Source organism: Chelmon rostratus, chromosome 17, assembly GCF_017976325.1.
Source record: "Chelmon rostratus isolate fCheRos1 chromosome 17, fCheRos1.pri, whole genome shotgun sequence".
Lineage (NCBI taxonomy): Eukaryota > Metazoa > Chordata > Actinopteri > Chaetodontiformes > Chaetodontidae > Chelmon > Chelmon rostratus.
The window spans coordinates 21,151,922-21,384,580 of record NC_055674.1 but is presented as its reverse complement, the minus strand read 5'-3'; the positions used below and the strand labels follow the sequence as shown (position 1 = coordinate 21,384,580).

At 43.3% G+C, this 232,659-nt stretch overlaps 8 protein-coding genes and 1 long non-coding RNA gene across 15 annotated transcripts; 5 read left to right on the top strand and 4 right to left on the bottom strand.

Moving 5' to 3' along the window:
- Nucleotides 1–10,343: 10,343 nt before the first annotated feature.
- On the bottom strand, nt 10,344–22,617 carry LOC121621295. Of its 2 annotated transcripts, none has more exons than XR_006007620.1 (4): nt 22,480–22,617; nt 19,776–19,915; nt 11,557–11,667; nt 10,344–10,685 (listed from the first exon to the last, which is right to left on the bottom strand). It is a non-coding gene; the product is annotated as an uncharacterized LOC121621295 (long non-coding RNA). The 2 variants fall into 2 exon arrangements; XR_006007621.1 differs by lacking the exon at nt 22,480–22,617 and adding an exon at nt 21,759–21,780.
- A 7,848-nt stretch (nt 22,618–30,465) lies between these two features.
- On the top strand, nt 30,466–33,163 carry prl (prolactin). Its single transcript, XM_041956473.1, has 5 exons — nt 30,466–30,561; nt 31,470–31,582; nt 31,989–32,096; nt 32,687–32,869; nt 32,972–33,163. Exons 1-5 carry the CDS (start codon nt 30,519–30,521, stop codon nt 33,161–33,163), a joined length of 639 nt encoding a protein of 212 aa, XP_041812407.1. The 5' UTR covers nt 30,466–30,518.
- A 2,533-nt stretch (nt 33,164–35,696) lies between these two features.
- Nucleotides 35,697–40,225, top strand: LOC121620922 (dual specificity protein phosphatase 3-like). Its single transcript, XM_041957170.1, has 3 exons — nt 35,697–35,872; nt 38,850–39,082; nt 40,017–40,225. Exons 1-3 carry the CDS (start codon nt 35,697–35,699, stop codon nt 40,223–40,225), a joined length of 618 nt encoding a protein of 205 aa, XP_041813104.1.
- Nucleotides 40,226–48,306: 8,081 nt separating this feature from the next.
- LOC121620920 (thyroid hormone receptor alpha) lies at nt 48,307–158,196 on the bottom strand. Of its 4 annotated transcripts, none has more exons than XM_041957166.1 (12): nt 158,126–158,196; nt 157,294–157,391; nt 145,437–145,529; nt 115,962–117,181; nt 83,121–83,349; nt 70,403–70,464; nt 68,587–68,708; nt 65,286–65,433; nt 62,765–62,970; nt 59,527–59,673; nt 56,818–57,076; nt 48,307–56,183 (listed from the first exon to the last, which is right to left on the bottom strand). In XM_041957166.1, the coding sequence occupies exons 5-12, from the start codon at nt 83,174–83,176 to the stop codon at nt 55,933–55,935; spliced, it is 1,251 nt and encodes a 416-aa protein (XP_041813100.1). In that variant the 5' UTR covers nt 83,177–83,349; nt 115,962–117,181; nt 145,437–145,529; nt 157,294–157,391; nt 158,126–158,196; the 3' UTR covers nt 48,307–55,932. The 4 variants fall into 4 exon arrangements, with proteins under 4 accessions (XP_041813100.1, XP_041813101.1, XP_041813102.1 ...); XM_041957167.1 differs by having other exon boundaries at nt 68,587–68,687; XM_041957168.1 differs by lacking the exons at nt 83,121–83,349; nt 115,962–117,181; nt 145,437–145,529; nt 157,294–157,391; nt 158,126–158,196 and adding an exon at nt 73,624–73,741.
- A 2,481-nt stretch (nt 158,197–160,677) lies between these two features.
- Nucleotides 160,678–194,292, bottom strand: LOC121620830 (vesicle-fusing ATPase). Of its 2 annotated transcripts, XM_041957056.1 has the most exons (21): nt 194,238–194,292; nt 174,909–174,994; nt 173,102–173,201; nt 172,970–173,009; nt 172,448–172,614; nt 172,164–172,271; nt 170,436–170,511; nt 169,779–169,934; nt 168,873–169,072; nt 168,619–168,784; nt 167,718–167,792; nt 166,608–166,795; nt 166,379–166,474; nt 166,127–166,283; nt 165,753–165,886; nt 165,421–165,567; nt 165,095–165,229; nt 164,599–164,712; nt 164,189–164,244; nt 163,789–163,846; nt 160,678–161,884 (listed from the first exon to the last, which is right to left on the bottom strand). In XM_041957056.1, exons 1-20 carry the CDS (start codon nt 194,247–194,249, stop codon nt 163,816–163,818), a joined length of 2,244 nt encoding a protein of 747 aa, XP_041812990.1. In that variant the 5' UTR covers nt 194,250–194,292; the 3' UTR covers nt 160,678–161,884; nt 163,789–163,815. The 2 variants fall into 2 exon arrangements, with proteins under 2 accessions (XP_041812990.1, XP_041812991.1); XM_041957057.1 differs by lacking the exon at nt 163,789–163,846.
- A 6,924-nt stretch (nt 194,293–201,216) lies between these two features.
- Nucleotides 201,217–202,333, bottom strand: LOC121621338 (cyclin-dependent kinase 5 activator 1-like). Its single transcript, XM_041957766.1, has 2 exons — nt 201,818–202,333; nt 201,217–201,708 (listed from the first exon to the last, which is right to left on the bottom strand). The coding sequence occupies exons 1-2, from the start codon at nt 202,331–202,333 to the stop codon at nt 201,217–201,219; spliced, it is 1,008 nt and encodes a 335-aa protein (XP_041813700.1).
- A 5,768-nt stretch (nt 202,334–208,101) lies between these two features.
- rpain (RPA interacting protein) lies at nt 208,102–211,178 on the top strand. The gene is made up of 7 exons (XM_041957516.1): nt 208,102–208,287; nt 208,401–208,592; nt 208,866–208,938; nt 209,089–209,209; nt 209,344–209,407; nt 210,230–210,370; nt 210,552–211,178. Exons 1-7 carry the CDS (start codon nt 208,216–208,218, stop codon nt 210,579–210,581), a joined length of 693 nt encoding a protein of 230 aa, XP_041813450.1. The 5' UTR covers nt 208,102–208,215; the 3' UTR covers nt 210,582–211,178.
- Nucleotides 211,179–211,693: 515 nt separating this feature from the next.
- On the top strand, nt 211,694–220,094 carry LOC121620677 (26S proteasome non-ATPase regulatory subunit 11A). Of its 2 annotated transcripts, none has more exons than XM_041956835.1 (13): nt 211,694–211,803; nt 212,533–212,634; nt 213,723–213,919; nt 215,225–215,282; nt 215,493–215,687; nt 215,863–216,007; nt 216,209–216,269; nt 217,134–217,196; nt 217,313–217,438; nt 217,595–217,630; nt 217,732–217,783; nt 218,037–218,180; nt 218,872–220,094. In XM_041956835.1, the coding sequence occupies exons 1-12, from the start codon at nt 211,713–211,715 to the stop codon at nt 218,177–218,179; spliced, it is 1,269 nt and encodes a 422-aa protein (XP_041812769.1). In that variant the 5' UTR covers nt 211,694–211,712; the 3' UTR covers nt 218,180; nt 218,872–220,094. The 2 variants fall into 2 exon arrangements, with proteins under 2 accessions (XP_041812769.1, XP_041812767.1); XM_041956833.1 differs by having other exon boundaries at nt 218,868–220,093.
- A 1,858-nt stretch (nt 220,095–221,952) lies between these two features.
- LOC121620683 (homeobox protein Dlx3b-like) lies at nt 221,953–230,900 on the top strand. Its single transcript, XM_041956844.1, has 3 exons — nt 221,953–222,419; nt 225,290–225,474; nt 227,122–230,900. Exons 1-3 carry the CDS (start codon nt 222,068–222,070, stop codon nt 227,563–227,565), a joined length of 981 nt encoding a protein of 326 aa, XP_041812778.1. The 5' UTR covers nt 221,953–222,067; the 3' UTR covers nt 227,566–230,900.
- Nucleotides 230,901–232,659: the final 1,759 nt, after the last annotated feature.

Below are 232,659 nucleotides of genomic sequence, written 5' to 3'. Positions count from 1 at the left end.
CTTACTTACCTCACCAAAGCTCCTAACATTCATATGTAGACTTTAAGCTGCACTAATGAGTATCTTTATGTAAGCAATGACCCAATAAAACTATGCGAAATGTAAAAGGGGCCACTCACAGTGATGAACCTACAGAGAATTATCACCAACTCTGCAGTCGCCCTCAGCTTTAGAGTGTTAGCATCTTTCAGTTCACTGCTTTGGTTTTACGGCCCATAACTTTACTGTCAGCGCTCTCGTCAAGCTCGTCTCCAGCAGCAACACCAGCCGACCAGGCAGCTGTTTTCAGTTAAAAAAAAAAGCTCTAAAAACTCACTGTTCACTGCCTGCCCTGCACCAAACAGCAGACAGACACAGCTAGCCACTCGCTGGTGAGCATAGCGGAGCGCTAAGCAGCTAAAGAGACAGATATCTCCCTCCAGTGTTGGTGGAAACCAAAAGAAAGGCGAAAGAGAGTGAATATTGGGCTTAAATTCAACATATGGCACAAAGAATGACGTCGATTGAATGCTAATTTTGTTCGCTTTCTGCTAAATGTGTAAACAAGCAACTGTTTGCTAACACTAAGCTCAGTTGCTAAGTTGCTTAGCCACAGCTAAGGTAACGTTATGTCAGCGCTGTGTTCACAGCTTGTTGTATTGTCCCAAAGTGGCCGAAAAATCAATTGATGCAAGTTTAAAGATAATGGCAGACGGACATTTATTGATTAGTCTATATCAGGCCGCATAATCGCAAACCTACACAAGGATCTGGATGTTGTATTAAGATGCACTTATGCAAATATCCAAGGAATGGAATCAAAGGAATGAATGAGGTTTATCAGATCTCATTTCAGCACCAGCAGCATCCATAGTATGACCTCTTAAACTCACACATGGCACAGAATGAGGCGTGATATTGGCTTGGCCTCCACATGGCTGGATTGATTATTGGATGGTACGTCATTCTCATTGTGGTTTGAGGTCTCTCAAGGTCTTCGGAGTTGAAACATATAGTCTAAAACATGCTTAAAAGTTCTGATGAATCCTTTCATGGGGCCAAACTGTATTGATTTAAAGCCATGTTTGGCCCATTGGCAGTCATCTGCATGAGTCTACCACAACACTCACTATGACCTCAATGCTAAACCACATCACAGGCGTCACAACAGTAGACCTTACGTCAGCACAGTTGTATATTGGACTACATTACACTGCACCTAATAAAGTGGACATTGACAGATGTGAGAGGATAAATGTGGGCAATAACATGCTTCCAGACTTCTTATGTTTAGCCACTGTGTCATGTTGGAGCCCTCGAGCAGGAGTGTAAAGCCACACTTGGAGTGTCAACATGAAAAGGCTACTTCACTGTGCCGGCTGTCCCGGCTAAAGCTAGCAGACAGCGGCCCAGTAATGCGGTTACTGACGGTTAGCACAGAGCAAGCAATGGGCAGCTGTCCAAAGCAATACTGTATAAACCGGAGGACTGGGGGCCAGTGACATTTGCAGGGGATGAAGGCTTTGGTGCAAAAGATGTTTCTGTTCCACACTTGTGTTTGACATCTGGCTATAGAAAGAAATCTGGTCAAAAACCCACAGATTTATGCGGCTCTTTCGCTTTCTCTAAACCACAATCAGCATCAGTGTTTTTAAGACACCGAGACATTGGTGTGCTCTAAAACATATGACCCCCATGACGGCTTGTGTTTTAAAGTTTTCCCCGTGCAACATGCTGTACTTTAAAAAAAAAGAAACCGCTCAAAGCTGCAAGACACAAGCCACATTAGAAGCGGCAACATAAAAAAGCTATTTCAGTTTGAATTCAGTCCTGTGTGTGTTTCAGCTGCAGAAGCTTTCATCAGAAAGCTTAATTAGCAGAATGAAATCATCTCTATTGTTCGCTATACAGAAGCAGTGCCCACACACTTGGCAGCTCCAAGTTACAACACACAGATGGGCTTTTCTTGACAAAAATACAGACTCCATTTCTGTTGCTATTTCTGCAGGTTGGAGGGTGCAAGCTTGTGATCTGAGCTCCGTAGTCACCATAATGACAGTGACAGCCACCGAGATGACGGGCTACATTACAGGCACTCTACCTTCATTAGAACTGATTCGGAGAGTTTCTCTCTGTTGACAATCTTTATGGCCACCTTCTGCCCTGTTATGCAGTGGACACCCAGCTTCACCAGTCCTGAGAGACAGAGACAGAGTCAGAGAGAAAGAGAGAGGAAGAAAATGTCTGAGGATCAGAAATCATCATGCAGCTTGAAAACAGGAAGGAGGGGTTGTCATAAATAATTCAAAAAGCTTTACTGACATTGTCACAAACATTGACCAAACTCAGCTTGGCTGATATGAATCTGTGTTAAGAGGCCTGCTGTGATGTCTCACCAAACGCTAAAGAAATCTATGTCCTCTCATGAATTCTAGGAGAAGCTTGTAGCAGAATAAAACCAATTGCTGAATGAAGATGAGAAGCATGAGCTGTGAATATCATGTGTTAAAGGGATCCAGGATTCCTGAATCAGCTGATGCGCCGTGCAGACGTCCCGCTCGCCCTGCTGCAAGAGGAGGCTCCTACCTGTCTGTCCCTTCCCGAGGGTCTTCTCCAGCCGGTAAGGCCCCACATACTGGCTGGACTGGCCCACCGTCAGCTCTTTGCTGCTCATCCTTGCCGTGATGAAATTCTATTCCTGATATAAGGCAGATCAAGATAGCGGTCGCTCCTGCTCCGTGCGTAATGCCGTAACGCACATCACAGGCGCTGGAGAGGAGAGGAGAGGTACGGAGGACGTGCTCTAACGCCGGGCCCTGCAGGCTACTCCCATGCACTTGTTTGTCATGCGGTCAGGTCCGTGCTCGGAGTGAGAACCGGCCCAGCTGCCACTCTGTAAGGCCTAGAGGAAAGTATCTCCCAGTCTCGGTTTGGGTCTCTGACTACAGCGCAGAAAGCAGCATCATTCAGAGAGGGAAGGTAGAAAAGATGAGAAAGATCAGGACGCGTGAGGTTTGACCGGTGCCAGTGATGGGAGATGCCCACAGTAACGTGTCACATCAAACCCACCCCCTGCTATAAATAAGTTTAAAGCTGATTGATCCGATGTAGCTTATACAGCTGGCCCAAAGTGGGGCAGAAAAGACAGATCTCATTCAGACCTGGACAGGAAGGCTACATTTGCCACAGACTGATTTCCGTAAGCAGAGTCTCAAATATCCCAAGTCAGAACACCCTGATTGAATCCATTCTCTGATCGATATCAGGGACCCCCCCTCTCTTCGCTGCTGCTACCGTCCAAAAATGTTTTTCATAATCCTCCCAAGCTCGCACATTTCCAGTTTCTTCACCGGCCAGGCCTCGTTTGGTCAGGATCTGCCTTTCTGTGCAGATGCGGCGTTGTCCAGATAATAATCTATTATCACAACAGCATCAGCAAGAAGAATGGGTTTTCCAATATCCGGTGCACACTTTGGCTCACCCCTCCCCGGCCTTGCATCAGGAAATAGAGGAAGAGGGGGGAGAGCATCAAAGAGGCAAACAGCCTCGGGCAAGACCGGGCGAGACAGGCGCGATGCGCCCCCTGTCAGGACGGCTGCGGCGGAGAGAGGTGCGCTCGGTGCGCCGGTGGAGGCTCAGCGCTCGGCCCGGTGATTAATCCCGTTTTTAGAAACAACAAGCATCCTCAGCTGGCCTGGTGGTTGCCGACTCCCCGCCTCTCCTCCCCGTGCTCCCTCTTCCTCCCTCCCTCCCTTCCTCTCTGTGTCTCTTTCTCACTCCCGGGCCGGCTATGCTCATGATAATCACCGCATCTCCTCCCTCAGCCGGCGCTTCACTGCTGCCTCCACAACACACGACAAAAAAAGGGGGGGGGGCGCCTTGAAGAAATGAATCTCTCAGTTTGTCAGAGGCTGCCCGCATCCACGGGGGTGTCCATCATCCACGGGATGGTCTCCTCCACTCCGCTGATGCCTGTGATATCCCCGTTTCCCTTTCTCTTTTTCCCCGCCTCTCACGCTCCCCCTCCTCCTCTCTGCTTCCTACTCTTCATCGGTCAGCATCAGCATCCGGGTTCCGCTTCTCCCTCCCCACCCATTTTTTTTTTTTTTTTTTTTTTACTACAGCAAAGTTCCACATTATGTGATTGACTGCAACAGAAAATATCAGCATAACAAGACTGTGAAGTACCACCTGGACAAAGTCAGCATCACAGGTGCGCTGCAAACGAACATAGGGACGGAGATGTTACAGAAACACTTTCTCATGAGGATATCTAAGCGATGCTTCACCAATGCATAACTCATGATCATTTGATGCATGAACTGATTCTGGATGTATCATTAACTTCCGCAGTTATTAAGACATGATCAGGTCCATATGATGAGTTTGCATTGGACCGCGTAATAAACGTTACTTCATGATGCTGCATGATTCAGCTGTCTTTATGTGACATTCAACTCTTTATTAACAAATCTCATAAATATCTGTTCAGTTTCAGTTTTATTGCTTTTTGGTAGGCTCACACAGGGTCAGCTGTACTGTGAAATGTGTTGGATGAGAAAAAAAAGGTCAGCTCTGCAATGGGAGCTTTAGTCATATATAAAAAAAGATTTTATTAAAGATTTTACATTTAGATTTAAAAAATATATATTTAACACTAACGCCCCCATTTGTTTATTTTGTACACAAATGATTTGCAATGTTTCCAGAAAATCTTTTCCCCTTGCAAATGGCACAAATTTATGTTGTGATAGGAGTTTGAAGCAAGTTTTGGATGCTGCAGCCTAAGAACAGAAAACTTCTAAAGGTCTGATCTTAACAAACTAACTGAATTTAAGCACAACTCAATTAATCATCTGTGATGTTTGTGCAAAAGATTTACAAAAGAATGTATGAAACCAAATGTTTGAGAATTATATTGATTATTATGGGAATTATAACAAATCTAAATAATTGTGCTGGAAAACCTTTTTCAAACATGTCAAATTCTATCACAATACTGTACAAAATGAAGGAGTCCTCAAGTCGTTTCATTCAACCCAACAAAGTTCACTGTTATGTTTAGAGCAACTGCATTTGTTGTTTGTTCTTTTCTTTTCCACAAAACTGTGTAATTACAGTACAGAGTGAAATACATTTCAATCTAAATGCTGTCTTAAAGGACCAGTGTGTGAAATTCAGGGAATCTATAGGGAGAATGTGACAGAATTGGAATCTAATATTTAGAAAGATGTTTTCAGCAGTGCAGACTCACCTGAAAATAAGACCCACTGTGTTTTTGTTACCTTAGAATGAGCTCTTTATATCTACAGAGGGAGCAGCTCCTCTTCCATGGAGCCCACCATGTTGCACAGCCATGTTTCTACAGTAGCCCAGAGGGCACAAACCAAACACTGGCTTGACATTTTTCGTGAAGCTTCTCCTGCACACTTGGAGAGGGAGGAGTGAGGTGAGGGGGGGTTCAGTCTGTTCCAGTGTGCAACCTGACTGCTAGATGCCACTAAATCCTGCACACTGGTCCTTTAAAGGTTGCACAGAATTGAGTGAAGGTGTGATGTATTGCTTTTGAATTAAATGATGCTTTAGCAAGAGGAAAAGTGATATTTCCTTTGTTAAAAAATTACATTGTGTCACAAAAAAACCACAGCAAGAGGACAAATAAGAGAGTGGACCCTAAGTGTGGATTGTGCTGTCAGCTGTTAAAACTCAAGTAAATCACTGTTTCGTAACACATTCCACTGACTATACAGTATCTACTGTATTCATGGAACAGCATTTTATTTTGTTTTTTGTTCTTGATCTTTATGTGTTTAATTCTCCTTGAATAGAATTCAGTGACACCATAGATTAAAAACATGTAACTGATGAACAGCCACTGACCCCTGGGACAGACCATAATATGCAAAAAGCATTGGGTGCTTCCTCAGAGTGTGCTGTGATTAAGGTTCACATTGTGATATCTGTATGACGCTGACTCACAAGTCTTAATCTCTTTTAATCTTAATCTCTTGATGCTGTAAGGTTGCTGCAGCTCAGATTATCTAATGGTGCCGTGTTTGAGTGGTGGTATGTGAGGCCACGTCCATGAGTTTATCTGTGTGCAATAGATGGGTTTCCACATGAACAAGCCCAGACGAGAGAAAAGTCACAAGACAAAAAACACAGTTTTCTGTCACAGAAATATCAATTTTCTTCTTTTCCAGTAGGATGTACAGTGAACACCTCCATCCACACATGCCACATTCAAAATGCTTCTTAAAGCATCACTGTGATAATAAAAGTCTCTGGGTGGTTCATTTACAAAGAGAAATATGCTGTATGAAGGAGCATGTTATAATCTCTGGGATTTTTCAGTAAATCAGTAAGGTTGTGGCAGCTGCTAATGTAAGTGCATTTTCTCACCACAGGATGGCGCTGTTATGCTATTTTATACACTTTCATTTGTTTTCACAATGTAATGGCATTTTCTAGCAGTAAGATAGTGATGTAATGGTTGTACTTAAGAATTATTGAATACATTTATTAAGTATGTGCAGCATCAATGATGCAAATAAGCAGTTGGTCAATAGTGTCATGTTTTGCTCCTCGATTTTTCTTATCTGCTGCTTCATTCATGGCTTCATCAATAAGCTGCTGTCCTCTGTGCTGCAGCTGGAACACAAAACAGGTCTGTTTTATTGTTCTAGGGCAGCTAATGAGACACATGCCCAGATAAACATCACGGCGTGTGGACAGTACGCAGCACTGTTTTTGCAGTTTTATGAGCACATCAGGGTTTGAGTCATAGATTTAAACAAATGGTTAAAAATGTGATAATTCTGCATGCACAGTGAAGAACACTATGGTGACAGTGCCGTTTTAGTTTAGTCTTGCAATAAGGTGTCACACTTCAATTTATCAGTTGTATAAAAAATAAATAAAACAGAATATGATCATTTGCAAATCCTGTTTGACATATATTCAATTAAAAACAGTCCAAAGACAATAGATTTAAAGTTTTATATCATTTACTTCAGTGATTTTTGTAAATATCTGCTTATTCTGAATTTGGTGTTGTTTGAAACACATTTCAAACAAGTTTGGACAGGAGCAACAAAAGACTGGGAAAGTTGTGGAACGCTCCAAAAACACCTGGTTGGACCATTCCTGAAGTCATGACTCCCCGTGTTTCTGGTTGGAAAAAAAAAAACAGTTCACGTCTCTGTTAGGGCGTAGGAATGAGTTTAACATTGGGGGGACACATGTCAGAAACCCGGAAACCTGACAGATCCGTAAAAGTTGGACCGGGTTTGTTCCAGTGTGGGTCCAGCGTGTGATTTGTAGAGATTCTAATCTGAAGTTTTCAGATCCATTCACTTCCAGCAACATTTTTACTGGCATTGAGTTGTTAACAGCTCTACCAAAGTCTGATTTCCCCTCTGAACATCTTAGATGGTTTTATCTAAATAAGGTACAACTGTCCAATATTCCACAAAAAGCAAAATAAGAGAAAAACTATGAATGCAAATTTTATGCGGCAGAACTTCTTTTTTGCTTCCTTCCACTCAAATAAACATAATTTACACTATGACCCTTTGGACCCTGGTCCCACCTCGAACCAGCTGCAACAGCTAGTTACACATTGTTGATAATGGAATAGAATCAGTCACAGGGGCCATTGTTCTGCTGCATAAGTATTTTTACTTCTGCTGCTTTAAGTACATTTAGCTGATAATACTTCTGCTCTACAGTAAGTAGGATTTCAAATGCATGACTTAAAGTTGTGATGAAGTTTTCTGCAGCATTGATACATTTACTTAACCAGTATTACCAGTAATATAAGTGAAATGAGTTTAACATAAAAGGCAACTGAAAATGAACATATCGAGGTTCATTTATCTCTTTTCAAGACAACAGGCTTTTTAACAGTTTCACCTGTACTTAGTCTTAGTCTTACAACCTGTGACCTGAGTTTATGTTCTACTTCCTCACATGTAACAATGATCCAGTGGTGTCCTATCTGTTTCTGGCATGCCCCTCTTTGGAAGCCACAAAAGCATTTCATGCTCCTCCAATGTGTCAATGAATTGGAAATTTAACAATCAGGTTTATAGACCATTTTCACTGCAGATATTTGGACTTGTCATAGTAGGAAAGGCATAGGTGGAACTGATAACAATCACCATGGCTCCATTCCAGTAATGATCGCAGAGCAACGCAGCAGTCAGCAGTTATTAGTTACACCTGTGTGTGATGACTCAAAAGATGTGCTGGTGGAACCACAGTGGTGATCACTTTAAAGAAATAAATATAACACGTATTATTGTGTTATCCAACGGCACTGATAATTATAAACCATAATGATTACATGTTAACCTAGACTAGCAAGCGAGTGTAACAGCAGCAGGACGCTGAGAGCATCGCTGATTAGTAATAATGCATGAGGTGAATAATGTATGATTCTTGTCCGTTGTCTATCACTTGTGTTACAGTGATCACGCTCTGATTAAGCAGTGTTGTCAAGAAAAACGAATGGCGGAAAAAAGGAAAGTGGAAGAGCTTAAGCTGCTATTTCTCTAATGTCTCCAATAAAACAGATTTAGGGGAATGGGAAAGTTAAAGAAAGAAAGAAGAGGTTCCGCTTGGCTGCAGCCCTGTAACTATTGTACAGGACCAAAATGTAGTTCCTGGTTCCTCTGGTTGAAAAACACAAGTTTAGCTCCAGAGTTCCTCAAAAGGTTCTTGGCGCCCTGGTTTCAGTGGTGGAAATGTCCGTGCATTTGTCGAGGGCCTGAACAAAGGCCGACACTGCAAAAGGGAGGACAACTTCTGATGCACTCCGGTGGTGTTTAGATGTGTTTGTCATCAGATTTCAACTAAAATGAATAGAATTGCTGCTGTCAAGTGCTCACAAATGCTAAAATGTGGCTATGCGATCAGTAGCTGGTAGCTACTGCTTCATAATGTCACTTTAAGTATTGTAAAGCAGGGTAATAGAAGTGGTGATTAATGCTCCCTTCATTGTGATTTTTAGTAATACAGATTTAATTTGTGCATCAAATTCCACCCAACTCTGCCTTTTACACACCCACAGATGAACACACACTGCTGTAGCTCTCCTGGCCCTTTGCCCTTCTGGCTCTTCTCTGCAGAGTCAGGCAGAAGTATCTCCTCTCCCCTCAGCAGACTCTCCTTCAGGCATTTAGCTTGACACCCCTGTGAAGGGGTTGGGGGATGGTATATCTGATGTCAAGTGCAGACTGGTTCAGTTTGTCACTGTGTTCATGTAACTGCAACACGTGAAGTCTGTCTGTGTGTGCAAATTAATGATTGATGTTACCATTGCTCGTGTTCAGCAGGGGCCCAGCAAAGACAAGGCTGAGGATTATAGTCTGGCTTTAGTGGAATCTATTTGTTCTGAGTCAAAATGTCATCACAGGTGGCGTATGTGTGTGTTTGTGTGTGTGCATTGGCATTGTGGATCCATCATGTGTGCCTGTGTGTGCGTGTGTGCTGGGATGCAGGTGATTAGTAAGTTTGTTCTTTCACATATTGATACCAGGGGAACATTCCTGGAAACACAGCACGCCTGTTTGCACAGGTCAAGTACTGTGTATACATACACATGACTACACACACACACACACACACACACACACACACACACACACACACACACACACACACACACACACAGTTACTGTATACTGTAAGTGCACACCTCATCTTATAGGATACCATACTGGTCACATTTTGTGCCCTGCAGGCCATTACAACTGTATAATTTGACTACAGAAAGAGGTAATACACAGTGGGTGTTGTACGCAGAGCTCCCTCTTGTGTTCACTGGTGGATATGTCAAAAATGAGACCTTTTTTTCATATGGAGATATATTTAGAAATGACTATATTGGGAAATTTTGGAAAGAATTGGATTCAGGGCTAATTGGAAAAACGAAAGGAAGAGAGATGAGGCGTGGTGAAACATGACTACATTTTTTGATGTAATGAACACTCACTTCTCTGCTATATTTGATTTTTCTATGTTTCAAGGGGTGTAAGACTTTTTGTACACTGCTATATACATGGCTTTCACGCATTCTAGATGTGCATATAGTTTAAGTCTACACCCCTGACAGCGAGGCCCTAACGACAGGCTCATCCAGGAATGTGTGCGTGTGATGCCAGAAGGAGCTCGAGTTTACGCTGTGGGGCTGGATTAAGACAGCTGACGGTGTGGATGTCTGCTTGTGTGTCTGTGTGTAAATATCAGGTTAAGAGAAACGCTGAAATTGAATGTTCAGGGTTTATACATATTCCAAGAAAGTAGACACCCCCTCCAAATGGTGAAACAAAGATCACAATTTGTTTTTATACCAATTATTTGATACTTTTATTTCCATTTATAAGTATTCATCTCAAGTCGACAATTTACATCACAGCCCGTCAACTCACTGGAATAGTCTACGAGTGGAGGTGCTGTGTGTCAGCCGTAGAGGGAGAGGGGGAATGGTGGAAAGACTGAGGGACACCGGATAAGCCTAAAACAGGGGGGGCACAGGGGGAGGAAACTGTGGTTACTGCCGCCAGATCCATAATTCAGCCCAGGTCAACACAATGTTCGCCACGCCATCGTCATCGTCGTCATCATCGTTGTTGTCATCATTCAGTCCAGTGCTGTTGTGCAGAAGGGAATGCTGGGAACTTGGAGGACTCAGTGCAGTGGAGCTGGATGAGAGAGATGAGATGAAGAAGACAGGGAATGAAGGAACAGATGCTTTTAGGCGCCATTCACACCAGGATATTAACATGATCTGGACAGTCCATTAGTGCGACAGAAAAATAATCAGCAACTCTTTTATAAACCGATTTATCAGATCTTGATTTTCACATTAGTTCGGCAGGGCAGGCTGAGTATCCACTGCTGCTTCTAGCTTTTGCAGGACTAAACAAGCAAGAAGAGGTGAGGTTAGTCGACCTTTCAACATCACTCACTTTAAAGAATGTGGACACGCTGTGCGGACTGCAGTTACATCTAATCCGAGCACAATGCGAGCACCTCCAGAGGTGGTCTGGATGGTCCGATCAGTGTGATCACAAAGGGCTCTGCCTGCTCTGTACCTGGTATGAACAGATGTTTTTAAATGGTATCTTAGTCCTACGTTGCTGTCCAAAAGCCCAGCTGCCCCTGAGCACCGCCTCAGAGCTGTTAACTTGGCGGAAGGCTCTTGGTCTTGTTTCCTCTGTTCTTTAATGGAGTTCTTCCACTCAAATGTTGCACTAAATGTTTTTTCATGAGCTATTCGTAAGATATTATGGGCGACCTTCAGACCAGCTTTGAATTAATATTATAAATCGAGCAGTTTATGGTTCATTAAAAAGAGAAAATCTGGCTTCTCTGTTTTTATAGGTTTGCTGTTCTTCCACTCCATCACATCTGACTGGATTTTCAGTTTAGAGCTCCAAACAATGAACAATGACATTAAACAACAGAAAAAACTGCCCTGGTGGACAATCCACACACTTCTGTATGAACAGTTTTTATTGCAGCTACTTTCTGTGACTATGAATGAATCAGCAAATTAAATGACATCCTCACATTTCAGGTTGGAGGGCGACTCCTCATGATGTGCCCTCGGCTGCACTCTTCACACAAGCAGCAAAGGCCTCCATCAGATCTTTGCAGCCCTCGCCTCCCTTCTCTGCCACACTGGAACAGACATTCGTGACAGTTAGATCGCAGTCAAGACACATTTCAATACCTTAGCATTTCATTTCACAAATGGCTGCTGTGTTTCAATGTCACCTTCTCACACACAGATGGCATGAGAGCTGAAAGCAGAGAGAGGAATGACGGACTGCTTTAGTGTAGCTTTTGTCAGCAGGGATGGACTCAACTGAGTCCCAGTCAGACTAATTCTGTTAACACAACAAATGCTAGCTGCACGCGCTAACATGTTGTCCAACACTCCTCTGGTAGATATATGAAGGATTGTTTGGAGCTCACTTGAAATGAGACACAGAAAGTGACTCATGCTGACAGGCCGCCAAGTGATCTTCTCGTTTACAAGCTTTGACAATGAGTGGATTTCCAGTGAGATTTCCCCCAAATGACGACTGTTCTGTACGTTTGAAAAGCAGCGGCTGACAAAGACAGAAAAAGAATGAATGAATGAATGAATGAATGAATGAAGGAAGGATGAGAAAAAAGTGGCATGAAAGTGAGAGAAAGAGGGAATGCGGGCTAACAGATTATTTCAGGCTCCCGTTCAGGAGCAAACACAGCAGCCGACACTGCCACAGAGCATCAGGGTGATGGAGCGAGAGGGAGGGAGGGAGGGAGGGAGAGGAGGGAGACAGAGGGAGGAGTGGAGAATGGAGATGAAGCCATCTGTTTGATAGGACAGCAGAAAGGGAGGGGGGGAGGGAGGCTGTGTGGTAATGCAGAGATGACAGGACACAGGGGCTGGAGGTCGAGTGCACAGGAGGAGGGGCTTCATATACACCGATGTAAAGCCATTCATTGGCTCCTCCTGTCGCTTCATGAGGGCTGATCATCCCTCTGTTCTGCTCTTCCCTCCTCAACCCACTGAAGAGCAGGGCAGCAATCCTCATCTCCTATCAATCCCCCCACCCGGCTCCATTTCATCTTAAAGCAGCACCTGCTCAGTTTTTCTAAATTGATCCAGCATCTAGTTCTAATTTATAGGATAAGGTTAAACAGCCAGTTATAACCATTCAGAAAACACCTGTCACAGTACATTCCATCGTTAGTGGTGGGGTCCGCCAGTCCGGCGCCAGATTCAAACTACCTACATACGCACAGGGGACTGACAGGACACAGTGTATGCATGTGACCCAGCATGTTCTACTTTGACCTCACTGATATCAGCCTCACCATTTACTGCTCACTCCGACAGCTGCATCAGGATCTGCATCAGGTTTCTGCTAATGCTAATGTCCTACTGCAGTTACTTCACATTAAAAGTGTTCAGCTGGTGAAACAGGGGTGGCTTTTACCGTGTAGCAGTCACAGGACACTGTCCACAATCATTCAGAAAAGGGTGTCAAAAATGCCAAAAACCTAAATGAGAGCTGCACTGATTTAGAGCTGTGGATCGGGCTGCAGAGGTCTGTTAACCTCACCTCTTTCTAACTGCACTCCTCCAGATTTAGTCATTTTCAAACTGCTGTCACTTAAGGCTTCAAACAACTTATTTCACATATGCCGTAACACTTCTTAGGACCTGTAAACAGACTTGGGTGTATGGAATTGGCGAGTTTCCCTTTAAGATTGACAGCTTTAAAGGAATAGTCACTATACTATAGAATTGAAGGAGACGCTTGAGACCACTCATTCATGTCTGTATGTTACATATGAAGCTGGAGCCAGGAGATGGTCCACGAGAAGACCACTCTCAACTCGAAACAGCAATCAGTTTCATTTTCAGCCTTGTGAGATCATTTGAACACACACACACACACACACACAGTGGAGTAACATGTATTCTGCAAATACTGCGCCACACAGGGCCCTCTGTGCTGCTTTATCTCTTCGTATTGTGGCCGGGTGCCTGTTAGTGATGTAACATACAGCTGGCTGCTGCAGATTATCACTCAGCGCTTTACTTCGCCAGGAGGGATGGAGTGTGTGTGTGTGTGTGTGTGTGAGGAAAATGAGAGCCATTGAGTTTGTGTCACTGCAGGCGTCCATTTCTGGTGGTGTGTTCGTGTGCTTGGACAGAGTCAATGAGTGCTTATGATTGACGCGCGGCACTGACGACCCAACATCACAGCGTCTAATCTATCGTCCGATGATGATTTGGCTTCTGGGGTAAGGAGACAATGCTTCGGGGCTTACGGTGTAGCCGGCAAATATCCAGATAATGGATGTCCAGGCTGAGACTTCTGAGCAGCGGTCATTGTTTATAGTCGCACAAGCAACTTGAGTTTCAAACTTGACATTTCGACTAATCTCTGTAAACTGATATCTGCATATTATTTTTTTTAAAAAGATACTGAAAAGCTAAATCGTTGTCAGATGATGTGTGTTCTGAGATCACATTTTCGCCAATTTATTCACACCATTGGTCTACCACAACATACTGTATGTGTATCTGAACTGAGGTGGAGGGAGGAATCGTACCAGGTGGGGCTTTGTTACGCAACAGTGAAGTCAGACTCCTCCTGTCTTTGCAGTGCAAATGTGAGCTCTCCTCAAATTCCTACTTTTCAAAATAAAGGCACCGTTCCATTTCATCTCCTCTTCCTTTAATTTAAATGCAACACCATTAACCCTCATTAATTGGCTGTGCTGCAGATTCTCTCTCATCCGTTTCAACCGTTGCACAATGCACACAGTCCTGATAAAGATGCATACATATGAAGCGCACACAGGGGGATTAGAGCGAGAGCAGGGCAGGGTGGTCACGCACAGGCGGAGAAGGGAGAGCAGCCGATGACATCACCACCGCCATCATGCAATCTGAGACACAGCACGACTCTGAGGTCACGCTACAGGGTCATGGGGCAAAGCCGGGTTGTCATGGTGACCGGTTGAGACCTGAACACTTCGGCCAGTCCGGACTCAATTATATTTATTACATTATATGAAACAAAGCGTATTCAGACGTTCAGCCTTCCAGGGAATTAGCATAAGTGGTGAAACACTAGCCTGACCAGCATGATTTGTAACCTAAACCAACCTCGTGCCACTGAGCACTCCTGAGGCAGTGATGTCAGCATGTCCAGGTCTGACCAATCACCGCTCAGGCCGGCTGGAAGGGTGACGTCGTCCTCCCATGCTGGACACAATCAGGAAACGAAGGCTGAATTATTTAGACTGGGCTAGCTGTAGACTGTCCTCTGGGACAAATATGCATAATGGATCACTGAGCAGGTGCAGCAGTAAAAGTTGATGCAGAGGCCAAACATTAGTCAAGAGACCGTGTGATTAAGGCTGAGTGTGCAGTGTCATTATCTAGTGAGGAGCGCACAAGGATCGATACAGTATGCTTTGGCACCTTAGGCCAGTGTTTCTCCATGTTTTTATGTTTGTGACCCCTTAAAACAAAGCAGTGTCTACTACAGGTTGCTGTGACTACCAGTTAAAAAGAAGACTAATTTTCTTTCTTTCTTTGAATAATTTGCCAAAGATCTGAAATTAATCATAAATCATTCAGTTTTTCTTAACATGACATACTTAATAATCTCATGACCCCTCAGATTTACCTTGCAACCCTGGTTGAGACCTACTGGGAGAAATAACAGTGATAGGGTCTATATCCCCAGTTCATGCCTCTCATGTATTATCAGCACATTCGATTCCATGAGAAAAGATTTTGAGCCTGCTTTCCAAGATGTAACCGTATCTCCTCAGTCAGACACAGGAACTAATTTATGTCCTGATTTGCATTAAAAACAAGCTGAATGTGACATCAATAGTCATAACTTATAGAAAAAGATATTCATTTTGACATGTGTCACTTCTGTCTAGCGTCTTTTTGGGATTAGGAGTCAGTGGCAACTTGAAAAACAGGTTCAAAATCTTCGAGGACTCTGGAAATACCTCCAGAACAGAGCTAAGTGTTGGACCGCTGGAGAAGATGCTCTGTCACTCAAATGTAATGGCAACAAATGAGAGGCACAGACTGGGGCTGGGGTCTCAGATGGTGACGATCACCACGTTTTATCTCTGTTTTATCGCAGCACATCTTATTGGAATGGAGACTCTCACAGTCATCTGAACTGCTGCTGATTCTAAACATGTGCATCCTGCAGGGAGAGCCCCCCTGTGGACACTTTCTCTCCATATTTTCTTGAAGATTCTTGGAGTGACACAGACGTTCAGACAATTAAAAGAATTCTAAATATTAAGTCTGCTAACCAGGAAGCATGATTGATGGTGCAGCACGGGGGGGTTGAGAGGGAGGGGGCACACGGGTGCCAGTGTGACACAACTACAGCACAGCACTCAGATTACTGACTTCTGCCGAGTCACCGAATTCCATAATGAAAACCAGCACAGTTTCCACTGGCCAGTGCATGTCTGCACACACACATGCATGCAAGTGTGTGCATGCATGTGTGTGTGTGTGTGTGGAGGGCAAAGAAAGGGAAAAGGGTCTGTGTGCTTATGTTCAACTCTTGTGAAAGAGCCTGGGGTGTCAAAGTACGCAGGCTAGCCACCAATCAACATGTCAGCTATAGGAGTTTGTCTGTTCATGACAAATAATAGCAAAGAACTAACAGCTCAACCAGTCACATTCTGCACTGTAGGTCATCATGGACATTATAGATCCACCCTGTCCGTGTGTGTGTGTTTGTGTGTGTGTGTGTACACATCGATTATCCTGGCCCTACATACAAGTTTCAACACACAGACACACTGCAAATACCTTCAGGACATTTGTGCATTTGTTTAAAAAGTGAAATTTATCTCATGCTGAGGATATTTCAACTCATATCCAGAAGGTCTTTTGAAGATTCTTAAATAAATAAGTGCATCTTGAAACAATAAGGCAGGGCTCTGCTTTAGAGTGAAGCGAGAAAAAAACCTGAAAGAAGCTGATTTGCATTAAAAACAAGCTGAAATATTCATACTGCAACACATTTTCTCGCTTGTTTAAAGAAAGTAAGACAAAAATCACTTGATATGGAGATTTCTGCCATTTAAACAGCACTGCTACAGCAATGTTCAGGCAGTTGGATAGTGCATAACTGCTTGTAGCCAAAACCTTGACAAGGCATTAGAACTGCCAAACAAATGACTGGTTAGAGGGTCAAAATGGTTTATATGCTGTGCATTTTAAAGGCATGCCATGCTTTATCGTCTCACATGCGCTTCTAGTCTTCATCTCTGTGAGACTGGGCCTGCGTGACCTTGACAAGGTCATATCTACTGCTACTGAAAAGAAAAGTGTAATTAAAAATGAACTCTTCCATCAAACCACACACAAAGCCTGTCCTGAAACTGTGGACAAATGATCAAATCTGAGCTGGAGTGCGTGTACAGAGGTGTTCATCACCGCGTTGGCTTTAGGCCCCCACCATGGCCATGCCTCCATACACCATGGCTGAGTGCGAATGTGAGGCTGTAGCTCATTTGGCTGGCCTGGTTAAAAGACAGGTGTCGGATGGAGCAGCAACGTGATCTGCGGCGGGGAACATGTCACGGTGTCCTGCACGTACAGGCTCATTTGTACACACGTCTATCCACGCTGTCTATAAATATATAGGGGTTATGGTATTGATTACGCAGCATCGGCCATGTTGAATCTACAGCTGGCTTGAACCGTCTTAGCTGGAATAAAATGAAAGGCCCTGACAGGCCAGCAGTGTTCAGACTGCCTCTACATTTCCATTCAGCAAATATGTCGAAGAATTTGACACATAAGAGGCCACGTGCTGAGTGCTGAGTGGGGGCGCAGGAGTCCAGGTGGGAGGTGAGGAGTTGAAATTTGAATACAGTTTTCCTTAAGCAGACCTAATAACAGAATATAAATGATTAGAAACCCTGCACTGAAAGTATTCTGGGCTGGTTACTTTCATAGTGACCACCCTCAGCCTCAGTCGATGTCAAATTCTTACCTTGACACACTGCTGTCAGAGTTCAAAGCTGCTCGTTTAAATGGCACTAAAAATGGCAGCATATTAAATTTACCACCGGTCACATGGAACAAAGGAATCTGAGGAACACGGTTAACTTCCTAAGTTGAGAGGAGAAGAGGTTCTCAGCAGCCAACGTGTTTCCAGCTGACAGAGCAGACTGGAGTAATGCCACTGATGTTACACATCACAGTCTGTTCAGTTTGAAAGAGGCTGGAAGTATTTTCCATCTGTCCACACAGCAGTGCGATGTTAAACTAAATGCTCTTTCAAACAACCACAACCTATTTGGTCAAATGCCAATTTTGAACCTCAGTAGAGCGCTTCATAAATCTGATTTGTTGGTCAACAGCTGCTTATTTACATATCCAGCAGTTGCACAGTAACGCCACTTGGATCATTCATTTGGAGTTGTGTCAACCTGACAAATATTAACTCTCTTCCAGCTCTGGCTTTGGTCTCTTCCACCACTTGAGAACATCTGTCATTAAAGGTCATGGGACAAGGATCAAGAGCTAGCAGGTATCTAACTGTATACTGTGAGGGGCCACTGTGGCCCTCAGATTAACACTTGCAACTTAAGGCCCCATTTGCTTATGCAGCTGCCACCCGATTTCCGACCTTCAGGGTTCAGCATGTAATGTTAACATACAGTAATCACTTGAAACCACGACGCCTTATCACCATAAACCCACTGAACTGTGCTGGAAAACGGCCTTGACCAGAGTTCCCAGAGTTCCCAGACTTAGATTTTAACAAGCTGCAGTAAACGGCATGGCCCCTCCCCATGACTGCCCCGGGACTGAACACAGAGAAGAACAATGTGTGCAGCTTTGACAAGAGCAGCTCCAGTTATTTAGTAACAGTGGATCATTTAGATTAAAAAGCCTAAACACAGAAAGAAATATCAAACTACCGAGCCTGTAAATTCAAAGGGATCCTGAAGTCCTCAGACGCTTAATAAAGAAGTGAAAAGGGGGGAGGGCAAAGTTGGCACATGTACAAATTTGACACGACTAGCCAACCATCCACACCTTGCCCTGCCAGCCCTCCCTCCTCCATCTCAACCTGCTGTCTTATCTAAAGGCTTCACACATCCACCACCACCACCTTATCAGGCCTGACAGTCAGGCTGGAACAGACTTGCAGCCTTTACTGTGAAAAGAAATGTGTGTGTTTCACACAAATATGATCACAAAAAGGCTAAATTACAATATTCAATTACACCTCAAGTGTTCAAGACATGTATCATGATAATCCATTTCATCAGAGCTTAAAGCCCCAGCTTAGTGACCATCCACCAAAACCCCCATCAGTCAAAATGGACTGCTCCAGAGAAGAGGTGTGGATGGCTAATGTGCAGAAGCCAAGAAGATGTGCAGCAAAGTGTTATGTCATTGCACGTCTCTCTGAGCTGCACACGCACGGAAAACGTCGGCTGCAAATACATGCAACAAAACCCCAAAATATCATTGAGCTGGTGTCCCTGACCGTTGACGGGAGGCCGCGGGGACAAACGGAACAAGCTAACGCAAGGTATTCTGGGGAAGGGGAGGCTAGTGACGCAAGCAGATTCCCAGCCTTCATCCATGCGTACGGACGAGCATCAAGCATCACCCCGCTGCCACGCATTATTAATCCCCAAATCACTCACCCAAAAGAGGGTACCCCAAGTTTTCATAACCTTAGCCCCTGCCCCCAGCTGCGCTGTCGAGTTCAGTCACGTTTCAACACGCAACACTTCATTCTGTCTGGGCGGTTTTCAGCACTAACCATCGCTTCCTATGAGCAGACTCCATTTTAACATGGCGCATTTTAGGATGCTGCGGTTCTCATTCAGTCGCTAGAACGGCGCCGCGACAGATCAGCTCAGAATTTTGAGGAATATTTAGTCTAAGCTTGGACGTGATGTGCAGCCATTGGGCAGCTCGTTAGGTCACGTTCAAGCACATCACCAGCGATTCAAATGGTGGGGCTTCTCCGCCGTCAGCTGTTCAACATCTCAGCGAATATGAACGTTTAAAGGGAACTCTTGAAGCTTGAGGAGAAGTTGTGGAGCATTCGGAGGTGGTCCAATGGCTGCAGGAGCTTTCTATGCGCCCACTGAGCTTGGTGTTGGATGAAGGACTGTTCTTCATGGAGGGGAAAGACACACATTCACACTTTTTTCTCTTATGCACACCTCAATGCAACATGCACCCGGTCACCTACCATTTGTCCAGGTCAGCCTTGATGCTGGCACAAGCAGCAGGGACGGGGGCCTCGGCGGGGGCGGCGGCGGTCTCTGAGTCCGACATGTCTGTGGTGCTGCTGTGTGGTGTCGAGGGTGCGTGTTCCTGTCCTCCGAACGCCTATGGATCCCAGAGCCACCACGGAGACGGAGAGAGAGAGAGACAGAGAGACAGAGAGATAGTGGAGTTGAGAGTGAGTTGGTGAAAGGGGAGGGCGCACGAGAGGAGGTGGGAGGAGATAAACATGTGAGAGGGTAGCACACGTGTGCACACAGCAGTCAGGGCGGGGGGGTACAAGGGTGAAGGGGCAGTGACCTCGTCTGAAGTATAAAGGCAGAGGATTGGCCAACAAGGACAAAAGGAGGAAGTGGCGCGTTGAGGTTCCTCACTGATGACAGGTTCATCATGTGGTCTGATGCCTCCAGGACTACAACACCGATCATCAAACATCAAGCAGGGCTACCACCGAGGCTGCAGCCAACAATTACTTTCATCCATCTGCCCATTATTTACACAGTAAGATTTTTTAAATTTCCACTAGTCCATAAAATGTTAAGATAAAATGCTGATCATAACTTCCCAGAGCCTAAAGCGAGGTCTTCAAATTGCATCTTTTGTCCAACCAACAGTCCAAAACTCAAAGACTCTTCATTTACGCTCATAAATAACAAAGAAAAGCAGCTAATCTTTACGTTTAAGAAGAAGCTGGAACAAGCGTTAAACATTTGTGCTTGAAAAATGACTGACACTCTAAATAAAGACATTCATATATTTCATAGCCCACACACTGTGTGTGTCTGTGTGTCTGCAACATGATCAGACTGACAGCTCAACCTGTCCATTGAACAGTGCCACCTAGTGGCCGCTTTGAGCAAGAGGTTGCAGCATCGTGCTGCTGCAGTCTTCCTCACAGCACATGGCAGCCATGCTTCAAAGGTCAGGGAACACAACAGCAAAATGACAAAGTGGCAGGAAATGTGTCTCTAATGAGTGTCTTTAATAATCAGTAATCATTTGCATTATATACATCATAGTATATTGTGTATATACTGCATATATTCAACACCAAGTGGGAGCAGTGGCCTCATTGACCCATGTGTCCTTGTAGGGACGAACTCACTGTTTTTCCAAGGTCACAGTCAGAACGTCACCTGGAAACGTCTGAACTGTAACCAACTCTCATTGTCACCATCAGTAACTCTGCTGATTTCTCTTCTTCTGACTCAGTAAATGTTCTCACAGTGACTTTCATCTTAAAATCCACGAAACTGAGAAAACTGACAGCTGGAGCTCGCGAACGTCCTTCTTCTACTCTCTGTTCTCATCTATTAATCGACTAATCGCTCCAGCTCTAGTTTGGACTCAGACAGCGGTGGACTGTGGTTTTAGTTTGGACTGTCAGATGAGATTTTGAGCCTGTGATGCTGAATGCTCTCAGTAAGATTTGTTATCTGGGCCTACCAAACACAACCAGGCCAGCAGCCACCAACCTCAACGGTGTTCAATAGTTTCTCTCCTCACAGGAAAATGATGGAACTGGGTCTGAATGACTACAGGATTGCCTGCAGTAACTAGCGTTTGGCGAGAAAAAACTCGTTTTTTTTTTTTTTGCTTTCAACATTTTTTTCAACACATGGAGCACATGTGGAATTAATTTGCCTCTGTGTTATCAGCCTACCTCATACTGTGCAAATAAACCACCTAAATAAACCCTAATTATGTGATTTGGGTGAACGGCCCCTTACATTAAACAGACGTTGTGCAACAACCTACAAGACACGTGAACGCACCGCCGCTGCCCTGCATACACACTGCTGGAAAACGCACCAGCTCGGCACCTCCTCTGCAAAGTTTGCACTCAGACTCCACACCTGTACAGACACCAGTGACCCCATTCAGCTTCTCTCATCCGAAAACACTCCAAGCATTGCTTCACGTCATTAACCTTTCTATCTAATCTTACCTGGACTGGCGTCTCTCACCTGAGTCGTGCGTATCCACCGCTCTTCGCGGCTGCACACCTGGTGAACCTAAGTTTACGCAAGCCTATGAATTGTGGGATATGTAGTCGTGAGGGTGCGAGGTTCACAAGCTCAGGCTGCAGACATTGCTGGGTAGATTTAGCAGCTAAGGCTAAAGGGACGACACTTGTGGGACGTGTTTGTTATATCAGACTCAGCTCACATTCACTGGCCTCTGCTGTTTCCTGAATTAGAGCTCATTCATATTCCACATAGAAAAAAAAGCGTGCAGTGCCTAAATTACATTAGCATTAAATGTCAACCAATTACCCCCCAGCATGGAAAAACCTCCTCTTCTCACCTCCATTAACAGAAATAATGCTCGCTCATGCATAAAGTCTTTGGCATGAAGACACAAGATAAAACAAGCACAACTTCTGTCCCAAAGTAGAAAAAAAAAGTCATGTAGTATCACAGAACACTGGATTATTCATCAAAGTGCACAGTTTTCAAATCATGCATCAAAGTTTTTGAGCAACAAAAAGTTTCTCTTTGAATCCCATAGTAATATACTTCAGTGGGACTCTCACTGAACACCACAGAGAGACTCCATGCACTCAGAGGCGAGAGGGAACATCATGTACTTTAAGTACCATGAGTGGCTTCCTGTGCACAAACCCACCACATGAGACTGAATTCAGAAAGCTATGCTGTTATACCTACCTGCCTGCAGATGGGACGTCTTGGTCCTGAGTGGGACACTCAAAAAGTGAGTCTAAATGTGTGCAGGAATCACCAGAAAATGCAAGGGGGGGGGGGCTTTAGTGTCCTGCGGCTGCTCTGTTGTGAGTGTGAGCTCACTGAAAGGGGGTGTGTTGCTCTGGTTTACGATCATGCGTGCGTGTGTGTGCATGTGTTTGCTCGTGGTATGTGCACTGCCAGGAGCACAAAGACCAAGACGAGGGGGGGTGGGGGGTGGGGAGAAGGAATTGGAAGGAGGCTTGAGAGGAGAGAGCTGCAGACTGACAGAGAGGATTCCATGAGGGTCAAACAGTCCCATAAAAGAGGCCACATGTACTCATGATCGCACATACATGTCTGCAAGGTCGCAAACATGGCTCCTGAGGTTCTCCTGTTGTTTCCTCACAGTCTGTTCTCCACTTCAGACTGCATTATCTGTGTCTGCGTGCAGGTTCCTCCCTCATATGCATAAAGATAAGGCCCTCAGGTTTCACGCTGACTTTGCACAAGTAAAACCATACTTTACATGTTCAAACACCCTCAACACACACACACACACACACGCACACACACACCCTTTTTTTTGTTTTGTAAGCCGAAGCCTGCAACATGAACCTGTTTTCCTGACAACAAGTGGGCATATGCTTGCCGGAACTAGGGATTAGAACAGAATGTGTGTGCGTGTGTGTGCCACCTGCAAGGTATGCGTGGTACCTTGCAGGTGATACAATCAGAGGAGTCTTCAAAGTCAGCCTGTAGGTCACACACAGGAGGCCTGCTGCGCATGTGTGTTTACACATGTACAGTCCTTCATGTGTGGCTCTGTAGATTAAATGGAGGAAGGGCAATATAAAGGTCACCTGTGTGCTTCTGAAGAGGAGGAACCGGGACCATGAAGTGGGCTGAGGCTGCCATGAACTCAACCCATATGATCTGTTTGGAGCCCTCTTTAACAGCTCAAACACACACTGAACATTGTTTTCTCAGCTTGATGCTTCATGAGTTTTCCTAGTTTCATGAGAATTTTGTGAGAATTGCATATGAACTATAAGTAAAAAGTCTATGATTTTGAACTACAGAGATATTTGTGTTGTGTTACTTCAGTCAGCTGTGAAACATGGTTAATACAACAGATTTTCACATGCTCTGGATCTGTGGCTGGTGTGGACAGGTCTGTCCTCAACCTTCCACAATAAGTCTATTTGGATTTGTGTAATTATAATTTTAAGTAACAAGAAGATGAAGAGGAGGCTTGACCTCTCTGTGGGCCACTAGACCCCAAACACAACTACTGTCACAGTGTAGGATGACTGTATATTTCCCTGTCTGTGAATGGCTTTCTGACAACTAAAATTAATCTATATAATCTATGTAACATACAAAACATAAAATACTTCCCCTATAGTGTCATTTCAAAACTTTGTGGTCATTCCTGTATTTTCTCGCCTTTATCATGCAGAGGGAGGGCTTACCTCTTCAATTCTCTTCTACAAATTAGGTCTGCCGTTCCACACATGCCCACCAGACGTCGCCATTGAGCTCCTGCCTCTGTTTTACCAGAACTAATGTCTGCAGTGCATATTTCCCTGATTGTAAAAGATTGTTAAAATGCAGCTTTTTGACCTGGAAAAAATAACTGAAACTTGGAGCACTTCCATCTGTAACCTGAAACCTCTGTTATGTGATGATAGATAAATCAGATTTTTTTTTCCAGACAATGAGGAGGTCATACCAACAAAACAGGGTTAAATAAAATAAAATAAAAGCTGAGAACAGATGAGTAACTCACTAGTGAATATTCGCTGTACAATAATCCAGTAAAATATTGTCATTAGTGGTTCAGTCAAGTTAGTGTACATGTACTTATTTTGATTTGATTGGTTATTATACCCACATGTGTGACGGCGGGTGCAGAGAGAGACCCAGGAGCGGAAACGGAGAAGGTTAACAAAAGTTTATTTTGCAACAACAGGCAATAACTGAAACAATCGCTGGCAGCGTGAGGTCCAAACAAAACACGAACTCAGAGAGGTCCAGAGAGTGCTGGGCTGTGTGGGCAAGGGAGGCACTGGAACAAAGAGAGAAGAGACAAACAATTAATCAAAAAAAGTTCAGCAAGCTATCAAAACGTACTATACCACAGGAGACTGAGACCAACTGATACCACGGTACGTGGAAGTATACTCTGGCGTCGAGGAGCGTCTCCGCAGAGGTTAAATAGGCGTCCTAATTCAGGAAGTGAACTCAGGTGTGCCCAATCACTCCTCGACGCATCGGGGGGAAGGGAGCCTCAGGAAAACCAAAACGTAAAGTTACAGCCCACAAAACAGAACACAGGAAATGGACCTTCAAAATAACAGCACAGACAATACCAACCGCCACAGTACCCCCCCCTCAACGAACGCCTCCAGGCGTTCTACCCGGCTTGTCCGGGTGAGCGGCATAAAAGTCCCGAAGGAGAGAGTCATCCAGAATGAGTCCCCTGGAGACCCAGGAACGCTCCTCTGGACCGTAACCCTCCCAATCCACCAAGAACTGGAAACCACGGCCGCGTGGACGGACATCCAAGATCCGTGACACCGTGTAGGCGGGATGACCATCAATGAGGCGGGGGGGAGGTGGGGCGGCGGCCGGCGGGCTGAGCTCGCTGGAATGCACCGGCTTCAACAGGGAAACATGGAAGGTGGGGTGGACCTTCATAGAGTCTGGTAGCTTGAGCCTGACGGCAGACGGATTAATGATCTTCAACACCTCGAAAGGACCGACAAAACGGGGAGAGAGCTTACGTGACTCGACATCCAACGGAAGATCCCGTGACGACAACCACACCTGCTGACCCGGTCGGTACTCGGGGGCGGAGACGCGGCGAGCGTCGGCCAGCCGTCGGTTCCTCTCCGTGGAGCGGGTGAGAGCAGCTCTGGCAGACTGCCATACCTCCTTAATCCTCCGGAGGTGCTCCTTCACAGAAGGGACGGATACCGCAGTCTCCTGCTCGGGAAACAAGGGAGGTTGATAACCCAAACAGCACTGAAACGGTGACATACCTGTGGCCGAACAGGAGAGGGAGTTGTGGGCATATTCTATCCAAGGCAGGTGTGTACTCCAAGAGACGGGATGATGAGCAGCCACGCAGCGAAGAGCGGACTCCAGATGTTGGTTAGCTCGCTCTGTCTGGCCGTTACTCTGGGGATGGTAACCAGAGGACAGACTTGCCGTGGCCCCCACCGCCTTACAGAACTCCTGCCACACCTGGGAAGCGAACTGTGGACCCCGGTCCGAGACCACGTCGAGGGGAATTCCGTGAAGCTTGAACACATGAGTCACGAGTAGACTAGCAGTCTCGAGGGCAGAAGGCAGTTTAGGCAGAGGAACATAATGCACAGACTTGGAAAAGCGATCAATAATAGTTAAGATGACAGTGTTACCTTCAGATGGAGGAAGACCAGTAACAAAGTCCACGGCGATGTGAGACCATGGGCGGCTTGGGACGGGCAAGGGGTGCAGTAACCCCGCAGGGGGATGATGAGAAGCTTTTCCCCTGGCACAGACAGAGCAAGCGGCAATAAATGCACGGGTGTCGCGGTACATCCTCGGCCACCAGAAGCTCTGACGGAGGAACTGGAGGGTGCGGTGGAAACCAGGGTGACAGGTAAGTCTAGAGGAGTGAGCCCACTGGAGAACTTGCGACCGGACCGAATCCGGGACAAACTTGCGATCGGGGGGACCGGAACCAGGGTCCGGTTGTTGCTTCTGCGCCTGGAGCACGAGGGATTCGATCTCCCATGTAGCCATACCCACGATGCAAGCCGGCGGGAGGATGACATCCTGATGTTCCGAGTCCAGGGGAGGGGCATAGAGACGGGACAGGGCGTCGGGCTTAGTGTTACGGGAGCCGGGGCGATAGGAGAGGGTGAAATTGAACCGGCTCAAAAACAGAGCCCATCTGGCTTGGCGGGGATTAAGCCTCTTCGCGGTGCGTAAGTAGGCGAGGTTTTTATGATCAGTCCAGATCAAAAAGGGAACCGTAGCGCCCTCCAGCCAGTGCCTCCATTCTTGAAGCGCCCAAACCACAGCCAGCAACTCTCTATTCCCGACGTCGTAATTCCGCTCGGCCTGGGATAAGCGGCGGGAAAAGAAAGCACAGGGATGCAGTTTGTGAGTCTGAGGGTCTCTCTGGGAGAGGATGGCACCAGCACCGGAGTCGGAAGCGTCTACCTCGACCACGAACTGACGAGTGGGATCGGGGTGTTTGAGCACCGGGGCAGAGGTAAACAGTGCTTTAAGCTGGGCGAAAGCCTGTTGGGAATCGGGAGACCACTGGAAGGGGATTTTCACAGAAGTAAGTCTAGTGAGGGGAAGAGCTACCTTACTGTAGTCACGGATAAATCTGCGGTAGAAGTTAGCGAAGCCGAGAAACCTCTGCAACTCCTTCCGGGTGGTGGGAACGGGCCAATCCGTGACAGCTTGGATCTTGGCAGGATCGGGTCTTAGCTGACCCTTGGCGATGATATAGCCGAGGAAACCCACTGAGTCAGAGTGAAACTCGCACTTCTCCGCTTTAACAAACAATTTATTCTCAAGAAGTCTCTGAAGCACTAGTCTTACATGCTGTCTATGTTCCTCTAGATCTCGAGAGAAAATCAATATGTCATCTAAATAAACGAAAACAAACCGGTTTAACATGTCTCTGAGGACATCGTTAATGAGAGCCTGGAAGACAGCGGGGGCGTTGGTGAGACCAAAAGGCATGACTAAATATTCGAAATGACCTAACGGTGTGTTGAAAGCTGTCTTCCACTCATCACCCTCCTTTATCCGGACGAGGTGATAAGCGTTACGCAGATCAAGCTTGGAGAAGATGGTGGCGGAGCAGAGTGGTTCGAAGGAGGGGTCGATGAGAGGGAGAGCGTACCTGTTCTTAACGGTGATGTCGTTAAGTCCACGGTAGTCGATGCAGGGGCGAAGGGAGGCGTCCTTCTTCTTAACAAAAAAGAAGCCAGCCCCTAACGGAGAGGATGAGGGGCGGATGAGTCCAGAGGCTAGAGAATCCTGGATGTATGTCTCCATGGCTTCCCTCTCGGGGCGTGACAGGTTATACAGCCGACTAGAAGGGAGAGGAGCACCAGGGAGGAGGTCTATGGAGCAATCGTAGGGGCGATGAGGAGGCAGGGACAGGGCTAACTCTTTACTGAACACAGGGGCTAGGTCATGGTACTCGGGAGGCACGGAGGTAAGGACAGGGGGCGTGGGAGGTGGTGGAGAAACACGGGAAGAAAAGGGGTTGGCCGAACGAAGACAGTGGGCATGACAGAATGGGCTCCAGGTGGAGATACTAGCTGTAGTCCAGTCTATCTGGGGGTTATGTTTAAGCAACCAGGGGAGGCCCAACACCAGGGGAATCTGAGGGGAAGGAATGACGAAGAATTGGATGTCTTCTCTATGATTCCCAGAGATTATGAGCGTGACCGGGACCGTACGTTGAGTGACCTGAGCTATACGTCGGCCGTCTAAGGCGGTTACATTTCTGGGCACCGGGAGGGATTCAAGGGGGAGCTTAAGCTGGGTGGCTAGTTCGGTGTGGATGAAGCTCTCGTCTGCCCCTGAGTCAATCAGAACCCTCATGGGAAGCGACTCACGACCCCAAAGCAGACAGGAGGGCACGGTAATACGGGAGGGAGAGCTGGGATTAGGGGATGTCTGACTCACCAGTGCGCTCTCCGTCACGGGTGAGCCTGCCCTTTTGGCGTCTGAGGGCAGTTAGCGAGAAAATGACCTCCCTGGCCACAGTAGATACAGAGCCGCTGGCTGAAACGTCGCTGCCGCTCGCTGGGGTGGAGACGGGTCCGACCCAACTGCATGGGCTCCGAAGGGTGAGAGGAGGACGTGGAGGGAGCAGCGGAGTGGCCGGAGGATCCGCCACTGGCTGAAGGGGGAGCGAGGGAAGCTGGCTCGTGAACATGAGAGAGGCGAGTCTGGGCTTTCTCTCTCTGTCTTTCTCTCAAGCGGTTATCTATGCGTATGGCGAGGGAGATTAATGACTCTAAGGAATCGGGTTCATCTCTGGAAGCTAATTCGTCCTTTAACTCACTAGAAAGACTCCGTAAGAAAACACCTCGTAGCTCTAACTCCCCCCACCCGCTCTCTGAAGCTGCGATACGGAAGTCAATAGAGTAATCTGCCACTGATCTCGCTCCCTGCGCCAAGGAGAATAGGCGTTTGGCAGTTTCCTGCCCCTGTCGTGAATGATCAAAAATACGACTAAGTTCCCTCGAGAAACTGTCGAAAGACGAGAGAATGGGGGAGTGCTGTTCCCATAACGCTGTAGCCCACTGCGCTGCCCTGCCCCGTAACAAATTAACTGTATAAGCTATCTTAGCTCTATCAGAAGGATAACTAAGGGGTTGTTGATCAAATACTAGTGAACAGCGCAAGATAAACCCCCCAGCATTACCAACTTCACCTGAAAAGGGTTCGGGGGCCGGCACATACGGCTCACGCTGAGAGACAGACAGAGAGGTAGATTGGGCTGCAGCGGTTGCCGGTGGGGGTGGCGCTGGTGTGGGACTTGGGGAGGAAGGAGAGCCACGGGTGTCCGTGCGGCTGAGGTAAGCGGTGAGGTCACGGACTTGGACGCTGAGACCTTGTACTGCCTCCATTACTCCCCGCAGCATGTCCTCGTGCTGGCCGAGACGTAGTCCTTGATGGGCGAGCGCCGCTCGAAAGGGGTCCGAATCCGCTGGGTCCATGATTGGCCAGAGTATTCTGTGACGGCGGGTGCAGAGAGAGACCCAGGAGCGGAAACGGAGAAGGTTAACAAAAGTTTATTTTGCAACAACAGGCAATAACTGAAACAATCGCTGGCAGCGTGAGGTCCAAACAAAACACGAACTCAGAGAGGTCCAGAGAGTGCTGGGCTGTGTGGGCAAGGGAGGCACTGGAACAAAGAGAGAAGAGACAAACAATTAATCAAAAAAAGTTCAGCAAGCTATCAAAACGTACTATACCACAGGAGACTGAGACCAACTGATACCACGGTACGTGGAAGTATACTCTGGCGTCGAGGAGCGTCTCCGCAGAGGTTAAATAGGCGTCCTAATTCAGGAAGTGAACTCAGGTGTGCCCAATCACTCCTCGACGCATCGGGGGGAAGGGAGCCTCAGGAAAACCAAAACGTAAAGTTACAGCCCACAAAACAGAACACAGGAAATGGACCTTCAAAATAACAGCACAGACAATACCAACCGCCACAACATGAAGAGTTGGAGATTTGTATGAAGTAATTTACACATAGATACAAATACAGTCCTCATATGCACCCCATGAAGCATTATTATTTTATCTTAACATCTTAAAGTTCCATGAAGTCCTCAGTTAATCAGTGTTCTCCTGTACTGAGCTCTGCACTGTGTAATGTAATGTAATTAAAACTAGCATGGACACATTAATGCATCAGTGATTAGATCTAATAATATACTGAACATTTTTGTAAATTGGATTCTTCTGACACGAGTGCTTTTACTTTTGCTACAGATTCTGAATCTTTTTGTACTTTGAATTAAGTCAAGTTAAAAGCATTTGAATGCAGTTTTTTTTAGTATTTCTGCACTCTGGTGTTGATCCGTCTGCTTTGGTTTGAGATCTGGATCCCTCTTTCACCACCGACTGCACATGGACAGATCAGGTCAGGTAAGGAGTGACATGGACACAAGACAAGACACAAAACATCGTGTGAACATCAGTGTTTTTATTCATCCATCTAATCAGGATCTTTCCAAACACACACACACACACACACACGCACACACATCATCATCATCATCATCATCAACCTGTTGCATCCATTCAAATCTCCTTGACCATGTTTCTCATTATGAGCTCGACCAAAAAACACTCACCCGGCTGCTGCATAATCAAACGGTTGGAGCCAAGGAACTATAAGATGGAGGCAACATGGAGAAAGAGACAGAAGCAGCGACGGGGGAAAGAAGCAAAGGCCGACTAACAGGTAGCGAAGAAGAGCGATGGCGCGCAGAAACACAGATGGAAGCAAACTCTTCATGACGGGTGAGCTGAGCTGATTGATTTATCTATGAAACTGCTTGAAAATGTGACTTTATTTGAAGTATTTGTCTGGAATTTATACAATAATATCTAGTACACTAAAATCAGGTAAAATCAGAAGAAATGCATCTATTTTTACAGTGTCAATAAATTTCTAATAAATGAAAAATGGAGTGTTCAAAAACTCTGTACAGGTCGCTGCTCAGTGAAAAATGTTTGATTAAAACTGACATTATGTTCTGCTGCTCAAATCACAGACTGGAAACACTGTGCAGTTACTAGAGCCAGAGCGATATGTTATATCGACCGACACCTGCTCATCACAGAAACTGTATCACAGGAAAAGCACAGATGTCATTTTTACACTGTAAGATGTCCCACACATACTGTATTGGTCACAATACAATGTTTTGATAACCATATTTCTAGGATCCTCATCCCAAATATTTGTTAATGTTGCGTGTTTATGTTCAACAAAAAAGAACATCAGCCAATATATTGATAAAAAAAAATTGACACCTGCATCAAACTCAAAAATCCAGCATCAGTTGGGCTACGTACCATTAAAAAATGCACTAATTCAGCTTTTTTATACATAAAAAATTATCAATCATCAGTCATTCATTACATTCTTTCGAAAACATTCACTATCTTGGAGAGGAATCTGCAGGATACTGAACTATCATGCTGCATGAGTGTCATGCTGGAAAGCTCTTACAGCTGCTGGTTGGGATGAGCATAATTCACATTTAGTAAAATGACCACCTGTCTGAGTGCTGGGATTCCTGAAGCTCAGCGGTGTGTTTCTGTTCTGGGGACTGCTGCTGATGTAAATCTGTGACGGCACGGCTGACTTCACTGAAACATGAAGAAAAAAGTGTCTCATCTCTGTTTATGTCCATGCTCCATAGTGATGTGCACGGTGGCAGCGTGCAGTGCCGTCCCCATCAGTGACCTGCTGGACCGGGCGTCTCAGCGCTCGGACATGCTGCACTCCCTCAGCACAACACTCACCCAAGACCTGGTCAGTAGCTGTGTGTGTGTGTGTATGTGTGTGTGTGTGTGTGTGCGTGTGCGTGCGTGCGTGCGTGTGTGTGTGTGTGTGTGTGCGTGTGTGCATGTGTGTGTGTGTGTGCACTGTCTGAAGGGGTCTTGGGTTGCTTCCTGATTGCACTGCATGTATAACCTCATTATAACACAGGGGGAATACATGAGGCAAAATAAGGCAAGTGAAGATCTGGTTAAGCTCTTGGAAGCTCATCACTTTAAAAGACCATTTTAGTGGTTCTGCATGACTTAAATTTTCATTTTCATTTTTTTATGTATTCACACGCAAAATGTTTAAACTTGCTTCCCATTAGAGTGAAGCATTTATTTTTAAGGCAATGATTGTACAGTACAAAATGATAATCGTGCTCGTTCCCTTCCAGGACTCTCACTTTCCTCCTATAGGCCGGATGCTCATGCCCCGTCCCTCAATGTGCCACACCTCCTCTCTGCAGACACCCATTGACAAGGAGCAAGCCCTGCAAGTATCAGTAAGTGGCTGCCTCTCTTCTTATTCCTCCTTTCTTCTTTGCTTTCATTTGAACTCTGCAGTCCTCTCTTCACCACCCTCACCTCCCTTTTGTTCCTCTGCCTCTATCGGAGAGTATTTCCTGTCCATCAGGAGTAGGACGTTTGATCAGTGCAAAGTTTCTTTATGTCCCTAAAAGACGAGCTCATCCTACAAATCAAAATTTTTGTTGTAGTTTCAGTCTGACTGAGGTTTTCTATGAGTGCAAACATTAATGGGCTTTCTGTAAAATCAGCTAGTTTAGAGGGGATGCAGGCACAAGCAACAGTTTATCTAATCTTGTTGCCACTGATCAGTGCTTTTAAAGACTTGAAAATTAGCTAACAAGGAAAAGGTGTCGTATTTTCACTGTCACATTAACTTTGAGACATCTGTCATACTTACTGACCCCTGCAGGCCATCTCGTGGAATTACAACAGATTTGGAAAATACTAATATCTGAACAGACAATCATTTCAGTGTTTTTCTGCATTTATAACAGATAATTGATTTCTTGTCTTCCCAGTTCCCCTTCAGCTATCTTAATATTTATCTTCTTGATTTTTTCTATAGGAGTCAGACCTGTTGGCATTGGCTCGCTCCCTGCTCCAAGCCTGGCTAGACCCCCTGGTAGTCCTGTCCACCTCTGCTAGGACTCTGCCTCACCCAGCCCAGAGCAGCATATCCAACAAGATCCGGGAGCTGCAGGAGCACTCCAAGAACCTGGGAGACGGCCTGGATATTTTATCTGGCAAGGTGTGCAAGCGCGGGAAGACAAACAAATTTTGTTTTGCTTCTGCAATCATTTAAAATGCTCACATAGGCCCTCTCACATTACCCCCCTCCTTTCTCCTGCAGATGGGTCCAGCAGCTCAGGCCATCTCCCTACTGCCCTACGGAGGAGACAACGACATCGGCGAGGACAGGATTTCCAGACTGACCAACTTCCATTTCCTGTTGTCCTGCTTCCGCCGGGACTCCCACAAGATCGACAGCTTCCTGAAAGTCCTACGCTGCCGGGCTGCAAAAATGAAACCAGAGATGTGCTAAAGAGTGAGGCAGCCAGCTTGACTCTGAGGGGAAATTAGGGCTCTGACGGCTTGTATTGTCTACCAAATATAGATCAGCATGTACTAGAAATCTGCTATCTGTGCTAATATCTCACTTGCTAATTAGCCGGCATTATGTGCGTATAGAAGGTGAAGATGAGGAGGGGTTACATGGCACAAACACAACATCTTCTTTTGATTGAAGTGAAATGTTTTAGCCCTCTTACTGCCCAAATCACTGACCTCACAAATCCATTGGTCAGTGTGAATGTGTAGATGCTGCATCAGCTGTGAAAAGCATTCAAATGGATGGTGTCAGCTGATTCTGATAAAAAATATTTCCCTTGTATATTTGCAAAAGGGGGCAAAAGCAGTTCCTTATTGACTTGAAAGTCAAACAGGTTAAGACATTTCAGGCAGGTAGAGGAGCAGCCCAGTAAACCTGCAGGTTTGTACTGTTGCTCAGGCTCGCTAATGGCTCACTGGAGGACAAAGCAAGGGCTAAACATTTCCCCAGATGTTTCCAGCTGGTCTGGCATTATGAAGTGACCACTCTGTGGTCACAAGCTGTGGTAAATCTGTGTTTATCTCTCCTGTGACTCCTCGTTTCTTCCTTCTGCTGAAGCTCAATACCCTCAAAGCCAAGCTGCTGAAGGAGCTTTGCAGCGGCAGGCGGGGTCTGACACATGAACGCCAGCCGCGATTCAAGTCCGCCTTCACACTGGGATGCAGGACTTCAATGGAGAATAACTTTCTCTTCCTATCTCCTGCACTTTAGATTTACTCACACTTTCTTGAAAGCATCTTGCATGTGATGCCTATCATTCAAAAAGCTCTTTTAATTCTGCATATCAATAAAAATCATCTCGTGCACTGCAAATTTATTTGGGTCAGTTTTTCTTTTTTTTTTTTTCTTTAGAAAGCGAGGCTGCAAGGCTGTCATCCCGAGATAAACAACAGTCGTTTTATTTATGCTCAAGAAACAGCGCCATCTAGTGGTTGTAGGAATTACAGCGTGAGCAAAGTAGTGTGTTGAGCAAAACAAGCAAGAGCAAAACTTTCCTTGACTTTGACACAGAAGGCGAGTGTTTGTTTCCTGTTTCACTCAACATTGTTTTGTTCACCATGACCGTGGTGGTTCCCTGATCTTAACGGTTTTCTATATGACAGCTTCAACATGAACACTGCAACAAACAGCTGTTTGCTCTGTAAAGATACAGCGGAGCGATGGTGTCCTGAGCTGAATGTGTTGTAATGAGAGCTTCTCTGTTCTGCTCTCTGCTACCGAATGCATATTTTACTTAATATTCGAGGTAGCTAGCATTAGCAGGATTTACTTTACATGGCAGAATGAAGGAATATCTCCTTACCAAGCTGAACATGTTACTAATCTACAGCGGGGAAAGGCAGCGTAGAGCCAGAATATTTTCACATTCTTACTCTGTGAATTAAAGGTTCATATCGACCGAACCAGAGTTGGTGTGTTAAAGCATCGTAATAATGTGCACTAAATTATTAGTAGAGCTGTAAATCACTTCATCTTAACAAACATCAGAAAGTGTTGCCCATGATGATGATGGTATCACTACGCAGATATCCCGATAATTTGAAATATATTACAAGACAGTGAGGTGCTAAACATTATTCTGTATCTGTGTAACTGAGGAGGCAAAGCAGGATAAATCCATATCCATAATCTGATATTTGCTTGATTGACAAACTGATATAAATGTATAAAAGTCAAAGCGAGTGCCTTGAGGATGAGCCAAGGGTGCAACAAGAAGGCTTGTTCAATTGTTCACAATCACTGCATGCCTTTAAACATGCCAAAATGTGACTTTTCACATCAGACGACCAAAAGAACAGAAATCAGACTATACGGTGAAAGCTGCTTGGCTTCTGGCTCGTTGTGGAGAGGTGAAGCCGGCTGTCGGACTGTTGCCTTTTTTACTCTCAGACAGTCATTGTAGGCCTATCGACTCTATAGACATTAGCTGTCAGCCACCAGCAACAGATTGTGTTTGTTTCTGTCAGCTCCCTCCAACCTTTTTCCACCTCGAAGCACATTCATAAAGCTCTGATATATTCACACTGTTCATTCAAAATGAAACACTTTGAACCCGTTTTGTTTGTTTTGTTTGCCTCCACTCACACATTTCTAGTGACTGAAAGTTGATTTTACTTCAACAAAATAAAAGAAATACATTATGCAAACTTAATGTTTATGTTAGTAAATACAGTATCTGATATATGACAAGTGTGGGATGGTTTAAAAATGAAAGGAAATATTCACTTTTTATTTTCTTTTTTAAATCCTTGGGGCCCCTCGGTCGGGATCCACTGGCCCATGGCCACCAAAAAGCCCCGTCCGGCCCTGCATGTGCGTTTCGTTTCCACCTCGGTGCGCAGCTCTGAGTGCGGAGCCGCGGAGCCGCGCTGCAGGCGCACGGAGAGCCGGGCAGCCGACACTTCGTCCTCCACATTCAGCGGCCTCCCGCCTCCGCGTGAGCCCGCTGGAGACGCTCCTTCCGGGCATGAAGAACAAACACGACCAACAGGTGAAGACAGACGCTCCGATCCGACTCGACATGTCGAGCTTCGAGGTGACTCTGCAGCAGCTCAACGACCTGCTGACGGACGACAGCGGCTTCTACAGCTGGCCCACAAAACACTTCCACGAGGTCTGCCCGAGGATCTACGTCGGCAATGCGTGAGTCACTGCTGGATCGATTTAATGCGCGCTGTGAATGATTTTCCCACGGTCAGATGTTGTAATGACAGCGAAGTTCAGGTCAGGCAGCATGAACAGTCCCCTCTGATCCCGATCATTTGATCCTGATCATTTGTCAACACAATCAGCTCCAATGATCACAGACTGTTACACTCCGTTATTGTGGTTTTATACGGATGTTACTATTATTATACCACAAGAATAGATTAAGCTGCAACAAGGGATCACCTTTAAAATGATTTAAACACAATTTAATCCCACTGTGTCCATTTTTTAGGGGTATCAGGGTGTTAGATGTGCTCTAAAATCATGTAGAAGTAGTCTAGAAAATGATTGTCGTCATATAAGGTCATTAGGAGGTAACTGCTGCAGCCCAACATAATTAGACAATGCATTTTTTGAATGGGGGCTCTTTTTAATTAGGGTCATATGTAAAAACAAAACAAAACATATTTTAATGTCTGACAGTGATTCTGCTCATAGGATGGAGGCATGCAGGCAGACGGAGCTGCGAGGCTCGTATCAGACAGCTTCTTTAATTTTTGAAGAGGTGGAGGAATGTTCTGAAAAGGCAAAATGGAGCAGAGACAGATGGAGGCAGAGCCAGCGGGGGGGGGGGGGGGGGTAGCTTGCTGAACCTGTCAGTCCCCTGTTCAATTAAGATCTCCACTGTGCTCCACCTGCCAGTCTGTGCCAATTAACAGGGCTGACCTCTGTGTGTGTGTGTGTGTGTGTGTGTGTGTGTGTGTGTGTGCTGACATCAGGTGAGTCTCTCTCACACACACACACACACGGTACAGTACACCAGTTATTCAGATTTAACCATTAAGATTTAAGCTCATTTCACAAACTGGAGATGTGGAGGTTGAAACAAGTCAGGATATCCGAGCCTATGCCGCTTTGATTTTGACCGTTTGTAGCTGACCAGCAGCTCTGTAGCTCCCTCTGTTGGTTGGTCCCCCAAGTCAAGCATGCAGCCGCCAGTTAGCTTAGCACAAACATTGGAAAGAGAGGGAAACCGCTAGCACGGCTCTGTCTGAAAGTACAGAATTAGTTGCGGCTGGTTAGCTTAGCTTCGTTTAATGTGCCATTCTCTTACCCAGGTTTTCATACAGATTAAACAAAACATGTATCACATGTTCTTTAGAGGTGCCAGTAGGTGGCGCCAGGCCAGCTGCTCCCCCTGTTTCAGGTAACTGGCTGCTGTTATTTATCATGCAAACATGAGAGTGGTGTCAGTCTTCTCATCTCACCCTCTGCAAGAATGGAAATAAGCGTAATTATCACATTCCCAATGTCAAACTCGTCTGAAAGCACACATCATGTTCACTGGAAATCATTTTAACTTCCAGCACCATCAGAACGTGTTGCCTGTAATCCTGCAAGCTGTCAAACATTACAGGACAGCATGACACGTCATATATGTGAGAAAAGAATAAACATACCTTTAAAATAGAAGAGAAATAATAAGATACAGTCTGTGACAGTCTGTCCGAACATCTGAATGAAACAGTGTGCATAAAAAGCATGACCAGTTTATTTCTTCAACAGGAACATCTGGATTAAAGGGAGGATGTGCATGTGCCCTCGTATGAGACACATACATACATCTACAGTATATGTTATAGAATCTTATATATAGACATATGGACAGAAGCTTGAAAGCACACATCTCCTAACTGAGTTGTTATTAGTAGAAGCTTGTTCACGATGGGTTTTACTGCACAGAAATAGTTTTATTCCGCAGTAAGTGGATCGCAGCTACCCGACACGTCCTGACGTACTGTGCTGGATGTCGAGCTGGAAGAGAACATTCTTTCAGGCTCACAGACAAATGCGTGTCCTGAATTTTACATGGTCTGATCTAAAAGCTTTAACATGGAGACTTTTCGAGCCCGGTGAGTCATAGCGGTGTATTTCAGGAGAGAGAACCTCTCGAGTGCCTCCTCTATCGAGTCGTAATGGTCAGAGCGCAGACACTTGAGTCTGTTATAATGGAGCAAATGCCTTCACAGATATAAGCTGGAAAGCTCTGTGAAGCCCAGTGAAGGCAGCACGCTCCCACGCATCGCTCTCTCTGTTTTGATGTGTCTGTCCTGGTTCCACTGTGTGGTCTTTTTTTCTTTTTTTGTGGAGGCGTGACGATGCCTTCAGTGTTAGCACCGGAGTGCATCGACTCTATTTTTAGCTCTCTACGTCTGACAGGCAGGAGGTGCCAAGTGGTACAGCGATCCCAGAGGATCACAACAAGAGGCGGCAGATCTCTGTGGCACAGCAGCGGAGAGATGACAGAGCAGGTGAAGGGGATACGGAAAAATGAGCTCCTTCATTCCAGGGTGCATCAAAACTAGCACTGTTTCTCAAAGCTGCTGCCAGTGTATGATGCAGTGTGCTCTGTTGAGAAGGAGACTGGATTAAAGGAGAATTAATACAAATGTGCAGCAGACCATTTTAAAAACTGGATAGACACACTGTGGGGCTGATGGGTAATGAGGGGCAGGTGTGCACGGCAGAGCTGGGGCAGCTGGCTGGCTACAGCAGTTCGCCACACTTTGTGTCGTTGGACAGACGTTGCTTCGTGATGTGCCCAGCGCTGAATGGGGAGATGCTGTCTAGTTGCATTTGGGGACATGAAAGATCCAGGTTTCTGGAGCTTGATCCACATGAGGGACGAACAGTCTCGACTTCTGATGCATCACTTTTCACCAAAACTTTCATAATATTGATACTGAATTGCTGCAGAGCTGCTTTTAGAGCCTTGTGAACTCAAAGCTGTTTAGATTTTTAATGTTCAAAGCATTCACTTCGTTTTTCTCTCAGAGATGAAAGCTTCATCTCAGCATGAAGCAAATACCCAACATTGTATTTTGCTTGATATCACAGACGCTCAGTGTAAGCAATATGTGCAAACGAAGCTGTATGGCGTGTATTTGCTCTGCTTGCCACTCTGATGCAGGTTTGTGGCGATGAACGTGATGCGTCTCAAGCGGCAGGGCATCACCCACGTCCTGAACGCCGCGGAGGGAAACTCCTTCATGCACGTCAACACCGATGTCGACTTCTATGCCGGCACGGGCATCATCTACCACGGCATACCAGCCAGCGACACGGACCACTTCGACATCAGCGTGTACTTTGAGGAGGCGGCGGACTTCATCGAGAAGGCGCTGGCGTTCAAAAATGGAAAAGGTCAGAGGAGATCTGAGTTTCTCTGTTGTGCTTTCAAATGTCTTTGACATTTTTAGATATACTGGGAGGCAAAAACAATCCAGAGACCTCCAGCAGGCTATACTAATGATCTGATGAGGACATTATTAAAACTCATATGTTATTATGTCAGATGCCACTATAGAGGACATAGAGGAGTGATGCTGCACCCGTGTCCTAAATACATGCTAATGCTAAGCACGAGTTGAGTAGATTCCATGTTCTAGCTGGAATAGTGAATGATTCATGAACAAGTCAATATGCAGAATCGAAAACACTGACTTTTAAATGTGCTGCTGGGAGACTTGATTATTGCCCCTCAATGCAAAGTGGAAACATAAGCCGGAGCTGCTGCTCAGAGCTGTGTGACATTAAATCAAACAGGATGGTGGTGAGACAGCTCAAGAGCAAATAACAAAATGATTGACAGTGCATGCATACTGTTCACAGAACACATGTTCTGGTTTTTGGAATCATTGTACTTACATAAACCTGATTGGATGTAATTGAAGGTCAATATTAAGGCTGCACTCAGCAACAGATCACATGACTATGTGTAATGTGAAAGGGTTCATTTGTGGGTACAAACACAGAGATATTCATATTTAACAGCATACAGACAAAGGTCGCGACTCGCTGTTGAACCTTTTGCAGCATTTAGCGGCTAAAGACATAAATATTTTTCTGAAGATCTGGTGGAGACCAAAACTGAGCTAGAAGGTGAGTGATAAACCTGATGAATACCACGTGGTTAGCGCTACACAGAGGACAGACAAAGTTTGTGACGAGCTAAATGTGAAGCGTTTAGCAGCTAAAGAGCCAGAGCTGGTGCAGGCAGACAAAAAACAAAGGAATATAGTTACGACTGTTGTGAATTTGGCCTCACTTGAACGGCCGCTTTTCTGTCCTTCTGCAGGTAAAGTGTACGTTCACTGCAGGGAGGGCTACAGCCGATCGCCTACGTTAGTCATAGCCTACCTGATGCTTCGCCAAAACATGGACGTCCACGCCGCTCTGGCCATGGTGCGTCAGAAAAGAGAGATCGGACCCAACGACGGCTTTCTCAGGCAGCTCTGTCGGCTGAACCAGAGGCTGGACGCCGAGGGAAGGATCTGGAACAAATGAGGCAGATGAGGAAGTGGAAAGACGGCGGGAGAGAACAGATGTATGTTTAAGTGCACATCACTTTCTTTCACTCGCTCGACAGCTTTAGGAAGCCGCAGATCTGGGACGTGTTCTGGACGTGGAAACAGAAGCAGTTTGTCTCGGACTGAGGCTGACAGCACTGAGTGCATGTGCAGTCCAGAATCACAAACCACGACACGTGCAGCAACACCGGTGATACCACATGTGTACATGGAGCTGCGCCACATTCACTGAGTGTGTTCACATGCCTGTTTTCTCAATATTAGATTTATCTCTGTTCATGTCCAAGTGACACTGAATGTGGGAGGGCTGGTGAAGCGCTGGTGGTGCGACCTCTTCCCCCGTCTCCACGTCCTTTTCGTCTCGGCCTCACTCCTGCAAACACTGCCAAATCTCTGAGCCGCTCCCGCTCGGGGTTTCAGGTGGACACTGTGGTTTTTCATACCGATTCACATTTTCAGGATGATTTTCAGATTTTTGTCTGATGTGCTGAGTGTGTTTTAGCAAACTGCACAATCTTTGACCCGTGTTGTACCCCCGTCTCACAGCCTGCCTCAGTATGTCTCAGTGAAAAGTTTGTCCTGCTGTCATGGTGCTAAATAATCAATAATTCTTGACACTATTGAATACAGTAAGATAATTCAGATTTTAATAGGAACAATAGATGGTCTGATACAGAATATGACTGGGACAGCAAAGGCAGCAAGGACTGGTTTGGCATACTGGGGAATATATTACTCACTTTTTTTGCCAAATGTTATCAAGAATGTTGATGCTGCTGTCATCTAAATACAAAGCTAACATCTAACATTAGCTTAGCTTTGCACAGAGTCTGGTAATCTGGGAAAACAGCTACCTTGGCTTTGGCCAAAGGTCACAAAATCTGCCTTCCAGCAGCTGTAAAGCTAATGAACACGTTCTGTCCCATCTGTTTAATGCAGCCAAAAACCAAAATGTGCTGGACATCCGCTGTCCCTCAAAAACGTGTGTGAGTGTAAACAAAGAAGATATAACGTGTGAATTAGCGAGATTTACAGGTGCTGGTTACCTTTGGAGAGAGCCGGGCTAACTGTTCCTCACTATTTGAAGTGCTAAGATAAGCTAAGCTAAGCTAACAGGCTGCCTGCTGTTGCTACAGCTCAGACGTGAGAGTGAAATCATCTAACTCCTGTCAACAAAGCGACTAAGTCTGTTTCCCTAAACATGGAAATATTGCTTTATTGCCAGCGTTGGGACACGATGTGTCTCCCATTCTTGCATCAAGCCATTCATTCTGTACAAACCCTGTCAGGTCGCTGACTGACTTCATGCCAAATGGTCTGGTGAGCGAAACCAAGCCGCTGAAGTCTGATTGTAATTCAAACACTGCCACAATGTCAGATATGTTTGTCGGTAACTTCGATATTATTGGAAAAGTTGTCAGTCAACACCTTTTGCACACGTGTGTGTCTGTCAGAGTACGTGTAGTTTTATATTGTACAGCAGCATGCTTTGTAACATACAGACAAGTGTTGTTTCTATTCCTGCGTGAGCACAGCTGTGCAGTTACTGAGTCATGGTGCATCAGTGAGTGTGCATTACTTGTCACAGTGTGCATTATGAAGCCTGTAACGTGTGAATCATCGTGTGCATTACCGGGTAGGATGTGAAGTGACCGCTCGCGTCAGTAGGCTTTCATTGAGTCGCACAGATTATCACACTGCTTACATCAAGTGCACTTTATCGAATGACACTTGTGATTGTTGTTGCCCTCTTTTCGTACATTCGGTAATAAACAGAAAGTGACGATGGCTGCCTTTCTTTCTTTTAACGAATGCCTTATTCTGCTGTCTGATGTAATACTTATTGCTACAAGTTGAGAAAAGAGGTTTAAGGTTTGAGGCAGACCGGGTTTTCTGCAACAACTGGTTAGAATATAATGTCTTTTATTACGGTATTTTTAGACGTATCGTTTTACAACAAAAATCACTGACATGACCTTGTGTTCGTCCTGCCTCACACTGACCATGTGTTCGGAATTACTTTGACATTGATATAAAAAGAATGTAATGTCGTACGTTTCCATGTTTTAAAGTGACTTGAAGTGAAAAGCAGAGGTGGCAGCAGGCCTCCTCTGCTAAGCTAGGTTAGTTCCCTTTTCAGCGGCATTTAGCAGTTTTATTTTCCATGACTGGATTTAGCTGCTACCTTAAGATATCAAACTAAATCACCCAGATATTAGACATTATTGCTCGGCTGCGTGGGGGAAGGTAACTTTAGTCAACGGTAGCTGTGACGGCAGTTTGACATGGATTTGACCCTCCTGCTTTAGCTGTTTAGTTACAGTTCAGCCTGGTTTTTAGCTGTTTTTTTGCTGTAGCTGCACCTTTAATGTGATAATTTACACTATACACTATTTTCTTAAAATGTATACATATATGGGAAAATAAATGTAAACACTGGACAAGTTTGGACTAAATATGTAGTTTATGCATTTTGGCTTTTAAAGGCAGCACAGTGATGGATTGCTGTTAGTAATGACTTTGTCCTGCAGAGGGCGCCGTCGGTCAGCTCATGTGGTACCAATGATCAGCTGGGTCACCAATTCAGACTGCAGAGTCACCACACTGCTTCAGCTGCAGCTACCGTCCAGCACAGCTGTGGAATACCTGATTAAAACATGCTGTTTTTACACTGGTGTGACTCTTCCTGAGTAGAGTCCATATCACACTTCATCCTATATACTGCTGGAAACAAAAGCTGCTCATGTAGGATTTAAAGGAGCGTGAAGATCAGGTCAAACAATAGTAAACAGCAGTATTACATCTTCTGTGGCTCTGGAGACTCTTTGTGAAGCCTGACATAACAACCACCTGATGATAGCCTGGAGGCAACTCATAATCCAGAAGCTACAGAAGTTACAAGCTTGGGCACGGATTTAGAAAGATGTGACCACTGGCTTCTCATTGGCTAAAAGTGTGCAGGCCTCTGTTGGAAAAACGCCATGTCACGTACTTCTGCGCACCAATCAGGATGCAGCGACATTTGAATCAGACTGTGCCGACAGTTTGTCGGACATTGTCTGCTTCTGTTGTCAGACCAATCAATCAAATGAAGCCACACGTACACAATCCTGACGAAGCAGAGCAGCAGAGCTCTTCAGTGTTAAAATCTAATACGTTAGGATGCTTTTAATCGATGTTACTTAACAATTATATTCATTATAAAACATCAAAACACCAAAAGAATATATCTATATATATATAAGATATATGAATGAGATATGAGTGAAAATGTGATTACACACAGCGAGGAGTAACTTCAGCTGTGCTTCAGTTACAGCAGTTATTCACTTTCATTCACATCATCGTAGCCATCACATCTGTAACGAGCATCACATCAAACCATCACTATCTTCATTTTCATCTTACTCACCTCTGTTTCATTTTGGCTGAACACATCAGATCTTTGAAAATGATTTCACACGTCACATGAAGATGATGCTGCTAAGAAAGGTATTTGATTTTGGGATGGCAGTCTAATACAAACAAAATGAACTGATGTTTTTTCCATTGCTAAGCTATGCAAAGCGTTCCAATGTATGCTAAACCCATAAAACCACTGTCTTAATATTCATATGAAATACACAAAGCAGATTTTGTTCAAATGTGCAACTTGATCTTTTTTAAACATGTCAGCATCGTCATGAAGCAAAACAAACATCACTCGCTACTGCTCCTCTACCCCCTCTGCTGCTTCCTGTTGTTCCCTCTGAACCCCTTTCATCCTGCCAATGGCCCTTTAATAGGCACCTCCTCCTCTCCTAAACGTGTGTGTGTGTCTGTTTGTGTGTATGTGTATGTGTGTGTGTGCGTGTACATTCCACAGGCTTTGTAGGTGAGCTCCATGGTGGGGCCTCTCTCCCTCCCTCAAGTTTTCTCTGCTGCTTGTCCTTTTTGCTCTCTTTTGCCCTCTCATCTGTTTTCACACATGCTCTCTCTGTCTGTCCCCATCTGTCTGTCTGTCTGTCTGTCTGTCTGTCTCTTTCTCTTTCTGTCTTCATCTCTGTCCTGGTGTGACACATGGAGTTGATACAAGGACACGTCTACTAGGAGAGGATGGTAACTCTCTTACATAACACCAGTCTGCATGAATGAATCCATGGGGGTGGGGCAGCCATGTGTTTTCAGGCGCGAGTGTGTGTGTGTATGAGTGTGCTGGAGCAGTCAGATGGATGTGTGTAGTGAAGTATTACTGCGCCATGTACATCCTCGGTGTTTGAAACAGTTTACCTCTGGTTGATCCACGTTCATCCTCTTAAACATAACTGAGCCCAGTTATTACAAACTGCTGCTGTGCAGCCAAACAACATTCACACACACAGAAATTCATTTCAAATTCTAGTGGAGATCCCAAATTTCCAAGCACACCTCACACGCCGGGCTGAATTGCACAATGATGCAAAAATCAGAATATTTCTTTATTTTTGATGCAATCAGAGGCTTCAGTTTAATTAGTGAGCTTCAGAGCTGCTGCCAGGTGGGTGTTGTTACCTGTGGAGGCGAGGCTAGGCTAGCTGTTCTCCCTGCTTTCCAGTCTGCACATCAAGTGAAGCTATCCAGCCACTGGCAGTAGCTTCTTACTGACAGTTAAAGCAACAGCAAGAAAAAACTGTTATTTAGCATCTCAGTAGATAACGAGTTTGTCCCAACGTGGATTTAACATTAGAAAATATTGATCTCCAGTGATGGATACATCCTTTTTTTAACCAACTCTGAACGTGACGATAAAACATGTTGCGCAGTCAAATCACAAGTGCTTCAGCCAGCGGCATGTGTTTTAAAATCAGATCGTGTTCTTTTCTTAGAATCTGCAAAACGATCAAAATGATGCAGCGTCAGAGAATATGAGCATTATCATCAAAACACACTGTTCTATTGTTAGAGCTGGCTGGAAGCACTTTTCCTTTAGTTGAAGGGAAAAATCTGTAATGGATGTCCCAGACTGTCAATCTGTGTCTGTGTGAGAGGGCTTGGATGTCATACACACACACACACACACACACACACACTCAGAGTGATGCTTCTATCACTTTTGGGGACATGGACTCACATTAATTTCCTGAAGACTTTCTCCAACCACACCCATAAGCACCACTGGCCTGACCCTGACCCACGTCTTCACCCTAAAATGTGTTGATTTACCGTGTGGGGACTGGTCCCCATAAGGAAGGTGAGACTGCAGAAACAGACTTATGTCCCCACAACATGAGTAATACATGTCCACACACAGGGACACACACACCCGCCCACTGTGCCCTCATGTGTTTTTTGGAAGGGCGGGTGGGAGTTGGTGGTGTGGGTGAACTGTGAAGGACTTCGGATTGGTGGAGAGCAAAGCTGCTCGTCGTTACGTCATCTCCTCCACAACAACCCTAAAACAAATTTGACATCGCCTGGCTGTCATGGGTCACAGGGTTCGTCATAATTTAGGAGTCTGTTTCCAAACCTGCACCGTAGCTAAGACATTGAGAGTGTGCACACAGTGGAAGTACAGGAGTATTACGCTCAATAACAGTTTTAATCCCACATACATGAAGAACATACAGAGATTATTTGGGGAATTTGCAGTCACTGTGTTTGGATTTGCTGTACAGCCTCACAGAGCTGATGCTGATGGACAATTAGAAAGAATCTTAAAACTAGACTGGTCAATCTGCAAGACAGGGTCACAAAATGAGGTAATAATGCATGATCTACCTTTATTGCTGCATATTCCTGCCATTTCCTGGGATCAGTCAATTTACCAGAGTTGACTGACATGCGGGTAAGTGGCCCTCTGTGGCCCCGGGGGCAGTTCCACGCTTTACCTGGTTAGTAGTCCAGCTGCAACATCCATGATGGACATCCATAGTCGGACGTGTGCAGCTGGGCTATTGTACTATAGGTTTGCACTAGGTCATACTGGAGTGCGCAGACAGCTGGAGTCCTTCCTCTTTCACCTGTTTCACATCTTTGGGATGAGCTGAAACTGTGAGCCAGCGTCAGTGCTGGACCTCACTACGAGGCTGCTGTGCCTGAGGCGGAGCAGATTCCTGCAGCCAGGCTCAGCCGGCCTGTGGAGCGCCTCCCCCGAAGTGTTACAGCAGCACGATAATGAGTTAGCAAACAACTGTGGGTGCTCCCAATTGCTTACACACATTAAGCCACAGATTTTGTGGGTGTAGCACTACCTCAACACAATGAACTATAATAAGAATGCAAAATTCAGTCCACACAAAATTTAGCGCCATCAATCTTATCAACGTACCCAAATTTGAATGGATGGCTGTGTTTGAGTTACAACACTCACATTTAATCTTAATTTGTGTGAGAAGGCTGCCTGTGGCCTGTGTGGAGCAACAGCTTCCTCTTAAGAAAGCTGCTATTCTGAGGAATAATTACAAAGCAGTGCAGCCTTAACACAAAGCACAAATCAGTGTTAGGTGAAGTCAATGTGACATGACTGGCATATGTTCAAAATTTAGCTATTTTTTCTTGTTTTCAGGCTGTAGAACGCAAAATGTCCTCAAAAAAAAAAAAAAAGATCTTTCGGATATACTCAGCTATAATGTCATGGAAGCTGGTGGAGGTGACGGACATAACACTGAACTCAAATGTCAGGCTGTCGAGCGGCTGGACAAAGACAAAGCAGTCAAATTGATATCAAATAATTTTTAATGTTGAAAATGAATGTCACATAGCCACAAACACAAATAGCTTTGAGCCATTGAGATGCCATTCTCTGATTGTGCCATGAATGATTTGTCACAGAAAACAAGACAAACAACAACCGTGCCCATTACAAACCCACAACCAGCATTAGAAAATACACCGCCAAATGCTCGTCCGGGGCGCCTCGACCCCACCCGCATTCATCTTTACATTCAACACTGTGCTGTGCCAAAAAACTATGGCTGCTTCGCTCATGGGGGAACAGCCTGCTGCTTGTGCAGGGCCTCACATGATGTCTCTCGGATACACTGATTCGGGCCGGGCTGTGTGCTACTGCATAAAGTCACTGTGAAGGGGAGCTGCAGGGAGCGACCAACAAAAACAAGAGAGGACATTGTCATCACGGGAACAGTAGTCTGGGACTTGGGGTCCTAAACCTTCCTTGTTCAAGGCACAATTTACTGGCCCATATTAAAGTACGCCGGACACGAACAGGAGCGTGTAATTGCATATTTGCACTTGAGGAGATCTGAAGGCTTGAAGAGGATAACGTCTCCCTTCACAGCTGTTTTTGAGGGCGGGAGCACCAGTTTTGATTTCTGGGCCGCTGCCGATTATTCTGAAAACTGGAATTTGCATTTTAAATGTTGAATTTGGCCAAACTTATCAACGCGCCCCAACTCTCATCGTGTTGAAGCATCCGTCCTCTCTTGGTTTGTCAGGGCAGAACACACGCAAAGGAGCAATAAATATCTGCCAGCTGATGATAAATACTCACACCATGGCTTCATAGTTCATGCTATCAGTTCCTTATGGACATAACAAAGTAAGTGCAGGAATTTTACAAGTTTTTTTCTTAGAGCCACAACATTGTTACAATGATGCATCTTACAATGTGAAGAGATCCTGTCAGCATCTTTACCGAGTTCATCCGCCCTCTCCTACACATCGGGGGCGTTTTTCATATTTTCCGTCCAGCCTACATGTCGGGGACGTGGCCAGGAGCTCCAAACTAAACTGTCAAACTGACAAAAACTATTCAAGCCACCAATTTTTATTCCAAAAAATTTGGGGCCACATTTTTTCTTGCTGCGACCGCTGTTGGGTCCACTGGTGATGGGCCTTGCTTGAGACTGATCACTCCCCCTTCTTTCCTCTGGCACCCAGCAGGACTATGAGGTATGAAGAGTTGTACACATCTCTCTTTTTTTGGTTTGTATTTTGTGATTTTTTTTGTTTCTTTACTCTTTCCTTCTTGCATGGTGAGGCTTTTTTTCCCCATTAAACGCAATATTCAACACTGAGATTAACATATGGCAGATTTGTACATTGTAAAATGAGCCCTGGTCTCAGGTCAGATTCATTTTGAGGATGTGGGTGTTGTTTTTTTTTTTGTGTTTTTTTATCGACCCAGATCAGGAACAGGAGCAAATGCCCAGCTTAGCGAGTGATACAGCCCAAGCAACTGTGGAAAGCAGGATTCAGGTTCATTCACTTTGAGTTCAACTAACTGGAGAGCCACAAGGGACTGTATGAAAATTAGCAGGGGGGGGGGGTATCTAATTTGTCTTTTTGCTGAAGGGAGCCTTACTGTTTTGGAAGAGCAGGGAAGGGTTCTTGCAAACTTTCCTCACCCCAGATTGATAATGCAAGGTAAAATTCTATATGCTACGCCTCTTCGTTATTAACGACCAAGGGTCCAGCTTTTTCAAAAAGCTCCCCTCCCCACACCAGTAAGTTTCCTACAGTCCCTTAGAAAAACAAAGTATTAATTGTACAAGTATTTAGTGACACTGTGCTCAAGATAAGTGGCTTAAACAAGAAATAAACTTAACATTCAACCCCTGTCGCCACACCAAGAATTTTCATGCAGCCCCTAAAAAAAAAAACCCAAAACATGTTAATTGTACAAGTATGAAGTGAAACTGTACTTCAGATGTGTTGTTCTGTGATGTGAGCTAGACTTTCTTTAGAGGAAATAAACATCCTTCTTTAGGACTTTTTTGAGGCCCAGTGGTCCACCTTACCCAGCATGAGAGTGGGAGCAGTCATCAGACAGGTGCTGGAGCTGAGCAGTGCATGCTAAGACAGTATGGCGACCTGTCAGATAGCTGACTAGCATTACCCGAAGAGTGTGAATATGAGAAACTGAAGAAGCCCTGTGGCTAGCTGTCCATCGACAGGGAGCAACCAATTATCTTTTAGGCCTAAAACACCTTCTACAAGCAACCAATGAGAAGAAAGAAGAAATGTCTGTTGGAGAAATCCTTACTAGTCCAATGGAGCAGGACCTAGATTCTTCTTAATTAGAAAAAATGTGACAACCATTGCTCCATTAAGAGGACTTTAAGGCTGAGAGGGATGTATATATCAGGCCATGTTTCCAGTGTGTCAGCCTATCACAGGCAGCGGCGGTGGTAACTGACAAGAAAGGCGAGAAAACCCGACTGCACACATCAAAACTTGAGAATCAGCTTCAAATCATTTCTAAAAAAAAAAAAATCTATAGCATAAATGCCAAGTGTGTGGTACTCAAAGGATATATTTTGCGTAACGCATGTGACCTACATAGTGTAGGCTGTAAAGTGCCAGCATGCACACTGCAGAGCTAGCTCTGGCCCAAACTCCCATCAGGTAATGTGACCAATGGGCGTGTTTCTTAGTGTTATTCTGAACGTGTGACACATTTCATTGCAGGCTGTAACACCAGAATAAGGCAACTTAAACGTTTAAATGCAACATCTGCCTCCGCATCGTAGAAACTGAATAGCAGGAGGTTTTCAGTGTATTTTTCAATCAGCTAAACTGAAGGTGATTTGAACCCTGGCCCTTGGGTGACGTTTAAGCACTAGCTACCGCTGCACCAACGATGGTCTGAAAGTGCATATACAGCCATTTTCTCACAGTAAAGCATCAACACAGACAGACAGACAGACATTCACTTACCAAGAAAATCAGATGCAAAGTAATAACGACATAAAAGAATAATCATAAAAAAACAGCTTTTTTTTTCCTCTATCCAAAATAAAGTCACTTCATCTCTTGCTTTACATCACTCAGGGTTTTCAGTCCCAACACCACAAGTCTTTAATAAACATACTATATTTTAGAAAAACGACTTGTCAGTAGCAGTCTGTCACACGATCAAGGTTTTAACCCCGCCTGCAAACTCATCCAGCCTAGAATAAGCGTAACAACAAACACTTGGTGCACAACGAAAGCAACATCAACAACATCAAAAACAACATCAGTGTGGGACTTCACACCGTGTCTTTAATCGTACAATTTCAGTATTTTACATTCCACATGTGGACATATTCCTGCAGGGATTGTCGTCTTTCTCCACCAAAGAGTGCTCGTATGAGTTGGGGTAGGTTTCTGTGAATGTGTGTGTGTGTGTTGTGTGTGTGTGTGTTTCTGTGTGTGGGAGGGAAAGAGGACAGAGTGAAATAAACAGAGAAAGGGGACAGGGGTGAGGATGTAAAGTCGGGGGGAAACTAGAATGGTAATGTTGGGGGAATGGAGATGGGAGGGTGGGAAAAGAGATGTTAGGAAGAGAGAGAGAGAGAGTGTTACTGACTTACATATGTTTCCCTGGGTAAGTAATAAAAGCAGTAGAAGTAGTTTATTTGTGGAAAACAGCTTGCATGAGTTGAACTGCTTCTGAGTGGTTGCTATGGTTTCGTGCCATGCTGCAGTGACAGAGCTTTTACATGAAGTTCACATTTTAGTTCACTGTAAACGAACATAAAACTTAAGCCTAACTTTAATCTAAGAGAGAGACAGAGAGAGAGAGAGAGAGAAGACACAATTCTGTGGTCACGGTGCAGAAAAGACTGAGACTTTTCGGTTATATTTTGCAGCCTGGCTGGAAACGTGGAGAGTAACACAGGGTGTGCAGGCAAACAGCGCTGCACCATCACAAGGAAACGCGCTCCTGACTCTGTTATGTCATTTCCATTCAGCTCTGCCTGCAAACCGGCCTCGTGTACCACCGCCCTGGCCGTGTTCAAACACGCAGAGCAAATCCTTTTCTCACTGTGAGTTCAGATGTACATCTTGAAGGAGGAGGAGGAGAAGAGGCTTTCATACTCCTGCTCTCGTGGATGCACTGCAGGGAGGTGATGAAGCCACGAAAGATAGACTCACTCGCTCCGTGTCGTTGGTTTGTTGCAGCATCTCAAGTTGTTGGTCATGCGCAAAAACACTGCGTGCCTGGCCGCCTTGTCGTTATGACAACCAGCTGATGAATATGCCGTCCAAACCCAAATCTGGTTAGGTCAATTCAAAAAGACACTATTAACCAATTAGATTTAAAGAACCAACTGGATTTGCCTGCACTGTGAACATAACATTATCATAGCTAGCAGTGATGTCCTGGTAAAATGGCTTTTCGGTGAGGAGGGTGGTCACTGACTATTGGTCTGTCTCTCTGCTATGCTGGTGTAACTGATCATGGCTGAAGGCAGTGTGCTCTGTGGTGCTGGTGTGGTTTTCAAAGAGGACGGGGAGGATTTCTCCGATGATCATTTGGCTGAGAGAGAGACAGAAAGAGAGAGAGAGCGAGAGAGAGAGAGACTGGCTGTGCTGCCAGCTCAAATCCAAACCTGAATTCACCAAGCTGTGTGGACCAGACCTGATCTAAGGTACTTCCTGTGCTATATGAAGTGATTCAGAGGTATGCAAAAGGTGGGTAAACTGTGAAGGTTAGTTGGTGATCACCACAAGGCAAACAAGCATCATAATGCAATATGACGTCAACTGCAAACAATGCATAAATATTACTTTACAGATATTAATATAGCTGGGTAAACTGAGTTCTGACACCCTCTGCTACATGACTGGTCAGATAGATTCATGATCTGATTTAAGCTGGCAGCCAAATTCAGCCACTGATAGCTCGAATACCACAGACAACAACTGTAACATTTATATATATATCTATATCTCTATATATGTATATCTAGAAATATATGTTTCTGTAGACTGTATAATGTATATTGTATTACCAACCTCTGTGAGGCACATTAACATGTCAGAATTACTAAGCCAGCGGTTCCCTGTCTGAGCCATGCAGCATGGCTTTCATTCACAGTGATGGTGAGCAGAGTACGGTCCGATCACACGAGGCCTGGAGGTGGCAGGTGTGAAACTGTACTGCTTGATCATCCTATTGCTGTGTGTGTGTGTTGCTGCTGCTGCTGTGTATGTGTGTGTATATCCCTGTGTGTTCGGTTCTATTTGAATACCCTGCAACATAGATTAGTAACACTGAGAGTGGCGGTGCCCTAAGGCCATGTCACAGTCCTGGTTGGTTTCCGCAGGTAATCAACAGAAGAAGTAATGGACTGCGTGTGTTTGTATGTGTGTGTGAGGATATTGTTAAGACTGCTAAGGACAGGCAGGAGCAGGAAAGGTGTGAGGGAGGGGTTAAAGGATGGGGTTCAGGGCTACTAAAGGATACAGACATTGTGGTTTTAGTGCAACAGAAAAAAACCTGATAGTTATTTGTAGTGGATGGCAATTTGGGATATGGTTGGTGGAGCTTAATTCAGCAGTGTTTCATTTATATTGTAAGTTTCTGGGATAGGACTGTCGCTCAGAAAGTCTTTTAAATGGCTTGGTGTCCATTTCTGCGGCGGCTGCGGCGGCGAGGAAAGGATCAGGAGATGTAGTGTAGGTGAGAGAACAAGGGTCCATCGTTATGCGGCAGTCTGCTATTGGCTTGGCCTGAGCCACATCGCCACCTGCACAGTCCCGCACTCGCTGCGTCCCTCCCCTCGGCCGGGATGAAAACATATCCACAGGCGAATACTGCTGACTCGTTTGCTGTTCATTCACCTCCCAGTCGCCACCCACAATAGTCCTGATCTGACCCAATCGGGTCAAAATGGCTTCCACTGGAGTCCCAGCTTCCAGCTGTCCTCTGACAGTTTCCTTTGAGTTCAATCGGCACGCTGTAATGTCACAAATCCACCTCTGCCCTCGCTGTGATTTCAGGTTTCTAAATAAAAACAGAAAGTGCCTGTTGGTCCCACGTGGTGTGTGATAAAAATGAAAAAAGGAGAAAATGACCAACTTTGCCATGTCAGCTGTCAAATGTTGATCCATGGTCTGAAAGACCTGCTGTACACTGTTGGTGGAGCAGCACACTCCAGGGTCCATGCTGGCAACTCATATGTGCACCGTGTGTACATATATATATATGTTTATATTTATATATGTGCGCATGCATGTCAGTGTGTTGCAGACGGAGGGGCAGCTGCACTGTCATGAGAGGTGAGGTAGAATCTGTCGGTTTCAGGCTGGACTTGAAACAGGTTCAGGTGACAGCGGAGGCCTGCAGAGGTACAGTAAGTGACAACATCCCCTCCCACCACCACCACCATCTGCCAGCGCTGAACCTATCACAAGACAGCGGGGAGGTGAGGAGGCGGGGCTACGGTGTGATTGGCAGGGCAGGGCTCCGATGAGAAGACACACTCTCATACACGCACGGAGACAGGAAGTGTGGTGCAGCCCAGTGGTTATTGAGGGGAAAGAAGGGATGAGCAACAGAACAACTGAGGTAATACATCAAAAAAAAACAACTGGATGGATTTGTGTAATATGCATGTGTATGTGAGGTAATGAAAACAGGAGGTATATGTCGGAGAGGTATTCTAGCAATACATACATACATACACTCACACTCATATACTGTATGTGAATAATCTAGATTACTTGTTAGAGTTAATGAGTAAAATGATGCATTCTTTCAAGTCATATTGCACCTACATGTATTGTGATGTTAAACTGCGTTTTCCTTGAATGAAGTAAGGTTGTAACCTAACAACTCTTTTTTAAAGTACAGCGACAATGTACTTTAAAAGTAGTGGAAACACTTTCTAAGCAGCCTGTAGCTATAATACACTTTATTTTGAAAATAACGGCTAACCATAATGGATCATTACAACACAAAACAGAAAGAAGCTAAAAGGTGTTAGGAATAAAACAGTGCTTTCTGTAAACATACTGAATGAGGAATGGCCTTATGCAATGTCTAACAATATTAAACATAACTGATTTTTATTTGCCCACTTGGGGGCAGCAGAATCAAAGAGTGAACACAGCACTGGCTGCCCTGTTAGCATGCTGTTGCTTAGCAGTGTTAGCTTTCATCTGGAGACACCTCTCTGTCCGCCTGGTGGACGTCTTTCCAACATTCACTTTGTTCACTCTGCTGAGGGGAGCTGCAGAGGTGGTAATCCTCTGCAGGCTCATAACGACGGGCGACACATTTTCCAAGTCGTCAAACAAGAGGTCATGTGATCTGTTGTTAACAGAAAAACATGGATTATAGCTGCTTTAACTTTAACAAGTGATGTTTACTCACCATCTTAGTTCAGCGTAACAGCATGTGAACATTTGCTAATTAGCACTAAAAACAAAGTACGGCTGAGGCTGATGGATATGTCATTAGTCGTGAAGGTATTTGGTCATAAACTGAAATATTACAGAGAAATTTTGACCTGATGAAAAGACATTACACAATTCATCCTCTGGGGTAATTTAATGGCAATTAATCTGTTTTTGAAATATATTACTCTGAACCTGTGTTTGTTATTTTAGGAAATATGCTTATCTGGTAAAATGGCAAGAAACAGCTGGCCTGGTTTTGTCCAAAGGTAGCAAAACCCTGGCCAAGAAATAGTCCGGCACAAACCCTCCACAACATACAGCATGCACACTCTGGCCGGAGCCAGGCTAACTGGATAACTGCAATCTTTCTGTTATACTAAGATAAACGGCTGCTGGCTGTAGCTCCATATTTTAGACAGTGGCGCCAATCTTCTGATCTAACTCTGCAAGAAAGCAAATAAGTTTACTTCCCAAATTGCTTAACTACTGCCTGAACTTGAGGCAAACAATACAAGCCCCAAAACCTCGTAAATATCTATATAACCTTTCTTGAAGCAGACTAGGACTGCCATAATAATCAGCATAATCACAGAAAGCACCATAATGTTCTTAACATCTCATAACTATGAAAGCATTATAACCATACCTATAATGTTTTATGGCTGCAGTTATGAGATGTAATAATGCACACAGCAACTATTATAATGCATAATGCATAAATAATACGTTATAGATAAGGGCTTCATACAAAGTGTTCCCACTGTGACTTCTCCTAACACTAGCACAGAGGTACATGGGCGGCTGAGGACTGCATGGCTCCATGTCTTCTCAATAAACTACCACCACCCACACAATTAATGAGGAAATACGTTTTTACAAGGTATGAGGTAAGAGTGTGGGGGTGTGTTTTGTGCATGTACATAATGTGTGTGTGTGTCTCTGTATGTACGTGAGACAGAGAGATAGAGAGGTCAGTACGTGAGGGAGGTAGGTCGACAAACACTCACAGGGCCTCGGCGGAGTGAGGGGAGGGCTGCACCCGCAGACGGAGGATGCCACTGCACTTAAGGACATGTACTGGAGGTGGGCGTGCGGTGGGGGTGGGGGGTTTGCTGAGGAGGGGGGGTTGTCTGTATGAGACAGGTCCCAGAGGTTAAAAAAAGAAAAAGTTTTTGAGGTGTGAGATGAACTGGTGTGGGTTTGCATTAGTGTAGGAACAGTGTACAGCTGTTTGTCCATACTGGTGCAAGAGGAGTTAATTGCTGAGATTTGCATATAGATCTACTGTAGTTCATGGCAGTGTGTTTGAAATTTCCATCTGTGAATATCTGTAACTGTTTGTAACTGTGTCCAGATTGTCAGTGTGTTTCTCTCTGGTGATGTCGACGTGTGTTTGCTGGTGGCAGATTAGTGGGATCTTGTGGGTGTTTGACAAAAAACAAACGTTTACAGGGTAGGTTCCCGTTAAAGAAAAAGAAATCTAGTTTTTCCTCTCCTCTTGTCCTTCCCCCACATTTCCTCTTCTGCCAAAGCCACCCCATTTACTTCCTTCTGTGTCCAGGGTTCTTTTAGGGGGACTCGGCGCTCTACAAGTCACACTTCCTGGTCCTCGAAGACCTCCAGGAAGAGCGGGGGGAAGAGTTCGTTGGGACACTCCACCTTCATATGGAGGAAGCGGCTGGCGTGGCAAGCGCCGATCATGCGCAGGTCCGTCACCTTCATCAGCAGCTTGGGCCAGAAGTGGGGAATGTTGTGCTTGCGGTAGTTGATGTAGTGCTCGAATGCCAGCAGGTAGGCCTCTTGGCACTGCTCGATCTTCTCCACACTGGTCAGCCCTGAGCGGTCTGCGGTGGACGAGAAGAGAGAAACAATTATGTTTGGGACTTCTAGGCAGCATTTCCACCTCATCTTGGAGCAGAATGTAACTTTCCCATACTTAGGGGTTAAATCATTTTCTAAATAATGGTTTTATTTGGAGCAATAATGAACAAAAGCCTTGATTTTCAAAAATGAAAATTGGCTAATTGCCAAATTTTGGACAGCTGTCTGAGTAGAATGAAATTTGATGTGACGATGATCTGTTTCCTCAGACTTGATAAAGTCCCTCTCCAGAAAACATCTTGCAGCTGTTGTCACAGGGTGAGCAGTGCTCGACATGACCAGTAAAATGATCTGGATGTGTGTAAATGGTGGAGCTCAACTTTGATGTAGCAAGACACACAACTCCTTGTTCTGACAGAGGGTTTGATACTGGTGGAAAAAATTGGCATGAATGGCATTCATTCATATATTTGAATTCTATAAACCAGTTAAGCGATCTGAGCAGCGAAGCCTTCTCTCTTTTCTTTGTGTCATGTGTTATTGAATATTTTCTCCTGCTTTTGCTATTTCTTCATTCTAAGCTGGAGGAGAACTCACACATCTTTACACATCAACAGTCTATACATGCAGCATACAACAACGTCACTTATTCCTCACCTGAGCTCATGAGCAGCACGGCCTGCATCAGAGCCACCTCCGAGTCGTCCAGGTTAAACTGAGCCAGGCTCTTGCCCAAGTCAAAGATGGCGTCCGACACCACTCCCAACCCGCCGTTCTTCAGCTGCTCGCGTTTCACGGCCATCTCGCCGCTTAGCGTCAGCGTCTCGCTGTCCGGATCGTAGCGTACGGCGGCGCGCAGCGACATGATCTCCATGCAGCAGCCCTTCAGCAAGATGATCTGGTCTTCACAAGGCAGCTGGAGGACACCATGAGATCATCGGGAAGTAAACATGAACGTCAAAACAATTTGACTCTAAAAGGACACAACTATTTGAGGTCTGTTCTCATCTATGTTTACAAAATAATTAGCAACAAGTAAGTGAAGTGACTTATGATAGAACATAAACGCTGAAGTATTCCAGATTAGTATAGAATCATCTGTGGTTTATAATGCGGTTATTAAAGTTGCACTAATAAAGATTTTTATAGAAACAGACTCCAAGTGGCCAAAAAAGTCACTGTGGCCTGAAGCTGTCCTGCTATCTTCATATTAACAATGGATAAAATGATGACATGACGAGGGACAATGTGCTAATGTTGCAGTCACAACATGCTGCACTGCCCTCAAGTATTTTAGCTACTGTATTTATTACTGTGATGGTCTGCTGTGCAATGTGGTGAAATATGCAAACATAGCATTGATTAGCCATCAGGAGAAGACAGAACTGAAGAAAAACCAACCTTTGAAATGCACAGTAAGATGGGATATCTTAGCTTCTCTTCATCCCCCAACACAATTATATTGGAGTGCTTCCTTGCAGAGAGCTATCATTTTCTATTCACAACAAATCCCATGCCACACTTTATGTAACTGGAAAGCCCCTACAATATGCATGATGACCACGCTGAGTAAGGTGGAACGCAGGCGAGGGCACACACACACTCTCACACAGATCATTTCTGCAGACAGCGGAGCAACACCAGCGAGTGGTGAGTCATCACATCCTCGAGAGGGAGGGCGGGAGAGGACGGGGGGAGGGATCGATTTCTCATTTTGTGTAATAGCTGCAGAAAGAGGAACTTTCCAATCAGCTGACCTGATTGACGCTAACAAGCTTATTAGTTGGCAAACAGGGTTCATGAGATGAGTCTGGAGTTCACGGGGAGAAGCGCTTACATGCTCGAAAGAGTCAAACAGAGGCTGTGTCCAAAGTCCCTACATATTTTTCCTTATCTCTGCTTCCTGCCTTTATTTGAGTGTCCAATTTCAACGATAAAGTGTCTTCACTTCTTCCAAGGAACATGCTTATTGGTTATTTTTTTCCATTCTATGGGGCATATTTACTGCGTCAGTGATGGTGCAAAATGATGATAATATGAAGTGTCTGTCCACTGCACAGTATAAAGTTAACCACTGAATGTTTATGATGTGGAAAAGAGTACATGAAGGAATGAGTGAGTGGTTTTGGACACAGTGTGACTGTGCTGATAATGCATCGGCTGATGACAAGCAGCTACAGAGGTTTTAATTTTGAAAATGGAGATGCTTTGTGTGGTGGAGGACGACATTCACGAAGCTCCACCCTCCATCCTCAGCTGCTATTGTTCCGCCTGTCAAGCTTTCCGTTCTCACACGGCACATGTGCAGTTTACAGCGAAAATGACAGACTGACCTTTCAAACTTCTCCTTCATTTCCAGCTGGTGACTGTCGATTCTGCCAGCTGAATGATTGTGAGTGGCAGATTTCATCAGCTGTAGCAAGCTAATTAAGCTAATGTTATCTCCATAAGATGCTTTAAAAACACTGTCTTCAGCTGAATTTTTAATGGTTGCAGCTGACTCATTTTTTCATTCATTCCTGTAAAAAGCTCATAAATACAAACTTGACGGCTTCATGTGCTAAAAAGACTGAGGCTGTTCTTGGGTTGCAGTGTGGAGTTAGTCCTAATATTATGCATGATAAGGAAAAATGTAAGATCAGACACTTATTTAATTCTGACATAACCATGGTTGGATGCGCAGCATAGCTGAACAAGCAAGGCAGGTTTACATGGGGCTCCGGCACTATAAACCTCCACTGATGCAATAAAGAGCAAGACAGAGCCATTAACATTATCCTACACGCTGTATAACAGCATCCAGGACTAGCTTCCATACACTCTGGAAACACTACACAGTGGATGAGCTTCTAATTAACAGGTCACCCGTATAACCTCTGTAACCCCACAAAAGGCAGTCAGTTGATGATGTGCTCCTTGCCCTGGAAACAACACTAGGTGACATGTTTACATGTTAATAAACACAGTGTTTATTCTGTTCCTCACACCTTTGCTCCTGTCTTTTGCTTTTGGAAAGGCTAAGAAAGGACACAGCCCCTCACAATGTTTTGACGTTCAGTCCCATGCATGCTGCTCTGACACACGGAGACATGCAAAGCTTGACAGGCCTGGCTGCTACGCTATGATTGGACACATATTTGGTGGGTCTTTTCTGAGTAAACCGCTGTGGTCCATGGTATGGCGATGTGATTTCCATGTAGTGCACTGAATGGCTGCAGAGACCATCCATGCCAGAAATGTAAGCGTTAATGACACTGTGAAGTTTTTGTAAAGCACCATGTAGTGAGGCAGATGATAGACCACCGCCCACAAATATGTTTGAGTGTTAAAACAGATTAAAAAACAAGCACCACTCACTGAACCCACCTCTGAGAACATGGGCAGTTTCTTGGCAAAGTCGACGACTCGTGTGATGGCGGGGGTCATGATCTTGGTGAACTCGCTGAAGGCTTCCAGGTCCACCTTATCTCCATCAGAGGTGGGCACCATCGGACCCTGGCCGATATCATCCGACTAGAAACGAGACATCACACAGGTCAGGGCATGCGGCGCAAAAATGTCAGAGGGGAATGCTGATATTTGAGCGAGCTTGCTGAACGAAGTCCAGGAGCTGTGGTTGAAAGCACAGGTAGCTTGTGAGCTGATCTTTGACCTTAGACTCTGTTTGCATTTCTTATATATTTTACATTTCACAGTTTGTCTGACTGGAGCACTGACAAACGGAAGACAATCCTGAAATTCTTAAAAGGGTTGCAGACGTATAAAAAGCTGAAAATATAGACTGTTTCCATTTAGAGACTCACATGGAAGCCATTTAAATACCACTGGTCTATAAAAGACAGCGTGGGCAGCATACAGGAGAGTAAATTACAGGTTAAAATTCTAGCCTGTATTCAAGGAAGGCCTTGCGTAAGTTTAACAAGATAATGTAAAGATAATTACATGAGCCATGTTGTGGTACAATGTGGACAAATGTAGTCAGTCTAGAAGGTTGTAGCAACAGTAGCATGCTATGTGAACATCAGTATGACTGCAGGTACATGAAACACACGCTGATGGGTCTGAACATTTTTTCTGATGCCTTTATAGCCCTGCACGGAACAGCTTCATCTACTTAGTCAAGACTTGAATACAGTCTGATCAGATCCTCTCTCTGACTTAAAGGCATTTAGCATCTTCCAGACAAAGCATCTCATGTGTTGCAGAGGATTCAGCATCAGGGAGAGCCGAGCTAGGAAGTTATGTCACTGACTGACGCTGTAAACAGTGCACAGGTTTTCATTCATAGCCACACAGCTGATCCCTGTCCTGTTTTGAGGGAGACTTGGGGGGGGTCATCAGCCGGATGTTAGGATGAAAACGTAGAAAATATGAGAGAACGACTGTAAAATCTAGAAATCATGCACTGACATTTACCAGTGACGTGGTATTTACAAGATTATGCCTGGGAATTTACTGCTCTATGCTGGCTGTTCTCATCAGTACTTGTGCTACAAACAGTAGAATCAGACAGCAACTAAACAACGTTTTAAAAAACTGGTGTGAGGTCTGGAGTGTGGACAGTGCAGGTTTGAGATATCTCACATCACATCAGTGGTGTTTTTATTAGTTATATTTAAATATGCACTCTTTTTTTAGCGTACTGTAAGCAGAACCCTTATGGAAGACAGTAAAGTATGTAACCTTCCAAAGTTTGGTCTCAGGAGATCACAGCAGTAACAACAGACTCTCTGCGCTCTGATTGGCCTCACCTGCTGTGTCACTTGTTCCCAAATGTGGAATCTGTGCTATCCTCTTGGGCATCCTCCTCTTGTACTGGCTGCCCTCCCCTGAGCAATTTCTCAGCAGGCCTTCAAAAACTGCAAACCTGTCTTTGCCTGTATGGAGCGGTTGCCTGGTAACTGCCATCTGACCTTTGCCTCAAGGCAACCATCGGCTGCGCAGACACATGCATGTGCACGTGGCGCCGATCCCGCGGGACGGCACACAGCGAGCCGCTGATGAAAAGCAGTGCTGTCGAAATGGTTTCTTGTGAAAATGAAACGAAGTCGCTTTCTTTCATGTGTTTTTGAAGTGGAGACAACTTTCAACTTACTGCTGGTGGAATAATGAGCTGCATAAAAGAAGCAATGAGCTACAGTGGAGATACTGCTGGTAAGTCATAAATATCAGAGAGGAAGATTCAACAAGTGCGATGAAGGCGTGCATGCCATAATCCCAAAGAGCATTAGGATTTAGATTTTTAGGAAAGAAAATATGACAGAACTAATAACTTTTCTCGGTTACATTTTGGTGGTTTCAGTGTTTTCATTGATTAAGTAGAGGCCATTTTGCCAGAGCTCAAAAGCTACTGGGGAGCTGAGTCTGATGTATAGTTTTCCATCTCACTGCTTTAGTTTCTCCTATGTACGGGCCTATATTTGTTGATAATTAGGCAAACTGGCACCATTAGGAGTATGCTGAAACAGCTACGAGTGGTTCCTGTTTGCAGTGAACCCATGGCGGTACAGACAGTGATGGACATTTGGGTCATATTCCTATACTTTGATAGGTTTGATTACACACATATATTCTGCTAATAGTTAGATTACATGCATATGCTTACATTAATGATAGTTGGATCCTGATATGTTGATCTTATTCATATTTTCTGCTGATGGATTGTGTGACTGAATAATCAACAGAAATTCTACTTCTCCTGGTTAAGTTTTTCCTTTATTATTCATAGAAGGGATTTAGACGAGGAGTGATTCTTTGTGTGCAAAATATATCTGAGGCCAGTGTGACCTAGAACAGGAGGTTTTGAGATAGAGGCCTGGCATGGGAGACATCTTGGGCCCCTCGACTTAAGATAGAACGGGTTGGCGTCAGGGATAAGGTTGTCTCTCTAGATTTGTCCTTGCAAACAGGTTGCTGGGCCGGTGATGTTGGATTCTCGAAGATGACCAAGCAGAGGAGAGAGAGAGCGCCCAGAGCCAATGAGAAGGAGCCGACGACTGTTTCAGCTTTTCCTCATGTTCTGTCGAGACCCAGAGCTCTGTAACCTTGCACATTCTACTGATGTTAGAATAAAACTGATTTTTTGGGACTCAACAGCTTCTCCTATTGCTTCATTAAAAGAACCCAGAGGACCAGAAAGATTTTTGAGGCTGTCCTCGACAACAGGTATCACTGGATTACTGTGACACTGAAGAACACTTAAAAACATGATGATTCCAAGGCAAGTTCTGGAGTCATGAGACCCATCTTTTTCTATCATTTATAAGTAGATTTATGGGAGCTTATTTTGCGATGAACAGACAAATATAATGAGAAAAATCAGAAGGAGTAGATCACACTGAATGTCTGTCTGTTCTGTGAAAAGGAGTGGGATGTTTCAGGTGCTATGGCCTTAAAGGACCTTAATCACCTCAATAAGACTTTGCATAATATTATTAATTACTTATTATACAAGTAATTGATAACCATGTTATTGAGTCGGCCAAATCAGAGCCAAACTACGATAACTAACCTTCCTATTGTTTTAAGAACATTATTGACTTGTTTAGGAACATATCTAATCATGATTATGCAACAGTACTCTGTCTGCTCAGAACTGACTTACCAGGAACTTGCGCTTCTGTTTCCAGCTGGAGCCCTGGGCGTTGGTGTGCCGGTGGGCTTCTGTCGCCATCCTTATCAGCTCCCACTCGGCGGTGTTTGGCTCCGGCCTCACCTGCAGCGTCCGGACCATCTCCTCCCTCTTCCTCCTCTGTCGATTCTCCTCGATCAGGCGCCGCTTGGCCACGCGCTTCGACTCGTCCAACACCACTGACGGGTGAGACGGGGGAAGAGAACATTCAGGTTGACGCGGTGATGCTCCCTCTCTTTTCATCCATTTGCTTCTCACTCACTGTTTGTCTGTTTAACTCCCTCTCTGTAGAGCATTTTGTGTTTTTTGGACCGGTTGTGAATCCGTGTTTTCTCTCTCCTTGCTGAAGGGAAAATAAATGCTTGAGTTGTGTAGATTGTGGTTTTGTCTGTGTTGTTGCTTAAAAAAACAAAACAAAAAAACCCAAAAAACCAACGCTTGTGGGAAATAGCTGTAAAATTAGCGGGGCTGTGAGTGGACTGTAGCTGCCATCTTTTCAGCAACAACTGTCAGCCACTGGTTTTGTTGTACATTTTGTCCATTGGAGCAAACCTTGAATGACATGGATAACAGTGATTAATGCACTGTGGCTTCATGGCCCGTGCTGTGAGTGCTTTTAATCACAGAGCGCTGCTGTCTGAATGCCTGAATGCTTGATTACTGTCACACTGCTTCGTGCACATTTAACATCACTAAAGAACTGAGTCACTTGAACCTCATGTTTCCTGCGTTTCGACTTTCAGCAAATTTGATCCTGATGTGACAACAGATGGATCTAAAAGAAATGTTACGAGATATTCAGCATTATCAGAGGTGAGCTGGATGACATTCAAAAAGTGAAAAAAAGGAGAGGAATGAAATGTCAGCTGTAACATTGTACGCTAGAAGCGTATACGGGAGCTCTGAGGAAAGCGAATGAGAAAAAGAAGATGACATATGTAATGACTGTAGATTTAATATTTGTTGTGTTAAATTTGCAAGTTGTAAGGCTGTAGAAACTAGAGTGTGTTGAGACTGGAGAGCAGGGAAAAGCCGTAGCTCAGTAGATATCGACACAGTGGCTGATATGGCCTAATTAGCCCATGGGTGTATTATAAGAGTTATTTAATCTTATTTATTTGAGTTCATTCGAGGGACAGAGTTCTGTGATTTCTGTTAGGTAGAAACATTAGCAGAGTAAAGCAACTGAAACAAAGGAGGTAACAGTTATTGATCATTAATATTTAATCATCAACAAAATAAAAAACAACAACAAAACAAAATCTAACAAGGGAATTAAGAATAACGTTAAGAAAGCGCTACCTAAAAAAATAAGCATCTAAACATTTCACCTTTTTTTTTTTACGATATTGGAATCAAAACCAGGAATCAATATGATCCGGAATCAATAAGCAGAATCTGAATCTGAATCTGAATCGATAAAACTGAAATGATAACCATGCCCAGTGGGGAGATTTGTGAGCTTTTGTCATTTAAAAGCTTTTACAGCCTGGCCAGGATGTGAAAGTACGTGTGTGTGCATGTTGTGATGATTATGTACGTCTACAGTTGTTTTTCTGTTTCAAATCGGCTGCCCCCCCCCCCCCCCCCCCCCCCCCCCCCGCTACAACAAATTCCAGCAGGACCACTGCTGCCACGGTGAATGAAACTGAAGCAACAGAATCTAAGTACAGCCTGGTGGAAGTCCAGATGTTCTCAACTTGTGTTTTCATCAAAATGTCCAGAGAAGACGGAAACAATTTCCTTTATCCAGCAGCTGTACTGCTAAATTACTTTCACCCGTCACATTAAATTAGATGATACTGTTAAACTTGTGTGTGTGTACTCTGTGAAGCCTCTCCTGAACTCGTTAGACTGCAAGGTAGTGCAGAAATCTGTGTGTGTGCGCATGTCAACACGCATAATATAGACACATGTGCAGCTATACCGGGCGCATCTTGCTTTGACATGAAACTTTTGATGTTGCACAGGTTATATGTTGCTCTATAAGGCTCTACTTAGGCCCAGTGTGAGCTAATCGCTGACGTCGATGACGATTATGATGCAAACGTGCTGACGTTTAGCAGGTACTGCATTATTCACCACCTTAGATCAGCGTATTAGCATGCTAACATGTATTAGTTAGCTCTTAGCAGAGCACAGCAGAGGCTTAGAAAAGATTACACTAATTCCTTCTGGCAACATGAATATCTGTACCAAATGTCAAGGTAATCCGTCAATAGTTGTCCAGAGTTTTCAAATAAAGACAAAAGCGTCAACTTCATGGTGGCGCTAGAGGAAAAGTCGGGATAACCAAAGTGAGCAGGAATCAACCTGCAACAACGTGGAGGCCAGACAGAGCGACTGACAAGCCAAAATTACAGAGCGTGGCTAAATTGATCAGTGCCTCAAATACGTTTTCAACAGTTGTGTAGGGACAGTAGCAGCCCTGGCTTCATGGACGTCTTTGTAAATACTTGTAGTGATAAAAATGTACGAGTGCATAACAACTCACAGTCCATGGCCATGCCCACAGAGATGCACTTCTTGAAGCGGCACAGCTGGCACTGGTTGCGGGTGATCTTGTCGATGATGCAGCAGCCTTCATATTTACAGGAGTAAGCTGGATGGAGGTTCTTCTGGATGGTCCTGCGGAAGAAACCCTGTCGAGAGGAGAGGAACCAGAAAGAGAAGAAAAGAGGCGAGACGGCAAAAGAGAGAAAGATGAAGGAGCAAAAGTGCAAAAGAAGAAGAGACAGAAAGAGCTTTCAGTGTGAGGGAAATATGCAACTACATAACATCAAAGTAAAATCCACCATTCACAATTAAATGCTGTTGTGTCTTTATTAGCATTAAACAAGTGCATTAAACGGGTCATATCACATGACTGGCTGATGACTGCATGACAGGGTCCTGCTTGTCAAGATTGGTTGAATGGGTGAAGCGATGGCTGACTGTCTCTCAGTCAGCACTTTTGTTTGATAAGAATCCCACTCTGGAAGCGGCTGAAGTATCAGCAAGGCATGTAAGAGAAGCAGCTCTGCTATTTGTAAAATCCCTCTGAATACACATCAAAACACGCTGCACAGCAAGAAAGAGAAGATCTTTGCTAACCGCTCACTCTCCGATCCATCCTGTCTTAATTTTAAACATCACAGTGGGATTTAAGTCTGCATCAATAGCCGAGTGCGGCGGAATGGTACAAGAATAGCTGGAGCCATTTTTAGACAGCATGGACAGGCTGCTCGACGGGACGCCAATCATTGGATAATAAACCTCTGCTCAGCAGATAAACACACCCACACCTGCCATCCTGAGGCCTCCTGCAGAGTCATTACTGTAGCAATGCAGTAAACATTAATTCATTTTTTTCCAAAAGAAAATGATGTTGTTTTGCTCGAGCCTTATTTCCTGGTGACAATAATAAACACACACATCTGAACAAAAGCTTAGTAAGAAACCTGAATTCTGTATTCCTTAAGACTTTTAGCCCACTTAACACAACTGCCAACATGTCTCCAACACATGCCACTGATTGTTAGAGAGCCGAGTGTGTTTTTCCAACTTCTAGGCAGCTGCTTGCCTCAGTTAATATCTTTAGAGTAGTAGTAAAATTAGCCCTCAGAGACTTGAAATTTGTTGAGACAGAAGGTTATGTGCACAGAGATTTCTTGGCTCGCAGCAGTAACGTCCTGGAGCCTCCACTGCTTGCCTGGCAACTGCTCACACCTGAGTCTTTGTGCTGAGCTCACTGGCTGCTGGCTCCAGCCTCATATTTAACAGACAGACATGAGAGTGTTATCCATCCTCTCATGTAACTTTTTGCCAGAAAGCAAATGAGCATAATTCCAACATTTTGAACTATGAGTTTGACAGTTGCAGAGCATGAAAGTGCGCTCTCTAGAGCCAGCGTTTGGTTTATTTGTACTGTGATACTGTAGAAACGTGGCGGTGCCAGATGCTGGACTCCATGGACGCACTACAGAAAACATAACTATGAATAACATATTACATTTCTGCCAATAGATTCCCCTAAATCCCACACACTCGACCTTAAAAAATGGTTCTTTTGTGGGCTGCTGTCAGCACTTATTTCAGAAACTGATGGACCGTGTCCAGTCAGAGCCTTCAGAGCCAGGCCAGAGTGTGATCCAGCTCTATGAGCTCCACAGAATAACTTGCACCAGGTCACATCCAAACAGCTTTTCGGTCTGACGTTCAGTCTTCTTCAGATCTTCAGCATCACCGGTGCACAGGCCTCGAATGTGAGGTCGCCATGCTCAGCAGCACTGTGTCTGCTGTGGAAACCTTCAGGCTTTTTTGGATCCACTATCTCCCTAGACCTGAAGTGGGCGTCCAAAACACAAACTGTCATCAAACAGGCCCAGCCGAGGATGTACTTCCTGCAGCAGCTCAGGAAGCCGAAGCTGCCTCGGGAGCTCCTGATCCAGTCCGGCACTGCCTATTCTCTGTCCACCCCACACTGTCTGGTTTAACACACACACAGGACTGCAGAGAAAATCAGTGGTGTCAACCTGCCGTCCATTCAGCACTTCTGAACCTCCAGAGTCAGGAAACATCACCGCAGATCCATCAAACTGGTTATTTTTACAATTTGGAACGCACAGTTTTGAACATGTGCAGACTGTATCATCTTACACTGTCACTGTCGATATAAATCCTGCTCACTGCACGTAATGAATATGGACATGTCTCCACGGATACACTGTACAGAATCATCCACTCCATGTATGTCTGTTCTTTCTTTGCACTATGTTGTCTTGTGTACAACTTTGAATACCTGTCAAATTAATTGTATTTGTACAAATACTTGGCTAATAAAGCAGACTGTGATTCTGTTTAAAGTAACAATTTTATGAGGGAAACAGTTGGAGTTGCTTTAACAGCTCAGAGGATCACATATAGTTGCGTGTCAGAGGCGCATCGGAAAGGCAGCATCAACTAATATGTTTGTTAAAAATGGCAAACATTTGTTCTGTGAGGCGAATGACTGAAACTGCTTCAGACAATTCTGCCAGTGTTGATTAGCCTCAAGGCTCACAGGATGGTACTGTGACAGCAAAATAAATCAAAATGTCAAGGATGGAATTCCACATTGCTTGTCATGCCAGTGGTCATTCTGAGCTGGAGCCAGATTTTTCAAATGATGATGAAGAGAAATGAGCAAAATCATGTTTTTTTGGTCAGCTGCAGCTGCAACAAAAGGGAGCTTCATGGTTGGTGGGTTCAAGTTTTTAATGTTTAATGTTTCCAGCCTCTTGTTTTAACATGGGACCCCTGTTAAACGCTCTTTAATATGCACATGATTGCTATATACATGGCAAGAAGTCAGTTTGTTTGACTTGTATTGTTGCAAGAGAATCGGTTTTCATGAGGACTAGCTGATCATAACCAATGAATAAGGAGTTTGGTTGCTGTGGGGTAGGTTAACTTCCCCAGATGTACTGACGAGCAGGGCAGAGCTGCTAATGTTAGTGTACACTCTGATGTAGTAGCATCCAGGACAGACTGTAGATGTGCTAGTCATGAATCTTGCATTTTTTCAAAGTAATCTGGAATAATAATAATAATGTAGTATGAAATGCTCTGGCCTTAGGAGCAGCACTGAGCTAGGTAACTATTGTAGCGAATATGCTAGTTAGCTGGAGATGTGATCAGCACTTTTGTTCTTGTGTTTTTAGTTTAAAAAAAAATCCAAATTGTCTGTATATGGAGAACAGCCAGTTCCACTGACTCACCTGATCTGCCCCATTGAGTCAAAGATCATTTAGTAAGAGCGAGGTGTTCTGCTGTACCTTGCAACCCTCGCAGGTGATGCAGCGGTAGTGGTAGCCAGTCGCCTTGTCCCCACACACCACGCATGGCTCATCCTTCTCCAGGTAGCTGGGGATGTACCCTGGAACAGAAACACTAAGAGCTATAGGAGAGGAGGAGGAGGAGGAGGTTGAAGAGGAAGACAGGATGGAATGTGAGAAGGGTGAACAATGAGTATGAGCGAGGGCGGTGAGGCGAGGCGAGGTGGACGGTGAGGGCGGGAGGTAAGAGGAAGAGTTTGAGCGATGAGGGGAGGGCGAGGGGGAAGAAAAGAAGAGCGGTGGTGATGAAGAGGAGGGGGGAAGATGAGAGGACGGAGGAGTGAAGGAGGAGAGGGAGGAGGGGGCTGAGTGTTATCACAGGGGCCTCAACGACGCTCCTGTGCATAGGGCCCCAAGAGATTGACACAGGATGAAGCAAACTGGTGGTCTTCTCTGCACACATGCTGAGCTAATTCACACCAGCCCACGATCAGATATGTGACTAGTCCAGCACTCTGAATGCCTTCAAAGTAACTGTGTAAAAGTGAAGTGCAATACTAGTACAGCATTAAAGAAAACTCTATGTCTGCCTGTCACTCATTAACTTATCTCTTAAAGGCCTACTCCATGAGATAAATGTGAAAAGATCGTTCCATCTAGAGCGACCATTGATTTGAGTTCGTACTGGAAGATATCAATGTGACAAATGGGAGAAATTCCAGTCAAATGTCTGTTTCTGGAAACAGTTTTGCCATGTTTTGGTGTCTCAGTGACTGATGGGGACATCAGTTTTGAAAGTGGTCCAGTATTGAGCAAGAGCACACCGTCAATGTCCGTGCTGGTTTTCGCCACTGACAGGCTCAGACTGTTATTATGTATCTATCGTATTTCACTTTTTGTAGAGTAAGATCCTTTTTGTTCGACCAGAAATAGCCGCTGTATCACTCATGCCAAAGCCACCAGGCTCCACATGCAGAAACAGTAATTTTAGCATCGTATAACACACTTCATTCCACTGTTCCTACAATCATCAACTCTGGTTTGGTCAAAATAAACCCTTAATTCACAGAGTCAGACATGAAAATATCGGGAGAGGAGCAAGAGAGAGGGCGGACATCAGAGAGGCAGCAGGGAAACCGGCGTGTAGAGCCACGATATTTTCACCATTTCTAACTCAGGAATTATGACAGGAGAGATTTAAATATGTCAGACTTCAATAGATTTTACCGGTAAAAAATGGATAACGGAAACCCTGGGCCCATCATCAACACTTGATTCAACTGTCAAATGCCTGTCAGGGCTTTTAATCCAGGAAACAAAACAACAACAAAAAATGAAGCATTGATGTTTTCTGATGTTGATATGGGTCTGTTTGCATCAGCAATGTTTGTGAACACACAAGTAAAACAGGCTACCGGTGATGTTTAAAACTGTAAATCTCCCTCAGCTTGGTCCAGTTTGTCTGTTCTGTACTGTAGTCCTGAATCTGAAGAGTCCTGTCTGCAGCTTTACTCAAATAAATCTCTTAAGCTTAGGCTTTGGTCACCTAGGTGAACTAATTTGTGTTCAACAAAGCCTCTGAAGGAAAATAATATAAATACAAAATGATGAGGAGGAGGTCATCATAGAAGACGCCTGGGACACCATTCAAAGCCCAGGGGAGCCTGCTGTGGACTGACGGGCCGCGCTGACCAAATCAAGCAGCACATCAAAAGACTGAGCGTCTTAGAAGAAACCTGTTCTGAACTGTGTTCACTTGCTTGTTTGGAGGTGACAACAAAATGAAGAGGCGAAGGCGGAGATGAAAAATCCTTACCAGACATACTCTTCACCGAACACTGGCTGTTCTTGCTCTTTCTCTTCGGCACATCTGGCCACCTGGGGAGGGGGGAGAGGAAGAAGATGGGAGGGGGCAATGTTACAATGTGAGAAGATACCATTACAACATTGAGATGAAAACACATTATTTTTCATTAACCAAATCCATTGTTATTGTTTTGCTGGGTGCTTGTTTAATCGTATAATCTCAATCACAATTTCAATGCTGAAAAGGTCTCAGAGCCAATGGTCTTGAAGCTGCTTGTTCATCCGACCGAGAGTCAAAACCCCAAAGAGCTGTCATTTGCAATGATGCAAAACAGACAAAAAGCAGCGAGTCCTCACATTTAAGGAACCCTTGGCTTTTCTGCTCTTTCAGTCAAACTGCTGTTCATAATCATTTATCTCGTTAACATTTAAGTTATCGCTTTTATTGTTGATTAATGTGTTGTTGTTTCGATTCATCGATTATCTATAAAACAATACCCATCACAGTGGTCACTTGGGGGCAGCAGAACAAGCTGTAAATACAACTCTGACACATGACCTTAGCCCACAGTTGCCCCTTTGCACATTCAGCAGACATGGAACAGCATTATTACTCATTTGGAGACATATTTAGGTTAACCTGCTGAATTCAGTTCCAACACTCACCTCACATACAGCTTTCATCTGCTCTCGTTTGGTCTGTACCAACTAAAATATGGAAAATATCTAAGTGATTTCTTTAGCTGTACTGTGTTCACAAACACGCCACAGAGCTGTGCAGGGCTGCGTGATGAATCTCTGTGGAGTCGTCATTGGAAGAGGCAGTTTTCACATTACAACCATTCTTCATAGAAAAACGCTGATCGGTGCATCTTTCAGCTGAGTGTGACAGTGAATCATTTGATGGCCAAAGTTCACCTGCAGCCGATTTTACTACACTAACAACAAAGAAAGAAGAAATGTCCTGAGTTAAAGATGAACTGTCTGTCTCAGAGGGCTTGCAGACTGGAGGAATGTTTGTATAGTTACAATTAGCTTGGCTGAAGATCCGTAAATTGTGCCTAAACAGAGGGATGTCTGAGTCAGATTTCTCTGTCTATTGTCTGTGCTGCCGTCTTCATTAATCCAGTTCTGCTTTTTACGTCTGCCAAAACCATTTTTTTTCCACTCTCAGTCATACGACCAATTTTACAATTATATGTAGGTAATTTACTGCAAAGCCAAGCACACAATGTACTTTCAGCGTCTGTTTGGAAATGAATAAATGAATGAATCATACCTACACTAATGATTCACATGCATGCACAAACACATGCATGCACATACACACACCATGATATAGATAATTCCTTCACTCATCTCTTCTCCACTCATATCTCTTTCTATAATTCTCTATCCTTCCTCTTGTCTCACTCTCCCAGGATGGAGTCTGCATTTGCTGCAGATTTGGATTACCGTCCGCTCTGCCTCCCTTTTTTCTGTCTATCCCCATGTCTGACTGTTTGCTCCAATCCCCTCCCATTCCCATTCCCCCTCTCCCCTCCATAAAATCTCTCTCTCTCTCTGCTTCTGCCACTTTGGCTACTCTTTGGCATTTCTCTCCCTCACAACGTTTATTCTTTCCTCCCAGCTTTCCCCTCTCTCCTCTCCTCTCCTCTCCTCTCCCCTCTAAACTTCCATCACTAGCATTAGGTAACATGGCTCTCCTCCCTTGTTCCCCTCTCTCCCTCCCTTCATTCCTCTCTTTGGCTGTCAAATCCACTTTCCTCTTCCAAACTATAAAAAACGTGACGTCTCTTTCTCGGTTCTTGCTGCTCTTCACGCCCAAGCAAACTTATTAATTTATTGCTGTGCACATGGCCAGGCAGTAACACGGTGGGAAACTGTCTGCTCTGGGTGCTGATCACTGTGAGGTTAGCTACTAAAACAGAAAAAACCCACATCATCATTTCTGTGTTAAAAACAAGCACAATCTCCAATAAATGTAATTTTATGAGACAGTGTTGAGTACGTCCACCACACAACAACAAGAGGGAATCACTCAAATTTATAGGATGGTGGCAAAATATAAAAATGGTTATTAGTGGGACTCGCGTCCATCAATACAAACACACCAATGGAAATAATTACTTGGCTGTGAGCCATGAGTCAAAGCAGACATAAAGCAAGTACAAAAAACTCTGTAATGCTGCACTCTACAGTAAAAAAGAAGCAAACATCTGAATAAACACATCAAGAAAATGTGCTCTGTGCAACTGTGGGCAGCAAGCGAGGGGGGCTGGACATGCTAACATTTGGAGCTTACCTTAGGACAGATAAACAAACTGTTAGCTCTTTTCTGTACGCTTTTACTAAAGACACCGCCATTAAACATTAAACACGTACTATTTGATCCATTGTTGTTCTTAAAAATGCTGATTAGTGCAGCTTTAAAGCCAATTCACTTTGAAAGTGTCAGACTCTGGTGGGTTAGGGCTGCAGCGGTGGCATGAAAAAGATTTGATTGCTGCTATAATTACATAAAAACCTGATAAATAGTGGCTTTAAATAGACCAAACGATGAACACGTACAGTAACAACACATGCTGCAGTTGCAAAAACAAACACAGGAGCCAGCCTGTAGCGGCGCTCTGAAGGCATCCGCTGAAAGATCAGAAGCTGGAAGTTGATGTGGTTGGGCGGGGGCTTCGAAAAAAGAGCTTAATTGTTCGTTAGCCTGGTTTATATAATCACTAACACACATTAACAGCTGATATCACCTCCCTGACGATGGAAAAACAAAACAAAACCACACACACTCACAACACACAGGCACATGTTCATCATGTTCACTTGCAGGGATCTCACCAAATGAACATAATGTACTACTTTGAGGGAGTTTCCCTGCTAATTACTTTAGCAAAGAGAACGATGGCAACAAATTAGTTCATAAAAAGTACAACAAGAATCATGTGAATAAGTGGATTAACTGTTTTATCTGACAATTCCTGTCATTCTATGAGATAATCATTTGGAAATCCAATTTGTGCACTACAGTTATGAACTCAAGGCTGATAAATGTATCTGACAACAGCCCTGACACTGACACAAACAGACGAAACAGAGGCAAGACTGCACTCGACAGGCGTTTCTTACTTTATCTGCTGTGAACACGCAGTATGGATGCCAGCAGGGGCACATGCCCACTTTCAACACACAGAGCTACATACATTTTCACATAAACACACCAACCTGTTGATGCAGTACGGCTGTAATATATGCATGTTGCTCTCCTTGCAGGAATATCAGTGGAAGAGAATGTAACCCAGCAGTCTGAGCCTCCCGGGAGTCAGTGCATGTGTCCCATTCGGCCCCCCTCACATGAAAAACCTGCTGTTCCTCCAGTTGATTAGTATTACGATAGTTCCACTTCTCAAGAGTGTGCAAGTCTGAGTGTGGCTAACAGCAGATTTCGTCGCTCTATAAACCTCCAGCAGGAGGTCGTTAAATCCTCTGCAACCAACCTCCCAGTGACCCGAGAGCTCACGTCGATCTCAGTGAAGCGCGGCCGAGCAGAACCTCGAGCTGCTGCGATCAGCTGAGATATCTGCCTCAGACTTGCTGCCAGAAGGAATGGCTACTCTGTTTATTTCCCTCCTCCCTCTTTCTCTCCCTCCCCTCCTAGTTGTTCTCGTCCAGCCTCCACCAACACCTCCCCGTCTCCCTCCCCGTGTGTCTGCCTGTGCATGTGTAGTTCCTCCCTCGGTGGCATGCTCTCTGTCATCACAACAAACCTCGTCATGCTCCGGTCCACCTTGTGCAACCCCTCTTGCTCTCTATCACCTCCTGTCCTTGCTTTTCTGCATTTATTCTATATTTCTGCCCGACTTCTTCCCTTCGCTCTGCTGTGTTATTTTTACACTTTTATTCCTGTCACTTTCTCCTGTCGTGCCCTCTTTGTTTCTATTTTGCTCTTTTCATCTCGTCCCCTGGAGAAAAAAAACCCCAACAACCAACCCTCACTTAAGCTCAAACGCTAACTCGATTACATAACGGCAGGCTGATGCAGTCTCCCCAGTACAGCTGAGTAAAGTCTTATGAGGACAAAGACATGCTTGATATCTAATCGATTGAATTAGACCGCTCTATGATCTCTTTTTGCTCCAAGCGTAGTCATAACCAGTTATTGTGAAGGCCACAGGACACAACACTACCTAGACGAGTGTAAGTGAATGGTCACTAGCAGGGGTCATCTCAGGCATTATAGCTACACAGCATTTGGAAATTCCCAAATAGAAGCACTCCATTAATCGTAGGGACGTGGTCGGCACAAATGAAGAGGCTGGTTGCTAATAAACAAACATCAAGGGCTCACATGGTAAATTCAGAATATTGTACATTTCCACAGCACAAATCCCACCAATACATTAACAGTGTCATGTCATATTAAGCGCTTTGTGGTCTGACTTTTAATTTTAGCATGCAAACATTTGCTAATAGGTAGTAACACAAACTTAGTCATTAGTTTTGCACATATATGGTCATAAACCAAACTACAGGACAAACAAAAACTTTGCCCTGGCACAAGACAAAAAAATCAAAGGGTCGCTAAAGCTAGCAGAATTTATCCTAACAGAACATCGAAGTCTGAACCAAATTTCATCACAATCCATCCTATTATGTTCAAGACGTCAGCCTCATGGAGGCAGCACTGGAAAAGTCAGCAAGGTTCATCCTCTGGGGACCATGAAATCCAAAAATTTCATGACGACCCACTGTACAGTGTAAGTATTAATACACATTTGTTTTAAAGTTTCCAAGCATAATGCTGCATAATGTTAACTGAGTACAAATGTACAGAGAGTTGATCAGTTGCTGTGAGATCTGACCTCTCCGTACACAGCATTCGCTAATGTTCAGTTTCCAGTGATGCTGACAGGTTATAAACTGTTGCATGCTACACAGTGAATTATCAGTATTATGAGTTGATGTTTAATTAATATGTTGTATTTCTCAACATATTTTCTTCCGTTAATTCAAATAATGTGGGTAATTTTTTTTACATTTTGCCACCACCACAAAAAAACTAGATAACTGCTAAAGTATGATACGGTTGTCAGACTGCTTTCAAGACATGATGTCCTCAGTGATGTTATTAATGACTCCTCCTTCAGATTTCTCATTGGCCTTTTTTTTAAGTAACATTTTCAATTATTCACCCAGAACCAGCTAATATTTCTCTGCACAACATGACCTCCTCTCTCTGTCAGCTGCTGTGTGTCTGCAGCGTATCTAATGACAGGAAGAGACCAGTGGGCCCGCCTTGAGACGTTTCTCATCACTGTGTTTAATGTTCGACCGGTAAAAAGTGTTTTAAGTGTTTCAAATAGTTGCATGGGTGTAGAAACATGTTCAGATTAATCCTGATCACCCTTAACCCATTTCTAGACTTTCTTTTAGCATTAAAATATAACAATGACAATTAATATAATGAGTGTTCGCATTAAAAAAAAACAATCAGACAGCACTTTGTGGAAAAGTCAAACATTTGCATCACAGTTTTAACTCAGTACTGTTGTTCAATCCACCGACTGGAAACCGTTTTGTCTTCATAGTACGTGATTATCTCTTGTTATTGCACCAGTGGTTTTGGCATTGGTGCCCTGCAGTTTGGCTGCCATGTCTCCGTTAATTTGTATTTGTCAAAGGCCAAATTGGCCTTGCCCTAAAAATGACTCAATTCCAGGCCTGTTCTCCACTGCACATTCCTTCTTTCCAAACGAGGGTTGCTAGAGCATCAAATAATGTGCCTGACATTCACAATGCAATTATAAAAAGAAAAAATTAAAACTAAATACGCTCAGTTGTTTATGTGTGTGTTTATTTAGTTTAGGTTTTTGTATATTATATGCTGTATGGAGTGTCAGAACAGTTTAACTGTCAGAAGACATGTCACTTTTATTTAAAAGGTGAATGTTTCTCTCCCTTCTCGTCTCCTTTCACTGCACTCTTTCATTTCCTCTCCTCCCCTGACTGAAGCTGGCGTCTCTTATGTTTCACTGACAATGTCGCCCTTTTGTCAGGCCTCAACCACGCAATGACAGTTTTAGCAACACCTCTAGCTAATTTCCACAGTGTCAGTTATGTGTCAGATACCTCTCTGACTGAAGAGCAGGAAACAGCACTGAAAAAGATTTCTGGTGTTTAGCCGATGTTTTCATCAGGAGTGGCCGAGCAGTCCTTCAGTATCCTGCCAAAATCACATGGCCGTTGTTCGTCACGCTAGATAACCAGCTGGCTTGGACACCAGTGATTCACTTCGTCATGTGTAAAGGCTCACGAGCCTGTGAGTGACAGCCTATCAACGGCATCATTAGCTTAACAACAACAAGTTGTGTGGGGTCTGACCTCAGCGGTCCTGAGACAGTTCACACAGCTTCCTCTGGTGATAACACAAGCACACACACATAAACAGACAGTGCTGCGTCACTATCAGTGCTGGCACATTCACGTTGTACAGAGCTGGTGGCCTGATCGTGGGGTACATGGTTTTTCTAGAGACCCATAAAAAAACTGCCACACTGAATGGATTGCAAATATATATTACTCATTACATACGGTCAGTGTCTTCAGGAAATGTGGCTTTTGCTCAAACTGAAATGTGCTTAAATGCTTTATTGCTGGGAGCCGAGTATAAATCATCATATAGTCACCACTACAGAGAACAACATCATCGACAACCACCGAGCTACCAAGCTAGCAACCTACATGCTGATCTATGCAGGAACATTAATTAATGAATAATGTTCACTCTTCCAATGGTTCTGGAGAGCATACGTAAAGGAAGAAATGGTGATCTAACAGTGAATCATGAGGCAGCTCTAAAGGGTCGGTACTTGGATTGCAGTGACACAAAGATGGCAGTTTGGTCTAAGGGCTGCTGAAAGTCCATGCCTTTGGGATTACTTGCATTGCTCTGCATGCTGTGAGCAGAGTGAGTAGACTGGAGGGGCTTACACGATGGATGTCATGGATAAAACAAAGCACCATGGCCCTCTGAAGGGGTTTGTGGTTTTGTCCTAGAAGGTAGTGATTCTGAAGCTGTAGGACTTCCTGACACTGGTCTGAGCCAAACTTCCTGAGGTGCATTCGATAACACACTCACAGTTGTGTTGTCTTCACCGCAGTTCCTGAGTGTAGATCCCTGACAGGTTCTCTGTGCTGTGCACGCTGAGGAACTTACAATCACTGACTTTCTCTTTCCGCCTCTGTTAATGGAGGAATGCTCGCCTGTAATCCCCCACCACCTGCTCGGTCTTACTGATGGTAAGGGAGAAGTTATCTGGCTGGCACCGCCGCGCCAGATCTCCTTACGTCTGCCAGGCAGGCCGACACGCTGCCCCCGCAGATCAAGCCAACAACTGTTGTTCTGTTGGTGGGCTTTGGGGTGACGCCGTAGCTGTGTGCGGCCTTGTTTGCAGTTATGGGCTTAAACAGAGGACGAGTACAAGATGGACCAACAAGACTGATTTTAGGTCGTAACTAAGTAAGTTTATTTGGTTCAAAGAGTTCACGAGACCTCATGTAATGGACGGCCATGATTAAATTCAACAACATCGAGGCCTTAAATTAAATAGCGGGGAAAACCTGCCTGCAACCATGACAATTATACGTCACGCTGTCACATGAAGCCAGGGGCTAGCTTGAAGTGGTTTTATAAGCGAGTGTCTGTGGGGGAGTGTGGTTCTGTTGACAATGGCCCATTAAGGTCTGCTACACATGATCACTGATTACTCAGTGGTATGACTTATGCTCACTGCAAGGTGCAGAGTGGTGTCGCGTCATGTGCAGCAAATGCTACACAGTTTATTATCTACTAACCTGAAGGGGGCTGATGACGACATGGAAATTTAAAGAATCTGGGGGTGTGAGGTTAGAACGGAGCGATTCATTTGTTCGGCATCTCTCTGGCCAGGTTTGATGTTGCTCCATGAGAGCAAAGAGTCTCTCCAGATGTGGCGAAGCGAATAGAGAAAGATGTTGCTGCTGTCGCGAGGAAGACCAAAGTGAATCCCTGGTATTGTCATCATTATGCTCAGGGTCCAGACTACACGTCTGTCACTCCTCTGTCAAGTAAAAAAGCAAGAATTTATCAACCTGTGATCATCTCATCTGACACAAGTGAACACAAACACCTCTTCTCTTGAATCATGCTTCAGCAGATAATATGGCAAAGAGGCTTGTGGATAAATACACAGCTGTTGCGTTTGATCGCGCTGCTTCAGCTAATGAACTTAATGTACAACTACAGAGGGGTTACATGAGGACAAGGCCTCACTAAGAGAGGAAGAATGGCCCTTTGAGGAGAAAGTGGAGTGGAGCAGGGATAAAACCTATTAGTTCATTTCACCTACAGAGCCACGCTGCCGCTTAGAAAACAAACACACAGCTACAGCAAAAGGCGAGCATTAACTAGCATTAAATGCTTTTATTTCAGGAATCCGTGCATATATTGACAGGGAGCTCAATGTATAACAAAGAGCTGAAAAGATGAGGCAATGCAATGTTTCCATGGGTATAATAACACCAGCGTGAATGTTCTTTACCATGATTATGAGACTGGCTGCTGATGGCGGTTTGAAAGCACAAGAGCACTGAGCAACTGCTCCCATTGATCTCCAACGAAAGCACCCAGGAGAATAATGTGTTTCCTCTTTAAAGGCAATGAAATCAGTTCCTTTGTGATCTCAACAGCTCTTTGCATCAGAAATGCTCGAAACAACATGATCTATGTGTGTGTGCCTGCATTCGTAGCAAGTTGTCGCTTGTATCCGTCTAAAAGTCAGTTTCAAACACAAACATATTAGCAGAGACCAAACTCCACATGAGCTTCACAGCTTGGTTGCATTGATTATGATCCACCTCTGTCTGAACTGGGAACTTGTACCGCGACTCTACCGTGTGACCCGGGAACACACGGTCCATGTGATGATGGTTAGAAGCTCTGGTAGAGCCACCAGTCCCCTCTGCCTCATCAGCTTTCAAGACGTCTGTGATGTTTCACTAGAATGGACTCTTGTGTCGAAGCTAATCATTCACTCACCATGGGCTAATAATTAAACAAGGCTAAGAGTCTGCAGCCATGCCAGCGGCTCTGGAAGGCTGGACTTAGACACAGCGGTCCTAGGAGCTAAACGCTAATGTTAGCAATGCTAACATCTTGACACAGGTTTAATCTATAGCATGTTTACCGTGTTTATCATTTTAGCCTGATAATCTTTGCTAATTAGTACCAAAAGCAAAGTATAGCTGAGGCCGATGGGAATAGCATTATATTTGGTTTTTTATCTGGGCATAAACCACTGGACAAATAAAATTCTGACCTGCTGCTGGCAGTAAATGAAAACTTAAAGGATCACCAAAGTGGTTAGAATTCATCGTGAGGGAGACAGAAATCTCTGTACTAAATTGTGATGTAATGTGACAAATAGTTGTTGACAAAAACGACAATTGTCACCTCATGCTGCCTCTTTTCAACTGAGAACTCAAGTTCTGCAGAGTGGCGAGTCTTTGAATCTCCCAGTTAGACGTTCATGCATATCATATCAATAATTCAAACTACCAGCTGGACAGTTTTACATTGGGACTTCCAGTATTTGGAGCAAGTAGCTCATGAAAAATAAGATGTGGAAAAGAAAGTAGGATGTACCTGTGATTTCAGTGTGCCAGCCACAACTAATCACAATTTAACACCTCCCGCAATATATCTCATTTTCATTTCATTAGTCACAAATGTTGAAAGCCTACGTTTTATAGACTTGTGAGTATTTAAAAGGATTCTACTTTACAAATATAAAGGGATATTCTAAACACCCAAAACACAAGCCATTCACTTGCAATATAAAATTAAACCCACAACACACACACACACACACACATACACAGTTAAAATCCTTCTACGTAAACATTAATTGAATTTAAATGCTGACAGCCAACCATCTCCTCAATACTCAGAGCCTTCACGCTGCAGTTGATTCTGACACACGCACAGAAATAGGCACACATACACACACCAAATTCTATTTTAGCATCCTCTACTCCAGGCTGTGTGAAGTTTTTCATCAACATCTGTGTGTGTGTGTGTGTGTGTGTGTGTGTGTGTGTGCGTGCGTGTGTGTGTGTGTGCATCCAGAATGCTCCATGACTCAGAAATCACAGAGGGGAGGGTCAGGGCATGAGGCAGCGCTCACAAGAACACGTGCATGCTCAATGACACTGAGAGACACACACACACACGCACATGCGCACAAACACAAAGCGACAATCCCCTGTTGTTGTCACATATTGAGGCGTCCTGAGCTGTCCTCTGCTTTCTGTGCCTCCATCTGCCCTCAGTGCTCCTAATCCAGCTCTCTCCACTCCGCTAATCCATGCACTGTATGACACACGCATATGCACATGCACTCCTATAGCCGCATGCATGCACATACAAACCTGCAGACATCCCTGGCAGACAAACATTGATACACCTTCATGCACATGTGCATGTTCAATAATGCAAACCCATTTGCTCACGAGGATATACACACATGCATATGGCACACAGTCAAACCAGAGGGGCCTCTGCCAAAGCCTGATTACCTCCGCAGGTAGATGCTACTTTAATGTTGTGCTGGCTACGTCACGCACTGTCTGCGTGAGGGTAACCATGATGATGGCTGTACCAATGTCCATGTGGAAACCTGCCTTTCTGCTGAAAGCATGATTGTTTTGGTGTGAATAATAAGTCAGGACAAACCTCAAAGCTTGGCCAGATGGTGGTGCCAGGTGAAAGGTTGTAAGGTCACCAGAGTGGGTGGGTTTCTTTTTATCTGGAGTGTGAATGTGCACAATGAATTCCATGCCAACGCTACCGCTGGCTTTTGAAGTTGAGAAAGTGAAATTTAGCATGACAGCATAAAAATACTGAGGTGTGTACAACAACTAAACAGCTGTTCTCATGTTGGAAAAGATTCAGAGCAACAACCTGAAATGTGACCCCCAAAAATCATTAAAAACAGCCCTACAAACACATCACTCTCCAACTGCATCCTTTAACACCATCTTCTGGATATATGTGCACATACATGACATTGACACTATCAGCTATAATAATAATGTAGTTTCACACAAAGTTTTAGTAACTAGCAAGGAACAGTCTGGGTCCAAGACACATCAAAATCCAATTATTCTTATTTATATCAATTTATATTCCTCATAACCTTTATCATCAGAAAGCTAGCTACACTGCTAGCTGAAAGCTAGCTTCACTGCTCAGAAAGCTAGCTACACTGCTCATACTGTGCTTCTTTAATATCTTGCTTAGCTAGCTCCTGTTGGCCTGAGCGACCACAGAGAGAAAGTGCCGTTCTCCGAGAAACATCTTCAAACTGAGGTAATTCTGAATTAGTCAGCTAACGTTAGCCGCGGCTGCTAACACTGTCTCTTCAGTAATAAACCATGCTCACACCCTCACAAAGCTAGTTAGCCGGCAAGGCGGGTAGCATGTGCAACCCTGATAAGCTAACTAAATAAAAGGAGAAGCCAGTGTATGTGTGTGTGTACTGTGTTTATTTTACACCAGCATCAGGTCCTGCTAACGGGAGCTAAGTGGCTAAGCCTGCAGTAGCAGTTGCTGAAGCTTGCTAAATTAAAACGCAGGGGCTGTGTGATTGGCTGAAAAGTGTGAGCGGTGACAACACCGCTGTCATGAGAAGTGTGATGATATAAAATGTGACATTATGAAATACAAGCGCTACTGGGAAAAGTGCCATTATGTAACAGAAATAAGGTCATTTTAAAAGACATTAAAGACAAAACTACAAAACTCTAACAACATAAACACTGTTATGATGAAAGTAAGAATGAGGAAATAACATTTCATAATAATGAGTTGAGTAACTTCTTAAATTATTTCACAAATTTTTGTTTCATTTACACATTTTACACAGTTTATTCATGCGATGTGGGATTTGACTCGCTTAGTGTTTGTGCTCGTGTCTTCGTCGGCTTTGAAGTCAGCCTGTGAATGTGTTTAATGAAGCTATGAGAGCGGCGTATGTGTGTGAGTGTGTGTGTGAAGGCGAGCGCTGGAGAAACGTAGAGCGCACAGCTGGCACTGCGGTGGATTGTTCTGCCTTCCCTTTTACTTCTATCAAAAATACACTAAACACACTGCGTCCCTCCCCCATCTATCCCTCCATCCAGCCTGATTACATCCTTTTCTTTATCTACTTGTATAGATTATGCTGCACAATCACTCATCTGGTATTACACTTTTGTTCATTTTCTATTCTTCCTTCCACTGATGCATCCAGTCAATGAGAAGTGCCTCCCTGCCTCTGTCCATCCTTGTATTGATTTCTCGTCTCTGTATCATCCAAAATGTATAACGAGCTGCATGATGTGAAGTGCTCGTGTGCAGACTGCAGGGGACTCGGATGGTTTGAGGTTGTGTTGCAGCTTTGCATCAGTGTATACTTTCATCCATCCATCAATCCATCCATCCATGCCTGCAGCTATTCTTTCATCTGTCAAATCCACAGTTAATCTCTGCTTTCCTTTCATGTTGACATCAAAGATGGACACACACATGCAGATGTACAATCCATCACATTTCAGTAAACACGCACACATGCGCGCGCACACACACACACACACACACACACACACACACACACACACACACACACACCCTCTCTCTGTCTCACCCTTTCTCATCTCCCTCTGATGAGTTGCTATCCTGCTTGTTGGACATTGGCTCCATGCAGTCTCAGTCCCGTCCAGCAGCCAATCACAGGACAATGAGGCGGACCTCGACCTTGCCAGCCTGCTCAGCATTCGCCGACGGCACCTTCAACAGACAGCCATCTGAGAATCTGGGCAGCGATTGGCTGGGAGGAGCATGGTGGGCGGGACATCAGTGGAAGCAAAAGAAAGCTGGAGAGGCAGAGAGAGACACAGTAAGAAACAGATACAGTTGCATTAACGTTAAATTTCATATACATACATATCACATACATATCATATCAGATTACAGATGTCGTTTCTTGTTGAAAACATGCGACCAAGAAAGAATTTGAGATTTTTAAAGATTTTCTACTTTCAATTTGTCATGTAAGACAGTTTGTATCTATTTATGTAATTACACATTGGATTGAATATTGAAGGGAGGACTAGGCCTTTAAAACTAAAAAAACATTTAAGCCTGCAACTATTGATCATTTTCATTATCAATCAATCTGCAGAATGAGTTTCTTGATTAATTGATGAATCCTTGGGTCTGTGGTACATGAAAATAGTGAAAAATGCATAAAGTGATGTATTCAAATGTTGTTTGGTCGACCAAAAGTCAAAAAAGACGTTCAGTTTTCAATCATACACAGCTAAAACCAGCTAATCTGGACACTGGAGAAGCTGCAACAGCGAAAGTGGATAAATGACTCAAACAATTTAACTAAACCATGTCTGAGGAAGTGACATTTTGGAGATAAAGACCATCACACTAAAGCTTTTTGTGCAGGACTAAATGGTGGGACTGAAATAAAATGGCATGTGGTGCCGCAAATGATCCATAACTTCTATCAATTCTTAACGTACCAATGGTTTGCAGGTTTCCAGCCCTGTCTCAGAGCAATTATGATTACACACACCTGACCTGCAGCAGCATATTCTTTTTGAGGGAGACATAATGTTGACAAAATTATGTTCATGATGAACATTATGAGGAAATGTCTTGCGATGCACTATCCACTCGTAATGACCACAGCGTTATTCAGCTTCTTAATGATTATGATTAGGCACTGGCAGCACTTGGTTAAAGTTAGGGGAAGGTCTGTTTTAATGCAGAAATTTAAGTCATAAGCTTTGTCATTAATATCTAAATGAAATCACAATCTTTCCCTAACCTCAACAAAAGCGCATTTGTTGCCCAAACCTAAACACAGTCTGGATGCGAGCCCTGGATTTTGATGTCACAATCCTACAATTTGTACACCCACCATTCACCCCACCCACCAACCTGCAACTCCAGCGCCCTGCATAAATGTAGTGTTTCATTCACTCAAAGAAACATGGACTCTGAACATAATCCACGCAGTGATTAAGTTCATTAATTTTGCAAATATTTGGTCATAAACCAAAGTATTGGGTGAATTAAAAGTTTGTTAAAATTTATCTTGAGGGAGACACACATGCAAAACATTTGAACTAAGCCTTTCAGTACACAGAGCTGCTCTGAAAGTAACAAGAACTCAAATCTTCTTCAACTTTAAGGAACATCACTCAGGAGGTCAGGCTCTTTGAACCACTTCATTCTTTAATTTCCTCATTCGATGCTGTTATTAGACAAACGTCTGCCCTCACAATACAGCCTCCGTGTTCACCATGCTCCATTCACCAATACAATCCTGCATCTATTCCAGGAAACAGACTGCAGCCAAATCTAATTTACTATAAGCTACTTACAAGTCCTCAGAAAGGAACTGACAGTACATTGCACTCTGCAATTTTCATGGGTTTTTTTCCCCTTTGTGGCTAAAGTTCACAGCTACAGATAATGCAGATAAACAGTAAAGGTACATTTAAGCTTCTTTGCCAGGTTGCTGTGGTGTACTAAAAACACATTTATGCTCATTTTCCAGCCTCGTCCAAAAGATGTATAACTAGTCTAAGATAGACCTCAAAGAGCGAGAGGAAAAAGGCCAGGTATAACAATATATTCTAACATATGCGGGAGCATCATAAAATTCAAATAGGTAATATAAATAAAGGCATGTGCTTGCTGCAAGCTTGAGCAGGCTGTTTTTCTCTCGATGGACCAATGACACTGATCTGAAGAAGTCTGAGTGGAAACAGCAACCATAATGATTTTTAGTGCGATTCTGAGCTGACAGTTGACGCTCTGAAGGTTTTTTAAATGTTTTTTGCCAGCTGGCCAGGTTTGAGGAACGGCGCTGGCTCACGGTGGGTCAGTCGATAGGTCTAACACTTTGTTGCCGACTGTTCACTGTTCAGCAACAGCTGTTCAACGTATTTGAAGCAGCAGCTTCTTTAGAAGCAACAGTGATTTTTGTTTTTAATGGCAGTGCCGGGGTCTCCAGCATAGGACGCACATTTCACACACACAAACAAGGGCTTGACAGGAAATGATGAATAAACACAACGGACATAAAGTGAAAGACGACAATGGATTGTGAGTTCAGTAACTGCTATAGCAATACATGTATGACTACTAATATAGTGGTGTTTACGCCAATACCAATATTTGGGGATTCCAAAGTAGCTACACCCATGCTAAAAATCCTACTTGTGGTGCCACCTAGTGGTATGTTCCATCCACGCCAAGTGAATTGTTGCACTTCTCAATGCACTACAACGTAGCTGAGCAGACCACCTCTTTGAAAACATAATGATAATGACTCAATAATCAGTTATTTGTCTTTATACCATGAGAACACTTGATTCTGACTGGCTGGAAGCTGTGAGTGCATACTCTGACATCTTAGAACCGACATCCAATCAAATCAAAATGAAAAGAAACAACAGTCTGAGCTTCTCCTGTTGGAATGTTTTGGCTCTTGACTCTACGAGACAGGAAAGCTGTCCAAAGTTTGACCAAGTAATCCAAAAATAATGCAATCCTGCTAATTAATCATTACTAACTGTGTCATGTTTCTACAACTGCAGGGTTCAGGGTGGATTATCCCGCTAACACCATGGACACTTGCCAGAGATTAAAACATTACTGTCTATTCATAACTCGTGATCTTTCTGGAGAGCTACTGCATCTGTGTCCAAATCATTTAAACATCTCAGCTCATCAACTTCCTGAAGCCCAGGGGGAAGCCTTCAAACGTTTTGTTTTGTCAACCCAACAGTCCAAAACCCAAAGATACTCTATTCACGATGATCCAACATCAGAGATAATCTGAACTTCTTCACATCTGAGAAGCTGGAGCCGGAGCGTTTAAAAAAAACCCAACTGCTTAAACCATTAATAGATAATCAAAATAACAGCCAAAGGACTAATTGATTAATCACCAAAACATTTCAGCTTTAGTTCATGATAATAAATAACGATGTCACCCGGGGCTGCAAGAAAATATTGAAAAATGTCTGGCACAGCTCCCCTCAGGCCAAACTGTTTGCGTTCAAGACTACAGATATTAAATAATAAAAGTGATGTAAAGCAGAGGAAAGCTGCAAACCCTCACATCTGAGAGGCTGGAATGTGAAAATATTAATGAAAAAGCAAAATGTTTTTGTTTAATAAATGACTTGAATGATTCATTGGTTATGAAAACTGTTGGTAATTAGTTTTATTTCACTAAACTAAACAACAAATGACTATTTACTGACTTATTGTTTCAGTGCTAATGCCAACCAGGGCAACTCTTGTGTGTGTGTGTGTGTGTATTTGGATGGCAGCGGAGGTCTGTAGGATAAATTCTTTGTTTTCAGTGTCTTTACCTTGTGGGGAATAATAAAAAAGAAAAAAATAATGCCCTTTTCCTTATAAGAGCATCTGACAGTTTCATTTCTGCCACTGTTTTATAAGATTTTTAATGCTGCCTGGTATTGAAATAAAGAAAGCTGAGCAGCTGAGCTCCACTTCTCCAGATGTGACAGTAGATGGCATCAGAGTGTGAGAGATCAGATAGGCCAAATATACACATATCCAACACCAACAAGACAAACATCTGAGATTTTCATTCTGATACGATATGAACACTATCAATTTGAGCTGGAGTGCTTCCCGGACCTTTCCTCTGTCCAAGATGTTTTCAGACCATACACAGACATAGAGGATAGAGGAAGAAGTTACTGGCACTATTGCACAACAGATTATTATACAAATCAATTAAATGGACATTTGAGCTTGGGATACTTACAAGTTAAATGTGGAAAACAAATGTGAACCATCTGCAAACCCTTCACATGTTTTTGGAGATGTCCCAGGCTGACTTTCAGGCTGAAGTTTTTCTTTTCATAAGTAATCTTTTGGAGGTGTCCTTGCAAATGAATGCCAAAACTGCACAATGTTCTGAATGCTGCTGGACATTCTTTCAGTTAAAGCAAGGAAATGTATGACTGTACGCTGGCAGCATGCAGCAGAGTGACAGTAATGAGAGAGTAGAATTACAAATGAAAAGGTTTGAAAAAGATGGCACCATGAACTACACAACCCAGTTCTAGTCCTCTGAAACAAAGTGAAAAATGAACGTTTATGCTATGTCAGAATAAGCTCTAAGCTTTTGTGAAACCATCCACTCGTCATCAGTCCCTCAACCTTCATTTGTCATTTTTTTTATGAATTTCTTCTCTGCTTTTCTACACATCATTTCCATTTCTGATGTATGATGAGAACTTCTCATCAGCTAGTTTTTTTTTGCGCCTACTGAGAGCTTCATCTGCAACCATGCTATTTTCAAATGATTCTGTCAAAAACAGCTCATTGATTTGAAGTTTAGATTCACAGAAAAATATGAGCTAAAAATGGGGCTTGAGTTTTAGCCTACAGCTAACTGGCTCAATGGCATTAAACTTAGCATTTACATCTCCCAAAGCCCCTAAATTACAGAAAATCCAGGGTATTTTTCTGTGAAACCCTCAGTTTTCAGTTAATTATGCCAAGATAAAGCTACCCACCCCACTCCAATTCATCCAGGCTGAAGCTGCCTTTGAAAGACCGCACAAAGACGTTCAGGTTCCACAGGGTGAGGATTTTTATGTTGACAGTGAAACTCATCACTTTGAACATCTGCATGTCAAATACAAATACTGCTACAACATTAATGTGCTGCATGCTTTAATAAAATGTGCTGTGAAGCAAAGAGCACTTCTTTCTCTTTGGGTATACGTTAATGTATGTTTACTGCTTATTCGATGTGACTTCTGAGCTCATGTTGGAACACACTGGTGATGGGAACAGCTAACACTGTTCTAACCACACCAAGTGTCAATAGTAACTTTACTACAATGTTGAGATAGCAGCACTGCAAAAGGTGAACACTCAGTGGACACACAGAGTTACTTATAAAGTGTTGAACTTCACTAGAAGTTTTCTTTTGTTTATTATTCTACAACAAAATGTTGTAGCCCCTTCATGCTTATCACATAACAAAGATTATGGTTGAGCAAAACATAAGTCATACAAATAAAGCATTATTCATGGTGGAGTGTGGAGGATGAGTTGAGGGGTCAGCCTGAGGGAAGAAGCTGCTCTGTAGTCTGGTGGTACAGCAGCAGAGTGAACAGGCTGGGGGGGGTGATTGTCTTTTAGTGTCCTTTGGGCTCGGTGAGGCACATCACCTCCCCGATACCACTGAGACTTGGTAGTCAGGTACCAGTGATGTTCTGTGTGGTTTTAATCACCTGCTGCAGAGCCCTGCTGTCCTGGGCCCTGCACACCCCATGCCAATTTGTAATGTTTGAAATCAGGATGCTTTCTATTCTCCTCTGTAAAGGTTAACACAGGAATTTTGCCCTCTTTGTTTCCTCAAGAAATTATTAATTAGTAAAAATATTTGTAACTTATTAAAAATGAAAAACAACATGAAACAATAAGTTGAAAAAAGGGAACATACAAGCCATGAAATGAAATGAATTACTTCTGAGAAACTCACCTTCAACCCAGTTACACACACACACACACACACACACACGCATGCACACACACGCACGCACACACACATAAACTTGGTGTAAAAATCATACAAGGCCATGTGTACATACAGATCAATGTACTGTGCATTAACTACAGACAGATCAGTATGTACACTCTGCTGTGTACATACTGTCCCAGTCTGTCTGGAAACAGGACTTGGCAATTAAGAGATCTGACTGGGGTATTGCAAAGCACACACACACACTCACACACACTCACACTCACATACACACACACACACACACACACACACACACACACACACACACACTTGCGGTCTATTCCAACTGTCAGACACACACATATGCACCTGAGTCTGTGTGAAACATGCTCTCTCCACCACAGAAAGTCAAAACCGTGGACACAATCTATGTGCAAACACACACACACGCACGCACGCACACACACACCCATACCCACACACACCTGTCTCAGACTAGGCAGGTCTTGGATGACGTCCAAGCTGATTAGAAGGAGAGAAGAAGGAGCACAGAAGGATCAAAGATGACTGTCTGCTTCCCTCCCCTTTCTCCCACTATATCACTCACCCTTTCTCTGTAATCACTCCGGCAGAGCACACAAACAGACGTGTAGTGGCCCAAAAGGAGAGCTGCAAAGTGCCGGTAGGGTTTCTCATTTAACTGTTGGTAACACATGTTCTTGGTCCATGCCAAAGTTTGTAGGACAACTATTTTTATTAATGTCTTTCTTGACTTGGTTACACAAAAATGTGTAAAGGGAAAGAAATCAAAGAACCCACACATTTGTATCCATCGCAAACATTCATTTATTCATTTATTATAAGGTCCATTGAGAAGCTTGTATGAGTCGAATAGCTTGATCTTCATACGTAAATGTTCAGAGCATCTCAAAGGATGTTCACATTAGAATTAGATTGAAAGCTCCAGCACTCTTTAGGGTGAGACTGTTTGGTCAACTACTGTTCCAAAGTCAAAGTCGGAAAATGAATTTTGCTTTGTATTATTACCTGATGTGTTGTCTTTAATTACCCTCACATTTACAGGTCTCAAAACAAGCAGATCTGGAAACTCCTCCACCGGTCAAATAGCAACTCAGTGCAACACACAGAAGTGACTGTCACTGTCTGACGGTTTGCATTTTAACAGCTGACATTTGGATGCTTTACAGCTCACTGAGTGCGTGTTAAACATTTGATGAAGCACAATGTAACTGAAGTTATGAATACTGCATACAGTCCATATTAGCTGATGAGTATCTCGGCAGAACGCGTCATGTAGACCCACATCAACTGCTGCGTGATCTCTGGAGCTCAAGTCTGGCAGATCAGTGGGCTACGACGGGCCGAGGGCAGGACTTAGTGGGTGAAGCCAGGGCAAAACGGCTTTGTGCTCGGCTAAAAGGATGTCCTGGGCTAAGATGACTTTATCAGTACAAACGAGTTAATGATTGTTGTGAAGTCCCAACCTGTTTCTTTAACCAGACCTGGGTCACGCAGTTCATGGAAGTACTCGGCCTATACTGTATGTTTTAGCCTGCTTAGGCGCAGCGTTCAGCAGGCTAATCTTACAAGCTACCACTTGCTCAGAATGAAGCAAGGCGGTGTCTGCATCTGTGCTGAAGGCTCTGTGAGGCTGCACAGTGGTGCTCTGAGCTAAAGCTTCAGCATGCTAACCACGTCCAACACGCTCATCATGACAATGCTTACACTCTGATGCTAAGCAGGTGTGATTTTTACCAGGATTACCATCTTAATCCAGTGTCATAGTGTGCTAACATTTGCAAATTAGCTCTAAATGCAAAGTATAACTGAGGCTGATGGGAACAGCATTAGTTTTGGAGGTATTTTGTGAAAGCACTCGACAAATCAAAATACGAATATCTGTACCAAATTCACTGGAAAGACAAGAAACAGTGACAGACGAATGATCAGATATGTATCGAGCCATGAGGAGAGTGCAACCTTCCTCAAATGACACAAAACAAACACCATATCTCCATAACATTTTGCACACTGTTTGAAGTTAATTCAGTCATCTGGTCCCTCCCTCCTCTTCTGCACGCTGGAGAATTAGTGCCACCAACTGCTTATCTCCATGTGGTCAACTTCTGATATTTGCAGTAGAGGACAGAAACGTGTATTCATTCGCATTTTCTTTATCTCGTTCTCTGCAAATGTGGTTACAATTTGAGCTACATTTGCTGTTAGCATGACTAAGAACACCACTGACTGGCAGCAGAATAAGATGTACGTAGTGCCCTCCCTCCACATTCACACATGGTGAAACTTTTGAACCGTTGGCTGTTTTTCTGTTTTCACTACTTTAATTTACAGGCTTGTGGTCACAGTCAGTGTTTGAGCTAGGTGTGTTAGGTATTGTTTTCAGGATTAGTGAGGATACTTGGAAATGTCACCAAACAGTATAAGTGCTTGTTTTGCGGCTGCGTTTATGAAAAACCCTGTATATCCTGTATGGGCTAAATGCTGACACAGGCATTCCCATGCTGCGGCGATGCAAACAGGGAGTGCCATAAAACATTTAATGTTGAGCTCTGAAGCAGCAGTTTGACAAGGCAATCTCAGCTCAAGGTCCACTTACTCGCCCTTTCTGGAGCTTTCAGCAGTGTCGCAGTCAGCAGACGGAGTTGTCATGCTCACCTGAGAGCTCAGTAGCTGTTCTGAGCTGATCCACTGCACTGGTACTGCGATATTTTTACATTAGCAATGGATCGAATGACGCGGGGTCACCTGTATTGATGAACCCACAGAGAATTATCAGCTGACTCTGCAAACCCGCTCAGCTCTACGAATGTTTTAGCATCTTTCAACTCACTGTTTTGAATTTACGGTACTCAACGTTACTGTTTGGTTCACTCTCACACACTCATCAGCGTCCTTTCATTGCAGCAGCTGTCTTCACCCACGCACATGCACGCACGCACACACACACACTCTCTCTCTTATGAAGTACAGAATGGAGCACTGTGCCTCAGCCCAGACAGAAAAGATCACAGTGAAGTGTTTGAATGTCATTTTTGAATTATTACTGCTGTCAACCACTCTCCTTTAACCTGACGGAATTACCACAGTTCATCTGATGTTACATCCAGTCGCTCTGCTCTGTGCATGTAGTCAAACAGTCTGAATTTACTTATTCATATTTCAAACTGACACAGAAATGGAAAAAGAGCGAACTTAATTTCACGTCGTTCTCCCCTTCCTCTATCTCTTTCTACTTTATTTTCGCCCTCTTTCTTTCCAATCCCCATTTCCCTCCGTGCCAGCGGCATCGTGTCCTCCTCCGTTCCTCCCTCGTTCCACTTTCATTCTTTTATTTACAGCAATCATCTGCTCTGTGTGTTCATTGTTTTCCCTGCTCTCATTGACTATGTATGGCTGCTGTTTCTCTGCCAGCGACTGTAATTACAGACCGATGGCAAAGTGTGTGTGTGTGTGTGCGTGCGTGGATGTGTGGGTGCTTTTATGTTTGCATTTCGGAGCAAGTGCATATATAAGTGTATTTATGTGACTTTATGTCTGTGGGTGTCTGCCTGCACACAACTGTGCATGTACTAATGAGTTAGCATGCATAACCCCCTGATTCATGTGTGTGTGTGTGTGTGTAGGTGTGTAATTCAGTGGGCATGTGAGTGTGCACATGTATGTGTGTGTGAGGGAGAACTGTCTAGCTCTTTATCTCTTTGGACTTTTAAAAACTTGTGTCTCTTCTCCCCCACACACACACACACACACACACACATCTCTATGTTCTATCTCGACTTGTGACAAATAGTATTTTAAAGTACCTCTGTGTGTTCAGGTGATGGGCGGATAATGGAAGAGCGACTGTCTGGTAAATGTGACATTTTCTGAGCAATAAAATGTGATTTCCGGCTGAAAGGAATAAATCGGCTTCATGAATAAGAGATGAAAAGAAAAATGGGGAGAAGTGATCACCACTCAGCAAGTCGAGGCGATATTTTAGGCTTTTTTTGAACTTGAAAACAGAGGAACAAAGGAATATTGGTGTTGCACGACATCCGAGTGAGTGTGCGAGCAGGTGGCAAAGTAGTGGTCAAAGAGCAGCTTAAAAGCTGTTTTAGCTTGAAAACACCAGAAACAGACGAAGCAAACAAATCATGACATACACGAAGCATTACTGATTACACTACTTTCACCATGACAACCACAGAAGCACGACCAGCGTTATATATTATAGGCATATCATGATTTTTAATAATAAGGCTGTCATCATAGCCTCCTCATCACCTGGTCTCTATGGCAATGTTAGCTTGTCTTATGGTTCTGACAGGAATTTTGCTGACAACCTTTATCAGATTAGTTAACATGTGAATTTCTTGGATGCTTGGCGTTTTCACTCACACAACCCCAGCTGCCTTTTTTTTTTAACCGGCTGAGAGTGAAGGTGTGCCGCTGACACACTCACCGCGGTGGATTTAGCGTTAAGTTACTCTTTAAGCTCAGGACACACAACTGATGATGGACGCGCACACAAGCTGTCGAGGGTGCTGACCCTGGTGCAGATTCTAATCTGAGCCGTCCGGATGCAGTAAACCTCGCCCATCTGCTCGTCTGCACAGATAATCAGAAAGAGTTATCTGACTTGATATTGCAGTGAGTCAACACCCTCATGCTTGTGCCGAGCTGTATTAACGATTATTTGCGATATCTAGTCTTATTCAGTCCAACCACTCCAAACCACCCAAATACTAAAGAGAAAGAAAGGAGAGAAAACAGAAATGAGCAAAACCTGAATGAAGACTGGCAAACCTTTGGCACGTTTGTTGGATAAATGATTGAAATCGATTGTTAAAATAGTTGAAAATCTTGAGGTGATGATTATGTCAGCCGCTGTTCCCAGGGCCAGAGTGAAGATTCAACCTTTTAAACCAACATGGATGAGAAGGCAAACATCTACGATTCCACCACAGCTGGACATCTCCATCTGCTGAGGAAGACCATGTGATATGATTGAAAGCTCCATAACAGTTATTGCAAGGATTCTGTGGTATGATTTTTGTCAACAATTTTCTGATGACCAACTAATACATTTATCAACTAATGTTAATCAGTAATAGCTCGTTCGTACTTATCAATAATTCCTTTCAAACTATGCACTTTGCCAATACTTCCTACACCGTCCAGGCCAGATCGGGCTCATTCACCGCACTGGCTGAAGTTTGAAAAGTCTAATTATGAATGGAGAGATCATCCATAGTTGAGGAAAGACCAGCAGCGTTATTATTCATTCACGGTGATGGTAACAGTGCACACTCTGCTGCTTTACCATGTCTATCCACCCCCCTCTCACGTCAGTCTGCACTCCTGGTGAAGACCTTATCCAGGCGAGAGAAAAAGAGTGAAAGGAAGAAACAGCCTCAGGTTTTTATCCTCCATCCTTCTCGAGAGGCTATTTAACGGACCTTAGCAGGCTAAACGTGCAGCTCGTGCACTGCACTGACACAACAGTCATTTGTATGACTGAGCAGTGAGCAGCAGAGAGCAGTCGCAGCTCTGTGTCCGTATGCTGCCAAGCCTGCATTTCACAGTTTTATCTATTCAGCGAAGTCTGGAAGAATGGAAAACTAGATCTATTTTCTAAAGTTTAAAATAAAGACTAAACAATTAGCTAATCGATTGGTTGATCAGTGAGTCAAACTGATTTATTGCTTCAGTTTCTTTGGTCTCATGTTGTCAGTGAGGATTTGCTGCTTGTCTTATATGTCATAAAAACCTGATTTTGGATTTTGGACTGCTGATCAAACAAATATGTCACTTTGGGCTCTCAGTACATTTCACTGATTGATTGACATTTCAGGTCATACTGGATAACTCTGAAAGCTCACACATGATTGTCTCTTCCTATGACTTCTAAGTAGACTCGTGGATGGCTATTTGTGACGGACATCTGAGATAAAGACTGGACTGAGCCCTGACTTCCGAGGGGGAGGGGTTTAAAGCACCTTAACTGCGTCCAAGTGTGTCACAGCCACTGGTGGCCAAATCACCGTGCAAACTACAATCACTTGCTTCCTGTTGTGTTCAGGACACCAGCATGCAGCTGGCCCTCTCGCCTCACACAGTGTCGTTCCCTCCCACCTCTGCCTCTCTCAGATTGAAAAACTGAATGATATGAGGCAGTGCTATTTAGTATTTAGTTGGAAAGAGATATCTAATTCTGCACATCCAGTGGAGGTATTGTTAGGACATAGAAAAGAAAGCGTCCCTTTTTCTGTACAGGGGCTAAACCGCAGACAAAGCCCCTCCTTTTTTACGTTAAACTGAACAATGCTTGAGCAACACAAGTGCAAGGCCGTGTTGTAACGTACACATAGAGGAATGTGGACGCTGGCAGGCAAGTTCGGGCATACAGACATATTTGCATTAAGTCAAACAATAAAGACACGCCCGTATGGAGCCGCCATATCAAAACCCGTGTTCCTTCCAGCTGGGATTCAAAAATTCTTTCCATGACTCGTTTACTTAATGATACTAACAAACTCACACACACCCACACACACACACACACTCGCACAGAGACTGAGGCAACATAAAAGCAAAGACTGACCTTTTGAAATCAAAGCTCTATAACTTCCTCTCCCCTCTGTCTCCATGTCCCTGCTGTCTCTCATCCTCCACCTCTCCTTTGTTTCATCCCCTCCATCCTCCCTGTTCTCTCCCTCTCTAATGATCAGCCAGTGTGAGGGCTGCCAAGAATGTAAGTCTGCCATGGTTGACCTTCCTTTCGCCTCTCCTCTCTGTTTGTGTGGATGTGTTAGAATGACCGCGCTCCCCCTCATCCCTCTGTCCACTGTTGCTGTTATTCATTCAGCAGAAGCTGTGGCCCTGCTGCAGCTGCATAATTGACCCCGCTGCTGAAAACATGTAGGAACAATCATAATCTGATACCCAGTCTTGTTGCCCAAGCAAGGACGAAAATAGGGCTGACTATTGAGATGTGATAATAACTAATACAGCTGCACTGCTTCACTGCTTTCGCCTCATTTTAATCTTCTCTCCTGCTGCAATTTTGCAGTTTCAGTCTGTTTTACTCAGTAACAGTGCTGCTTTACTGTCCATCCATCAACATCCCAATGTCAGAAGCACTGGCTCTAAATGTGGATGTTCATCCATGTTGCCTTCAATTATTACAGTGTATCCACAGCGATCCTGAGCCTCATGACATGTCAGTGGTGACTTCTTTTTGCCCTGGGTTTTGCCTCTCAGGCTACAGAGGGGCTGCTGGAGCTTGCTGGGCCCTGCCATTGGGAAAAAATTAAGATGTATTTTCACGACTGTTGTTAAAAATTCTCGTGCTTTGATCTGGACGATTGTGGAGTTCAAGCTATTTTTCCTGTTAAGATTTCATGTGTCGATTTGATTTGGTATATTTTGGTACAGGAACACACTTCAGCAGCTGGAAAATTTACACTTACACTCCAACAGCTGCCTCAGGCTCTTTATGCAAGCTGACAGCGTAACATCACCAACTGTATAATATTCCCTCAAACGTCTCCGTAACTGGCATGTCCTCTTTACCGCCTCCCATCTAGCTCATGGAGTGCTTTACCATCCCGCTTTGCAGCGAGAAAGCTTTTCTTCTTGAATCGAACTTCATGTCAAACTGTCTTTATTTCTGTCACAGTGCAGCTCAGCTCTGCCGACACGTCGTTGGCAGCTGCATTTATATTTTCTAGCTAACATTCTTTTACTTTCATCTGCTGAGGGAGCAGAGTTTCCCTGCGCTCACATTAAATCTGCCTTAAAAATGTGGACGTGCCACAAACAAACTGGAAGCCAATCATGGGCCAATGTGCAAATGTGAACTTCTTTTATTTAGTTTTTTTGTGTTTGAGTATTTTATTGATCTGAAAAAAAGAAGTTTTTCTTTCTGATAAGTGCCAATAGAATATAAAATGTGGAAAACAAAAAAAAAAAAAAAACCTGCCAGTCTTCTTGGCAATGTTTCTTCTTGTTTGTGGCTAATTATGCAAATTTCCAAAAATGATCTTCATGTTTATGATTGAGCTGCAATACACAAGTTTTAAAATCACAATGAAAGTCTTCTTTTTCTATTGTTAAATTTAGCTGCAGGACTGCAGCCTAAGGATGTGTAAAAATCAATCTAAATCTCACTTTCATAAAAAAATGAGGTTTTAATTAATTAAATCACAGCTAAGGCAGCAAGATGGAGCATCATAAATCAGTGAATAATTTCACACACAAACTGTGTTCTAGAAACACCTCCATGCTTGTGTGCTCTACTCAGCGTACATTTTCTCTGCCGTATCTTGAATAAAATCTCCTCTAGGAATTTTGCTGCTGAGAATAAATGGTTGTCTGACCCCGAGGACGAGGCGATAGCGCGGATAAAACCTGTGACTATTCTGTTATAGGATGGACTCAATCACCTCTAGTCCAGCCCTCTTCCCACTGACCTCCCCTTCCCTTCTAATCCGCTCCTTATATATGACCTGGAATTCCTCTCTCAGCTCCTCACCCATCCAATCCAATATTTGATATTATCAGTTTAATCATTCTGAAAAGGCTGTGGTTGCTGGAATTGGGAAATAAAACCAGAGCGATCCTGAATCCCAACACTGCCAGTGTCTTGATGCACATGAGCCTCTCTTTTTAACCTTTTCCTCTCCGTCTTCCTCACAGTATTCACCTACTCGCTGCTATTTCAACTTATTTCCCCACTGTCCCTGTCAACTCAATCTATAGAGAAAATAAAAGTCAGACTGGAAATATATTGTGTCAACTGCCCCTAAAGATGACTGCATGGTTAAATACTCGCACTTTGCATGTGTTAATTTTGTTGGCAGCTATGATGAGTAATATTCATTCCCAAACAAGACTGACACCAGTAACTGTTGATGTCTTTGATAACAAAAACTGTACAAAATACTTTACATTGTTTTGTCAGTGAATAACTAACTCGTAGTTCCTGATTGCTTAAACAGTATCCTCTGTCATCCGAAACATCTCTTCTTCATTAAGTTAGCACTTGTTTCACTAACAAGAAGTATATTATATTCAGCAGCTAATCACTGTCAGCAATGTAAGCTAACGTTACTGGTTATTAAGTCTCTGTCAGCAATGTTAGCTAACATTACAGGTTATTCAGCAATGTATGCTAACGTTACTGGTTATTAAGTCTGTGTCAGCAATGTTAGCTAATGTTGCTGGTTGCTACGTCTGTGTCGAAATGTTAGCTAACATTGCTGGTTACTACGTCTGTGTCAGCAATGTTAGCTAACGTTACTGGTTCTGATATCTGTGTCAGCAATGTTAGCTAACGTTACTGGTTATTGAGTCTGTGTCAGCAACGGCAGCTAACATTACAGGTTATTAAGTCTCTGTCAGCAATGTTAGCTAATGTTGCTGGTTATTAAGTCTGTGTCAGCAATGTTAGCTAATGTTGCTGGTTATTAAGTCTGTGTCAGCAATGTTGGCTAATGTGACTGGTTCTGAAGTTTCTCTATGTTAGTGTTATGTGCTTGAAAAACAGTCTACATCTTGGATGTAAACTGCATGAACGTTGAACACATTGAACATAATGTCACTGACTTAAAAAGAACATTTATGAGGCTAGGTAAAGAGACTTAGACAGTTAATGCTACATTGCAAACTTGATTACATGTATTGTAGGTGTATTCAGTTGACCTCAACTACAGCGGTACAACGTGGGGTTTTCATTAAGACCTCACTGAACATTATTACATTGTCAAATGTTTTGAAATAGTGAACTCGGCCAGCCTCCCAGACCAATGGAGCCAATCTGACTCCGGCTGCCTTCACGTTCATAACAGGTGTCATGTCATGGCTCCGCCGGTGGCAAAAGGCTGTCGGTCTTATCTTAACCATGAATTTGAACGCCTTTGCTTGATTACAGTGATGTTCTGTGCTGTCTCAGTGACCTACTGTTACTCCAGCAGCTAAACCTGTTTATCATAGTGATTCACACTTTATCACTAATGACAAAGATGACAAGAAGAAATAATAATCTCATGATATTCATCCATAAAGCTCCAGTGTGAGAGTTCACAGTAAACTGCGTAGCCTTAGATATGCCATGTGTACTTTCAATGAACTGCCCTCAGACTTCATTCATTCCGCTCTGCTTCATTATCTGTATTCCACGACAGTTGTTTTTGTGCAGTCTTTGTCGACTGTTGTTGTCTGGCCTTTTTTGAGTTGTTTATGTAAGATGATTGTCTGATTAGCAGAACAATTTGTTCTCAGCTCTCTCTTTACAAAGAGATCTCAATCTCAATGGGACGACCTGATTGAATAAACTTTGAATAAATGTGGGTGTAATGTCAATGTTCCAGTCAACAAATGTTCATGTTTATAAGCTGTCAGTAGGGACGACTGAAAGGATGCCAGCTGTGAGCCATTTGAATCTTTAAGATATCTGCTTAAGTATATTTTCATTTGTGTTATCCAACATTCTAGCTGCTTGTCTTAATTTTTAATTTTAGTCAAGAGTGAGTTCAGCTTCTGAATGATGCTGCTCTGCAGTGGAGAGCTCAGCATGCTGCAGTATTTACTGAGTCAGCTGGTTTTATTACTACAGAGCAGAGTGACATGGATGCTGTGTGTGTGTGTGAACTATTAAACAGTCTATTATAAACAGGTCTTTTACACTCACCTCGCAGTAGACAAGAACGACACCTGACTGCACACAACAGAGATGGTGACAACACTGCTCTTTAATGCTCGTAAGATTGTAGTGAAGATTTGAAATGGGAGAAAATCACATTTATAAAAGAGGCACATATAATGGAAAGATGAGCGCATTTGTATCTATAACGTAACATTTAGTAAATACCGACATCTGTTAACACCCATACCTTCCACACACCGGCAAATAAGCAGAATTAAAACATTTTGATAATGAATGACTGTGTTGCATGCCAACCTCCAGCTAAAACACCTCACACCTTTATTTTAATGTTTAGAAAAGATGCATGAAGAAACGGTGATAGTGCTATATACTTGATAAAACCAGTGCGTGTGCAGCTCTGTCCGTGGCCTTCTCCCAACATGTCTCTCCCCGCCAGTCCTTCACTGCAGAGGGTCGCTCTGCGTGAAGCCTCGCTCAGAGCTGTGGAGGTCTCTCTGCGTTGAGTGGGAAGGTGTAAATAAACAGTAAGAACTGTGGGAGGCAGTCGCTCTCGACCTCACCGAGGAAACATTCATTACCATGTGAACAGACAGAGGCATTCCTCCCTCAGCTGTTGGATTATATTATGTGCTGCTTCTCAGTGAATGCATAACATCATCAAAAACCATCAGGAATAATCTTAGATGTGAAGCTCTGCATGAAACTGGGTCATGACTCATTCACAAGCTCGCTCACACATTTGGCAGCCTGCAGATTCTGCAAGTACATTCACTCCAGTAATGTACTGTGCTTAACTTGAGTATCTATATTTAAAGGTACTACACCTTTACTTCATTACATTTGTTACTGCCCTGCACCTACCACCTGAAAGTTTTGGTTACTCGATATTACTGAGATTAAGATTTTACATTAAAATCAATGGATGAGCTTAAGGATAAGTAAAATTACTTAAAATAGGTTCTGGATAAGGAAATTTAACCAGTACTTTTAAATTCTGGTAGTGGTACATTTTAATTTAAAAATACAAACAAACAAAAGACTAAATTTCTTCTTCCAACACTGACAAGCGGAAGTCAATTTCACACCACTTCAACACACAATCACCACCTTTTGGAAATGAAAGTAATAGCTGCTGCAATTGTAACACACGGCCACCTGTTCTCAGTTTTCAGTCCTGCCAATGTACCATAGAGGGTAAGACAACACAACCGACTGAGCCATGCACATGTTGGTCCTGCTGTCCTAAGAAGAGAGACTGCTTACGGTTGTGGTCATTATGGCCTTCTCATTATCATTGTGCATTTAAATTGATCATTTAAATCTGCATACTTTTTAGACAGTCTCCTAATATTCTATATATCTACACCTAATTTGCACACCCGTCATATGTGGCCTTGCACTGCGCTGTAGATGTTCAGATCGTATACAAAGCAAATCATTCCCATAGACCTCTATATTAAAATACCCAACTTTACAGCAGAAATAAACATGTTTACATCCTGGTACAAAAACTAATTTTCCTGTTCATGACAACTGTACGGGGCTGACTCTTTACATAAATCACTCGTCTAAATTACATTAAAGCTTGAAGTTCTGCATAATTATGGACATGGCTGCTTTGAGTGACAGCTCCACCCACGCTCCACCTCTTAGCCCATTTTTGGATTAGCTGGATGCTGGTGGAGTCAGGCACTGTCAAGACGGAGATGCTCGGAGCCACTGCCACTGAGCTTCACGGAGACTACTACGCACATTGTTTTCTATAGACGATGGTGGTCTCTTCATCTTCAAGGGTTTGTTTCATTTTCAGCAACATGCCGGAAATTTCTAATGTTGTTCGGTGTGCAGCTCTGTTGAATCAATACCTCTCTGTGCCTGCTGCTGCAGTATCCTCATTTGCCACAGGGAGCATTTAAAGGGTCATGTAGGTAATTCAGATATTTTCAGAAAAAAGTACAACAAATAAATCACATTACTTACATTGACTTTTACTGGGCCTATTAAACATTTCTACATTTCATTCTACAGTACAAACAAAGTGTCCAGCTGTGGCAAGACATGATGGACTGAGCAAGAGAGCAGCAGTGTCATTTAAAGTTGGGCCTCAACTCCAAGTCTAGTTTATATTTTACCGACAGACACTGTTTTTAAAATCGAACTTCACAGTGTTACACTTAATTGGAAAATAGCTGCCATTCAGGCTAAAAAAGACTCAAAACAAGTAGCAAGATGCCGTATTTTACAGGGATTATTTCTTAAGAGATTTGAATTTCTGATATGAAAAGACTTAATTCAGCACAATTCAATAAAGACTCAAGACAAAATGCTACAAAACCAAATTAAGGCTTCATGTTAATTATGATGGATTATCCAGCCCCGGCAATGAAAGCAGCTTTTTGTGAGGAGAGGAGGAGGAGAACAAAAACTGAAAACTGCAAGTGTGTTCTGAGCTGGGGCGTGTGGAGTGTGTACAGGAAAACCAAGAGTAATGTTAAGAGGGGCCGAGAGGACTTGTGATTTGATGATTGCTGAGGATGATTGTACTGTAATTTTTTTAGACCGACTCTGAAAACGCGGGGGAGTAAAATGGATAAGTGCCAACATCTTTTTTTCCACAATCACGTCCATCATGAAAAAAGTTGTCTCACATGCACTGAACCAGAACAGTCGCATGTTCACTAAACCCCTTCCCCAAACACTGACTGTCCATTAGTTTGTGGGGTTACAGGGTACGTTAAATATGATATATGATAAATGATAATTAGCACATCCATTGCGTGGTATTTCCCCGCTGTGCGTGGAAGCTGGTCCCGGATGCCATCGGAGTTTAGGGTACCATTAGCAGCTCTGCTCTGCTCTTTCTTGGATTCGGGGATGTTGACGCCTTAGCAACTGCAGCCAATATCAACTGAGCGAGCAGCAGGTTTGTGAAACACATCAATTAGTCCTCATCCTAAAAGCCTGTCCAGTTGAAATGTTCAAAATAAAACATGCTGTTTGAAACAAGCTACGCAGCCAAAGTTGATGTGTGAATGAAGTAATGGTGTCATTTGATTTTTTTTCTTTTCATATTTGATAGTGGGACGAAGTAGCTCTACGCTGCACCGTTTGCTTATTGACATGCCTTGAACATGCTAACTTTGCTTCCTGGCACATGCAGCTTTAGCCCCTGCCTTTCAGCACTGTATCATGTCTGCAGGCATCATGTTCATATTTAAGACCCTTTGACAGGAGTGTCGTTTTAAAACGTGTCAGCTAGAAACATTGAAAAATCGGTTCGGTCTGTGCTTGTATTTTAAGAAAAGCTTCAAAGTGTTAAAATGTTCGACGAGAGCAGTTTAACCGATGCTGCCGATGTGACATGTAATGGACATTCCGACAGCGTGTCCTGTGTGAAGTCTGTGATGAAGGTAAGCCACAAGTTACATTTACTCTATGTTTAGCACAGTATGGGTAGTGTGTGTTAAGTTCCGTCCGTGTGTATGACAGCATTTCATATGCCTATATACTGCTTTGATTGAGAGCAGCAGGTTGACATATGTGAGAAGGGCACTGGATGAGGGGGAACGGGGATACATGACACTGGAGGAATCATCAGCCGGTAGATTGGCTAATCAACCCTGCATAGCTTAATATAAACAGGAGCACCTCCACAAGAGGACATGGGGCGCATGGAAAGGGGGCAGGCAAATCACATCCCATGGAGACCTGGCAGACATACATCTGGCAGCATAAACAAGCCGACAGACTGCTTATAGGTTTTCCAGTGATATGAAAATTCCTGGAAGTATATCACTCTTCTTCTTCGTCTTCTTCTTCTGTTTTGTTGTGTAAAACTTTCTGGCAGTATATTTTATGGAAATATTTCTTAGAGTTCTTTTTACATATTTTTCTTTTATATAGTCCTTTGTATAAAATGCACATATATATAGTTAGCTTTGATTTTGCATTTTGTTTTTCTCTATTCTGATGCTATTTTTTTCCTGCTGCTACGACCTGCTACCTGTAACACCTGAATTACCCCGGCTAGGGATTAATAAAATCTAATCTAATCTTATCTTCTATACATCTGAGTGGTTATGTGGGAGCATAACGGCCGAATGCTGGGAATCGAGATCTCTTGCCAAAAAATACTTCATGCTACTAAAATACTACTATATACCTCGTTAATGCCACTATATAACTGCTGCAGCTACATTCCAACTCAAAGATTCATCCTTGGTAAAATACTGGATGCAATTTTCAGCCGCAGGTTTTAACTAACACCTTACAGACCAGCTGTTTAGAATCCATGGGTGCCAACTTTCACACCCACGCACACAAGTTCACTGTGCAGAGGAAGCCACTTCTTTATGAAAATGCATTGTTATAGAGGTTATTTGGGTCCTTCTGCTCACATGCTAAGCATTCAGGCTTTTTTCAGCATTTCACCACTGACACTGGTCCATTAATGACAGCACAGGGTCCGCAATCTGTGTGGCTTTAGTCGGCTGATGCGCACAATCATAGCGCTCTCCGAAATGGCGAAAGCTGTCGTGTTTTGCCTCTTTGGCAGTTATGAAGAGAAATTCCAGGAATCCAGAGAAAACAGACACATGCCCTGGAAGTAATCAATTCAAATCCTTTAACTGTAGCGATCGTCTTCATGGTGTTGTTTGCAGCCATTTCACCATGTTGATTCATTTGTTTGTCCAAGCATTCAAGTGATCTTTAAACTTCATACTTACTCACACTGGGACATGGTGGACCACTTGTTCTCATTTACAGATTTTGTAGTCCTCTGTGTTCATATTGCTAAAATATTTTACCACAACTTATGTCACATTATATCAATGTGTTAAGCATATAGCTACAAGAGCTGCATTATTCAAGTTTTGAGAAGGTGTCTTTGTGTCAGTACACATGACAACCTAACACACAGGCAGGCGTACACAGAAAGACAAACACAGATGATTCAAATCATAGGTTCATATGGGTTTTAGTGCTAGGAAAATAATTTTAGGAAGAATTCCAGTGAAATACCAGGATTTCCATCCCCAGCATTTAACCCACACACATATAGTACTTTGCAAAGTGCACAAAACAGCAGTAATCCAACATCTAACCTGTGTATCAGGCTTGATCCAACCTCCTGCGTCAAACAGAATGTAAAGCCAGGAGTAATATGACTGTCTTGGTTGCATACCGCAGCTGAAAGTCTTGATCTATTTACTGTATAGCAGTATCTCTATAGGACAGCTGACAGCATGGCCTCAGATCGTGCTGACACACTGGAACCAGGCCTGCCAAGAACTCTGTGTCCATCCAAGCTTCATTCAACATGTCTGCCAGACAGGCCACAAGCACCGCAGACAGCAAAATTTGGTAGAAAGACTTGGACAAGGCAAGAAAGAACGGCTCAAGAACTGAGAAGATAAGTGAGACTGAAGGAGACACTGAGGCATGAGAAAAACACTAGGTAAGAAGAGAAAGAATCTGAAAAGGAAGGTGAGATGCGGGTGAGAATGAGAGACCAAAATAGAGTAACAGTGATAGGAGGAGGAGAAAAAACTGTCAACTTCAGAGAGAAAAGCGAAAAGAAGCAGACTTGATCTGTGTGCGAGAGCATTGCTGTGTGTACTGTCTGTGTATCTACGCACAAGAATCCCCACTGTTAATATGTAGGAGCGTGTTTAATGTGTGTGTGCACGTTCGTGCTGTGTTAGTTCTTTGAACTGAGTGACTTCGCAGACAGATGGAAGGCGGCAGGCTCGAAAAAGTTCAGCAACACATTTCATGGCCTCAAACGACCCCTCATGAATTATAAACTGAATGCGTGTACTGTATATATATAGAACATGCCTGGGCCTCTGTTAGACTGCGGCTGATAAGAGCATTGGCCTGGAGTGCCCTCATTTTATACATATTTCATCAAGTTAATCGAGCCTCTGAATCAATGTTTACAGATGTAGAATCTTTAGTAGAGAGGAGTGTCAGGGACGACTGTGGCTGCAAGATTTAGGTTTGAACAGCCTCCCGTCATCCATCAATGCAAATAAAGAGATGACGGTCAAATACAGTTTTTAGTCAACAGTAGCAGGGCTTACTTGGCCCTCGAGAGAACTTAAAAGTCATAAACAAACAAAAAAAAAAATACTGTTTGCTCAGGTTCTGTGCCATGCTATCAATTTAATTAAGTGAATGTATTCAGAATACCAATTTAAAACAAATTTGTTTTTTTCCCCTCAATGCATCCGACTCAGGATGCCTTGATTGCTTGTGCCAAAGAAAGCACCAAGCAGAGGAACCACAGCTGCACTGTGAGGGTCAAAAAGAGAATGACTGCTGGAGGGGTGGACTGACTGGGTGCTTTTCAATGAGGAGGATCGGGCGATGTTCTCAACTGCCGGACAAGGAAGCGACGTTAGCCTGCTAGCATTAGCACCTGGGTAATTCGCTAACGTTTGATAACATCATCTAAGCACAAACCGAGAGGATGGAGACCTGCTCTCACTGAATCATTGACCCAAAAATACATTTTAAAATTAGCTGAGCTACAAGTCTAGCTAGCTGGAGAGGGGGAGCAGTTGCGATTCTCAATTCTCAATCTATATTCTATAGAGCTCATACTGAAACAGACGTCAGTAAGTGCTGCACAATTCAGGGTCAACCTGTTAAAAGGAAAGACCAAAGCAGCTCTGATTGTTTGCATGCTGACACTCACTATCTTGTTGTCAGCTGTCTCATTCATGCTCAGTATAATTGGCTTATTGATGCATAATTTGTCTGGCTAACAGCTGACTCGCAATATCCAATCCCATCCATCCAAGTATAAAGGCAGCTTTTATAAATGGTTAGATCAACTAATGTTGCTTGAGGGGGGGTTTAGTTCTCCAGCAGAATCCTCCTCGCTGCTCTGATTCTTTCTGCAAAGAGCAGAGCTTTTCCATCAAACGTAACTATCATGTCATAATCATTAACAAATACTGTTTCTCTGACTGAACTAGCACTGCTTGTTATCTACAGCTTGTTATATATCTGTGCTGCTCCTGCCAACAGTTCACTGGCTTAAAGGGCTACACCTTAGGAAGGAGGATCTGTCAGACCTGGATTGTAATAAACAAAAGTTTGGAAATGGGCTTGTTACATTTGGCTTTACTGTACACAACCACAACCAATCAGTGAGAGAACTGGGCTGACTCGGAGCTTGCAGATTGGTTCAGGACATCCCTGGTAATACTGTTAGCTATAGGGTTCATAAGCTGGTTCCCAAGGTGAAGGTCCAATTGGGGCTGGGTTTGTTACTGATTTACAGTAGGTGAAGCACATTAATAGCACTTATTACCTTCAACATTTGCTTCAAGTGGTGTGCATCTACATAACACTGAATGATGCATCAGAAGTCTGGGGTAAGTGAGATCTACTGTGTGTAGGATTTAGGAGAAATGGAATATAATATTCAGAATTATGTATAGTGTAATAGTGTAATAGTCACCTAAAAATAAGAATCATTGTGTTTTTGTCACCTTAGGAGCTCTTTATACCCACAGAGGGAGCGGCTCCTCTTCCACAGAGTCCGCCATGTTTCTACTGTAGCCCACAGCAGCAAAGCCAGACACTGACTCTGCACAGGGCCTGTCACCTTTTTAGTGGCCACCGTAGGGGAGGGTAAGCTGAGGGGTATTCATTGCTCGACCCCACTAAATTCTACACACTGGACCTTTAATCAAACAAGTCAAACAGCAGAGGTGAGTTGTTCAATAATATTCTTTCATGCCGTGATCAACCGCCATGTGTTTTCACGCCACACACTGAGCGAGCAGGTTTCCAGCAGGGCACGGTAACGGCTGATCACCTTGCTGAGCAACTGAAGGCGCGCAGCCTGTCACCTGCAGCTCTTCAACTAACAGCTCACCGTGGCTGCTGACTGTTTTATTACTCCGTGCGGTTGATGTAATGAAAGTCTAACCAATTCCACAAACCAGTTTTTCTTCAGGTGTTCTGACTTTCACAACACAAGCATCTTTTAAGCACCGGTAATAAAGAAACCTACAATACCTCTACAAACAGGTGAGTAGAGTGGCTTCTACAAAGAGTCGTCTTTCTTTAAGACACAAACAGCTGCAAAACACGAAAAGAATAAATACTGTATGTATATAGACTAAAATACTTCCTAAAGTGACTTCTTTTTTTCTTTTTTTATTTCTCTAAAGTAAATTCAATGACTTTCACGGTTGAAAAAATTCCATTCCCTCCAGAGGTGTAGTGCTGTTTCTTTAAGTACTCGAGTGCACCTGCCAGCAACTTTTAAAGTGGAGTGTTTTCTTGCATGTTACTCAAAGTATCAGTTGACTTTGTGAATCAATCAACGCACCTTAAATGGCAATAAGAATACAATATTTCTTCACTTGGGAAAAAACATGGTTGAGCACTGTTGCGGCAGCACTGCACCTACGATTCCCTCTCACCGTTTCTCAGTGACCTCCACCCTGAGGTACACTGAGCAGCAGGAAAGTAACAGAGGAACAAAAGTATAATTGCTTGTGTTATATGTCGTTACTGTCTTTGCATTGTGACAGGGTCTTCTTCCTTATTTGCTCTGCAGTTTGTGCCACTGACATCCCACCCAGGGATCATTAAAAGACACAGGGATTTGTAGTCTGATCGCTTGAACTACTTACAGCTGCGAGTCACACATTAGTGCTTTATCAACACTACTGATTGGCTCCTATCAGTCAAGCTGCTATGTCTCTAATGTGGAGTCTTCTTGGACACACTGATCACTCATGGGATTACTGTCACTGTGGATAGTGAAGGTGCCATACTGACCGAGAGTGCTGCAGCAGGCTGTAATGTGATTCCTCCATGTGTTGGTGGTGGGTTGGTAAAAGTGTTTGTTTTTGCCACTGACAAGCTCATATTGTTATTTTAAGTGTGTGACAACATTATGGAAAGAATCCCTCCGAGATAACATTTTGTTAAAGAGTAAGATCCTTTTTGTTACAGCCGCTATATCGCTCTCGCCAATCCCACCAGACCCCGTTCACAGAAACAGTAATTATTTCACTGTGAAACTAACTTCATTCAAACGTGACAGAAACAAAATAAAACTCATCAAAACTGTCTTGGTTCGTGCACACACTGTTCCAACAAACACCAGCAACTCTGGTCTGGTTGAAATAAGCCTTCAATTCAACGATTCGGGAGAGGAGCGAGAGGGAGGGCGGACATCAGAGACGCAGCAGGGGAGACAGCATGTAGAGGCGGAATACTTTCACATCTAACTTGGGAATTATTTTCACCAAACATAGAGAGACTTAAATATGTCAGGTTTCATTAAATATGTCGGACTTTAACAGATCTTCCCAGTAGAAACGGTAATTACCAGAGAACAGAAACCGTGGTCCCGGTCAGCACTGATGAAGCGACAGGTGGCTGGGACGGAGCTTTCTATGTGAGAGCTGGCCAGCTGTCAGTGGTCAGAGCTCGTCTGCCCTGGCTGGCTCGACTTTTAGCTCATCCTTCTTCTCCTCAAAGTGTTTTGTTTTTGTCAACGCGTTAAGTCACAGTAGCTCTCGATAGTGTAACACATTCAGGCTCCAGGTACCGAACTAGCTCTCTGAATCCCTCCCCTCTGCCACACTGATGGCAGCATATGGGTCTCAATCAGACACACCAACTGTATGATGGCTTCAGACCAGAGTGCATCACACTGAGTGAGTGTGTGTGCAAATTAACCTATAAACTGACATGTGTAACCAGTCAAAAATATTCTCTGTGGTTAACAGATTACCGGTCACTATTAGGGGTAAGATAAGATAAGATAAGATATACTTTTATTGTCCCCGTAAGGAAATTCTTCCTGGTGTGCGATAACAGGAAATTATGACGTCATTCCGATAAGTCCGATATCGTGACGAACAGCTCCGATAACTTACGTATTTTTGTCAGCATGGCAGTGCCTCTCTCCCACTATGAGACCCGAATGGCCTGCAGTGAATGCTGCGTTCAAGTGATGTCGGCATAATCAGAAAAAGTCGTCCTCACTGGGAAAAATCAAGAATTCCCCCTCATGCCAGAAAACAACGTAACGCAACGTAGTTGCTGACTTGAATTGATATTAGCAGTATTTTTTGATGTTACACATAAGGAATAGAAACATGAACTTAAAAAGGCTGAAAGAACGACTACCAAACGAGGGAACGTACGTTACACCTTGAATGCAGCATGCGGCACAGCGTGCTTACGAAAACAGAGTTCAGACTTCTTCAAAGTTTCTGAAGGAGACAGTTCGCTGGTTATTCATAACAAATGTTCCAAGCGAGTTCCACGCGCAAGCTTTAAAACTTCAAACCTGATCAGCCACCTGAACCATAACCACCGCTTTGACGGGGTTTGGAAAGCGTACGAGGATGCCCGGCCTGCTAAAGACGCTAACGATAGCAAGGCAGCCAGCCGCAAAGATGCCACCGGGACTGACACACATCAGTGAGGCTTTCGAAAAATCCAAGAAATTTGCCAAAGATGACCCACGGGCTAGAGTTATTGAAGATTTAATCATGGACATTACTATGGAGTGCCCTTTTCCAGTTTGTTTACGACAAGTCTAACTTGTGTCACTACATAATGCACTGTGCATTATTTTTTGTTGTCAATGAGAAATGCACTTTTTTCAGTTTGTTTACGTAGAAATGTTTGAATCCAACTTGTGTCAGTGCATTCATTTTCTATGTATATTTATTTTTTGTAAACTTCTGGAATGCACTTTTTCAGTTTGTAGTCCTGATGCATGTATTTGCATCAGTTCAAGGAGCCTTTATAATTTAAATCAGTAAGTAATGCACCTTATTTAAATTGATGAGATATCAAATAGGTTTGTTTGATAGCTTTGAGGAAATGTTTGAGAGGGTTGCCAATAGTTTTTCATTGGAAAAATAAATATCTCTTCATTTGAAGAGTCAAACCTGTTTTGAATCAGCTACTCAGCTTCCCCACGTGTTTTATTATTAAGGCACTCAGTACTCTGTACTGGACTTCCGATAAGCTACTTGTAGCATTGCTCCTCAGGAGGTCTTTGTATGCTCTGTTGATTGAACAGGCAAAGCAAAAACATGCTAACAGAATAAGAAAACAGCAAGATTGACTTCTTGTGGTTCTTTGTACTGTACAGTCAATCTGACCTATAATACTACCTTAACAACCTCCTGTAAAACAAACAAAAAAAAGATCAACAACAGCCGTATATTGGCTGATGTGTTTCATAAAGAATCGGAAATCAACAGCAGCAAAAAACATGATCAGGGTTCTTAGTCACCACGTCACCAACCCCACCTGTTTCACGTGGATCAGTGAATGTCACTTTGGGATGTGGCCACATCTTTAGAGGTCACGTCCCACAAACCCCACCATGACGTGAAACAAACACTCCAAGCAACTCCACAAAAAGCTGATAGAGAGGCAGAAGTCAGGGAGTGGATAAAAGAACATTTCCAAGTGACTGAACATCTGTTGTAGTCCAGTGAAATCAACCATTAAAAAATGGAAAGAATATGGCACAGCTGTAAATCTGCCTAGAGAAGGCCGTTCTCAAGTGTTGATGTCCTGCAGTGGAGTCCTGATCTCAGGCCAATGGAGATTTTATGGCTTGACTTACACTACACTCACCATCGCTTCCAACCTGACACAGCTTGAGCAGTTTCCCAAAGATGAACGGTTAAAAAGTGCAGCAAAGCTGACAGAGACCACTGATGACTATCATCTCTGGCTTATATCATCGCTTCATTAAATTTAATGTTGAGTGAAAGCAAAACTTGAGCAGAAAAAGAGGAACGCTGTGACAAAAAAGTCCAGGGATAAAGTCAAATCGCATTTCATGTTTTCATGAGCATCTGAAAAACAAACATCCATTTGCATAAATAAGTACTGTAAGTTCTTTTTTTTTTGCATTATGTAAAATGTATCTTCATGTTTTAAGGGAGAAGAGCACTGGAAAAACCAGACAGATGTTTACAAACACAGCTGCTGTTTGCAACGGTCCAATGGTCAAGTGACACAGTGCACAAAGCCTGCTTACACAAACCATAGAGAAAAAAAAGACGCCATTTTTTATGAGGCTGACCTATTTTAAAGCAAAGCAATATCATGCATGTTTTAACAGGGATGTTCCAGCCAAGAAATGGATGTGAGGAGGGAGAAACAAGTAAGGGAGTGCTAATTAAAAAGATTCTGCATTGGCCTGTGTGCAACTACCAATTAAACAGGTAATGAAGCCAGTGTCATTATAAAAGTATAACCCAAGGAAATGAAAATAACACCAGCTACTGCAAAACATGTGTATAACAGGATCCAGGTGGAAGATAAAATATACCGGCTAGCTTGGCTCTGTCGAAATTTGCCTACAAGCACCTCTGAGGTTCACTAATTAAAACGTAACATCTTGTTTGTTTAATCTGCACGAAAAATGAACAAAAGTTGATCTCCTGCCTAAAACTTTTGTGCAATGTTGTATAGCACAGTTTGCGAGATGCATTGATGATTGGTGGGAAGTTTTAGTTTAGTAGAGGTCTCTGTACAGGCACCATGGTACCAAATTTAGCTACCTCACTGTGGGGACAAGACGTCCTGTTGTCTCTGCGCCTGCTGCCTGTTGTTACACAAAATAATAATGAAATAGTTTGATTGTGGTGGGTTGGCATACTTCCACTTCCACTTTGTACAGTGTACAGAGAGCTTCTAGTCTTTATGCTAAGCTAAGCTAATCAGCATGAGAGTGGTATGGATTTTGTCATTCCACAGCAGCCAATAATTGGACCATTCAGGGAAAAGGGATGGAACAATCATTTGTATATGTGCTATATGTCAATAGAACATTTATGTTTTTTATTACAGTCATTAAAAATATACCATCAGAAGAACACAAGAGGTGATCACTCAGCAAACCTGTGATAGTGTTTTCAGATTGCATCAGTACCTGCCTTCTATTTCTTAAAGAGACACCTTCATGTTTTTTCCCCATCTGAACTGTTGATGTCCAATCACCGTGTCCTTGTGTAAACGGCCACTTTCACATAATGGTTCAGTATTGATTGATGCCAGCATCGGTCAACTGAGTGATCATCAGTGTATTAAATGTCATATTACTAACTGCACAGTGAATGTAGTGAAGATGAATATGAACCTGTACTCATACGTACACAACATCGCACAAACTGAACTTTAAACAAGCAAACTACTAAAACAGAAACAGAAAACTACCACTAAGTAAAAAGCACCCTGCGGGTATTGATGTTCCATAAATTGAAAAAAGGTTTCTGCCAGACGAGTGTTTTTCATCCTCCCCAGTAGACAGTTCTGTCAATAGAAAATGAGTTTCAGACCTCTGCTTTACATCACTGTGATTTTTCAGGTGGAAAAGTCCTCAGTGAACCCGGCATGCACCGGGTGGCATGAACACACACCCACATGTCCACACATTCAGACACACACACTCAGCATGATTGCAGCAATAGTCTCACAGAGCCCAATGATGACTCATTCAGTGCTCCAATTTCATGTACCTGAGCACATAAACACACAGACACACACAACGAGATAATGAGATCTCATCCAGCTTCTGTCGGCCCCGTGTGCCCTTTAATGTGGCAGCCACTTAGCGATATACGTGACCACCTACACACACACTTCAGCAAGCCGTCCGATTGGTCCAAGTAGGTCAGTGGTCGGTAAACATGACTGGACCAGAGAGCCACACACACACATGCATGCACTGGCACACAAACAAGTGGGCGATCTGATTGGCTGTTGTGGGCTCTGCGCTCTATACATCACTGCGTATCTGAGCCACAGGTGGCTGGGGAAGGGTGTGCGTTGCCGTGGCAACACGAAGTAGAGGGCGAGAACAAGTTATGGTGCTATGATGTGAGGAGACTAACAATGATGGAGGGTAATACATGTGTGAATCCCTGCGTATGACTGAGGGAGGGATGAAATGAGTGTACAGAGGGTGTCTGAGGTGAGTCTCTTTGTTACCGCTCCATTACTCTTTATGCTCTTCCTTTACACTACTTTCCTTCTCCCTTGCCTTAACACTGTCAAACAAGGGTGTGGCCGCATCACCAAAGTCCTGTATTATATCAGCATATTTCAAAGAACAGAGTTAATATGCAGCAGCAGGGCTGTGCATTATTTCCATGCAGGGATCTCATCAATATGACTAAGTAAAGCTGCTCCACATTTAAGATAATTGAGCACAGACCATAACGCTAAGATGATTTAGGAAATCTAGGCCATGTTGGTTCTTTTTTTCCCAAGGGGGGCCCTGATGTTCTTATTGGACTGACAGCTGAAATGTACATGTCTCCTTTTGCAAGAGAAACAGCCTTCTTCTGGTGCATGATGCAGGTTTATCCAATCAGATTTGGAATGGATTCCATAAATCCCTGGCACACAATATTCCCAGTTTCTTCCATGTGAGCCTTTCATTGCCGTTGCGACGTTACTTAGGCATTCATGAGGGTTCAATACGACAGAAGCAACTGAGAAAACAGAAGTGCTTTAAACTAAATGCTAAGATTAGCATGCTCACAATGGCAATGCTAACATGCTGATGTTTAAAAGGTATAAGGTTGTATCATCTCAGATTAACACGTTAACATGCTAACACTAAAATGTACAGTATAACTGTGTTTTCAGAGGGGGAGCAGTTCATTTTCATTGAGATGCAGGCAGGGAAGCGCAGGCAATCTGACAGGCAGAACGACAAGTGGGCACAATCCCATGAAAGTGTCGCCTGCCTGCTGCCAGATTTGAACTGTCTTCAACCTTTTTTCTACATGATGCGCAGCGCACATCATTAGACGTGAGACTGAGTTCCCTGAAATACAGTATCTAACTGTTTTCTGAACAGTTATCAGGAGACAAACGGGAGGGCTTTCAAATGGCAGAGCATAGGCACAAGACTGGATGTATCACGCAATGTTAGGCAATTCTAGTTTTAACTTAAGATCTCCCCGCTCATACAGTCAGTGTTTAAGTGAGTTAGAAAGTGTCAATCAAGCAGGAACTCATAAACACACTGAACACTGAATCTGACTCCAACAAAACTTAGACCTTACTGAAGTAATTGGGAATGCTCCAAACCTCCCTCTGAAGCCACAGTCTCAGTGTACATTCATTAGATAGCTATTCAATAACTATAGGTTATTGACTCCAGTACAGTACGATTCCAATACTACACCATAAAAATGGTAAAAAGGTCTGTAATAACAAAGGACGTGAAATCTTACGATTTGAGTTTTCAAACTTTTGTTGACCTTTTCCTTTTGTTTTACACAATGCATATTTTAAAATAAGCTAGTAAAACAAGAGTAAGAGTCTACAGCCATGCTAGCAGCTCTGTGAGGCTGTATTTCAGCACAACATGTTAACTTGTTCACAACGACAATGCTAACAAGCTGGTTTTTAGGTGGTATAATGGTATAATGTTCACTACAGTGTGTTCACCAGCTCAGTTTAGCGTGTTAGCATGTTAGCATCTGCTAACTAGCATTAAACACAAAGCGTCTCACAGAGGCTGTTGGGAATGTCATTAGCGCTTTTAGCGCGATTAGGTATTTAGTCACAAAACAAACAGACGGTTCATGTGTGTAAATTTTGACTTGGTGACGGCACTAGATGAAAGGTCAGGTGATGGTCTGGGAGTTCATGTCCTCTGGCGACCATGACTGTTCTCACCCTTTGCTCAAGATAAAAACCCTCAAGACTGGTGACCATAACTGTGGAATATGACTCAGCATAATCATCAGGTCAAACCCTGTTTACCGCTGACATGCACCAACTGAAGCATGGAAATCTGAGAAATTGACTGATAAGTTTACATATCATACTCAGTTAGGGTTGCTTCAAGCTTCAAACTTCCCAGAGACTCGTGTTTCAAGCTTCGTCTCTTCTGTATGAGGTTTCTTTGCCAAGATGATGTTATTGTAGGAGAGTTCAAATTCACTGAATGACCTTTACAGCAAAGCGTTTTTTCCATCCCTCCTAATCTCCTGTCTGTCTCCACTCTGGATCATCTAATAAGGCAGAAATGCCATTTAAATGTCACTTAGTGATACGACTAAATGAAAAGATAAGCAACGAAAAATATCTGAAGCTAAAAGTATTTTCTTTCCTTCATTGGCACACAATGTAACCTCGCGTAGCTGCGGAGAAGAAGAATGAGAAGAAAGCACGCTGATAAACAAGCACAGAAAATAAGAAAAATGAAAACTCACCGCTGCATTCTTCTCTTTGCTCGTAATGCTTTTTTCCCTCCTTTTCTCTTCGCTGTCACACTGTGTGGATCTTCTGTGGACTTGAATCTGCCAGGAAGTTCTTTATTCTTTGTGGCTTGCCTCCAGAGTTAGAAAGGCTGATGAGGTTCCCGACAACTTCTCCTGCTCCGTGGGCAGCTCTGCTTCTCTGGAGGCTTCGCTGGGTGGAAGCTCGAGGCGGGAGGAACGTCTCAGTCTATTCTGTGATCTCCGAACGCCTCTTGGGCAATTGCTGATTTATGCTACCCCTCGGATCGCGAAGCTAGTGTCTGATGTGACTTTTCTGAGGAGCGAATGAAGTGAAGCTGTCTGCCAGGCAATACTCCTGAGTCTCTCTCCCTGCTTCGCTGGAGGCCTCCCTGGCCACTGTTGCTATACACCCGCCTCTAAGGCAAATGGAAGATGCTGAAGTGAGTTGTCTACTGGGTAGACTGAAGCACCAGGCTAGTGAGCACGTGTTACCTGCTGGGTGGATTGAAGCACCAGGATAGTGAATGCTGTTGCTGAAAAGTTCCCTTCTGCTGACTGAGTGTCTGCTGAGGTATATAGTTGCCTGCCAGGTATATTGTATAGAAGGGTGAAGCTATTGTGAGTGTGTACCTGCCTGTCTGGCAATATGATCCTTTTCCTTCCAGTAATAACTGGCCCGAGGTCCGGGCTCCAAGCTTGGATCAGTACAATTTAGGCAGTGAGCAGGTCTGCGCTGGCAGGTGGTAAGAGGTCCAAGGTCATTGCTGGTCGTCACGGTTGCAGTGAGGAGAGCTTGAGAGGCAATACAGGTTGTCACGGTAACGGCAGTGAGAGGTCACAGGTGTGTCTTTGCTCTGTGTTCCCGTCACTGGGTTGGCTGATTTGGTGGAGGAGGTAGGCAGTGGGAGAAAATCCCTGAGGTAAATGGAGAAATGTTGCACGAAGAGAAGAAAAAGAGGAACTGATAACGGATAATAAATTGCTGTGTTTTTCCTTTTCTAGTTCTCTGGGAGGTAGAAAGCAGACAGGGTTTTCTCTGATTGGATCAGGAGCGGACGGCGGGAGGTAAAACTGTGTTGTGTCAATCGTGACTACAGTCTATCTTGTGTTTTTTGAAAACGAATGCTGGTGGTCTCCTGGTGTCCATCTGAAAAGTCGATGCTTGGCTCTGCCTCTAAACATGCGCGGGTGGGTTTCTTCAGGGGCTCCACCTGTGGAAGACAAAACACGCAGAGAGGTTAGAATACGACCACAGCACAACGTCACTTCAACTATTAATATCGGACTCCGTCAAGGACAGGGTCTCTGCAGGTTTTCAAATGTAAATCTTCTTAAAACCATTATCCACGCAATTTAAGACATTTTTACATCCATACTGGGAAAAAACAGTACAAAGGATATGAAGGAAATTGCCGGTGGCTTTTTATGGCAGCTTTATGATCCTCTGACTTCCATTTTGCAGCTTCAAATTCATTATTTTTAACAGGCTTCAACGAAGCACTTAACACACTGTTCTTCAGCCAGAGCTCGTTCAGCTTGCACTTACCCTTATTAGATGACAGTAACGTTAACAGAAACTCTTTGAACTTATTACTTTTAGAGGTACCTTTTTTTTTATTTTAAGAAAAGAGACACCACATTAGCCCACACACCACATCGCGACACCACCCAGGTGTGCTCAGATAAATCCTGACCAGGCTGCACAGTCTGCATTAGTGGTTACTGGTTCCATGTTGGTTTCCATTTCTAGTTTTGCTACAGCGTGATCAATGCAAAAAAATGAGACTGAAGTTATTAAAGTAACTATATTTAAGGCCTAAAATTCAGATTATTGGATTTCAGACCTCTCACAGATACTGTTTGTGACTATTATGGATGGAACCTCTCGCCTCAGCACTCATCATGTTCTCCAAATTTAATACCAAAGCATTTTTAGAACATTAAGAATAACAGGACCCCACAGAGATGCCCCACCAGTCAGTCAGAACTGAAGAAGCCTTTAGGAGGAGAGGTGAAACATCCTGAAGAATTTAAAGCAAGTTCAGTTGGCCTTGACTAAGCCCCTCTGGATTTGCTACCACTGTGAACCGGACCAAGATAAGAGACAGAATACAGACAGATGGAAGTTAAAAAAACTCTCTCTCTGCAGGAATATTTGTCTCTGACATCAAAACTGCACCTAAAAACAGCATCACAGGGCACAGGCATCATGCAGTTATTATCCTGGAATAAAAATAACTCCAGTCCAGACCATAAAACATCAGGTGATTTAAAAACTCACTGCTCACTGCATTGCCCTAAGATGTGAATGTATTTGTCTGTTTATGTGTTAGTCTTGTGATGGACCAGTACCCAGTGCATGCTGGGATTCAGACACGCTGTAGGTGTTGCTCGTTGTCGATACCTGTTGATACCTGTCTCAGCGATAACATGTTAGTATATGTTAATAGAAAAATGAGGTCAGACGCCTTGCGATGCACTCTGCAGTCCTCCCAGCAATGCTGAACAAGCGTGTTCTTTCTCATAGCATGAGTCACGAGGCGTTTCTTCATGTTTGCCATTTGTTTTTTTTAACAAAATGACGATAAAAAAGATGCATTTTCTACTGTAATTACAGTACATTAGATGTGAGAAAGTACTCAGTGTCTCAATCACTAAAATACTCCCAAGTGGTTGCAGTCACGCACATATTGATGAAAGATGTGTTCTACATGTCGTCAGAAACACACTGTGCAACATATCTAACGTTGCAAAGCCTATTTCTGCACGTTACAAATGCTCTGCAGTGCTATCAGGAGCAAATAAATGCTAAGAGTTTGTCCTGCAATAACAAAAGCGACAGTATTTGTTCAGTATGCAAAGCAGCTACTGGGTGGAAAATCTATTGTTGGCAACTCACATTTGAATTCACACAATGTACAGACACAGACACACACACGTTCCCCGCTAATCTTCCTCCATCTGTGCAAGCTGCTCTTGGGTTGGATCTGTCACATACACATGCATCTTGTGATGTGACTCTCTTTCTTATATAGACAAACACAAGACTCATGCTTAAGACCCACACACACACACACACAGACACACATACACACAGGTGGAGGGTCCACTGCACTGTAAGTGGTGACGGGCAAGCAAGCGTGAGAGTCAAGCCTGTCATCCTTTTTAGCAGCATTTTTTTTTTTAGCTCCATCTTTGTATCTGCATGGCTAAGGCTCAAGCACTCTTAACACTGTTAGCACCACTTGTTCAGGCATTAACAGTGAAAAGGACACGCAGATACACAAAGTCCTGCACTCACACACTCACTCATACATTCAATTAAACCAAGACCAAGACAGAAAACTTGATACCCAACTACCAGGGGTGGGGGTGGGGGGGTAAAGAAGGAGGACACATTTTCAAAATGAGTAAAAATGTGTTAGGGCTCATAATTTAATTCCTGGTTCTTGACAACAATAAGACTGTACATTATTAACATGATCTCTGTGGTCATTTTGTGTCTATTTGTGGTTGTTTAGTGTGTCTTTGTAGTCGTTCCCTTTCTGTCAGTGGCTGTTTTATGTCTCTCTGTGGTCATTGTGTGCCTCTGTCATTGTATTGTGTCTTTTTTTAGTCTTTTTGTGTTTCTCTGTGGTCATTCTGTGTCTTGTTTTAGTCCTTCTGTGTTTCTCTCTGGACATTTTGTGCCTCTTTTTGGATGCTTGGTGTCTCTTTGTAATCCTCTGTGGTCATTTTGTGTCACTATTTAGTCCTTTAGTCCCTCTCTCTGATTGTTTTCTGTTACTTTGTGGTAATTTTGTGTCTCTTGGAAGTCATTTGCGTGTCTTTATAATTGTTCTGTGTCACCTTGTGGTTATTTTATTGACTTTCCAACATAAAATGTTATTAGCTACTTCAGGCTCTTAATACAGATCTGTATCCCATAGGCCTGTTCATTATCTCATCTATGATACTGAAAGGCTGATACATAGCGCGTGATGAGCCTTGTTGGAGGGCACCAGAAGTGGCCATTCAAATTCCAGGGGGGACTGTGCTACTCCTGGCCACATGCACAGAGGCAAACACACATTTACACACACACACAAACACACATGAAGGTTTGTTTAAAACCTTCACTCAAGGTGTGAAGGCAAGAGCTGCATAGCTCAAGGTGGTCAAGGCTTGCACGTTCACTGTAATCTTTGCCCTCCTTTCACTTCTATTTGTGCCAAAAACAACAACAAAGGCCCCACACTACTAGCTGTTCATTCCTAACACACAGTAGCCTCCCGGGCAAACAAATGAGACCTCAGCAGAGGGCCTAATTAAGTGGCAGCAGGAAACGCCAACTGAAAGAGACATCAAGACTAATCATGTGAAGGAAGACGGCAGGAGAGAGAGCGGGGGAGAAAAGACCCATTTTGTACAATATGCATCATTTTGTAAGCAGGAGGGAAAGAAGAGTTCCCTCTCCCATCAGCTACAGTGACAGATGTACAGCGCAGGCTGCTATCAGTAGTGTACCAGAAATACAGTACGAGTGTCAGAATGCAAAAGAAACCTTGAGTGTATGGCTGGTTGGCCGCCAAATTAGCTGTGAACGTGGGAAAAAAGAGCGTTCGCTGACAAAATTAACAACCAACTGGCTGTTGGAAAGAAAGAAACAGGACAAGGAAGAAGAGGTGCAACCTGGCGGCTCTGTGGCCTTGGAGAAGTACAATGTCAATGATAGTGATAGCTGAATTCTGGGCCTTTGGGCCTTGTTAGTAACACATTTTAAAATATCTCCTTTTAGCCTCTGTCTAAAACAAGTATAAGGTTGACAATTTCCCCCATTTCCCATTCCCCCCAGCAATGAATTGATCTAATTAAAAAGAACTGTCCATGCAGCTTTTGATGCCATAGCGCTCCACTGTTGTCCAGAAACTACTAAAAAGCAGCCACACTGATGCATTGGCTGAACACGGGCATTAGGGGCAGGAGCAATGAAATCCTATATCACAGAAATACTGATGGATCGGTTTTTAACCACACTAGCAGCACTATGGAGGGCAAGTCATCCACAACTTTCCAGACCGAAATACCTCAACAACTGTTGGCAGAATTGCTATGAAATCTGCTGTAGGCTTTTACGCTCCACTGAGAATGAAGCGGAACAGCTTTTGGGAACGCACATTTTTCATCCGGTGTAACGGTAAAATTTCAAGCTGTTCCAAACTTTTGCTTCATGACCAAATACCCACAAAACTCATCAGCACTCTTATCAGCCCCAGCTGTACTGTCAGTTTAGCGCTAATTAGCGAACGTTAGCACGCCAATGTGCTAAACTAAGATGGTGAGCACAGTAAACACACCACTGTGCTGAAACAGCCTCACAGAGCCACTGGCATGGCTGGAGGCTTATTCTTGTTGGGTATTTCATCAGTAATCATTAAGTTCCAACATTGGCCACAAACAACCTTGTACACCGAGATGCACATTATTAAAGGTACTGTGAACATGCATCAAACAGCATGGCAAAATATCTGATGTTTCACACTGCCCGGCCCTGCATACATCATCCTGCTGCTGTAAATGCTCACATATGTGTATTAATCTGTGACTGAGAAGAGTCATTACCAAATGCACTATTTCCTCCTCTTTGAGTAATCTTTGCTGCAAACTGCAGTGCCAAGCTGTTTTAGGAATTTATTTTCACGCCAAAACAAAGAGCTGATTAATAAGTCAAGAGAAAATTAATCACATTAATCATCCAAATAGGACAAAACTTCAGGATTTTTTCAGAAATGATTCATGGAGAAAATAGCAGACATAAATAATGGATAATACTATGTATTTGTGTCATACTCCTTAAGATAGATATCTACAGTAGGAATGAGTGGGCTGAACACCGATCACAGCCAGAAGAAAGTAACGATCCAATTTTATACCTGAATAAAAACAGACTTATTTTAGCGGAACATTTTCATATTCAGCATTTTTGCACATTCTTACTTTGCAATGTAGATTTTTGGATTCATACTGTACGGTTTCAGGGCTGGCTGGCAAGTGAGTTGGCTGACTGCCTGTTGTTCTTCTGTATCTGACCCTGACCTTTGACCTCAGAGACGAGGCAGGAAACCAAAATGGGAAGTTATCCTCCAGGCATCAATAAACGATCGCACTCTCGTTTCATTGTTTCTGAACCTGCTGACTTGTCTTTTAGCCCTAAGAGACTGGCACACTGACCTGGAGCAGCATGTACACACGTGTTTGTGTGTGTGTGTGTGTGTGTTTGTGTTTGTAGTGAGCACAGTTTCTTGGCTGAAGCTCTGTCTCAACATTTGGCAGCAGGAAGCAGTGAGGTCATACAGCATTCGCATCGAGGGCTATTTTTTTTCACACCATTTTTCTCCTACGATTTTGGATGTGGATGGAGTTCTGAGCCTAGTGAACACCCACCAACCCGCCTACACACACTCCGCATGAACAGCAGTGGGTTCTCAGCCAAGTGTGTGTGTGTGTGTGCGTGCGTGTGTGTGTGGGTGTGTGAGAGAGAGAAAGACCTTTTCTCGTCCTTAGCAGCGCAATTTTACTCTGCATCAATGACACCAGGCAGCAGCCTTTACTATGACAAGAAAAGCATTTCCTCCAAAAAGCTAGAAAAGGTAAAGGCATAATATGTGAGGATAACTGAAAATGTCTTCCCTTGCTTTGAAGCTCCACTAAATTTGTGCAGTTTTTTTTTTTATGTGGTAGCTAGCAGGGCTGTAAAATTAGGATCACATTCTTGTTGGCACTGTGGAGTGCTGTGTTTTCACTGGCTGTAAGTTATTGTATGGTACATGAGAAACTATGGCTCAAAACAACAAGACAGAGCATGCGATCTGATCAAACTGGTGAAGCCTGTTTAACAATACATCGTGTCCTATAGTTTGATGATAGGAGCACACCGCAGCGGGTGATAACATCCCAGCTCTGTGTTCATGTTGGCTTGGGTGTGGCGTTCCTGATATGGGTGTGCGATGAATATTTCTCTGACAGTGCTCAAGCCTGACTGTGGTGCTCCCTCCATGCAACCTGCAAACTAACCTCTTTTATATGAAGAATCGCAAGACACAGCTAGAGTCAGCAAGAAAACTGCAATAAAACATTACTGAATCAAACCCTGTAATTATTTTTACTGGCATCATGCAAGAAAATTACTATAATCTTGCTGTTGAGCTACAGTAACTACATGATATGATCAAAAATAAGAGGATTCACAAGGTAGTACAAATGACAGAAACATCAAGCGTTACTAGCCACATGGAGGCGTTTCCAAGCGAGCAAGGGAATCAGTATTATAGTGAATGTCCTTCTTACAGTAAAAAGACAAGTAAAGTGAGAGATTTATAACAGTGACGTAACAAAGCTAATGTTTTCTTTTACAGGTACATAAATTCCTAATCATTTCCTAATAATTCCCAAGCAACTCTTGCTCACTGGTTCACTGTCAACGCAGCAGGAGCAGACGAATCTTTGTGTTTATTAACCCAGACGATGGGCAGTATGAGTGCAAATAAACACAGGGGACATGTTGATACAGTACACAAGAGCCAAAAAGCCACTAGTTTTTGCAAAAATACAGAAACCCTGCTTTGTAAAAGCAAAAAACAAGAGATTTTTCTTCATGAATGTGTGCACATTTTTTTGTATGCACAATAGAAGTTGATGTAAAGCTGAGAGGAAATATGTGCTTCATTTGTTTTGACAACGTATCAAATAACTAGCTCATTTCAACACACATTTCCACAATATTAATTAAATGAAATAAAATCCAAATTCTTCTATTAGTTTTAAGTTTCCAAAGGGATGCATGACAGGAAAAGAACTGCTGTCATTGTTTTTTAAATATATTTAAAATGATCTTTAGGCCACCATACACTCAATAAACCTCATCATATACTTCCTTATAAGTGCTTAGATTAGGATTAAGATTACAGGGCTTGAAATGATCAGCTAGGTGAACCAAAAATATGGTTTTTAAAATGCAGCACTTATCAATCACATTTTCACCAACATAATGAACCAGCAGACTGTAAAGATAAAGTGGGGTCTCTTTGTCTTCTATAAAACCTGCCGTCCTGGAGGGAAAATGGAACCCAAATAAAGTGGACTATTAAGGCTGCATGTTACTGACGGTGAGTAAAATGCTATTTTTCATCCAGTCTTCTTCTTCACATATCTGTTCTCTTATCCTTTATCCACTCCTCATTAAAATGAACTGAGCACATCTGGCTTCTTTTGATCATCTCTTTCAGAGTGAACTGCTGCAGAGAAGATACACCTGCGGCTTGATTACAGCAAAGTGTACCTTTTTTCTTTTCTTACATAAGAGACTCCTCGCCAGATCACCTGCTAGACCGAAATAGAACTGCAGTCTTCAGGAAAACGTATAGAGCAGGTCTACAATGAAAGGAGTCGGGTCATCGCTGCCCGAAACTGGACACAGTCTGACACATCCAGATCGTCAGATAGATCTTCACCCTGAGAAATAACACAAGTCTCCACAGTGCTGGAAATGATAAAGCACAAATATACATGAATCCATCTTAAGGCTAATGTGAAACCCTTTATCATACATGAAATTAATGTTCCATTCATGTCAAGCCTGTTCCGTGTGGAGTATGTCACCAACTCTGAGGCCGGTGGTTCATTCAGACCCCTCAGCGCAATTCAGACACCATTTGGGACTCCAAATACAGTACTTGCAACATGACACATGCGGGTCGCGTAAATAAGAAGCAGGAAATCAGCTTGAGCCGTGTGAGCTAACTGAGACTAGAGGGTGCGAGGGAAGTGAAGTGAAGGAGCTGAGTAAGGCTCGGCGTTGGGAACAGAAAGCTGATCTACAGGACAGCGTGGACTGCAAACACAGCAGCGTGTCTGATTATCAGTCCTGTCAGGATGTTCAGCTGCAGAATGAGTCACACAGAGTCCAAATCACTGGATCTCTTATCCAGTGTGACTTGTGAAGAGTGAGTAGGAGTGTGTGTGCTGTTCGCTCTGGGACAAAACTATGCAGCTTAATTGGAAATCCATTTTTATTTCATTAATTTGTACTGAGATTTTTTATGCTTGGTTTTTCCTCCTTTGTTTTCATGCTCTACTGATTCCACAACAGCGGAACCTGAATCAGCCACCTCCAGCAGCCAATTATATAGAAATGTCTTCTGCATCTGAGAACTACAAATACCATAAACTGTGCTAATGGTTGTTATAGTTTCAGCCTGAGAACAGTGAAATGAATCCCTCAAAGACGCATTAATTGCAGCACCACAAACTGGGAATTGACGGTTACTGCCAGCACGTTAGCGAGCAGTGGCTTATTTACACATCCAGGCGACACAAAGCAAAATTTGCATTCATTTGAAGTTGTGTTTTTGGCCACCTGACAATTTTTGGATTAAAGAAAAAAACAGCTGAAACTTTCAGCACCACTTTTTGGGTGTAGTTACACACAAAACAGGGAGCTGTTTGGACTAATGCTAGCTTGAGAGACCAACAGTCCACATTAGCATTCATTTCCAGTCACCTGGAGAATATATACTCTCCTTTTAGCTCTGTTTTGGTCTCCACCAACTCCTAACAAAATATGCGGCTCCTGACCTGCTTCATCCTCCACTATGCTCACCTGCTGTTTCACTGATGAAAACAATGAGCTGAAAGCAGCTGAAAGCTCCACACGGCTGATGAAGCTCTCTGTGGTTTGTTTAACTGCAGAGTTTAATTAATCAGTTTCCTGTTTGACTGTCATTAAAGCAAATCAATAATAACTTGACCATGGGTAAATGATGACCTAGAAACGAATAGCTACCTTTCAACGTGTACACTTATCTTCAAACACCATGTCAGCTAATAAATCAACCTGAGATCTCAAAGACTCTGTCTACTGCATGGCATGAAAGACAAGGGACGAGGGGAGTGACAGAGTTCAGCAGGTGCATGCCATTTCAGTACGAGGACAGGTTTGGCGCCATTTACATGTCTGACGAAAGGTACAACAACGAGCGTAGGGGTTTAAGAGAAAGAAAGCACAGTATGCAAAATATCATTAAACAAATTCCTTCAAACTGGTTTTACTGTAATGACTGCAGAAAGAGTGTCTGTTGGTCCTCAGGGCTCAACAGTAACAGTGTGCAGGAGAAGAACACACATACTAACCTTACTAACCCGATGATAATATAAACCTGTCAGTATCACTGAACATGCCACAAGACAGCATGACAGACTCTGAGTCAGCCACACCTGAAAACTGCGAAGGTACGGTCCCACGCAGGAATCTGCTTTGCCATCCTGCCTGTGTGTCTGAACCCGAGGGAAGAGCTGTCTGTTAGACTGACAGACAGTGAAAACACCTGTGTCGGTTCTGTTCACTAAATGAGGTGAAGACAGAAAACGTATTTCCTGCAGTAGAAAAAGCCAAATATACCAGAAGTGGAAATAATAAAATTATTTCTACTGAGGTGCCTTTATAAAGACCAAAAGCTGTGTCCAGTGGACTTACCTTTGGTTAACAGCTCATTAACTTCTGCTCTATTGATCAGTTACAGAGAAATCAAAAATCTTTGTTGAACCAGCTGCTTATCTGCACGGATAACTAGGTGAAGCTGTGCTGCTAACCTGCATCTGCTCATCAGTGAGAACCCAGAGCTGAGGTGGACAGCTTTTCTGACAGCCATCATGGTGTAACTTACAGACTGACAGGTAGAAGGAGAGAAATGCCCTGAAGCTGAAACAGTGGATGCTTGTCAGACCTGGGCTAGCTGCTCTTTAGTACACAGGAAGTAGAGGTCTCACTCTGCCACTACTCCCCAATACCACAAACAGTACATTGGGTAGGTAGCAGGATTGAGTGGTGTATTGCTGCCATATTGGTTGTCATGAATGTTGCTTTTGACTACTATTTACATTTTTTACATTATCCAACACTGTCCAGATATTCCCTGAATTCTTTATATTCATTCAGTTATGTGTGCAGAGATAAAAACGTTTCTCCAGCTGCTCTCAGGTCTTTGAGCAGCTTCCTCCTTTAAAGTGAGTAATTGTACCTTAATGCCAGTACCTTTTTCTCTAATGTTTGAATGACACCTAGCCCAACTTTTCCTTCTTTTTTATTTTAAAAAAAGAAAAAAAAAAACAAAACGCTGTCACTTGCAGTCAATCAGCTGATTCATCCATCTGTTTTCTGTAACACATTGGGACTTTTAATTGGATGGCATTTACTGTTCATTGTGGAGCCCATCCAGTATGTGCACATACTGGACGGCATATGTACACATGCATATGGACGTGCAGCTGTAGAATGATTACTGTTTGTCTGACTTGTTGGACCACATTACTTTCTAATGTAGCTCACAATAGCGTGTGCATCTTGTGCAGATTTAAAGCCAATCGTTTCCTTCCTCAATACACATAATAACACGCCGCCCCTTGTACTCTGTGTCACAGGCGAGGGTCGGTATTTGCTGGGTGAAGTGACGGACAGATGAGGTGCAGACAGACAGAGGGCAGGCCATGTTTCACACAACTCAGAGCCTCCTATATATCGCCTCCTATATCACCACCTATGACCTCAGGGGACAGTTACACAAGCAGGTCACATGAGGACACACAGAGGCATGCCCCTTCATCAGGACAGCCGCATGGATACACAATGACTGTCGAACAGGGAAGTGCATGGAAGAAATCATGATATTCGCCTCTGTCATTACAACACAGAGGCTATTATTCACATCCATGGGTAGATATGCACAAAGTATGTGTGTATGTACGCACTTATTGTATACTGTGCACAATAATTCAACTATTACCCACACACACGCTCACATACACAACAGCCCACTTGTCACACTGTGAGCACAGTATGGGTGACCTTGGATGCCATAAGCTTTGCCAGCAGCTGAGCCAAGACCAGGACAGACAGGAGGGCAGGGGGGAGGCAGCAGCATGGCAGACATGACAGGGAAGGAGAGGCAGAGGAGCCGATGTATGAACAGATAATTGGAGGAAAAAAGAGGATAGAGAGAGATGAGAGGGAAAAAAGGGAGCAGGAGGAAGTTGAGATGGAAGGAAGAGTAAGGAGAGGGAAGGGGGGGTGAGGAAGAGCATGAAGAAAGAGCACAGAGGAAGAGGGTGGAGGTGTGAAAAGCTATGTATATGGATATCTGGAAACGTCTTCGAATGGTTGCATAGCAACCATGTGAAAGTCAAGAAAAGTGAACCTTGTGCAATCTGCCAAAAAGGGAAAACAAGTACCACCCTCTGCTTTTCAGGCACACACACACACACACACACACAACACTTCCACATATCAGCCTGTGCACGCTCAAATCCTATGCAGCAGGGGATGTGGTTAAGGAGTGACGGAGGAGGAACATGGGGAGGGATGGGGAGATGAAACAATGACAGATGGAGAAAAGCTCGACAGCAGAGTGAAAAATGAAGGAAGTTATAAAGAGAAGGTAGAGAAAAAGAGAGCTGAGCGCTGATCACTTAACGTTCAGGCTTGAAGGAGGACGTCTTCTAGATTGTCAGTTGCTCTTTGTTAAATTTAAAAATGCAGAATAATCTTCAAACTTCTTGCATTGACAATCACATTTATTAGAACATATTGAATAAAATCTGACCGAACATTTTAAGATTAACCGATCTTAGTCGCATCGAATGAAGTAATGTACATGGTATAATGTGGCGGTGATCCTCTCTGAGGCCGGTGGTTCATTAATAACACAATAATTACCAGTGGAAAGGACTCCAGATAAATACATGCTAACACAGGGGTTCCCAAACTTTTTCTGTCTGAAAAAAATGAAGGAATTTGCAACATTGGTTGAAACTGACACACACCTGGATGTACTCCTTTCTTTAAAGGGACAAGTGGTTTTGTCAGTGCTGGCAGTAAAATATACAAACACCCCAGCAGGCACCCATTAATATTATATAGGCAGCAGATTTTGGTCAGCATGTTGCATCTGCTGCAGGTAGCCTTCTGGTTGGCTCATTGCAGGCAGACCGATATGAAATATGAGGCCGCACAACCTTCTTTTTTTAAAGAAACACTGAGGAACATTACAAACATGGCACAACACAAATAGAGAGAAAATGTAAATATAAGAATAACTGAGGCAACACCTGTGCCAACTCACCAGTTTGGGAACCAACTTAAGGCCTATAAACCGTATGATTATGGGCTGTCCAAGATGAAACCATGACAGTTGTGAGACTGAGAGAAAGCAGGTGGAATCATCGGTTGTCAATCCAAAACATCCGCCAATGACAGATTTACAGCTTTTTGCCACAAATTTCTGACGATGTGTGACTGCTGCTGTGACGCCTGCTGCAGCATGCTTCATTCTACAAACTAACAGACTAACAGATCGTAACCAAGATTTTATCAGACCCATCTTGCAAGATTGCTGGATTACAAAGTGGATAAGGATCTTGAATCATCATCATTTTTATGATCAGATTCTTTTATGGCAGTGTTCAGCTTTGGTGGACAGACCAAAATGGATTTATCTTTTCAGTTTTATTCAGTTAGTCTCCCGCAGAATGAAAGCATCGCCAGCATGATTTCCATTTATTCGAGACCTGGAAATCTGTTGCCATAACACCAACTTGTAAGATTATTATGCTGACATATGCCAATTGCAGTTTGTCTTATCATCTTGAAAAAGTGAGCTGAAGGCAAACAGGAACGGTCACAGTCATTAGTCTCATTACCTCATCATTAAAATGTACTCTAACACTGCATGGGATAGAAAAGATAGCACCGTCTTCATTAACAATATCCTGATCAGCTGACTGTAGCGGACTAATCCCTCAACAAAATCTTTCACAGGCCCAAATCAGCAGCACGACGCCTCTGATTTAAATGTCATCACTCATCTTTGAGTTGTTCCAGCTGGTTCAGACACAACATTTACAACTACATGTGTTCCTTCCTTCAGCAGCTGTCGGACCCTTAGGGCCACATTGGGGAAATATATATGTATATATGTACATATACAGTATATCTTGACTATCTATGTCAATGACTGTTCAACAGTTGCCAAGGAAGACAAAGCCATTCCCTTTCCCCATCCAGATTTAGTTCTGCTATTCTACAATCTATACACAATGTGATGTCCTGCACTCTAGCTGGGATTGCACGCCTGCAACAGTGACACCACAACACATCAGGTGTCAGTCACAGCCCATAATTTAGATCACAAGCCGAACCAACACAGCCAAGTTGCTGCGTTGGGGAGTTGCAAGAGGTTCACGCTATTTTAATTGTCTGAACTATTTCAACTAAATTCAGGTAAGTGACCATTCGCTCAGTCCCTCCCGCAAAGAGCAAATGTCCAATCATAGCTCAGCAAACAAAGACACAACAGGCCTGTCAATCTTTGGATGCTGAAGCGTGGGGCTATAGTGAGGATAATACTTAACTTTTACAGGGTTTGGAGACTTATGTCTTTATTTCTTAGCCTTTCAAAAAACAAAAGTGCAAGGACAAAATGAAACAGAGTGTTCATCAGATCTCCTGTCAGCTGCTAACAACAGCCTGTCCAGCTAACTTGCTTATTACGTGCAGTTGTGACCAAGCGCTACTTTCAGGGACAAGCAGCACATCACTGACCACATTAGTTTGTGGTTTTCAGAGTTCAGGAATAGCATTTCGTTATCTGGTCTGTCCTGATCTCTTGTTCGTGTGTGTGTCAGAACAGTTCAAGGGTGTCCCTCCCTTGTACAAGTAAAATTTACATATGGGTTACCACGGCCTGCAGTGCATAAAGGAAGCATATTTTTCAAACATATGCATGCATTACAGGGCTCTCAACTGACAATCTAAATTCAAATATATATTCAAACAACAAAAAAATCCATACATTCAATTGTGATCATTTATATTTGATTGTGGAAAAAAAGCAGCACTTCTGCAGCCGCTGCACTGAATGCACTGCTTGATAGACGGGAGTCTCTGTTGTCCAGTAATTACTGGGGGGGTTTTTTTACCAGGAAAATCTGATTAAGTCCAACATATTTAACTCTTTCCTGTAATAATGTTTGGTGAAAATAATTCCCAAATTACATGTGAGAATATTTCTGCTCTACAAGCTGTTTCCACCGCTGCTTCTCTGATGGCCGCCCTCTCTCTCGCTCCTCTCTTGATTCGATGAATTAAGTTTATTTGAAATGGCTGCCTGCTGCAGCGCTCTACCTAAACACTGGAAAAACTGCAAACACTGCTGTCTCCATCAGCCACTTGGACACAAAAAACATGGTAAAATAGGGTCCATAATCACATAATGAGTGAGCGGGATCCCTCTTGTTTGTCCGGGACATTAAAATCTTCCAGGACACGTGGACCAGCACCAACTGGAAACTGCACATAGCGTCACTTTCACAGCTTGAAAATGAAGACAAACCCACGGTATACCTGCCTGAGCAATGTTAGCACCTAGCTGGTTTACATAATGGGCCATTTAGCCACTTTACAGCTGCAGAACATCTAGCAGAGGCAAAAGGAAAGCTAAAAGGAGTGTGAACATTACACTGACATTCATCAGGTGGCCAGAAACACAATCTCAAATGAGTAGTTTTTTTGTGCTTTTTCTCTTAGTCATTTTGGATATATCAGTTTCACAAGGTAATGACATGTGACAGTGTTGTGTTTACAAATTGTTGCATGAACTAATGCAAGTTTAACCCTATAATGCCGTGGGTATCATATTTGATACATGCATTTCTGAAACGTTTTGCATTACCATATGGTAAAAACTTTGCTCAAAACTATACAAACAAAAAACATATTTGCTAATTTTTTTTACATTTTTTTTTTTAATTGTTAAAGGGCCAAATAAAGTCTTCAAATTCAAAAAAATAGAATTTTCTGTCCATTATTTCTTGGGTCAGGCATTATAGGGTTAAGTTTCCATCTAAATTTAGTGCAAAAATGCAGATTCTTCAAAAATCAAAACCCAGCAAACAGCCAGGACAACTGAAAAATACCATTAAAATATAATGTTAACGTTGGCTAAATTTTTCTACAGAAAACTTGAAGACATGGTCTTTTCTTTAATTCACTGGTTTGGAAAGAGACCCCTGGGAAGGCAGCGGCTGCTCGCATTTCATCTAATTATTTTGCTGCAGGAACTAAGACAGGTGTTTAAATAGGTCTACAGCCATCCAGTTGAATTCATAGAAATTAATGCCAATTAGAATCACATTCACAAGGACCACAATGAAAAAAAAGAGAAATTAACTGGGCTTTATACAGCTGATACTGAGCCGTAAAAATGCCTTAATTGGCTCTAATCCTGAGGATCAGCTTGGAACATTACAGCCACACACTGAGTTACCACAAAACACTGTGCCTGCATTGTCACTGCTACTACATGACTGGAAAAAGATAAATAACAATCTCGAAGGACTTAAACTAGGTCATCTACAGATGTCGCAGCACCATGGCGCTGGCACCTTTGACCCCAAGCTGATGATGGGTTCATCCCATGGTCAGCTGTCAACTGGAGTTTTAATGGTCAAATCAATCATGTAGTATCAACAAAACAGGAAGCCATATAGATAAAAGAATGGGGACAATAAGGGTGGTGGTGGTGGTGGTTCTGGGGGACCCTCAGATGGGAACAGGGGTTTGCTTGTTTCGGGGTCCACTCGTAGTATCTGGGCCTCATGCCAGATTACCCACACACACCCAGCAGCACTTTATGTTTTTGCAAATGAGGCATGGAACGCGACAACAGATAACCAAGCACCGCTCAACGGCGCTGGATGCTGCGAGCCGCTTCATTAACGCTTCCAGCTACTGAACGTTGTTTTGGAAATGAGCCGCAGTGTTTGTTGTGATGTCAAAGCATTCGGTGGCCCAATCGTGCCACGTCAGAATGGAGCACATTATAACGTGATGAGGAATGTGTGAGGAGCGCAAACAAAGAACTGTACTGTACACAAAAAGATACCGATACACGTACGCACGCAAACATGCCCACCTCCCACAGGCACACATGTGTTTGTGTTTACCTCCAAAGTCTGACTGCACTTTGATTTAGTGAGTAAGGCAAATGTCACTGAAATGATGGATGGTTCTGCTTAAATGGTGCACACACTGACAAATACCAGGATTGTACAGTGTGATATATATATTGCGAGCGCTCCGAGCGAAATGGCCTACGCAGTGAATGAAATGACCCCAGTCGCACCTGTCTGATACAGCTTTGCGACGTGCGTGAGACTGTAATGATGGAGTTTTCTGGGAGAACGGTCTTAGAGACGTAGGCGGTGTTTAGGCAGGCCGCGAGGGTCGTGCTAACGTCACGCACGGGGTGGAGGCTCTGACTCATTAGCCAGGAGTTTCACCCAGGGCAGAGACAGAGACTTTGGGCACGATGTAAGGAGGACACGAAGACAAGACGCTTTGGACACAAAAGAGACAGAGAAAGCAGAGTTTGCCTCCCCACCACCACGGACTGTCTATATACACCTTTTTAAAATGAACGACCACATAGAAGAGCAGGTCGGCTGACTGCACTGACAGAGCGCCTCCGGAGGCAGAGCGCTGGTCACAGGAACACGACAAAGGCCACTCACGCCACACCCAACACACCCATTCCCACATTTCCCGGGGAAGGGCCACCATATTGTTACAGAGAAGCCACGCCTCCTGATACATGTGAGCCTATCAGGCAGGAGGTCTGTCCAAAAACCACAGGCTTTAATATCAGCAGACTTCATCTCATGTAGATAGTAACAGTCATAGTTGTATAGGTCTAATATAATATCTATATAATAAGATGAACTTACCCTATGGAATTAGTTATTGTCTAGTATAGTCTTTTTTTAACGCATGGAAATTGCTGCCACGGTGTAATTTTGTTCATCATTTTAGAAATAAATGAGAACTTAATAAAAAAAAATCATACATAAATTACAACACCATGGTTAAAAGACGAAGTAATTTTTTGACAGGCCTCACGATTTTGTTTTTAATGACATTTTGCTGTAATCTGATTTAACAAAATTGAATTAACAAAAAGACTGATGATTGATCATCCCACATATATATATATACATATGTATATATACATATACATACCTGTATGTATGTGTGTGTATAAATATGTGTATGTATATATATATATATATAGGGTTAGGGTTAGGGTTATATATATATATATATATACGTATTGTGGCAGTAAAAAAATTGTTAAATAACTTCCCACCTGTGAGATGTTATTCCCTGTTGCTTGGCATTTCTCTTGAACATCCAAAAGCAGCACAAAGTCAGGCATTACTATCTATGAGTGAGTTGAGCTAGATGACGGGAAAATGAAGCCGTATTTCCAACTTATCAAACAAAACCAAAGCCACACGCGCCTACGAGAAAGAAACGAATGAAGAAAGCAACAAAACACTCGTGCGTGAAAATAAGGGCAAAGAGGCGAGCGGAAAAAGGTTTTCTCTCTGCAAACTCTGGACGAGGAATAGCAGCTCTTGTTCTGTTGCTCCACAAAACATCTGAGGGGATGACCTTTGAATAATGAGTCCTTTTATTAAGTGATGCCTGCTCACAGACGCTAGTTGTAGCGAATGACTTGAATCGTTTGCATTCTGCTGAAGAACAAAGAAATCTTTTGGACTCTACTTTTAGTGGGACACCACTTCTCATGTTTGTTTGTATAAATAACTTACAAGAGAACAAAACCACTTCACAGATTTACACTGCATGATCAATATGATTTCAATATGAGTGATTTTATATGATGATGATGATGATATATTTTGTTTGGATGGTGGCCTGTATGCAACATTAATGTCTCTGCCAGTCACATGCCTGCTGAAGTGATGAAGTGCGGTGCTTGTGGTTGTTTTTGGAGACGGTAACAGGTCCTCTACACTCACACTACGATTCTGTGGCTTAGTTGGGAATCAGAGAAATTCCCCTGAATACCAGACAAGCATTTCTCACATTCATACGCCAGACGGAAGATAAGCTTAGAACAACCTGACTGGACTTCTGTAATCCATTTTTAAATTGGAGGCGTTTCAAACTATTTCTTCTCATCAGTTTCATTTCACATTGGTATGTAGAGGCAACATTCTTCCCCCCTGACATTTGGTTGATACTTAAACACAGATGCGCCAATGCTCAAATCAAGGTCATATTTATGTCTTGTTTGTTGATAATTTTACTTTCATTGTTTATTTTAAATGTCACATGAGCATGTTTTTTTCAAAAACCCTACCAATGCATGACCACAGCTGATGTTATTGGCTGATGTGACCTTATCACGGGTATCAGCCTGTCTTACAGTGCATCCCCTTAACAACTCATCTCATTAATGTTATCATTTAACAGTACGTGACAGAGAACTCTGCTGCCTGTTTTACAATGTCTGACAGTGCACAAGCATAGAATGACAAGACGTTAAGTTAGGACTTTTGGCCCACCTCCAGTTGATTTTAGACTCAGGCTGCAATTTCACTGGAAGCTTCCAAATTTCCATCCAAATTTAGCACAAACTTCAAACACATTTCCAGAAAAACTGCAAAAGAAAATGCTAATTCATGGGCATTTCTATTTACTACTGCTATCAAAATATTAGCAGTTGGGTGCATGAAGATGAACCGTAGCACTAATTCTCCAGTTAGGGCTGTTTAGCCTTTGCATGAGATGATGTATTTAAAGCTCAAATGAGTGAAAATAATCGTTTGCAGAAGGTTACAGTCTCCTCGTTGCTCCACACAGATCTGAGGTCTGTGCGTGCTGCTATTTTTGTCCAGTTTAGCTGAAGCTTCAGTGGATGTTGAAGAGATACGCTTTGTGTGCGTCATGATTCATTCCATAAGTCTGGATCCACCCAACTTTGTGTTAACTGATATAACTCTTCTGAGTCAGACAAGCGTAAAACTTTGCATAAGAAAACACTTAAGTTATTTATGTGCAAAGTGAAAATGAGCATGGAAACAAGTGGATGTAAATGCACTTCATGTTTCCACTACAAAACTTCAATGTCAGCTTACAGCAACTCTTCACTCCAAGGCCCGGAAACACAGATCCCACCAGGAGTGATATTTACAGGTGAGTGAAATTTGCTCCTGACAAAATCATCTTGCTGCAGATTCAAGTGTACAAAACAAAGCCTCTGGCATGAACTGTCTGGACACCGCTGATCAGATGCATGTTTCCCCGTGTGTCTTTTTGGAAAGAGGGCATTGCGAACGAAGATGTCACCCTTGGGCCCAGAAGCTTTCATCTGCGGCTCTGATCTCGTGTGTGAGCAAGGCTGAAAACAAACAGAACACTTTGTACACACGAATCTCTCCCTGGATCTCATTTTTACAACTGCTGTGAAAAGAACAGGGATTATTTAACAGGGAATCATGTGAGTGACTCAACAAAAATCCTCCTGGCAAAAAAAAAGAAGAAGAAGAAAAAAAGTGAACACTGTGTTTCTATTCAGAGATTTCACTCACAATGTCAATGTTCTTGTTGGAGTTCCCTATGAATAACATTATAAGGACAAACCTCCAAGATCTCTATTTCTGCTCATCAAAAAGCAGACAAATGGTCTTACTGAATAAATTGCTTTCTATTGATTCAGAGCCATAGAGCGTGTGGAGCTCCAGTCAACTGTTTGAGCTTCTTACACTGTTAGGCTCTCGCTGCGCTGTGAGGCACTTTGGACGAAAGTGCTGAGCGAATGGGATACGTCAGATCATTCACTTCCTCCTTCTGGGTCTGGAGAGGTAAGGTCTGTTCCAAAGTCTACATTCACAGTCTTTGCCAGTCATCACGTGTCTACTTGTGTGACATATTTCCAGTAACTGCTATCACCGCCTATGTACATGTGAAGCCTGTAAGCATGTGGAGCTTTTTTTTCATTTGTATTGAGCACACTACAGCGTACATGGCTGTTAAATATATATAAAATACCTAACCCTAAGCCAGGGGTGGCCAAACTTTTTTCGGAGAGGGCCAGATTTGAAAATGTAAAACTGTTGAAGGGCCAGTGGTCCCTCCTGACATTTTTTTGTAACCATAAAAGTTACATGCAAGTGCACAGTATTATAAGAATTTTATTATCATTTCTTTAAATGGGAATATAACCAAATGTTTGGCCTTTCTCTCACATCTGCAGTCATATACCAAAAGAACAAGATGTATAGAATACCTACATTTTCCATGAGCTAATATTTTTACCTCAGGTTCATTTTAAACATGACTTACTATAGGTAATGAAATGTTGTCTATTGATAATTAGGTTCAAAACATATAAAACATACTCTGGTGTTTCACACAAGCTCATTCAGAAAGTCATCTTTGTGTCACATCTACAGGTACATAACAACAACAGTTATCTTATTTAAAAATGTCATCAAGGTGCCTTACGTCCGAGTGCATATATTGTACTTTTAAGTGTTAACAGGGACAGATGTTCCATTTGAAAAAGCCTGCACAGCAGATCTTTCTATCACAAATTCATAACATTCAGAAATGAGGATTTATGAGGGTCATTTGATCAAGAAACGGGTGGAGAGGGTGATGCTGAGATCTAGACTGCAGTACACAGGCCAGGTGTGGTTTGAAAGCAGTGGTTGAGATGTGTAAAACATCACAAAGGTGGAAGTCTCTAAGTCTTGACCTCAAGCAGTTCTTGTTTCAAGTTCATAACAGAGAATGTCTGCTCACACAAACATGTGGCGCCAAACAAGCTCAGCGTTTTCTCTGCAATTGTTTGCATTTCTGACAACCTGCCTCTATCCAGCTGCCGGTAAAAGTTCACAAGAGAAAGCTGCTGGTGTCGGCTCCGCCACTCGTCACACTGAGGCTCAATGAGCTCGAGTTGCAGTTGATGCGTGGCATCATCAGGGTCCACGGAGAAGGGAGAAGAGAAAACCAACAGGTCCTTTTCGAAAGAGTTCTTTACACTCTACAGACAGAGATGCGATGTCTGTTGCACACCTCCTCGTTTGCACGCTGATATTGTCCTGTGGAAAACTGTCCATAACCTCATGCAGTGCTGGGAAATGTGCGGTGTAGGGCTCTGTTTGTGACAAGTGTCTTTGGAAGAGTCGCACCTTCATCACTGCATCTTGCCCTTGAAGGCTCAAGTTCAGCGTATTTACATGCTTGTTATGTCAAATAGAAAAGCCTACCAACCATACAGGATGTGATAGTTCTTGCATTGGTTCAATTTCCCCCGAGAGGGAAAGCACGCTGCAGTGCAGACCCCAGACTGAGCCAGCTCATACTGTTGTGATATACTACATCTCCGTATTCAGCCTGGATGTAGAGCAGAAGCTGCTGAAACTGGAGGCGGTCCACAGCTTTAGAGCGAATTAAATTAATAGTCTTTACCAACAGTTTCATAACATGATCAAGTTTGAGATGTTTCGTGCAGAGAACTTGCTGGTGATTATACAGAAGAGTTTAACAGCTTTGCCTCCTTCCTTGCTAACTTTGTCACAGATCAGTGTAGATAATCCACTTCGTTCACCAGCCTTGGCAGGCGTGCCAGCAGTAATAATCTGACTAACTTTGCTTCATGATAGTTTCATATCATCGACAGCTGAACAAGCTGGGACGAATAAAGCGGTTCCTCTAGTTTGGCCTTTAAGGCTTTGGAGGTCAAGCAGCTCCTCTGTTACGTTCATGTCCTCATCAATCCCCTCAGAAAAAATCAGTTACTGAGCACTGTCAGATGCAGCGGTGCTTTCATCGCAGGCTAACGAAAAAAATAAAAAAATAAAACCCACTCCCTTGTCCTGCAGTTGTCTCTTAACATCTGATGATGTCTTCAATTCTCCGAGCTACAATGTTACGAGCCAGGCTAACATGAGCAAACTGTTCATCTTCTTAGGGCAAATGTTCTCCACCATTTTTAAGACTCAGTCTTTGATAAACTCACTCTCCGTCAAAGATTTGCAATGTTTAGCAATTAACATCGCCACTTCGTAGCTAGCTTTGGTGGAATTTTCATTTGACTCACAGGCTCATGTGAAGAACCGTTGTTGAGAGGCAACGACAGCTTCAAGGTGCGGCACTTTTTCGTCGCTCCCAGCTTGTAGCTTGTCGTATGCATTAGCATGTTTTGTCTGGTAGTGTCTCTTTACATTGAATTCATTATACATGGCAACAGTTCCAGTTCCAGAGAAAAAATATTGCAATTTTCACTTGTCTTTGAAGCGATGGCCCTCACTGTCGACTTTCCTCTTTTTAATCTATGGTCACCATCGCAGAAATTAGCTAAAAGGCGTCGCAGCATGGGTCACACAGCCAGACAGAGCTACAAGGTGCCGCTGCCACCATGGGGTGAAAAGAGAAATTGCATTTTGAAACTGTATGACTTACACCCGCTTGTTTGACAGTGCTGACGGGCCATAAACAACACACTTCAAGATGGAAGCTGAGGTCCGTACAAAAACTGACCCCAGGCTGTAATTGGCCCCCGAGCCGGGCTTTGGAGATGTCTGCCCTCAGCATACAAAAATCTATTACCGCAATCTGTGATTCAAACCAGAATCTATTTAAATAAGAATCAGGATTCTTAAGTGAATCAATTTCTTTCCATTCCATTATGAATTAGGGTGAGTGTGCACTTCGTGTGGATTAAGTGTATAGTGTGTCTGCATTTTTCAGAAGTGGGACACAGTTGCCTTCTCTCTTGCTGATTGGACATGCACTTGAGCGCTCGCTACAGTGGGTTTTGGGATATAGTTCGCACCAGTACACTGATGATGATCCCTTGCAGCAGATAAACCCAATAAGCAACAACAAATTGGATTCTTTCAGACTTAATGGTGTGGATCCAGGATGCGTGTAAGGAAAGCACAAAAGAGCAAAGCAAGAAGGAGGCAACCGGAGGAAGGCCTGGTTTGAACAGGAAGTGCCTGCATTAGTGGGCTATTAGAGGTTGACCCCGCTCCACACTTTCCTGACTGGTCTGCTTGATGAGTGTGTGGATCCGCTGAAAAAATGAGTGACCGGCATGCTTTCTGACGTACACCGTGACTAACCTGACTGCGAAAAAGGCCAGAAAATGGTCTGAGATTGACAAATTGCTCTACACCCAGGTAATTAGCATGGGCAGTGGAGAGCTAGTGCTTATTTTTAACAGCTGTAGAATATATTCCGTAACCTTTAATAGTTCCTCAGAACTAGAGTGCTGCTGTGCCCTAGAGCGAGATCCACTGTAGCCTGGCTTCCCTGAAAAATACAGAAAAGATGGATTATATAAAAACTAGATTCAAACTAACTGGCTTATGATGACACATCTCAGCTTTTATGTAGGTTAATGCATTTTTCGCCTTTGGGTCTGTCGTGTACGTTCTTGTTGGGCTCGCAACCAAAATTATTTATGCAACATTTAAAGGACTTCATAATTTAAACTGAGGGGAGAGCTTGCATCTTACAGTACATGTTCAGTGGCTCTGAAAGGGCTGAACACCCACTGGCCTATAAAGGCATTTAGCTGAGTGACCCAACTGAATGCACAGATTCAGCTTCTTTCTCTAATCACAAAGGCCGGAAACTCGGAAGCACTACGCTGGAATAACTGAGATATGTGATGAAGTTAATTCCCAACTGCAGCGCTGCAGCCAAATAATGAACAAATTCAGTTTGGGAAAAAAGTACATGAGACTACATCACAACTTCCTGAAATATTCATTGTAATTAATTTTACCAAGCAAAACTTGTAATTTCACAGTGAATCAAAGGCCATGCTCCGTAATTATTCTGCCTTTTCAATTTTTGAATGATCATATCAGATTTCATAACATAATTCTAGATAATTATTCAATATGAACTGACTACCATCCATTCACACTCTGCAAGTGTACGAACATAGACTTCTCTTGTTTCCTGGTCCTTATTATGGGTATTTTTCATTATTTTCTGGCATTTTGTAGACAAAACATTTGAGTATTCATTGAAAAAGGTAAAAAAAATCCACCTTTGTAGCAACATAACTTAATAATAAAATTATATTGATGAAACCAAAAATGCTAAACTCAACTGCACGAGAACACAGTGCTCATCACACAGACGATGGACACACACACACTAGTTATCTTGTTGTTCATCTTCTAAAAAGGCAAGTGTTTGCATGCTTGTTGGATTTAATATCTTTAGTAAGTAGCTTTTCAATACAAAGGTATTTTATGAATATTGCGTACCTCATAACCCACATCACAGACAGCAAGTTGCATCAGCTGTAGATAATGATAATATACGTTTCACAAGCTGGTGTCATAAACTCTCGAACACCACGAATGAAGACCAACGGAGTGGTGATTCAACAAATGGTCTGGTTCATAACATCACATGAATGTCATGAGAATCTCCCTGCTAAACGTTCATGCATTGGATGTCAATAATTCAAGCTGATCAGCATCACAGTTCTCGATCAGATCCTCCAGGATTAAGAGCAATGAGTTTGTGTAGAATAAGGTAACGTCGGTCAGTTGCACCTGGGTTATTCCAGTGTGTCATCCACACATTTAATCAGCATTTCATATCTCCTGCTGCTCATCTCATTTTCACACTGTAGCTTTGGGTTGTGAATACTAACGAGGTCGACTGCAGAGTTTCTGCCGTCTCTGCTGAGAAAAGCTGATTAGAGAGCTTTGACTTCTAGTTATTCATACAGTTACTTCAATTGCCGGAAAACGTTGAAAGCACAAAATAATTACATTCAATAAGGGTTTTAAAAGGATCCCGATCCGATACTGGATTCAGATTTGATAAAACACTACTGAATCCAAACCCTACCAGACTACAATATCACCATTAATTTCAGCCTGCAGCATGACAGTTTACAGTTCATGACGTCTCTGCTCAACATCTATTTACTACCCGCATCAGAACCATGACGTAGCACCTGTATTCAGTGCAGAGTGCAGGACAGGTCTGTTGAACTGAATGCTAATATGACCGTACCTTAACCCCACCAATATCAGCCAGTCATTCCACTTTCTCTTTGCTCAGTCTATCCTGGAGCACCTTCGAGGGGCAGTTAGTGCGGTCAGTGGCTCTAAGTCTGCATGACTACGATACATCAATTTCTGCACAAAGCAGAGAGCACTAACACTAACAGCTGTGCTGCTGAGGGCTGTGATATTACTGCAAGTCGGGTGAGCAAACTTAGATTTGCTTGCTATCACTAGCACTGATTCTGATTTTAACGTTCCAAAATATGAGTTGTGACTTGTGCCAGTGTGAATGCTGCCATTACGGAGGTATTGAACAAGTGTCATAAATTTGCATGATGGGAAGTCATGAGCGTGAAAATCAAGGTGCGTGAGACGAAGTTATGTCAGATCACATTGCATCCACCATCCTGTAACGTCGCATCATATCGGAGCACCAAGAGCATCCATCTGTGAGTCCCGTCGCCGCACTAATCTCTCTGCTCTGCTCTCCCCACAGTCACTCAGCAGGGGTAATCAGGCCATACAACCATTATCCATTGTCTGTCCATTTCTCGAACAGCAGGGGAGGCACCACTTTACAGTCAACACACACACTCACACACTTCTTGTTCTGCACTGCTAATTTAAAGACACTGGCCAATGGTAAAAATCCTTTGCTGCTCATGTATAACAAATACAGGGCAATGAAAGGATGAGTGGGTCTTATATAATCCATGTGTGTGTCTGAGTTATCATTATTTGGATACACTTCAGTTTTAGTGACATTCATTATGCAAAACCGTTATCTAACATTTTGTGCTACATTCGTCTGTAATGATTAAGGTTATTGTTCAGTCATAAAATACTGTGCTACAGGTCATCCTCATCCAATTATCAGGGACAAAAGAGCAAACACTATCACCTTAGAGGAAGTAACGCAGCAGATGCAGCGTGTAGAGGCTCCTAGCAAAGCTAATCAAAAACCATTTATCATCCTGTCTAATATAAACATGCTCGCAGTGCAAACGAAAACGTGCTTATGTTTAGCAGGTATAACGTTAGCCATATTCGCCATCTTTGTTTTGGTTGTCAGCATGCCGACATCTGCGATATTTGCACAAAACACAAAGTACGGTTGGGGCTGATGGGAGTTTCGATTCGCGAATCATCAAAGTCATTAGGTTTCAGCCTCTGGGAAACAATCATGTCTGTACAAAATTCTGTACAGTTGTTGACATAGTTACTGTCACCACAGTCATGTCAAAACTCGATCAGCAAATCATTTAAGATACGGTGAGAGAGTTTGTTCTCCCACTGGACTCGAGTACTAAAATAGAAATAGTTAAAATGAACAGCATACCAAGGCAATGTCTGAAAGCCTCCCGTTCATGGTACCACAAACTCAATTCACAGCTTGGGAGAAAATGATATCAAGGTTTATTTGGGGAGGAAGGCAGTCTAGAATCAGATATGTGACACTCCAGACTAACAAAGACAAGTGAGGCTCTGCGATTACTATGCAGAGCGGCTCACATCTCTCATATGGTGGTGTCGCCCAAACTATACCTCATAATGGGAAGATTTAGAAACACACACTCAAGAGTATCAAGTACAGAGTTTAATAGGAGAGAGAGGACTATTTGGGAAAATGAAGCAGAGAATCATTCCAATAACACACATACACTGGAACTTTGCTTTGCTATAGTGATAAGATGAGCGGGAGCCAGAATAAAGAGAATCTGAGGGAAAAATTTAACCTTAAAAGTTGACCTTAAGAGCAGATTTTAAAACATCCTGCCAAAGGACTGCAGTTGAAAATTAGCCAGCTGGCTGACACAGGCACATTTGCAGAAATGCTGATTAATGTGTGTTGTCCTTATGAATAAATAAAGGAGAAAAAAAAAAAACTCACTTACTCACGGGATTACTATGAAAAGGTAATGAAGTTCCAGCCTTCCAGCAACCTTGCTGGCAGCTGAGTGGACATTTAGCTGCAGAACACACACACATATTTTAGAGCTGCCTAAAAACTGTACTGTTTTGTGAAGCCATGAAAGAGACTCTTGGGTTTGAAGTACCCAGGAGGCTGACAGGACGGTAGTTTGGTATTCTGGCAGAGGAAACTGTACTAAAAAAAGACAAGTACTTGGTGAAGGTTTACTGGCTCTTAGTAAGAAAGCGATGACTAGAGAACGGTATACACAGAGAGTGGTAGGATGTAGTACATGTATAGTAGAAGAGTAAAAAAATAACGTCCTTTTTGTTAAAGAGTAAGATTCTTTAACCAGAAACTCACTCATTTTAGCATCATAAAACACACATTCAAACTCAAAAGCAACAAAATAAAACTTACCAAAACCTTTTTGGTTTGTACTCACACTGTTCCAATAAACACCATCGACTCTGGTTTGGTTGAAATATCTATCGCGAGAGGGGGGGCGGACATCAGAGCCACAGCAGGGGAGACAGCATGTAGAGGCGGAATATTTTCACGTCTAATATTATGACCGGGCAGGATTAAATATGTCGGACCTCATAAAAGATGTTGGACTTCAACATATTTTCCCAGTAGAAAACGGTAATTAGAGAACAGAGAACAGAAACCGTGGTCCCGGTCAGCACTGATGAAGCGACAGGTGGCTGTGACGGAGCTTTCTATGTGAGAGCTGGCCAGCAGTCAGTGGTCAGAGCTCGTCTGCCCTGGCTGCCCTTGTTTTGTTGTTTTTGTCATGTGAATGTTTTGTTATGTGAATAAGATAGCATAAGAGGGAGTGCAAAAAAAGGCAATCCTCTAGAAAAGGCAAATAAGCTCATGTTAAAGCATGTCTTAGTATCTAATTAAAAAGATCTATTCAAGATCAAAAAGCCTGAAGGTTTCTTGTGTCTCCTGACTAAGAAGAATACCTTTCTTGTTCTGTTCCTAACTTACTGCTGCATGCTATGCCCTGTAGGCTTGATACAATTATCCCACTAACTAATGAAATTTTTATTTCACTTAGAGTTTCTGCCTGAAATAACAAATCTCAGAGCAGATTATATCACAGATGCGTACGGGATACAGAAAATTAGCTGCATCATGTGACACTGGTGAGAATTCAATTTGTATGTGTGTCTGACTGAATGTCATTTCATTTTTGTTTGCTTTTTTTTAACCTTTCATTAACCAGCTTTTCCTTATTATTACTAAACATGATTTCACACCTGAGCTGTCAGGCGAAGTCTTCTATGAACAATCAGATGCTGGTGATGTGGTACTCTACAGTCTTGTGGCAGCATGGTTTTAGTATTTCTGAATGACTGCCTGCATGGAAGTCACTTTAATAGGCTTTCCCACCCTGCTACGATTTTAATATTTATTGGAAAGTACTATTGCTGTAATTTGTGACACACAAAATACGAGTGTCTTGACCTGAAAGCCATCTGTGCAGCAATGCAGGTAACTTAGGATACACAAGTGGAGTATTAGAACAGGGTTTGGTAACTGGTCAACCTGCTACCACATTTACTGCAATCAGCGATGATGATGTAGAGAAGAAAACCAACCTGGTGGTATGAAGATGGAGGCCAGTCTTCCTCATTGACACAGACATCAGATGTCAGAGCGCCTTCATTAAAATAGATGCCAGTCTCCACAATCTGAAAGAAGATGAAAACATCCCCTTAAATCTATTTTTCTGAAAATGTGCCAAACATAGATTCAGATGAATTGAACTGAAATATGTTTGTTTGGTTATTATGCTCAATTTTGTCAAGAAATAAACACTGTGTGTGACGCATGTGGTCTTTTTGCTGTTAAAAAACAGCATCAAATTGACGAGTCTTTCTTGGTCTTGGTGGCCACCTCATTTCAAACAGCTAGCTCGCTAGCTGGCTAGCAGGCAGCTCGTTAGTTGTCAAAAACAAACGATGCAGCCGGTGGACAGGGCAGTCAGAATATTATGTTCATCACATCGTTGTTTTACGCTTATCATCTTTGAAAACAGAATAATTCGGAGGTGTGAAGTAGCTCATCCGGTCACTCTGTGACGCCAACGTTAGCTGAAGCAGCAGCGCTACAGAGTTCTTACCGTGCGAGGCAGGTGGATTCGCAAGATCCTGAGATCACATGAGATCACACAAGATCATGCAAGACACGAATCCATCTCGCCAGGCATCAAGTTACACGCTTGTGCCTGCAGGACAGTCGTTGGGATAGGTGGAATAATAAAATCGAGGCCCAAATTGTCTCTGAGAGGGTGTTTACAAATGTGCTGTGATCTGATTGGTGGACTAAATGGACTAAACCTGAAGGGACAGTGGGAGTCTCTCCTTGTCTCACTACATTAAATTCTGTTTATCTAACACGGCATATTGTAGAAACCGATTGTTCAAGTGTTCCCACACTGCTCATTGAAGTGGAGCGTCGGTTACTCCATGAAATCCCTAATGTGACTGTGTATAACTGTGTCATCAGTTATATCAGAACTGGAGTAATTCTTCACTGAAATAATTTCTCCTCTGAAAAGATGTTTCCACTGTTCTCCCAACTGGCCTCTGTAAGACTTTCAATCTCTCCTACAAAGTCATATGGTGCAGTGATCTGATTGGTTGAATTTCATTACCATAACATCAAGTTTAGAGGTCAAACCTTTCAAATGTGGAGTACTCAAAGCCTGGCCAGCTCTTGATCCTGCCTCAGTGTCACTTTATATTCACCATGGGACACCAGGCCTTTCAGCTTTATATCATTTGTACCAAACTATGTGACGCTAATATATATAGAACAGCAATGTGTGTGTGTGTGTGTGTGTGTCTTTGTTTTATTTGTTAAGCTGATTAAGTTTAAATGAAAGGGGAGGAAAAAAACTACCTACAATCTGAATGTTCAGACTCTTTATTTCTAAGAGGGTCAACTCGTGCCTCAAGTCATATCACATGGCTCTGATATCAGGAAGAATTTCCCAATTCTTGTCAAAACAGCCGCCATAAGGCCTTTCCTTCAGTCCTCCACTTGAACATCCGCTTCCAGCTTTGACCTGGTGAGCTTAATGAAACCTGAGCACACATTTAATCTACTAACTAGTGAAACGTTGGGTGTTAATGATGTTGCGTATGCGACAAGCCGTGAGAAGCCGCTGGCCTGAAGCAAATCCTGCACCAGAACTAGAAAAGCGTCTAAATTACTTAACAAACATCACGCTGACCTGAACCTAACCCTCACCGTCAGACTATGTGTTGTTTCCACTCCATTTACCTCCTATGGAAAGTCTAGCTTGCCTGCTGACACTTCCGTGTGCTCGTCACTGCCTTAGGCTGTTATTTCCTCCTCTCACTCTGATTTATCATCAAGCAGAAAACATTCTTGTGGATTTGGTTAACAAAGGGTTAAAAAATGCTATAAAACAACACTAGATAGATAGTGCTATTTAGCAAACAATAAAGTAATCATACAGTCAAAAGGAAATCAATCTTTTCATTCACATCTTGGGCAAAAATACGAAACATTCACAAACTTGGGAGATTGTTTATGATCCGTTGAATGATCTTTAACGATCATTTCTTTTCAGCAATGTCACCATGTTCCAAGATCTCAGCAATTGTTGACTTCTGTTATTTTACGCAATTTTATCACGACCTATGGCACTGATGGCCAAACATGGGAAATAAGATCCAAGTTGTAAAAAGTGGTCATTTATCAATCACATGCTGCTGCATGCTTCTAGCTGCTTCCAGCTTCTGAAATGTGAGGATTTGCTGGGTGTCTCCAGTTCATTTTGAATATCTTTGGGTTTCTGACTGTTGTCTGAACAAAGCGAGCAACCTGACCACATCACCTTGGGCTCTGTGAAATGCAATGGCCATTTTTCTGACATGTTATGGACTAAACAAAAATGAATAAAAAACGAAAGGAATAATTGTTTAGACAAAATAACCAACAATTTGTTAAAGCCCTAATGTATGGGAGCCAAAAACTGCAAAAAGCCAGAGGGTGCTGGGTAGTGGTGTGACAGTATTCATTCTGAACTGCATGTTCTGTACCAAACACTTCACACACCTAATGAACATAATAATAATTACTGTGTGATTAGCCTAATACCCTCTAATTAAATGCATGTCTTAGCACATTCAGAACATAAATACTGAAATGTGAGAGATCCAACCTTTCTGCTTTGGCAAAAGGACAATCTGTTAGCCTGACCATGCTACTCAGGCTAGCCTGTGCATGCACGGCTCATATGCTAAATACAACTGAGAAAACAGAGTGAATGATGAAAAATGTGCGGCAACTGCTTAAACTGAAGCTGGGTGACTCTACAGCATGTCTCTGGAAACACGGGCAGTCAAACATTTGTCACCCTAATTCCTCCGTAGCAGGACTTAAGCGCCGCTGTGATGTTGTTTATGATGTTGCTGTTGTCTTGCCTGCCGCATTGAAAACGTACCTAACCCTGACAATGCAACCTTCAGAGGTTATATGATAAGGAAAAAAACAAGGAAACCAATCACAGCATAGCTAATGTGCAACTGATAAAATCCATTAGACCCAGCTTAGTGTAATTGCTCTCTCTCAACACTGTGGCTCCACGTCTGGAGCTGCCTCCCTTATTTAAGTGTGCCTCTCTCTTGATGTCGAGTCCCTGTAGAGGGTCTCTCTCTCTCTCCACTCTCCCTCCTTCCCTATCTCACTCAGATGTGGAGACCGGCAGGATTCCAGGACAATACTCTTTCCAGAGTCATGATGCAGGCTTTACTGTACAAGACTGCTGAAACCCCCTGAGGGAAGGAGTGGAGGCCTCGACCTCCCTGCAGAAGTTCATTCTGAGCAGGGAGTCCATCCTTTTAATGTAATCCCGGGACCACTTCCTGTTGTGGCCACTCCTAACACCGGTCTCTGTTCCTCTCTCCATAGGGCAGAGAGTCCATGAGTGTGTGTGTGTGTGTGTCGCAGTGCTACACAGATCTGTGTCGACTCTCTGAGATCATTTGTGTACGTGTGCGAGCGAGAGTCCTCCCTGGAGGGCCGAGAGCTTGTTAGAAAGTCTTTCTCTCATCCCACCGAAGCACTGCTTTTTTGGTCCGTCCTCTTATCCCCTAAAACAATACAAGCCCCCTGAGAGATGCTACCGAAAGAGAGCGAGAGACTTCGCAGCAAGCGAGCCAGAGATGGAGGGAGGAGGAACTGAGAGAGGGAACAGAGGCTGCCACGGCGAACATGCCGTCACTCACGGACGATGCCATCCCGCCTGCTGCCGCACGAGTGTCACTAAAACTCAGGCAAACATTTTTTGATGACAGGTAAATGATGAGACAAAGATTTTGTTTCATACATCATACGATCATTGTTGGCAGTACATTAGTTTCTATTGTAAAGAAAACATTCGGTTTACTTTTGTACTGTCAGAGTAAAGCACATCTTAAGATGTTCTAATTTCTCTTTTCTTGACTGACAGTGTTGGCAGACATGAGATACTAGATTTTGTTTATTTCTTTAGAATATATTCATCTTTTAGTGCTTGTGTTGTAGTTTAGTTGGTAGTGCTTCGCTTTAGCCCTTTTGCAAAAGCCATAACTCCTGTGTTCAGTTGGGTTCGCATGGTTCTAGTCAGTGTTTGTTATGTTTGTCATAGTCCAGAGTTTAGTTCTGGTTAGTTGACCTCTTTTATATAGAACTTTGTCCCATACTTTGTAAATTGTTTCTTTCACTTCTCGCTGAATGCCTGCCAGCTCTGCCCCTCACAACCAGCGAGATTTGTTTAATCGGGTCTGATCAGCGGTGTCTGGGATCCCACATGTGACGACTGGATGAACAAATAAATGACTGACGCAACGCCCCCCTTTGGGCCAATCTCTGTAATTTAAAAGCTTGGAAACACATTGATGAGATGCATAACTTCCTCGAGGTTTGAGCTAATTTAATCAAGAATGTGTGAGATATCAAGTGTGACACATGGACAAACAGTTCTAAAGTTTAGCTTCCCTTTGACCCAGTAGTGCTAGTGCTGAAAATGCTGGAGAGCAGTGCTTGGATGCATTACTTCTCTCTGGTTTTGATAAAAATTATGATCTTCAAGGTGCCATGCCTCACAAACATAACGAGCTAAACAGCACAATACTGATTTACTTCACTAATTAGCAATAATAATGTCAGAGAGAGACATAAAGACAAGGAACAACAATAGGAAAATAACAATTATTTCTTGTTTTTATCTTATTCTCTTTCACATAAAGGATATCAAATTATGTACAAGAACCAGTAGAGCTACTTTTTACAGTGCTAGTGTACACCTGATACCATCACACTGAGTAAACAAGATTACATATCTGACACACCTTTTGGCACTCGACAGGTCTCAGTACTGTGCACATACTGTTCAATGCACAGTGGCAGGGTGGTATCAAAACACTGAGATTTAATGGTACATGGTTGCCTTTTGTACACGTATTTTCAACTACTTAGCTAAACACAACGTGCTGACATGACCTCTGATGAAACTTGAAAGGTTCTCGTTGTTTTTTTGCTTACCTTTTATGCGGAACATTAACAATTATTCAGCCAGAACCAGCTAATATTCCTCTGTACAGCATGACCTCCTCTTTCTGAGTGTGTGCAGTGTATCTGGTGATAAGGAGAGACCAGTAGTCTGGCCTTGTACTTTTCCATCAGTGCTTAACGTGCAACAAGGACATGAAAGTGTTTAAAGTCATTTTTGTGGCTGCTCTCCTGATCCCAGACTCAAATGCTAATAGTTGCATGGGTGTGGTAACATCTTTAGCACCCTTTGCCCATTTATAGACTTCATTCCAACAACAATTAATATGGGTTGTCTGAATTTTCAAAAATCAATCACACATCATTTTGTGGAAAAGTCAAACTTTATAAATACAGATTAGCATTTCTTCATAAGCTGTGATTGTCACTTTTTGTAATTGCACCATTGGTTTTGGTCTTGGCGCTCTACATTTCAGCCACAATGTCGCAATAAATCTGTATTTGTCAAAGGCCAAACTGGCCTAAGAATGACTTAATTCCAGGCCTGCAGCAGGGTTTTATATTTTCCAAGACAAATTCAAGTATCTGCTTTATTTCAGCCCTTAATATCTTTAGGTCCTTGGCCTGTTTTCAAGATAATAGCCTCTAAATCCCCTTTCATATTATCCTGCCTCTATCCCACATTACTGACGGACACAGTGGATGGCCTGCAATGGTGGGTACCGCTCTGCCTTCTTTACATTTACAGTCTAGATCTGCCTCTCGCCTTATAGCTCGGTACTGGGCCTAATTTATTCAGTGCTCATAACAACTTAAACACACAATTAAATGTTTAATAAACATAATTACAGGAATATAAAAGTTCTTTTCTATAAAACAATTTTTTTAATTTAGCAAAGACAACCCCATTCCAACACGTGAAAACCTGTCTGCTCTCCTTTTTTTTTGTTCCATGTCCTATTTGCTGTGGTTGGTGAACTGGTTGCGCCTGCCAAGGTACAGGAAAGGCCAAAGAAAGTAGCTGCAACAGCAGTGATGAAAATCAGTGAGGAAGTACCAAACAGACGGAGAAACGACATTCTCTCTTTAATGAATCTGCCCTGCCCTACTCCAGCAGCTTTCAAGTGTTCAGTATCTGCATTAACACACAGATAAAACACTTCCAAAAACTCATTCCACACATGACTGCAGTTGTTAACGTGTTCTGCTCATAACTCACGCTTTGATTGCATACTGCTTTAAATCACTCAAGCAACACAACATTAAAACAACCAGCGCTGTGTCGTGGTCCTAAAATGACACGTCAAGAGACTTCTGGTGATTCTGGGGCTGGATTTAAGACCTCTTCACAAGACATTTCCTGTCAGACGGAGGGAGGATCGTCCTCGGCTGACTGATAGACATTTAATTTTCTGTGTGGGAGATGCATTGTGTCTCACACTAATTGAATTGGGGCTGCCTTACATAAAGATGTTTCTGCCCTGACAGAAAAGAACAGAACATTCCAAAGAAACTAGTATGAAGGAAGTGCCCCGAGGCTCCATAATACCTTGTGTCTGTGTGTGTGAGCAAGAGCTGCACAGCCTGTTTCATATTGTTCTCAGTCAGGCAGCACGTACAGTACAGCACGCCAGGTGGTAACTTCAATCAGTCGTCCCTAAGTTTAGGCTCTGCACTGTTTATCTCTTTCCCATTCTTGTTCTGCCTCTCCTTCCTTCTCAGTCACCAGGTCGCATATAGGCGTGGGACTAATACAGAGCTCTCTGAAATCTGTCATAGTAGTATCCAGATTCCATTTTTTTCCTAAATCCTGTGTTTTCTCTGTCAGCATTTCTGAATTCAGTGTTTTACAACATGAGCACATTTTGTCATCAGAGAGAATGTCTAATTATCTGACTGGGTCTGACACAGGCTGCTGTCAACGCTGCTGCATTAAATGTGTTAAATGTGCTATCAGACGGAGCATTTTCAGTCTTACACAATGTCTGATTCCTCGCATACAGCCACCACGTCTTCAGGAAACTCTTGCATCTGTCGATGTGGTTGCACTTTTGAGAGTTCAAGGGATGACCTCTTGCTAGCGTGCTGCCTTTCTCTCTCTCGCTCTCTCAGTTGTGTGTGTGTGTGTGTTTGCATCCACATTTTGGCATTTCTTGCACTATTCTGCGTTTTACACTTACTGGTTCACCTGTCAGTTATTTTTCAAATACATCTATTGGTTATTCTAATTAAATGTCCCAGAGCAGGGTATTAAAATCTATATAATATTTTCCCAAAGGCAAGAGAAACATCCTCAAATGCTTTTTTTAACCAAAACTCAGATACCAACAGTCCAAAGCCACACATATTTCTGTTTAAATTGCTATGAAACAGTGAAAAGAAGCAAATCCAATTTGACAAGCTAACATCATGAAACATTCATCAACTTTCTGTTCGAGGAAGATAAAAAACAGTGTTAATTAATATTCTTTGATGCGTTCATCAATTAATCAACTCACGGTTGCAGACACCACATTATTATTCCAAATAGCTTTGCAGGCAAAGTAAGACAAGGCAAAGAAGAGTAGCTACCCAACAGCAAAGCGCTGACCATTAAAACAGACTGCAGACAAACTTACTGAGGATGGATTTGTAGCCATTTAAAAACTGTATTATGTTTTGATCAATTCAAAAAGTTTCAGTTTGCGCTACAACTAATCAATTAGACAGGCCAATATAACAGCTGATATTAAGTTATTGCATCTATCAATAATTGTTATATTACTGTAGACGTATCTATATGCACATATATCTATAACAAGAAACTATAGTGGCGATTGACAAACTAGGATGACGTTTGTTTGTCTAATAAATGCTGTTGACCACAGAGCACAGATAAGTTCATTTTTACACTGTAAAATGTCCCACTTGACATGTACAGTGTTTAACACCATAAAGTTATGTTCTACCCCAGCGTCACTCCATTTCAGCTAATTAGTGTCAGCTAAATCCGCCGTCTCCAGCAGATTTGTGTCCGTTTTAACAGACAAACACACGTTTCCAGGTTAATATAAAAGCAAACGTAGCGGACAGAAACACCCTCCATCTGTTTCATCTCCATTTTGAGACGGATCAAGCTGTATCTCTAAGTGTCAGTTTGTCTGGAATAACTCATAGAGAATGAAGGAAAACCTTATTTGGACACTCAGTGATAGCAAGCCTTCATGGTGGACTTTACCAAGAACCTTTTAGAGCTGAACCTCAAGCTCCAGCAGCGCTCAGCTCTCTGCTTTCAAATGTGAAATCATTTGAAGTGAACTTAAAGCTGCAGCAAGTTCAACTGGAAAGAGGAAACACTGTAAGTTCCTACTCTTCTGCTATTACATCTGAATATGCTACTGAGTCTGAAACTCCTGCAGGCGTTTGCTGAGAGGTTTTACAACATGAAAAGTAAAGAAAAGGAACTGAACATGTTTGCTGTTTAAGGTGGAATCAGCTGATGTTCCCGACAACCAGCAGCATGAAATCATTGAGCTGCAAAGCAGCGACCTGCTACTGAGAGCCGCTCCTTTCAGAACTGACTCTTGTAAAGACTCAGTTCAGCTCAAGACTGACTGACCCAAACCTGGAAAACTGCTGCAAGACAGCTGTAAGATTCATCATCAACATCATCATCATCTGACATCAGACGCCTCACCAAAGAGAGGCAGTTCAAGTCAATGCAGAGGTTAGTGTGATTATATGTGTTCAATAATTCAGTATGGCCAGGGGCACTCTTTAATCTGAGAGCAGTGTCAAATTATATATCGTGATAAATATTGATATTGATCAATATGGATAAGAAGTTAAAGCCTATGCGACTTTAGCTGAACAGCGGCCACTGTGGCCACAAGTGGTAATTACAGAATACTGGTCCAATGAATCTTCCCACATTCTCTTATGCAGTTTGCATAACGGCCCTGCACGCCATCACAGGTGTTTTTAGGACTTCTGGTGAATCGGAGCTCAGCTCAGGCTGAAGATGGATGAAAATTACTGTACACTGGGAATGACGTGCAAAGTCAATAATAAAGGTATAATGTGTCACACATTGAGGGATCAGGCACAGTAGGTCCACACCCGTCGAATACGTCTAATTACTGTGCAGGTGTGCTGTGGAGTCAGTGGAATGGGACAAAAAGTGGAAGCGACAAATACGTCTTCTAGCAAATCTTTCTTCTTTTGAAATGAAACAGCCAGAATATTAGTGGATTTTTGAGGCTATATAGATGTTTGAATAACAAAACAAACATTTCTGATGTGGATTCATCAAACAGGCAAGTTAAGACGCACACCATGAGACCGAAGCCCCTGGTTCCGTTTTGCCCTGGGACCTTTGTTGCACATCATGACCTCTCTACCCAAGCCGCCTTTCTCTGTCTTCAGTGTTAGAATTTTAAAGGCTATTTCTAATGTCTCAACCTAAAGACCCATTTTCATGTCTGGGGGTGTTTTTCCTGTTTGGCTGGCAGTGAGCAGGAATATCCTATTAAGTGGCTTACTGTCAACAACATTGCTACACCAAAGAAGATTTACTGAGGAAATTACCATCAGGGCAGCATAACTTTATCATCACCACATGTTTTCAATTTCGCAGGGTATTTACCAACACTGATGATCCAGATTGGCACAGAGCTCTTATTGTTTCAGAAGCAGCTTGGATATGTCAGGAAAACAGCAGCGTGTAGAGGAACGTTCTTTGCTACTGAGCTTGGTTAAAGATATTAATAATCATATTTCAGTGCACACAAAGGAAGGTTATATTGGAGGAGATGGTATTAAATAGTGCGGTCAGTTCAGAGACTGAATTCAAAGGTTTTCTCAGCTGCAGTATGACAAGAGTTTCTGCGAAGTGAAATGTAATTTAGAAACAGCTTCGAAAACATCCTCCACCACGCTGATGTTGTCTCTAATAGAGCCAGCACTGCAAAAATCAGTGTGACAACCAATCTGTATGGCTTTTCATCCCCGTTTCTCAGATTTTGCACTCATAAACACAGTAGAAATGCCCTGTAATACAAACTGCAAACACGCTTTTGTGGAGGTGCCTTCATTTTGGCGTTGTTTTAAAACATCTAGTCGATCAAATTCAAGCTTGCTGTAACAACACACCATGCTATCGCATCATGACGAGAAAGGTTTGTCATAATGAGATGTCTCAATTTCATGAAATAGCAAGGAACTAGCATGATTTAACAAGGTAAAGTGACATGCTGATATAACAAGAAAAGCTTCCTGTAAAAACAAAATCATTTGTTTTCGGGTGATAGCAATAAAATTAAAAAGGTTTCGTCCAATCAGATCACAGCTCACTTGCACCCTCAAAGCCACTGAAGGGCTCTGCTATTTCAGCTAGTGTGATATCTATTTCAGAGTAATATCTAACCCTTTACTGGTATCTGGTATCTTTTTGATTCATTATCATTATTGAGTGAAAATAATAAGATGTGTCTCTCGCTTAGTCGACAACTTTTTGGGAGTAGCTGACGACTGCTAAAATGTAGCAGTCGTGGATGCTCTAACATGCCAAAACAACATGAAAAATATCTTGTGATAGCACACAATAGTTGGTCATGAAAGTAATAGTAGCAGTCCTACATTGGTGCAGCCAAATATATATATATACAACACAGAGGACAAACAGTAAAAATCTTAAACTGGAGTATGTTGGTTGTGTGTGTAGACAGTCATATCAAATTAAATTAGGGTACAAAGCTAAATGAATAGCTGAGTGAAAGCCCCTCCTCCCCTCAGTCTATACCTCTGTGATGTAAGCAGGCTGTGGGACCTCAGAGACTAGGGCAGCGGCTGCCTCCACAGTGCCTGTTATGTAACTGATTTTCATGGGGAGAGAGACTGGTTTTCTTTCCTGTCGCTCCCCCTCCCCCTCCCTCAACCCCCGTGCTCGCTATACATTAAGCCTCAACCTCAGAAAACCAGGACACCGCCTTGCAGCTACGAGCTATGGGAACTGAGGGGAGGGGGAGGAGGGCGTTAGCAACGGACGTCAAAAGAGGTCACGTCTGGCTGCAGGCAGAGATTATGGCTGTGTATGTATGTACACATACATACATGAGTATTTTCTGCATGGACTTTGGTTTGTGACTCATTCCAGTAGCACCGTGATATCTTTAAGACGAGCAATACTCTTAATAGTGATATATATTTGATCAATTTTCTATAATGTTAGTGAAATCCTGACAGGTTGCGCACACCTGCCAAACAGATATCAGCTGCAGTTTTAGCTTTACTTAGCTTAGCATTGGGTCATTGCTTGTAAAGCTGCTTTAAGAAAATAATGCCCACTCAGACAAATGTCCTTTCTTCCAAGAAAACAAGTCTGAGGGAAGGACTCACAGAGAATAATAAATCTTTGAAGGGTTGGTGAAAACTAATAAAAAGCACCGGCTATCTAAATCCTAACTGGGTTAGTGGGGGAAGCTCTTGTAAACAACCTGAGTGAGAGCGCTTCCCGTGTAATTTTATGTAGGCCACTCTGCCGCACGACTGGGAAATATCAGTTCTGGTTCCACATTCATTGTTGTTTTACACTCAGTTATGGTTACATGAGAGTTTTCCGTCTTGTCCACCTCTCCGGAGAAGTTCTATTTGACACATTAGACATCTTGAATGGGCTTGAAGGTTTTCGGCAAAGAGGCGAATGACAAATGGGTCACGCCACGTCAAAAGTTCCGTGTCACCTTCAGCTGGGGAATATTCCTCGCTCACAAGTGAAATGTGGAGTGACAGCGGCTCATGTGAAACATGAAGCCAGGCATGATGCGCGGTGCCAGGCGGGGCAGCCTTCACCATTAGCGTGTTGCGTGGACATTCTATATGAAATCACCATGCACTTCTCACACATTAGCCTGACCCCCGCGCGCCGCTCTGATGATGGTGCTGGTCACCTACCCTAACCGAGGACGTCTTCAGCTGCCGCTCCGGCCCAAACGACTCATGCAATCACGTCTGATTGGTCCACAAATGAAGCAGATGCTGCTGCCCTCATCCTGCAGTCAAAATACAAAAAAATTAATTAAGCATAGCTTTCACCTGACCACACACTCACACACACACAATGCAAAGACTACTGGTATTATGTGTAACTCAGTGCATAATATCACACAAATCACCACGCCTCAGCCTGCAGGAGCACCTACAGGCTGGGAACCACATTTTATATTTCCTGCTGTCCTATGCATGATTCATATCAACTCTCACACTTTGGTACACACAGACCTACTTCCATAGGTCAAAGACAAGGAATGCGAAGTGTGGCCGCGCACTGACTCACGCGTACATATCTACATACATGTCCATAAACTGCAAACATCTTGGCACAAAGCCCTATCTCTGTACCTTGCCGGGTGTCATCTCTCACACGTCCAGACCGTACAGCCATGTAGGGCTGAGTGGAGGTGAACAGGTTTCTGATTGCAAGGATCGTATAGTTCCGACCTTAACCGTGAACTCAGCCCTACCTGACCCAGGTCCCTCAGCACAACGCCAGCGAGGCGAGCACATGGCTGTCACGCAGGTTACTGTCTCGAGTGGCACACGGAGGTACACTCAGCACACTGGCCAAGCTTCTTTGCATGAACCCTTTGGTACAGTACAGTACGCAGGCCGGCGCAGCGCCCGGGTTGACGTGAGGACAACACTCACGGTATAGCTACCGCCGCCCCATTAAGACGCCTTCACTGCCTGTCGTTATAGTGTGAATGTAATAAACTGACACACTCACCAATGTTCGACTTATGGTACAAAACCGCCTCCTGTACCGCCAACATAAAGCCAGTGAGCAAGGAACAGCCGGATTAACACGTGAAGAAAAAAAAAAAAAGAACAAATACGTAGAAATACAAGCTGAGAAGCGCCTCAAACGGCGTCGCTAACGGCTCTCCCGGTGGTGGCCCCCTTTCAGTCCGCTATCAGGTGCGAGGAGACGGGAGCGCCGCGTCTGCCAGGGACTGCCAATGCCATGGCCACGGTCTGCAGGAGAACTCCACAGCGTTTATTTGCTTTCTGTGCTCGGTCCTCCCCCCCCTCCCTGCCTGTACAGTACGGGTGAATGCGGGTCAGGAGAAGCGGAGCTGCCGCCGGGGATGATTCATCAGCGTCACCAGGCTGCGCACCGCCCTCTACCGGCCGGAGACGAGTACTGCCGCGCGGTTGCGTAATCCCGGGAGGCCGGAGAATTAAAGAGGAACCTCACCCGTCCCTCCACCACAAACAGTCCGCAGCAACAGAGGCTGTCAGAGGTGGAGAAAGCATTCACACTGTTTAGCTACTCAAGATGTGGTGGATAACAACTAAATACTGTTTGAATAACACTTAACTTGATTATCCTCTGGTTTGCATTACACTTTACTTGATTATTTCCTGTTTGAATTACACTTTACTTGATTATTTCCTGTTTGTATTACACTTTACTTGATTATTTTCATTTTATGCTACTTTCACTATATTTCAGAGAGTATAACTTCCATTATATCATATTATGATTATTTCATTGTGCTACATTTGCCTTACAGCTGTATATATTAGTTGTTTTTAGATATAAAACATATAGCCTGATTCTCTTATAAAATGTGATGTACTGTGAATCTATGAGATAAATGTACCAAACCTTTATGAAGTATTAAAGCTAGCTCCACATGTGCTACAGTATCAAAATGCCGCTTACGCGCTGACAATGATCCAGTAATACTTTGAAAGAGTACTGTTTACATTTGAAAGCAGTTGTAATCAATATTTTATCACTTGACAAAGTGAAAACAGTGTGAGAGTGCGCTGGTAGTGATGGACCTCACCTGACAGAGAGTTAGCACCTGAATCTGCTGCTCCGCTCAGCTTTATATTGGCTTTTAGCTCATTGTTTAGCTAGCTGTCTGACTCACAGCGAGCTAACTTCACTGTTTGGGTTGACAGAACAGAAGCAGAGCTCAAGGAAGAGTCATTATGGATTTATATTCACCTGAAAGAAGTCTTCACGTGAATGCTAACATCGCTCCTTAACTGCTGTATTTGTAAAAAAAAAAAAAAAAAAAAAGCTAACAACTAGCAACTGTTAGCTAACAAGGTGTCATGTCTATTTAAAAGGTGGCATGTCAATGTTGTGTTCAAGTGGCCAAACAAAATCAGTGATTGCAAAATTAAGAACATTTTGTTCTTAATACATTTACTTAAGTAAAACCTTTAATTAATGGAGTGTTTTTACATCAAGGCATTGCTACTTTTACTTGAATAAAGGATTTCAGTACTTATTTCTCCACTGTACTAAATGAAAAAATTGCAAAATTTAAAGGATACTTTAAGTGGAAGTCTAAGAAAGTAGAAATTAATAATTTACCATTAAAAGTAAAAGCCATGCATTCAAAATCTTACTTGAGTATCTCAAACGTTTGTACAAATCTGCATCATTACTGTTGCATCAAAGCAGGATATACGCAGCATTTTACTGTTACAGTTGGTTAAAGAGGAGCTCATTTGAATTACTGGTGTTACTGTTGATAGTTTAATCTTTAAGAAAACATCACGTATATTCTAAGATGATCCCTTGTTTTGTGTGTAAAATCTTTAATATGTAATTATAGCTGTGAATTGAATGTACAAGTAAAACAACCATGTCCCTCTGACATGTAGTGCAGAAAAGGTATAACATGGGAATAATTGACTAAAGTAGAAGAGCCTGAGTAAATGTACTTCTGCAAACTCTTGAGGAACTGGTTTAAGTATGAGGTTAAACATTTACTTTGACTGTTGTCCAGATTTTCAATGAGAAAAAGGATGTAAAGGTACAGGAAGTTGACAGAGACAGAGATGAAGCAAGCAGAGGTGGAAGTGGAGGCCATACACTGTGAGTGTTGTGCAGACAACAGCCCCGCACAGGCACCGTCTTCTTTTCGTGTTGCTGGAGGTGAAGTTCATTTTTGCTGCTATAAACTGTTTGGCAGTTTAATCCACACCAATGCACTATTATTTTGATCATGTTTTATAGTGGAGTTAAACTACAATATTCCCCTCTTAAATGTAGTGGAACACATGTGTAAAGTAGAAGAAAATGGAGTACCTCAAAACTGTACTTGATTACAGTACTTGAGTAAATGTGCTTATTTACTTTTCACCGCTGAAAATCAGTGATATTTCAATCATCTTTCTGCTCTACGTGTTTATCCATATATCCATCAATAAATAATAAAAGAGACCAGACAAGCAGCTGGAAGTTTCTTTTTCCTGTGCATCTGCGCTTTTTATTGCAATAATACATCTTCATGTTGATAGATATTTACACACACACGCATACGCACGTCCTCAATGGTCAGAACAAAACAAGAACTTTGGACAATAAGCACTGAACACGTGACATGAGAAAAAACCCACAGACGAGCCACCAACTGTCTAAACCCGGATTCAGCTGCACACACACTGAAACACACGCATGCTCGAGTTCAAAAGCACGTTCTGCCAGCACACACTCACCCACGCTCTTACACGCTGGACACATGCAGCATTTAGCTCTCCCACACATGCACAAGAGCGAACGCGGGCTCGAGTGGAGATTAGAACTAAAGGTCTTTTGAGTCGATGTTAAAAAGTGCAGAATATTTGAACACTGACGATGCCAGAGCTACACTAGCTAGACTGAACTGTACTGCACGCAACACAGACAGACAGGCCAACAATCCTACATTTACGTTCACTATTAACCTTGTGAAGTCAACATCTCCGGAGCAAATGGGAGGAAGAATCATACTGATATAATACGAAATAGACTTGAGACTGATCATTTCAATGATTCTCATGATATACTGCATTTTGTCTATATATACTATTTACAGAACATGAACAAGTTACAGACTGTATATTTAAAGGGCTTACATTTACACATGGAACAGCTTCTTTTTTTTACAGCCACTACAGATTCACTAAAAGCCTCTCACAGAGTCACATCTGGAATATTCAAAGGGCTTCGGGGCTTGCGTCAGTTTTGGATGTACTCTGTTTCTACGGCTTGTGTTCGTGAGGATACATATCACACTAACAACTATCTTTACCAGGACAAGAGATATGCAACAAATACAACAAATACTATAGCCAAAAACATACGTGGCTTTTTTTTTTCGGTTATTTTTACGCACGATGCACAAAACACCACTTTTTTTTTACAATCATCTATTGCAGTTTCTTTACAGATAACAGATTTGTTACAGTGCGACTGCCAGTAGTTTGCTGTGATTTGTCAGTAAGTGAAGTTGATGATGATGATGAGTAGGACGTTGAGACATGCTGAGATAAAGAGGACTCGTGTGTTCCTCTTTTTGACCAGGTGTGTATTTAGATAAACAGATGGACGGACGGATCGCTGGGTGGATGGACAAGAGGCAGATCTCTTCTTCTTCTCCTTCTCTTCTTCCTCGTTTTGTCCCACGGGCGGCTTGTTGATTGCAAGATGGCTGCTTCGCTCCTCCAGCTCCTCTACTCATAGAAGCTGCGATCTCCACTAGAGAAAACAAACAGCAGAACAGGACAGACAAGGGCTGTGTCAGTATCTTGCGGGTGGTGTTGCATTACACCCCCCAAGTAGAATTCATGTTTAAGAGGGGTCCCTAACAACCCTCAACAAACCCCAGTGTACTCACACAGCACCAGCACATTGCTGGGCATTGTCTCGAGTAAAATAAAAAATGATGAGCAGGATTTAACAGGCTATAAAACAAGAAGAGCCACAACATAAAACCATCACTCACCAACCTTTTGACACTACTGCTCTATTGATTGTGTGTCTGAGTGAATGCATTTGTTTTATTGACATTTTAATATCATGGCGAGCCTCGACCCTCCACCACACTGTTCACAAATAGCATTAGAAGACTTCATTATAGCCCTGCATGTTTTCACTGCAGCCATCTACTCTAGCTCAGGGTTGCACCAGCTGTTTGTCGGTTCAGTACGAAGCTTGTCTGTAAAGTCTGTCAAGTGTCTGTAAAGAAACTACGAGATAGTTTCAAACCATTAGTTTATGAAATCGGATTGCACCCATCAAACTCCAGAGATTTTCTGCATGTCATCTCGACTGTAGGCATGTCAATGACTTGCATGTGTTCATGTTCAGCACTATTTACAAGTTGGAAATTCACATGCTTACGATAACCTAGACGTCATCTGTTTCTAGGAAACATTTGCAATTGAAAGCAATCAGCTATGTTAGCAGGAGGTCACTGCAACTGTAGTTTTTCTTCATATGCATACTTTACACGGAAAAATATGTGTCAGCATTTATGCAGTTTACAATGAGCAGGACATGTCCAAATATGCTAAGCTAATTCATGCTAATTGTTCATGTAGTCTGAAACTTTTAGCATGTTTTATTACTTGATGTATACTGTAGAGCTATTTTTGTGAAAATTAGTTCAAAGCTACACAGTGTCAGGTCAGATGTGTCAACCGTAGTTCATATCTCTTTTACTTTACTTTAAATCTAAATGGTCATATACTAGCAAGCTACTGTTAGTGTCAGTGAATTACATTAGCTATGAAACAACTGGCCCTCACTGGATGTGAATATATTTAGTAACTGATCTCTGCGTGTGCGGTTCGTGAGGTGCAGCCCATTTTAATTTGGTAATGCATTAATCTCCATTTAGTAAACACTTCATTAGCTCACTGCGCTAAGTGGGAACTTACAAAGAGCTGTTGCAAGCAACTCCTGAAACCTTCACCTAAAGGCCTGTTCTGCTCACTGATCAAGACTGAAAATTGTAATTGAAAATATAACAAAAGCTAAAAATATGCTTTAAAAAATCACTGCATTGAACCACTCCTGTTCAGAAATGAAATATAGCCATAGCAGAAATATGACCATGCTTTGATGAGTCAAAAAACTGCTTGCAACAATAACATAAAGATGAAGAGGAAGTAAAAATTCAAAGCTTGCATGACATTTTGAATGCCATGCTATATAAATTACATGCATTTCTGGTAGGAAACATATTATGAATGACAGTTTTAACGTTAGGGGCCGGCCCATACTATGTAACATATGCTGGGTGGTCCATTTTCCAGTGCCATGTAAAAATCGACCTCATTAATTAACGTCAGGTGAAGATGCTGTGTAACTTAATATCTATCATTGTCATATAAATGCCACTTGTGAGCGAGCTAGTTATGTAGTCTCACTTTAACCTTTGAAATGAGTGAGACATGAATTGAACTGAATCAGTTGTATTTGTACCCTCAGTGTAGATGCTTTCCATGTAAAATGTACTGTACACACTGACACGCCATTCAGACAGCTCTTCTAGCTGAAATCTATGCTAATGCTAGTCTAGAAGCTAAAAGGCAAGCTGCAGGGTTTGTACTCCTAACCGTCAGGCACACGTCTCATTGCTTTGCTGTTGATCTTACCAGTGCACAGAGAGAGTGACCGACAGCTTAAATTCGGATTTGATCGCCTTCATGCAACCTGGTGATTGCAAAATAGAGCCGTTAAGGTTAATATTGGTGAGAGAAGGTCACTGATTGTTAGCATTTTTCTGCACTGTTAGGACAATGGGCATCTAGTCTGTGTGTGCAGTATGGAAACATAACAGTCTTTAAAATCAATATGTATTCTAGTGTGACAATACCGAGCCGTGTATACTGTGTTAATGATGGTTGTGGAAATAACAACATATCGACACGTAATGACTAAAGAAAAATAAGAGGGAAGAAGGGAGAAACAAAAACAGCTGAAGGTGAGGATAACATGAGAGGCTGATGGAGGCTGATGGAGGCTGTGTGATTGGTGCAGGACGGTTGTACTCACGCCCCCTCGTCTCTGAGCAGAGACAGGAACTTGGTCACTCTGTATTCCTGGTCCATCTAGGGACAGTAAAGAAAGCAGAGCGAGAGAGAGGTGCTTCTTGTTGGTGTTGTGGGAACATTCAGTATTGCAGGATACAATAATTGAAAAATATTTTTTTTTCTGAGTGTCAAAACCCTCTGATACAGCTCTTTATTGATATTTCTATGAGCAGAAGCTGATCCATGCGGTCCACTAAAATGCATTCAAATAGAAAAGCTGCATCATTAAATTATTATTATGTGTGTGTGGAGTCAACAGGAAGTCATGTGGCCCTGCGGAGGAAGTTTCAAACACACATGCTCCAGGCTGGACAAAGACTCTGATGCATGTGCTCCGCGGGCTCGAAAACGCAGACGCCATCACGGCTGTACCTGCAGCGACATCTCAATGAGCACGAGGAGTTTCTTGATGCCGATCCAGACTCGCTTCCCCTTGAGCTGCTGCGCGATGCTGGCCCGCTCTTTATCTGTGAAGCTCCCCAGCAGCTACGAAGACAGCAAACAAAGGTGGAGATTTTCAAAACCACCTTAAAAAAAAACCTCCAACCAAAAAGAAAGAACGAGCGCCTTTTAATTATGTTGAAGCCTCTTGCATTCACATTTTAAATGAAGCAGTTTTCCCCGACATACAAAAAGGTTCCAGAGTCGGATCTTTCAAGGCTGTGTGCGTGAATGAATGTGATCATCCCCCACTGCTCTCGTCAGATGGGGGATGGTTATGTGCACTGCGCCACATTCATCTGCGTGTCCTTGTCTGAAAGCGCAGCTGTGAGCATCTTCACCATCAAGCAGCTGAATTTCTCGACTCCGTTTAGAGGAAACCTGTGATGGCGTGCATGTGCGTGTATGTACGTGTGCGTGTTGATACCTCTAAAGCATCGACTAGCTGCTCCCTGGTAGAGATGTTGGGGATGTGGATGGTGGTGCTGAAGGCGTCCAACATCTCCATCTCCTGCAGCACGTCCTTCCTGCTGGTGGTGCCAATGATGAGCAGCTTCCGGCCCTGAGGGAGGAATGAATAAGTTGTTTAGTCCTTAATGAATTACACTACATGGGAGATTCAAGAGTCATAATCACACTATACTTATTTGTAGCATACATTTACACTTACATGCTGAGGCTGAGGTCTTTTCGGGGGATTTTTCAACAATAATACTGTAAAAGTATGTGTACAGGGTACAGATGCACTCTGACCTTTGGCGGAGCTTTCTTCAGCAGCACCAGCAGAGCCTGAAGTACCAGGTTGGAGAAACGAGGCCCGATGGGGACGTAGTCCAGCAGACGCTCAATGTCATCCACCACCACACAGCTGAGCTGCGACTTATAAGCATCATCAAAGACCTGAAAGGGAGGGAGAAAGGGAGGGAGGATCCATATTAATGGATGGAAAAAGCAAAGAGAGGAGTCAGTGGTGAAAGGGAAGAGGCAATTATACAGAGTAAACAGTCATACAAACCATTGTTTAAATGCATATGTTTCATTGTTTGCTGACATACAATAAGGGTTAAACACACTGCAGCACTTACCTTTTTGATTGCCTGGCACTTGGAGATCTCTGAGTGTCCAATCATCTTGTCTGGAGAGCAGATCTTAATGAAGGGGAACTGCGAGTCCTCTGCAATCTTAGCTGCCAAGGCTGTCTTTCCACTGTGGGGTGGTCCTGGGGGTGTGTGTACAATTTGCTGTCTGCACGGGTTTGTATTTGTGCGTCTGAAGCTTTTCAAATAAACATGCTTTTTACGGGAGGCATTTCAAATGTTCGAGAGCAAACACAGAGAGTGGCCGCCGGGAGCAACCATTATGGTTAACTGCACAGGGATGTGGATCAGGGTCAGCCTGCATGTGTGTTCACGTGTGAGGCCGTGTACAGCTTTCATTTTGCATTTGTCCATATTCTTACCTTCCAATAGCACAGCCACCAGTGGCGTGCGATCGCTGTTCTTCGTCTGCTGTACCAGCAGCTCTCCGTCGTCCAAGACGTGAGTGACCGGGTCACCCCATTTGATGATGCCGTTCATGATGTAGCTGGCGTAGTCCTCCTGGTTTGTCCCAAACGCCTGGATAAAAACATGAGGAAGTGTTAGGAGCTGTGTTTTGCCTTCTCATACTACAGGGTTGCACTGTGTTCTGCAGTCAGACACATGGTACATACAGGTTTTATGTCATTGTTGAGGGATCCCATGAAGTCATCTCTGGTGACCTGCAGCTTCTCCGCCCTCTCCATGTCCACTTCCACTGTCGATGTAGCCTGGAAAAGAATGGACACATACACAGGTTATACAAATGAAACTGCAAACATTTCAGTGGGAATTGATTCTTCTTATAAACAGCATCCCAACCCAACCCGAATTAGCGAGCTTGTACAGAAAGTGCCAAGTGACCTTGATGTGCCGGTTCATGGCGGTGGACTGAGCGGCCCTGACCAACCCCTCCAGCTCTGCACCGCTGTAGTTCTTCGTCTCCACCGCCAGTTCCGGGATGTTGACATCGGGAGCGAGCAGGTTGAAGCTCCGCATCTTGTTGGTGTGGATGGTCAGGATCTGGACGCGCCCCTTCTCATCAGGCAGACCTGTGGTTGGACGATGAGGCAGCGAGTACCAGGGGAAGAGGGGTGGAGGGAAACGATGGACATGGGTAGGGACAGGCAGGAAATGAGTGTTGGAAATGGTGATTGAAGAAGAGAGGAAGGATGTGAAAGAGCAGAGGAGGTAACAAACACGCAAAAAAGAAAATGAGTCATATCATATTATTATTATTTACACTAGTAATAAAAATGTAAGCAAAACACACACACATGCATTAAAAGTAGAAATTTACAGTACAGGAAATGAAGTAAACTTTAATAAACAGAGATCTGTGTATTTCAGTATACAAAGATTTTTAAAAAAGAAGGAAAATGTGATAAAAAGCTTGTCTTGCTTTAGGAGGAGCAGTTAGCAGTTTAGATAATTATGAAGCAACGAACGGACAAAGTGCAGCAAAAAGCTACCAGACAAGTCAAAAATACAACTGAATACATGAATAAACTATACTGTCAGCTGTTGCCCTTGATGAAAACACAGACGTGCACTTGAAGATAACGTTCAAAAGATAGAAGCATGGTGGCTGTGAACTAGCTTCTAAGTAGCATTAGCTAATTAACATTGTTAGCATTAGCCAAATGGTTTAGCTATTGCTACAAGAGTTTATACACTGATGCTACAGCAGAGCGCAGTCCAGCATATACTGTAGAGGATTGGCATTATATTTAGTGGCCAGTGCAGCATTATGATGAAAAGGCTGGGGCTCAGTGTGCTTAGCTCATCTATCAGTGTTTGAGTTATGCTAGCAAGCCATCCAGTCCACAAGCAAACACTGTACCAACCATTGCCGTGCTCGTACATAGTATCTCATTATCGTGTATGCATCACAAAAGCTGGAAATGCGGCGAAGAAAATGTCCTTGATGTCGAGTTGTTTCTATAGAAAAAAGCGAGGGAGCTGAACACTCACTAATTTCCATCTTGACCTCAAACCTGCCGGGCCTCATCAGGGCATCATCGATCAGGTCGGGCCTGTTGGTCATACCTGGAGACAAAGAGACAGCAGCGCTGAGAGAATGGCTGATATACGCTGTGAACTCATACTGCGCACCATTCATTTCTGAGAGTTTGTCCCAGTGGCGTCGATAACAACACAACATAGAACAACAGCAGAAGCTGACCTCATGTGGAGTCAAAAGATGCATTTAAAAATATCACACACACACATATACATATCACATGCATTCAAATAAATGATGTTGATATCATTTTGTATCCCTCGATATATTAAGTATATTTGGACAAAATCTATAGAGAGAATAGATATTCATCACTATAAAAACATTTAAAAAAAATAAAATAAAAAAGGAAACTGTGAGGACAGGAATCTGATTTAATTCAGAAGTTGCTGAATTGCTAAATTCAGAAGTTGGGTGATGAAATTATAAAGAAAAACTAACATGACACAGTAACACCACCAAGAGCCTCCAGGGCCGCTACAATGCTGCTATGTATAGATCCTCATACATCTGTAGAACTGAAGTCCCTTTGTAGGCTGTTTGGACAGTGACGGGGCTGCCTAACACAACGCTCGAAAAGCATTTCAGTCATCATGGAACGTAAAAAATCATTCAACACTGAAAATGTGCACAGAAAATGAATATGACTGCAGGGCTTACAATCTGGGGCCCATTTCACAGAAGTGATTTCTTCTGCACATCGCAGGCTGCTGCAGGGCTCTTGCGCGCTCATGCGTGTGTCACAAGTTTGCTGTATGACTTGATGAGTGAAACTTGCCTTTACTCCACAATCACTACAATGCATGACACAGCTGGTGAGGATGGTAAACAGTGCCCTCTGATGGTACTGACCGATGACCAGGATGTTGTTCAGCTGCTCCACGCCGTCAATCTTAGACAGGAGCTGGTTGACCACAGTGTCGTGCACGCCCGTGCTGCTGGCGCCCGTGCCTCTCTGCTTGCAGATGGCATCCAGCTCATCAAAGATGATGATATGGAGACCACTGTTGGCTCCGAGCTGGAAACAGGTCCAGTTTAAAAATGATCAGTTCAGGTTTGTTTTCTTAATCAAACATACAGGAAAGGACACCGAGCATCTCTCTCACCCTCTTCTGCTCTTCCTCTGCCTCGGCGAACAGTTTGCGGATGTTGGCCTCGGACTCTCCCACGTACTTGTTCAGGATCTCTGGCCCGTTGACGACCTTTGGCTCACGGGCGTTGAGCATCTTGCCAATCTGCCTGGCCATCAGCGTTTTACCACAGCCTGGAGGCCCAAACAGCAAGATGCCCTTCACGTGCTTACACCCTGTAACAAAGAAAGCAGGCCGGGATGCCAAGCGCCAACGGGAGGAGAAAGAGAAGAAATAGGGAGGAAAAAAGTGTGAGTGTGACGGGGGAAATGAAGAGTTTAAGAAGAATGAGAAAGGGGGGCGGGAAAAGAGGTTGGAAGGAGAAACGATGTATGTGTGTTATAAAATAGTTTTATGTGCTCGAAGCCAGAGGGAGAAGAAACCAAGTTAATAAAATGAATCATAAAACCAATGGATGAATTGTTTGTTATTGTCTGTGTGTGTGGATGAGAAAAACAAATAGCTGCTCTTCTACTGTGACTAACCCTGTTTCCTCCATCACATTACTGTATATTACATTTTGCTGCCGTGGGGAATATACAGTATATAAAATTACTAGCAGGGTTACATTAGCCAAACAAAATTTGATACATAATGTAAAATCAATTATTGCTCTAATTAGATTCAGTCCTTGGTTAAGTAATTTACAGTAAAGGTGAGAGCACCTGCATTACACACAGTGTATGTCATATATATATATATATATATAAATACAGAGAAAAACAAGGATATAGTGACAAAAAGTCTTGTAACCAACCAATAAAAGGATGGCGGATGCTGACTTAGTCTCAGCACAACAACTAACCGATAAACTGAGGCAATCTGCCTTAAGAGCAGGAGAAGTCATTAAAAAAGAGAGCGAGGACGGAGGAGGACTCTCACCCATCTGCTCCACAATGTCGGGAGGGAAGACTCGGGAAGCGAAGGCTCTGCGGAAAATGTCAGAGAATTCCCTGTCCAGACCCCCGATTCCCATCTTCTCAAAGTTCCAGTCGGGGTTGATGATTGTCTGTCTTGCCTCCTTGGTCTTTGCCTTACCTGTTACAACACAAGAAGGAGCAGCTTAAATGTCATATCGATATTTATGTCAGAGCAAGTGAGCACATGAGCACAGAGGAAGAAAAGCGTAGAAATAAACCATGTTTCAAGATGTCAGGTGGAAAGGAAAGGAGGATTTCTGTGGATACTGAATTAAAAAACATGAAACAGAAGTCAAGGTTGGCCTGTCAGTCTTTCCTGGCCTTTTCCTCAGCAGACAGTGGAGTCCTATGAGGTAATGTGGAAGATAACATGAGAATACTGTAATGCCCTACTACCACCCTGTGGAGGAAAGGCTGCATGACAGCTCCGTGGCCCTCATATTACTCGTGAGTTTACTATGACGGCTGAAACATCTCATCTTATAAAACATTTCCTTTATGTTACATTTATAAAACCATGCTAAGAAAACCTGAGAAAAACAGGTTCTGACTGCATTTGGCCACTTCATTAAGTGACTTTTTTTTCCTTCAAAATCCAAATCCAAATTAAAGAACGTACCAACAAGTGTGAGGGACGAACTCTCTGCCTTCTCAAAAATCACCTGGCTGTTGCCCACCATCAGCCCGATGTCGATCTGTCAGAGAAAACAGAGTTACAACCAATCTGTGCTCCAGTCAGAGAAGTGACACATCCACAGTCAGCTTCCTTCATTTAGCCACAGGGTGAAATCTTCTAAAAGCTGCTTTATTCATCGATATATATCCACATCTGCGCTGATTACTGGTGTCTGGTGTCTCTGTCCTCCATAGCCTACAGGTCAACTGCCAATCAAACATGGATATGACCCTATGTCCCTATGGATATGACACACACGAGATCAAAAGCACTGTGAGTGAGTAAATGCAGCAAAAAAATCAAAAAACCCATCAATGCAACAAATAAAACACTTACGCAAGTTGAAGAATTTGTCTCGCTTTAACTCAAGCGCATGTTTTGTTATTTTCAGCAGTTCTTAATTTGAGACAATATTTCTCTTAATGTTTGTATTTCTACCTTGTAAGTTTTTGCCGTACATGATGATTTTCTAAAGTTGTCTAGAATTTCCTTTAATGTTGCTCTGTGACCCGTGGGGTGGGGGGGGTCCGTGGGGTGAGGGGGTCCTTAAGAGTGACTCAGATTACCACCTCTGAAATATGTCTGTGTTCAAAGAATTTACATACATTCAATTAAAACTGGTGTCCTTTGCTGTAGTATGTATATGCCCTCGAAAAGGAAAACCCATTTCATGTTTTTCTTTCCTTTTTATTTATTTTTTGCTACAGGCAGTAGCAATATATAACAAATATTATACGTTTATTCTACATAAACTGTTGAAACTGTTGAAATTTCTTATTACCATTGGTAATAAGTCTCTGTGTTGGATCACGTGGCAAGACGAGCCACATCTCTGCAGGCTGCAGTTGTTAGTTTCAGCCCTTCTGAATTGGGAGCGCATTTCTCTTAAAGTTTGTATTTTTACTTTTGCATGTGTTATAGAGTTTGTAGATATGACGTGCATTTCTCTCAATGTTTGCTTTTGATGATTTTGTCCTTAGGGACCACCATACTGATGTGCATGTGCAGATAAAGGGCACAGTGCAATAAATTGGGGGAGTCGGATGCTCATCTGCATTACAGTGGCATCACTAAAATAAGTTATTCACCAGCAGCGATGAAGCAGCGACATTATACGGTGAACATATGGCGCATCCTCTCACAGTGCACGCCACTGTAATCCCCTCAATTCATCATGGACAATACATGACTGCACCGGAAATCAGATCATATCCGCATCATTACGTTTCTCAAAAGTAATTCTATTTCAAGCTGATTAGGTATTAATTAGAGTTTAATTACAGAAGGGTAACTATGTTAGTCCAGTTTACAAGGAACAGAGCTATAACCTCTGCCTCTCTGAAACACAAAGGGCTTATAAATTGGAGGGAATGGAGCAGAGGTGCAATGAAATTTAAGATCAATAAAATCCCAACGGGGCGAGAATTGAGTCAGATCTGAATCCCATCTGAAAGGGATAACTAACAGCATGACCTTTCAGTGGCAGCCGGACAGCATTCCTGTTTCCTGTGTTCTCCAGCAGAGACCTCCTACCATCTGAACGGGACGGGGCAGGTAACGTATGTCAATAAAAGCCTAATTTAAGAAAAGCCTGTGAACGCTGACCCTCTGAACTTTTGATTTGACGGTTGTTGACGATAAATCTCAAAGCACACAAAACACAAGCTGCACCTTCTGTTTCTTTCCAGAGGCTGGTTCCCCTTTGAGGATGCTGGCATCCATGGCCTCGATATCCTTCACCATCAAGCCGAACAGCTTGTCGCAGAAGCTAAACACGAGCTGAGAGACGGAGGAAAGCGAGAGGATGATCAAACAAACTTGCAGAGCAGCGTCAAAGAGAGCAAAGAACAAAGCGAAATGCATCCACGGCTTTGTGTTAGTATGTGATTGTTCTCTGCGTGTGTGTGTGTGTGTGTGTGTGTGTGTGTGAGCCTGGATGTCTTGAGATCACGAACCTGCTGGGTAACAGAGAAAGCCTGGTTGTTGAACTGCTGGATGAACTCGGCCGCCATCTTGTCTGAGTCGTAGGGGGAGGAGTCGGTGCTCTTCTTTTGCAGGAAGTCGATTTCGATTGTCATGGCGCCAATGCACTGCTTGGACTTGTCAAAGTTGTAGTTGGCCACTGAGGGGACAGATGGGGGCAAGCTGATCTCAGGCGTTCAAGTTTCACCGGGCGTTTCACAGTACAGACCACAGAGCAGAACGTTAAAAAGCAACTGCTCTGAACATGCAAGATAAATAAATTTGACTGTCGCCAATTAGAAATGAGCAGCCTGTTTGTTGAAACCATGGACTCATGTTTCAACAAACAGTCCTATTTCAACTGGTCATCTATCCCTGTATGCTACATCTGTGCCATTCGAGGACGGGGAGCTTGACAGTGTGTAAGGAGGCCGCGGCATGGCGAGTGTCAGTTAGCTTTCCTTTTGTTGCGTAGCTAAGCATCACTTGCAGCAATCAAACAGAGAATGTCGTACCTTCCACCTCCTGGCCAATGGAGAGACCGGCCCATTTCCTCTACGAGAGAGAGAAGTGAAAGAGAGATAAGGATTGACTGAGCATTCAGCCAACAAGCACTAATTAACGTGTGTGTGTGTGTGTGTGTGTACCTGCGGCAGGCTGAAGGCGATGCTCCCAGGCGTCACGGTGTGGTGGGTCTTGACTGTGAACACAAACTTGTGGTTGGGGGTGGTCTTCACAGTCACATGTCTGCAGAGACAGCAGACAGGAGGACCCTGGTTATTCCATGTGTTGTCATAGCTACTGAGCGTCACTGATTCATCCAACTCTATCTATCTTATTCAGCATGGCGCTGTCTGTTACGTTCTTTACCTATTTCATGACAGCAAACAGCTGCCTTTTACACATCCAACAGACGTGGAGCAATATTAGCATTCATTTTTCCAGTTTCTGATAAATATTAGCCCAATAGTCAGTCTCCTTCTTGCTCCCATTTGGTCTCCACCAGCTCTTGGGGACATTCGGGCCTCTTTAGCTGCTAAATGCTTCACTAGCTTCATCAGCCGGTCGCTAGCTGTGTCAGCGTAATGTTTGGTGCTGGGCAGGTAGGAAAAAAGAAGGCATGACATATTGTCAAGATGTACAACTCCTTTCATGCTGCACACATTCATCTTTTCATCGTTGATTAAAAGTATCGGTCAGTGCAGCTTTAATTCACAGATATTTTTACAGGTCACCTCTCAGGAGACGAGGAAAAAACAGGCAGCGGCACTGTGTCTAATTGGCCAATTTCATAGGGGCATTACTGAAGAGCTGTGATTGGTTAATCTCCAGCGGTTACTAGGATACTAGCACCTTCTTCTCACTACGGCCACCTCTGTTCCAACAAGGCTGCAGCCGGATATCGAACAGAAAGGTCAGCTCGTTACACTCAAACCGGGCCAACAGGCTCATCAGAAGAGTTTACCACGAGTCTGCCATCACGTAGAAACAGACCAAGAAAAAAAACATCCTGTAAAATGTTGACACTGACTGCATGACGTCATTGCAGTGGCTTTTAACGCCGTCGTTTTAAAGACTCATGTTACCTTGTTTAGGCTACTATAAAAGCTTCTTTAAGTCATGACTTTAATAATATAATATCTTGTGCTGCACATACCAGAAAAAAAGGCCAAAAAGCTTCACTGCTTGGTGGCACTGAATAATAAAGACAAGGCTGTAGTTGCCATGGCAGCAAAAACTAATGAATCTTGAAATTATAACAGGTTATCTTGGTGGGAAACTACATTGTGCATCAGAATTTATAACATGACCTAACAGGATCTGGTTGTATGAAACATCGGTTTTATCTTTTAAATCTCTCTCTGTGTTTTTTTATTACTTCGTTCGTATGCATCTGTAAACACTGATGTACGTTTGCTGCTGCGGCGGGCAGCTCAGTCCCATCGTATTTTATTAGCGTAATTTCTTGCTTCAACACACAAAGAGATAAAAGCAGCAGGAACGCGGTGACATCTGAAGTGTCTGAATGGTGTTCACACTGCAGGATGCAGGACCAGCTGGAGAGGCTCAAAACCGTCCGACATGGGCAAAATAATGCACACACTAAAAAAAATAAGGGTACGTGTGTAACTGGAGACACTTTGTTTCACTGACAGGGTCTGTGATTATGTGATTATGTCAATATAATCCATATTACTGTCTACGCGCTGAGTCAGGCTGTAAAGACGGCCTATTTTCACATCAAATTCTTGCAGCTTTAATTATCATTATTACAATATCCAGTGAAATAATCTTGATCATCACACCCTGCGAGTCGTGCAGCCTCGTATCAGATTATTGACTGTGACCTTCTGGGTGGATGGTGGGTGGATGGACGGGTGTTGGATAGATGATGGCGTGTGCGTGCCGTATGTTGACAAAAGCAATGAGGGACCGGCGCCGACGACTACTCACTGTCCTGACTGCAGATCCTTCTCGCTCACCACGGCGCAGTTAGTCAGCGACAGCTCGTCTGTCGGGCATCGCGCCGCTTGCATGGTCTGCGAAGAGGAAGACGGAGAAAAAGAGCAATGTTTAAAGCGAATCGAGCATGACTGAACATTTTATATCCAAGGAAAGGGGTTTTTTCCCTTCATGCAGCTCAAAGCATCATTTTACCAAACCTGTTGTACAACTAGAATTTAATTTAATTATTTGAGCATTTGAAATCTGTACCCTCCATTGGGGCTGCATGCTGGCTGTGTGTTGTCTCTTCACACACTGAGCAACATCATGTGTATGGACACAGTGAGCAGTCAGGTTGTGTGCAGCCTGAGGTGAGATCGGTGCTTCAGATGGAACGTTCAGGCTGATCAGAAGCAAACTCATGTCCATTTATCAGGATTTTAAGATTTCAACATCTTATATCTGTGATTGAATTTCATTAAAGTTGCCAAAGCCGTTGAAATTCTGACCCATCCATTCTATTCTTCTATTCAGCTGTGTGTTGTAAATCATTTCAGAGTTGGCGTGAACATCGGTCGATCATTAGTTCAAAGCCATCTTATGAGTTCTGAGAGTATAAAACCAGCTGAGTTAACTGAACTGAACTTAACTGAAATCGACTGAGTCAGCAGCTGTTTCTTTTTGTGGTTTCATTATTATGAAAAGAAACACGCACTTAATTTAACATGCATTAAACACTCAGGAATATGTGCTTCAATCTACAAGACGAGGGGTCTGTGGAGGGTTTTAACTTTAACTCTGCTGGCAGGTCTGCTAACACGCTGCTGACGTTTCCTTAGAAACGCAACTTAATGAGCCGAGTGGCGCCTCAGCAGTAAATTCAGTCAAGTCAAAAGCCAGAAGTGCTCTGAAAACAAGTGCAAGTTTGTAAAAACGTGCATATTTACATAAAGTTGGTAAAAGAGTAGAAGCACCTGATGTTAAAGGGTGCTGCTGACCTGCTGAGACAGCCAGTAACTACATATTTACTCAAGTACTGAACTTAAATATCATTTTACGTACCTGTGCTTGAGGATTTTTTATTCTCTGCTACTTTCTGCTTCTACTCCACTACTAATATGTCAGAGGGAAATATTGTACTTTTTATTTCGTTATATCTATTTGACAGCTGCAGTTACTTTTGTCACTTTTTTAGATTAATGCACAGCTATATTTACATGAGTAAAGGATCCAAAGACTTCCTCCAGCACTTTAGATACACTACCCTAAATTCTAGCTGTGCATCCAGAGGGATGAATTACAGTAGGCTACATGAGGAAAAGTGATGAAGGTTTCACCTCCATTCTATTATTAGAAAGGTGAGAAGTGTTTAACTGGCATGGTGTGATTTTCTAAAAAGTCTTCACACAAGCTTACAGTGGCATTTTTATTTTTGCTATTAGCATAGAAGAAGTTGACAACCCTGAGCTACAGCAAAATAAATCTCTTTCCATTAGCACAGAGAGAAATGCAGTGTTGAAAGGCAGGACAACATTCTGGTCGATCACAGAACCAGTCTGAGCGTCTGCAGGCTGCCAAACAGACAGTAAGCAGCTTCAGGAAAAACAGAACGGCAAAGCCTGCGGAGAAAATCCTCACTGCGTCAGATGTTTTATGTCAAAGCAAGGGAAGAATCAATACTGAACAACATTTAAGTGTTACCAGAGGACGTGATCAAGCAAAGATATGATCTGGCTGACAGCTTTATGAGCACTGTAAACACTCAGCCGGTCTCACACCAGAGACTGTAACAGACCTGCTGAGGAGAGGTGGCGTAATGCTAGAGGGTAGCGTGTCAGCGTGCTTCACGTCTGAGGGTGAGGCACCAGCAGGGGGCGATAATGACGGGCCTGAAGGACAAACATTAGATAAAAGGGGGCAAAGGGCAATAAAGTTGTACTAAGAGTGGAGGTAGGGGTAGCGTGGTGCACCACACATGTGACCCCCCCACACACACCACGACTCCATTAATCCAATACTCAATGTTGAGTTTTTTTTTTTTTTAGGCACGATCTTTTACTGAACCTAGACAAGTAGTCAGATTTATTTTGAAAGTCTGACCAGATGTTGCACATTTGTTATCGCTAACAAGGCTGCAGAATGTCTGCAGAATGTCTTCTTTTCATGGCCAAGGGAGGCTAAACGTAACACGTGGTGGACCGGCAGGTAATGCCTGGCGCAATGCCAGGTTGAAGAGAGACAGAGGGATCATGTTTGGGATCTTTCGATGACGAAAATAAATAAATGAATAAATATAAAGCCAGTCTCATCAATTTCATTGGACACAGGCTGGACATGACGAACATAAAGTAGGAGAAACCACCTCTGCATCAGTGTGTTTTACCCTCACTCTCCATTACAAAACTCAGTGCCATCTTTCAGGAGGCTCTTAATATTGTACCAGCATTTAAGGCAGGTTGTGTTCTGTTTCTACCAAGGACTCACTGCCGTGTCCATCTCTGCAGCACAAGACACAGGTAGGAAGACTCAGCTGCGAGGTTCAGCGCACAGAGAAATTCCAATGCACATCTCTGCAGCCTGAGCACAAGAAGTGGTAACCATGGCAACTGCATTAAGCAACCAGGCAGAGCCTCCAACGATAAATCAGGCTTCGCTGCCGGCTGATTTATCACGGGTTTAAACGGCAACGTCCCCCAGAGGCAGCAGAGGCTACGCTGCCGCAAATTGTTTTAAGTCACAAGTGTCAAAAACGTCAGACAGCACTTATACTGTGGACACACTGATAGGTTAGGTTAGCTCCTCGCTGTTCCCTGTTTGATCTGCGTTCTGCTTCAACGAACGTGCTCCATTTAAAGCTAACGTAATATAGCAGCTTGTTGACAGACACTGGTGGAACGCCCCCCCTCACAAATGCATTCCAATATTAACACACCTGGAAAAAATGAAATAACATCTGTTCTACTGAGCACAATGAAACGGCACCAGGATCCATTGATAATGCAATAAAGTGCAACTGTGACTGGAATTTTTTTTTGGTAGTGAAAACAATTATTGAACAGCTAAAAAATGAGCTGGAAGTCACTATAAAGCTCTGCAAAGCAAAGGGAAGCTGCAGATTCAGGAGATAATTATCTTCAAGTTCTTACCATTCCTACCATTTGTTTGCATTGGTTGATGTATGTGGACAAGTCAGTCAGGTCTAGCTGCTTCCTTTAACTCACTGTCTATAGGTACAGAGCGTGTGAACCCTTTGCCAGCTGGCATGAAAACAAACATCCTCTACCGTCAGATCATTCTGCGGCTTGCAAAGCTGCACCCTCTGCAGCAGCTTAAGATCAGCATTTATCTTTATCTCTATCGCACATAAATGCAATTATTTTTAGCAGATAAATCGTCAGGCCTCATTAGGAGAGTAGCCATGGATAGAAAACAAAAACTGTTTCATGGGCCAGGTTCCAGATCCAGATGACAGGCAAAATCCATTAACCCACCAAGTCCCCTCCAGATTCCTGCCACATTTCATGGCAAAGTGTTCGTGCTGTTTCCTCTCCTATTTCCAGCCACCAGTCAATTTTAATGTTTGCAACATGAGATAAAGCGTCAAGCTGCATGTGAGATCTGAGGCAGAAGATCTGTTATCAACCACCTGTTGACAGAAAAATTCTCACAGGAGACTAAAATCAGAGGGACGGTGGCACCCTGAGGCGTTCAGTTAGATGGACAGAGAGACGGCGATAGACTCGTGACAGAAGAGCTAAAGATAGACACGTTAGAATGTTCTGTACACTAACTGTGTTTCTCCATGTGAGAAAATAAAAGACCGTAGACATAGAGAGGAACTGGGAGAGTCATGATTGGGACAAACTGGTGGAAAACACTGCAGTGCTGGCACCGTGCCCTCATCACCTGCTCCCCTGTAGTCCGTCCAGACAGAGGTGAAACAGAGCAACACCAACGTGTCAAAAAAGACTTAAAGGGGCCTCTCACCCAAAATAACCGTCCATTCTTTCCCTTTGTTGTGTTTAGTTATACTCACTTTTCCAAAGAAGATTTCATCATGGCCACTGTATGGGCGTTTGATTCTGTTTACAGAATCTGTCACTGTTCTTATCACACAATTCATACAGCAGGGCTGAAACACAGCCAGGGCCACACAACCCGAAACAACAACACTAAATACTACAGCCTGAAAAATGTCAACTCCACGTCCACTCACAGCGTGTCTGGGATGAGATTGCCCATTGCAGTTCAATAATATGATAACTACTCAGGACTTAGCTGCTCGCATGTTTCACAGCAAAAATATGCAATTCACACGTTTCTTAAGCAACTGTCAATCACAAAAGGTCTCATTCAGAGCTACTCTGTCGCTACTCTAGTTGCAGGTATCTTCAGTGTTTTAAATGTTCACAGTGTGATTATGATCATCCAAATTCTTTTGCAGATATCTCAAATATCATGCGAGCAAAACCATTATTGTTGAAAAAAACATGCCATAAAAGTGAGGTATGAAAAACAATTCCACTTGTGGAACAAAGACAAATGTGATACATGTTTAAAAAAAACATTTTGTGGTAATGGAGATGGGAAATGTTGCTTTCAGCAGGGACGGCAAAGTGGCAAAAAGATCGATGTGGATGACTGAGAAGGCGGGAAAGAGCAGAAGCATCGTGAAATACAAAAGCCAGACTGCTATGAGTATCTGCAAACTGCATCCCATCTGGGCTACCCGAGAAAGCATCTGGGTAACCTAAAAACAGTGAACGTCAAGTCTCATAACGTGGGTTATTTAAAGCCCACAGCGATGACAGTTGAAATGATCTGGTTTCAACCCCACTACACCAGCAGGGCAGCCGCCTCCATATTTAACCACACAGCATCAAGCTTTCAGAGTAGAAATAAACCTGGGATGTTGTTGGCGGTCATTTTGTGTGATGTGTCTCAAGTGATTTGATGCGGAAATTGCACTTTGGCTAAATAATCCTGACTCAAAGGTCCGCTCTGGGGCTTTCTGCTGCAACTGAAGGTCTTCATCAGCAATCTGGCATCATGTGACCTAACTGTAGAGTCAGTAGATCGCCTGAGAAAAATCACACACCACACAAGAGACTATCTATCACGTGATCATGTGATGACAACTGAGCCAACTTCAGTCACTGATGAAGACCATGACAGGCAGTCAAAAGTTATTGTAAATGCATAAGACATAGTCCTCCTTATCTGATAGGAGTTAGCTGCTGCTGCCCAGACTGTGACCACAAACTGCCCTCCTGTTCTTTTAAGGACATCCTCTTGCACCTCCTCCCTCCCACCTCCCACGGTGTCCCGCGGAGCCCGGCTGGGTTTGGAAACCCCGATCCAAACGTCCATGGAAACGTTACATATGCATATCTTCGTTTGTACACGTTACAATGCCTGCCATCAATCTATCCTGTGTCACCCTTTGGCGAACCTCGCAAACACTCGTTATTGATCTAAATTCCTGTCACGGTTTACTGATCGGTCCTCATGCGGTCATCAATCATCCTCGAAGCGTCAGATCAAGTAGAAGAAAATAAATGAGAGGTGAAACACACTGAACATGGATGAAAGCTCGTCATTACTGAAATCTGTGAAGGAGCAAACTTTTACAGGCAGGCAGGGTTTAACTCTGTCAACATGAACTCTGAGTGGAGCGTCTTTAAATAATCATCAGATGCTTTATTGGTCGACTAAAACAGCATTATTACTGTATCAGATCTCTGGAATATCGACCTTCATTTCACATGTAGGCTCTTATATGTTAGCAAAACTTGGTTACTGCGCTATAATACCAATCTACGTCACTGGATTCAATCTGTTCAGACTACCGGCCACCTGAATCAAAATGGCGAGCTCCCAGTGGAGCAAATCCATTTTGTTCTGGGCTCCAGAAGCTACGCATTCTGAGTTGCAGCGCGACAGGGGAGGTGATTCATGGATGTCTCCATTGAGTCAACGTGTGACACCAGCTCGACATTGCAGCTCAGTCATTGGTTGCAATGGTGCCAGGCATTCTAGGGTTGCCGCTATGTGCAAGGTGGCCTGAGGTGCTAGCCAGCTATCAAACCTGCAGCACGGGGCTGGAAGCTGTGAACACAACCCTCCCCAGCCAGAGAGCCACAGACTGCTAGCACGCTGTCAGGGGAGCAGCTGCTGCACGTCCCACATGACGAGGAAGACGGCAGCTCGTTCTGAAAGTTTAAAGGTGTGTATCCATACATACCTTGAAAAATATTACGACCTTGTGGCGCCAGCGTGGGCAAGCAGAGAGGAAGGACAGAAGACAGCATTTGAGACGGAGGGGGACTCAAAGCAGCAAGCTGCTGAGGCTGAGGCGCCAAGCTGTGGTAGCTGAGGACAGGTGCATTTAAGCCGCATTCGCATGTATGGCTTCACTCATGCAGGCCGCACCCACCCACACACACACGCACACACACAGATCACCTGGGGTGGAGTCAGGTGCATGCATGCCAGATTTGGGGCTTGCTTGGATTGGATTCAAACCATTTTTCAAAGAGAAAACACACGTTTTTCTTGTTTTCAACACTTCATGTTCTGTTCCAGATGCCAAATTTCACCCCAAATCCGGTCGTGTTGTGATGATGTGAGTTGTGTTCATGCCAAACATACAGTGTTACGTTCATGATGAGCTGTTTCTCTTCTCCACATTAGAGACAGGGTGCGACTGTCTTATTGTGGTAAGAGACATGATACAAGGGAAAGGAATCAGCTGGTTTTCCTCTCTGGTGAGTAAATGTTAATTGTTAATGGATGAGGTCCCATACTGGGAATGGGACCCTTTACTGTAATGATGTGCCCTTATGATAATTTCATTTCACATATATAAATCAGTCAATCGTGGACGAATGCATTTGGAAATCCAGTCCATCGTGTGGTGGGAAGGGCAGTGATTCACACCAGTACTAGTCCTGCTACCGCTTTGTGTTTGGTCTGTTGGGACTGGGTCACTCAGCGTTAGCCGGCATGCTCAAACAGACAGGACATAACAGGTAGAGGAACAACAGCAGAAGAAAATACATGAACAAGTTTAAACAAGCGGTCACGTGAACACCATTTGTCTTTGCGTTTGACTTCCTGCTCCAGTTTCTGGGCGGAGCTGTATCTACCTTTACCTGAAGGAAGCTCTGAGCTGCCTGTGACAGCTCTCTAAACTCACGAGGAACAGCAGAAGAATACAACTTCAAGGAAAAGCAGAAAACTTCCCATCTATCTATTGTCAACTGTTGGCAGCATTGGCTTGCAGACTTATAGATTTCATAAAATACATTATGAAAGCATGATATATGACTCGTATTAAAGAAATACTTTTTGGGAAATATGCTTATTCACTCTCTTGCTGAGAGTCAGATGAGAAGATTGATATCACTCTCATGTGTAGCCAGTTAGCTTAGCTTAGCATGAAGACTGGAAACTGAGGCAAACAGCAGGCCTGGCTCTGTCAAAAGGTGACAAAATTAGACTTTTGTTGCTCTTAGGGGACAGAAGAGTTCCAACCGTTCTGTAATTCACTCTAAGAATCGAAGATTAGATTATACATTTTTAAAAAATGCCACCAATTTGTACAGTAGAGATATATTTTGATGTCTTAATTATCATCATGCAGCTCCTTCAGACTGATCTGATGAGCCAATGGGAGGCGCTGACACACAGGTTGGGAACACAGAGACATACATCACAGTTATTTAGAAATGTAGAATACATTGTTGTACATTTTTTCCAGGATCTCGAGACATTAAGATTGTCCATCCGTCCATTTTCTGTTCTCCCTTCCCTCTCCCCTCCTTTCCTCTGCTATTTGTTTGATGTACTTTGAGGAAACACAGCTTCAGCCGCCGTCTCTGTTTTGTCTGGGTTGCTGATGTAAGAGCAAGTGTTGTCCGAGGATTTCCTCCGAGCTGCTGCTGGCTCAGGTGTTTCTTTTAGCTCTTACGAAGGTGCTCCTCTCTAACTTGAAGTAATGTGTGCTTACTAAAGCTATTTTTTCCTGCTGCCAAGACACCCCCTCCATCACCTCTTTCAGCCTGTCGGGTTCGGTCGCATGGCGCTCTCTCCACCTCCTGTCTGCAGAAAAATAATCCTGGGCTTTCTGAGAAATGCTCTCAGCTCACTGCCGCCCTCGTCTAACTGGTTATTGTGTTCATTTCAGCAAACATCATTATCTCCAGCAAAAACCAATCATTTTAAAACCCTGATCAATTTTCCATCTTTTTAATGCACCAATGTTTTTTCTTTCAGTTACTGATCATTCAGTCTGCTGTGTGGGTCCTTCAATATATCATTCAAAATGTTGTTCCTCTCTTTTGGCACTGGTGTGTGTGTGTGTGTGTGTGTGTGTGTGAACTGCAGAAGCAGGGAGTGGCTGTATAATGAAACGGTCACTCCCTGCATCTCCCCTCTAAATATTCCTCTTATTCTAAGCTTCCTATTAAATGATTCATCCTGCGGCGCCTCAGGGGGAGTATCCAGTCAGATGTCTGCACTGGCAGTCGATTCGTAATGAAGCCGCTGCTGCAGCAGAGGCGAGCGTTTGTGATGTCGACACAGCCGACAGCACGGTGTCTGTTGTTCCCTGCTGAGCTGGGCTACAAAATGACTCGTGAAGACGATCTCAGCTTTTATCAGATACAGAGAGCTCACTCTGCAGTGCTCCTCAGCGTATTCTTTTGGTTTCACCAAACTTTATAACTGGGTTCAGTGTCTCCGCTCTCATCAAGCCCATTTCTACCTGCAGCAGACAGACAGAATGAGCAGCTGGGAAACAAACAAAAACAGCCAGATATTTACCCCAGGAGCTGGTGGAGACCAAAAATAAAGCTTTTATCAGATCCCCTGAAACACGTGTACACTAATGACGCTCTGTTAGCTAACACTTCTAACATGCGATGTGCTTGCAAAATTACAGGCACAAATTGAAAAACAAAATTACTTTTAAAATTAGCGACTCAATTGTTTTATATTTTAAATGTTCTACTTTTTTCCTATGGAAAAAATATATTCTATGATAAAAATATGCACTCAGTAGCCACTTTATTATGTACACCTATAGCTACAACTGATGCAGTCCAATACAACGGCCCTGCAGTAAACCCTACCATCATGATGGTCACAGTTTATTTGTGTGAACAGAGGTGTTGATTCATCTGCATGGCTTCTCTGGAGGCTGTAGTTTGCTTTACGTTGCACCATAATGAGAGGTGTTTCTAATATTATGTCCAACCCATTTATATCCTTGAACACCTCTCAGTAAAATCCCATTTATTTATTCCATGGTTGGTGTATTAGACTGCATTATACGGTCAGATAAGTTGGTAAGGGTGTTTATTTTGCTAAACAATGTGTTGAGTGTGCTCTTATAGATGATGGAAAGCTCTGGCAGAATTCAGCCACTTCAACACGTTACAGGAAGCTGCACACAGATTCACTGAGCTTTCTCAGTATGAGAAAACCACTAGAAAAAAGCATAAAAACCTGATAATGACCTACAGTCTTTCAATCTTAATCACGATTGGCTAATACCTCTCAGCCTCTGTGCCACAGAATGTCAGAAAAATCAATGTCAAACAAATTTGTTGCATTTACTTCACTGCAATTGAATTTGAAACCACTGTTTCACTTTTTTCCGTCCAGGGGTATGAAATATGAGCCCGGGCCAACAGTTAATTGTATCAGCTCTGTGTGTATTTTCAAGCTTTGGAATATATGCTATAACACGTACAGCATAAACACATGAAGCACAAACATGGCTGAAAAGAAATGTTGATACTGATATTGACGGATGTTAGATTAAGCTCATAAAAAGCCAAATTACAATAGATGACGGGCACCCAAATAAACTCCAAAGCCCTTTATTAGCTCCTGCTCAGCACTCCAAGTTAAGAGCCACAAATTCAATATCTGCCGCCCTCACGGAGCGCATTATGAAATGAACAAGCTGCCTATAAGAGCCAACTCACTTTTCCATTTAAATATATCACACTAAGTAATTCCTTGGCAGTCTTCTGTTGAAGACGGTGTTAAATCAAGAAGGTGCTGTCAGTTTGCACAGAGTGATGGTTCTTCCCTGTCAGATGTGCAAAAACAAAATGAATAAAGTAAAAATGCAGTGAATTACATGGGCCATTAATTAGCCACGTTCAGCTTCGGAGCTATGTTGGATGAGTGGCCAATTATTCACCCACTGCAGCGCCTCCTCCAACTTTCACTTCCAAAATTCTCAGTCTGTGAAGGGAACATTAGTCCACAGTGTCTTCTAGAGGTCATCAGTGAGTGCACTTCAAAACCTGACTCAGTGCTCGAAGTGCTTCCGCATCGCTTCTAAACCGACACAGGAAGCTACGCCCGCCTCTACTGCTGCCCGAGATCTACGGCTCTGCTGCAGGAAAGACAACATGTGCACAGCAGCGACAGGCCAAACACCACTTTGAGCGGTCGCATCGAAATGCAATCCACTAAGGTGTTGTACTCTGTCAGCCAACACTTGCAAGCTGACAAGGAGATAAACTGGATGGATGGTTCCTGCTCTTGTCTGGTTTCAGGACAATCTACCGCAAACACCGTGGGTGCTGTAAAACACTCACTGCGGCTGAGAGGCGCTATCATGACTTCCTGTGGATCGTGTTAAAATGGTATGACCATATTGCATTATTGTTTTTTGTGACAAGAGCTGCAATTACTGCAATGCAGCAAACAGTGGGATAGGTATAATGACTGAGGGTGAGAATCTGCAGTTTTGAGTGGCTGCAGCTGCTGTGTGATGTTTTCTCTTTGATTGACCCATTTCATCTGTCAGTCCTAACACAGGACATTCCAGGCCAATCAGCAAATCAGCTGGCCAGCCCACCAGGAAGTCCAGGCCTTGTTATCAACCTTGTTTGACAGCTTTATTCCTCATTTTTCCCAGTGGTCATGTGGTCACTCGTGAGTTTTGTGACCACTGTCCTTCTTAAAGGCACAGTTCACCATTTTGGGAAATACACTGATTCTCTTTCTTGCCAAGACTTACAGGATTGATACCATTTGCTTACATGGTAAATATAAGGCTACAGCTAGCAGCTGGTTAGCTTAGCATGATTAATAACAGGAGGAAACATCTAGCCTGCCTCTATCAATGGGTGACAAAATCCTCCAACAGCACGTCTAAAGCTCACTTATTAACATGTTTATGTCTCATATCAAGTTTTATAACCAAAAATCTTCAAATCATTCATCTCATAAACCTATAATAATAACTGAATTCATAGCAGTGCAACGCAGTTCACTGCACTTCACATCAAAATACAGGAAAAATATTCTTATTAATATTGTGATATTATCTAATCCACATCACCGAGCCCTAACCCATCACTGTTTTCCTGGTTTAATTCTTCAAATGGACTTATTAGGGCAATAGAAGCCCACAAACATGAAACATGCCAACACCCACTCTGAAGGTTGCTCCTGTCCTCAGTGAACACACACACAGGCTCAACCCCAGGAACACAGTGTGTACACTGTGTGTGTGTGTGTGCATCGGTGTGTTGTTGTGCAGGCTGCCCCACAGCACAGAGTGGCTCTCTAAAAATAGCTACAGCTCAGAGCTCACAGAGGAAGGCCCTGCATGGAGACGCCCAGGGATTAGCCAGTACCGTCTCTCTCCGAACACACACATTCCTAGACACACACCTACTCGCATGCTAAACACGCAGGTACGCAACAGGACATAGAGACACAGTCTCTATGTACAGAAGACAGACACTCGTGTATGTGGTTTCGTACAGAAGCATCATGCCCATACATAACCAAACACACAAGAACCATAGAAGAGGCTGCAACTGCCTTTTCATATATATTTTAACATGTCATAAAAAACATTTAATAAACACTGGCCAGCAAACAAGCTGCCAAAAACCATCCATCTTAAAGTTAGCGACCCACCCTGAAGGGAAACTCATCACACAACCATCTGAGGTGTGAGAAAGCATTTTAGAGGCGTTAGCTGGTCACTTCAGCGAGGCAGCAGAGTGTGGAGGATCACAGGTGTTGAATTAAACAATTAATATAAAAAAATGAATGTGTCAAATTAAAAGGGTGTCTGTAAAAAAACAACATAAAACAATGGTGGATGATGGAGAGGCTGAGAAAATGCATGCTGTGGTGCTGCTGCTGTTGCAGGTATAATCGGTTGCAGGTCCAGGTGAGCACGGTGCAGTTCATTCATCAGGGTTATAAAAAACAGTTTGAAGCAGAGCGACAGAGACGTTGACGATGCAGTCTGCTACCTCCAAAACTGGGTGTGGGTGCTAAAGCAGAGGAACAAATAACAGGCTCTTGATGAACAGTTGCTGAGCAGTAGATTGTGGAACTACAGGGAAATTATGAGAGAAATAAACCGCTCACTTCATTAAAGAGGAGCGAGAAAGAGACCACGGAGAAGGAGGGAGACACATCAGGAGAGCTGCCATCGTTTGTAGCCCACTCACTTGTTCCATTACACAAGCAGGCGTGTGTTTCTTGTTTTTTTTTCCTCTCTAATTGTGGAATCAAAAGCACCCCATCTTCGTCCATTGATTTTGACACAATTCCATCAATCAGGTTGTCCTTGAAACACAAAAAGCGCCTACTCTGCACTGACTGAACGAATGCGGGCAGCAATGAGGAGATTTCAATATAGCTGAAAGCATCTGTCAGAGGTTGAACTGCGGCTGAGGCTTCAACCTCTGCTGTTTCACGTCCACAAAGGGAAGCCACAGAGTCAACACAATGTGTGTTTTACTGGTTATTTTCTCATTAACAGTTACCCGGGTGCATCCACGCTCCACTTGAGGCCTAATTCAGGTTAAGCTGTTTATTTGAAGGTTTACTGCCACATTTACTGTTAGTGGAGTAGTACACAGAATATTTGGGTCTGCCAGCTAAAAGAAGTTGAAAATGTTTCTTTGTGATCAAAAACTGAACAGACGGTTTCTTCTAATTGGAGAGAAATGACCAAAACAGTAAGCAAAATGTTTCTACACTGCGTTTACCGGTCATAACAGGATAAATCAACGTCTGGCTCAGCCATGTTATTCTTGAACATGTGTCATGTTTACATGCTTCAGCTTTGGGTTGCGGCTCTGTCCAGTGGCTTTATGAAGGCCAGATGGCCGGTGAGACCGCCTGGTGGACGGAAGGTCGTCCGTTCAGTCTCAGCCACAGCCAGAGTGTGTCCAAGTGTCTTACTGACCCTTTTTGTTTATCCCTGACCTTAAGGGACTCTGTGTTTTCTCTGTCTCAGATCTCATAGCTGGCAACGACAAATGTTTTGCGGTGTAGCCAGTGGATGTCAAGATCTGGGCCTGGACTTCCCTTTTTGTGCACCGTTTACAGTCTGATTGGCAACTTGTGATGTGAGAATGTAGAATTCAGTTAATCTCAATAAACAGATGTCTGCACATGAATGCAGAGACATTTAAAAGCAAAAAGCTAATAAAAAGCTAAAGTCTCATCCAATGGGACTGCATTTTGGCTTCCTGTATACAACCAAAGCACGCTCAAACGTGATTGGTCAATAAGACTACAAACAGACTACAAATGCTTCTGATGTCAAAATCCTGCCTACAGATTCTAGATTCATATGCAGATTTTATTATAGAGATTAGTGTTAAAGGTGTGTAGGATGCAGTGGCATCTAGTGGTGAGATTGCAGATTGCAACCAAGTGAAAGCCCCTCGTCTCGCCCTCCTCTACAGTGGCCACTAAAACCCAGAACAACCTGAAAGATGCTCTCTTAAGCCAGTTTGTCTGTTCTGAGCTGCTGTAGAAACATGGCGGTGCCACATGGTGGACTTCCTCTGTAGATATAAAGAGCTCGTTCTCAAGTATTGAAAATACAACTATTCTTAGTTTCAGGTGATTATACACAAATGAAAGCATACTCAGGAATCCCTGTGTGAATCCTGAGGTCAGTTCACCATTCAAGATAGCAGATCAATGATCCATTAACATCTCAGCAAACTGCACAAGCCCCTCTTTAAGGTGGACAGTCTGATCGCTTGTATGCATCCTAATGTTTAAAGATGCTGCATATTATAATAAAGACTTCGGCTGTGGCCGTCTGTCTGATACCTGCTGCAGGAGGTCATTTTTACTTCAATTGCTCATTTCAGCCTTTTATCATCTGTCTACTAATTCCATCCCACAAACAATGACTGCCTAATCATGACTCAGCAAACTATGCTGACTATGACTGAGGCCTGTCGAGCTTTGGACTTCTCCACATGCTAAGCATTGTGCATGGTGCTGTAGTAAGAGTGACAATGTGCATTTAAAGAGTTGAAGGGTGCCCAGAGAGCGAACGTGGTTAATTCAACAGTACGTTATGGTCAGAAAGGTTGTGATACGGCAAACAATAAAAACACAAAAACACAAATACACGTAAGCAAGGCAGAATATTGAAGTCCATAGCAATGTCCTGGCAGCTAATGTTAGCGAAGAAATACTTCGAGCGAATTAGGCATTGATTAAGCATCAATGTGTCCAGAACTCCTTTTTTGGATTGGACACATCTGAACCAGAGCCACTGTCCTGCTGCCTTTAAAGTTTCACTTGTAACGTGATCGTTAGACTAATGTTAGCCTTGAAGCACGTCTGATGTTCATATACAGTCTCTTTTCCACTCTCATGGACTTTTAAATGTCACCTTTGGTGGTTGTGCTCAAACTAGTAAAATTACTAGTAAAATTTATGCTTACATGCAACCACAAAGTGCTTTTCATTACCAGTGTAATTCTTGAAACTGGTGATACTGGAACATATAAATTTGTTTTACACGAGTTGAATTTGGTTAGAATTTTTGACCAGTATTTTTTTTTTTTTGACAAATTGACAAATGATTTAAACAGCTGATTTATCATGAAAAGCCAAATCAGTTAGTTGCAAACACTGCTTTTGATCAGATGCCCAATGACAAGTCAGCAGCTGTGTGTTCACTGTATCTCTGCATCCTCCCACACTGGTGGACAGTCAGCGACTGTGGCCTCATGCTGAAATCAGGAAACAGCCCAGCCTGGGATCAGCATCAGAACGAGCAGACCACACTGTTTCTTATTTTGGCGTTATTGATGGATTCGCTTTTTGCCTTGCCCCTCCACGGGGAATTCAGCACACAGGGTCAGATACAGCAAGTCGGTGCCAGAGGCTCGTGACACCCAGACCGTGCACATCTTCTTCTTTCCCCTCTGAAAGCTTTCCTGGCAGTATAATTACGAAGCCATGAAAAATTCATGAATATCTTTGACAAACAGGCAGGCTCATGAAAGGCCATCACCTGCTTTGGAAGTGAGAATTGGGAGAGATGATTTTTTTCTCTCTGCAAACACCATCGGGCAGAATAGGCGATATAAACGTTGAGATTTATCAAGGTGTTATTAACCTTTAAATCATTTACTTCCCATCCACATTGTATTTTTTCATTAATGTCTTAATTTTACTTTGTATGGCAAAATTCTCTCGTTTGAAAGTGATGAAGAGTCATGCTGTCAGTCTGTGGAGCTGCTTGTTTTGTCCTGACTCCCTCCGACAAGCTTCAGTGTGCCACAATACATCATCTGCTGGGCAAGAGCGGGTGAAGGCTATCTGAGTGTGTGTCTGTCAGTAGCAGAGAGACTCAAACAACACGCCAGTGGACACGTTTGACTCATGCTGGATGACCAAGAGGAGGAATGTACCACTGCATCCCCCCTTTCCATGTACGCACACACTTTCACATCTGCATGTTAATGTAGTCGATGTAAATTACTTCTGTCAATTTATATGGCTTGCGTCTGGATGCACCTTATCATGCGTGACCAGTAAACAGCTGGTGAAGAAGGAATATAAAAGGTTTTGTATTGATTTGCTGAAATAAATCCTGCTATTGTCAGTCTAATTTCAGCTGAAAATACCAAAAGTGTTGTGCAGATGCAGCACGCAGCGATCACTATCCAACAAAAGAGAGAAGACAGAATAAAGACTGTGCAGCAATGTATTGAGTTTTATAGAAAAAATTATGTTTGCATTATCAGGGCTGAGCAATATTTCAATATTACCATGTAAGTAGTGGTATTTCAAACTAAGCAAATGAGTTACTGAAATTGCTTTAAACACCAAGTTGTTATTGTGCTTGTTATTATTTGTAACTATTTGGCATGTAAATTTGCATAAATCTTACCAAAATGTGATATATTTTGATAGTATAAAAATACTCTTAATGTTGTGATATTGGTTTCTTTACGTGGACGTTTTTACAAATCTGGCAATGACAAGCATAGCAACAGTAATTTAGGGACAAACAGTCAATCCCTCCGCCACCTTTCTGCTAATGTTTTTAATATGATAATTCAAGGATTTTGATTTCTTCCTGCTTAAATCCTTTGAAAAAACGTCATTCTTCATGTGAAAACTGACAAACGAAGGCATGCAGCCATTCGAGGCAGCACTGGCTGAAGCCGCTCGGGGGCTGTGCCTTGTCCACAACTCAGCAGTGGTCAGCTACACTGCTAAACAAAATGCTGCTGCTGTAGCCTGTCTGGGCTCTGCAGTAAAAAATGGACTCAGGTCAGCGCTTCCCTCCAGCTTGATGCAGATTTTTGCTTCTTTTTTCAGCAGAGCTGTCACAGTGAAACGACTTTTTGTGATTATTAGCAGAGTTTCCTCTGTAGGCGTGATGTAGCTCTCACATTTCCTCTGAGACAACTCTGATCAAGATCTATGCACAAGCATCCCAAGGTTCTTTGAATGAAAGCACCCATCTAATAGCATGTACTAACCCCTGAGTGTCACTTCTGCATGCATATATATCTAGCGTGCAAGGTCGAGCAATGAATGAGTGAAACTAGGTCCTGAATAAGGCTCCTGCTGAAGGCTACTGAGTCTACCAGCACAAAGGTACACCCTCATTTGTAAATGTGCATGATTTACATCCACTCTCTCTGGAGTCTAACACGGACACAATCAGACAATCTTGCTGTGTAATGCTACAGCTGTTAGCACCTTGCAACATGACTCTGCACAATGACACACTTTGGGTTGCAGTGTTATACTGTGGTATGACGATTATCATACCATGTGCATTTCTTTATCTACGGTATTGAATTATTGGATTAGTGTTGTTAAAAAATGTTGAATTCTATTTTATTAATATTATTTTATTAAAAATAGGACATAATCTCAATAATATAAATAAAGCATTTGTTCAAACAAATAAAACCTTTCTGGTTTTTAGGGTGCATTATACTACTACTGCTACTACAACTACTACTACTAATAATAATGCTAATTGTGTAATACTAGTACTGTGATACCAAGCAAACTGCAATATTTATGAGCGTTATCATACCATGAAAATGTCATACTGTGGCCACCCCAGCACTACTACAACAGATCAAACTCACACTCAAATATATGCGAGGCAGCATGAGATAAATGGTGCAGCCCTGGATTTAAAGCTGCACCAGAGCATTTCAAAATAAAATGATACTGTGAATATGTGTTCCCAATCTGGGGATCGAGACCCCCCCAGTGGTCACAGATAAATATGATGGGCAGTGAGATGATTAACTGGATAAAAAAACTTTTCTCTTTCTTAATTGCATTTGAAACACTTGCAGTTTTTCCTCATCACACCACAACTGTAAACTTAAATGCGAAAACCTAAAAATCCCCCACACCGCTTCATTGTAGACGAATGGGTCCACATTTTGGCTTGTCTCGTTTGCTCTCCGGTGGAGCGTTGGATGGGAATAGACCACTCTCATGTCTGTATGTTGAACATGAAGCCACAGCCACAGCACAAAGACTGGAAACAGAGGTGTCAAAGCGACAGTTTGTTCAGGAGCGGTTTATGTGACTATTTAGTGCCTTTAAACAGTTGCCAGGCAACCAGCAGAGATTTCAGGAAGAAACAGTCCAGTACATAACGTGTACAACACTTGTTGTTTTTACAACGGATGAATCAAACATACCGACATGCTGTTTATTAGTGATCTTAGGAGTCGCTGGTGGATTTTGTTACCATTGCTCAGAGCTAGGCTAACTCTTTCCCTTTGTTCCCAGTCTTTATGCTAAGCTAAGCTAAAAAGCTGCTAGCGCTAGCTTCATATTTACTACACAGACATGAGAGTGGCGTCTTCTCATCTAACTCTCCACCAGGAAGTAAGCATATTATCCAAAAATCGAACTATTCCATTCAGGACCCATGAGTCCAAATGTTTTGGGGCCGCTGGTGTAGCCTTTTCAGAGTCAGGACAGACGCAACATGTGACTTTTGATGCTTTTTTTGTGTTTTTTTTATGACATAATGGGAAGACAGCATCACAACTTTGAAAGAGCTTTGAAATATCTCCATCTGTGATCAGTTTACTAAATTTAGTGCAAACCTGCTTCCACCAGGATTATAATGATGCAGCAAATGCAATTTGCAGCGTTGCCTTACCTTTACTCACTACGGCCTTTGCTTGATTTTTTATATCAGTGGATGCAGCTTTTAAGATGCACATCAAAGAAAAATTCAAGAAAGGGGGGCACTTTGGGGGGGAAGCTTTAAGTCTAAAGAGGGGGCCTTAGCTCTGCCCTGCCTGTCAGAAGCCACAGCTGTGATCAGAGGGGGGCAGACAGGGCAGGCTGACACTGGTTACCTGCCAACATCCTCCCTACACGTCGACAGGTTTCTACACAACCACTGAAGCACATGTGCACACGCTCCACCTGCCAGCCGTGCACCGCTCCGCTGCTGCACACCGCACACAGACTGCAGCTCCGAGGCTAAAGCAGCACCGCTGGACCTCGCTGCTCTGACCAGCATCACCAAATGCATGCCGACATGCTGCATACGGGCTGCCTGTACACGGTGATCCGCGCTGTTCTGACCACTCCTCACAAACACGTATACTCTGTTATCTCACATGCACGGCTCGTTAAAAGGCTGATCGGCGGCCGCTCTGTACGCAGCCGCGGCGGCTCAAGGGCAAGCGGAGCCCGGGATTAAGCGGCGATGCTCCCGGAGAAGGCAGCGGTCAGCGGGCAGAGGGGGTCTGATGCTGGAGCTAATATGCAATCCTGGCGGAAACAATTCCCCCAGCACATGCAAGGGTTACGGGGTCTGCAATCATGTGAAATAAACACCAGATCCCTCTGTCGCGGTGACATTCAGGCGCTGAAGGCACCAAGACTGCTTCCAATTTGAAGGGAGACGATGCTCGCCCGACATTTTCCGCCCTGCGTATCTTATTTCCAGGACGGAAACACGATAATATTATATTTTCCAATAAATAAATATCTATAAATGTGTGTGATATATCTTACCCGGGCCGCCATCTTCACGGTTGCGGTAGTTCAGGGATGCAGCTCGGGTCAATGATTCATAGGACAGTGAGCGGAAAGGCTCGGCAGCAGATGGGTTTATAAGCCGCAGCGCACCTTGCTCTGATTGGCTGATTCAGGCGGAAGCGGGGCGATTAGCTCGCGTGCGGTTGAGGAGGATCGCTCGGCTCTCCGCGAGCGTCTGCCGTGCGAAAACACTCACGTGGCAGATGGACAGAGGCGGGCACAGCACCGCCGTCGCGCGGGCCGCGGTGGCAGGACTGTGCCTGACACGCGACCCGTTCGATGCACACCGCGTGCGCGCGCATTTGATAGGAACAAATATATATTTGCCCAGTTTTTCTACTACTTGTCTTCTTTACTTGTTGTATGATTTTTGTAAAACATCCTCTTTAATTTCGGTAAATGTCACATGTCTGGGCTCAGCTCTCAGCACCATGGACAGCGCCCCCCCTCCATCTGAGGCAGTCGGGACTGCCGCACCGCAGTGATTAAACCCTGCTGAGACGAGGAAAGAAAAGTAAAAGCACCTAAATGGAATATAAGGGAGCCAGAGGAACAGTAACAAGCATCACATACCGGGGACAAATATCAACGGACTGCTGACCGCAGTAAGAGCAGTTAAACTGCAGCACCGCCCGCACGGGCTGACCGTGAACAGAATTCAGCGCCCCCAACAGCAGCACTATGACAGCGGATGAGAAAATGTCCCGCAGACTGTGTCGCTGCCTCTTCAGTGTGATGATGTGACAGACCTGCATTCAGTCTGAAGTCAGTCTACTCAGACTGTCTCTCCTCACTCTCTCTGAGCCAGTCTTAATGATTGGATTAAGTTACCAAGCTGCGATCACTTGTGTCTTATGTCTCAGTCAAACCTCATCAATAATGAATAGTCTGAGAACCATTTCATCTGTGACTTTAGCAGCCACGTCAACGTTACATGTCAACAAATAAATCAAACAAATGTTTTGAATGAAACGTCATCATATACAGAAACTGCACACACGAATGTAAGTTGAACAGTATCTATGCATCAATAAATAAGGTGTACACATCCTATCATCAAATGAATAAACTATGAGTCTATGGGTCTATCTCTCTAGATACTTAGCTTAGAAGCTACAAACCAATTTAGTTACTTCATTATATCCACAACTATTGTTTGTATGTGGAACAGGTGTCAATTCATGACAGAAGTTTTTTTGAAATTAAAAAAATCTTTCTTGTTCAATGCATCATAAAAACACACACACACATATTGTATAACTTTGGAGAGTGTAAGAATAAAAGGCTCATGTGATTTTTTAGTGGGAAATGCATTTTTTTGTAAAGATACAAACCTTAATTCAACCTTTATTTCTGAAAAAAGTATAAGAGGTCAATTGAGCATTTCAGTGGCGGGATATGACATGCTGACATACTTCTGCATTGAAAATAGTGGAAAAAACCCCATATATCTGGATCACTTTGATGTGCATGATTTTCACACTGTAGAGCTGCAGAATATGTGATGGCAGCCTGGAGAAGCATTAGCCTGCAGCACCACAGAGAGCACCAACCACTGTCACACCAGTGCTCTCTGAGCACTGTGTCCCTCACTGACTCTGTGACAGCCAGTGGTGGACAGCAACAAAGCACATTTACTCGAGCACTATCCTTAAATACAAGTTTGAAATACTTTACTTTGACTCTATTACATTGTTTAGGAAAATATTGTACTTTTTACTTACACGACATTTAGTTGACACATAAAGTTAGCGTACTAGAACATGTAACATAACATATGGTATGCTTGTATTACATGATGCAGCACCGTAGTCTACCCAGTTTTTACAAAGTATATTTACAGTATTTCAAATAGTAATTTGTCACACAAATGTGGTTGTGTAAAAAGCACAATAATTGCCTCTGAAATGTACTGGAATACAAGTTAATTGCATAAAATTGGAAATATTCAAATAGAAGTACCTTGAATTAAGTACAGTCCTTCAGTAGATATACTGTACACACAGTACATTTTGCTGATCTTCCTGATTTCTGTACCTTCACTTCAGTAACATTAAGGATTGAAGACTTTTACTTCTAAGTATTTTAAGACAATTCTGCTTTTACTAAGGATCTGAGCACTTCCTCCACCACTGTTGGTGGCTCTCTTGGTACAACATCTGCCAACACTACACCCACTTAGGCGCTACAGAGTCAGCATACAATAATTGCATCGCCTGCTATGGGGCTTTTCCCTAGACACAACACTGCAACTCAGTGCTGCCTTGCTGTGGTCAGACTAAGAAGTGTCTCTGCAGCATCATAACATCTATGAAATCACATGAACTGAAAATCAAACACACAGAGGAGGCCGTGCTTGTAAAGGTTTTTATATAAAGTACCTGTAACAGTTGATCAAATTATTCTTATTTCTCACATACATATTCATACATCCACATAGTAACAGACTGCAGCATCAGCACTCTAGTAACACTAGTAGCCTTGATGTTTGTTCAACAAAGATTCCTGTTTACACAATATGATTCACAAATGAAAAGGAAGGAAAACCATAATAACTTCAATAACTTCATCGTCATTATCATAAGCTTCATATGTTACACGATAGTTTTTGTCTTGTACGTGTTGCAAGATAAAATATGGCACATAGTTATAAGTTGATCAATGATGAGCGCACATGTAGGAGGGGGGCAGTCAACCCTTACTTCTCTAATTCTAGATAAAGGTTCATCCAGAGGACAAGTCTCCTGTCCTGTTTCCTTCCTTGTCTCTTTTCCATTGTCCCTGCACAGCTGGAGGGGCCGGAGCAGGTGGAAGCGAAAAATAGTGAGAAATCTTGAGGGAGTTTTGCTCATCTGTTCCTTTGTTTCACAGAGAAATGCATCATCTCTCCTCTTGTCTGTCAAAAACTGTCATCTGACATCCACATGGTACTGAATAGTGAACATATAAAACCGTGTGTGTGGGGGGTTATGTGATTTCTACCCAGGATAGGGTGTCAAATTTAAATTTAATAGAAATAGTAGAATTGGCCGTTTGCTAAATCCCTCCGTCGATCGGTGTTTGTTTATTCAGCCTGGCAAGCTCTGGATTTCTCTACACAGTGATGTACAAAGTAATGTTGTAAGAGAGACATTTGGTGTTTAAAGAGTTTAAACGTGTGTTTATTTGCTAGGGTGAGCTTTAGCATGACCAGCTAACTAGCTTACAAGCTACAGTAGTAACTGCAGCTTTACTTCCTGGGTCAGGGAGCACATACAGTACATTAGTTTGTGGGGCTACAGGTGACATAAAAAGTCACGTTCATGAATTGCACATCCTGTGAAAACCGGCCCTGGACGCTATCAGAGTTTAATCAAATTAGCATCTCTGTCCTGCTCTTTTTAGGAACCCATAGTTTCACCATCATAAATCTTCCACTGTTGTCAGTGTAAACTGTGTAATATAAGCTGTGTGACAACAGAGAGCTTGTAGATGCAGCAACAGTAACGGCTTAGCCAACGGCCAATTAAACCATGAGATTTACCACAAAGGATCCACATCAGGTAACAGTTTTTGATCTCAACATAAAGGTCCATCATGTCTCTGTTGGATCTGGGTCATAGTCAAATCATTGTATTGTACAAAAGCACAAATTTATGTTTATCGCTGGAACTTCACCAAATGTTTTGTCATGGAAAGGAGGATTTGTCATCTTCGTCTTCTGTCCGTGAACCTGCTATAATAGAATTCCCACCAAACCTGCTACTTGCAGATCTTTAAGTACAACAAAACTAAGAAAAAAAAAAATACAACAGTCGTGTTGGGAGTGCCATTCAGAGAAATGCTACTTGTATACTGTTCAACCCATCAGAAACAGCTTGGAGGAAGGACGTGTAAACAAGCTCGTTTGCCATGGATTCATTCTTCATGTGCATATTTTTCTCATGAGGTCTGACTGAATCAAGGCTACATTATTTTTACACCGCGGTACCTACTGCAGCCCAGCCGTTCAGCATCTGAATACCAAACACAACAAGGGTAAAAACGCCACCTGCTTCGTGGAGACACCCAGTCTGGAAACAACCATGATATTCTGTTGTGTTAACACGTTTTTTAAAATCCTATTCCACATATCTCTTAAGTACATAGGGATCTGTAATTTCAGTTATCAAGTAAGAGACCAGGCCAAATATAATTTTCCAGAAATGATAAATTCACAAACAGAATGCTGAATGCTCCAGCAGTGGATGACTCCAATTTTGGCTTACATTTTGCAAAGTTACACATAAAAGTTCACTGTGTATTAAAATCACAAGCTTCGCATTTTGACTCCACTTCCTTGCCTCCTTTACGGTTCCACATCACTGGCATGACGTAGCAACATCGTGGAAAAGCTTATTCCGGATTCCTTCGTAGTCTTTCTTGTTCAGCAGTCAGAGACTGAGTTGGCTCATGTTTCTTTGTTTTTCGTTGGGTTTTTTTTTGTACGAAATAATGAGTCTTTAGAATGATATGGCACAAGATCTCTGCCCTGTTTGAGAAGGCAGAACTTTTCTAAAATTGTAGACAGTTTATTGGCTACGGCTAGACTGAGTGATGTGACATCATCAAGGCAAGGAAAGAAAGAACGGAACCTGCAGATGCTATCCACTTGCATTATGGGAAATGTAGGATCCACTATTTTGAAACTTGACCGATAGTAGGGACTAAAAATCAGGATATCTTAACATCGGCTGCTCTGATTTTGACCGTTCTTTTTGAAAATATGTCTCTCGTGAAGCCTGCACCATTTTTAAACTGTAATACTGAATCACCAGAGCATACCCTAAATATCCAAAAGGGGGGACTGTTTAATCTTGGAGGCCCATATGCACCATGGAACGAAATACAGTGGAATTCGCAATGAGGTCGCCTGGGTGTCACATCACTGAGTCTAGCTGTCAGCAGTTCAGCATGGCGACCGCTCAGTCTCTTCTGTAACATGTGGTGCGGTGTGCCCAACACAAAGCAGCATGCTAGGAAACCTATAGAAGCACACATGCATGTCAAACAACTCAGTGAATAAGTAAGCCATCGGGTCAACTGACCAGAGTCTCTAAATATGGGACAGCTGGATTTGACTGGACCGCTCTGGACAGGACCAGTTCAGACCAGACTGGAGCGGATGGACGGAGAGAGAGAATGTCGCTGTAGTTGGTCGCTGTGGACAGTAATGAGCGGAGGAAAGAGGAGAGAGGAGGGGGGAGGCGACACTTCAAACAGCGGAGGAGGTCCCTCGAGCCGAGCGGCGACAGCAACATCAAAACGGCGTTTCGGAAGAAAAGTCACATCTACAATTGAAGCCTCTGCCCCCGCCCACACACACCTGAAATATATAATCACATTTTCTTTCATTCTGACGTGTGGAGCCATTGGTTGAGGCAGATCACATGATCTACTCTCTGAACATGTCCTCCATGACCCAGTGCCACCAATCATTCATTCAGTGTGAAACACACAACGCGAGTGCAGGGTTTTTAAATCTTTCTTTCTTTCTTTCTTTCTTTCTTTCTTTCAGTAAAATGTTTTCCTGTGGTCCTTCGGGACAGCACCAGTATGGACTGCAGGAGAAAGTGCAGGGGGAACAGGCAGGGATGAATCAACTCCCTCTCTAAAATATGCCCAGGAGGGGTTAGTATTGCATTTTCCCATGTTTTTGTAAATGTAAACATCTTCCAGAAGGGCTTGTTTGATGATATTTCATCTGTGCCCAGGGGATTAGCATTTCATACTCTAAAAAATAAATAACTGATCTCCCAATTCAGATTTGACTGGATAAAACGAAATGTTCCCTTAAAAGTACAGTACCTTACGTAAGATGTGAATGAATTAATCCACTGCAATTCAGACTTCAATTTCACAGTCCGACAAGCCTGCAGACTAGTCGTGTTGTGGTTGATTCTAGCTCATCCATGGTATTAGTTAATGCTCTTAAAGTGGACCTCCCAGCCAGTGTTGGTGAGTGCAATAAGCTAGGGCAGGACAACAGGGATAAGGTGAAGTGGAGTTGGCAAAAAGCAGGTAGTTATGTGCGACAAATGGAGTGATCTCATGCAAGGTGCCCCTTGTTTTCATGACCCTGACATTCCTCTCCAGCAAAAATGCCTGGATGCTATCACACAATATGATCATATCAGTGTCCTGTATCTTTATATTTATAATATCCTCCCTTAATTAGTAAATCTCTGTTGTCTGGCGTTTCTAAACCCATTCATGTTTATCAAAAGATAGAAAAATACATCAGATCCATCAGATTTCTTATCTCACTGAAACAAGCTACAGGTCGCACTGATGCGTGTCTCTGGGCCTGAGGCAACAGATGCAAACGATGCTGATCTCTTTCTCACAGCCCGTTAATGTCACATCACCAACCCTGCAGGCCAGACGTCTGATAAAACATAGCCTCCCTCGTCTGTGTGGTCAGTTACGCTGTTCTTGAAAAGCTAATGATCATATCTCTGCGTTAAAGCCTTTTACTGTCACATCCTGAGCCGTGAGACCCACAAGAGATACCAACAAGTAGCCTTGAGAATCTGATCTGTTCCAGTCACGTCAAATAATGTGTCTGATGGTGTGGCCAGCACCACAGTAACCCTGATTTTATCTGCTTTGTGGTAGTAAACGTGCCCTGAGGCCAATTGCTGCCTACAGGTGAGACACTGCAGTTCAGTGACTGCCTCTGTCTGAAAGCTTGTTAGTGTGCAGATGGCTCATTACCGAACTCAGAGGATTGAAATGCTGTGTTTAATCCCAGAAGCTCTTTGTTCTGAGCTACGAACAGGAAATTTGATTAATGACAAACCAGTAGAGACGCCAGACAACAGCACTGCTCAAAGGTATCGCTGCACTGCATTACACTAGTCCTCCCGTCCTTAACCTTTTACCACCATCAATCTTTCTTTCCACCCTCCCTTCCTTCCCCCCTCCCGGCTCCTTCTTATCGGTCAAGGCCTATGAGGAGTTTGGTCTTCTCCTCCTCTTTCTTGCTCTCGTTCTTCAGGTCAGCAAACACCTGGGTGAAGAAGTGCGGGTCGGTGTTGATCTGCAGCATTTTGCCGCTCATGCGGTTGATGATCTCCAGGCAGCGGTCCCAGAAGGCCTCCTTCTCCGCCTCGACCAGGAAGGGCTTCAGCGGGTAGGAGATCTCGTTGCCCATGTAGGAGTAGGACAGGTAGAGGCAGGTGAGCAGCGAGGCCTGCAGCTCGCGCTCCGAGGCCACCTCGGACGAGACCACGTCACGGCACAGCATGTAGAGGAAGACCACGTTGGCCGGCGTGATGAAGCCCTGATCCTGCCAGCCCTGAAGGAGGAGGGAGCGGTCCACACTGCGCAACCACAGCACCGGATCTGTCGGGGATAGACGCTTCAGTCGGTAACACCGACGGCACAGGAACTCGCCCAGGCTGCGCATCAGTTCACTGGTGGAGGCCTGAGAGGAGGAAGCAGAAAAGAGGGAAGGATTTCAAATTAGCATTTAGCAACAAAGTTTCTTTGATTACAAAACAGATCAAATAAGACACGGCTGGGATTAGGGTTACCTGGACGATGACACGCTTTGGTGTGCCGGCTGCAGTAGACGGCTGGATCCCGGAGCCTGTGAGGGAATTCTTTTTGGCAGCGACAGTAACTACGTTGGCCAGGGTCTTGGAGGTGGGCAGGTGGGAGGAGGTAGTGGTGGTAGTGGCCGAGGGGTCCTGGCTTGACGAGTAGGATGAGAGGTTAGCGCAGGACTGAGACTTCTTCAGCTTCAAGCTATTGCAGGCTGAGTTGGTCATGGCAGTGGCGTGGCCCTCCGGAGAGCTCCCTTTTCCACCGTCGCCGGCGTCGGACTGCAGCTTCTTGGAGCCCTTCCTCTTTGCCGATACAGCCACGATGCGCTTCCATGGCAACACATTGATGATAGAGGGGCGTTTAAGGGACTTGGCGGCTGCTGCAGCAGCATCCTTGGCGTTCTTGCTGTTCTGGACTGCTGTGTAGTGGCCTACCGTGGCCGGGCCGTCCTCAAACAGCACTGCCTTGCGGTAGCTGGGTGACAGCGACAGCACCGTACCCATGATGCCTGTACGAGAGTTAGCAGTGGGAGAGGAAGGGTGGAGAGGGGAGCAGTGGGGGAAAAGCTCTTTGATTGGTCTAGACGAAGAGCTGCGAGAGGACCAAAGTGTTTCTGGAGGAAGTCGAACCTGTGAGCGAAGAACAGGAAGAGGTGGCAATGTACTCCATTAGTTACATTATATGTAACAGACAATGCACAGTCAAGCTATTAGTTGCAAACATGTTCTGACAAGACTATTAAAATTCATTAAAGATGACTGTTTAATTTGACAAAAACATCTGAACTCAGTGGCCATTTATTTAGCATCTGATGGTCTTCCTCAGCAGAAGGAGTTTAATCAGTTTTCACAGAGACAGCTGCTTAGATCGCTACGTCCATGGTGCTGTCGCTGTGCCCCAGCTACCATGACAACTGAGCCAACCCCACCTGCCAAGGAAGATGTGAGAAATGAGATGAAATTAAAAACTCTGGGGGAAAAAAAAAGTAGAAGCTTAGACTTGAGTTAAGTTTGGGATTTTTTTCCCATGCGGCTGTTTTTAAAGCTAAGAATGAGCCTTCGCGGTGCTGTTTTAAAGTGGGTGACTCAAGGCCCACTCCTCTGTTTATTCTGGAGCTTTTGAGCGCAAGGTCGTGGACCTTGTGTCAAGATAGTTCTTGTCTGTTTCCACGGTCAGTAAAGAATTCTCACAGTCACATTTTTAATTAATTGAGTGAGTCAGAAGAAGAAAAGTCATCATAGTCCACGTGTTGGTTTCATGCAAAGCTGGCAGCCTCAGTCTTCCTCAGCTAATGGAGTTGGCTCAGTATGGATGTAACCACCAAAATAGATTTTTCCATGGTGATGATGGTGTCCCCTAGCAACCATGTCAACTGAGCAAGCCCAATTCCCTAAAGAAGATCATGAAATATGATTGAAAGCCCTGCAGAAAAAAAACCTAGTAAGTGGACCTTGAGTTAATCTGGGTTTTTATTGTTATTGTTTATGTTGTTTTTACTTGTTTTTTGTTTTTGGATGAACAGTGAGTCAGATTTAAACCTTTAAAAGGTAATTGCATTTTACAACAAATGCGTCATTTATCTATGATAACATGTTGATTAGCAGAACTTAATAGAACATTGTGCATAAATGGAGTTTATTCTGGTTTATCTCTAAAATCTCAGCATGTCTGAAACCCTCACACATCTCATACATCCTATGGGTCCATGATTTGACGGCATTCCTTCACAGCAGCAGTGCACAGACCAGAAGACGCGGGGACCACAGACACCACCAATCTCTCTTCCTTTCGCTTTTAATCTGCTATCCATCGTTAATGATGAGACCTCGTCCCTGACGCCCCTCTACATAAAGCGTATGCACCGTGTCTCCCGTCAGCGCACCGCAGGCCCGCGTTATATAAGAGCCAAGATAAGGCCACAGAGGCATGAGGAAGAAATGTGCGCAAGCATCCATCTTAGCTTCAAAATGGAAGCCTTGAAAAACAGCCCCTCCAACACAAGGCAGCTCCAGAGACCTGAGCTGCCGGGCCTGTGCTCTCACACATCCACGGCTAACAGGACAAATGTGATGCTGCTGCCTGGGATGATTGTCTGATGCATTTTTTTGTTTGTTTGTTTGTTTGTTTTTTTTTAGCAACAGATGTCATCTAAATATGCAGAATAGAGCGGCCACACACCTGTGCGTTGGGTGATTATGTCTACATTGTTGGCTTCTGAGCGGTATTTACCCCCCTCGTTAGATTGTTTTGTTTTATCATCTGCAGGCACGAAAAGATGCTGTTCCCACACGCAGCTCTTCCTACCTTCTGATTAATCCGCTCTTCTTGTGGGATCCATATATCGCACCTTGACCCCCTGGCTGCTGGGCAAATGCGGTCGAAATGTGCAAACGCTGTCTTTCCGCACCGCCAGCACAGGGTCCAGGGCGTGAAAACGCTTCTGTACCCGGTGATATACGAGCCCCAGCGTTGCAGGCGGACAGGTTGGTCTCCCGGTGGATGCTGCCTTCTTTTTTTTCACAGCTTCATTTGTCAAAAGTCCCCCGCTCGTCGATGAGGATACAGATGCGAAGCAGATGCGAAATGTGCTTCACTCCTTCGCTCGCAGCGAGTAGGAAGATGTCTTCCATTGAGAGCTGAAAATCTATACGGTCACGGCTATTACTGTCCCGCTGCGATGCTCACGGCTCGGAAAACCTCCTTCAGACGTAAAGAAAGCAGCGCGGAGGCTCTCGGTCCAAAAAGCTAAATCAAAACAAAGGCGGAGAATACCGAGAGAGGGGAAAAAATGGCCACTATGAATTCCAAAAATAGAGCAGCTTATACCCTCAGCTATGCAAACCTGCCATAGAGAGAGAGAGATAGGGGAGGGGGGAGACCCGCTGCTTTGATGCGGGCATCTGCAGTTATTCGGGTTGGATGCGGGAGAGAAATGGCGCCTTCTCATTGGCTGCTGCCGGGATGCTGCCGCTGCCGCGCGCCGCTGCCGCAACCGCGCCGCTCAGGCCATTGGCCGCCGACGGGCTGCAGCCTATCGGAGGGAGCGCTGTCCGAGGTGCTGAACCAGCCCAGCAGAGGTGTCAAAGCTGCTGCCGAGGCGGAGGAGCCCGGCTCCCGAAGAGGAGCTCCGAGGATTTTATGAATCAGCTGGAGGAGGCCGAGCCCCGCCAACACTGTGGGGGCCAAATCCGCCCACAGGCAAGCGTGCTCATGACCGCTGGCAGTCCGCGACATTATATTCTGTATGGGGGGGATGCTGCTGTCGTTATTAGAAAAAGCGTGGATTCACCTCCCTGGAATTGTGAACTATGGTGGAAATGAACTACGTGGGTCTCCATTGCTCAATGACGTACTGCTCTACACACAGCAGGCTGCAGTTCAAGGTGCCTGTACTTCAACATCTCAAAGAGAAATATAGTACTTTTAATTCCATAACGTTTATTTGACAGTTAACATTACACTTTTCAGGATATGATTTTATATAAAACAGCAATTTTTTTTTTACACGTCCACTAACAAAACTGCTAGATTATACTAGTGGTTTTCAACTTTTTTTTTGGCTTGTGAACCCTTACGAAAAACAATCAATAAAAAAACAGCAACAAATTAAACCAGGATAACATAACAGTCTGGCCCCATGATCTAGACATCTATGAGTTATTAATTGTTCCACCAAAGACACAGTTCTCCTCTTCTCAGTGTTTTCCACAGATGACTGTTTGATAACTGAATGAAGACAGTGTTTAATTGGCAGGCTTACATCAATACATACATGCAAGTGTAACACAAAGATTATTGTTTTTATTGCACATCAGGTGATATGTATCTGTAGATAAGCATACAGTTGAACAAATAACGTTTTGAGTCTGAGTGTGAACTAATAAGACAAAAATAAAATAAAAATATAAAACATGTGTAACCTGGTGTCTAACTGTCAAACAGTGTGTGTCTTGTGTTAGTTCAGCAGTTCATTTCCTGTCAACAGCCAGCAGATGGCACGCTTACCTTTGCAGATGACTTCACAGTTACGCCAAGATCCTGAGTAAATATCATTATATTTGTGTAAATGCTTTGGTAAATAGACTGTATTTATATAGCCTAGTCTTATTGACCACTCAAAGGGCTTTAACAGCAGGAGCAAGCACTCACACATGGGGAGCCAAGGACACTTGACACAAGCTTCTACAACCAGATACTGTATATGATGACTTCATCTGGCTTATTTTTTCAGATTTTAGCACTGCCTGCAGAGTTTACTTCATGTTGGGTCCTCTTTTAAAAATTTTAAAGAAAATGCAAAGGACAAACAGAGCTGTGTATTCAAGTTCCAGTGGTCCTGGCTGGGTGGACTGGGCCCTGAGTGATTTGTAGTAAATAACACAAAATTGATTCTTTATTGTTCACGCAGACCTGGCGTCTGTGAGTGTTGCTATCCTCTGTCATAATATTATCATCTGTATTGGACAAATTTCTCTTCATGTTCAACATATACGGCCAACAAAAAGGCACCAGGTGGCTTTGAGATAGATGAGCGTGATGCATACTGCAGCTCCAGTTGTTGTTGGCCATTCTCTATTTTAAAAGTGAAGGACGCCTCGCAGAAGCTGCAGAGTGCTTTTGACTGAGCTAGAGAGGTCGTATCATCCTGTCACACATCCATGTCCCAGCTGGTTTCAGCTCTGGCTTGTGTGATTTCAGCAAACACACTCATGTTGTCTTGCCTTGTATTTTTCTTTTTCCTTTCCTTTCCTTTCCTTTCCTTTCCTTTCCTTTCCTTTCCTTTCCTTATTTAGTTGCAATGCCACCAGCATAATTCACATGTTACATTGTGTGGAAAGTCTTTCTAATTTTTATTTGTTGTCTTCCACGCTCAGGACTCCCCGTATCAGAATCCGCTGATAATGTGGGACCCCACAACCCGAACCTTGATGTTCTACATCAGGAGGTGTCATTCTCGATATTCTCCTATGTCACGCTGCTAATTAATGGCCTTTTTCAGCCATGGCAAGTCTCCATAAAGCCAGTATGGAGGCTATAAGATAGAAAGTAGATTTATCTTTAATGGCTTGCTTCCCAAATACAGTTCTACCCTCTGGCAAAGGATGCCGCTGAGTTGGAAGAGAGGGGGGGATTTGTAAAGCATCTTGAAGAGGATGGTGCATCTGAAGGCTGAGGAGAATAACATCAGCTGACCTCCGGACTATGATGTACACACAGTGAGTCACCTGGCTGACTGTGTAAAAACATAGTAATACAGAGCAAGTAATACAGGATGTATAGAAATGATAGCGGACAAAATGTTCAGACCGATGGATTTATTATATAATTTTTGATGGTTTTCAATTTTAATGCAGTCAACGAAACAAAACAACACAGAAAAAAACAAAAAGAAAAAAGAAAGAAAAAGAAAATGCACATAAAGCTATCCAGCTAAACAAATGTTATACCTTACAAGACCACAAGAATGGGATGATATACAGTAAATTGCACACACTCCAGGATTGCTGAGGATCCTGCTTTGTCCATAATGAAGTGATAAAATATCTTGATCAAAGAGAATCTGCTTCAGACTGGACAGAGGTAGTTTATGCGGAGGCTTGTGTTACCTGATCAGTGTGATGGAATACTTAACCAAAGCTCAGTCCTCTGCAAGTTCATTTTGTGCGGAAGTACCTGAAAAAAGGAAGACAAAGAAAAAAAACCCCCAAAACTAAGCATATAAATGCTGCTCCATGACTTGGAAATGTAAAGTAGGGCAACATTTGATCTGTGGACAAAACATGCACCATGGTGGTTACGCATGTGTTTAGGGGCAAGAGTTTCAGTAGAGGTTGTTAGTAGTTTTACTAAGTTGTATTACTGTATTCAGTATGCATGGGAAATCGATAAGTACTTTTTAAAATTGTATTGTTTTACATATAGTTCATATTTCATAGGCTGATTCTATCATTTTAGATCATATTTAGCCACTGTTAAGCAAAATCATTTTTTTAAATTAAAAAATAAAAAACTACACCAGATTTTTATTCCTGAACAAGTTTTGTTACCACGACATAACCAAAATAATTAATTTGTGATGTCTTGATAATGTCGTTAAAAAATAGTTGCAAACACGGACGTGTTAACTGCTGGCCTTCAAACACCATTCAGAGCATCCTGGCTGTGACTCTGACTCACTCCCACTCTCATGACTTATGGTAGCTAAAGCATTATCTGGCAGAACTACAAAACCCATCAGGCACTCCGCGGCGGCGCACATTCACTTCCGGGGCACGAGGTTAAAAGCCGAAATGTTTTGGTTTTCGTGGTTTTCCCCAAGTTTAGCTACTTTGTTTGAACAAGTCTTTGCCTGTATGTAGCTTGACACTTACTATTAGCGCGACAGATGGATGCCTTTCACAGACACCGTTCACTTTACAAAGGAACGACTCCGCCATGGAAAGAAACATACCGCAAGGTGAGAAATGAAGACGCGTCTGTTAGCTAACGTTAGTTAGCATGCCGGGGACGCCGCTGACATCGTCTGAGTTTAACTTCATGCTGTTTGGTTTTTCTTCGTGTCCTCTGTAGCGCTGTGTGGACAGACTCAAAAACAGCCGGTCGAGGCTGCTGGACAGATATCGTCAGATGGGAGAGAGCCAGCAGTGCAGCGGCTCCGGGGCCTCCATCATCGTCCAGGAGGTGATGGAGCAGGAGTGGACCGCCCTGCAGTCAGAGGACCGGAGGCTGCCCTCGCTGTGGGGGCCAGAGGGCAGAGCAGAGGTCTGTCTCTTCCTCTCTCTCTCTAGGATTAATTTAGCCATCACCGGGTCTCTGCGCCTATTTTTAGTTCTGTGTTTATCCTAGAGGGCATCCCTTTACCTTCAGATTGCTCTGCACCTTTAAGAACAACTTATTACAAATCAAAATATTTTTTTCTTCACATGAAATCATTCAGTAATAAACTGTTACTCCTATAGCTGACTCATAGAGCTGAACTAACCATCTGTTTTTAGCTCTGTAGCTGAGCGGAGATCTGCTTTCTTTTCTCAACAGATGTTCAGTGTCATGAAGGAGTATGATGAACTGGCAGTGCTCGAAGAGATCCAGCAGGAGCTCATGTCTCAAGGTAATGCATTTGCATGAATGAAATCATCCTACTTTTTCCATTCAAACTCTTGACTCTAGATGTTAAAACAAATCTTTCTGCAGATGCAGTAGAAACAAGACTGTATGAGCCTGTTGGGATAAGTTGTTCGTTCTTTTCTTTGTGCTACAGAAATGTCTATTATTGAAGAGTATGAGAGGAACCTGCAGTTTGAGCAGCAGTACATATCGTCTGTTGTGGAAGGGATGGAAGAGATGGAAGAGATGCACATAATTTGCCCCGTATGTCACACGTGAGTCCCAGAAATGACTGCTACAACCAGTTTGTGGGAACCTGTCACTGCTGGTTTATGTCAGGAGGTGTGTTGATAACAAATGCATTTTTTAAATTCAACATTATGGACATCATTCTTCTTGTGTCTTGCAGGAACAACTTAAACATCAACAGCCACTTTGTCTCCTGTCCCTGTGGACTTTACATTAACACTAAGGTTTGTTTGTTGAACTTCACCTTACTAAAACTAAGGGACAAATGAGCGCACTTGGTTTTATATTACAGGGTATGTTTTTATAAATCAAATTACCTCAGCTAAAGTCATGAGAAGGTTGTGTTTTCATCTTTTAATGCACAATATGTTACCCTTAGTGCCCGCTTGCTGCAATTTGCATCAAAAATCTCACTGAAATCGCCAATGCAGTAACAGAATCTTCATATTTTATCAGCACTGTCCAGTTTGACAGTTTGATCTGACCTTTCATGATCCTGGTGTGCTGTGCTGGATGGACTCATTTGCATAAAGCAGAAGACCACTCGCCATTATTCAAATTCAGATACAGCAGCGGGTGTGTCAACTCGAGTGTTATATCCATCATACACTGAGTAGCCACATCTCCTGCTCGCCATTGAAAATGAAATGGATATGTCGACTTGACATCCATCAATGGATCCCGTGTGTCTGTACCTTTTTATTCTTTCTCAAGATATCTGTCATGTCCATCGTGGGTCAACATCCATAAATCCACTTAGAAAACCTAGTAAAATCAGTTCCTACTGCCCCAGAAGTTACGTGAGAATCACAATATTTTAAGCGTTTTTTTTTTACATAATTACGATAAATGTATTAGTAAGTCCCATTAACATGATTCTTATATTCCTGGTACTGTTCTCTTCATTCATATACAGATATTTGCCCTGATGATCTGTAAACATGTGAAAAACATGAAATTGAAAAATCATGCAAAAAAGCCCAAGGTCCAGTAATTAAGCATTGGCTTCAGCTAAAGTCATGCAACATTTGTCACCTTGTCATTAGAAACAGAACGTCACCCCCGACATCCTGCGGCATCTTCTCGAGTCCAGGGTCTCCGAGCACATGGAGGATTGTCTCCACAACCCCGTTTTCTCTGTAGCTGCCAACACAGACAGCTCCCCCAGCCTGATGATAAGCTGCAAGGTATGGCACAGTCTCTGCCAGCTCATTTTTAAAGAAATTTCAGGAAGTTCAAGACAAATCTGACGCTGCTCCTGGAAAGTTGAAGTACATAACTCCCCATGACAGATTTCTTAGTCTGTTGCGCAGTACCAGTGGTATTTGTTGTGATGAATTACTAGTGTATTGTTTTCTCTGCTTTCAGGTGTGTGACTACCTGTCCATTGTGCTGTGAAAGCAGACCTGCCAGTCATGAGTTACTTAACTCGTGACATTTGATGTTTTATATTTTTGTTCTCTATGTGTTTTCAAATAAAGCTATTTTATATAAATACTGTACAGATGTTCTTTATTGTGCTGTACCATTTGACGCCTGTAGTCATATTGAAGCTTTGATAAATTTGTGTATGAATCATTTTACTATCATAAAGTTCATTGAAACTATTTAGCTTTTTAAGTTACATAAATAAAATCTGACTGCTATACTTGTACAACAGAAAATTGTTGAAACTTAACTTGACATATTTGATATTTTATATTTTGACTACTGTGTGTGCTATTGTGGATTAAGGGTAATGTATTTGGACCTGAAGTTGCAGCTGGAGTCTTGCACAGTTCACATTTTCCTGGATGTAAATGTAATGCAACCTCATACCACCAAAACATAGAGATGCTATTGCACTGCACATTTCAGACACATGATATAAACAAAACATTTATTTTTGTTCTTTTTGTCTAGTGCAACATGTCTCAGTACTCTGATCTCTTTCACTTAACTTATCCATACCAACCAGGTTTTTTAATCCTTGTGCAATTTTTCAGTATTTCTCAATATTTTCCAATATTTCTCTCTCTCTTGCTCTCTCTTGTAACACAGACTTTCCCAGCTGGGATTAATAAAGTTTATCCTATCTTTTTTCTGCAGCTACAATATCAGCTCCTTTGATATCGCATGCACACTTTGAGTTTGTCTGTTGTTACCAGCATGTATTTATCTGTCTGAAATGCAATACTGAAAAACACTTAGAAAAGGCCAAGCAAAGAGTTCGCTTGTGGGATTTATCAAGAAATGTGTACATTTCAAACTTATCAAATCAAGGAAACGCAATTCCTGGCGTTCACCTAAACACTGATCAGTCTAAATGATCATAAGCTATAAATGACAGAACATCTATCAGCATGAATCAGACAGTCAATATTTGGTCGTCTTTAGACAGCAGTTAGCTTTAGAAATGATTACAAGCTCCTATACTTCTTGGCAGGCAGAACTTGGCATCACCAGTAGGAGGCAGCATTGTTCAGACCATGTGAACGACTTGACCGGAAAACAGGCAGGCAGAGCGGAGCGGAGGCAGGCAGAGGAAAGATGGCAGCCGCGGCAGTGGCTGAGTTTCAGAGAGCACAGTCTCTTCTTGGAACAGATCGGAATGCCTCTATCGATATCTTACATTCAATAGGTAAATATAATCCTAAAAGCATGGCACTAGAAAATAAAAACCACTTAACGCTGAGACACTGAAGCTATACACCACACCATAAAAAGGAGCAGTTGAGTTAGCAATGTTTGCTGTTAGCCAGTTAGCAGCTAAGCTAAGTTAGCTAGCCCAGTGCTGGCCATCTCTTTTTTCTCCTAGCTTGCACAGTGAGTCAGCAGCAGCGGGCTAGCCGGCTAGCAACTCACCGGCTAGCTTACCAGTCAAGCTAACGTTAGCGACTCCGGCTCATTCATTTGACAGGAACTTGGGTGACAGCTGGCTAGTTAACGTTAGCATGCAGCCAGCGTTGTTAGCAGCTATGCCTCGTCTTGAGACATGTCAGGCCGACAAGGAAATTAATGTGAAACTGAGTTGACTCTCTTAACATCACGTCCTGTGTCACATCACCTAGTTTATGCTTATGTGCCAAATGGTGCTTTGTGTTAATTGATAAAGCGTAGCTATGTAGCTGTCACGATCGTTTTACGTTATTGTCTAATTTGACAGGTCCGATATTTCGTTAGCCACTTGGCTTCTTGCCATCCAACCAAACCTATCCATGATATAACTTGACTTAATATTAGTCACTGGAGAGAGAAGAAAAGCGTGTAAAATCTGTATTTTCACGGTTTGTATATCGCGGTGATTCACGTCTATACGGATCAGATTACATCATTATATGTATATTTTGTGTGTGTCTTTGTGTTGTAGTGAAGCGGGACATACACGAGAGTGATGAGGAGGCGGTGCGTGTTAAAGAGCAGAGCATCCTGGAGCTGGGTGGGCTGCTGGCCAAAACAGGACAGGCTGCAGGTAACAGAACATGATGTCCATACTTGTACCTACTGTTTGATTTGGACACACACACACTCACACAAAGCTTTATATCATTATGTCATACTTTTGGTAGTTTTTCGGTTCATGCAGTCAAGCCACATGAGTAAGAGTCCTGAATCAGTATCCACATTGCTGAGGTTTGGGGTGTAGTTTGATTTTGCTCACAGAAGACTCACAATGTTGCTGTTTGTTTTTTATATGTGAGTGCCTCTTCAAATTTCAGAAGGACTCATGTCTGTTGTCGCTGATCTGATAATGTTATCAAACTGTGTTAACAATACTGACAGCAAGGCACTTCAGACAAGAGTGTTTGTCAGATGTGTATGGGTTAGCTGTTCACCTCATCTGCTCTCCTTACTGAATGGGCTAGCTGCCATTTTCTACATGAGGCCCATTTCACAGGCGGCATATAGAAATCCCTCCTGGCTCATACTTTATCATGAGGGACTTCTGGTGTCGTCCACAACTTTTGACCTAATACCTGTTTGCAACAATAGATTTTTCGTCCGGTGTTCACTTGTTTGTTTGGACATCATATGGCTGTCTTGATGAAAATTAAGCAAAAACCAAAGTTGTTGTTTATTTACTCATGTACATGAGAACAGGGTCACACATTCAAGATAGCTGTATTTGTGACAAAATGCTGCAAAGCTTTTGCTAGACAAGGAGTTAACATAATACTATACTGAGAATGTTTTTGAATGGAGATCTCCAAGGAATATTTTTTTTAGTGCAGGTGTAGATTTTAAGCCTGTAAGTAAACCTGCTGTATGATGTTTAAGGACCCTCTCATGAAAAGAATCTTTCTGCCTTTTTAAAACAAACAAACTAAAACATTTGGCAAGGAATGTGGTTGCTGGTTGGAGCTTGAGTGACCTTTGGGTGTAAAGTTTGTTCCTGCCTGACATTTGGGCCAGGGGAAGTGCTGTGATTGATCAACGCAGTTGAAGAGGAAGACACCTGGTACTTCGACCATAGTGGCAGATTGATCGTAAGCTTATTTTCAGCTGTTTTCTATTTATCCATTTTCTTCTTTCTTTCTTTCCCTCCCACCATCTACTCAGAGCTTGGGGGTCTGCTGAAGTATGTACGCCCCTTCCTCAACTCCATCTCCAAGGCCAAGGCAGCCCGCCTGGTCCGCTCCCTGCTGGACCTGTTCCTGGACATGGAGGCTGCCACAGGTCAGGAGGTCGAGCTCTGTCTCGAGTGCATAGAGTGGGCCAAGGCTGAGAAGCGGACCTTCCTCAGACAGGCTTTAGAGGTGAGACGGGGTGTTGTCGCAGGGCTTGTTCACGGCAAGCAGTTTGTTCAACCTCTGGTGCTCTCCTTTTCAGGTTTGTTTGGGCAAGTGAGAACAGGTTGTTCCTACTCTAAGTAGCACCAGGTAACCGCACCAAGATACCTGGAACTGTGGGTCCCTGTCCAAACAAACTGTGACGTGGATCATTGTTGCCCTTTGTCCAGTAAAACCAACCAGATAGGTCATGAAATGCTGAAATGATCCCTGGGTAGGAGAAATCCTTGGCAAACTGTTCCACCTGTGTAGGTGTGTTTAGCAGCTGGACTAAATACACTGAACAAACAGCAACCAATTTATGCTAACCGTTTTAGCTAGACTAAAACGCTGCCACACATTTTTAATCTCGTCTAACTTATTTCCTAAAATGAAACCTGAACAAACGGGAGGAATTCCGTTCACACATTATCTGATTATGGGCCTTATCGTCACATTTTTTTTGGTCCAAGTGAAGTTTTTTGAGTATTATACAGGAGCGCAGCATCTGGCAGCCATGAAACATGTTGCACTTTAACCCCTCTGAGTCTCTGTGCCTGTCAGTGTACGTCCACTGAAAGTGTTTGTTTTTGCCACTGACAGACTCAGTGTCTGACAACACTATGGAAAGGATCCCTACTAAGATGCCTTCTTGTTAAACAATCAGATCCATTCTGTTTAACCAGAAATAGCCACCAGACTCCATTCAGAGAAACAGTGATTTTATCATCGTAAAGCACACTTCTTTCAAACGCGACTTCTTGGCTCGTCTTTCCACCGTTCCAACAATCATCACCAACTCTGGTTTGGTTGAAATAAACGCTTAATATCCAATTCGGGAGAGGAGTGAGAGAGAGGACAGACATCAGAGAAGGAGCGGGGGAAACAGAGTGTGGAGCTGGAGTATTTAATATTTTCACATCTATCTCAGGAATTATTTTCACAGGATATTATGACAGGCGAGACTTACATATGTCAGACTTCAGCAGATTTCCCTGGAAATAGAAAAAAAGAAAAGGCATTTACTGGACAATAGAAACTGGTTTGTGACTCCTGTCTGTCATGTAGCACTGTCAGCGAATAAAGATTCAGATTTAGATTTTATTCGTTAACAGCCCTAGAGAACTGCAATTTTACATGACGTCATTGTTTAGTCTGATTTCAACTCTTCCTGGGCTAACGATGGTTGATGTACAGCTTTATGACGTGCATTGCATTTGTCATTTATGGGTAGACCGCTAAACAAGTGTAGACCTGCACCCTGACATGGTTGTTGTCCTCCTCTGTCCTCAGGCTCGTCTCATCTCACTGTACTTCGACACAAAGTGCTATCAGGAGGCACTACAACTTGGTAAGTGTTGACTCATCTGCAGTTATTGTTAATTATCTTGACAATTATAGAATAACAAAAGAAACCTTATGTATATAACATGAATGATTATATGGAGAATGTTTGCTTTGGATGTTCCAAACTCCTGTACCATCCCATTTTAGTTCTCATCCTCTTTTCAGGGATAAAATGTGACAGATCGCTTGACTATGAACTTCCTCCCCTCACCAGGCTCCCAGTTGCTGCAGGAGCTGAAGAAGATGGATGACAAGGCCCTGCTGGTGGAGGTTCAGCTGCTGGAGAGTAAGACATACCATGCGCTCAGTAACCTGCCCAAAGCCCGCGCCGCCCTTACATCCGCCAGGACAACCGCCAACGCCATCTACTGCCCGCCGAAACTACAAGCAGCTTTAGACATGCAGTCAGGTACAAAGCAGGAGAAACACTTGACCAAGTCACTGTTGTGAGGTATCCGACTGGATGTATATACTTGTTACTGAGCACATAAACCAGAGTAGTAGGTGATGAAACTAAAGTTACTTACTTATTTTCCGTTGCAGCTAACCTGGCGTTTCTGTGTGTGTTTGGTCATGTCTTCCAGGGATCATTCACGCAGCGGAGGAGAAAGACTGGAAGACAGCTTACTCCTACTTCTACGAGGCCTTTGAGGGCTACGACTCCATCGACAGCCCCCGAGCCATCACGGCCCTCAAATACATGCTGCTCTGCAAAATCATGCTCAATGCGTGAGTGGCGTACTTCCCAGATACATGACAGGCTCCATGACCATGCTGAGAGCCATATTACTTCACACAAGCCTGCACGATTAATTTAGAATCATTTTATTTCTGCAGCCATTATTCATCGAATGCTGGGTTTTAAAACACTTAATACAAGATGCACAGTTTTTGTCGTGCTGTGTCTGATGTCCATTGTTTCTGTCTCAGGCCAGAGGATGTCCAGGCCCTCATCAGTGGCAAGCTCGCTCTGCGGTACGCTGGCAGACAGGTATCACTGCTCCCTCCTAACAATTTGACTTTGAATTTAAACATAACTGACCTATGCTAAACCCCTCCCATGAACAGCAGTTATCCAATCATAGCTTAGCATACATAAGAATGCACAGCAGGCCTGTCAAGCTCTGGAGTTCCTCACATTGTTGTGTGTGGGGCTGTAGTGAGGTGGGATATTCTGTGTTCAAAGAGTGTGACAGGTGGTGTCTTTTTAGCCTTTTCTAAACTGAAAACGGGAGTAAAAGTGTAAGGAATGGATGAAACTGTCTGCTCCAAACTAAACTGCAGATGTTAGCGTGTGTTTCATTCCAGCAACCTGTGGCTGCTTTTTGTCCGCAACACGCAGCCGTGAAGTGGCGGTCTGGTTTTAAAACGAGTCAACTGAGAGGATAAAATAGGCTGGTGTTATGGCGGTGATGGTGAGGATGGTGTTTTGAACCAACTCGCGTAGCAAACAGCTAGCTGGCTACACTTGATGAAGTGTGCCAGCGACAGTCGTCAGTTCAGTGGTAAAAGGGTCACCAGCTAGGAGGGAGTAAGCTGCCTCAGGCTACCTCTGCCTGAAATAAAGGAGCCCCCGATTCAGAAATGAGTAAGAATTTTGCATTGTAATCATTGTAAACTGCATAATGTGCCGTGTGAGAACAGAAAGCTTGACAGGTGTAGCAGCAGTAATCCGGGGGATGGGCTGAGCAAACTGACATTTAGATGGAATGAATGATGAATTAGATGGATGATCTTTGCTGGTATTTCTTTATGTACATATTTATGTTGCATATATTACAGAACTCCTCAGTCTCTCAGTCAAAGCTGCTCATCTGCTAACCTATAACCGTTTGTTTCTATTGTTTTTCTACAGACAGACTCACTGAAATGTGTGGCACAAGCCAGTAAGAACCGGTCGCTGGCAGACTTTGAAAAGGTTTGTGTCTGGAGCTCGGTGCCGTATGTCGGCCGCTCTGTTTATTACATCTTCCCTAACAGCATCAGCCCCTCTCCTCGTTTGTGATCACAATGTCTTGTTCCGCCCTCCCCAAGGCACTAACAGAGTACAAAGCCGAGCTGAGGGATGACCCCATCATCAGCACCCATCTGACCAAGCTGTATGACAACCTGCTGGAGCAGAACCTCATCAGGGTCATCGAACCTTTCTCCAGGGTCCAGGTAATCTGCCCGTATTCAGCCACAGTCAGTTCACACAGATGCTGACCTTATCCAGGAGATGGATCTTTGCCCAGTGCCCCAGAATCAGCCAGATTAGTTAAGACGTATGTATTTAAGGTGTGTAATCATTACTCTTGTCCCTCTTTATTCTAACAGATAGCACACATTTCCTCTCTCATCAAACTCCCCAAGGTAAAATGCATCTCATGTTCCTCAATGTTTCCTTTCAGACTTTCACTTTCATTAAATCTGAGTTTTCAGTTCACTTCACAGTGATTGCGTCTGTCTTGCAGGGAGACGTGGAGAGGAAATTATCACAGATGATCCTGGACAAGAAGTTTCACGGTGCGTGTCTGCAGCTCTTTTAGTAAACGCTACATGACGAGATGGCTGAATATTAGTGATTCCTTGTTGTAAATATTAGCGTTTTATGGATGTTTCCACCTGATTTGCTCTCATTCTAAGCTAATTCAGTTTCACTTTGCTGACGTTTCTTTGCAGTTGCTTTGTTCAAAATTATTTATACAGGGTGAAATGAACTGAACTAAATTAGCTTTTTTCCTTTTGTTTTCCTTCCCACCCCCACCTGACCTGACAGGTATTTTGGACCAAGGTGAAGGTGTGCTGATTGTGTTTGACGAGCCAGTGGTGGACAAAACATACGAGGCGGCCCTGGAGACCATTCAGAACATGAGCAAAGTGGTCGACTCACTCTACAACAAAGCCAAGAAGCTAACATAAGGTGAGCGCCAAAGAGCAGAGACTCGTGTGATCATTCAGTACATGGCACGGTGGTTGGTTGAGATACCGTTTGGCCTGAGGCAATACTTTGCATGTATTTTGTTCGTTAAATAACTGCTATTGATGGGTCAGAAAGATGAGGCTGATTTGCGAACTGTTTCCACTGGTTTTTTTGTAAAGCTGTTTCCAGCAGCATCTCTCTCGACAGTCAGTTATGATAATTAGAACAATGTGTACTAATATAAGGCCAAAACTACCAAAAGAATTGGTTTGTATTTAAATACAATGCATTCAAAGGATAAGGCTGGTAATATTTTATATATTTCCATTGTTAAGAAATTCTTAAAAACACATCCACTGCCTGTGTGTGAACTGATTTAATGAACAATAACGGGGAAACTCCAAGTAAAACGAGCCAAATTTCTTTGAAATAAAAATCCAAGGTCGCAAGAGAGCCTTACTGGCATCCGAGCGGTCTCGTTTGTTCATTGTCCCACACAAATCATTTTTATTCAACTTGGCTCCCCTTCACATTTTTCCTTGTGCAGGGAAGGATCAATTGTCTGATTTAATTCTTGGAAAGAGAGCAAGCATATATCTCAACTTGAAGCTCGTTGACTATAAATGCATGTTTCTGTATAATATCAGCGTCAACTCTCCTCAACCAGTCTTTGCCCCCCTCCTTCAGACAGAGTGAAACCATCCGTCCTCCTGTCCGGAGTGACACGGGCCAGTCTGACCGCCGTTGATCGATCACTTCAGCCCGGGAGGGACGAGGGGAGGAGGACGAGGAGATTACGAACACTTGACAACCCAGCAAGCAAACAAACCAGCTGACCACCTGAAGACGACCCGACAGCTCCACAGACTGACCGGGTGGACACGCCGCTCCTCCTGGTCCTCCCTCAGCCCTCTGCTCTCCCTCCCTCCTGTCGCCTCCTTCCAATCTGACGGGGGTTGATCTGACACAACGTGCTCCACCCCATGGACAAATCCAGGCACTGTGCCCCTCCTCTCTCCTCCCACCACAGGTTTCTACTGTATAAAATTGGACAAGCCTCCCTTTCCCCCCTCTTTTTTTCCCCTCTGTTTCTCTCTGCACTGGCCATCAGGGAATCTTGTAATATAACAATAAAACATACATATACAGTACTTATACATACATGTAATATATATAAAAAACATGCTTGGTCTGTTCTCAGAGTGTAACCGAGGGTAAACGTGGGTTGGTCGGTCTGTGTCTCCCACCGGATTCTACCTGTCCTGTTCAGTTTGACCACCAGCCCCCAAAGCTGAATGTTTGAATTCCCCCTGATTTTCTGCAGTTTTGAAAACAGAGGCCGTCAGAACAACCCCTCCCTCCTCCTCACGTCCGTACTGTGACCTTTGCACCCCCACCCGTCTCACCACGAGTGGTCTCCCTCACTCACAAGGCATTCTGGAATTCGTGGACCACACAGGGAATTTGCTCTCCTGTCCACTCGGGACCATGCCACAAGGAGAGGAGGACATTGATCACCACAGCGGGGTCTCCTACGCCCCCATTCCTCCCCGCTGCACTCCTACTTCCTGTTTGTATATAACATTGCCCAGCACCTCTGTTCGTCCAAGGCCTGATGTATTCACACTGTCCCCCTTTTTTTATAACGCGTAAGAACAGAAGAAACCTTGCCGCCGAGAGCTTGGTCAGTCACACGAAGTGCTTTTGATGCTCGTTATGTGACCGGAGAGGGAACTCTGCGTTCTGAGATGTGACGGTTTGTTGTGCGGGAAAGGGCGGGTTTCGCTGAAGAAAATCAAGCTGTACATTTCTGGGAACTTCATTTTGCAAGGACTCGAGGGTTTACCATATATGACATAGAGAAAGACAAATGCTAATAAAAAAAAAAATTAAACCTGCAAGTTGTGTGATTTTAGGATCCTGGAAATGACGTCGTGTTACGGGTTTTTCTCTTCGGCTCATTAAGCTTCCCCCTTCGCGTGCCTCTTATATGATTATTTTTTCAGTGAAGCTACCTGCTTAAAATGGATTTGATTTCCCTTGTATTCCGTTGCATCTTTAAAACCAGCAATTTGGTGATGCCGGTTTAAAGATCTGCGTACTGTGTCTATACCAACTGAACAGTTCACGTTGTGATTGAGAGTTTATGAAAACTCAGCAGCGAGCAACAGCTGAAGTCAGGGATGAATGGTTGAAATGTAGAGCTAAAAGAATGAATAAATGGTTGAAATGTATAGCTGCCAGAAATGAATAGTTTGGTCAAACTAATGGCCAAAATGTTTAATCAGCTAAAAGTGCTGGATAAAAGGTCAGCATGTTAGGCTTTAACTTGATTAATGATAAGGGTCAGCAGGTAAAGGTAATGAATAGCTTAGATAAAACTATAGGCTATGTGGTTCACATGTAGCTGGATTAATATCAACAGTTAGCTAACAGTAGTGGATAAATGTGCAGCATCTGCTACTTCTAGTTGTGTGAATGCAAACTTGACCTCACATTTCTAAACATGCAAATGCATGAAAAAAATATTGCAACTACATCTGCTTTTATATAATTAGTCCATTAAAAACAGCCAAACATCTACTTTATGATCAGCTGAAATCAACTCGGGGAACGTGATGGGTGGTGCTGATGGAGGAGTAGGCCTCCTGCTGGGGTTCATCTGACAGGGCTGTGGAGGCAAAAACGCAAAGAGCCGCTTCAGATCGATGCACGCATGCGTAACAGCACTGCCTTTGAACTACGCTTAACTCCACCTGAATCAGCGGTTGTTGATTAGAAGTGAACACCAGCTAGTCTGTCTCTCGATCACATACATTGTCAGATTTAACGGCTCACCGGAAATCTCATTTTGTCGCCGTTATTTCCTGAAAGTCTCCAGAACTGCTTTGATTTGAAGCGTCGCCTCAATAGTGACATCTGGTGGTGGGATTATGAAACTTCTCTGGATGAGTGACAGAGTCGCTTTTACCCCTTTGTGTGTGTGTGTGTGTGTGTGTGTGTGTGGAAAGTGGATTTGTCATTGATTTGCCATTAAAGCTTCTCTCTTTCCAAGTGGACACATTTCGGGTCTGTCCACTCAGCACTGAAGCAAATCCCTCTCAGCCCATTCGATGCAGACTGAGTCTTTCCTCTCAGTGGAAGTTTTCCTTGTGCTGTCACCATCATGGTGTTTTTCAGGAATGTTCCGGACACCTGAGGCTTCATGGTGGCTGCTCCTCTTCCCCGAGGCATGGGAGAAGCCCGGGGCCCAAGTCAACACATGTAAAGCAGGAAAAGCCGTTTTAAAAATACGCCTTGATTAACTGTAAATAACTGACCCGGCGTGGGTCTGCAGCAGCGCTCGGCTCTCCATCTGCATGTGAATGGGAGGCAGCGGCGTAAAGCTAATGCGTAAACAGACGCTATCACAACAGCATTATGCGCGCTCTTGTTGGCAAATCTTTATCTACTCTGCTGGGAATCTCGCATGTTGTTAAGTCCTCGGGACATGTCGAGGTAAATGTTAGTTAGAGGACTTTACGGGCTTGCCAACTGTTTATGCGCTCTGGTGCAGACCCGAGGAGAGGCTTACTGGAGGTTTCTGCGGGGAGAAGCAGGGAGCCAGACAGGCGACAGTCAGCGCTGTCTTGGCCTCAGGGCAGAGGCAGGGAGCGAGCAGGCGAGCCAATGAGAAGGAGACATCCACTCCCCTCAGTCCTGCCCGGCTTGGCTCAGCTCGGCGCGCCCTGTAATTACGAGCTCTAGTTGGGTTGGGCGCCGCCACGGTGGACAGCCCGGCTGCTGCGTCAAGGGAGTTTGGGAACGCCAGCTCCAGACTGTGAGGACTTCTGAACACTCCTGGTTTGCAGTCCAGAGCAAACGCCGAAAAAAAAAAAAGCCTGAGAATGAACGGCCAATCCTCACCTGTCTTCGAAGAGAAGAAACCTTCCCTTCCCGTAGCCGGGAGCTCCATCTCGGCCACCAAGGATTCCCCGACGCTCCCGGAGTCCTCATCCACGGACATGGGCTTCTACAGCGGCCAGAGCGCGCTCCACGGCTCGCAGGATTTCTACCAGGCGCAGCAGCCGTACTCGGCTCAACACATGAACCCGTACGCGTACCACCACTATAACTTGAACGGGATGGGTCCAGGCGGTGCCTACCCTGTTGGCAAGGCAGAGTACCCGTACCCCCATGCGGCGTACAGGGAGCACGGCGCGTTCAGCCGGGAGGTCCAGCCAACGCTGCAGGACGGTGGTAAGTTCGAGCTGTCTGCATGACCCGCAGAGCTGACTGATCACTGGTGCGACTTCTGGATCAGTGTAATAGAAAAAGAGGTCAGACATATTGCAGAGCCGCACTCCCCCTTACACACAGCTAAACATCCTGTCCTGTTTGTCCAAGGACGAGAAAAGCCACAGTGACCACCTGGCTGATGTATGGCCAGTGCTCATGTCTAGCCATATAAACCCAGTAATTGCGCAGGAGTTTTACGCACAGGAAAGTGAAGTTGTTTGCCATCTATCGGCTTTCCACTGCGCCCTAAACACTTTTTACGTTGTGATATTTTGGAGCATTTAGCTGCTGCTCCCTTAATCTTGAACTTTTTCATTACAAGATGATAGTAAGGAGTCTGAATTGCTTGATTCTTCAGAGTATCTAAATTAATACTTCACCCATGTTAAATGCAGCTGTGTTGTAAGTAGTATTTACTGACAAATTTTTTTTGCTGTGCTCAAGGTTAATGACTTTGTTACTTTTCAAACTGTAAGATTAAAGAACAAAAAGGAAAATTCGGCCTCCAGAGTAAATACAGCTACAGCCAGTTGCTCCTGCTAACAGGTCAGAAGTAGAATCTTGATTTTATTTGGCAGGGAGAAGAATAAAGTGAGTGTTGTCAGCGGAGCAGCTTCTGGTTTTCCGTGCCAGGGCTGTCACAGATTGCAGTGGAATTATTCTAAATTCAAATGGGATTTGGTGTGAGTGTTCATCAGCTTATCACACAGCGTCACAACTTTCCAAAAGAACTAAGTGTGTGGCTCGAAGCAGAGAGGGGTGTAGGAGAGGGGGGTTGTTCTGGGTTAAACAAGAGATCATTTCAGATGAGATAAAGTTTGAGGCTGGAGGAAAAGCCCTTTGAGTTTGACGGAGGTAAACTCAGCTTTGTGCCTCGTTTTCCTTGTTGCTCACTGGAAATGGAAGCTCACCTGTCTGTCCTCTACCTGAACTGCTTTCAGATTTTATTTTGACAGGCCTTTGGATCGAAGCCCCAGCCTTCTTCTAACCAGTGACTTTTCAACTTCACCTATGTTAGGAATGAAGAGCTAAGTCATTAACACACAGTAGGTTTACTTGCACTGACTGTCACTGCTAACATAGATAGCGTCTTATCACAGCACAAGGTCAAAATACTGGATAAAAACTTCTTGTGGGGAATACCATAAGACCATCAAGTGATGCCATAAGGTCACTAAACCCAATACACACATGCTACATTTACAAGAACATTAAAGACAACATTTGGAACAACAAACCTCATTGTGGCTCTTTAAGTTCCCCTACAGCCAGACTGTGTTTAAAAACTTTTTCTTCTGGCTCTTTTTCGGGCTTGGATGGTGTGTCTGTGCAAACTACAGAGGAAAAACAAACTCGACAGACTGGTGAACTGTTTTTGGCATTCCAGTTGGGAGTTGACTTCTGGAAATGGCCCCAGGGGACTTTGGCCCAGAGCCACGCACATCAGGTGTCACGACATGTCAGTCAGCCTTGGCCTTTGAATCATCCACCGGGGCCGGCTTCTTATCATGCGAGGCCTGTGGCCACACCCAAGCTAATGAATAAATAACTGCACAGATAGATAGATATAGATAGAAAGATAAATTCATAGATACATACAGTTACCTATAATAATAATTTAAAAAATACATAAATTATCTGCAGGGGCAACAACAAAAGGGACAAATAGCAAAGGAGCATTGCTAGAGAAACAATAGAAATACTGAGGTCATGAGGCCCACAAATGGACCCCCACTCCCCTCAGATTACTGGACCTGATGCTAGAAAAAAAGGTTTTGATTAAAAAAAGGAATAAGTGATTTTTCACATTTAATTCATAAAGTTAATTGCTATAATAGTTCTACTTTCTTGACTCCCATCATGAATGTCTAAAATGCTGTTTCAAAGCCTCCCCCCAAAATTAAAATTCTGGATCTGGATTCCTTTTATTTCTTTTGGTCCTAAAGTAGTTAAATTTTAAATGTACCGACTCCAAAAACACAGGAATCAGCATTAAAACACTGTGCACATTTTTAATTATAGAGGTAATTTAAACAAATGCAATAGAAAAAATATTCTATGAATTGTGTAACAGCATCAACATCATAGAATCTCTTTAGAATTAAAATGTGATCAGTAGCAATAAATACCGGCAAGGCATTTTAAAATGTAGAATAATTTTTATCAATGAAGTATGATAAATGTAAAAATATATTTTAGTTAAATCTGTAAAGTGCTAACAGAAATAGAAACATTAAATAAATTACACACAATTTATAAATAGGTGTAAAAACATGAAATATTATAATACTGATTTCCTATACAAATTTCATAAACACCCTATGGTTAATTTTTTTTTTTTTTTTTTTTGGTCGATGTATTGTTTTCCATCCTGTAGTAATAATTAATATATGTGCTTAACAAATGTGTAAGATTGGTTGTACCTCTAAAAAAAGGCAAAAAATCAGAAACAAGAATAACAGCACAAACGTGGAGCGATGTGGACTAGCGGGCCTCAAAGCGACATGAAAAGCACCTATAAATCTCTGCCTCCCTCCCTCCCTTCCTCCCTCCCTCTGACTGTGGGAGACACTCAGACCAAAATTATAAGTTCAGAGTGCTGGCGGAATTTCTTTGAAATTTCGGGGTTGTAGCTGTAGCCGTGGCTATTTCTGTGCTACAACCTCTCTGCACAGACTGCCCTGTGGAGACCTGATACAAAGCCACTGCCTTTTTGTGAAAAAGTGCTAAAGGTTGTGTTATGATTTATAAGATCAGAGGAGAAAAAGGTGCCGGTGGAATGACACTCCCCACAGGAACATCACATGACTTTGTACTGTTTCCTCCCGCAGTGAAAGAGGAGCCAGACGTGGAGGTTCGGATGGTCAACGGGAAGCCGAAGAAGATGCGCAAGCCTCGGACCATCTACTCCAGCTACCAGCTGGCAGTCCTGCAGAGGAGGTTCCAGTCGGCGCAGTACTTGGCCCTGCCGGAGCGGGCCGAGCTGGCCGCACAGCTGGGCCTCACGCAGACACAGGTGAGGCTGCAGGTTTACGACGTTCAGTACGGTGACAGAAAAAGAATACAGTGCAGTTGAAGTGAGAGAAGGCTACGTTTGCTTTTTGAACGTGCTCTCTTAAACTGAAAATCACGGATTCAAACAGCGCAAACCAGTGAAAATTCATTCATTTTTTGCATGTGAGATTGAATTGGAGTTGCAGTTTGACTTGAAGCAATTAAAGCAATTGAAGTGTCAGTTGAAGTGGAAGCACTGAAAGGGGATGAAATGTGTAAGAGCCAGAAAATCAGTTGAGATACAACAGCTGAAAGTATTGGATGTTTCAGGTCATTTCAGCTTGAAGCCCTGCATGTAGTTTGAGCTGAAGCTGAAGTGCCAGCGATAGTTTAAGTGCCATGGAAACAGCTGAAGTGTCAGTTGATAAGTAAGGCATGACAGCGGTTGAAATGTTGGAGTTTCTGGGCTGAAAATGAGTTGAAGTATTGGTTGATGTACAGAGGCTGAAAGCAGAAATTCCAGTTGAAGTGCCAGAGATAGTTGAGGTGTGTGCGCTGCAAACAGTTGAAGTGTCACTAAACCAGAGACCTGAAGAGGGGGAGCTTGTGATTGGCCTACTGTAGGTTTGAACACCTGGGATTAAATGCATGAAGAAGCTGAAGTAATGTGATAAAGTACAAAGAGCGGTGACATCTTCAGTCTGAACAAGTTTCTCAGCAGACGAATAAATGAGCGAGCACATTGGACATTGTGAGCCCTGCTGTACCTTAAAAAAAGGTTATAATAAAACATAATATGCAAGATCTAATTATTAATTAATCTATTTTTCGGAATAATACTATATGTACGATAGCACACAACCCATACTGAGCCACTAAGATAACACTTCACAGAATAAATGAAGGATAAAATCGGACAGAATAGAGTGAGGAGCTGCCACTGTCCTGTCAGTCTGGTTTATGCAGTCGTACCCTTTCTGCCCTAATGATTTACTACAATATGAATTATCTTTGCTCGGGTGATAAAACACAACACTTGTGGCACGGGTTGCTTTATCACAGCTGCTGTAAATCATTGTTCATTATTATGCTTGGGTTATGTTCACAAGCTTAACGAAAACAAAGGCGTGAGCACAATCTCAACTGGAATAATTTCCTTATGGATTCAATGCTGTTTCTACAAACAACAGCGTTACATAATGCTGCATTTAGAGGAGCTGTAAACAGTGTGTGGCATTACCTCCACTAATAACAGTTCTTAGATAGTGTCATGTGTGAATAGCTTAGATAAGGGAAGTGAAATGAAAACAAGTGGGACAACAAAATGGGTAAATATTGTACCTGCTAGTGAATATCAAGGACTGCAGTAGAAAATGTCTTTAAAGCTGCTTTACTTGGTGGCAGGAGAACAAGCTAACATTGACCTTATAATGTTGTGTTGGCAAACAAAGTGCCTATTCACACATCCAGCAGCCACAGAGCAACATTAGTGTTCATTCAAAGTAGTGTTTCTGTCACCTGATGAATATAAGCCCATTATAACCCTCTTTAAGATCTGTTTTTGGTCTCCACCATTTCCTGAGAAACACATCTGTCTCTAATATTGCTTAAGTTTTTCAGTTCTTCGATTTCATGAAGTCGCCTCAAAATTTGATTCTCTTCCTTCCAGGTCAAAATTTGGTTCCAGAACCGTCGCTCCAAGTTTAAGAAGCTCTACAAGAACGGAGAGTTTCCGCTCGGGGATATTCCTCTTGAACACAGTCCAGACGCCAGCGATTCCATGGCCTGCAACTCTCCTCCATCCCCAGCTGTGTGGGAAAACAACAGCGGCAACGGTAACAACAACGGCAACAGCAACAACAACAGCAGCAGCAGCAGCAACACAAACGGCAGCAGCAGCATCAAGAGTAATGCAATGATGGATCCTACCAGCAGGGGGCAGGGCCCCTACCAGCCTCCAGTTGATTCCTCGCCCGCCTGCATGGCAGATTACACACACCAGAACTGGTACCAGCAGCAGGGGGCACATTTAGGCCTGCCGCAGCCGGGCCCGGCGCACCACACACCCTCCACAGCGCCGTCAGGCACACAGAGCATGGGAGCCGTCTACTGAAACACCCGGGGCTACACCACCGGGGGCATGCCTTTGGATGAGCCGAAGCGCTGTCGTGACGAGAAACACCTGACAGTGATCATCGTGACTGTAAAACCTGACACACGTGTTGTCAAACAGGCTTTTCTACAGCAAATGTGGCCTCACTCACCCTGTTTTCTTCAGCTCTGAAGCTTATGAACGATAACGCAGAGGTTATAATGGAGATTAGGGGGATTGCTGAGGGTTTTTTCGGTGCTGAGACTGATACTGACATTCGTCTTTGAAATCACTGATAATGGATAATATTTTGTATATTTAATATTTGAAATCTGACCATATTTATACCAAAAAACCTTCTCCTGGAAAAGGCATCTGACACAGCATTGAATACTACTGAAATCCCTCCAGGCTTTGCAGCGAATGAAAGCACACCACACCAGCATGAGGGACTAGAAGACAGAACAGGACTGTGAGACGTAGCTGTGGTGATGAAGGTGAACAACACTGAAAGGCTGATAACCTTTTAAAATAAAGCATCGATATCAACCCAACACAGGAGGCAAACAGTGGAGAGACCCTGAAATAATCCCTGAGAGGGACAAACTGAAACTGAATCAGTCATTTTCCAGCAGGATTATTTTGTGACGTCATCATCATGGATTCAGTGGATGATTTTCTTCTCTAGCTCCAGCGCAGTTTACCTGCTATTCACAAATTGTGTCCAAACAATGTTTTCATCCATACGATTTTTGTCCTTTGGGTTTTATTTCCTATAAAACACACCTGGAGCAGATTAAAGTAGAACAGCATGTGAACTGTAGCTGGTTTGCAGGTGAAAAGGTCAAACTTGTGCTCTTGGCGCAGAGGTAAGGCTGGGGTTAAAGATGTACACAACAGTGGGCGAGAGCGTCGTTGTATGAAGCCTTTAGCGCTCCAGAGGGAGCTGTGTGAAGTCTGATGAAATGCCTCCTGTGATGTCACTTGAGGCTAACAGATCCAGGCTAGATTAGACGCTACAAGCAAAACAAGCCTGTATCTCTGAGCAAACTGTCTGCATTGTGGGTAATGTAGGCGCCACATAAGAAAGAACAATGCGTGGAATAAAAAAGGTGATATCTCTGGCTCTGCTGCATCGGTTTTGATCCCTTATGTAAAACTGTCAATCTTGAGTTTTTCAGCGTTTCCAGGCTGCGATGCTAAATCGATGCTATTTGAAGTCCAGAGTATTCACACTGTTGCAAAAACGACACCGCCTTTTCTACAAAAACTGGATCCCAGGACGCGTCACTGAAAACTGGCGTGCAGTTGAAGGCTTGTGCGTTGTTTGTCAGCGTTGCTATGACAGCGTGTCAAAATATCATCATAAAGTTGGCATCCACAGCAGTTTGGCTGAGCTAGTTTTGACATGGAGGACAGCGACTGACAGAAAGCAAAAGGGCCAGCTTGTTGGTTTATCTGCAGATGAGACCGACGGTAGCCACGTGTTAAACCAGAGAGGCACAGATGCAAAATGCGACGTGCAGTAAATGTTATCCTGACGCTCACATCCGCAAATATTATGTCAAACACCGTCAGGTACCAGCAGCAGTTCAGAATTGTGGTGTAAAAGTACTGCGGCGACTTGTACTACTTTACTGTACTTTTACTGCACTCCAGTTATCTGACAGCTTTAGCTACAGATTAAGATCTTTACATAGAAAACATATGAAGAGCTTATTAAATATGATGCTCTGTTAGAAAATAAACTACTCACTACCACAGTACATACAAGTACAGTGGAAATGATTAGTCGATTAATCAATCAGTCAGCTGACAGAAAATTAATTGAACTATTTTGGTAATAGATGAAGGTGTTTTTCATAGAAAAACATTTTGGGGTTCCAGCTTCACAAATATAATTTTTTCTGCATTGTCCATTTAATTATTGGAAGAATTTCATTTATTTTGTAATAATTTTGAGGTTTGTACTGGTGGTCGGACAAGACGAGCACCGTGACGCTTTGAGCTCTGGGTGACTGTGGCGGCGTCCTACACAAACCAGTTCAAAATGAGCTCTTCTTCAACCAAATACAACAGTAACATCCTGCTTTTTAATGATGAGTCATAAGGAACAACATTATAACATATAACTGTGTAACAGTCACAGGGGACGTTTTGCTACATTGATTGATTTTACTTGTAATACTTAAAGTACTTAAAGTACATCCTGATTTTACTTACATACTCTCACTAACATGACATTTTCGATGCAGGACTTTCACTGGTAGCAGAGTATTTTTGCAGTGTTGTATTAGCACTAAGGATCTGAATACGTGCTCGCCACTCACTAATTTATGTTTGATGGATTTTTTTGTACTTTTAAAGGGCTCCTGTAGAACTTTCAAAAAGTTGCGGGGCAAATTTATGAAAAGAAAGGGCAAAATCACAACAGCGGGGGCCCAGATATCCTGACTTTTAGGCCCTTGTATTAGTCAAGCTCATCGTGCAATAGACCTGCTGGCCCACCGTGGCAGTGTTATGTTTTGTGTCACCTAGCCGTGAAAACAATGTTCTCCATTTGCAGTCAAGTTAGCACTGATAAATATGCAACATCTGGTTACTCATCGAAATGAAGTTTGCTGAGTAACATTTCACTTCTCTACCCTGACCTCCACCCTTAGCAGGACCTTGTCGCTCTTCATGCTACATTCGTCCTTTACTCCCGTCATTATCGCCCCCTGCTGGTACTGCACCTTCACACGCGTGTGTACTTTTCACGCCTAGGCAAAATGTGACCCTGACCCGCTCTCCTCTCGTGGATTGGCGGGTCTACTACGCTTTGGCATGAGACTGAGCTGCAACCCCATCATGCATTGGTGTCTTTCATCAGTCTCTCCTTGCTTGATAAATGCCCACTTCTTTCAAAAACTCCATGTTGACTTATTAACGCATTCTTTCTTTGAGAAATTTGAAACCTCCAACCCTAGACCAGGATGATGACATCACTATGACATTATCAGGGTGGTTTTATCAGACTTGACAAAGCTCCCCCAGAGCCAGAGAAGACATTATACCACTGTTTTCACAGGCTGAGTAGAACTCTTCATGACGACTAAATTGATGCCTAGGGGTAAAATTGATGGAGGGGCTCTTTGATTTCTGCTCAGACACACCACAAAGCCCTGACCTCTTAAAAAAACTAGAGCAAGAGCAAAAGTGACAGCGAGTTGGTGCTAAAGCATTTGAAAAGAAGTTGTATATATTCTATTACTGCGTGCTGTACTCAGGTCTTTTATTTATAGTGTCAGTTGTAGATCAAAAGTGGCACAACAGCTTGTGCCTTAGGAGCATTTTATTGTCAGAACATAAGTGAAAAATAAAATGTCTATATTTGAATCAGCTACCAGTGGATTATTCTTTCTGTGTGAATGCAGAACACACACACACACACACACACACACACACACACACACACACACACACACAAAGGCATTGAGTGTGCTGACGGTGCTTTCCTGGTGTGCCTGTCAGAGTGAGTCAGACAACAGATACAGGTTGCACCCATCTATATATTATACACACACACACAGAGTGCGTGTAAAGAAGGCTGTGGGAGGTGACAGTGCAGCAGACACTCTGGAGTCTCTGGATACTAATAACACACCGCTGACACACAGAGAGACGGGTGTACGCTGCTTTCATGTGGCACACAGTTGGAAAGGGGAGGAGTGTGTGTGTGTGTGTGTGTGTGTGTGTGTGTGTGTGAGAGAGAGAGAGAGTCAAACAAAATGCTCGCTCTCTCTCTCAACCAACCAAACCCACAGGTTAGCCAACAAAAAGAGGGCGTGACGAGAAAGAAAAGTACAGACGGACACTTTGAAACAATGTTACAACCTTAGAATGGTTTCCTTTGTGACCTCGTATGAGATGTTCTGGTCATTTAAAGCATTTTGCGATATGCTCTTACTCGCTGTCTTACTGAGAGTTAGCTAAGAACATACTGCTTTCACATCTGCACTGCAAATATGAGGCTTCTGCCAGCAGCGTGTTAGCTTAGCTTAGCATCAAGCATTGATTGTCAGCTGGCGACCTGCAGGCCACATCCGGCCCACTGTCGGCCCACTGACAAGCTTAGTGATTCTCAGAGAGCAACTCTGGAGCTCTCTGAGAATCACTAAGCTTGTCTACTATATGCAAGAGGCGTCACTTGGGTTTATTTTCGCTGGCCAGCTGTTGTCTTGAGTTTTTGTTGAGATCCCTTCCCCCCCGGCTGTCCTCCCAACAAGGCCTGACCTGCCAAAAAGGCTTGAAGTTGTCTCACAAATGGGAGGAGGCTCACCCGTAATTAATGAAGAGCAACGTCCGTCAAAGTCATGCTTGTTGTGCATCACACGAGGGAAAAGCAACAAATGTGCCAAATATTAACGCCCAGCATGCTTCACCAGTGACTGTATCGCTCGCCGGTAGCTTCTCTTAGAGTCACAACTGAAGCATCATGTGTCAGTGATCAGGTCATACATCACTAAACTAAGTGCTGAATTTATCTGCGTTTAGTGTTTTCATGTTTATAAAGAAGGGAAGTTCACAGCATTTCACCTTCAACCAGGCGTCTGATTCTGACCACCTGACTGGACAGGGGGAAGGGTGCTGGGAAACGTCCCTTACTGTATTTTAAAATCCCAGTGTTGACGGGTATGAGACAAGGACTCTCTCATTGTTAGCTGAACTGTAGGTTTTGTATGGAGCACAGACTGCCAACGTGTCATTTTCCATGTGTTTCAGCCCGCCACTGTCTGAAGGTCATAAAATCTACCTTCTAGCACCTCACAAGCTTGTGGATCAGGCCCAGTTACTCACCATAAGGTCACCAGGCAACCAGCTGAGACTCCAGGAAGTTACTGGGAAATACTGCATATAATTAGACGGAATCAGATCAGTTTTAGAGGTTATTATATTCTGATTGTGTTACCTCTGCAACAGCAAGGCTAGCTTTCCTCTGTTTCCCTGTTTTATGCTAAGCTACGACAACTGCTGGAACACAGGGCAGACCATCGAGAAGGTAGCTAAAAAGCGGAGAGAAGAAACAACAGTAGGGAAGGGCAAGCGGACATCCACGTTATCACATCGTGTTCG

Bases quoted from the DNA above. Each gene is read 5' to 3' on its own strand.
- LOC121620922 (XM_041957170.1), top strand. From the start codon at position 35,697: ATGAAGAACAAACACGACCAACAGGTGAAGACAGACGCTCCGATCCGA. The intron at 35,873-38,849 runs GTGAGTCACTGC...ACTCTGATGCAG, and splicing joins AGGATCTACGTCGGCAATGC to GTTTGTGGCGATGAACGTGA. The intron at 39,083-40,016 runs GTCAGAGGAGAT...GTCCTTCTGCAG, and splicing joins GGCGTTCAAAAATGGAAAAG to GTAAAGTGTACGTTCACTGC.
- prl (XM_041956473.1), top strand. From the start codon at position 30,519: ATGGCGCGCAGAAACACAGATGGAAGCAAACTCTTCATGACGG. The intron at 30,562-31,469 runs GTGAGCTGAGCT...CATGCTCCATAG, and splicing joins AAGCAAACTCTTCATGACGG to TGATGTGCACGGTGGCAGCG. The intron at 32,870-32,971 runs GTGTGCAAGCGC...TTTCTCCTGCAG, and splicing joins TGGATATTTTATCTGGCAAG to ATGGGTCCAGCAGCTCAGGC.
- LOC121620683 (XM_041956844.1), top strand. From the start codon at position 222,068: ATGAACGGCCAATCCTCACCTGTCTTCGAAGAGAAGAAACCTTCCCTT. The intron at 222,420-225,289 runs GTAAGTTCGAGC...TTCCTCCCGCAG, and splicing joins GCCAACGCTGCAGGACGGTG to TGAAAGAGGAGCCAGACGTG. The intron at 225,475-227,121 runs GTGAGGCTGCAG...TCTTCCTTCCAG, and splicing joins TGGGCCTCACGCAGACACAG to GTCAAAATTTGGTTCCAGAA.
- LOC121621338 (XM_041957766.1), bottom strand. From the start codon at position 202,333: ATGGGTACGGTGCTGTCGCTGTCACCCAGCTACCGCAAGGCAGTGCTG. The intron at 201,709-201,817 runs GTAACCCTAATC...TCCTCCTCTCAG, and splicing joins CAAAGCGTGTCATCGTCCAG to GCCTCCACCAGTGAACTGAT.
- rpain (XM_041957516.1), top strand. From the start codon at position 208,216: ATGGATGCCTTTCACAGACACCGTTCACTTTACAAAGGAACGACTCCG. The intron at 208,939-209,088 runs GTAATGCATTTG...TTTGTGCTACAG, and splicing joins GCAGGAGCTCATGTCTCAAG to AAATGTCTATTATTGAAGAG. The intron at 209,210-209,343 runs GTGAGTCCCAGA...TGTGTCTTGCAG, and splicing joins ATTTGCCCCGTATGTCACAC to GAACAACTTAAACATCAACA.
- LOC121620920 (XM_041957166.1), bottom strand. From the start codon at position 83,176: ATGGAGCCAATGTCCAACAAGCAGGATAGCAACTCATCAGAGGGAGAT. The intron at 62,971-65,285 runs GTGAGTTGTTAT...CTCACCCGTCAG, and splicing joins TGTGGGCATGGCCATGGACT to TGGTGTTGGACGAGTCGAAG. The intron at 57,077-59,526 runs GTGGGTTCAGTG...GGTGTCCTCCAG, and splicing joins AACTGCCCATGTTCTCAGAG to CTGCCTTGTGAAGACCAGAT.
- LOC121620830 (XM_041957056.1), bottom strand. The intron at 168,785-168,872 runs GTGAGAGAGATG...ACCTGTTTCCAG, and splicing joins CAGAGGAAGAGCAGAAGAGG to CTCGGAGCCAACAGTGGTCT. The intron at 165,230-165,420 runs GTCAGAGTGCAT...TTCCTCCCTCAG, and splicing joins TGAAGAAAGCTCCGCCAAAG to GGCCGGAAGCTGCTCATCAT.
- LOC121620677 (XM_041956835.1), top strand. From the start codon at position 211,713: ATGGCAGCCGCGGCAGTGGCTGAGTTTCAGAGAGCACAGTCTCTTCTT. The intron at 212,635-213,722 runs GTAACAGAACAT...CCATCTACTCAG, and splicing joins CAAAACAGGACAGGCTGCAG to AGCTTGGGGGTCTGCTGAAG. The intron at 216,270-217,133 runs GTATCACTGCTC...GTTTTTCTACAG, and splicing joins TGCGGTACGCTGGCAGACAG to ACAGACTCACTGAAATGTGT.